The 235,960-nt window shown below is 38.3% G+C and overlaps 1 protein-coding gene, 1 non-coding gene and 1 pseudogene across 3 annotated transcripts; 1 reads left to right on the top strand and 2 right to left on the bottom strand.

Moving 5' to 3' along the window:
- Positions 1 to 36,601: 36,601 nt before the first annotated feature.
- LOC132522520 (U2 spliceosomal RNA) lies at positions 36,602 to 36,794 on the bottom strand. The gene has a single exon (XR_009541261.1). It is a non-coding gene; the product is annotated as a U2 spliceosomal RNA (small nuclear RNA).
- Positions 36,795 to 45,990: 9,196 nt separating this feature from the next.
- On the top strand, positions 45,991 to 235,616 carry BMPR2 (bone morphogenetic protein receptor type 2). 2 transcript variants are annotated; one of them, XM_060152303.1, is made up of 13 exons: positions 45,991 to 46,952; positions 138,036 to 138,206; positions 139,255 to 139,425; positions 196,115 to 196,225; positions 196,989 to 197,080; positions 199,675 to 199,812; positions 200,603 to 200,717; positions 205,788 to 205,948; positions 206,957 to 207,104; positions 211,468 to 211,604; positions 227,654 to 227,826; positions 231,274 to 232,553; positions 233,853 to 235,616. In XM_060152303.1, exons 1-13 carry the CDS (start codon positions 46,877 to 46,879, stop codon positions 234,101 to 234,103), a joined length of 3,024 nt encoding a protein of 1,007 aa, XP_060008286.1. In that variant the 5' UTR covers positions 45,991 to 46,876; the 3' UTR covers positions 234,104 to 235,616. The 2 variants fall into 2 exon arrangements, with proteins under 2 accessions (XP_060008286.1, XP_060008285.1); XM_060152302.1 differs by having other exon boundaries at positions 199,582 to 199,812.
- Positions 163,768 to 191,095, bottom strand: LOC132521911 (dipeptidase 2-like; annotated as a pseudogene).
- Positions 235,617 to 235,960: the final 344 nt, after the last annotated feature.

Raw genomic sequence — 235,960 nt, 5'->3', positions numbered from 1 at the left:
GAAATAATAGTTCTCTGTTTATCTTAGGGCTCTTGGAAACTCAGGTGAGATCATTTATGCAAAAATTCCTTGTAAACTGGACAAATCTAAGGTATTATTACTCAAGATCTGTTCTAGTTAAAAACAGTAAGACTCGAGAATTATGTATGCCAGGGGAGAAGTCAGTGGGAGGGATTGGGGAACCTTGTGTGGCAGCCGCTAGCAAGCCATTTACCATCTATCCCTTTCTGGGCACACGGCTTGACCATATTCCTCAGCTTTGCTTGCAGTTAGATGTGACCATGTAACTGAGTTCTAGCCAATGGAATGGTAGTGATATACACCACTTGGAGGCCTGGTCCATAAAATCCCCCACTGCACTCCTCAGTGCCCCATCACCCTGCTGTTGGCTTGATGCAGACAAACACAGTAACCTTAGAAGCCAGTGTTAAGATAGAAAAGCTACAAGGTAAAAGACACCTGGGGCTCTGAATCACCACCAGTGGCTTGGAGAAGAGCTACCCACTGATCTAGAACTTCCATTTTGGATTTTATAGAGGAAGAAATAAACTTTTGCTACACTTGGGCCATTATATTAGCTTGAACCATATGAAACTGCCAATATTTGACTTTTCTACCTATATAAATGATCATTTCATATGATTCAACCTATTAGATATTCTTGTTTGTTTCAGCAACTAGTGCACCCTTAATAACACCATCTTAGATAAGGTCAGTCTTTTTATTTTAAGTAATTATTATTTTAAAAAATATTTATTTATTTGGCTGCACCAGGTCTTAGTTGCGGCATGCGGGATCTTTGTTGTGGAGTGTGGGATCTTCGTTGCAGCATTCGAACTCTTAGTTGTGGCACGTGGGATCTAGTTCCCTGACCAGGGATCGGACCTGGGCCCTCTGCATTGGGAGCCCGGATTTTTAGCCACTGGACCACCAGAGAATCCTTTAACCTTTTTTAAAAATTGAACTATAGTCAATTACAATGTTGTGTTAGTTTCAGGTGTACAGTAAAGTGATACATTTATATATGTATTCTTTATGTTCTTTTTCAGGTTCTTTTCCTTTTTTTTTTTTTTTTTTTTGCGGTACGCGGGCCTCTCACTGTTGTGGCCTCTCCCGTTGCGGAGCACAGGCTCAGCGGCCATGGCTGACGGCCCCAGCCGCTCCGCGGCATGTGGGATCTTCCCGGAACAGGGTACGAACCTGTGTCCCCTGCATCAGCAGGCGGACTCTCAACCACTGCGCCACCAGGGAAGCCCTCTTTTCCATTTTAAGTTATTACAAGAGACTGAATGTAGTTTCCTGTGCTCTAAAGTTGGTCCTTTTGTTTGAGGGTCTTTTAAAAACCATGTTCTCAGAGGTGGGACGGAAATTGGGATTGTTGAGCCCGTGGATAGTAAACTGCCTGCTTTTGGTTCAGGTTCTGATGTAAAGATATTTGATTTGCTCCACAGAATGCTGGCCCACATAGTTTTAATTCACTGTCAAATCGAAAAAGTTGAATTCATTGCCGAATCAAAAATAACTGATTGTCATGCAGTCAAAATATTTTTTTTCATTTGTTTTTTTACCTTTTAAGAATCAACATAGCAAAGAAAAAACCCTAAAACCAAACTAAACAAGGCCAAAAGAACAGAACCTCTTTAATAGATAAATAATTAAGCTGTTTAGGTCTTAAAAGAGACAGAGAAATTTATAATTATGCAGGGAGGAGTTCTTTCTAAAATACAGGAAATTCAGAAAATGGGAAAAGGTTGATAAAATTGACCACATAAAAACTTGTATGGCAAAAATAGTGTAAAATAGTCAAAATATGACAAGGAAATGGTTTAATATGTAAAGAGGTTAAATTAATAATAAAAAGATAAATACAAATAACAGGTAATCCTAGAAAGAGTATACAAATGATCGATAAACGTAAGAGGAGTTATACCCTATCAAATTACCCTTATATAATAATAATACCCAGTGTTGACCAGATTGTCGGAAAACAGACATACATTATAGGTAAGAGTATAAACTGGTAGAAGCTTTTTGGAGGGCATTTGCTAACATCTATTAAAAGGGCTAATCAAGCAATGATATTGCTAGTTTAATGTACAAATATAGTCATAAACATCACTAAGATGTAGGTACTAGGATATATATTATAGCATTGTTCATATAGTAAAACAAACCAGAAACAACCCCAATAACCTATAAATAAGGGCCAGTAAATAATCATATGTCCAAAAACTGCAACCATTAAAATGCAGAAAAATCTCCCAGGTACCTATTTAGTGGAAAAAGCAAAGTGCAGAACAGTGTGAAACCATTTGTGTAAAATCTTTGAAAGGATATATATGTAACTCTTTTCTTTTTTTCCACTGGACCCATCTACAAGAAAACTATTAACAGTTGCCACCTTTGGAGAGAGCAGTTGGAGATTTGGGGATCAGAGAATAGGGAGACAGATTTTTGCTTTCCATTCCTTTCTGTATCATTTCATTTTATGAAAACCATGTGCTTATGTTATTTTTCACATGTATTATTTTTATTTTTTTAATATAAAATAAACAAAGCCATAGTCCAAAGCTACCACAATGTACGCTATGATACCGGCTATTTGTTTTGTTGTTTATTGGTTTAATTTTTTCCCTGCAGAGGGCAGGAGGGCTATATATTTTCTGTTAGCTTTGTGATCTCACCAGTGTAATCACCAAGGCTTTGCAAATAAAGAACAAAGTGGGGAGTGTAAAGTAGGAATGAACAAATTATTTGAGATTCATCAGTTCTCCACATATTCCCTCCCTTAGTCCCCAGTTACTAGTCTTTATACTTTAGGCTGAGAAATCGCCCTATGGTTTTTAAGGTATTAAGGTCTCATCCCCATTTTATTATTGTTATTTTTTATTTACTTATATTTTGGCCACACTGTGGGGCACGCGAGGGATTGAACCCACACCCCCTGCAATGGAAGCAGAGCCTTCATCACTGGACTGCCAGGGAAGTCCCTCACCCCCATTTTATAGCAGAAGAACTAGAATCACAGAACAGAAGAGTTATGGTCACAGAATTATAACTCCAGCTTCCACCTGTTTAATATAATGGGAGAAACCTAATGTTTATGAAATGCTAGACTGGGGACCTAAGGGTTGTAGTTAAGTGTAAATTAAGGAAGATGATCTGATTTGATCTTAAATGATCTGTAATAATTTGAAAGAAAGCATAAATAGATATTAAGATTTTGTTATTCATTCTTGTTCTAGATGTGCTTTTCTTTCTCATGGTCTTACTTAGAGCTTTCCTCCATCTCTCGTCAATTCTTAGAATTGGGTTTTCGGGCTTCCCTGGTGGGGCAGTGGTTGAGAGTCCACCTGCCGATGCAGGGGACACGGGTTCGTGCCCCGGTCCGGGAAGATCCCACATGCCACGGAGCGGCTGGGCCCGTGAGCCATGGCCGCTGGAACCTGTGCTCCGCAACGGGAGAGGCCACAACAGTGAGAGCCCCGCGTACAGCACAAAAAAAAAAAAAAAAAAAAAAGAATTGGGTTTTCTTTCCTCTTCCCAAATCACAGATGTTTTCCCACCCTGTGAAATGTAGTGACTAGCTGGCCAGAGCTTACCATAATTGTGTTCTTCTGAAGGAAATCCTTTTTTTAACTGCCGGGAATTTCAGGCTCCAAACTGGGAGGTGAAGGGAGCATGCGGGGTCGGGGGTGGGCGGGGGGAGGGGTGGATTTTTGGCATACCGCCAGGTAATTGCCTTCTTTTCCCTTCAGCCATCTGGAGGCGTCTGGCTGGAGGCCAAGGATAAAACCACAGCCTCCCAGGGCTGGAAGGGACAGACTCAGGAATCCTGGGAGGTTGAGACCAGTCATTTCCCTCCCTACAGACAGGACCTCTTTAAACCACAGCCTAGCCTAACTTTAATGCTTTCCAAAAGGAGAAATCATATAAACTCCATTGATCACATATCCCAGTGTTAAAAGCAGTATCATAAAACCTTTTCTTTCATCTAAACCAGAGTTTGGCAAACTTTTTCTGCAAAGGATCAGTAAATATTTTAGGCTTCACAGACCATATGCTCTCTTGCAACCATTTAACTCTGCTCGTATTATGCAAAACCAGCTATAGATAATATCTAAACAAATGAGCTTGGCTGTGTTCTAATAAAACTTTATGGACATTGAAATTTGAATTTCATCTAATTTTACACGGCACATAAAATAATCCGTTTTTTCCCCAGCCATTTAAGACTGGAAAAACCATTCCTAGCTCATGGTCCATTCAAAAACAGGCAGCCGGGTAAAGTTTGTTGACTCCTGACCTAAACCACTGGTTTTCAGACTGCTTTGGCAAGTCCTCTGAGGGGTGAAAAAGCTGTTTGTACTAAGCTGTCCCCACTCAGGCTTCCATTATCCATTCCCCTTTTCTCTGTTTTATATATTGAACTCCCAGGTTCCGTTTTATTTAAAGAAGGTGTTCCATTGCCAAAAGTTTAAAAGTTACTGATCTAACCGGCATCTCCCTTTTGCAACTTAAGCATATTTTCTTTTGCTCTTCCTCAGTGGAGATGAATAGTTGGTTATGTAACTCATTTTAAGGGCCTCTCAAATAATTAACCATTCAATCTTAAATAAGCCTTGTCTTTTCATCTACTTCATAAGTCTGTCATATTTTGCCAATCCTTTATTTTGCATTTTTGATCTTTCTCCCCAAGTTCTCAAAGTCCTACAGAATTCTACAAAGTGAAATAATACTTCACAAGGAAGAGTACCTTGCTGCATATTCCAGCATCTTTTCTCTATTATTCAGGATGGCCAGCAGCACCATGGCCTGAGGGAGAGTCCAAATTGTGCTAGAAGAAAGAAACAAGTGGCAAGGCCAAGGAGACAGTGCTTGGAGTCCAGTCTGAGGACAGAGAGAGTCCCTACATGGGGAAAAAAGAAGTCCTGAAGGTCAGAATCTAGGAAAATCTTGAATGGACAAGAAACAAAGTGGTAAGTAGGTAGGAGAAAGCAATTCAGGATAGGTGCCACGGGGAACAAGGGATGCCTCAAGATCATCTCCTATGCCTCCCTGATACACAAATAATACATGTTCATCATAGCATGTATATACTAAAAAGAATTAAAATCACCCATAATCCTACCACTCAGAAATAATAACTTAAAACTTTGGTGTGTGTCCTTCCAGAATTTTTTCTATGAACATGCATATGTATATATTTTATACATTCAGTACTGCTACTTAGATGTCTCATGGGCAACTCAGATTCACCATGTGCCAAAAAAAATTTCTTCATCTCCTCTAAACCTGCTTTACTCATATCCACTGCCCATTTCAAAACCTAGGAAGGAGTTCCTGACCTTGCATCTCCCTCACCACCATACCATGTCTCACCAACTCTCCTTGTTAGCTTTTCTCTTCCAGAAGTCAGAATAGTCACACTCTGACCCATTCTTCCTAAAACCTACATCTGATTCTTAAGCAAATATAAAACACATTTATTTCAAAGAGAGTTATTTACATTTGAATAACTAAAAACCAGGCTTCCCAGTGTAGATTGGGCAGTGTCACTGCCAGGTAATATTCTGCTACCTGCTGGACATCTGAAAGTTGTCCTTATCAGGGAAACAGATAAAGGCTGGTGCAAAGCCTTTTTCGAACTAAGACCTCAAACAGACAGACGTCCACAATAGAATGAACCAGTCTGGGCTGTTAAAGAGACTCTGGGTGGGGAGTTAGCTGCCCTGGACGTTAAGGCCAGAAATCTGCCAGGTATCCAATTTCCTGTGTCCACTGCTGTGCAAATTCATCACGTGCTGCTCATCTCCTAATTTAACAACCCATATGCAGAGTTACCAGAAACCTTTGGGATTCCAAAAACACTGTCATCCCATATAGCACTCACTTCAATAATACATAGCCCTTGCAAGCCACCAAAATGCCTGAAGATCAGTTACGCATTCATTCAGCAACTATGTACCGAGTACTGTGTTTCAGGCACTGTGTCAGATGCTGAGTACATAGTGAACAGGAAAACTAAAGTCTCTGTTTTCTTGGAGCATAGGCGAGAAAACAGTTGATAAGGGGTAAATTACAACAAGGTGTGAGGAATGATGTGATGGGAAAGTACACGACTCTAAGAAAACACAGAAAAGAGACTTTCCAACTTGGAGGTCAGTGGAAGTCTCCTTGAGGAAGTAACTTTTAAGTTGAGCCCTGAAGAAATAGACCTTAGCCACATGGAAGAGGAGGTAATAGGGGTCTTCCCTGGTGGTCCAGCGGTTAAGACTCCACGCTTCCAATGCAGGGGATGTGGGTTCGATCCCTGGTCAGGGAACTAAGATCCCACATGCCATACGGTGTGGCCAAATAATAATAATAAAGAAGAAAGAGGAGGTAATAGAAGGCGAGCAATCTAGTTGGAGGAAGGATAGCCTGGTGGCAAGGATGTGGAGAAGCTGCCAGAGGAGAAAGAGAGTGAGGTCAGCAGTTGGAAGGGAAAGGGAGGTCCAGGGGAAGGTTTTGTTTTTTTTTTAACTTTTATTTATTTATTTTTTGGATGCATTACGTCTTCGTTGCTGTGCACGGGCTTTCTCTAGTTGCGGCGAGTGGGGGCTACTCTTTGTTGCAGTGCACAGGCTTCTCATTGCGGTGGCTTCTCGTTGCAGAGCACGGGCTCTAGGCGTGCGGGCTTCAGCAGTTGTGGCATGTGGGCTCAGTAGTTGTGGCTCACAGGCTCTAGAGCCGCAGGCTCAGTAATTGTGGCGCACAGGCTTAGTTGCTCCGCGGCATGTGGGATCTTCCCAGACCAGGGATCGAACCCATGTCCCCTGCATTAGCAGGTGGATTCTTAACCACTGCACCACCAGGGAAGTCCCCAGGGAAAGGTTTTTGCTGTTGATATTTTTGAGGTTGTATAAGATGGGATAGAAAACAAATAAGGGTAAAATTAACCAACTGATGAATTTGAGTAAAGGGTATATGGAAAAGTTACCCCCTCCAAAGAAAAGTGATCATGTTAGTCCCCTGGTAGTAACTCTCTGATGGCTTCTGAAGACATGAAAAGGAAAACTCATTAGGACTTACAAAGTCCCTGAGAGGTAGACCCTGCTTATCTCCCTGGCCTTATCTCCTTACATTCTGTTCTTTGATCACAGCCTTCCAGCCACATAGATGGTGAATACTTTAAGCACATTCCTGCTTCAGGGCCCTAGGCTCACAGGCTCTAGAGCCGCAGGCTCAGTAATTGTGGCACACAGGCTTAGTTGCTCCACAGCACGTGGGATCTTCCCAGACCAGGGCTCGAACCCGTGTCCCCTGCATTGGCAGGTGGATTCTTACCACTGTGCCACCAGGGAAGCCCTCAGTTATTTATTTACTCGCCTACGTCTGCCTCCTCCAGTGGACTGTAAATTCCCCAAGAGCAGGATCCATTTCATCTTGTGCATCACCCCATCTCCTGCTCTTAATTCGTATAAGAATTAATGCTCAATAAATAGTTTTTGAATAAATAAATGAACAAACAAGGAAGGAGACTGTGGCCAGAGAGCACATTAATGAAGGAAGTGGAGCCTAATGAAGGAAGTGGAGCCGTAATGACAACAAGGTTTCGGTGTAAAAGTGGGTGTGAGTTCCCGAAGTGCAGTGGAGACAGCTCTTTGAATGATGAATGGAGAGAGTAGATGTCTATGAAGGTAGGAACAATGATGTTGCACAGAAGGAGAAGACAGTTCCTATTGTTTCCCTATTTCCCTCCCTTCCTTGGAAGCTGCAAAAGGAGCTGCCAGGGATTAAAGCATTTGCTTCTACTCACTGTTAAAGCTGCATTTGAATCTTTGCAGCACTCCTAGAATATAGAAGCTGGAACACAGCCTAACATAGTCAAAATCCTGACTTTGATTCATAAACATGTTCAAAAAAAAGAAAGGAAAGAAAAAGAAATTGTAGTTAGGACCTAACCATAGTCAAGAAGTTTCTTTGACTTCCATTGGTTTGGTATTAATGGAAGCCTTTTATCTTCAGGACTTTGTACTTGGGCTGCCAAGCAGAGGAAGGGAAAATGCAGAAAGCTTGGTCTGCATAATCACACCCTCCCCAGATTCGGAGCTCCGCGTGAAGGCTCACCCCCTGGTTCTCAGAGGCCCCAGGCTAGCATGAGAAATCAGCGGGAAAATATTCCTTTAGATGTCAAATCCACAGCTTCTGCCAGAGTACAAGGACAGATGAATAAAGCCTCAGGCAAGGACAGGCAGGCCCTAATGTTGCTTATGTGAACATTCGTAAATGCTTAGCGTGGAGTTGCTAGACCAAATGCTAATATCTTCTGACCTAAAACACAGTTTATAAAATTAAGGGATCCTTTCTAAGGGCACCTCACCCTCACCCTCATGGCCTCTATTTCTTTTTTTCTTTTTTTTTGTGGTACACGGGCCTCTCACTGTTGTGGCCTCTCCCGTTGCAGAGCACAGGCTCCGGACGCGCAGGCCCAGCGGCCATGGCTCACGGGACCAGCCGCTCCGCGGCATGTGGGGTCTTCCCGGACCGGGACACGAATCCGTGTCCCCTGCATCGGCAGGCGGACTCTCAACCACTGCGCCACCAGGGAAGCCCCTCTATTTCTTGATAGGACCACTTTCAAGAGGGAATAATTTATACAAAAGTGTATTTTACAACCTGAGTCTCCCTCCAAAAAAAATTACCTTGTATATAAGCATTTTTAATTTTTATAAAATACTTTTATTTATTTTATTTATTTTTGGCTGCGTTGGGTCTTCATTGCTACGTGCGGGCTTTCTCTAGTTGAAGTGAGTGGGAGCTACTTTTCATTGCAGTGCGCGGACTTCTCATTGCGGTGGCTTCTCGTTGCGGAGCACGGGCTCTAGGCGCGCGGGCTTCAGTAGTTGCAGTGTGCCGGCTCAGTAGTTGTGGCTCACGGGCTCTAGAGCGCGGGCTCAGTAGTTGTGGTGCACAGGCTTAGTTGCTCCGTGGCATGTGGGATCTTCCCAGACCAGGGCTCAAACACGTGTCCCCTGCCTTGGCAGGTGGATTCTTAACCACTGCGCCACCAGGGAAGCCCTGTAAGAATTTTTTAAATAAAAGTTTTAATTTGGGAATCATTTTAGATTTACAGAAAAGTTGCAACAATAATACAGTGCCCATAGACCCCTTATCCAGTTTCTCCTGTTGTTAACATCTTATGTTACTATAGGATGTTTGTCACAACTAAGGAACCAACGTTGGTCCACTACTATTAAGTAAACGCCACACTTTATTTAGATTTCACTGGTTTTTCCCTAATGTCCTTTTTCTATTCCAGATTTCATCCAGGGCACCACACTACATTTAATCATCTTGTCTCTTTAGGCTCCCCTGGGCTGTGACAGTTTCTCAGATATTCCTTGTTTTTTGATGACCTCGACAGTTTTGAGGAGTATATTTTGTAGAATGTCTCTCAAGGTAGGATTTTTTTTTTTTTTAATGACAAATAGATTGGAGTTATGGGTTTTTGAAAAGAACACCTCAGAGTTGAGGTGCCCTTCTTATATCAGGGGTAGATGACATTACATGACATCACTGGTGAAGTTAGCCTTCATCACTAGGTTAAGGCAGAATTTGCCAGGTTTCTCCATTATAAAGATGTTTTGGGGAACTACCCTGAAGGTTCAGTGGTTAAGACTCCACGCTTCCACTGCAGAGGGCGTGCGTTCGATCCCTGGTTAGGGAACTAAGATCCCCCATGCCACGCGGTGCAGCCAAAAAAAAAAACAACAGTTACTTTTTTCTCCCTTTCTGTAATCTATTCTTTGGAAGCAAATCACTAAATCTAGCCTACTCTCATGAAGGTGGAAGCGGAATGGAATGGGGGAGGGGTAGAGATTAAGTTCACCTCCTGGAAGAGGGCCAATCTACATATATTAAATGGAATTCTGTCAGTAAGATTTGTTTCTTCTCCATGTATTTGTTTATTCATTAATTCATTCATATCTGTGTGGACTCATATATGCCAAATTTTACTCTGAGTTATAATCCAACACTATGTTATTAATTTTGTTACTAAAATTGTTCCAGCTTTGCCTATCTGGAGTTCTTTCAGTTGGTCCCTTGTGTCCCTTTGACATGCTCCATTTCTGGGTGTTGCAGAGCTGGTGCTGGCCCACTAGTGAGTGGGGCTAGATCCTGGGTCTCTGGCTGCAGGGCCCTGTGGGTCCTGGAGCTAGTGCTGGTGTACTGGTGTGGGGGGCAGGGTCCTAGGCCATCTGGTAGACAGGGTCGTGCCCCATGGTGGGTGTGGGCCTAGAGGGACTTAAGGCCTACTGGTGGGTGGGGCTGTGTCTCCATCAGACTAGTAGCTTGGTCGAAGGTCCTAGTACAGGTGCAGCAAGGCTGGTGAGCGGGGCCAGGTCTTGGTGCTAATAAGCTAGAGGGAGGAGTCCAAAATGGAACTTGCCATCACCAGCTTCCACGTGGTAGAACGAGCTCCCGGAAATGACTGCCACCAGTGTCATGTCCCCAGGGTGAGCTCCAGTTGCCTCCTGCCTCTCCGAGAGGCTCTCCAAGATCAGCAGGTGGGTCTGATCCAGGCTTCTTTCAAATTACTGCTTCTGCCCTGGGCTCTGGAGCCTGTGAGATTTTGTGAGCTCCCTTTAAGAGTGGAGTCTCCATTTCCCACAGCCCTCTGGCTCTCCCGAAAGTAAGTCTTGCTGGCCTTCAAAGCAAACATTCTGGGGGTTTATCTTCCTGGTGTAGAATCTTAAAAAAAACAGAACAAATGAACAAACATAACAAAACAGAAAGAGTTATAGATACAGAGAACAAACAGGTGGTTGTCAGAGGGGCGAGGTTTGTGGGGAGGAAAGAAATAGGTGAGTGAGGGAGATGAAGAGGTACAAACTTCCAGTTGCAAAATAAATGAGTCACAGGTAAAAATTTACAGTGTAGGGAATATAGTCAATAACTATGTAATATCTTTACAAGGTGACATATCATAACTAAACTGATCATGGTGATCATTTTGAAATGTGCATAAACACCAAATGACTACGTTGTATAACAGGAACTAATATAGTGTTGTAAGTCAATTATACTTCAAAAAGAAAAAACTCATAGAAACAGAGATCAGATTTTTGGTTATCAGAGGTGGGGGAAAGGGGAGGGGGAATTGAATGAAGGCAGTCAAAAGGTACAAACTTCTAGTTATAAATAAGTACTAGGGATGTGATGTACAACATGATAAATATAATTAACACTGCTGTGGGTTATCTATGAAAGAGATGAAGAGATGTCGAGAGTAAATTCTGAGCTCTTGTCACATGAAAAAAATTTTCTCTATTTCTTTAATTTTGTATCTGTATGAGATGATGGGTGTTCACTAAATTTATTCTGATAATTTCATAATGTATGTAAGTCAAATCATTGTGCTGTACACCTTCAACTAATGTAGTGCTGTATCTCAATTTTTTTAAAAAATTTGTTTTTGGCTGCATTGGGTCTTTGTTGCTGTGCACGGGCTTTCTCTAGTTGCAGCGAGCAGGGGCTACTCTTCGTTGCGGTGTGCAGGCTTCTTGTTGTGGTGGCTTCTATTGTTGCTGAGCATGGGCTCTAGGCACGCGGCTTCAGTAGTTGTGGCACGCAGGCTCAGTAGTTGTGGCTTATGGGCTCTAGAGCACAGGCTCAGTAGTTGTAATGCATGGGTTTAGTTGCTCCGTGGCATGTGGGATCTTCCCGGACCAGGGCTTGAACCCGTATCCCCTGTATGTTGATTATATCTCAATAAAACCGGAAGAAAAAATGTATATATTATATATAGTTTAATCATTAATTTGTACCATAGCAACTAAACCAGTTATTTTTGATTTGCAAATTCTAGCTTCTTAGATCTTTACTGAAATCATTCAGCATGAGTTTTAAATTTATTTATGCTGCCTGTTGTATAGCTTGCACTATAAATATCAAAGCGCTTGAAGCAGGACCCCTGCTTATGATATAAAAATGGAGGCAGGAGACATAAATCTAAGGAAATATATAATTAAATGTTACAACAAAACATGATATAGTGGATATATAAATGCTGAAGGAATTCCAAAGAAAGAAAAATAATTTCTGACTTAGCTAATGTTGGTGTCACATGGTTACTTACATGTGGCAGAGGCTTGGTGCTCACCCATAATTGTGTTCTTTTCTTCCTGGCCCACAGCTAGAATCCATTCCGGCTTGCACTACACTTAGGTGTGGCCATGTGACTGTGTTCTGGCCAATGGAACATGAGCAGACATGGCAGAAACCACTTCTGGGTCCATAAAAACCTTCCAAGCACAATCCTCACTCTTTCACCACCCATTCTCCTGCTGAATGGAGACGACTTTAAGGACAAAGAAACAGGTGGAGCCATAAGATGGAAAAAACCCTGTCCAAAATGTGGAAGTGCCAGAGATAACTCTGCTTACCTCCAACAAGATCTGGCTTAAAGCTCAGAAAATGTCTGGTACTTGATCATGTACTTGGTACATGATAAGATGTTGATACTAATCTGAAGAGCAAATAAAGGGTGCTAAGTAATCAAGACTGGTTTAACAATCGTGATTTCAAATCAAAAGAATAACAATAGTATTTTACCTTTACAAGAGTATCTGAGAATGTTCAAAGCATCTGTGCGTCCATTAATTTATTCAAACCTGACTGAGGAAGTGAGGAATAAGGACACTGAGGTTCAGAAAGAGTGTTTCTATCACTAGCTCAAGGACCACTCTCCTAACTGGCAGAGCTGGACTAGACTCCAGGCATCTTTACTAGGGCTAGTGTCTTTTCATTTCACTTCTGGAACAAATCTGATCCTCAGAGCGACAGGATGAGAGACTTTCAAAAGAATCCACAGGAAGGGATATTCCAATAACAGAAAGTTCAAAGCAAAGATTGTGAAAAATTATAGTGTTCTGAAAAACAGAGGCCCAAACCATGTAATGTTGGATGATTGTTTTTGAATTCCCTTGATTCCCCATCAAGTTAGGTCCTGCATAGACATTCAGGTTCACTCTTTGTTTATTACTTGGCTTGAGTCACTAAAGTCAGTTGATCACACAGTTACAGTGTGCAACCCAAACACATGAGGGCTGATTTCTTCCCTCCTCTAATTCGTGATGAAAATTTCTCAAGTGAGTAGGTGTTATTTGCCAAGAGGAAACTTCACTGAAAAATGCTTAACAGGGGCTTCCCTGGTGGCGCAGTGGTTGAGAGTCCGCCTGCCGATGCAGGGGATGCGGGTTCGTGCCCCGGTCCGGGAAGATCCCACATGCCGCGGAGCGGCTGGGCCCGTGAGCCATGGCCGCTGGGCCTGCGCGTCCGGAGCCTGTGCTCCGCAACGGGAGAGGCCACAACAGTGAGGGGCCCGCGTACCGCAAAAAAAAAAAAAAAAAAAAAAAAAAAAAATGCTTAACAGAAGTGATGAGTCCTAGTTTCTTTTTCTCAGGAAACTTTTGAATAAATAAGTAGGGCAATTTAGTTGAGATTTTTAAAAATTACAACTCATGGGGGTTAAACTGTATTATTTGATAAGCTTACTTCCTTTTATAATGGCTTTTCTTATTCAAGAGAGTTCTTTAAGTTAAATCATTTGGAGGTCACTTAGAGTAGTACTTCTCTGAGTAATACCGTTCTACAAAATGTACATGGATGGTGTATTTTCTGAGTCCTTGAAAGAATGAAGAATGTGTGAGAATGCTTTCTGTTGTACAGCATATGAAGAACAACTTAGCTGGATATAGGAGTATGGATCACAATCATTTTCCCTCAGATTTTGTGGGTATTACTTCACTGTATTCTGCTACTTGGTGTTAAAGAGGAGGAACGTGATTATATTTGATTCATTTTCTTTGAGGTACCTTTTTTTAATTAATTAATTTATTTTTGGCTGTGTTGGGTCTTCATTGCTGCACGTGGGCTTTCTCTAGTTGCGGCGAGTGGGGACTACTCTTCATTGTGGTGCGCGGGCTTCTCATTGCAGTGGCTTCTCTTCTTGTGGAGCACGGGTTCTAGGCGTGTGGGCTTCAGTAGTTGTGGCACGGGCTCAATAGTTGTGGCTCACGGGATCTAGAGCACAGGCTCAGTAGTTGTGGTGCATGGGCTTAGTTGCTCCCTGGCATGTAGGATCTTCCTGGACCAGGGCTCAAACCTGTGTCCCCTGCATTGGCAGGCGGATTCTTAACCACTGCGCCACCAGGGAAGTCCCGAGGTAGCTTTTTAAATAAAATATCTCAATATTTGTCAGATTTCTTTTTTTTATTCTTAAATTTAAAAAAAATTCTGATTATGAAAGTGACATTGGAAATTACAGAAAGTTTGGAAAGTACAGAAAATTTAAAGAAGAAAATTAAAAATAGTCAATGAACCTAGTACCTCAAGATAACTATTGTTAATATTTTTGTGTGTGTTCCCTTCTAGTCTTTATTTTTAGTGTATTTTTTTTCTTTTTTGTTTTTTCGGTACGCGGGCCTCTCACTGTTGTGGCCTCTCCCATCGCAGAGCACAGGCTCCAGACGCTCAGGCTCAGCGGCCATGGCTCACGGGCCCAGCCGCTCTGCGGCATATGGGATCTTCCCGGACCGGGGCACGAACCCATGTCCCCAGCATCGGCAGGCGGACTCTCAACCACTGCACCACCAGGGAAGCCCTAATATGGTTCCCGGACTGGGGCACGAACCCGTGTCGCCTGCATTGGCAGGCGGACTCTCAACTACTGCGCCACCAGGGAAGCCCTAATGTGGTTAACTCTTGAACACAGGTTTGAACTGATGGGTCCACTTATATGCAAATTTTTTTCAATAAATACATTGGAAAAATTTTTGGAGATTTGCGACAATTTGAAAAAACACAGAAAAACTGCATACTCCAGAAAAAAATTAGAAAAAGTTAGCTAAGTCATGAATGCATAAAATATATGCAGATACTGGTATATCCTTACATATGCATAAGGTGAGAAATATTTAATATAAAATTAGTAATGTGTTAGCTTTCTTACTGTTTTATAATTTTGCTTTCCAAGAATTTCATTACCATACAGTATGCCTCTCTCTCTCTCTCTCTCTCTTGCTCTCTCCAGTAATTGGAGAACTGTGTATTGGCCTATCATCACAGGTTAAGTGTTTTTTTTAAAAAAGTAATAATGGGGCTTCCCTGGTGGCACAGTGGTTGAGAGTCCGCCTGCTGATGCAGGGGACACGGGTTCGTGCCCCGGTCTGGGAAGATCCCACATGCCGTGGAGCGGCTGAGCCCGTGAGCCATGGCCGCTGAGCCTGCGCGTCCAGAGCCTGTGCTCCGCAACGGGAGAGGCCACAACAGTGAGAGGCCCGCGTACGGCAAAAAAATAAAATAAAAAAGTAATGTTTCCAATACTGTATTATGAATATGACTGTAATACTGTATGCCATAAAAATTTTATAACAACTCATTCATTATTGTATAGGCTGGCCACCATGAAGCAATTGTATTGATTACACTAGGCTACCGTAAAGCAATCATATTGCTACTTCTTCGTTATCGATGTATGAATTGTTATACCTATATATAAATACGAATTTATTTTTCACATTATATTTTCATTTTTGACGCTTAGTGTTAGTAATTTGTATAACATCCACAATGTTTTGTATCATATAAGACAATATTGATGTAGGTACTGACGATTCATCTTATAAATAGACAACATAAATTTACGGTACTGATAAACACAGTACAGCACTGTAAGTGTATTTTCTCTTCCTTCTGATTTTCTTATTTGTTGTTGTTGTCAGCTTTTGTTTTGTTTTTTTAATTTAACTTTTTTTGGCCACACCACACAGCATGTGGGATCTTAGTTGCCCAATCAGGGATGGAACCTGTGCTCCCTGAAGTGGAAGTGCAGAATCCTAACCACTGCACCACCAGGGAAATCCCTAGAGCCTACAGTCTTAATCTTTAATCTATGTTGCCTCAACTGAGTTTTTGTGAAGGTGCAGTTGAAACAACTTTTAACCTCAGTTGAGAAAGTTCCACATCATGTTGCTACATGTAGGCTGACCAAGAAACCAGCTATAATAGTGACCACCACAGTTCGGAGATCATTCTTCTGAACTGTACCATTAATAGAGGGGTAAAAAAATGGCTTCAAGTCTGCTGAGTACATAGAGAAACCAAATGTTGGTGATTATAAAACAGCACCCAACTTTTTGGAAACTCCTCCCATTCATTGGTGAAGTCTGTGTCTTTCTCTCCTTGAAACTGGAGCAATGGATTTAAAGGACAGAACATGAGAATGGAAGGCAATTAACTTTAAGCACTGGATCATTGTACTGCTTGGTTGGTAAGTCTCTGTCTTATTCATTCACTCTCATTACAGCCTTATGCCCAATTCTGTCAAGTTACTGTTAGATCTATTTCTAAATTTGTTTTTTTTTTTTTTTTTTGCGGTACGCAGGCCTCTCACTGCTGTGGCCTCTCCCGTTGCGGAGCACAGGCTCCGGACGCGCAGGCTGAGTGGCCATGGCTCACGGGCCCAGCCGCTCTGCGGCATGTGAGATCTTCCCAGACCGGGGCATGAACCCGTGTCCCCTGCATCGGCAGGCGGACTCTCAACCACTGTGCCACCAGGGAAGCCCTGTTTCTAAAGTTTGGAAATGTTCATTCATGTTGATTTTCTGGCTGGTGAAAAGGTTTTTGACTTGGAAGACAAAGTCCAATGAAAAACTTTTGTTTTGTTTTGTTTTGTTTTGTTTTTGTTTTGTTTTGTTGTTTTGTGACAGTGTCACACAGCTTGTGGGATCCTAGTTCTCCGACCAGGGACTGAACCCAGGCCTTCGGCAGTGAAATCACTGGACCGTCAGGGAATTCCCGATTGACTTCTATTTTTAACTTATTGGTTAGAAAGATACATCACTAATGGTAACTAGGAAGACTTGTACTAATGAAGCCAATAAATATACATAGTAGAGCAGTTTGCAAAGAAAGAAAAATGCTTGCCACAAGAAGGTACTGTCAGCTAACCCCATCAAAGGAGAATCCAAATGTTAATTTTGACTAGGACCCAAAGGTAATACTTATATAACATGTCACATGGTGTTTAACCCAAGTATCCTAAAATGAATGCTACATGCATGATCTGCATTTGAAATTAGATGATATAATAGGGAGTAACTCTCAGAATTAAAATTTTGGCCAGGGCAGTTAAAGTCAAATCAATCATAAATTCATTTTTATATTACATTAAGAACTGTTTTATAAAATAAGATATAGAATTTTCTTATTAACTAAAATGTCTTGCTTTGTGACTTTACCATACTACCAGGCATAAATGAGCAGGAATGAGCAGGGTACTGATAGACATGAATTAAGGTCTCAGTCATTTGGCACATGGACATAAAATGGGAGGAAACTTTTCAAGGTAGCAATAGAAAACCAAGTAGTGCAATATATGATTCATAATCTTGTTTCTGGATATGGACACAGCACTAAGATACATTTATATTTGAATTAATGTTATTCTATAGGTAGTAATCAAATATTATGGTGTTTGGGGTCTCTTATGCCTAATTGGACGGAGAAGGCAAGTATTCAGAGAGCCTGAAAATTCTGTATGTTTTCACAGCCTGTTTCTAGATTGCAAGACTGAAGTCAGTAAAGTGGATTTGAGAGGGATTTGTTGATAATATTGGCATAGCAAAAGTCCTAAAAGAAATCGTGAGTAAATATATTAATAAAATTTGAATGAGAGCAATTCAAGCTGCTTCGTTTATGCAGAAATTGACAAGCTGATTCTAAATTTCATATGGAAATGGAAGGGGCCCAGTAAAACCAAAACAATCCTGAAGAAGAACAAAGTGGTAAGATTCACACTTCTTGATCTCAAAACTTACTACAAAGTGACAGTGAATCAAGACTGTGTGGTACTGACATAAGCAGAAACATTAACATTAATGGAATAAAATTGAGAATTCAGAAATAAACCCATACATGTAGGATCAATTAATTTTTTAAGAATTATTTATTTGGCTGCTCCGCTTGTGGGATCTCAGTTCCCCACCCAGGGATGAACCCACATCCCCTACAGTGGAAGTGAGGAGTCTTTTTTTTTTTTGGAATTTTTCTTGCTTTTATTGGTTTTTTTAAATATCTTTATTGGAGTATAATTGCTTTACAATGTTGTGTTAGTTTCTGTTGTACAACAAAGTGAATCAGCTATATGTAAACGTAGATCCCCATGTCCCCTCCCTCTTGAGCCTGCCTCCCACCCTCCCTATCCCACCCCTTTAGGTGGTCACAGAGCATCGAGCTGATCTCCCTGTGCTATGCGGCTGCTTCCCATGAGCTATCTGTTTTACATTTGGTAGTGTATATATGTCAATGCTACTCTCTCACTTCGTCCCAGCTTCCCCATCCCCCTCTCCGTGTCCTCAAGTCCGTTCTCTACATCTGCGTCTTTATTCCTGCCCTGCCGCTAGGTTCATCAGTACTGTTTTTTTACATTCCATATATGTGCATTAGCATACAGTATTTGCTTTACTCTTTCTGACTTACTTCACTGTGTATGACAGACTCTAGGTCCATCCACCTCATTAAAAATAACTCAACTGGGACTTCCCTGGTGGTGCAGTGGTTAAGAATCCACCTGCCAATGCAAGGGACACAGTTTCAAGCCCTAGTCCGGGAAGATTCCCACATGCCACAGAGCAACTAAGCCTGTGTGCCACAGTTAGTGAGCCTGCACTCTAGAACCCACAAGCCACAACTACTGAGCCTGCATGCCACAGCTACTGAAGCCCACACACCTAGAGCCTGTGCTCCGCAACAAGAGAAGCCATGCAATGAGAAGCCCACACACCACAGCAAAGAGTAGCCCCCCACTCACTGCAAGTGGAGAAAGCCTTGGTGCGGCAGCAAAGACCCAACACAGTCATAAATAAATAAATTTATAAAATAAAAAAGAAAACTTAATTTTGTTCCTTTTTATGGCTGAGTAATATTCCATTGTATATATGTGCCACGTCTTCTTTATCCATTCATCTGTTGATGGACCTTTAAGTTGGGAAGTGAGGAGTCTTAACCACTGGACTGCCAGGGACTTTCTAGGATCAACTAATTTTTTTATAATGATGCCAAAACAGCTCAAAGGGAAAAGAATTGTCTTTTCTGGGGACTTCCCTGGCGGTCCAGTGGTTAAGACTCCGTACTTCCACTGCAGAGGGCATGGGTTCCATCCCCGGTCGGGGAACTGAGATCCTGCATGCTTCGTGGTCAAAAAATTTTAAAAAAGAATCATCTTTTCAACCAGTGGTGCTGGGACCAATGGGTACTCACATGCAAAAGAATGAAGTTGGACCTCTACCTCACACAATACACAAAAATTAACTCAAAACGGGCCAAAGACTTAAAACTAAGAGCTAAAACTGTACAACTCGTAGGAGAAAACATAGGAATAAATATTTATGATCTTGGATGAGATAATAGTTTCATAGATATGACACCAAAAGCACAAGCAAAAAAAAAACATAGATAAATTGGATTTTATCAAAATTCAAAAACATTATACTTCAAACAACACTACCAAGAAAGAGAAAGACAGCCCACATAATGGGAAAAAAATACTTGCAAAATTATGTATCTAATTAGGCTCTGGTATCCAGGATATATAAAGAACGCAATCCAGCAACAACTCCAATTAACAAATGAACAAAGGATCTCACTAGACATTTCTCCAAAGAAACTAAACAAATGAGCACATGAAAGGATACTCAACATTATTATCCTTGCGGAAATGTAAATCATAACCACAATGAGAGACGACTTCACACCTACTAGAATGACTAAAATACAAATAGCAGATAATAACAAGTATTGACGGGAGTTCCCTGGCAGTCCAGTGGTTAGGACTCGGTGCTCTCACTGCTGTGGCCCAGGTTCACTCTCTGGTCGGGGAACTAAGATTCCCCAAGCCGCGCAACCAAAAAAGGAAAAAAAAAAGTATTGACAAGAGTGTAGAGAAATTGGAAACATTACTGGTGGGATCGTTAAATGCTACAGTTGCTTAGGAAGACTGAAAGTTCCTCAAAACGTCAAACATAGAGTTACCAGATAACCCAGCAATTCTACTTCCAGGTATCTACTCAAAATCACTGAAAACAGGTGTTCAAACAAAAAATGTGTACACTAATGTTTGGGGGTTTTTTTGGCTGCTTTGGGTCTTCGTTGCTGCGCATGGGCTTTTTCTAGTTGCAGCGAGCGGGGGCTACTCTTTCTTGCAGTGCGTGGGCTTCTCACTGCGGTGGCTTCTCTTGTTGCGGAGCACGGGCTCTAGGCACGCAGACTTCAGTAGATGTGGCGCGCGGACTCAGTAGTTGTGGCTCTGGGGCTCTAGAGTGCAGGCTCAGTAGTTCTGGCCCATACGGGCTTAGGTGCTCCGTGGCATGTGGGATCTTCCCTGACCAGGGATTGAACCCGTGTCCCCTGCATTGGCAGGCAGATTCTTAACCACTGCACCACCAGGTAAGTCCCTACACTAATGTTTATAGCAGATTTTTGGTTTTAGCCATGGAGCTTATGGGATCTCAGTTCCCTGACCAGAGATCAAACCTGGGCCCTCCTTAGGGGACTTCCCTGTTGATGCAGTGGTTAAGAATCAGCCTGCTAATGCAGGGAACATGGGTTCAAGCCCTGGTTTGGGAAGATCCTACATGCCACGGAACAACTAAGCCTGTGCACCACAACTACTGATCTGGAGTGCTGCAACTACTGAAGCTTGTGTGCCTAGAGCCTGTGCTCTGCAATAAGAGAAGCCACTGCAATAAGCCCAGCGCACCGCAATAGAGTAGCCCCCACTCACTGCAACTAGAGAAAGCCCTCGTAGAGCAACGAAGACCCAATGCAGCCAAAAATAAATAAAAAACCAAAACAAACCTGGGCCCTCCGCAGTGAGAGTGTGGAGTCCTAACCACTGGACTGCCAGGGAATTCTCACAGCATTATTCATAATAGCCAAAAAGTGGAAACAACTCAAATGTTCATCAATTGTATATCTGTAAACAATATTATTCAGCCACGTAAAGGAATTAAAAACAGATACATGCCACAATGTGAATGAAACTTGAAAACGTTATGCTAAGTGAAGTAAGCCAAGCACAGAAGGCCACATATTGTATGATTCCGTTTATTTGAAATGTCCAGAAAAGGGCAAACTATAGAAGCAGAACTAGGTTAGTCATTGTTAGAGAATGGAAGGAGTGGGCAATGGAGAGTGATTGCTAAGGGGTATGGGTTTCTTTTTGCAGTAATGAAATGTTCTAAATTAGATAGTGGGAATGGTTGCACAACTCAGGATTATACTAAAAACCACTGAACTGTGTACTTTAACAGCATGAATTTTATGGTATATGAATTATATCTCAAGCTGTTACAAAAATTGTTTTGAATGAGAAAGGGCTCTCTGAACATGTAATGCAACCCAGAAGCCATAAAAGAAAAGACTAATGTGTGGACTCCGTAAAAATAATAGAACTCCAAAAAAATAAGACAAAACAAACCAAAACAAAAAATGAAATAAAAAAAATAAAGACAATGATTGAGGGCTTCCCTGGTGGCACAGTGGTTAAGAATCCACCTGCCAATGCAGGGGACATGTGTTCAAGCCCTGGTCCGGGAAGATCCCACGTGCCGCAGAGCAACTAAGCCTGTGCGCCACAACTACTGAAGCCTGCATGCCTAGAGGGTGCTCTGCGACAAGAGAAGCCACCGCAATGAGAAGCCCGCGCACCGCAACTAGAGAAAGCCTGCACTCAGCAACAAAGACCAAACACAGCCAAAAATAAATAAAATAAATAAATTAAGAAAAAAATAAAAACAATGAACAACATCAAAAGACAAAAATGACACAAGACAATCTGTGGAAAAGTATTTTCAAAATATATTTAGAAAAAAGCCTAAGATCCCTAATATACAAAGATGTCATAAAATTTCGGGAAAAAACAATTTGGGAAAATGCCAAAGAGCAAGAAGAGGCAATTCTCCAAAGAAGTCATACAGAGGGGTGGGATAGGGAGGATGGGAGGGAGACGCAAGAGGGAGGAGATATGGGGATATATGTATATGTATAGCTGATTCACTTTGTTATAAGCAGAAACTAACACACCATTGTAACGCAATTATACTCCAATAAAGATATTAAATAATAATAATAATAAAATAAAATAAAACCAAAAAAAGAAGAAATCATACAAATGGTTAATAAAGAGGAAGAAATGCCCAACATCATTTAAAGAAATACAAGCTGAAATCAAAACAAAGTATTACTTTTATCTATCCAACAGCCAAAGCTTTAAAAAATTCATAGTGTCCAGTGTTAGTTAGGGAACAGGCATATTTGATAAGAGTGTAAATTAGAAACAAATGTCCTTCAAAAGGTGATTGGATAAATGAGTTACAATCTATTTATAAACGTAAGATTATTCAACCACTGAAAGGACTTTTTTTTTTTAGTATTTATTTATTTGGTTGCACCAGGTCTTACTTGCAGCTCGCCAGCTCCTTAGTTGTGGCTCACCAGCTCCTTAGTTGTGGCATGAGAACTCTTAGTTGTGGCATGCAGGCTCTAGTTCCCTGACCGAGTCCCTGAAAGGAGTTCTACGAAAGAAAGATATTCAAGATAACATAAGAAAGGAGTTCTAAGAAAGAAAGATATTCAAGATAACATAAGCGTGAAAAATAAAAAGCAAGATGGAGGAGGGACTGCGACTAGTTGAGGCAAGACCTAGGCCTGGGCACAATACCTAAGGAGGCACTCACTGTTAGCACAACAGGAGTGCAGGGTTGGTCCCTGAGTCATGCCTCCTTGAATTCTACATTTAAGTCTCTCTCGCTCGCTCTCTCGCTCTCTCTCTCTCTCTCTCTCTCTCTCTCTCTCTCTCTCTCTCGCCTCATTTCAGCCTCAGCCCTGCAGTATAGTACACATAATATAATCCTGTATCGTTAAATAATAATGATATATACATATGTATATGTCTGTGTAAATTGGTACAAGCTTTTCCTAGGATATACATACACACACACACACACACACACACACACGCACACAGTTGACTATCGAACAACTGGGAAGCGGTGGTTAGTGGCGCCAACTCCCTGTGCAGTTGAAAAATCCAAGTACTGTTATCTTGCCTCAAAAACAAAGGAATTGTTAAATGACTCACTCAAGGGCAGGAAGTTGAAACAGTTTGGATAGAATCAGGACTCAAACCCTAGTTGTTTTCATTCCACGTATTGTGATCTCTAATCAAACACAGACTTTTCCCCCACACTTAGTTAATTTAAAGATCTGTAAAACAAAAACACAGGTACCATATTTATTGAAAAAAAAATCCACATGTAAGTGGACTTGTGCAGTTCAAACCCGTGTTGTTCAAGGGTTAACTGTATATGCAATATATACACATATACCCATTAGTTATATAATGTATATTAGTTATTATGTTTGTGGTTTGTGTGTGTGTGTTAGTTAAAGGAAAAAAAAAGGGAGGAATATATACCAAACTACTAGCAGTGGTTTTCTGGGGCATGGGATTATGAGGGATTTTATCAGTCATATACTTCTTTTTTTTATTAATTTATTTATTTTATTGAAGTATAGTTGATTTACAAAGTTGTGTTAATTTCTACTGTACAGCAAAGTGATTCAGTTATACATATATATACATGTTCTTTTTTCATATTCTTTTCCACTGTGGTTTATCACAGGATATTGAATATAATTCCCTGTGCTATACAGTAGGACCTCTTGTTTATCCATTATATATACGTAATAGCTTGCATCTACCAATCCCAAACTCCCAATCCATCCCTCCCCTCCCCTCCCCTAGGCAACCACAAGTTTGTTCTCTCTCTCTCTCCTTTTTTTTCTGGACATGCTGTGTGGCATGCAGGATCTTAGTTCCCAGACCAGGGATCGAACCCGTGTCCCCTGCAATGGAAGCGCAGTGTCTTAACCACTGGACTGCCAGGAAAGTCCCCAGAGGTCTGTTTCTGTGTCTGTCGGTCTGCTTCTTTTTTGTAGATAGGTTCATTTGTGGCATACTTTAGATTCCACATATAAGTGATATCATATGGTATTTGTCTTTCTCTTTCTGACTTACTTCACTTAGTATGATAATCTCTAGGTCCATCCATGTTGCTGCAAATGACATTATTTCATTCTTTTTATGGTTGAGTAGTATTCCATTGTGTATATGTACCACACCTTCTTTATCCATTCATCTGTCGATGGATATGTAGATTGTTTTCATGTCTTGGCTATTGTAAATAGTGCTGCAATGGACATTGGGGTGCATGTATCTTTTCAAATTATAGTTTTCTCTGGATATATGCCCAAGAGTGGGATTGCTGGATCACATGGCAACTCTATTTTTAGTTTTTTGAGGAACCTCCAAACTGTTTTCCATAGTGGCTGCACCAATTTTCATTCCCACCAACCGTGTAGGTGGGTTCCCTTTTCTCCACACCCTCTCCAGCATTTATTGTTTGTAGAGTTTTTAATGATGGCCATTCTGACTAGTATGAGGTGATACCTCATTGTAGTTTTGATTTGCATTTCTCTAATAATTAGTGATGTTGAGCATCTTTTCATGTGCCTGTTGGCCATCTGCATGTCTTCTTTGGAGAAATGTCTGTTTAGTTCTTCTGCCCATTTTTTGATTGGGTTGTTTGTTTTTTAGATATTGAGTTGTATGAGCTATCTGTATTGAATATATTTTGGAAAGTAAGCCCTTGTCTCACTTGCTTAGTCATATGTTTCTGAAATCTGTGTTAGAAAACAACAGTTGCATATTTTTGGTTATAGAAAAGGCAAGAAAGATTTTTAAAAATAATAGTATAACCACACAAAAGAGTTCTATGTGCTATATATGTCTGAATTGTGAATTGAGCATTTTGTGTATCTGTGGTTGATTATCATATAGCTACTATGTGAATAATGAAAAAATGAATGAGTATTATATACCTTTGAGACAGGCATTAAAAAAGTTATATGACAGGGCTTCCCTGGTGTCGCAGTGGTTGAGAGTCCGCCTGCCGATGCAGGGGACACGGGTTCGTGCCCCGGTCCAGGAAGATCCCACATGCCGCAGAGCGGCTAGGCCCGTGAGCCATGGTCGCTGAGCCTGCGCGTCCGGAGTCTGTGCTCCGCAACGGGAGAGGCCACAACAGTGAGAGGCCCGCGTACCAGAGAAAAAAATATATATATATGACAGCATCCCTCTGCTAAACTACATTATTTTTTTTTAATGTATTAATTTATTTATTTATTTTTGGCTGCGTTGGATCTTCATTGCTGCGCGCGGGCTTTCTTTAATTGTGGTGAGTGGGGACTACTCTTTGTTGTGGTGCACGGGCTTCTCATTGTGGTGGCTTCTCTTGTTGCTGAGCATGGGCTCTAGGCGCACAGGCTTCAGTAATTGTGGCTCGTGGGCTCTAGAGTGCAGGCTCAGTAGTTGTGGCACACAGGCTTAGTCACTCCGTGGCATGTGGGATATTCCTGGACCAGGGCTTGAACCTGTGTCCCCTGCATTGGGATTCTTAACCACTGTGCCACCAGGGAAGCCCTAAATTACATTCTTGCCAAGTAGAAATTCAAGTTATACAAGTAAGAGCCAATTTTATCTTCTACATGAATAGTGTCTTCCCATATAGGTCTTACACATCTCTCTTAGATAAAGATCAGATTAGATGTGTTTCATATGGAAATTTCAAAGCAGTTTAAAGACATTAATTAGTTCTCATGACAACTCTGAAGTGGGTGTATTTTATCCTGTCTATTTTCCATATGAGAAGACTGACAGGCTGAATGATTTCCTAGTATTCCATAACTCACTACTTTTAGTGAAAATAAGAATGCCATTACTTCATTGGCCAATTATTTTTTCTTGAAAAGAGACAAAGCAATTTGGGGTGGATCAGGCAAACTAAAATAAATATTTATGCATCATTTTTTAAAAAACACAGGTATTTTTATTATTTTGTACTTTCCTAACAATCTGGAGTGTTGGTGTAGTTTACTCTACACCCCAATGGTTGGTTGGGAAAGTGTTTTCAAAATTAAAATTTCTGTTTTAAGATATATATAGATAGATAGAGGTAAAGCTCTGTCGTAGCTTCATCAGAGATCTGCTTTGGGTATTTTGTCAAGTACAAGAAATGTACTTACAGATGAAGTAATGTAGTTTAGTAACAAGGAGTCCTATTTTTACAGATCCTGGCCTGGCACACTGAAAGGATACAATAAATTCTTAGAAAAGGCAGGGTTAAAATACCCTTTCTTGTGCCACTACTATGCTAACCATTTTATATGCATTATTTCATTTAATCCATAACATGATGAGGTAGTTCCTATCATTGTGCTTCATATTTTACAGATAAAGCGATAGTGAAACTTATTTAACATTGCATAGTCATGTTACGTAAGGTAAGAAGGCAAGGCAGGGTTCTAAAAATCAAGCCAATAATGCCGAATTTGACCTTGCCACTTTCTCCTCCTTGTTTTTTTATCCCTGCCACTTGAATCAGGTGCATGATTTTAATCTGGCATTTTGAACCCTGTTTTTATGAATATATCCATTTAAACTATAATTATAACCAATTTAATTCTTGATCAGATTCCTGTGCAGTAACAGTGAAACTATTTCCAACTTCTTTCTATTCTCATTTTTATTATACCGAAATGATTATGCTCAGGATCAACTTCTTCCATGTATATTTTACAGTGAGATTTGTTTCCATCATCTGGTTTTTATCCTCGTCAAACTCTGTTAATTTTAACTACTTCAATGGTAAACTTTCTTTTGTAGCTATTATTCTATTACTTCCTTGAAATTTTATTTTTCCCTATGACCCAGTCAAAACATTCATTGGGTTAACGTGGTGGGGTCAAAATATCCCATTTGCCCATGTTAGAAGAACTCAATATAGGTCATTTCTTACGCTAGTGGATGATGAGACAAGTAATACCTGCTCTAGCTACCTCTCCGGAGAGAGGCTCAAATGCAGAAATAGATGTGAAAGTGCTTTGTAATCTGTAAAAGTTAAGTAAATGTCACTTTACTAATCATTAAAACAAATCATATAAATCCATCCTCCTGGAACCATTCTAGAAGGCAAGCACCTTCCTCTTCCTGTTGTGATGTTATTTGCAAAAATGATTACAGACTTCATCTGATTCTAAGTATTTCTTAGAGAGCTAGTGACTTCACTCGCTGTTCTCTTGTCATTTGTTTTCCATTCTGACCTCACTAATTTTTTTTCCTCTGGTGCTAGTAGTGAAATCCTCTGTGACATAGGGACCAGCATTGGCACTATAATGGATTCATACTATTGGTTATCAGTTTCATCATCTTGGTTGCTGTAATTGTTGCATGGGATTGAATGAGAGTATTACTGGTTGGCTGTTCTTTGAGAAAACTTAAAACAAATCTCACCAAATAGATAATATCTCATCAGGGGTGCAGGTGCACTGTTATTATAAGAAATTCTCCTCTTATCACAGCTCTGTTTCTTAATATAACATTTACTTATATAAGAGTTTTGAAGGAAGTAGAAAGGCCACTAGTAACTTAAACAAAGCTTACAAATTCTGATGTTTACTCTAAGGACTAAAGTTTACAGGTTAAGGATTTCTCTCCCCTTTGTATATCCAAAAACAGCTTTAAGATTTCAGGTATTGTTTTCAACAAATCAAATTGTTTATAAATATGCTGATAGTATCAGGTAAAGGCCCATGGGGAAGAAGTGATCCAATTTCGTCACCCTGATTTTATCCTGCTCCTAAGGTTTGTATAAAGAATAAGAGATTTTTCCTTTAAGAATCTGCTGCATTTCTCAAGTATCTTTGTGTTATTTAAAAATACCCTGCAAAAGAAATGAAAGTTTGAGGATTAGCAATGTAATTGTTACTGGCAAAATGCCTTTCAGTTCCCTTTTTCTTTTAAACAGCTTTATTGAGATACAATTCACATAGAATACAATCACCCATTTAAAGTGGACAATTCAATAGTTTTTATTGTATTCATAAAGCTGTGCAACCATAAAGCTGTGCAACCGTCACCGCAATCAATTTTAGAACATTTCATCATCCTAAAAAGAAACTCCTTACCCAGTACCAGTCACTCCCCATTTATTCCCAACTCCCCTCTCCTTCTAACCCTGGGCAAGCATTAATCTACTTTCTGTTTCTAGATTTGCCTATTCTGGACATTTCATATAATTGGAATCATATACTTTGTGGTCATTTGTGACTGGCTTCTTCAACATATTGTTGAAGAATGTATCTGTACTTCATTCCTTTTTATAGTTAAATAGCATTCCATTGAATGAATATAACACATGGACATTTGAGTTATTATATTTCTTCTTTATGGTTACTATGAATAGTGCTGCTATGAACATTTGTGTAGACATGTTCTCATTGAGTATATACCTAGGAATGAAATTGCTGTGTTGTATGGTATCTCTGCTTAATTTTTGAAGAATTGTCAAACTGCTTTCCAAAGCAGCTATACCATTTTACATTCCCACCCATAATGTGTCAGGATACCATTTTCTCCACATCCTTGCTAACACTTTTATCTGTCTTTTTAATTTTAGCCACCTTAGTGAGTGTGAAGTGGTGTCTCTGGTGTTGATTTGCATTTCCCTAATGCTAATGATGTTGACATCTTTTCATGGTTTTTTTTTTTTTTTTTTTTTTTTGGCGTGGAATCTTAGTTCCTGGACCAGGGATCAAACCCAGGCCCCCAGCAGTGGGAGTGTGGGGTCCTAACCACTGGACTGCCAGGGAATTCCTGATCTTTTCATGTTTTTAATGGTCATTTGTATATCTTCTTTGGAGAAATGTCTATATAGATCCTTTGCCCATTTTAAAATTGGCTCACTTTTAGTTCAGGAAATTCATTTTATATCTTAAACTAATTTGAAAATTTCTCCTGATGCTTCTCTGCTTCTTAAAATGTATGCTTTATGTTTGTTCATTTATTTATTCAAAATAAGTGTTGCATTTTTGAGGACCTAATAGTGTCAGATTTATGCTAAATCCTGAGGCTACAATCCCATTCCTTAAGGAATTCATAACTCCTGGCTTCCTAAGGAGATAATTTGCAATACAATACTGTAAATGCTATTGTGGACCTCACGGTGGGAAATTAAAATGGCTCTACAGTAAAATCCTTGCAGGGGTGTCGACATGGATGTTTGAAATAATGTTACAAAAAAATATAATGGAGCTAACATTTTTGCTCAAGGTGGAAAAAGTCAAAATATACAAATCATACCTCTCCTGAGTCAATACAGTTACAGAAAACACTGGTCACATCAAGCATGGAAACAGCTGAGTGAGACCCTGGCATAAAGCAGAGTTTTCTGGGCAGAGCACTGGCCTAGCCTCCTGGCCAATAGAATTCATAGAGTCCCTATGGTCGGGGAACTAAGATCCTGCATGCCGCATAGCATGGCCAAAAAAAAGAGAGTCTGGAGAGAGTCTCTGAAGTGATCATTCAGCAATTACAGGTTAATTGCAAATAATAAAGTCATTGATCTCAGAAGCCATCTTGCATCCCAGCCAGACCTGCATGGTGCAAAAACAGAACACATGGAAGAAAATCAGCATTGGACTACACAAGAAGACAAATTCAAACAGAAAACACGACTCAGCCATTTGCAATGAAGGGTTTTTACCGGTTCTATAATGAAGAGGAGATGGAAATAACCATCAGAATCATCTACATATCATTTATGGCTTGTTGCATATAGACATGCTTATGTTGACTGTGTACGGGAGCACTTTTTTTTTTAAATAAATTTATTTATTTTTTTTAATTTATTTTTGGCTGTGTTGGGTCTTTGTTCCTGCGTGTGGGCTTTCTCTAGTTGTGGAGAGCGGAGGCTACTCTTCGCTGCGGTGTGCGGGCTTCTCATCGCGGTGGCTCCCCTTGTTGGGGAGCACGGGCTCTAGGCACTTGGGCTTCAGCAGTTGTGGCATTCGGGCTGCATATTTGTGGCTCGTGGGCTCTAGAGCTCAGCCTCTGTAGTTTTGGCGCTCGGGCTTAGTTGCTCCGTGGCATGTGGGATCTTCCCAGACCAGGGATTGAACCAATGTCCCCTGCTTTGGCAGGCAGATTCCTAACCACTGCACCACCAGGGAAGCCTGGGAGCCCTTTTAAACTATGGATTTTAGCCACGTGTTTAGCTGTTTTGCTGTCTTCATGATGCCTTGTTCTGCAGAAGCATTCCCATTCCACCTAAATATGTAGATCTGGTGGAACCTGCCAGCAACAGTTAAAATTCTAGGTCCCGAATGACTTATTTACACCCTTTCTATTCCACCACGGACTTGAGGAATGACACAATATAATACATGAACGGTATAATACAATAAAATAGAAAAAATAAAAAAAGTCACACCTGTAACAGGTAATAAACCAGAGTACTAAACAGAATGTTAACATATCCAGAAGATTTAAATATATATTAGGACATGGTACCGATGATAAAAGTGTCATCTGTGAAGTAATTTGTTTTTTGATAAAATGCAGAGAGTTTGCTTAACTTTTTTGCATTTCCTTACCTTGAGTATAATTTTTGTTCTGGATACCAAAAGTTACTTGCTTTTTATTTTCTTTGTCCTGAACTACTATTTTGAGATAATATTTATATTTTTCTAATTAAAAAATATAATATATTGTAGGAAGTCAAAAAAGTATAGAAAAGTATAAAGAAGAAAATAAAATTACCCATAGTCCCCTCCCTTCCCAAATCAAAATCAGGAGCAATAAAAATAGAATAGGAATGTTACACTGCTCCAGGGGGTGGACAAAGCTTTTTGGGAACACAGAAGACAAGGCAGGTAATGCTGACCTGGGAGGTAACAATTAGGGCTGGGTTTTGAAAGAGAATAGAAGATTGCCTGGAGAAGGGGCAGCGAACAGCTTTGCAGGTGAAAGAAATAATCTTTAGAAAATTATAGAACTCCCCCGGCCTTTTTAAATTAAAAAAATTTTTTTGTAAGTTATAAAGAAAGTAAAATTTGGGAAAGGGCCTGGATTGTTTAGCAAACTGTAAGAGGTTCTGTGTGTCTAGACTTCTGGACTCTAGGGGATAAAAAAGGGGGATAAAAGTGGAAATATTGTGAGGACCTTTGTTTATAAAGCTACAGAATTGTCCTTAGTTATACTGAGATAAGTGTGGTAATGGACACCCGGAAATGTGATGTTCATCATTAGCCTTTTAACTAGAAAATTGTTACTTAGCTTAATCACCCCATCAGATTTCCCCCTCCTTTCCCATTTTTCTATTACTGAAGCTTTGTGACCAAGAGAAAAAAAAGTCCTTATAGGGAGATGTAGGAAGGCAAGACAATGGCAAATAAGATTTCTTACAGATGTTCTACATAAAAACTTGGCAAACAGAATGCATATGAGTAATCCTTAGCTTTGAAACCATTCTAGTAATAGTTTGTGTTTAGTGAATTTTCCTAAAGGCGTTTATTTTTGGTATATGGGAAGACAATTCTGTAATATTTAGAAGAGAAAAATAATCCCCAAGTCTGGTGGTTCCATTTTTTAATTCTGTGCTTTAAGAAGAATAAACGTATAGAGCCCATTTCTGTATGGTAGCAGATATTCTGAAAAAATTGATTAATTTGAGAACTATACATGGGCAAACAATCACCCCAAGAGCAGAGTTAGCCAGTAGAAGGCAATGATGGTTTTGAAGCAAAAGTATATTAAAGATGCCAGAGATACTGTAAGCCTCATGCTGAGTGAAATGGGGTTGTGCCTTGAGAGCAGCCCATGATCAGCCTGCTTTTAAATTGCTATTTTTATAACTGAAAATTGGATTTCTCTCCATAAAAAAGAGTAGGGAGTCACCTTGCTTTTTGAACATTTTTGAGACCAAATTTAAACAAAGATTTTATCCTAAATTTGTTGTAGGACTTGATTTCCTACTGCAAAGGAGGTTTTAAAAATGGTCTTTTACATATCTGTAACTTATATAATATAGTACCTCAGCTATACATTAATAAAATAATAAACTCCACTGAATTGTACAGTTAAAAAATATAGTCTTTTAGTTGAAGGGAAAAGGAACACATTCAAGTGGAAGAGGTTCAAATTTTAAAGTGTGATTTGTTTTATGTTTGGAAAATAAAAACATCACATTTTAGCTCTAAATATCTAATCAATTTTAACTAGGGAAATTCAAGATTAAGAAAGGAAAAAGTAAGTTTTGATGTAGATATTTTTGTGTTTCAGGGGCATCTAAAAAGGATGAATATGTACTTGTTTGGCACAGGGTGAAGGTCGTGAAGATGAGTATTACAGTAGCTTCAGCTGCTCTTGAAATTATTTGCATAATTTCTGCAAGCAGATAATCCAGTGCAGTTTTTTGGAGGTCATTATGAAAGGCCAGATAAATATTTATCAAAAGCCAGAAAAACTAGAGTGTAAGGCCATAAAACAGTCTTGTTTTCTAACTTCAGTGTATTTCAAAAGCTTATGCAACAGCCTCAGCATCTAAGTGAGAAACTGTTGACATGCTTAGTAACTGGAAAAAGTATAGAAAAAGTATTAAACATTGGAAAATGTGCATTAAGAAATAAATGTTAATTATGATTTTTTTCTAATCCTCAAGATACAAATAAGCCTATTCAGGATCAAATATTTTTGCCTTGTTTTGTGTCCTCAATTGGCTTTTCACTTCAGTTACTATTTATTGAACATTTTCTGGGTACGTAGTGGCATATGATTTAGCCACTACTCTCCAATATTATGTCTTTCTGGGGAAATAAGATTTTCACACATCAAATAATTGTACATGAAATAATTAGAAATATGCTTTTAATGCTTCTTTGACAACATTAACTGTGTTATGCTCATCATACTGAAATAGAGAGCTTTTAAAATTTAGTTGTACTAAAAAAAAAATTAAAAATAAATAAAATAAAATAAAATTTAGTTGTTATAGCATTTGTGTAAAGTTATACACCCAAAAGGGGTTCAACAAATGCTTACTGATAAATTTATTTATTTATTTATTTTGGCCATGCCGTTTGCGGGGTCTTAGTTCCCCGACCAGGGATTGAACCTGTGCCCACTGCAATGGTAGTGCAGAGCCCTAACCATTGGACTGCCAGGGAATTCCCTAGTCATAGTATTTCTGAATAAGTTGTAAGGTATGATTCAGACCTTTCTGGGCATCATGAAGGGCAAATTATATACTCTGATCACATATTAGTATGTAAGTGGGCAAATCTCTTGCTTCTAAATTTTGGCTATGAACAGCAGGAATCACGATTTCTTAAGAAGAAAAATGTGAAAACAATGATTTCTTTTCTGTAAAATCATATAACTCAGGACTCAACATTATACAAATAGGTCTAACTAGTTCATGAAATAATTTTTAAAAAAGAATCACTACATTTTTCACTAATATAAAGTAATTACTGTAGAAAAGCTTTTGCTCAAATATTTCTGTTTTCAGCTTAGGGTAAAAATGTAACCTGTCATGTATAATTTTTTTAATATAGGAAAGTCAGTGATGTAAATAAATAATAAGTTTAAAGTTGAAGGGAAACAGGGATAGATACTCCAAACTTATTTTACAGCTGAGGAATTGAAGCCTAGAGAAGTGAAATGATTTGCTCAAGGTCACAGAATCAATAGAGCTGCTCCTAAAGCTTTGGTTTAATGTTTTTTCCCTACTACATCTAATTGTTTCCTTTAATTACAAATGGGAGAGATTTAGATAGTTTCCTGACGTAAGGAGGTACTCTATGGATGCTGAATTTTGCCATTCTGCTTGGTTAAAAAAAAAAAAAAAAAAGGTACTGCTTGAATTGATCCAGTAACTTGATAACTTGATATGGTTCTTTTTTTTTTTTTTTTTTTTTTTTTTTACGTTACGCGGGCCTCTCGCTGTTGTGTCCTCTCCCGTTGCGGAGCACAGGCCCCGGACGCGCAGGCTCAGCAGCCATGGCTCACGGGCCTAGCCGCTCCGCGGCATGTGGGATCTTCCCGGACCGGGGCACGAACCCGCATCCCCTGCATCGGCAGGCGGACTCTCAACCACTGCGCCACCAGGGAAGCCCTATTATTTTTTTTTAATCTTTGTATTTTTTAATGAGATATCCAGTAGTTTGTTTCACTAATTTTAAAAGATATTAGCTATTCTCCTTCATAATTCTCATTTGTGAATCACAGCCCAGTTTTGTAAAAATGTGCTGACTTAATAATAGTCTTACACTGATGTTACCTCTCATTTGGTTACTTTATCTGTCGAAGGTAACACATGTTATACTAGAATATGCTCAATAACTATTCTGTAATCTCTGTACCTTAATATAAAAGTATATTTTTCACTCAAGATAAGTGTCCAGTGTAGGTTAATGTGGGGTTCCACTCAGTTATCAGGGACCCAAGCTAATGGAGTCTGCACCATCTTGTAGTTGTACTAGCTGGAGTACTTGGCCTTCTTGACTGTTGTGAGAAGGAAATAGCTGGAGTGTAACACCAGCTCTTCTGTGCTTTGGTCGGAAATGACACACATTACTTCTACTACAGCTTCATGAAGGAGCTGGAAAAATTTGGGAGCAGATGATATGTTTATGGAGCACCAGTGTCTCTGCCACTCATGCCAAAGTAGCCACACTTCCTGTAGGACAGCTGCCTGTTGCCCAGACTCTGCATCCTTCTCCCCACAGTTTACCTGAATTCCAGCTACAAGCCTCATCTCACCTTTTCCCGTGATCACAGACGGGAAGAGATTCTGCAATGATAGTTCTGGGGCTTAGGATTTTAAACTTTGGGTTAAAACTCACCCCGGTTTTAAGTTTCTGTCTCTTTCTGAAAGTATAGCAGCCCACCTTGTGCCCTGTTTCATCCCTATTTTATTCCTTGTACCTGAGTTCCTATTTTTTTTTTAAAAGAAGTAATTTTTTTTAATTGAAGTATAGATGATTTACAATGTTGTGTTAGCTTCTGTTGTACAGCAAAGTGATTCAGTTATACATATATATATATTCCTGGGGCTTCCCTGGTGGCGCAGTGGTTGAGAGTCCGCCTGCCAATGCAGGGGATGCGGGTTCGTGCCCCGGTCTGGGAAGATCCCATATGCCGCGGAGCGGCTGGGCCCGTGGGCCATGGCCGCTGAGCCTGCGCGTCCAGAGCCTGTGCTCCGCAACGGGAGAGGCCGCAACGGTGAGAGGCCCGCGTACTGCAAAAAAATTTAAAAAAACCCAAGAAAACACATATATATATATATTCCTTTTCATATTCTTTTTCATTATATGTTATTACAAGATATTGAATATAGTTCCCTGTGCTATACAGTAGTACTTTGTCATTTATTTATTTTATTTTATTATTTATTTATTTATTCATTTATTTTGGCTGTGCCGGGTCTTAGTTGCGGCACATGGGATCTTTAGTTGCAGCATGCATGTGGGGTCTAGTTCCCTGACCAGGGATTGAACCTAGGTCCCCTGCACTGGGAGCGTGGAGTCTTACCCACTGGACCACCAGGGAATTCCCCTGAGTTCCTATTTTAACTGGTAATTTTGAGATTTGGTAACTTTGAGATTGAACTAGTCTAAAGTAGAGTTGAAGTATCTCTGAAAATGTGGCTGGTTTTTAATAATTAGCTACGACAATGAACTATTAGTTCTATTATTAACTTCGGGTTACATAGCCCTTTTGGTATAAAGGATTCTTAACATAAAGGTCTTCTCTCCTGCTGAGCTAGGTAGCCTTCTAAATGAACTCTTGATTCGCTCATTCTAAACCAGTCTCCATCTAGCAGTCTGAATGATTTGTGCAAGATGCATATTTGATCATGCCACTCCTCTGTTTAACACTTCAATGGTTGCCCAGCACTGGTAGGATAAAGACCAAATGCTTAACACAGTCCATCACCTATCTCTTTTGCCAGTGTCCTCTAAGCTTTCAAGAACTGGTCACACAGTTTGTTTAGATCTTCCAAAAAAGCCAGTGTCTTCCCATCTTTGCTCAAATTTTACTTTCTCAATAAATCTTACCCTATCATATTTTATACTATTACCTGATTGACCTCCCTACTCCAAATTCAATCACTCTTAACTTGTCTTCATTTTCTTTTTCCACAGTACTTGGCACCTTCTACATACTAGATACTTTACTTATTTTTCATGTCTTTTATTTACTGCCTGCCTCCCTCTGCTAGAATGAAGTGTCAAGAAGACAGAGATCTTTGTGTTTTATTCACTGATGGGCACATAATAGGTGCTTAATACATATTAGTTGAATGAATGAGTAGATAACACTTTTAGTACAGGTTTGCAAGTAACAGACTTGTAATTCTGACAATCAGGAGTTGATTAATATGGGACTTCCCTGGTGGTCCAGTGGTTAAGACTGTGCTTCCAATGCAGGGGGCGTGGGTTAGATCCCTGGTCCGGGAACAAAGATCCCACATGCCTCGCACTGCAGCCAAAAAAAAAAAAAAAAAAAAAGTTGATTAATAATAAAGTTGAATAAAAGGAGATAACAAGATTAAGGGTACGAGGACTTCCATGGTGGTCCTGTGGTTGGGACTCCTCGCTCCCAAGGCAGGGCACCTGGGGTCCATCCCTGGTCAGGGAACTGGATCCTGCATGCCTGCTGCAACTAAAGATCCCTCATACCGCAACAAAGATCCCACATGCCACCACTAAGACCCAGCTCAGCCAAATAAATAAATAATTTTTTAAAACTACACTTGATCTTAGCCAAAAGGCCGAGAAGCGATAATAATTTTTTAAAACTAAAGAAAAAAAAAACAAGATTAAGGGTATGAACCCTGGACTGAGTTGGGAGATATGAGTCCAGTGTTTGACTCTGCTCCTCTTTTGTATATACATTTGAGTAATTGCTTTTTTGGAAGTGTGTGTGAAAATAAAATAAGGATCATGTATAATACCTTAGCCATAGACATGGCCAACCCAGACAAATTTACGTAGTAATCGTGTCTCTAAGCTTCCTTCCTCTTTCTTTTCAACATCTGGTTTCCTTTTGGACAACTTGCAAACCCAAACGATCAATATCCTCATATTCTTTTTCCTCCGAAAGATGTTTTCTAGATTAACTGTTAGAAGGAAATTATGTTATCAACTAACTCATACCAAAGGTATACATGATTATGAGATTAATATGGGGTAGGTGGAGGTACCTAAAATTTAATAAAGGAAAATGCCTCTATTGAAAAAACAAAAATTTTGGAATTCAGGCACCGTATAGACATCGTTCATAACTGTATTTTTTAATATTTATTTTTATTTATTTATTTGGCTGCACCAGGTCTTAGTTTCTTAGTTTCTGCACATGGGTCTTCATTGCAGAGTGCAGGATCTTCACTGTGGTATGTGGACTCTTAGTTGCAGCATGCATGTGGAATCTAGTTCCCTGACCAGGGATTGAACTTGGGCCCGCTGCATTGGGAGCGTGGAGTCTTAACCACTGGACCACCAGCAAAGTCCCCAAAACAGTTGTTTTAAATATAGCAAACCATTTTTCTGATTTTAAAGGCCTTGGATGTTTATTATTATTTTTTTTTAATATTTATTTTTATTTATTTATTTGGCTGTGCCCGGTCTTAGTTGCAGCACTCGGGATATTTGTTGTGGCATGCATGTGGGATCTAGTTCCCTGACCAGGGATCAAACCTGGGACCCCTGCATTGGGAGCGCAGAGTCTTAACCACTCGACCACAAGGGAAGTCCCTTGCATGTTTATTATTGAAAATATTTAAAAGTATAAAAAAGGAAAAAAATTATTCATACAGAGACAACAATTTTGTTTTGATGTCTATTCTTCAATAGATAGTATGTATATTTTTAATAGCTCTTCTGTGTGTGTGTATTATTTTTTAAATTAATTAAGTTTTGGCTGTGCTGGGTCTTCGTTGCTGCACGCGGGGCTTTCTCTAGTTGCGGGGAACAGGGGCTACTCTTCCTTGCGGTGTGCGGGCTTCTCATTGCGGTGGCTTCTCTTACTGCGGAGCACGGGCTCTAGGGGCGCGGGCTTCAGTAGTTGTGGCACGCAGGCTCAGTAGTGGTGGCTCGCGGGCTTTAGAGCACAGGCTCAGTAGTTGTGGTACATGGGCTTAGTTGCTCTGTGGCATGTGAGATCTTCCCGGACCAGGACTCGAACCCGTGTCCCCTGAATTGACAGGCAGATTCTTAACCACTGCGCCACCAGGGAAGTCCCAATAGTACGTATTTATACAGAGAATCTTATATACATACGGTTGAGATAATATATTATTTACATTTAACATTCTGATTTCCCAATTTAACACTGTATCATGGTCATGTCCTCATGCCATTAATTATTTTTTGTAAGTACCATTTTAATAGCTCTATAGTATTCCATTCTTTTTATGTCATAATTTACCCAACTGTTCCTTTATTGTTGGATATTTGAATTATTTTCAACTTGTTACTACTATAAATAACATGACAGGGAGTTCCCTGGCCGTCCAGTGGTTAGGACTCCGTGCTCTCACTGCTGAGGACCAGTGTTCCATCCCTGGTCAGGGAACTAAAATCCCACAAGCCATGCAGTATAGCCAAAAAAAAAAAAAAAAAAAATGTGATAGATGTCTTTGTCTGCCTTTCTGACTATATCCTTAGGGAAGAGTTCTAGAATTTCATAGCTGTTCTTTTTTTTCCAACGATCTTCTTTTTTCTTTTTGTTTGTTTTTTTCAACAATCTTTATTGAGAACCTATTCTGTGCTAGTTACTGTACTTGTTGCTGGGGATAGAGTGATAAATAAGAGATCATCCCTCTTTTTATGCTGCTTACAATCTAGTAGGGGAGAAAATGAAAGCAAGTAATCAGAACGCAGCCTGACAAGTGCAACATTAGAAGCTTATAAAAGATATAGAGGTAACACAAAGAGGGAATAATTATCTCTGTTTGGGATTTGGGGTCAGGGGAATCCTCTTAGAGGTAGTACTGTCTGACCTGGATGTTGTATGGTGGGCAAAAATTAATAAGACAATCGGGGGGAAAGGGCATTCTTGGCAGATATAAGTTCAAGTGTAAAGGCATAAAGGTGTGTTTGAGGAACTGTAAATTCTTTGGTAGCATAGAGCTCCTGAGAGCAGAGGCTTTGACCGCTTTGCTTAATGTATCCAAAGTAGCACAGTACAGAGCCTGGAGCACAGTAGACAATAAATACTTGCTGAACAAAGGAATGAATGAGAGGAGCTTGGACTTAGTTTTGTACTTCCCATTGGCTGAACCTAACTGGAAGCCAGTAGGCAAGGGAGTCTTGGAAATTTCGTTTGTAGGAGTCAGTCTCTGAACAAAGAAGAGAAGGGAAGGGAGTGGAACTGAGAACTAATAGGCAAATTATCTACACCTTTACTATGGCCTATTAACCTTGTATGATGTGGGGCATGCCTACCTCTCTAACTATGTCTCCTATGCTCCAATAAACAGTCCCCCTTTTCATTCATCAGACATACCAAGATTGTCTTAACTAGTTCAGGGCTTTTGCTTGTTTCCTAAGCCAAAAAGGCTCTTCTACCAGATCTCTGCCTAGCAGAGATCATTCTGATAGAATCCTTTTCATCATTCAAATCCCAGGTCAAGTGATACTTCCTCAAACAAGCCTTCCCTGGTAAGTTCTTTTAAGGTAGAATAGCTCTCCCTCTCATATTGTCTCTCCTTGCTAAAAGGTAATGTGGTAAACGTAATCTAAGGTGACCCCCCAATCATTCACATCCTTGTAAAATCCCTTCCCTTGGAGAATGATGGAAACTATGACTTGCTTCTAATCAAGAGAATAAGGCAAAGGTGATGGGATGCCACCCCCCATGATTATGTTATGTTATATACAACTCAGTCTTAGCCGATTGGAGCAAGAGAGACTCTCCCTGTTGGCTCAAATGAATACGCCACTATGTTGTGAGAACAGTTATGGAGAAGGCCACATGGTGAGAAACTGTAGAGGCCTCTAGGAGCTGAGAGCAACCCTTGGCAGACAGTCAACATCTGAATGAGTCTAAAAGGAGATTCTTCCCCAGAGAAGCCTTTGGATGAGAACACAGCTTGGCTGACACCTTGATTGCAACCTCGAGAGATTCTGAGCAGAGGACCCAGCTAAGTCGTGCCTGGACTCTTGATCCATGGAAACTGTGAGATAACAAATATGTGTGATTTTGAATTGCTAGGTTTGTGTTAACTTTTTAAACAGCAATAGAAAACAAACACAGGTAAGTGCCATGAGAGCATGAGAGGAAGGAACTTGGCTCCCTTGTTCCTTTCTATATCCTTATATCTAGACTAGTGAATGGCACATAGTTCAATAAACAATAAACATTTATTGATTATATAAATGAAAGAATGAAAGGATGGATGGGGGGATGAGTGGATGAACTTCAGCTGGATGCAGGGAGAGGACAGGACTGGATCCTAGAAACATGGCTAGTGGCTATAGGCTAAGGAATACTCCTTTCAAAGGGAGAAGTGAATCCACTGGGCAGGTATTGATGTGGTTCAAGGACTACAGGGAGCCAGGAGATCTGATATCCTGTTTTAAGATTTCTTTTATTATGTGAAACTTATTTTTTAAAGAAATTCTAAGCCTTAGCAAAAATTTTAACCATATTTTAGTGTAGCTTAGAGAATAAAGGAGGGGTCCTGTTGCTACTCTTTGGAGGAAAGCAGAGCTCAGCGTCTTGCATTTGCAAGGAAAAGCTCTTACAAGGTGTCAGTAGAGAAGTCCAGACCAAATCAGGTAAATCTGTGGAAAATGTAAGTCCTCCTCCTCTAGGATTGGGATCTTTCACATGCTTAGGGAAAGGCTGTGTTCTCCTGCTGTGAGTCATTCAGGATGGGAGGTTCAGATGATTCTATTTTGTTCTTAAAGGGAAGGGTTACCCCAGAAGCTAGGCTAACTAAAATTTCAAAAGTTATATAAAAAGAGAAGGAAGGAGATGGGACAAAGATCTAGGTTCCAAAAGCAAAGGTTTTTGTTTGTTTATTTTGTTTTGTTTTAGAAACTTTGCTTATTTCAGAAAGAGAGAGACTTAAGTTTGCTTTTAGGTCCAGAGGATGAGGGGGGTGGTGTCAGTCTCCAATTTAACTTTCCTTATACTTCACATCAGGGTTTTCCCCTCTCCCTACAACTACAACTTAATCTTACAAAAGGAGGTAATGCCATGTCCCATAACTCAGTTAAATCCTAAAGGTTAAATCCTAAAGTTTCTAAGCAGATTTTTTTTTTTTTTTTTTTTGCGGTACGCGGGCCTCTCACTGTTGTGGCCTCTCCCGTTGCAGAGCACAGGCTCCAGACGCGCAGGCTCAGCGGCCATGGCTCACGGGCCCAGCCGCTCCGCGGCATGTGAGATCTTCCCGGACCGGGGCACGAACCTGTGTCCCCTGCATCAGCAGGCGGACTCTCAACCACGGTGCCACCAGAGAAGCCCCTAAGCAGCTTTAAGTTGCCTTCTGTTACTGGACCCTGAAGGGTGTTCCAGTGCTAACTTCTGGGCATCTGTATTGTTTTTATTCTAGAGTTAAGAATTTTTCTTCGACACCACCGCTTTATGATGATAGGCTTTGTTCTTAAATGTATTCATTATCTCTGAGCCCAGGCAACTCCTATTAGTCCTCAGAGGACATAATAGGGTTTCTGACTTGGTCCTTATTCCAATCCTTGTTCTAATAATCTACTGCCAGTTCCCTCCTAAAATCAGGGCCTTACTTTGCTTTTGCAAGTCTTCCACCTCAGAGGAAAGATATAATCCATGAGGAGCCATACCACCTAGTGAAGATCCATCAGTCTTCGAGATGCTCTTGGTCTGTTCACCTGGATTTCTGTGTTGCTCCCCCCATTTCCCAGTTTCTTACACCAAAGTTTTTCTCGTATGTTAGAAAACCCTCCTATACTACTTGTTGGGCTTTTGGTGATTAGAGTACTGGGGATTGACTTTCCTTTGGGCACCATGTAGTTATTAAAGTTGTTCACAAATTTTCATGTCCTCCTACTTCTAGTCACGTGGGATAGAATTACATTTCCCTTTTCTCTTGAGGTCAGGTTTAGCCATGTCACTTCTTTGGCCAATAAAGTGTGGGTGGAAGCATTTTAATGGCTAGAGCAAGACACTGTAGACTAGCAATTAAAATTTATGATCCCTATTGTGGCAATCTTGAAAGCATGTATCTCAGTGAAGCCTCCAACAGTCTGGGGACTTCAGTGACTACAATGAGCAGAGTCCATGTAGTGGATGTTGTACTGAGTTCCAAGATCCACCCTTTAGGACTGAAACACCAAGTCTCCCAACTGCTGGAAATATTGGTGGCTGACAGTTCTCAACTGGGTCCCTTTCTGGAGGGGTTGCTCTTGGCTAAAGAGAGCCCTTTCACCCAAGGAGCACCTCCCTTCCCTGGATGCAGCCCCCGTCCAATGATGGGTTGACGTAAGGGTATAAAGACCTAGCCCCTGACTCAATTTAAGACAATGTTGAATGGCCATCCTAATGCCAGAGCTCCCTGCAGAACTGGCTGAAGCCTCAATTTTGTAACTGTGCTGCAGTTCAACTTCTCCCTCTGCTCAATCTTGTGACCCACAGTCTCCAGAGATTGTTCTTGAGAGCACTACCCCAAAACCTCCTACACGCAAATCTGTTTCAGGGTCTGTTTTCCAGTGAACCCCATTTGTGATGGGCTTCCTAATGACTTGTATCAAACATACAACGTGAGAACTAAACCTTTGTTGCAATAAGCTGCTGAGAAGTTTGTTACAACCCAGTTTATCCTAACTAGTACAGATAACAAACTTGCCTGCCCTGCCAATCCTTTGTTCTCACCAGAGTTTGACTTTTATTGTCTGTCTTGTCTTATTGGACAGATTGATTGCCAAGTTCTAGTTTTTCTCTGATGTTCTTTCTCATAGTGAGTGAACAGCCATGTCCCAGATGAGCTATTACAAGTGTCAACTACAAACTGGCACTTGCCATTGGCACTTGCCATCTACCTCTACAAGGATTAAATCAGGTGCTTCTGCAGCTGCTGATTTTCAACACCCCCTGAAAGGAGTTCAGGGTGGAGAGCAGAAATGAGGTTCTCTGTGCTCTGGGAAAAACTGGCAGAATGGGTCTTCAGATTGTTATTTTCAGGAGACGATTTTATGAGCCCAATTCTTATATCTAGTCATATCTAGAAAAACACTAAAATCCTTCATGGTGACGACTGCTCCTTGTGAATAGCAGAAACCGTCTGTAAAAAAAATATGGGCTTAAAAAAAAAATATGGGCTTGATTACATGTATGCCCCCTTCACCAAAATCACATATATACTGACCTTTCTCCCTGCCTCTTTGGAGCAGTTTCTCAGAGCTATCTGGGATGCTATCTCCCGGGCTGCAGTTCTCATTTTGCCCCAAATAAAACTTAACTGGCAACTCTCACGTTGTGCATTTTTTTAAGTTGACACAAGGAACAACAGAAGAGGGAAGAGGGTTGTATATCTAGTTGTCTACTAATTATTCATACTAAGTTGGTGGCATAATTTTTTTCATATGAATTTCCTAGGACCCTTTCTTCTTTTCTATATAACTTATACATTTATATGTCTAAGGGTACTTCTTAGGAAAATTTTTATGCAAATAAAAAATGAGTAATCGAGTACTTAATCCCAATTTGAGAAAGAAAAACAGTATACTACCAATTAATAAACTTTCTACACCTCTAACATACTTAAATCCTATTGCTCTGAGTGCTAGCTCTTATTTCTTGAAAGTCAAATGGTAAAACAATACCAGTTCCTTATTTTGGGCCTTTTGGGCAAAAAAATTAAATTAAATTAAATTAAAAAATATATATACATATATATAGTAATAAAGCTAGTGAATCAAAGTATATGCTTTTTTTTTTTTTTTCTTTTTAAGGGATTTTACTACAAAGAAAAACTTCTCTCTGCCTGAAGGGTAAACAGTATAAAAATATTTCCACTAAAAAGAGTCTGAGAATTCTGAGCTGGTATTACCACAACCCCTATAAGATATTTAGTATGATAACAGCAACTAGTGTAAGGAATGTGAAGATTTATTTACATCAAGTTCAGATAAAGAGATAAAAGGGGACTTGAATAAGCAAGCAAAGAGTATGACTTCAGGACTGTATATTTGAAGGTATCTTTGAACTGCCCTTAGCCACAATGAAAGACCAGCAAAACCAGTCTTCAGAATAACCCTTCTGCTTAGAAGGAGAAGGGAAGGCTAGACTTCACCTCTAAGATCGCCCTCCCACATAGATTTTCCACCTCGCAGCTAAGAATTAAACCCAGACTTCCGATGATCATGGCGCCAAGCACGTCACCTTCTCCCTCTTCCCCCAGCAAAATCCCACCCAAGTCGACCAGATCCCTCAGGAGTGTGTAAGAGCTTCAGGGCGGGGGTGGGGGAGGTAGGAAGGATTCCCTTCCCCAATCGTGGTTGCTTGGGGTTTTGCAATTCAAAAAAACCCCTACTAAACAGATCCTCTCCAGATTCAAAGGAAGCTTCTGTACCAGCAAGATCTGCTCTTTTCCTCGGATGCGTAGACCCAACCCCACTCTTTACCTTGACGCGGCGACTCCTCACCGCAAATTTCCTTTCAAATGCCCTAAAAAGCCCCTAAGGCCCCCAGCCTTTGTGAATAAAGGCCCACCCTCGAAGTGGAAACAGCGCTGCATAGACAGATATGCACAGACAGCGGGACAGCGAATACAATTGTAAAAGAATGAGTTCTTTCTGGCTTTGCATCCTTTCAAATGTTCAGTACTCCTTTAGCTAAGGAGGGTTACGGTAATGGGTGCTTGAGGGAAGCAGGACACCGATTAGAGCAAAAATATCAATATGGGGGGTGGCCTTTCCAAATTTCGGCTTTTGTTTGAGTCAGTGAGGGTAGCCCAAGGAGGCCAAGGTCTCCGGTTCTGCGAAAGGTGGGTCCTTCCCAATTCTTTGGGCTACGGACAGGCAGGCGCGGGCCCCAAGAAACAAAGGGGGTTGTTCTGTCCTTCGAGGCTTTACTCGAGTCCCAGAGGAGTCAGAGGCTAAATCACCGAGCTCGGAAGAGTTTGCCGAAGGCTGGACAATACATGCGGCCGCCCTCTCTTAAGCACGCAAATCCCAAGCGTGGACGTCTGGTAGGGGTGTGTGTGTGTGTGTGTGTGTGTGTGTGTGTGTGTGTGTGTGTGTGTGTGTGTGTGTGTGTGTGTGTGTGTGTGTGTGTGTGTGTGTGTGTGTGTGTGTGTGTGTGTGTGTGTGTGCGCGCGCGCGCGCGTGTGCGTGTGTGCGTGTGTGTGTGTGTGTGTGCGTGTGTGCGCGTGTGTGTGTGTGTGAAGAAAGGCCAGTGCTGTCCATTGCGGGCTGCCGGCCCCGCCGTGCTCTGCCCTCAGCGGCTGCGCTGGTGCCGCGGAGTCCGCCTCAGTTAGCCCTGGAGTGAGGGGCGGGGCCGGGCGGGGCCGCGAGCGCGCAGGCGCAGTGCGGCTTCGTCGCGCCGCTGCAGCCGCCGCCGCCGCCGCCGCCGCCGCTGCGGCCGACGCCCGCGCTGCACCACGGGCCCGAGACAGACTGGGCCGGGAAGAGCCGGAGACTGAGGAGGAGGCGGAGGCGGCGGCGGAGGCGGGGCGACTCCGGTGACCGGGAGCGCCGCAGACTGGCAGCTGCGGCGACTCCCCCCTTTGTGTCTGGTCTGCCCGGAGCCGCTGGAAGTGCTTCCCGGAGGGGCGCGGGGTGTCTCGCCGCCTTGCTGCCCACCCCCTCCCCAGCCACCTACATCCGCCCTCCCGCCGCCCCCCCACCCTCGGCCCGCGACGCCCGAGCTCCGCCCGGAGCCTAGAGCTGCGGGAAAGCTAGGAGGCGGCGGCGGCGGCGGCGGCGGCGGCGGCGGCGGCGGCGGCGGCGGCGGCGGCTTCCTCGGGAGGGGGGGGTTGTGATTCGCTCAGAGGAGCCATTGACGGGAGAAGACAAGGCTTTCACAGTGGAATTTACCTCAGGCAAGATGGAGCGGCAGCAATAAAAAAGAGAGAGAGGAGCGCACCCGGGAGGGCTAGAAAGGGCAGCCTCCCGGCACCTCCCCTCCGCCCGCTGTCTCGGGGAGCTCGGGGCCCAGCCTGAGGACCCCTCCCCTCCCCCGCTTCCCACAGCCCCTCAGCCCTCCCGCCGGGACCTGCCGGACCCTCGTAGGATTGTTCCGCGAAGGCGTGAAGGCCGTGGGTTTGTCCATGGAGGCCAGCACCTTTTTCGATCCAGTTGAGGAAGAGGATTTGCTTTGCTCGAAATCGGAGTAAGGGAAGCACCGAAGCGAAACTTAAAAGGAATCTTGCCCTGCCGGAGCACAGGCGATGCGCCTCGGGCCGCCGGGCGCCGCCGCCGCCCGCCCGGTTTCGCCTTTCCCGGCAGTCGGGAACTTGTGCTGATCCTCGGCGCCCCTCGAATCCCCGCTCCCTACCCCTCGGCACCCTGGATATGTTTTCTACCAGACCTGGATATTTTTTTGATATCGTGAAACTACGAGGGAAATAACTGCGGGGCTTTCTTCTTGTCTCCCTGCTTCTCCCCACAGACATGCCTTCACTTTGGGGGGCCGAGGCACCCTGTCCTGGGCGAATGAACACCCGCAGCCGCAAGGGAGAGAAATGAAGGAAATTTCGGCAGCGGAATGAAAGCTCTGCAGCTCGGTCCTCTCATCTGCCATTTGTCCTTTCAAACTGCATTGTAATACGGGCCGGATAAGACCGACGAGAAGCGAGGACTAGCCTCCCGGCCGCGTTTCTCCGCCCTCGTTCACTTTCCGTATTTCTTTTCTCTGCTCTCCTGCTTCTTGGCTGGCCCAGGGATGACTTCGTCGCTGCGGCGGCCCCGGCGGGTGCCCTCGCTGCTGTGGACCGTCCTGCTGGTCAGCGCTGCGGCCGGTGAGTAGCCCCGGGTGGCGCGTCCGGGCCACTTCTCCTGTGGTTGGCGGGGGAGGGAGCCTGCAGAGGCCGAGGCCTGCGCTCGCCTGTCGCAACGCGGCCGCTGATCGCCCGGTACCTGCGCGCCTTTCCCAGTCCTTCCAGGGAACTAACCTTTCACGTTGACGTGTAGTTTCGAATCCCCGCACCTCGTATTCCCCACCACTTCATCCCACCCGCGCCGGGGGGGGGGGAAGACACATTGGGTGTGGTATCTTAACATTTTTAGCTGTGAGGTAATGCAAGGATTAAAAATAACATTTTAATCACCAGTGAACACTGTCTATTATGAGATCTTTGGAAACAGACCTGTAGATTTTTTTTCTAATATAAAGAAGCGGATTTGGCTTACAGTAAAAAGAACATCAACTGTAGAACGTATACTTGAACCTTATTTTTAGATGTAGATCACTCTTTGAGAATCCATATTACTTTCATTATTCCAAAATGTTCCCGAATGAATTGAATAAATAAATGTTGAGGAAGGCAGAACTGTGAGATGCTTAGTATGCTGTATAATATTGTTAATTGTTATTATCGTTAGTATTATTTTGTTCGAAAGTATGTTAGTAATAATATTTTCATCTTTTCAATCTGGACAGTCGTATTTTATATGCTTTTGGAATTACTGCTGGGCTTAGAAGTATTTTTGGTAGCTTTTCACTTAGTCATCTGGCATCTATTGACTTTCCTGTCATTGAGACAACTTTGACCTCACATCAGACTTCTAGGAGATTTGAGTCCTGAAATTTCTTTTGACATTTTACTGAAGCTTAAAGGGAAATGGTAGTCATCCTTAGAATATTTTGATTTTAGTTCTCAGACACCTTAGGAAAAACCTCGTTTCATTTGCAGTTGCTTTTCAAGCAGTCTTTTGGTGATTTGCTTTTAGAAATTTTGGGGAGTGAATCATACATATAATTCTTAAATTTCGTTTAGGATGGCCAAATAGATTATACATCGAAAAATGAATAAAGGGCAACATAACACCTTTCCAGTTATTTTTTCTTCATAAGTGTAATACTCACTTTCAGTAAATTTTTCATTGCAATGTTAGACACGGACAGTGTTTATTTCCATTTAAAAAGTCTGCATTGGGAAGATACTGAAACAGTTTTTGAACTTTCTTTTGTGCTTTAGTATTGTTGATTAATGTCTATTATGTTTGTGATAGTTGTGTTAACATAATTTGAACTTCTGAATTGAATGTATTTTGACACTGATATTTTAATATTCTTAATCATCACAATTCATTTTGGGGTAAAAGTGAATGATTTTTCTCTGGAGTTCTTTATATTCTGTTAGCTATCTAAGTTCTTTAGTAGTAAGCCATGTGGTCCCTGTATATGAAGAGAGTAAAAGGCGTTAAGTTCAAGCAGTCATTCTAAGAGGAGAAATCTCAGAATTAGACTTGTTAGTGTTCTTTGTTATTCTTGACCTTTTTAGAACATAGATTCTCATTTATTGTTGACAGGCTTATCATTTTGTGATCAGAACTGATAAAATAAAAGAAAGAACAATTGACTTAAAAATAAACTTGATATCTATTTGGTAAATAAAATATTAGAATAATGGCCCTTAAAAGGGATGGATTAAAGTAATCACTGTTTAAAAGTGATTTTAGCCATCTTTTTCTTTACTGTTACATAGCACCAGATGCCAAAATTTGTGAAATTGGATTTCAGAGCTGTAACAATAATAATAATAGTATTTATTGAGTGCTTACTCTGCGCCAGCAACTGTCCTAATAGCTTTACATGTATTTTCTCATTTGATTCTCATGACAGTTCTTTACTCCAGGTTCAGTTATGCTCCTTTTATAGAGTGAGTGAAGTATAGAGAGTTTAGATAACTCACCACACAGTCAGTAAATTGTGGAGCTAGAATTACAGTCTGTTCCCTTACCTATCACATTAATGATGACAACAACTTCTCACTCTAATTGGGAACATGAGAGAGTTAGTGTCTTCACCAGATTAGCCTTTGAAAAGAAGCAAGGACCCTTGACAGGATCTTGGTACAGCACTGGTCGCGCAAATGTCATGGTTCTAAATGTGTAAGACTTTGCCTAATATTGGAGTGGCTAGAGCAGTTTCATTAAGTGCAAGGTGGCTAGAGAGGGCTTGTGTGAATTTGGATTATATAGATGCAGTGATATAACTAGACATGTGCAAATGGTACAGCTGAACGGGAAAATAATACTGGAAGACTGATATCACATCTCTCTATGGGGTCGTGGATAATCCTCTATATCTTTTGAGTCCCTCTTTCCCACTTACTCTATTTAGTTCTTGGATTCCTTAATTCTAAGAACAGTTAGTATGCAAAAACTAGAATTTATAAAAAATATGTGCTTGTTTGGTTTATAAATGATTTCTTTTTTTTTCTTTTTTTTTTTACGGTCTTGAACAGGGGCATGAAGCTGAACTTGTTCTTTTTTTTTTTTAAAATATTTATTTATTTATTTAGGCTGCGCTGGGTCTTAGTTGCAGCACGTGAGATCTTCATTGTGGCATGCGGGATCTAGTTCCCAGACCAGGCATCGAACCTGGGCCCCTTGCATTGGGAGCAGGGAGTCTTACCCACTGGACCACCAGGGAAGTCCCATGAATTCTTAATTTTAATAAAAGGATACAATATAATGTAATACTTAATTTAAAGGTCAGCTTCTGTTTAAAAAAATTTTTTTTTTGAAAAAAAAAGGTTGCCAAGCTTTTTATTTAGGTTGTAGTGGTTACAGATAACATATCTAATCCTATATCCTGCCCCACCATGTGCTGCCCAATGAGCAGACTTAGCTACTCTTTTCCCTCCAGTCTTAGTTCTTGTGTTCATCCTTCTTGTCCTTCTTGGCATCCTTCTTGGCCTGGGAGGCCAGGGAGCCCATGGTATTTCGAATGGTCTCATTGGGATCCCTACCTGGAAGCTTCTCCAGGACACTGAAGGAATTCAGCGTCCTGCATCATGTCATAAACGTTTTTCTCCTTGGCTGGCTCACATGTGTCCATGGCTCAGTTGTCACCCATGTCAGCTGATTCTACCTAGTCAATGTCAGTTGATTCTTCCTGCATTTGAAATAATTCACTTGACTGGATTTCAGTTTTACATACATCTCTTCAGGAACACACAGATTGTCTACAAAAGCTATCGTGACATGTGGGTTGCTGTAGTGGTGGTATTGGTATTAGTGTGTGTGTGAAATGTGGGGAGAAATGTTTATTCTAGCTTTCCTTCATTAAAGGCCAACTTTCTTTAACAGTGAAGGAGAAGAAGTTGAATATTGGTCTCTGGTGGGTAAATTCTAACTATAAAAGGTACAGAGTGAAGTCAGTATAAATCAGTTAATTTTATAACTGGCCATATCACTTTTTTTTTTAACTGAAGTATAGTTAATTTACAATGTTGTGTTAGTTTTTGTCGTACAGCAAAGTGATTCAGTTATACATATATGCATTCTTTTTCATATTCTTTTCCATTATGGTTTATTACAGAATATTGAATATAGTTCCTGTGCTATACAGTAGGACCTTGTTGTTTATCTATTTTATATATAGTAATTTGTGTCTGCTAATCCCAAACTCCTAATTTATCCCTCCCCCACTGCCTTTCCTCTTTGGTAACCATAAGTTTTCTATGAGTCTGTTTCTGTTTTGTAACAAAGTTCATTTGCATCCTATTTCATATTCCACGTGTAAGTGTTATCATATATTTGTCTTTCTCTTTCTGACTTACTTCAGTTAGTATGATAACCTCTAGATCTATCCAAGTTGCTGCAAGTGGTGTTATTTCATTCTTTTTTTAAAAAATAAATTTATTTATTTATTTTTGGCTGCGTTGGGTCTTTGTTGCTGCGTGTGGGTTTTCTCTCTAGCTGCGGCGAGCTGGGGGGGGGCTACTCTTCGTTGCAGTGTGCAGGCTTCTCATTGCGGTGGCTTCTCTGTTGCGAAGCACAGGCTCTAGATGCATGGGCTTCAGTAGTTGTGGCATGTGGGCTCAGTAGTTGTGGCTCGCAGGTTCTAGAGCACAGGCTCAGTAGTTGTGGTGCACGGGCTTAGTTGCTCCACGGCATGTGGGATCTTCCTGGACCAGGGTTCAAACCCGCGTCCTCTGCATTGGCAGGTGGATCTTAACCACTGCGCCACCAGGGAAGTCCCCTCAAATAAATTCTCTTTAAAGAAATTCTTTGTAAGGAACTGGTAGATGTAAGGTACAAGTTTTCTACTATGGCGTGCCTTTAAGAGTCTGTATGATATGTCAAGTTACATAGCAATAAGATGTTAGGGGAATTATTACCAGAAGAGCTAATGTAAAAGTTTACATACATACCTAGTGTCCCAGTGTCCAACACTGTCCATCAACCTTGCCTTGAGCATATTAAGTAACACTTAAACTTCATTACACATATTATCAAGCTATAATACAAAATTAGTGTAATCATTCTCACCTTAAAAGTGTTGACTGTGAAAAAAAAAAGTGTTGACTGTGGACTTGATGGAAGAATTATGGAACATGATAAAGTATTGTGCCAGAGGTATTGGCCATAATAGTTTTAGATGGAGCTGGATGTTTGGGGGAATAGAAGGATCGTATGCACACATATCTCTTTCTGGCAATTCCTCATCTGTATCTGGAAGGCTAGATGCAGATGGCAATGAGAAATTTCAATTTGTTAACGCCAGAAGGTCTTCTCGTTTATCTTTCAAGACAGTTTTCCCTTTAAAATTTCAGTGTCAAAAATATACTTAATAATATACCTTCATTCTGTCCCAGCAATTTAAGTGCAAAATAGCGTGATTTAGAGCAAAACATGACTGAACAAAGGACATAGTGTGTCATTTGCATATATGTATATATGTGTATGTATCCAATAATCCAAACCCCTAGTTCTTTCATTTAAATGAGGAAATAGTTGACTTTTCCCAACATTATTGATCTTTCTTCAGTCTTTGCCTTTGTAGACAAGAATAGTCTATGAACCAAGCTATATAATTGTAATAGACACTCTAGGCCAACCTTTTAGGGAAAGCTTTGTTTTTGTATTTTTGTTTTTCTTTGAAAAGTAAAGAGAAAATACTGTTAATCCCATAACTCCAACACTGTATTTTATTTTGGTGTATTTACTTCTAACTTTTAAATAAAGTTGTGTATATTTTTGTGTTGGTGTGATTGTATAATTTATTAATTATATTTCAGACTGTTTTTTGGGCCATGCCATGTGGCATGTGGGGTCTTAGTTCCCCAACCAGGGATCGAATCCGTGCCCCCTGCATTGGGAGTATGGAGTCTTAACCATTGGACCACCAGGGAAGTCTCTACATTTCAAACTTTTAAGCATGGAATAATATGTCACAAACAGTAACTGTGTAATATTCCACTGAGTGTATTTGTTAGTATTTACTTGATTCCTGTTAGGAGATGTTTAGCTTGTCTTGGTTTTCTTCTCTTGATAAAGAGTACCATATTGAATATTTTGTGCATATGTCCTTCTTGTGTTTTGGTTTATTTCTGTATTCTCATCTTGATCTATCAGCAGCATGACTCAGTTTGATCATTTTTTTTTCCTCCTTGAAACACTTGCTTCATTTGTGTTCTAAGATACCACACTCTTGGTTTTCCTTCTGCCTCCCTATCTCCTTTGATAGTTCTTCCTTATGTCCCTCACCTCTAAATGGTTTGTTGTCCCAGGACTCAGTCCTTGGTCCTTTTCTCTGTCTACACTTACTCCTTTGGTGATCTCATCCAGTTTCATGGCTTTAAAAATAACATCTAGAGGCTGAAAAGTTTCAAATTTATTTCCATCCTAAACTTCTTTCCTTGAAATAAAGTTGCGTGTAGCCAGCTGAGTGAGTATTCTGCATCTCTACTTAGATGTCTGATAGTCATCTCAAACTTAGCGTATCCAAAACTGAACTCCTGAGCTTCTTCTGTAGGCCTCTTCCTCCTGTAGTCTTACCCAACTCAGCAAATGGCAGTTCTGTCATTCTAGTTGTTGAGGCCCAAAATTGAATATATCCTGTCTCTTCATTTTTTTTTTTACACACTCACATCCAGTCTGATAGAAAAAATTCTTGACTCTACCTTCAAAATATATCTAGTCTGACTACTTACCACCTCCACTGCTACCATGTTAATCTAAAAGCCATCTTCTCTCACTTGTAGCTTTTCAGTAACTTTTGTTTTCTCTAACACTTTTGCTTTATTACATTAACTTTTCAGTATAGTATCCTTAGTCACCCTTCTCAGACTTAAGTCAGATCATCACTTTTTTCCGTTTAAAACTCTCTGATGCCTCTCCATGTCACTCAGAATCACAATCAGAATCTCAGAAACTCACTCAGTCACAAATCATTTAAAATATCCTACACAATCTGGCCCCTACTACTTATGGCTGTATCTGCTGACCTCTGTCTTGTTCAACTTATATTTGCTTTTAACTTTACAAAGAAGTAAAAATTCAGAAAATCAAATATTTTAAAAGAGGTTAGATTTAAGATACTTTATATAATTTGATAGTGGCTACAGTTAGTGAGTAAATCTGTATTGGGGGAGTAAGGGAGGAGACATGAATATTTCTTAAGCCTTTACTATATCCACTTACGTGGATTTACTTATGTAAATCCTTACGTATTTACTGTGTTATCTCATTATCCTCTAAATAGACTGATCACTACTATTATTTTTTCCTTATTTTACAGATGAGTAAATGAAGTCTATTATACCTTCAAAGCAAAGCATTAATGTAATATATATAGTGTTAGCCTGCACGTATAAAATACTTGGAATACTTCAAGCATCTGAAAATCTGGCATTTTAATCATTCAGGAATAATTGCCTAGACTGAACTACTTCTTAGTTATGATTTCTTATTTTGCTATAAATGACAGCAGATTATTTTCAGTTTTGGTTTGGAGTATAGCATTCAAGTGTTGGTGGATAGTAAAAATTTTCATAGAAGATTCAAAGCTTAAGTTTTGGAAAGGAACACCAGTTAGATCAGAAGAGAGATGATGACATACTTAGTGGAGGATAAATTTTGTGTTTCCATCTGTTGTTAGTGATTAGAACCCCTAGGGGCCAGTTTAGTGTGAAGAGTAACTTTTTATATTTAGTTACTACCCAAAGGGCCATATCATGGTGACAAGAAAGGCAAGATTAAGAACAGTCAAATAATGTCAGAAAATGAATTTATTCATGTTACTTATGGAAACAGAGTTTTTTTTGTGGGAGATAACTTTTCTGGGATATTTAATTATTTTTTCCTTTTGCTAAACCAGTGTGTTAGCTTGATGAAATGTTATCAAGAATGTTAAACTAAATTCACTTTAGCCTTTATCACCAACTTTTTCCATTTATCCAGCACTTCTCTAGGAATCATTATTTTGTCCATTTACTTAGGTTTATGAGAATTTGTTTTGTTTTGTTTTGTTTTGCTTTTGCGGTTCACAGGACTCTCACTGCTGTGTGTGGCCTCTCCCGTTGTGGAGCACAGGCTCCAGACCCGCAGGCTCAGCGGCCATGGCTCACGGGCCTAGCCGCTCCGCGGCATGTGGGATCTTCCCGGACTGGGGCACGAACCCATGTCCCCTGCATCGGCAGGCAGACTCTCAACCACTGCGCCACCAGGGAAGCCCGAGAAATTCAGTTTTACTGATTCTTGCTAAGTCCTTTTAAGAGCAAGACAGTACTCTTGGATTTGTACTAAGTCAGATTTGTACACTAAGCGGCTAATAGGCTGCTTCTACTTCTACTTATACTACTAATAAGTAGTATAAGTAGAAGACTCACTATTTAGTCTCATGGTCTCTCCCAACCTCTAGGAAATGTGATCTTTCCAAGTATCTGCAAAAGGAATTTGGGAAACAGCACCAATAGTGACTGTAGGAAGTAGTAAGATAAACTTGTATTGACTTTGCTTTGTATTTTAAGACTTGTTTTTGCTTCTAGACTTTATTTCTTTACAAGAATCTTTGTTTTTTAGAATCCTAAAGTTGTAACACAGAATCATTAAAAAAAATTTTAGGTGATAATGAAGTATAGAAAATAAAAAGACCCATTCCCTCTTTACTTTTTCTATAATCCCATTCCCTAGATGTAACCATTGTTAGTAGTTTGGTGTTTAATCTTTCATACTTTCTTTTTGTATGTACGATAAATAAACATCTGGGTATAACGAGAGTTTGTTTTTGTAGACAAGGTAGAATCATTACGTACTATGTAATACACAGATTTTTGTGATTATTCATGCAGGATAGTTCTGGAAGTAAAATCATTTGTTGAAAGTTTGCACATTTTAAAATTTTGATATGAATTTTCAAATTTCCCCACAAAAGATGGTACTAGTTTTCATTTCCACCAGTAGTATATCAGAATTTCCATTTTCTTATACCTTTTCCAAATATTGTATAATATCAATGTTTTCAATTTTTGCCAAAGCAAAAGCATTGTATTTTGTTTCAGTTTGCAGTGCTTTAATTATTAGTGAAGCCAAGCTTCTTTTTGTATGCTTACTGGCCACTTGCATTTCTCTCAATTACCTGTTCAGGTATCAGATTAATTTTCCTAATGATTTGTTTCTTTTTTTTTTTTTTTTTGCGGTACGCGGGCCTCTCACTGTTGTGGTCTCCCCCGTTGCGGAGCACAGGCTCCGGACGCGCAGGCTCAGCGGCCATGGCTCACGGGCCTAGCCGCTCCGCGGTATGTGGGATCTTCCCGGACCGGGGCACGAACCTGTGTCCCCTGCATCGGCACGCGGACTCTCAACCACTGAACCACCAGGGAAGCCCTGTGATTTGTTTCTTTTTCTTATTGGTTTGAAGGTGATATTAATATAAAAAAATGATTTTATGCAATTAGAATTGTTTATCTTTTCCTTTTTGACGTCTGGGTTTTGTGTTACCTTAGAAAAGCCTTTATTCTGTTCTTACAGTAGATGAGTCTATAGGTTTTTTTTTTAACGTATAGATAATTTAAACCACCTGGAACTATTCTTTGTGTTGTACATATATTAACTCAATAATAATAAGAAGGTAGATTCTCTTATGTATTATCCCCATTTACAGATGAGGAGTTTTAGGCACAGAAAAATTAAGAAACTTGCCCATGGCAACATAGCTAATAAGTGATAGAGGGGGAATATAGACACAGGCAGCTCATGCTCTAAACTGCTGCACTCTACTGCTTCTTATATAGGCAAATTGTCTTTTAATCACTAAATTCCAAGTAGAGAAAGTGTCCTGTTTGGGTAGTGAAAAGCATCATTTAGGGGCAGTTAATTTGGAATATATAAAATGTACTTCTGCTAACTTGTCATAATAGATTTTTTGCTTGTTATGGTAAATAGGTGACTAATATCAATTGCTTAAAATGCCTGAGCATTGGGACCCAGACATTTTAGCTCTCATTTAGAGTCTTACCTATTATTTTAATTTAAAAGTTTCTAAGAACCCTGGTTGTTTGGGTTTCTAACTTATAAAAGTTGAGGGAGCATCAAATAAGTAAATAATATGACTAATATCAATGGCTTAAAATGCCTGAGCATTTATATTCATTTAATGTATTCAGAACAAGTTTGAGTTAGAACCTGTTCTTTTCTTTGCAGCTGGTGTGTGGAAATACATAGCACTAAGTGAAATACTTTTGTCATCCTAGTTTTCCATTCTAGTGGTCATATTTCATAGGAGTAGTACAGATGTAGGAAAGAATAGTGGTAGCAAAAGGTAAAGGGACAGAGTTGGGGGTAGTCTGAGGGAGAAGGGAGAAAAAGTAATTTACTTAATTTCCTCTTTTATTGTCTGTGTTCTCCACCCAAACCGCTGCAGCTTGGTCTGGCCTTATTGCCCTTGCCTTTTATCTCTGTATTGGTGTATGCTAGAAAGCAGCATACTATTCTTTGTGTAAGCTCTTCTAGGTTTGTGAATTCAGACATTTTTAAACAGTAGCTTTGATACTGGAAAGTTTGGGAGCTATTACTTAAAGCAAAGAATTATATGTGAAAAGAAAACTCTGAACAATTAAATGACAATATCAGAAGGAAGTTAATACAGTCAGAAGTACTAAAATTACTGTGGGTTGCATTTATCATCCTGTCACTTAAGTGAACTGAGTCCTGAAATCTTTTCAGCCCATTTTACTTATTTAGGTCACTTATTATAGAATTTGTTGTTTAAAAGATAACATCTAGTTAAGGTGTTTGGAGAGAGATTCCTGTGAGATTCAACTGAGTCACGTCCTCAGTAATTATCTTGAGAATTGTGTTGGAGAAGAAGTGAACTTCTGTAGCTAATGAATATTTCATTATTGTTTAAAAGAACCTGTTGTATAAAAGATTTACCAAAAAAAATGTGACATTAATAAAGTAATACTTGGGACCTCCCTGGTGGTCCAGTGGTTGGGACTCTGTGCTCCCACTGCAGGGGGCGCTGGTTCAAACCCTGTTTGGGGAACTAACATGCCACGAGGCACGGCCAAAAAGGAAAAAAAAAGTAATACTTAGATACAAAGAATTATAGTAGATGCTACTGAGAGTAACAACGTAAAATAGCTATTGTTTAATAACCATATTGTCCCTCTTTATGAGTGCCAATTGTGTGTCAAGTACAATGCAGAGTGTTTTTAACATGTTTTTCTCTATCAAAATAGGTAGATATTTTTCCTACTTTAGGATTAAGGAAGCAGATAAACAGAGATTAAGTGCTTTGTTTGATGGTATATACTCCTAATAATAACTTATTACTTTTTAAAAAATAAATTTATTTATTTATTTATTTATGGCTGTGTTGGGTCTTTGTTGCTGTGTGCGGTCTTTCTCTAGTTGTGGTGAGCGGGGGCTACTCTTCATTGCGGTGCACGAGCTTCTCATTGCGGTGGCTTCTCCCGTTGCAGAGCACGGGCTCTAGGTGCGCAGGCTTCAGTAGTTGTGGCTCGCGGGGTCTAGAGCAAAGTCTCAGTAGTTGCTCCGCGGCATATGGGATCTTCCTGGACCAGAGCCCGAACCCGTGTCCCCTGCATTGGCAGGCGGATTCCCAACTGCTGCGCCACCAGGGAAGCCCACTTATTACTTATTGAGTTATTTACTGAATACCTCTATATGACAGGCATGCTAAGTTTTTAACTTTATTTCACAGAATCCTTATCCTTTATTTCATAGAATCCTTGTATCAGCTTTGCTGAAATAGATATTTTTTTCATAGATAAGGAAACAGTTGCACAGAGGTTAAATATATCACCCAAAGCCTTCCACTTAGAAAATGGCAGAACTGGAATTCAAGCCAAGGTTTTCATGATTTCTGAAAGTCTCTGCTCTTAACCATATTTCCTCTCAAGACTTTTTCATTTTTAAGAGAGAATTGATCACACTGAGCTGCCTTTCAACTTTGAAATTCTGTGGATTGTTCTCCGTAAAATAATAAAATTAGGATAGATTATCTTCACACTAGTTGTGTAATAAAAGGTATTCATTGAATATGAATACGCCAACTGTGTTAGGGTATGGAAGAAGTATGGATCACTGTCCCAGTATTGACAGACTTACCCTATTATAGGAGAAGAGCATAAATACAATGGTGTATGCTCAACTACTGGCTGGGTTAAAAAAATCCATATTTGAAGTAAGGTATACAGAATGCATGTAGGCAGTAACAAGAAGGATAGTAATAATTTGGGCAGTGGATAAGTCATTGTGGCTGGAAAGGCATGGCATAGAGCTCACAGTTCCTTTGTGGTTGGGCTAAGGGAATTCGTCTTATAATGGTGGTACTCTTTAGAAGAGCAGCCAGGTGGCCAAGGCACAGTGACCAAATGTGTGGTAAACATAGGTGTGAGCCAACTGTAAGGAGCAGGGACAGAGGCTGAGAGGCCCAGTCAAGTGGGCTACACTGTACAAAAAAGAGGAGGGGAAGATTCAGCAGCCTGAGTAGTCCTCTCTCATTCCTGTGGCCACTGAATTTTATATTTGGTTGACGGTCATCCTACTGAGCCCATGGTGGTGGGGTGGAGATGAAGGCTGAGGTTATTTGGGGCATATATATTCTGTCTTATTTAAGATTGGCTTAAGTGCTGTACTGAGCTCTGAAGACTTGAGATCTGGCTAATAATGGTTTATAATCCTTTGTGGGGAAAGTGTTGTGAGGGGAGTATAGATGATTAAGGAGGTAGCGATCAAAGTAGCAATCCAGAAGAGAGAGACACATGTAAGAGCTCACTGATACTGTTTAGGGTTGCATTTCCCAGCCACATTACTCATACTACTTTCATTCTTTTAAAAAATTAATTAATTAATTAATTTTTGGCTGTGTTGGGTCTTTGTTGCTGCATGCGGGCTTCCTCTAGTTGCGGCGAGTGGGGGCTACCCTTCATTGTGGTGCGTGGGCTTCTCATTGCAGTGGCTCCTCTTGTTGCGGAGCACAGGCTCTAGGTGTGCGGGCTTCAGTAGTTGCAGCGCACAGGCTTAGTTGCTCCGTGGCATGTGGGATCTTCCCGGGCCAGGGCTCGAACCCATGTCCCCTGCATTGGCAGGCAGATTCTTAACCGCTGTGTCACCAGGGAAGCCCTACTTTCATTCTTGACAGTTGGAGTTTTTGGGGTGTCTAGCTACGTTTGCTTTGTTTGACGACGAAATTTAAATCAGGTAAGAGGAAACATTTAAAATGAAAAGCAAGTAGTAAAAGAAAGCAGAGGCTGTCATAAAGAGATATAGGGGGCTTCCCTGGTGGCACAGTGCTTGAGGGTCCACCTCCCAGTGCAGGGGACACGGGTTTGAGCCCTGGTCTGGGAAGATCCCACATGCCACGGAGTAACTAAACTCGTGTGCCACAATTACTGAGCCTGCGCTCTAGAGCCCACGAGCCAGAACTACTGAAGCCCGTGCGCCTAGAGCCTGTGCTCCGCAACAAGAGAAGCCACCGCAATGAGAAGCCCGCACACTGCAACGAAGAGTAGCCTACGCTCACTGCAACTAGAGAAAGCCCGTGCGCAGCAACTAAGACCCAGTGCAGCCAAAAATAAATAAAATAAATAAATTTATTAAAAAAAAAAGAGATATAGGAAAAGAAGCCCCATTTTAACCCTTAGGTAATGTATTATATGATATATATTCAATGATTCATCAGAGGTATTGTATGCTTGATTTTGTTTTGCTTTTTAATAGATTCAATATATTTCCTTGATAGGAGTGCCTTATAGTTTTCTTGAGCAAGAAAGTTTTATTGATACTTTAAATCTTTAGTATACTAAGGGTGGGAGTGTTAATGAGTAACATGTCCCCTAAAAAATACCATGTTTCACTAAACCTAAGAACATTTGATCTATAATTTTGTTTAAGCAGATTACAGTAGTAAAGAGAAAATGATTCTCTGGTTTTAATGTTTTATGATGACATTTCTAGAGAGAAAAGTATCGATAATTTAAATTCAAAATTCATATTGCATCTTTAGAGATTTTCTTTACATTGTTTTTGGGGAAATGATTCATTCAGCTCTTTTCTAATTACGTGTGAAAAAAACCTGGCTACTAAAATAAAAGGGCTATATGTGAAGCAAATTATATGCTGTAATGCCTCTTATGTTGCCAAGTACACTTAATGAATGAGGCAGGGAGGCCATTTAGCCATCCAGGGAGGCAACCCAGCCTAGTGCTTTTCTATAGGGCAACTGTTAAAATAAGTTTAAAGACATCATAAGTTTAAGGAGAAGGCACGTTTGTAACACTCCTGAAATGAGCCAAGATAAAATATTCACCTGCTGATTTTTGAATATTCTTATGGTTTTCTCATGTCTTCTGGCATTTGAACACTGTTTAGTAGTGTTGAAAGGAGATGTTGAGCAAAATATGCAGGAGACCTTGCATTCTGTAATCTAGCTTATACATGTTGTATTTATGAAGATTAGGTTAGGTTAAGAGAATATAGTATCTTGTAACCATGAACAAGGCATCTGGATTTCTGCCTCTAATGGCACTTACTTGTTGAGAAGACAGATCATAAATAAGAAGTAAATACATAAATGCACAAGATAGAGATTATGATAAATGTCACGGGGTTAAGGTGTTAGAGGGTTAAGGTGGTCAGTGGAGCCTTCCTTACAAGGTGACATCTGAAGAATTAAAATGAGGCAGATTTGTGAATAATTGCAGGAAGAGGAACAGAAAGCACAAAGGCTGGAAGGTGGGAAAGAGCTTGGTATTTTACAGGATCAAAAAGGAGACTGGTGTGGCCTATAGTAACTTAGGGAGAGAGATGCATGACGGGGTTAGATAGGCAAGCAGGAGCCAAATCTTGTGGGGCCTTTTAGGCCATGGTAGAAAGATGAAGAGTTTAAATTTTAGTTTAGGAAAATGGGGAATGCTGTTGAAAGATTTTAAACAGTAAATTCATTATCTAATTTTCATTTTTCAGTGGTGACTTTGGCTTGTATGTGGAGAAGGATTAGAGAGGAGCCAAGGAGAAATAGGAAGCCTGGTTAGGCAGCTGTGGTAGTCAAGATGGACAAGGGAGGTGGCAGGTTGGATTTTTCTCCCTGGTAATGTCAAATAACATTTTGGTATCATTACACACCTCCTTCAGTGATATACTGTTTTTTAAATAGCAAGGACTATTTCTTGGGTTTAGAATGTACAGTTGAATTAGTTTTAAAAATCTGTTTCCTTCAAATGTTTATTTTAGAGATCTGTTACTTAATATTTTCAGTAAGCGCTACAAATATGTATTAGTATTATCTGTATTTTTCATTTATTGGAAAAAAATGTAAACATGGGAAGTATTTTGCCTCAAAATAATTCAAAGAATAGGGCTAGAGTCCATCTCCCTGGACTCCCTTCATGATGCAGAGAATACAGACTATAAGAATAATTCCTGGTCATACGGCCCTTGTAGATCAGGACTTTCCTGTTTGTCCTGTTCTTAAAAAGATTATTGCAATGTTTGAAGACTTGGGTCATATCTCATTTGTATTCTCATTTAAAGTACATGTAATCTTTCTTTTCCCACATAGGCACATATTCAGTATTTCACTTTGAGATTTTTGTTGTTTTTTGTTGATATTCTTCTTTCCCCCCCATTATCACAAGGAAGTGCTTATTCATATATCCCGAATAGTTTTTGGCCAGGGTAACTGTTTTTCATTCTTGGTTACTTTCAAATAATATTAGAGGCTGCTAGTTTTCATACTTGGACTCCAGAATAAAGTTGGCATGACTGCAGTCTCTAATGTCTCATCAGTTTTTTCCTAAACTGACCTTAAATTATGAGCAATAACAGAGTTTGACCAATGATTTTTTTTTTTTGTAGTAGAGTGAAAACTCCATAAGGCAACATAATAATGGGGGGCAGAATTAGGGTAGAATTTAAATGGGGTAAAGATTTTACAGCTAACTGCCAGAAGACCTGATATAACTGGCAGAGTCTATTTTCCTAATCTGATACTTCAGCAGCAGAAGTTTTACAGTTAACTATTTTAATTTGTAGATATTAAAATACAATATCTGGGAAGTATTTCATTGTATATATGTACTATATCTTCTTTATCCATTTATCTGTTGATGGACACTTAGGTTGCTTCTGTGTCTTGGCAGTTGTAAATAATGCTATGATATTGGGGTTCATGTGTCTTTTTGAATTAGTGTTTTTGTTTTTTTCAGATATATACTGAGGAATGGAATTGCTGGATCATGTGACAGTTCTATTTTTAGTGTTTTGAGAAACCTCCATACTGTTTTCCACAGCGGCTGTACCAATTTACATTCCCAACAGCAGTGTACGAGGGTTCCCTTTTCTCCACATCCTCCCTAACATTTGTTGTTTGTGTTCATTCTGACAGGTGTGAGGTGATACCTCATTGTAGTCTTGATTTGCATTTCCCCGATGATTAGCGATTTTGAGCATCTTTTCATGTACCTTTTGGCCATCTCTATTTCCTTCTGGGAAACATGTCTGTTCACATTTTCTTCCCTTTTTCTTTTTCTTTTTTGTCTGTGTTGGGTCTTTGTTGTTGTGTGTGGGCTTTCTCTAGTTGCGGCGAGCGGGGACTACTCTTTGTTGCGGTGCGTGGGCTTTTCATTGTGGTGGCTTCTCTTGTTGTGGAGCACGGGCTCTAGGCATGCGGGCTTCAGTAGTTGTGGCTTGCGGTCTCTAGAGCACAGCTCAATAGTTGTGGCGCACGGGCTTAGTTGCTCCGCGGCATGTGGGATCTTCCTGGGCCAGGGCTCGAACCCGTGTCCCCTGCATTGGCAGGAGGATTCTCAACCACTGCACCACCAGGGAAGCCCTCTGCCCATTTTTTAATGACAGAGGGTCTTTTTTTTTTTTTTTGGTACTGAGTTGTATGAGCTGTTTATATATTTTGGATATTAACCTCATATTGGTCATATTATTTGCAAATATTTTCTCCCATTCAGTAGGTTCTTTTTGTTTTGTCAGTGGTTTCCTTTGCTGTGAAAAAGCTTTTAAGTTTAATTAGGTACGATTTGTTGAATTTTGCTTTTATTTTCTTTGCTTTAGGAGACAGATCTAAAACAGTATTGTTATGATTTACATCAAACAGTGTTTTGCCAATTTTTTTCCTCAGAGTTTTATGGTTTCCTGTCTTACATTTAGGTCTTTAATCCATTTTGAGTTTATTTTTGTAAATGGTGTTAAAGACTGTTCTAATTTCATTCTTTTACATGTAGATGTCCATTTTTCCCAGCACCATTTATTGAAGAGACTGTCTTTTTCCCATTGTGTATATATATATATATATATTTTTTTTAGCGGTATGCGGGCCTCTCACCGTTGTGGCCTCTCCCGTTGTGGAGCACATGCTCCGGACGTGCAGGCTTAGCGGCCATGGCTCACAGGCCCAGCCGCTTCGCGGCATGTGGGATCTTCCCGGACCGGGGCACGAACCTGTGTGCCCTGCATCGGCAGGCGGACTCTCAACCACTGCGCCACCAGGGAAGCCCCCCATTGTATATTTTTACCTCCTTTGTTGTAGATTAATTGGCCATAAGTGCATGGGTTTATTTCTGGGCTCTCTATCCTGTTCCATTGATCTCTGTGTCTGTTTGTGTCAGTATCATACTGTTTTGATTATTGTAGCTTTGTAGTATAGTCTGAAATCAGGGATCATGATTCCCTCAGCTCTGTTCTTCTTTCTCAAGATTGTTTTGGCTTGTCCAGTCTCTATGAACTTTTCTCTTTTGAACCTATTTGTATTACAATAATAGTATTTATGTTAAAGATGGGATTTTTATTTTTTATTTATTTTTTTGGCTGTGTTGTGTCTTTGTTGCTGCATGTGGGCTTTCTCTAGTTGCGTTGAGTGGGGGCTACTCTTCGTTGCAGTGTGCGGGTTTCTCACTGTGGTGGCTTCTCTTGTTGAGGAACACAGGCTCTAGGCACGCAGGCTTCAGTAGTTGTGGCGCGCAGGCTCAGTACTTGTGGCTCGCTGGCTCTAGAGTGCAGGCTCAGTAGTTGTGGTGCACGGGCTTAGCTGCTCTGTGTCATGTGGGATTTTCCCAGACTGGGGATCGAACCCATGTCCCCTGCATTGGCAGGTGGATTCTTAACCACTGCGCCACTGGGGAAGCCCTGGGCAGGCAGATTCTTAACCATTGAGCCACCAGGGAAGTCCTAAAAGATAGGATTTAATTTCAGTTATCTGCAAAAGTATATTCTTATACATAACCTTAATATATAATATTTACAACTAAGATGGGGAAGACAGTTAAAGTGATATAAAGTTAATCTTTATCAGGGTTGATCTTGAATATTTAAAATTTATTTTCACCAGAGTAATATTAGAGGAAATAGCCATCACTTAAAACACTTAAAATTAAAAGAAGATTTTTGATGAGTAGTAGGTGTGTATCATTTAAAATAACACGAACCTATGTATTTTGGAATTTTTTTTTTTTTTTGGCTCCACCATGCGGCATGTGGGATCTTAGTTCCCTGACCAGGGATCGAACCTGCACCCCCTGCTTTGGAAGCACGGAGTCTTAACCACTGGACCACTAGGGAAGTCCTATGTATCTTTGAATTTTAAGTTATTTATTTATTTATTTTTAACATCTTTATTGGGGTATAATTGCTTTACAATGGTATGTTAGTTTCTGCTTTATAACAAGTGAATCAGTTATACATATACATATGTTCCCATATCTCTTCCCTCTTGCGTCTCCCTCCCTCCCACCTTCCCTATCCCACCCCTCCAGGCAGTCATAAAGCACCGAGCTGATCTCCCTGTGCTATGCGGCTGCTTCTCACTAGCTATCTACCTTACGTTTGGTAGTGTATATATGTCCATGCCTCTCTCTCGTTTTGTCACAGCTCACCCTTCCCCCTCCCCATATCCGCAAGTCCGTTCTCTAGTAGGCCTGTGTCTTTATTCCTGTCTTACCCCTAGGTTCTTCATGACATTTTTTTCCCCTTAAATTCCATATATATGTGTTAGCATACGGTATTTGTCTTTCTCTTTCTGACTTACTTCACTCTGTATGACAGACTCTAGGTCTATCCATCTCATTACAAATAGCTCAATTTTGTTTCTTTTATGACTGAGTAATATTCCATTGTATATATGTGCCACATCTTCTTTATCCATTCATCCGATGATGGGCACTTAGGTTGTTTCCATCTCCAGGCTATTGTAAATAGAGCTGCAATGAACATTTTGGTACATGACTCTTTGAATTATGGTTTTCTCAGGGTATATGCCCAGTAGTGGGATTGCTGGGTCATATGGTAGTTCTATTAGTAGTTTTTTAAGGAACTTCCATACTGTTCTCCATCGTGGCTGTACCAGTTCACATTCCCACCAGCAGTGAAGTTATTTTTGTAATAGATGTGGATTTTAAATTCAGTAACCAACTGAATTTGATAAACCATCTTTGCCGGATTAGTGTAAGATGTTTGCAGTATTGTGCCATGCCATCAGTTTTCACTTTCTCCTTTTCTTCTCTAGATTTTTCTACTCGCTTTAATTAAAATTAACCATCCAAAAGGGAAAAAGCTTTTTTCTGCTACATATGTTATAAATTAGAATTAAATATTAGATTCTAGAAAATAACGTATTAGCTATCATTTTTTGAGTACTTAATGTGTGTGAGGCATTGTGCCAATTTTATGTTTTTAAATCTTTTCAACCCCTATGAAGTACAGAGTTTGTTGACCCTGTTTGTTTGTTTATTTATTTATTTATACATACATACATACATACCACAGGCTTAGAAAAGTTAAGTAAATCTCCATGGTAATTTAGCTAGTGGTAGTACTGGGATTTGAATTCAGGTAGTCTGTAATTCCTGAGCTCATCCTGTCATTGACAGCATGTAACTCTTCTTGTTTCTTTGGTTGCTCTTATCAAAGGTCTAAGAATCTTAAGTTGAAGGAACCAGTACTTGGTTCTGATGGCTCAATAGTACTGTCTTATGCTCAAGACCTGGCAATAATAATTTTGCCTTTCTTGCAGGAAAATACCTGTCAAAGAAAGGAAATAAATGAATTGGGTCTGTTTTCTGGAGAATAGCAGGGTCACATACAGATTTTTTTAAAAATGCATTTATAATGCCCAGGATAATTTAAAAATGAAAAGTTGGTATCCAAACTGCCAAGAATTAATAAAGTATATGAAATAACTCAGAGAAACACATCCTTGCTTCTTTGAAAGGAAATGTAACTAATTTTTTTTTTTAATTTATTTTATTTTTGGCTGCATTGGGTCTTCATTGCTGCGGGCGGGCTTTCTCTAGTTGTTGCGGTGTGCGGGCTTCTCACTGTGATGGCTTCTCTTGTTGTGGAGCACAGGCTCTAGGTGTGTGGGCTGCAGTAGTTGTGGCTCGCAGGCTCTAGAGCACAGGCTCAGTAGTTGTGGCACACAGGCTTAGTTGCTCCGTGGCATGTGGGATCTTCCCGGACCAGGGTTCAAACCCTGGTCCGCTGCATTTGCAGGCGGATTCTTAACCACTGTGCCACCAGGGAAGCCTGTAACTAATTTTTTTACTGAAACATTCACTTCATAAATGAGACTCAGGCTTGGATTGTAGTGGTTTTAATTTTTAAAGTTTCTTTTTTGAAAAGGGTGTAAAGATTGTTTCATTTTCAGATATTAAAATTGCCTAAATATGGACTTATAAGAAATACTTCAAGGCGCTTTCTCTAAAGTGACTCTACTTCTGTATGTTTTCAAAATTATATAGTTAAAAATTTAGGGGGCTTCCCTGGTGGCGCAGTGGTTGAGAGTCCGCCTGCTGATGCAGGGGACACGGGTTCATGTCCCGGTCCGGGAAGATCCCACATGCCGCGGAGCAGCTGGGCCCGTGAGCCATGGCCGCTGAGCCTGTGCGTCCGGAGCCTGTGCTCTGCAGCGGGAGAGGCCACAACAGTGAGAGGCCCGTGTACTGCAAAAAAAAAAAAAAAAAAAATTCAGCAATTTAAAAATTACTGAGGATGATTTATGGGATATGCTTAATTTACATATTTTTTTCTCATAGTGTTTTTCTCTCTGTTGGTTGATTGTTCCAGTTCTTTGGTTAAAAAGGAAATAAGTGATTTAGAATGCCTAGGTTTTCCTACAATATCTTTGAAAGTCTATAATGATATTGCTTATCATAGAAAAAATGGAATAGTTGAGTAAAAAACATTTATCCCAGCTTGTAAAATTTTTAGATTTTTCTAGGCCACAGGCCATATTTTTGTTAGTACACAATATTTTAGCTGCTGAATATGTAGTAAGACTCAGATTTGAGGAGTTTATCTTAATTATTGTCTTCTATAATAGCAAAAACTGAAAGTCATTACTAGATTTGATATACTCATTTTTAGGATTAGTTGATATTAAGCATTGATATATTAAGAAACATTGATATTTGAAGGAAAATTACACACACAATGATAATACAAAAGATGTGTTTCGCAGATTTCATGATTTTCTTTGGCATGTCAGATAAATTGGGTATCTAATTTGTTTGCTTCCGCAGTAGTGCATCTGAAACTTAAAAGATATTTTAGTTCAAGTATTATTTTATTTGTTTGATACAAAGTGAGTCTTATGTAAGAGTTAGTTAACTGTTTCAGAGATAATAAATAGAAAGAATGATTTGTTTATTCTCTTTAGTTTTTATGTTAATTTCCTACAAAATTAGTACTATGTCAGATCTTTTTCTTTTTAAAATTATTATTAATTTATTTATTTATGGCTGCATTGGTTCTTCATTGCTGTGCGTGGGCTTTCTCTAGTTGCGGCGAGCGGGGTCTCCTCTTCCCTGCGGTGCGTGGGCTTCTCACTGCAATGGCTTCTCTTGTTGTGGAGCACGGGCTCTAGGCACGCAGGCTCAGTAGTTGTGGCTCACAGGCTCTAGAGCACAGGCTCAGTAGTTGTGGCGCATGGGCTTAGCTGCTCCGCGGCATGTGGGATCTTCCCAGACCAGGGCTCGAACCTGTGTCCCCTGCATTGGCAGGCGGATTCTTAACCAGTGCGCCACCAGGGAAGTCCCTATGTCAGATCTTTAGTAAGCATTAACTTTCTTCTTTTCTTTTGATACTTTCTAAATGAAACAGTAATCTTTCCTGGAGTTAGGCTATTAGCATTACAGTATTTAAAAAGAAAATGTTCAGAAAAAAGTACTTTGAAAAAGAAAAATCTCTTTCTTAGTTTATTTCTGAGAGGTATGGATACCCGAATAGACAGCTTCTACAATTAACATGAGGTATTGTTAGGACAGTTTGATTAGACATAAGCTAATTGGTCTCTGAGATAATTTCTTTTTTTTAAATATTGTTTTGCATATTTAAAAAATATTTATTTATTTGGCTGTGTCGGGTCTTTGTTGCGGCATGTGGGCTTTTCGTTGCGGCACGCGGGCTTCTCTGTAGTTGTGGTGTGCCGGTTTTCTCTTCTGTAGTTGTGGCGCGGGTTCCAGAGCGCGTAGGCTCTGTAGTTTGCACGCGCAGGCTCTCTAGTTGAGGCGCCCGAGGTCAGTAGTTGGGGTGCGCCGGCTTAGTTGCCCCACGACATGTGGGATCTTAGTTCCCCGACCAGGTATCAGACTTGCGTCTCCTGCATTGGAAGATGGATTCTTTATCGCTGGATCACCAGAGAAGTCCCTCTGAGATAATTTCTATCCTTTAGATTTGAAATGGTCTCTTAAAAAAAAAAAAAAAAAGCCACACAAACACACACATTTTATTATTATTATTTTAAACACACATTTTAAAGTCAAAATCAAATTTAAGAGGACCAAAATGAATTGTTTATTTATTTATATTTTTGGCCATGCTGCGCAGCTTGTGGGAATCCCAATTCCCCAATCAGGGATCGAACCCATGTTCCTTTCATTGGCAGGCGGATTCTTAACCACTGCATCACCAGGGAAGCCCACCAATTCTTTTTATTGTGGTAAAATACACATAACATAAAATTTACCATCTTAACCATTTTAAAGTGTACAGTTCAGGTGTATTAAATATATTCAGAATGTTGTGCAGCTATCACCACCATTCATCTCCATAACTCCTTTCATCCAGTAAAACTGAAACCAGTTGTACTCTATGCCCATTAAACAGTAACTCCCCTCTCCCTAGTCTCTGGCAACCACCATTTCACTCTCTCTCTATGATTTTGACTACTCTAAGTCCCGTATACAAGTGGAATCATACAGTATGTGTCTTTTTGTGACTGGTTTATTTCACTTAGCCTAATCTCAAGGATCATCCATGTTGTAGCATATATTAGAATTTTCTTCCTTTTTAAGGTGTTTAGTAATTTTTTTGATACTGAAAGTAATATATAAACCTCAGAATTCTTAGTCTTATTTGCCATCTGCCTTCCACATATTCCAGAAGAGTAGTAGATTATTTGTGTCTTCCTTCAGGGGGGCACAGACGCTCCATTTAGGGACTTGGCCTGATGCCTATTTGGTTCAGTAATTACTAGTGGTGAGATGTTCCCACGGTTTGATAAGTTTGACTTTTTTTTTTTGTGGTACGCGGACCTCTCACTGTTGTGGCCTCTCCCGTTAAGGAGCACAGGCTGCTGCACAGGCTCAGTGGCCATGGCTCACGGGCCCAGCCGCTCCGCGGCATGTGGGATCTTCCCGGAACGGGGCACGAACCCGTGTCCCCTGCATCGGCAGGCGGACTCTCAACCACTGCGCCGTCAGGGAAGCCTGATAAGTTTGACTTTTGACTTGACTTCAAGTTTGAAGACAATATCATACACCATGCTCACTGTATGCTCAGTACCTAGATGAAGAGAGCTGCAGAGTTCAATAGAAGATAGCAGACTCCTTCGAAGTTCTAAACAAAAAGGATTTCAGCTATAATCATTTGCCATATCATTGCTATTTTGAACTGTCTTTTGCAACTTGCTGTTTGTCCAGCTAAACTTCTGTGTTCAGTGAAAGCTATTGCATTTTCAGTTGTCATCAAGCCAGTCATTTTTATTTTGCTCATAGTTCCCAGAATCAGTTAACTACTGCAGTTTGAAGTGTTGCTTGAAAGTATCTATAGGTATCCTGGTCTCGTAATAGTAATACTCTCTGATATGCATTTTTTCTTTACCCTACCGTGCACTGATTCCTTGGATATTCTGCTGACATGAAGCGTTTCCGGACTAATGAGCCTCACTGCACTAGTGGAGGGGACTGCTCTTTTAGGTCTAGCTATTAGTGACGTTGGCAATAACTTTTTTTTTTTTTGCGGTACGCGAGCCTCTCACTGCTGTGGCCTCTCCCGCCGCGGAGCACAGGCTCCGGACGCACAGGCCCAGTGGCCACGGCTCATGGGCCCAGCCGCTCCGCGGCACGCGGGATCCTCCCGGACCGGGGTACGAATCCGCGCCCCCTGCATTGACAGGCGAACTCCCAAGCACTGCGCCACCAGGGAAGCCCAATAACAATTTTTTTAAGCTTTTTATTTTGAAATTATTTAAGACTTATAAAAAGTTGTAGGAATGATACAAAGAATTCCTGTATGTATGGGGAAGAATTCCTAGCTTCCCCAAATGTTAATATTTTACTACATTTGCTTTATTGTTTTCTCTATATGTTCGTATTGTCTTGTTCTGAAACACTTGAGAGTAAATTGTAGACATGATGATCATTTACCCCAAAATATGTCAGTGTATTTCCTAAAAAATGAAGATATTTTCTTGTATAACCACAACACAGTTATCAAAATCCGGAAATTAACATTGGTACAATACCTCTTCCTAATCCAGAGGCCTTAAAATATCATTAATTGTTTTATTAATGTCCATTATTGCCAAAGAGAAAATTTTTCTGGTCCAGGAGACAAATCCAGGATCATGCATTACATTTAGTTGTTTTGTGTATTTTATACTCCTTTAATCTCTGACAGTTCCTCAGTCTTTGTCTTTTATGACCTTGAGATTTTTGAAGAGTACAGGTCAGTTATTTTGTAGAATATCCCTCATTTTGAATTTATCTGGTGTTTTCTTCATGACTAGAGTTGGGTAATCATTTTTTAGCAGAAATGCTACAGAAGTAATTTGGGTTGTGCTATCCTAGCCCATCCTATTGGGGACACATGATGTCAATTTGCCTCATTACTGTTTTTTTTCCTTTTTAAATAAATTTTATTTATTTATTTATTTATTTATGGCTGCATTGGGTCTTAGTTGCTGGGCGCGGGCTTTCTCTAGTTGCAACGAGCGGGGGCTACTCTTTCTTGTGGTGCGTGGGCTTCTCATTGCAGTGGCTTCTTTTGTGGAGCACGGGCGCTAGGCGCACAGCTTAGTTGCTCTGCGGCATGTGGGATCTTCCCAGACCAGAGCTCGAACCCGTGTCCCCTGCATTGTCAGGCGAATTCTTAACCACTTCGCCACCAGGGAAGTCCCTGCCTCATTACTGTTATGTTAAATTTTATCACTTGGTTAAGGTGATATCTGCCAGAGAAAGTTACTATTTTCCCTTTCGTAATCCCCTTCGTAATTAAAAAGCAACTTGTGAAGAGACATTTGAGACTATGTGAATAGCCTTTTTCCTCAACAGACTAGTTTCAGCATTTATTGATGATTCTTGAGAAAGTGATTTTTTTCTAAACCTAGTATTTCTTCTACATTTATTGTCATTCTACCATAAGGAAGAACTTTTCCTTTCTCCTTATTTATTTTATTCGTTTGTTTATGTCAATGTGGACTGGTGGGTTTTCATTTTAGTCAGTGGATTTAGTTATGCATTTCTGGAGTGATGAAGGAGACCTGCTTTTTAGGTTCTTATTAAATGTGTGTGATGTTCTCTTAACTGTGTTAAGCCTCAGTTCCTAAGGTGTTATAATTTAATTCAGTTAAAGATGTGAAAATGCTAGTTGAATGTTAGTTATTATAGGTTTACAATCTCGTATGAAATTTTGAAAATAAAAACTGAGTATCAAAACTTTCGTTAGCTTGCAGCATACTCATTTGGTGGCAAAACAAATTTGACTAGCTATAAAAATATTTACAATTTTATCTAAGTGTAAATTTTCATACTTTTTGCTGAAGAAATACTGATAGATTTAATTGCTGGGAGCTTCCACAGACTCTGCAGGGAATGTTGTGTAAAACATGGCATAGGGCTTCCCTGGTGGTGCAGTGGTTGAGAATCCGCCTGCCAGTGCAGGGGACATGGGTTCGAACCCTGGTCTGGGAAGAGCCCACATTCCGTGGAGCAACTAAGCCTGTGCGCCACAGCTACGCAGCCTGCACTCTAGAGCCTGCGAGTCACAACTACTGAGCCTGCACTCTAGAGCCCGCGAGCCACAACTACTGAAGCCCGCGCACCTAGAGCCCATGCTTAACAAGAAGAGAAGCCACCGCAATGAGAAGCCCGCACACCAAAACAAAGAGTAGCTCGCGCTCGCCGCAACTAGAGAGAGCCCAGGCGCAGCAACGAAGACCCAACGCAGGCAAAATTAAATAAACATATTTATTTAAAAAAACCCCAGGGCTTCCCTGGTGGCGCAGTGGTTGAGAGTCCGCCTGCTGATGCAGGGGACACGGGTTCGTGCCCCAGTCTGGGAAGATCCCACGTGCCGTGGAGCGGCTGGGCCCGTGAGCCATGGCCGTTGGACCTGCGCGTCCAGAGCCTGTGCTCCGCAACGGGAGAGGCTCCAACAGTGAGAGGCCCTCATACCGCAAAAAAAACCCCAACAACCCCCCCCCCAAAAAACATGGCATATGCACATGGTACTTTGTAAAACCTGGAAAAATTCAGAATTTAAAGCACATTTGGCTTTAAATATTTCATACAAAGGCTTGAGGACCTATATATAATACTATAGAGGTTCTATTTATTTGTGAGTATACTTTGAAATTACCAACTAATTTAGTTGGAAAAATGGATGCTGATAGTTACAATAGTGTTTAGTAACCATGACTATCACACAGTTAGAATAGTCCTATCAGCATTTGCATAAAGAGCAAAGAATAAGGAGAAAACCCAGCACTTTCTTTGCTATCAGGTATTTTCTCGAGCTATTTTATATACAGTTAGGGAGATCAGATTCCCTTGTGAGTTTTTTTCATTCTTAACTGCTGAGCTGGCTGCTTTTCCTAAGGTATTCCTAATGTTCTTTCTACTCTCTCCCTACCTAGGCAGGTTGAAACGATACTTCATGCAGCTATAGAATATAGAATATCCTGCCGTTCCTCAACTGCCCAGTGACTTTAGCTAATGTTTAATGTAGTGTTCTATGACTGCAGAATTAGATTCCTATTAAATGATATAAAGACAGATTTTAACTGTTCCTTGACTGAAAAGTGAGTTCTTTTTAGAGTACTAACAGGAAGTGGTCTTACATTTTAGTAGAATATAATAATAATAACATACTTTGCTGTCTTTCCATGGTTTATGAACATAATGGTTATACTGTATGTAACGAGAATTTTAAAGTTTGTTTTTATAACAAACGGTGCTTATGTTCAGGTCTCAAATTAGCTGAATAGTGCATAGTTTTAAAAGTCTTTAGCTTTATCACTAGAAATTCTCTTAATTATTAATTTAGCTACTATTCGTGAAACTTATTTTTGATTAGTTTTTTGTGTTCTATTATTCATGTAAATCAATTCAAACTTTTTAATTTAAATTAATTCGACTTCTATAATCTCTAATTCTAATACTGAATTTTCAACTCTCCTAAATTATGCTTGATTTAGATAAAATAGTTTTAAACTAGTAACTTAAAAAAGTAAAACTAGTTCAAAATAATACATGCCATAACCAAAAAATTGGAAGTTATATGAAAGGGCATACAATGAAATGAACATTTTATAACATTCTTATTATCTAAGCCAGGCAAAGGTTGGTAGCTTTCTTTCAGTTACATGTCACTCAGCCTGTCGAGTATGCAGATGTCTTTTGTTCGCTTGCCACCCACTCGAAGTAGTGAGTGAAGGGGAACCAGTGAAGACTGCCAACAGTACCTCACATCTCATCTCCCCCGTTAGGTAATCATAAAGTTGGATGGCATGTGGTGGCATTCAACTTTATGATTGGAACATGGTTCTAAAAGTGAATTAGAGAGTTTTGTTTTTATCAGTTGTAGATGTTTTTTTTTTACTATAGTGGGTACAAATTTTCCTGGTAGCTGATTCAGTTACAGTGTACTAAGAATTTTGTAGAAGCATTTCAAGGGAAAGTTATTCTGAAATGAGAGTAGATAGAAGTGATTTTGTTTTGTTAATGAATTTTAGAGATATCTTTCAGTAAGACCACTTCCAGTTTTTACTTCAAGTGTTGCATGCCAGCGAAAATGGCTTCATCTTCTATATAGGTTGCTAATCCTTAAAATATATATGTATTTAGTCAGTGTTTTCATTGGTGTAAGTCAATAAGATGATAAATCTTCATTATGTAACATTTTAAGTTGATGAGCAGTATTTTAAGAGTTTTATTTTTAAAGCAAAAAGGTAAGCCAAATGTTAATCTTTAACACATATAGTGGTACAAAAATTTGTTGAAGTGCCAGATTAAGGAATCATGTAGCAGCAACCAGCGAGTCTCAACATATTAATTAACCCAGCTTCTTAACGAATAAATATAATTTAGTTTTTGTTGCTGAATGATTTCAAGAGTACATTTTTCTTTTAGGATTGTTAGTAATTACGATGCAGTAAAATGTTAGAAATTAGAGTGGTTGCTTAAAATGAACATACAGCAGAAAGGATTCAACAGTGCTTTTTTATAAAGAGCTCTGTTGTTAGCACAATTTTGCCTGTGGTTCCTCTCTTTTAGGGCAAGTCTGTAATGCCTAAAAGTTGCCAGGACTTCATTAAGCTAGTGTTGGATTACAGCCAGACATTTAGTTGGTTGAGACCCCAGCCTTCTCTGAGACTCAAGAGGAGCGAGTGGGAAAGGGAATGAGGTGGGAATGGGAGGTAGAAGAGACTTTTACACAGTAATTTATGTATTTATTGTGTCAGATGGGTTTAGCAGACTTTTAGAATTAATTTAAGTCTTTAAAACCTCAAATAAGGACCCCTGGAGAGTCCTTAAGACCCTTTCAGAGGATCTGCAAGGTCAAACATATTTTCTTCGTAATTCTAGGATGTTATTTGCTTTTTTCACTATGTTGATATTTGCACTGATTGTGTAAAAGCAATTCTGGGTAAAAGTGCTGGCTCCTTAGCACAACTCAAGGTGGTGGCACCAAACCGTACTAGTTATCATTGTAATCTTCACTGAGAACTTGCAGTTAAAAAATCCCAAAACAAACAAAAAAACCTACTCAGTTTCACGTAATATCTCTTAGTTGAAGCAATAAAAATTAATTTTATTAAATCTAGTCCTTTGAATAAAGGAATTTTAAATTGTTTTTCTAATTGTCTTTTTAATATTTTGTGTGGCAAAATGGGAAGCACAAGTATTTCTGCTGCTTACCAAAGTGTGATGATATGTACTTGGATCCAGTTCTTCTAGAAGGTAATGAATGCTCTTATCTCACCAGTTAAAGATGATGGGAGTCCTAGAACATTATAAACCCTCAATCCAATGATCTTTCGCTTAGGCCAGTGATTCTTTCCTTTGCATTGAAAGTCATGTATTCCTGTAAGAATCTGATGAAATCTGTGTACTCTGTCTGAACACACCATGACCCACATATATGTACTCACACACTCACAGGGTCACATAAGCACACGCTCACTCAAAGTTGTAAACAATTTAAGAGTTCTTGATTGGTCTCCTGGAGCATATTCATGGATTTCTAGTTAAAACTCTGTTATGGGTTAAATTTTGTCCCACACAAATTTATACGTTGAAGTCTTAACCCCCTTTATCTAAGAATGTGACCTTTTTTGGAAATACGGTTAATGCAGGTGTAATTTGTTAAGATGAGGTCATATTAGGGTAAGGCCAAGCTGTAATCCGATATCACTACTGTCCTTATAAAAAGGGGAAATTTGGACACAGACATGCACATGGGGGAGCACCATGTGAAGATGAAGGTAGAGATCTGTAAGTCAAGGAATACTAAAGATTGCCAGGAAATTACCAGAAGCTAAGAGAGGTGTGGAGCAGATTTTCCCAAATAGTCCTCAGAAGGAACCAACTCTGCTGACATCTTGATTTCAGAATTCTAACTTCCAGAACTGAGAGATAATACATTTCTGTTGTTTAAGCCACCCAGTTTGTGGTACTTTTGTTTCAGTAGCCCTAGCAAATTAATACAGACTTCCTGGCCTGGGTTGTAGTTTCATAGCACCTTTTGAATACTGGCCAGAGTAGTTTCCATAGGGAACCATGCTCTAGCTTTAGGATATCTTATATTGTACTTTATCGATACATTTTCAATATCAGAAAATTTAAAACTTCTTTCTGCTTATGGAAAATTAAAGGTGGAATATAAAATAGTGATTCAGTTTAGTTTAGCAAACTGTTTTCAGTTAATTCACTATGGTGTATTGGGCAGAGAAGGACACTGGAGCCAAAAGGTCTAGATTTGAATTCTTACTATATGAACTTTGTAAGTCATTTAACTTTTCTAGACCTCAATTTTATTCTTTTAAAAAGAGAAGTTGAACTTGAACTTGAGCCCTTTCTAACTCTAAACGATACTGACTCCTATCTGACTTGATGAATTTGGATAGTATTTTTGTTTTTAATAAATTTATTATTATTTTTTTGGCTGCGTTGGGTCTTTGTTGCTGCGCGTAGGCTTTCTCTAGTTGCAGTGAGCGGGGGCTACTCTTCAGTGTGGTGCGTGGGCTTCTCATTGTGGTGGCTTCTTGTTTCAGAGCAAGGGCTCTAGGCGCGTGGGCTTCAGTAGTTGTGGCACATGGGCTCAGTAGTTGTGGCTTGCAGGCTCTAGAGCGCAGGCTCAGTAGTTGTGGTGCACGGGCTTAGCTGCTCTGCAACATGTGGGATCTTCTCGGACAAGGCTTCAACCCATGTCCCCTGCGTTGGCAAGCGGATTCTTAACCACTGCGCCACCAGGGAAGTCCTGGATAGTATTTTAACTTTAAATTGACCTGATGTGTTTTAGTGTTTCTGTTATTGTATAGTTAGGCATATATTTCATAGAGTTGCTTGTAGGAATATATTTTGTAGAACTTGACTTCTGGTTAAAATTTTTACTTTAAATAGTACTAATAGAATAGAAGGAGACTATTATGATTCAAGGGTTGTTACCTGCCCTCCCTCTCTACCTTTTATCATGTCAGACTATATCTATCCATTTAGAGCATTGGTTCCCAGCTTTTTCTTGTTGTACCATAAATTGGACACTACTGAAGTCTTGTGTTCCTGAAGCCTGAAGAGAAAATCAGATAGAGTAGTTAGTACTGTTTAACTGTTCTGTCGTTTCCTCTGCTATCACGTTTTTATTCATTCATTAGAAGTCCAGACATGGAAAGGTTGAGTGTTTGCAGGGTACTACACAATTTGTGGGACCTAGGGCAAAATGAAAATGTGGACCCCTTTGTTCAAAAAGCATGAAAAGATTGTAAAATATATACCTTTTTCTTTTCTTCCATGTCTCACTGACTTACAGGGTTTTAAAATTTGTCATTTAATGTCATTTTAAGTAAATAAGAATTAAAAACTTAAATCATTATCATGTATTTTAGCATTCATTTTTATATTGTGATGCTCATTTAAAATGCAAATATAAGAATATTTAACTGATTTGTGGGATCACTGAAATTAAAGTTATATTTTATAACTTGTACTTGCGTGTGTAGTTTTTATCAGAACAGTAGAAACACTTACAAAACTAACTCAGCTGTTTTTATTTTACTTCTCAATACATGAGTATTCTACCAACATTGTACGTTTGGCTTACTGATGAATAAGGAAGGCCTGAGAGAAAAAAGGAATTATGGCTTGCCCTGTCTTTACCTTTCCTTCTATGTCATCATATGCTGCATAAGTGGTTGCCTAAAACTGGCAAGTAATAGGAGTAAGAAAGGATATGATAGGGTTCCTTGGTTGTTCATGTTTCATAGAACACCATTGCCTTTTGTGTTCTAAGCAAATTGTGGCCTCTTGGAGCTGTGAGCACTCTCTTCTCCAGATTAGAGTTGATATAATATTATTTGTACTCTGTGGCTGCGGAAGAAACTGTTATTTTTCTGAGGATCCTTGCTAGTCCTTTTGCAGATCATCGTCAGAAGGACCCTAGGATGTAACCAATGAGATAAGGAAATTGATATTAACCATTTGCATAGAATTAAATTGTTTAATAGGAATCCAAGAACCACAACAGGAGTCTTACTGTTCTGTTTTCTGGGACATGAGCATAGTTTCATGAATGAGGAATATTTTTAGCAAATTAAAATTGCTCTCTAAGGTACAGTTAATTGCTCTTTAAGGTACATTATGGTTTGACCCTGGTTTTCGGTTTTTTGGGTTTTTTTTAATGATTTTTTTTAAAAATAAATTCATTCATTTATTTATTTTTGGCTGTGTTGGGTCTTCGTTTCTGTGCAAGGGCTTTCTCTAGTTGTGGCAAGCGGGGGCCACTCTTCATCGCGGTGCGCGGGCCTCTCACTGTCACGGCCTCTCTTGCTGCGGAGCACAGGCTCCAGACGCACAGGCTCAGTAGTTGTGGCTCACGGGCCCAGTTGCTCCGTGGGATCTTCCCGGACCAGGGCTCGAACCAGTGTCCGCTGCATTGGCAGGCAGACTCTCAACTGCTGCGCCACCAGGGAAGCCCTGACCCCGGTTTTAAGGGAAACCATACGAAGTTGAGCATTAATGAGTAAATAAATCTCTGAGCCAGAGATTGGGAGACATTTTGGGTCATGGTGTCATATAAGCTTGGAGTTAGGCACATGTTAGAGGTTGTGACTTGGTAATTCAACTGTTTTACTTTATCACCAGTGTACCCTGACTGCTACGCAGGGACAGCAAGAATGTTCTAATAAACTTAAAGCTGTGGTGATGCTGTAACTGATATTAGTAGTGGCTTAGGTCTGGAGTAGTATAGCTGAGCAGTCCTGTTCAGGCATCATTCTCCATGCTTATATTTGTTCTGTCCATCTGTGGCACCTTGTTATTGTAAATATTGGTGTGATCCATCTAGTTCAGGTACTTCTTGATAATACTGTATTCACATTATATTCTGCATAAATATTATACCCGGGAGTTATACCACTAATGGTTTTTTTTTTTGGAGAGTTTGTTTTTGGACATGCTGCACGGCGTGTGGGATCTTACCCGGGCCCCCTGCATTGGGAGCGTGGAGTCTTAACCACTGGACCACCAGGTAAATCCAAGAGTTATACATTATTTTTATAAAATAGATTTAGTTTTTCTCAGTGAATCCTCTGTTTTCTTTACGAAATACCATGTTTAAAAAATCTCTTCAAGGGAGTTCCCTGGTGGCCTACTGGTTAGGATTCAGGCTTTCACTGCCATGCCCCGGGTTCAGTCCCTGGTAAGGGAACTGAGATCTTGCAAGCTGTGCTGTGTGGCCAAAAAAAAAAAAGTGTAACTCTTGACTATAATTTTCTGGAATGATGAGTAAAGTGCTAAAAGATGTAATGGCCAGGTCTTGGTATCCAAAAGTTTGTGTATTGTCTTATATAAAATACTTTCTATAAAGTGTTTTTGTTTTCGTTTTTGTTTTTTTGTGGTATGCGGTCCTCTCACTGTTGTGGCCTCTCCCATTGCGGAGCACAGGTTCTGGACGTGCAGGCTCAGCGGCCATGGCTCACGGGCCCAGCCACTCCGCGGCATGTGGAATCCTCCCAGACTGGGACACAAACCCGTGTCCCCTGCCTCGGCAGGCGGACTCTCAACCACTGTGCCACCAGGGAAGCCCTATAAAGTGTTTTTTAAAAGCTTTGTAAAATTAGGTGGCAAAATAATTCCATATGTTCATTTTCTCATAGAAACCATATATATCTGTGGTTGCTTCTTAGGTCTAAATATCAATATCCACCCATCTGCACTGGTAGGTTAAATTGCTTCTCATAAAAGATTGGTCTTAACAAATTTTTGTTGTTAGCTTTTTTTTTTTTTTAAAGAAGATGTTGGGGGTAGGAGTTTATTAATTTATTTATTTTTGCTGTGTTGCATCTTCGTTTCTGTGCGAGGGCTTTCTCTAGTTGTGGCGAGCAGGGGCTACTCTTCATCACGGTGCGCGGGCCTCTCACTATCGCGGCCTCTCTTGTTGTGGAGCACAGGCTCCAGACACGCAGGCTCAGTAGTTGTGGCGCACGGGCTTAGTCGCTCCGCGACATGTGGGATTCTCCCAGACCAGGGCTCGAACCCGTGTCCCCTGCATTAGCAGGCAGATTCTCAACCACTGTGCCACCAGGGAAGCCTTGTTGTTAACTTTTCATTAGCACTAGATGTTAATTGTACTGGCACAATAGTATATGAAATCTAGGGAAGAAACTAATCTGTGTGAATCATAGGAGAGTTAATGGGTCTTCCCCAGAGCTCTCATTTAGTTAGATAAATGTATGTAAAGCACTTAGCACTGTGCCTGGCACAGAGGATGTGAGCAACAAGTGTTTTTAAAATAAATAAAAATTTAGGTTCTTGTAAGCATTAGTATTAATTATATTAGGAACTCTAATCAGTCTTCTATCTTTGAGATTTGAATGAAACAGGAAATAGGGCGTAGGACCTACAAGGAAACAGGAAGTCTACCCATGTTTTTATTTCACATTCCACTTGAACTATCTTGGAAACACAGGGTAAAGCATCAAACAATGGTTATATATGGGTTTTTGTTTTTTCTTTTTAACTATCTCTTTATCTACTTTGTATTATATTTTTATTTTAGGATACTAGGGATGGAGTGTCCTGTGTCTGGACATGCCTGGAATGTCTTTAATTGATTCATTAATATCAGGAACATTGTGTTTCTTTGTCAAGGAGATAAGTTTTCTTTCATTTCCCATTCATTAGTCAAAGAAACAAAGTATTCTTCTTATATGTTCATTAAAACTGGTATGTGACTCAAAAACCAAATTATTCAGATCAAACAGGATGTGGAAGGAACTCAAAAAGATATGTAAATAATAACCTAATTGTATTATAAATGAGTAATATATAATCACACTGAGGGAGGTGGAGAGGAAAAGAACTAGCCTAAGTTACTTTGAAAAATGATAAAGCTAAAGACAAAAAAAAATGTTATACCCAAATATTATACTCTAGATGTTTTTCTCATAGAGGTATGGATTAGCATTTCTAAATTGCTATTAGCAATTCTACTTTAAATGTATACTTGTATTGAACAAATAAGTAAAAATATTATGGATATTGAGAGTTAGGTTCTTAACTCTCTCCACTGAGAAGACCTAGAAGTTATGACACCACTGTCGCAGTGAAATACACTGCTGTCCAGATCTTGGTTTCTAAATAGCATTCTCCAGTAAAAGGAACCCTGGAGAAAAATGATTGATTCCAGGGCTGGGACAGGGAAATCAAGATGAACTGGAACATTTAATGGTACCAGAAAGTAAGGAAATGCTCAAAAAATGATGAGGGTATGTTGGAAGGATACAGCTAGTTTGAAGGTACTTCCACTGGCCAAACCTGGGACGAAATAAGCAATGATAGTATTGGATCACAATCCCTAGAGTAAAATAAATATCTGTGAGTCTATACTAACATTAACAAAGGGGAAGGGACAGCTCTTTTTTATATTTTATTTTTTTAATTAATGAACTTTATATTTTAGAGAAGTTTTAGTTCACAGCAACATTGAGGGACAGCTCTTTTTTACAGAATTCCAGTTGATAAATGGAGAATGAACGATGGAAATAAAAAAATCATCATTAGGCAGATACTGCATAGGTTCTTGTTTCAGGCAAGAATCAGTCAGTGGATACTAACATTAATGAGTGAAAGCATAGTGAGAAACAGGATGTTTGTATAGTCTCAAAGTATCTTTCCAACAAGATATTTTTTAATTACAAAGGGAACCTTATTTACAGTGGAAGAATCCTGGAGACACCACCTAACCAAGTGACACATTAACATTTCAGGCTTCCTTGATAAGATGCACTGAGGACACAGCATCACCTCTGTGGTATTCTTGCCAGAGAAGCTTAATCTCAATGTAATCATGAGAAAACAACAAACCCAAATTGAGGAACATTCTATAAAATGACTTACCATTTCTTAAAAAAAGTCTCAGGGTTATGATAAACAAAAAACTGAGGAACTATCACATATTAGAGGAGACTAAGGAAACATGACAGTTTGTGGGATTCTGGATAAATCCTGGACCAGAAAAAGAATATTAGTGGGAAAATTGATGAAACCTGAAAAAGGTCAGTAGCTTAGTTAATTGTGTTTTATCAGTGTTAATATCCTGGTTTCCATAATTGTACTGTGGTTGTGTAAGATGGTAATATTAAGGAAAGCTAGGATAAGGTTATATAAAGACTGTACTATTTTTTGCAGATTTTCTGTAAATTTAAAATATTTTCTAACTGTTGAAAAGGTAGGTGTGTGTCTTATAATTCTAAAAATATTTAAGGTGATAAAAGGAGTTCTTGAGGTAATAAAATGATGAAGTCACCAAAACTTGTGACTAAATTTCAGTTAATTCTTTAGGCAGATTCATTCATCCTTGACGATTTTTACTTTAAAATTGTCATGAAGGACTTCCCTGGTGGTCCAGTGGCTAAGACTCTGCACTCCCAATGCAGGGGGCCCGGGTTCAATATCTGGTCAGGGAACTAGATCCCACATGCTGCAACTAAGAGTTCGCATGCTGCAGCTAAAGACCCCACATGCTGCAGCAAAGATCCTGTGTGCCAGAACTAAGACCCGACACAGCCAAATAACTAACTAAGTAAATAAATAGTTTTAAAAAGTCACAAAAGGTGTCCTTTCCTCTGCCTAAGTATTTTGTTCATATAATCATGATCTTAAAAATGTCTGCCTCATAAGAATTAGGAAATAAAATCTTTGAATGTAAAACAAGAAACTCCCTGACCTGAGAAAAGTCTCAGACATAAGAAAACAAAGCTAAATCCAGCGTTAGATTGAGCACTTACACGAGTCAAAAACCAAAACCAAAGCCTCTGTCCAAAATCATTGAGGATGAGGGTATTTTCAAGTTGGAGAGGAGTGGTGCTGTATTTGAGTACAGATCACAAATGGTTGAGAAGAATGTCTGGATGTTTGAGCCCTGTAAGCTAAAGGGATGAGATTACTGAGCGGGCTCTATAGGTATTGGGTTGGCCAAAAAGTTCGTTCGGGTTTTCCGTAACATTGTGCAGAAAAACCCAAATGAACTTTTTGGCTAATCCTATAGAATGACTTTGTGGGGAAAAATTGGGAGTCTAACTTATTGGTGTAGATTGCAAGATGGTTAGACAGTCAGTTTAAGCTGTTAGGAAAGTTTTAAAATAAGAGAAAGAGGAGAGAGCAAGCTAGAGGGAACTTCTGGGGGATGTGTTGATCAAGATAGAAAGGTTCAGCTTAGAGAAGCTGAATATACATTTCTGTATTTTCTGAATATCACAGAGGTTAGTCAAGAAATTTCTAGGGGAATTGTTGGTGTCAGAGTTTTGAAATGGAAGTTTTGACTTTTAAGCTTGAATAGACTCTGTTCTAGTGAATCCTGAAATCCTTTTTCAGCCCTCAAGTTTAATCGGAAAACATAAAAAGAATTAAATCAGTAAATTAGACATAATAAAACTCTACCTGGGTGAACATGTCATACTTTATAGATGGCTTCTGTTGTATCTGTACTTGAAGACGATTATAGGTGTTTTTCTTTTTAAAATTTTATTTATTTATTTTTGGCTGCGTCGGGTCTTCGTGCAAGGGCTTTCTCTACTTGTGGCGAGCGGGGGCTACTCTTCGTTGCGATGTGCAGGCTTCTCATTGTGGTGGCTTCTCTTGTGGAGCACAGGTTCTAGGCATGCAGGCTTCAGCAGTTGTGGCACGTGAGCTCAGTTGTTGTGGCTCGCAAGCTCTAGAGCGCAGGCTCAGTAGTTGTGGCGCACAGGCTTAGTTGTTCCGTGGCATGTGGGATCATCCTGGATCAGGGCTCAAACCCTTGTCCCCTGCATTCACAGGAGGATTCTTAACCACTGTACCACCAAGGAATCCTGATTATAGGTGGTTCTGTGCTACTTCTGATTCATTTTAGGATAGCTAAAATTAAAGCTTTAGAAAAACTTTGTGCTTTGGTATGGTATCTGCACAGCAGGAGAGTAATCTTCTCAATATAAAGTCAGAAAGAAAAAGACAAATACCGTATGCTAACACATATATATGGAATTTAAGAAAAAAGAAATGTCATGAAGAACCTAGGGGTAAGACAGGAATAAAGACACAGACCTACTGGAGAACGGACTTGAGGATATGGGAAGGGGGAAGGGTGAGCTGTGACAGGGCGAGAGAGAGTCATGGACATATACACACTAACAAACATAAGGTAGATAGCTAGTGAGAAGCAGCCGCATGGCACAGGGATATCGGCTTGGTGCTTTGTGACCGCCTGGAGGGGTGGGATAGGGAGGGTGGGAGGGAGGGAGATGCAAGAGGGAAGAGATATGGGAACATATGTATATGTATAACTGATTCACTTTGTTATAAAGCAGAAACTAACACACCATTGTAAAGCAATTATACCCCAATAAAGATGTTAAAAAAAAGATATTAAAAGATGCCTTTTGGTGCTGATTCTCATAAATCTTGGTGTCCCTCCAATATGTTATTGATTTAACAGTTTCTAACACTGTTTGGTGTAAGAATCGTTATAGATATTGAATTCTCAGTTTACTTCATTTTCCATTTTTATCCTTGTTTACATAGGCTTGTTTTCAGTTTGACTTGAAGTCTTAGATTGAGGCTCAGACTGTCACATGTTGCAAACAGAATAATATTGTAGGGAAGAAAAAGTCTTTTCCTCTACCCTTCTGTGTTCTCGACGGGCTCTGTAACAAAAAAACAGATTACAAACAAAAGCATACAAATTTATTTGATATAAGTTTTAAATGATATAGGAACCTTCATAAGGAAATGAAGACCCAAAGAAGCAGATAAGCCTGAACATTTTTATACTAGGTTTGATGAAGAGTGGAAAATTGTGAGAAAATGTGATAGAACAAAAGTATATGAGCTAAAGGTAGTAAACTGGGGGAAACATAGCAAGACCTGTTCCTTTGGATTCCTCTTGGTGTCCCTCTGTCTTTGAAGATAAGGATGCTTTTTTTCTCCAGGTATAGGGATGGCATCTCTCACATAGAGGTTTTATGATCTGCTTCATGGGTGATGGAGGAGGTCAGAAAGTCCTTCCTGCACCTGCTGTGTCTCAGATTCCTTCAGCTTAATATAGTCAATATGCAAAGGTGCTATATTTTAGAATGGGGTTTTTTTTTTGTAATTCTTTCTTTTTTTTAAGAGTGGTGTGTTTTGAACCCCACCAATATTACAAATACTATTTATGGTCAAGAACTTAGAACTCTACTCTTCACATTAGAGTACATGTCCAAAGATAGGTCATTAGAGTATAGCTATTATTCTGTAATTTATGTATTACTAATTTAATGTTATATGTACTGAAATTGTCCTATGTTGGTACCTTTCTGTCTAATATCTTTGGCTTCAGCTTTAAAGAGATGAATTTTGTTGGAGCCTGCCCAGATATACAAGTGATAGTTTTCTGAATATTCTCCATAGTGGGCCAACATATTTTACTTGCTAAAATGTTATTTAAGTGTCTGTGGAAATGAACTACAGCATACTTCAGGCTCACCTATTACTTACTAACCTCATTTTGAAATGGCTAATTTGTAACAGTGCTACTATCCTATTGGCTTTGTGACAGATGGAATGAGTTTTCTGCCCTTTAGCCTGGAAAGTATGTCTTGAGTTTTTACTATTTTATTTGAAGTCATATAAAGAAAATATCCACTACGTCCTGGGGAACTTTGCTAAGATCAAAGATTATCACTTTGAATTTTAGTAGTAGTTTATAGTATTCAAAGTGTTCTCATGTATATTTCCTCATTTGCTAGAGGTAATATCAGTACTTTTTCTATGGTGGGAATAGTAGTCCAATCTGTCATCACTTATTAAGGTATGTTTTGTCATAATTTTAAGATATAACTTATATTTGGCATCAATAATTCTCAATAAAAAATACAGGCAAGAAGTGTTAGTTTTGTAAATTTTATAATCAGGAGATAATAAATCTTGTAGGAAAACTAGAGTTTATATAATCACTAACCACACTATTTAAAAATAATTTTTTTTCCTCAAACTTATTTTTCTATGTTTATACCTGTGCTGGGTCCAGTGTCTTCAGTAATTACTATTTCATTGGTGGTTCTAAGATTATGTAATTGAAGCAGGAAGAGGAAAACTATTTTTTTTTCCAGTTTCATTTTATTATTTTTATTTTAAATTATTTATTTATTTTTGGCTGCATTGGGTCTTTGTTGCTGTGTGTGGGCTTTCTCTAGTTGCTGTGAGCAGGGGCTACTCTTCGTTGCATGGGCTTCTCATTGCAGTGGCTTCTCTTGTTGCGGAATATGGGCTCTAGGCACGCGGGCTTTAGTAATTGTGGCTCGTGGGCTCAGTAGTTGTGGCACGTAGGCTGTAGAGTGCAGGCTCAGTAGTTGTGGCACATGGGCGTGGTTGCTCTGTGGCATGTGGGATCTTCCCAGACCAAGGCTTGAACCCATGTCCCCTGCATTGGCAGGTGGGTTCTTAACCACTGGGCCACCACAGAAGCTGGGAAAACTATTTTTTACATGTGTATTGTATACCATTTGCCTACATTTGTAAGTATACATACAGTTGATCCTCATTATTTGTAGATGCTTTATTTGCAAATTCACCTACTCACTAAAATTTGTAACCCCAAAATCAATACTTGTGGCACTTTTGTGATCACTTGTGGACATATGCAGAGCTGTGAAAAATTTGAGTCATCTGATATGAATGTTCCCAGTGAGGTCAAACAACGCAGTGCACTGCCTTCCTGTTTCAGTTCTTATACTATAAACAAGTGTCCTTTCCATGGTCTATTTAGTGCCGCATTTTCTCTTTTTTTTTTTTTTTTGCGGTACGCGGGCCTCTCACTGTTGTGGCCTCACCCATTGCAGAGCACAGGTTCTGGACACGCAGGCTCAGCGGCCATGGCTCACGGGCCCAGCCGCTCTGCAGCATGTGGGATCTTCCCGGACCAGGGCACGAACCCGTGTTCCCTGCATCAGCAGGCGAACTCCCAACCACTGTGCCACCAGAGAAACCCACATTTTTTATGCTTTTCTTGGTGATTTCACTGCTTAAAATAGCCCACAAATGTAGAACTGAGGTGTTGACTTGACTGGTGTTCCTGAATACAAGAAGGCTTTTGTGGAGAAAATACTTATATTAGATAAGCTTCATTCAGGCATCAGTTGTAGTGCTGTTGGCCATGAGTTCAGTGTTAACGTATCAACAATATATATTAAATTAGGTTTCTTTAAGCAGAGACACACACATAAAACAATGTTATATATTGTTTGGTTGATGAAAATGTTGTGACCAGAGGCTGTAGGAATCTAACCCTGTACTTCTCCTAGATGTTCATTATTTGTTAATTCAGTGTTTGCAGCAACTTTATAGAACATACAAGAATCAGCTGTGTGTGTATGTATGTATGTAAATATGTATATGATACCTATCTATGTTCCGTATTATATATTAAACATATTATTAATGATACTACATATATTGTATATTATTAATTATGTATGTGTTATATATATCCCATTCTCATCTAATCCTACAAAAGCATCCATACTCTTATGAATGACGAAAATAAGGTAGACACAATTAATATAGTAGCCAAAATTCATGGTCAGGCTCCAAAGTCTATTCTTTTTAGATTACACTATCTGCTTTGCCTAAGAAATATCATATAAAACATGTAAGTATATCTTGGCATTCAGTTAGATTGCAGGAATAGTAAGTTTTCCCCTCATATCCATCTTTCTATTTGAAAATTCAATTGCCTTGATTTTAGGGTAAAATTCGGCATCATGTACTTTTTTGCTTTAAAAATTTAAATACCTTTTTCTTCAGTGACTGGTTTATTTAAAATGACATGTGCTAAGTAGGATAACTTTTTCTAGGTAGTTTTTATTGATTTTTTTTTTGTTTTATGTTTAAAGTACAGCCGTGACTGGGAAATGTGAAACTGCAGAGTTTCAGTTTCCATAAGTAAGGTCTCATATGTTTAGTATATCTAATGTCTCCAGAAGAAGACAGTATCTTGTTGATTCTTAAGATTTTCACTACTATTTGTCTTCCAAAAAGCACAGTGAGAAATTAGAAAAAAAATTTACTATATAAATAAAAGAAGGGAATGATGCACACTTCCTCCAAAAGGAATCAGAAGATTTCTATTAACAGTGCTTACTTATCCCTTCCGTTTTTCTCCTAGAGGTAGAATTGGTTAATTAATTGCCTACTGCTGCTTATTGCTTACCATAAACAGAGGAATTAGAATGTATGTAACAAAAAATAAAAATAAGACACTAAGAAAAAATAAAAGACTAACCCTTGACAATAATTGAAAGGTCTAACATCCATTTAAAATACACATATCCAGGGCTTCCCTGGTGTCGTGGTGGTTGAGAGTCCTCCTGCCGATGCAGGGGACACGGGTTTGTGACCCGGCCCGGGAAGATCCCACATGCTGCGGAGCGTCTGGGCCCGTGAGCCATGGCCGCTGAGCCTGCGCGTCCGGAGCCTATGCTCCACAACGGGAGAAGCCACAACAGTGAGAGGCCCGCGTACCGCAAAGAAAAAAAAAAAAAATAAAGTACACATATCCAAAGAAATATTGAGCAATTGCAAAATTAAGCTTACAGGGTTTGTTTTTACTAAATAGTATAGCACAATTAATGAAATTAATTTATACACAGAAACTTAGTGAATTTTATTGATTAGGCTTACATATCCAGGCTCCTTTCAAATACTGCTTCCAATTAAGTCTTCTGGGTTTAAGTTGGAGGATGGGGCCTGCTGGCATTACTGAATATGCATTTGTAACCCTACATCCTGCCTGGAATATGAAAACATTTGTAGAAGGGTGAAGAGTTTTAAAGGCAATGTTTAGCAATTGTCTTTTTGTATGTGAGATGCAGTTTAGAACAAAAAAAATATTACCAAGTTTCATTTAAAAAAAAAAAAAAGAAAGAAAGAAAAGCTGTGTTTTTCGTTTAAAACCAGGCAGTGATATATTTGCAGGTGTAGTTACCTATCACTGAAGGATTTTTCTCCCAGAATCTTAAGTCTGTATAATTATTACTCTTAGCGCTTTCGATCGTATTTGGTAGTAAAGCTATCCCCTTTAAACAAGTTTTTAAATGTTTTTAATACTGAGAGTTGCTTAGAGGAGGGGAATTTTAGAAATTTAGAGGCAAGGAGGTGAGTAGTACTAGAGTTCAGCCACAGATAAGAAACTTCCCCTTTTTGCCACTCTCCCCAAGAAAAAAGACGATTCCACTAAGATTCATAGATGTTGGGAAAGCAGCAATGGGAGAAACTGTTGATTTTTTGCATGTGGAGTGGGATGAGGAAGGGAACTCAAGAATTGAAAAGTGAGTGTACAGTAAATAACATGTACTGTCATTTTAAAGTTCATTAAATGTTTCTTTTAAGCTCACTTAAAAAAGCAGAAAATGCTTTCAAAGAAACTTGTGAATGACAGCTGCTTTTTATCTTATCCTGTAGCTAATTTAAAGTATCCTATACAGAGTTCTTCAAGTTGCCATTTCTAGTATCTGATCATCAATGAAATTTATATATTGTTATAAAGTAATAAATATAAGGAGCTAGATATTAGCAGGAAAGTAGCAACAAAGATATGAAGACCAGATGACGACTCAAGGACTGTTAGTGAAAATGTATCTAACTTCATGGTTTGACACGTGACTTCTATTCCAATAACAGCATTGACAGGTATAATATTAAATAAGCTCAAAAACAATTTTAACATCTCCTTGGAGTAGAAGAGCAAAGTCTTGTGCCTAGCCAAGTTCTGGGACTGGAAGTTGGCAATGATGAGTACGAACTAGGTTCCTATAGGGTCCAAAAGTGACCATGTGACAAGATCAGAACCAGGCTTCCTGCCTTGAACCCAGGTGTTCTTTCTCCTTGAAATGAGGCCAAAAATCCCCCCAAAAAACAACAACAACAGCTTCTTCCTTCTTGGTGGTAAAAAAATTAAAAAATTAAAAATTTGTTCATTAACTATGGACCTAATGAGTATGAGAATGAAGACGCTTACCCTTATGACCAGAACTTAGCCAAGGTCCCTCCGATCTGTGATGGCATCTGCAGCATCCCCAGTATCTTTGCAGGGTTGGAGTTTCAAGATGATATTATAGGAACCAAGTTTTGGACTACAAGCAGGAGAGATATCCGGGCAAAATACCTGAAAGTATCCTGGGGAGGAAATGGTGAGTGGGAGTTGGGAGAGAGAGAGAGACAGAGAACAAACAAAAAGTCTGAGACTGCAAACTCAAGTTTCAAAACATATGCAGAAAAATACTGAGGAAGGTCATTAGAAATGATCCAAAGGTGACACTTAATATGTGGGAAAAAAATCTATATGTGAAAAACTTGAAGAAAATATATATCTTTTTGACCTTGGTCTAGAAAAGGATTTCTTTAAAAAGGTACAAAAAACAAGTAATAAAAGGAGATTAATAAATGTAATTACATTAAATTAAAAAATTCTGTACAACAGGAGATATCACAAAGTGAAAAAAGTAGCTCCAGGTTGAGAAAGATATTTGTAACATATGTAATCAAATAAGGATTATTATCTTAAATAGGAAAAACACCTTAAACAAACAATTCAAAGGGAAAATGAGAAAGGATTTGAATTCACAGAATAGGGAACCTGGATGGTTAATAAGCTTCTGAAAAGATGCATGATTAATCAAGGAAATGCCAGAAAGAAGATAAAAAAAATTCTGGAGAGCCTGACATTAGCAATTCAGTGCTGTGGTTGGAAGTAATATATCACTTAGGCCCTGAGTTAGGACATGGAGCAAGACCAAGAAATGAACCTTTGTTGTTTAAGGCAACAGAGATTTTGGGATTATTACTGCACATAATCTAGTTTATTTTGACTGATAAAAGAGGAAGTAAATGGCTTCAGGACTAAGATAAAGGGGAGACTTTTAAGTATATGTCCTGGTATACCTTTAAATTACTATGTGCAGGTATTATATTAAAAAGTAAAATTACTTTGGTTACCACATAGAGACCAGATTATGAGAGGATGTGGAGGAACCAGTAAGGAGGCTATCAAAGTTGGTTAGGCAAGAGATGATGACAGTCAAAACTAGAATGGTGCATTGGATACAGATTAATACAGATAGAAGGAGTCTAGAGATATTTTGAGGTAAAGTTCATTGCACTTTGTGATTAATTGGATGTTATATATTTCTGCAGTGGAAATTTTTATAGTGAGGATTAATACATTTGTGGGTCTAAAATAAAGTGATTAAATAAAAAATAAAGAAGTAGGCCTTTAACAAGGTTTCATTATCAAAATAAAGTTATGTTGACTGAAATAAAAACACACAACATGAGAGCTGAGAGTTTCAGTTTTATTTGGGGACTTACTGAGGGCTATAGCCTGGAAGACGGCCTCTCAGATAGCTCTGAGGGACTGTTCCAAAGAGGAAGGGGGGAGGTCAGCATATATGTGATTTTGGAGAAAAGGATACATGCAGTCAGGCATACATCTTGGTAGAAGGTTGCTACTAGTCACGAGGAACACATATCTCAGTTAATGATTTTAGTGCTTTTCTAAGTATGGGAAGATGCAACAACTGGGTTCATAAAATTTTCTCCTGAAAATAATCTGGAGGCCTGTTCTGCTAGTTTTCCCAGAGCACAGAGTGCCTCATTCCTGATCTCCTTCATAGCTCCTTTTAGGGTGTGTTCACTGAAGGTCAGTGACTGCAGTGGCTAGTGACTTAATTCCTGTAGAACCAGACGACAAGTGACATTCTTTAGTTGGCAGTTGTTATGTAAAAAAGAAGTAGGCCTATAAAAAGATTTCATTATCTTCTGAGCCTTAAGACTTTTTCATTTCTATATTATCATTTCTCTGAGGTAGTTTGATTTCTTCACTAACAGCCACCCACCTCCCTCCCTCTCCCTCTCTCTCCCCTTTCTCTTTCTTGCATACACTCACTCTCTGTAGTTCACAGTTCATCAGAACTTAACGATTTATAGTTCCTGTTTCTTTGGTTCTGTTCATATTGTTCTTTTATTTATTTATTTATGGTTGTGTTGGGTCTTCGTTGCTGTGCGTGGGCTTTTCTCTAGTTGTGGTGAGTGGGGGCTACTCTTCGTTGCAGTGCACGGGCTTCTCATTATGGTGGCTTCTCTTGTTGCAGAGCATGGGCTCTAGGCACACGGGCTCAGTAGTTGTGGCACGCAGGCTCAGTAGTTGCGGCTCATGGGCTCTAGAGTGCAGACTCAGTAGTTGTGGCTCACGGACGGTCTTAGTTGCTCTGTGGTATGTGGGATCTTCCCGGACCAGGGTTTGAACCTGTGTCTCCTGCATTGGCATGCAGATTCTTAACTACTGTGCCACCAGGGAAACCCCTCATATTGTTCTTGAATGCCATTGTACCTCTTGATATCTTACTTGACTTTTTTTGGGTCCATCAGGAATCCTTCATCTTTCCTCATGCCTCTAGCTAGAAGTTTTCACATGTGCCCATAGCTTTCTGTTTACTTCTGTCACAACATTTTTCCTTCCAAAACTGTTCTTCCTTTATTTCCTGGCTAAGTTATTGACACCACTATTTACCCTATTGCCTAGGCCACAAATACAGGTTTTATCTTTGGTTCTTGATTATTCTCTCAATTTCCACGCCTATTTCCACCAGAGCATCCTACTAGACACCAAAGTAATCCTGTCATTTCTAAGGAAATTAACTAAAATCATCTAGAAATGGCTATAGCATATACAGCATACAGAAATTATTTTCTTACCTCTTAATATAACCCTTGAGGGATTTTTTCTTATTTCCATTATACAGGTGAGAGAACTAGGTTCAAAGAGGCTAGGATTAAATGTTAACATTTTTATGTGATTTCAAGGCCTATGCTAGGTTTGTTTGGTCCTATAAGTATTTCTATAATCCATTCTCTTTATTTCTCTCAGTTCCTGCCTTTATCATGTTTCTCTCTGGATTATTGCAATAGCTTTTTTTTAATATTCTTTTCCATTATGGTTTATTATAGGATATTGAATATATGCAATAGCTTTCTAACTGGTACAATGCCTCTCTGCTCTCCCTCCCCCAATCTCTTTTTCATACTCTGCCAGAGTGCTTCTTTAAAATACAAATCTGTTCATTTTATTCCCCTGCTTAAAATTCTTCAGTTGTTCCCTGTGGCCTACAGAATGAAGTTCAAACTCCTTATCATGGCACATCCATCATCTGGTTCCTGCTTACATTTTCAGCATCATTTCCTACTACTCTCCCTTCCCCAGTCTGCATTCCAGCAACACTGAACTGTTTATGGTTACTGGAACTTAACATGTTCTCTTCAAGATTTTGCTTTTGGAATTTTCCCCTTGCATGGAATTTCCTTCTTTCCTGGTCTGCCTTGTGAATCCTTACTTTTCTATCACAGTTCAGTTCAAGCTATAGTTCTGTGATGTGGACATTTAAAAATATTCCTTGACTTTCCCCAGAGGGATGAGGCAGTGTTTGGATTGTCTGCATCCTCTTTTTTTGCTTCCAGTAGAGCATTTTACCTCATCGTACTCTGCTTCTCTCACCTATTAGACAGTGGCATCCTTGAGGATAGAATTGTTTTCTTGAATTTGAGATTATCTTTTTAACTCTAGTCCCTAGTATATATGAGTCTGGCACAGTAGATATTTGTATTAATCTGCTTGGGCTGCCATAACAAAATACCGTAGACTGGGTGGCTTAAACAACAGAAATTTATTTCCTTGCAGTTATGGAGGATATAAGTCCAAGAGAGTGTGCTGGCATGGCTGGATTCTGGTGAGGGCTCTCTCTCTGACTTACAGACAGCCACCTTCTTGCTCTGTGCCCCCATGGCCTTTCCTTGTATGTGTATGTTGGGGGAGAGAGAGAAATCTCTTTTTCTTCCTCTTCTTATAGGCCACCAAGGCTATTGGATTAGGACCCCACACTTATGACCTGATTTAACATTTTTTTTTTGTGGCTGTGTTGGGTCTTTGTTGCTGTGTGGGCTTTCTCTAGTTGTGGCAAGCGGGAGCTATTCTCCGTTGCGGTGCGCGGGCTTCTCATTGTGATAGCTTCTCTTGTTGAGGAGCACGGGCTCTAGGCACACGGGCTTCAGTAACTGTGGCACGTGGGCTCAGTAGCTGTGGCTTATGGGCTTAGTTGCTCCTCGGCATGTGGGATCTTCCTGGACCAGGGCTTGAACCTGTGTCCCCTGCATTGGCAGGTGGATTCTTAACCACGGCGCCACCAGGGAAGCCCGACCTCATTTAACATTAATTACCGCCTAAAAGCCCTATCTCCAAATATAGTCACATTGGGGGTTACACTGATTTTGGAGGATACAATGAATTTTGTGGGGGATACACTTAAGTCTATAGCAGGATTCAGTATTTGTTGAAAGAATTATTTTTATTTTATGATTCACTGTTCACATGATTGTCTTTGCTATTAGATTATACATTTCTTGAGACTTGGGGTGGTTTCCTATTTTTTGTATTTCTTGGACTGTGAATATATGGATTTTCAAGAGTTGTTGAATGAACTAATTTAATTGCATTATAGAATGAGATTGATGTGTTATTTAAGTCAGATAGATGCCTAAGTAGGGCTTCTGAACTACTAATTTTGACTTTCTTCTAGATCTCTTATTCTTTGTCATCATATTTCAAGGCAACCATTGTTACTAGTTTCAGAAGTATTTATATATAAGTATTATATATTTATCACTGCAGGGTTTTTGTCATTAGAGATAATAAATTATATGAAATAACGAGTATGATGTAATAAATCTAGTAGATTTATTACTGCTCATGCAGTCAGAAAATTCCTTTAGGATTTGTTTTCATTTTATAGTTTAAAATACTCTTTGTTAATTATCAGATCACGAAGGTTCCCCATATTCATGTGTAAGTAGAAAGTAGAAAAGTGATATCTAATATCAGATAATGAATTATATCTTACCAGTTATTTGAGGTTATTCAATATCATGATGTTTCATTCCATTAGCACAGTGGTACTAAACCAGAGGTGATTTTGCATCTGGGATATTTGGCAATGTCTGGAGACATTTTGGGTTGTAAAAACTAGGGAATGCTACTAGCATTTACTAGATAGAAGCCAGGGATGCTGCCAAACAGTCTAAAGTGTAAAGGACATCCCACATAACAAAGAATCATCTGGCCCAAAATGCTAGTAGTTCTGAAATTTAAAAACCCTGTATTAGCATAAAACATAATGAATTGAGTATAAGCCATGGCCTCTCGTTCTTTCTATAATTATAGTCTATGTTGTCTCTTCATTTCATGATTTTATAATTTTAAATCTAAAGCGATCCTAGATTAGGTGTTATCTGATCTGCAGCAGATGTGTACATCTGTCCTATTTCTCAGATTCTGATCTTAAAGTCATTTTATCATATGGTGTTGACATTTGTTTTTGAAAGTTTTCACCTTAATTAAAAACGTACCAAAGGCAGCAGAAGATACGTGTTTCTTAAACTAAAATGATAAAGTGATTCTTAACTGTTCAGTACTTTGCTGCTTTTGAGTTTGATCTGACCCTACTTCATAACCCACTGAGGCTAAAATTATATAACCATCTGCCAGCTGGTAAAATAGTAGCAGTCTAGGATGTTCAAGAGTGGTGGTTTGCCTTATTGGAGGCAGGTAAGGCCTACATCTAAATTTTATCTTCATGGGACCTCCAAGGTATTTAGGGCTATTAATAATGTAATTTTTCTCTGGAATTTGGCAGTTAGATGGTGAAGGTGATTCCTGGTGGATGTGAAGTTATGAGAAGTAGGTAATGTGAACCGATGTAATAACTGGTGTCCTTTTAAGAAGAGGTGAAGGCAGAGGCACTCGGAGGAATGCAGTGTGATGATGGAGACAGTGATTAGAGTAATGCCATCTAAAAGCCAAGGAACACCCAAAGATTGCTGGTTAGAAGTTATAAGAGCCAAGGCAGGCTCCTCCCATACAGGTTTCAGAAGGAGCACAGTCCTGCTGACTTCTAGCCTCCAGAACTGTGAGACAATAAATATTTGTTGTTTTATGTCACTCAGTTTGTAGTACTTTGTTACACTAGCCCTAGAAAACTAATAGAGTATCCACATTATTATCTTTAATGATGTTGAAGAAATTCAGTAGGATTGAAGGTAACTCTGAATTATTCAAAAATTTAGTCTTTTAAATAGAGTTGCCTGAAGGTCTTGCTGAAATACAGTAGTGTCTCTTGGCTGTCCTGAATTCCCAACAAGGGAGAATCCGGTCTCTTCATAACTGTGGCATCATAAGTCACAAATTGACAAATTGCCTGTCAGCTGATATATCAAGTAGTGGTTTGGATCATAAACAATATTTTCATATTTAGATTAACTTTCTGTAGCCTGAATTGATGCTGTTTTCTTTGTTTCATAGTGAATTTTGTTGGTATTATATGCGCTACCTAATAATTGGGGAAGTTGCAGTGGTTTTAACTGGATTAAAGCCCTAGTTCTTTTCCTTGAAGAAATGATGTAGTTGCTGGACAGTAGACAGCTCTGCTAGATGATCAAGAGATATTCAGGTTTCTTTGTTTATAGTGACTGCCATCCCTCCAGATTTTCTCCTTTAAGATGAAAGCTATGGGCATTTCCCATTAAAAACATGGGAAATTCTTTCACCTCTACAAAATTCCCAAGCCTTTAGATTTAGGACCCCTGGAACAGAGGTTGAGACTAAAGCTCAGTTCATAAGAGGCAGTGTCTAATTATAGTGGCTGTGGTAGAGCAGAGGATGGTAAGCAACTCCTGAAGGGAAGAACAGAGATGCTCTTTGTGATAACATTCTCCTGATTGGGACCATGGCTTAGGTCATAAGGTTTTCTATTCTAGGGCCCGGGCCTACCTTAAATTAATGTCTTGACATTTTCAGTTGTTGATGTTTAATTAATATATATATTTTTTCCTGTTAGAACTGCATATTGAATTTTTAACAAAGGCTGAAATTTGTTATTTTCTGAGGAGGAGTAGCATGTTACTAGAGATAACATGTTACGAATAGAGAGAAAAAAATATAACTTAAGGGAAATTATTTACAAGTGAACTTATGTTTCCCAAATTGATAACTGGTTTCATTTTTCTCAGGAACATTTGTAAATGTGGTTACAGAGAGTTTATAACTATGATCATATACAGCAGATACATACAAATTAATTGAAAGAAGTATCAATTCTAGGAAAAATCCATTCATCTATCCTCTATGAATGGGCATATGTGTCATTATTGTATGTGTATAGGGAATGGAAGATCACTCACCACACCCTCACCTGCCCTACCAAGTTCTTTAATTTAAAAATGAGCATAGGGATGGAAGTCAACTTTAATTTGATAAAAAATAACAGCCACCTGGCAAAAGAGGATAAGTGCAAAATCAGTTGCACTTAACTCAGCCAGTGGGTTGGTAGCAATAAGAATCCATGTTTTATTAACATGTTTTCATTCAAAAGGATATAGTTTATTCTGAGCTGTACCTCTATTGTGGTTTGGAGAGTTTTGTCTTCTGAGCTTTTGAGTTGATCTGTGGGCTGTGACTAGCATTAAAAGATATTAATATATTGCCCATAGTAAGAAAAGTATTGTTTCATGAATTTTTTGTTTAACTTATATGTGTATGTATGTGTGTACTAGGTCATATGACTCAAAAAAAAACATTGCTTACACTTTTGTAAATTAACTATAAAATGGCACATCATTTTTAATAGTGTTAATAAATTGGCCATTTTCATGAAAACTTTATCTTGATATAGAAATTTCATTTGGTTCTTGGCTTTGTAATTTGCAACAGTGCATGGCCTATCTTTTGAATTAGCAAACTCTGAAAACATGCAAGTAGATCATCTATCAGAGATCTTACATATAGGATGAAATTCTGCCTTTTTATGGAAAATTTGACTTCTTTGATTCTTTCCAAGTAATGTTTTGTGATTCTAACTTATTTATGGTCCTACTCCTAGAAAATGATATATTCTTTTTGTGCAGTTTTTCCAGTTGTACTGAAAATAACCTCAGCCCAAATTGGTTTTGCCAAATTTGGCAGTTTTGCAAGAAACATGACTACACAGTTCTTTACTAAGTCTTTGCAAAATATTTTGTCGTGCTGTAGGAATTGTGCTTTACTCAGCTTGCTTTTTCTTATTTTCATGCCTTCCCATATTACCCAAATGGAAAATTATTCTTTTTAGTAAATTAACATCTCTCTGGGGGCTTCCCTCAAAATACTTAAATTTACCTCTCTCAGGAATTTCAACTGATTGTTTATATCTTTGCTTCTTCTGTTTTCAGTTGTTACAAATAAATTTTCACTTGTTGTATAATGTTTTACAGATGTGGTTTTTATTCACATGTAATATTTTCTATAACAGCTTTATGATAAGTAATTTACATATCTATAATTCACTCATTTAAAGGACAAAATTCAGTGATTTTTAGCATATTCACAGTTGTTCAACTGTCATCTTAATCAATTTTAGAGCATTTTTACCACCCCCCCCCCAAAAAAAAAGTCCTGTACCCGTTAACAGTAATTCTTCATTCACTCCTTCCCCCAGCCCTTGGCAACCTCTTATCTATTTTCTGTCTCTTAAGAATTTGCCTATTCTGGACATTTCATATAAATGGTATGATAAAATACGTGACCTTTTCTGTCTGGTTTCTTTCAGTTAGCATTCTGTTTGCAAGGTACATCCATGTTTTAGCATGTATTAGTAATTCATTTGTTTTTGTTGCCTAACATTCTATTATGGATATACCATATTTTGTTTATCCATTTATCAATTGACACTTAGGGTGTTTACATTTTTTGACTATTGTGAATAATGTGGTTATGAATATTTTTGTACAAGTCTGTGTGAACATGTTTTTATATCTTTTGGGTATATGGTTAGGAGTGGAATTGCTGGGTCATATTGGTTGAGTTGTAAGCATTTCTTTTATGTTCTGGATACCAGACTTTTATGAAATACATAATTTGCAATTTTTTTTCTCATTCTGTAATTGTTTTTCCACTTTCTGCATGATGTACTTTGAAGCATTAAAGGTTTAAATTTTGATGTTCAAATTACCTGTTTTTCCTTTTGCTAGTGTGCTTTTTTGGTGTCATAGCTAAGAAACTATTGCTTAATCCAAGGTCACAAAGAAATATGCTTATGTTTTCTTCCGAGAGTTTTATAGTTTCAGCTTTTACATTTGGAGTCTGTGGTTTGAGTTAATTTTTGTATATGGTGTGTGGGGGGATCCCACTTCATTGTTTTGAATGTAGATATGCAGTTGTGCATGGACATACGGTTCATTGTTGGAAAAGCTAACTTTACCCCCACTGAGTTGTCTTGGCACCCCTGTTAAAAATCAATTGACAATACACGTAAGGATTTATTTCTGAACTCTCAATTCTATTTCCTCGATATATATGTCTCTCTTTATGCCAGTAACACACTGTCTTGATTAATGTCACTTTGGTAGTGAGTTTTGAAACCAGGAAATGTGAGTCCTCCAACTTTGCTCTTTTTCAAGATTGTTTTTGCTATTCTGAGTCCTTTGCATTTCCGTATGAATTTTAGAAGCAGCTTGTCAATTCTGCAGAAAGGAAACTGTTATTTGATAGGGATTACATTGAATATGTAGATCAATTTGGGGAGTATTGACATTTTAACAGTATTAAGCCTTACAGTCCATGCGTGGGATATCAGTGACTTTCGATGACTTTTTGTAATAGTTTTCAGTGTACAGATCATGTATTCTTTTGTTAAATTTATTCTTAATATTTTAATTGACTTTGATGCTATCATAAATGGAATCATATTCTTAATTTCACTTTTGGATTGTTCACTGCTAGTATATAGAAATACAATTGCTTTTTGTATATTGGTCTTGTGTTCTGCAACCTTGCGGCACTTATTTATTAGTTCTTATAGTATTTTGTGATCACTTAGGATTTTCCATATATATGACTGTGGCATCTGCAAATAGAGATAGCTTTACTTTTTCCTTTCTAATCTGAATGCCTTTTATTATTTTTTTATTTGTCTTTTTTGCCTAGAATCTCCCGTACAGTGTTGAAGTTGGGGAGCCAACTTCTTTGTCTTATTCCTGATCTTAGAGGAAAACTTAATTTTCAGTTTTTCACCATGAAGTATGACATTAGCTGTGGGTTTTTCATAGATGCCCTTTATCAGGTTAAGAAAGTTCCCCTCTATTTCTGGTTTGTTGAGTGTTTTAATCATGAAAGGGTGTCGTATATTTCTTAGGATGCTAAATAAGCATTGGGTAATATTTATATCTTTTTCCACATGATAAAATAATCATAATACTAGTCTTTCAAAACTTTTCTCTCTTCATTTTTTCTGTTTTGTGTTGAAGGGAAAGCAGAGATGACAGCAGGAGAGTTATTTACAATAAGTATCTTTTTGAATTTAAAAACGCTATTTGATGATTATAGAATAGTCATTAATTTAGTTCATTTAAAAATTACAAAATACATTGAAAGTAGGATAATGGAAATGTTTTCTTGAGGAAGTCAAATAATTTATCTGGGTTAACTTCTCATAAATAAAGGGAATTACCCTAAGTGAACCTTAACATTATTATCCTCTTCAAATTTCAATGATTCTGGGACTTCCTTGGTGGCTCAGTGGTTAAGAATCCACCTGCCAATTCAGGGGACACGGGTTCGAGCCCTGGTCCGGGAAGATCCCACATGCTGTGGAGCAGCTAAGCACATGTGCCACAACTACAGAGCCTGCGCCCTAAAGCCCGTGAGCCACAACTACTTAGCCTGCATGCCTAAAGCCCGTGCTCCGCAACAAGAGAAGCCACTGCAGTGAGAAGCCCGTGCACCACAACAAAGAGTAGCCCCCGCTCGCCGCAACTAGAGAAAGCCTGCGCTGGGCAACGAAGACCCAGTGCAGCCATAAATAAATAAAAAATTTTTAAAAATTCAACGATTCATGGTTTTACAGCTCAAATGTATTATAGGTTCCCTTCAACCTGAAACCCTGTACCTGTTAGCAGTTAAATCTCTTTTTACCTTCTACACACACCTCCCTATCCCAGCTGTAGGCAAACTACCAATTTATTTTCTGTGTCTGTCTTCACCTGTTCTGGACATTTTATATAAATGGAACTATATAATTTGTGTTTTTTTGTGGCTGACCTCATGGTTCATTCATTTTATAGCATGTATCAATACTTCTTTCTTCCCTTCCTTTCCCTTTCTTTCTTCCTTTTCTTTCTCCCTCCCTCCTTCCTTTCCCCTCCTTCCTTCCTTTCCTTTTTATTGTGGCAAAAATCATAACATAAAAGTCACCCTCACACCAGTTTTGCAAGTGTGCAACCAAATGCACATTGTTTTGCAACAGGTCTCCAGAACCGCTCTATCCTGCATAACTGAAACTCTAAACCCACAGTACACCTCCCCTTCTCTCCTCCTAACCCCTGACAACCACTATTCTACTTTCCATTTCTGTGAGTTTGACTGCTTTAGATAACTCATTTGAGTGTAATTATACATTTGTCTTTTTGTGTCTGCTCTATTCCTCTTAGCATAATGTCCTCAAGGCTCATCCATGTGATAGTATATGACAGTATTTCCTTCTTTTTTTTAAGGATGAATAATATTCCATTGTATGTATATACCACATTTTCTTTATCCATTCATCTATCAATTAACATTTAGGTTGCTTCTACCTCTTGACAATTATGAATTAGGCTGTTATGAACATGCGTGGTATAGGCTGAATTGTCCATCTCCCCCCTCCCCCCATTCATATGTTGAAGCCCTAACTCCCAGTATGACTGTATTTGGAGATAGGGCTGGTGAGGAGGTGATAAAAGTTAGGTCCTAATCTTTTTTTTTTTTTTTTTTTTTTTTTTTGGCGGTACGCGGCCTCTCACTGTTGTGGCCTCTCCCGTTGCGGAGCACAGGCTCCGGACGCGCAGGCTCAGCGGCCATGGCTCACAGGCCTAGCTGCTCTGCGGCATGTGGGATCTTCCCGGACCGGGGCACGAACCTGTGTCCCCTGCATTGGCAGGCGGAGTCTCAACCACTGCGCCACCAGGGAAGCCCAGGTCCTAATCTTATAGTCCAACAGGGTGGTGCCCTTATATGAAGAGGAGGAGACACCAGAGCTTGCCCTCCCTATCGCTGCCCCCGCCCCCACTCCTCCTCCTTCTTATACCCACCCCACTCTCTCTGCCATGTGCAGACATAGTACTGAGAAGATTGCTGTCTCAAGCCAGGAAGAGACACTTCACTAGAGAACCAAATCACCTGGCACTTTCAGCTTGTACTTCCAGCCTTCAAAACTATGAGAAAGAGGTTTCTGTTGTTTAAGCTACCCAGTCTGTAATATTTTGTTACTGCAGCTGTAGCTGATTAATATAATTGGTGTGCAGATATCTCTGAGATTCTGTTTTCAATTCTTTTGGATATATATCCAGATGTGGGGTTGGTGGATCATATGTGGTAGTTCTATTTTTAATTTGTTGAGGAATCTCCATACTGTTTTCCATAGTGGCTGCACCATTTTACATTACCATTAACCGTACCCAAGAGTTCCAATTTCTCCAAATACTTGGTAACACTTGTTATTTTCTTTGCTTTTAAAAAATATTTATTTATTTGGCTGTGCTGGGTCCTAGCTACGGCATGCGGGACCTTCATTGCCGGTGTGGGATCTTCGTTGCGGCATGTGGGACATTTGGTTGCAGCACTTGGGACCTTTAGTTGTGGCATGCAAACTCTTAGTTGAGGCCTGTGGGATCTAGTTCCCTGACCAGGGGTGGAACCTGGGCCCCCTGCATTGGGAGTGCAGAGTCTTAGCCTCTGGACCACCGGGGAAATACCAACACTTATTATTTTCTTTCTTTTTTCTTAAGTGGGCATTCTAATGGGTATGAGGTGATATCTTGTTGGTTTAATTTGCATTTCTCTGATGATTAGTGATGTTGAGCATCTTTTAAAGTTCTTCTTAGCCATTTATATATCTTCTTTGGAGAAATTTCTATTCAGATTTTTCCCATTTTTAAATTGGGTTATTTGATTTGTTGTTATTGAGTTGTTGGAGTTCTTCACATATTCTGGATAATAATCCCTTATCAGATATATGATTTGCAAATATTTTCTCCCATTCCATAGGTTGCCTTTTCACTCTTCATGGTTTCCTTTACTGGGCAGAAGTTTTAAAGTTTGACAGAATCCCATTTGTCTATATTTGCTTTTGTTGCCTATTCTTTTTGTGTCATATCCGTAAAATCACTGACAAATTAAATGTCATGGAGTTTTTCCTCCTATGTTTTCTTCTAGGACTTGGATAGTTTCAGGTTTTAGGATTAGGTCTTTAATCCATTTTGAGTTACTTTTTGTACGTGATGTAAGATAAGGAAGGGTCCAACTTCTTTCTTTTGCATTTGGCAATTCAGTTTTCCCAGCACCATTTGTTAAAGAGGCTGTTCTTCTCCCCTTTGTGTAGTCTTGGAAGGGTTTATTTCTGGGTGCCGTCTTCTGTACTATTGGTCTATATGTCTGTCTTTATGCCGGTATCCTACTGTTTTGATTACTGTAGCTTTGTAGTTTTTTGTAATCAGGAGGCATTAGGCTTCCAAGCGTTGTTTTTCTTTCTCAGGATTGTTTTGGGTATTCAGGATACTTTGAGATTGCATATGATTGCTTCATTTTTTAAAAAGTATCCAAAACTCCATTGTATGACTATATCACATTTTATTTATCCATTCATCAATTGATAAAGATATGGGTTGTTTCCAAGTTTTCTTCCTATGGCTAATGCTGCTATGAATATTTGTGTACAAGTTTTTTTTTTTTTTGCGGTACACGGGCCTCTCACTGTTGTGGCCTCTCCTGCTGCGGAGCACAGGCTCCGGACGTGCAGGACCAGCGGCCATGGCTCACGGGCCCAGCTGCTCCGCGGCATGTGGGATCCTCTCAGACCGGGGCACGAACCCGCGTCCCCAGCATCGGCAGGCGGACTCCCAACCACTGCGCCACCAGGGAAGCCCTGTGTACAAGTTTTTATGTGGATATATGTTTTCTTTTTAAAAATATCTTTTGAAAATTAATTTATGTTTTTTTTGGGGGGGCTGTGTTGGGTCTTCGTTGCTGCGCACAGCCTTTCTCTAGTTGAGGTGAGCGGGGGCTACTCTGCATTGCGGTGTGCGGGCTTCTCACTGCACTGGCTTCTCTTGTTGCAGAGCACGGGCTCTAGGCGCACGGACTTCAGTAATTGTGGCATGCGGGCTCAGTAATTGTGGCTCGCAGGCTCAGTAGTTGTGGCACACGAGCTTAGTTGCTCCGCAGCATGTGCGATCTTCTTGGACCAGGGCTCGAACCTGTGTCCCCTGCATTGGCAGGTGGATTCTTAACCGCTGTGCCACCAGGGAAGCCCCTGGATATATATTTTCAGTTCTCTTGGGTACATATCTAGGAGAGTAATTCCTTGGTCATACGGCAACTCTATGATTAACCTTTTGAGGCTCTGCCAGATTGTTTCTCAAAGCAGCTGCAGCATTTTATAGTCCCATCAGCAATATATGAGGGTTCCAATTTATATGCATCCTTGCCAACACTTCTTATTGTTTGTTGTTTTCATTATAGCCATCCTAGTGGATGCTATTGTAATTCCCTGAATGTGTCACATAAAAAGATTTTTTAAGATTGGTGCAAGAAAGAATATGCCTTTGTGTTTACTTGTATTTCCAAATAGGGGATAATTCTATTATTGATTTATCTCTGCCCACTCTCTCAGAAGATATATTGCATTGTAATATCCTTAGAGCAGGGCTTTTCTGCCTTGGCACTATTGACATCTTGTGCTGGATGATTTCTTTTGCGTGGGGAAGTACATGTGCATTGTAAAATTTTTAGCAGGACCCCTGTCCTCTACTGCAGATGTCAGTGGCACCATCACCTGCAGTTGTGACAACTAAAATTGCCTCCCAACATTGCCAAAAGTCCCCTGGGGAGTAAAATTGCCCTTGATTGAGAACTGTACTGCCTTAAAAAAGAAATAAAATATTCTTCTTTGTTCATATCCTTTGTCAATCTAGATTTTGCTGTTTTTGTCATTCAGAATATTTAACTTTGCTCAGCAAAATTTTAATCTTTCAAATAAGAAAAATGGATTATTGCCTAAAATCTTGCTAATTAATTCTCAGGGGAGTTTTTCCTCAGTGAATTTGAATTTGAAGGATAGGGATAAAGTGTCGTCTTTTTTTTTTCTTAGAAAGTTTATTTATTTATTTATTTGCAGTATGTGGGCCTCTCACTGTTGTGGTCTCTTCCGTTGCGGAGCACAGGCTCTGGACACGCAGGCTCAGTGGCCATGGCTCACGGGCCCAGCCGCTCCGCGGCATGTGGGATCTTCCCGGACCGGGGCATGAACCTGTGTCCCCTGCATCGGCAGGTGGATTGCCAACCAGTGCGTCACCAGGGAAGCCCGGAAAGTTTATTTGTGAAATAAAGATTTTAGGCACATAGGCTTGTGAAGAAATTTTTAGAATTATATAACCCTAGATGTTGACTTAGATGGGACCTTAAGAAAGGCTTAATTTAACATATTTTTTGATTTTTAGAATGCAGCCTAGAGAAATTATGTAATTTGTTTCAAGTAACATTGTAACCTGACTGGTGACAGAAATAAGATAGAAAGACCTGCGATGTTGCTTTGGGGTTAGAGGGTGAAAGTTTGCCTGTTTGTGTTTTTTTTGTTTTTTATTGGTGAAGATAAATGTATTTAATATATGGGGTTGGAAGGATTAGTTTGCCTTTGGGTAAAAGTTAATTCATAGTCTTACTTCATATCATACGTACAAATAAATGACAGATGGATTTAGTGATAAACAGTACAAAAATAATTTTGTAAGAAAAGTGAGGCAATGAGAAAATAGAATAAAATAGAAGTCAACATTTTAGGGCAGTAGAAACACTCTATATGATACTATAATGATGGATTCATGTCATTATGCATCTGTCCAAACTCATAGAATATATAGCACCAAGAGTGAACCTTAAGGTAACGGGTGATTATGATGTGTCATTGTAGGTTCATCAGTTGTAACAAATGCACCAGTCTGCTTGAGGATGTTGATAATGGGGGGGCTATGCATGTGTGGGGGCAGAGGACATATGGGAAATCTCTATACCTTCCTCTCACATTTGCTGTCAACCTCTAAAGCTGCCCTAAAAATAAAGTCTTTAAAAGAAAAAAAAAAACGAACTTAAGCAAATTAAAAAAAAAAGAAGTTGAACACTTATCTCTGGAAGGAAAAGGCTTTTTCTGTATTTAGTTGATGGAAAATTAAAGTGAAAAGAAAATCTTGATAGATTGACAATGTAAAAGTTGTGCCTCTTTGCCTTTTTTTTTTTTTTTTTTGCGGTATGCGGGGCTCTCACTGCTGTGGCCTCTCCCGCTGCGGAGCACAGGCTCCGAATGTGCAGGCCCAGCAGCCATGGCTCAGGGGCCCAGCCGCTCCGCGGCATGTGGGATCCTCCCAGACCGGGGCACGAACCCGCGTCCCCTGCATCGGCAGGCGGACTCTCAACCACCGTGCCACGAGGGAAGCCCTCTTTGCCTTTTTAAAAAAATATTTATTTATTTGTTTGTTTAGTTATTTATTTAGTTAGTTGTACCGGGTCTTAGTTGCAGCAGGTGGGCTCGTTAGTTGTGGCATGCATGTGGGATCTAGTTCCCTGATCAGAGATCGAACCCGTGCCCCCTGCATTGGGAGCACAGAGTCTTGTCCACTGCGCCACCAGGGAAGTCCCTCTCTTTGCCTTTTTGACAAAATAAAACTTCTGTGTTCCATTGTATCATTAGGAAAACCTGTTCTTTTGGTTCCCAGTTCAGTGCTTTCTTCATAACACCATGTTTTATAGAACTAATAAACTCTCTCTGCCCTATTTAGTTTGTTCTATTCTTTCTGGAATAGATCATATTATGAAAAATATATTGAATATATTTCATATTTATTAAATATATATGAACGAAGAGCTGGTTACAGTAAAAGCTTAGGGCTTGCTTTTAAGAATTTATATCCTTAGATACCTGGGAGCATGGATATACGTATACTTACATATCCATGTGGCTATTGTAGATATACTTATTATAATGACATTTGACCCCAGTAGCATGTATATTTTACTTAAGACTTTGGAGATGTTTTTAGTGGGGTTTGTTTTGGCAAGTAGTGGATAATAAGTTATGTCTGAGTTGTCAGTTTGTGTGTGTGTGTGTGTGTAGTATTGTTGAAGTTTAATTTACATAAAATAAAATTCCCTCTTTTAAGTACCCAGCTTGATAAGTTTTGGAAAGTGAATATGGTTGTGTGACCATCACCACAATCAGTAACATGTCAACATCCTCAAAATTTTCCCTCTTAACTGTTTACCATTGCTTCCTGCTCTCAGCTCTTGCTACAGGTTACTGTTGATGTGTTTTCTGTCTCTTTGATTTTATCTTTAGTATTTAATATATGTGAAATGAATTTATTAATTAGTGTACTAAATTAATGTAGAATTAACTGTTCATTTAGAAGTATGTCTTACGCTTTTTCATCTTTAAAAATGAATGACTTTAATAGTGATTAGACATTTTTATATTTGTAGTATTTCATATATATGTTTTTTATATTTACTGATGTTGTTACATGTGTATGTAGTTCATTCCTTTTTATTGTTGAGTAGTATTCTTTAAGCTGTTGTGAATAATGCTGATATGAATGAACATCTTGAATACTGGTACGTTTTCTTTTCATGGAGTACCTAGGAGGGAAATTGCTGTGTAGCACTGTAAACTGCTCAACTTTTCCAAAGTGGCTGTACTGTTTTGCATTTCACCAGTAATGTATTAGAGTTCCACTTGCTCTGCATTCTTTCCTGTGTTGTTTTTTTGTGTGTTTATGTTTATATATGTCATGATTTTGAAGACCTTGGTTTGTTCATATGTGAAACTCTTTTGCGTAGAAATGGTTTTATGGAGGTTGCCAGTGTTTTGTGTGTGTGTGTGTGTGTGTGTGTGTGTGTGTTTTAAAGAGCAGTAGAAATTTGATCAATATAACTTTGGAACAAACAGTTCTCTTTTATTTACCCATATTTACCCCTATAATTAACTCTCCATTTAGAAGTATATCTTAGGCTTTTTAATTTTTAAAAACCAAAAATAAATAACGTTTTTAGTGAATTAGACATTTTTAAAAGAGTAGTAGATAAGTGACATCCTTGGTGCATTCCATCACCATATACTTTAAGGTACTATCTCTGTTTTTTTTTTTTCCTTTAATTTATTTTTTGACTGCATTGGGTCCTCTTTGCTGCGCGAGGTCTTTCTCTACTTGTGGCGAGTGGGACTACTCTTCATTGCGGTGTGTGGGCTTCTCATTGCAGTGGCTTCTCTTGTTGCGGAGCACAGTTTCTAGGTGCGCGGGCTTCAGCAGTTATGGCATGTGGGCTCAGTAGTTGTGGCTCGAGGGCTCTAAAGTGCAGGCTCAGTAGTTGTGGCGCACAGGCTTAATTGCTCCATGGCATGTGGGATCTTCCCTGACCAGGGATGGAAACCATGTCCCCTGTGTTGGCAGGCAGATTCGTAACCACTGAGCCACCAGGGAAGCCCCTCTCTGTCCTTTTTTTATAGGTATTCTTTAAAATATACAAACATAATTTTTATAAAGAATTTTAAATTTGAAAATTAATATACTGGTGAGAAAATTCATAATTAAATATGCACAATAATTTTTACATTAAAATTTTTTTTAAACTTTTACATTTGTTTCTATTTTAGCTAATTGATAGTCTCCCTATAAACCGTAATAATGGGCCTTTTAGGTCTTCAGTTTTGATATCCTGTTAGTTTAATGTAATAAAGAGTATGTTACCAATACTAAGTCATAATCCCACCATATTTTGGAATATATCCTTCCAGAAGTTTTTTACATACATGCACACGTACACATGCACGCACGCACACACACACACACACAAACAGAGTCTCTCTCTCTTCCTCTCACACACACACACACAAATTTACAAAAATGGAATTATGTTTACTGTTTTTTTGTTTTTTTTGTTTTTTTTTGCGGTACGCGGGCCTCTCACTGTTGTGGCCTCTCCCGTTGCGGAGCACAGGCTCTGGAAGCGCAGGCTCAGCGGCCATGGTTCAGGGGCCCAGCTGCTCCGCGGCATGTGGGATCTTCCCGGGCCGGGGCACGAACCCGTGTCCCCTGCATCGCAAGACGGACTCTCAACCACTGCGCCACCAGGGAAGCCCGCTGTTTTTTTTTAAAGGACACAGTTTATTGGTAAAATCATAATCCTTGTTTATTTATTTATTTATTTATTTATTTATTTATTTATTTATTTATTTATTTTTTGTGGTACGCGGGCCTCTCACTGTTGTGGCCTCTCCCATTGCGGAGCACAGGCTCCGGACGCGCAGGCTCGGCGGCCATGGCTCACGGGCCCAGCTGCTCTGCGGCATGTGGGATCCTCCCGGACCGGGGCACGAACCCGTGTCCCCTGCATCGGCAGGCGGACTCTCAACCACTGCGCCACCAGGGAAGCTCCCTCGTTTATTTATTTTGAATTTTTATTTTATTTTTTATAGTCACCATGTTTAATATGGTCTTTTCCATTAAAAAATATATTATCATCCCTCACCACGTAAGCAGATGAAGTCTAAACGATTTTTTATGGCTGCGTAGTATTTTATCATTTATTTATTTATTTTTAAATTTATTTTGTTATTTTTGTATATACTCTGATTTTGATAACCTAAATGTTTATCAGTAGAGAACTGATTGTTTCCAATTTTTACTATTATAAACAATGCTCCAGGAAGTTCACTTATACGTATTTACATATTGGTTCTTTATTTCCTTAGCATAAAAATTGAAAGGGATTTTGGGGGCTTAAGAGCATCCACATTAAAAATATTTATGTAAAACATCAAGCTGCTCTTGTGGAAAGCTGTGGCAAAGTATGTAGTTGAAGAATATTTTTAGGATACTCTAAAATTTACTCTTAAAAGAGTAGCTACTGAGAATGACCACTATATGCACCATAGGAGGAAAAACTGAGTGATTCAAAGCCATCCTATAAAATTCTTATATATTTATTTGTTTTGCAGTTTTATGACTTTTATATTTCCATCAGTAGAATATACACACCTTGAGGGTAAAGTCACTGTCTATTCCTTTTGTAGTATACTGTATCTTATTCCTACCATATCTCCAGTGCCTGGCATATAACAGGTGGTTAATAAGTATTTGACTGACTCTTTAATGACTGATTGCTAGTCAGTCAGTGGTTTACTGTTGCTGTGAATTCGGGGAGAACAATGTATCTCACTGCTGTTTGGGAGAACTTGGACTACCTGAGACATTTTGTTCAGCCCACAGTTGTTGTTGTTGAGTATGTGTGTATTTGTATGTGGTGGTTTTTGGGTTTTTTTTTCTTCCCCTCAGTCAATTGGACACCCTTTGTGGATGGAGAAACTTTACTTGGGTGTTTTTTTTTTTCCTTTGGCCACCACCACTGCTACAACATTGAAACATTAATAAATGATGCTAATTAAAGTGGTGATAATTGCAATAATGATAAAGCTATTATTTCTTGCATGTTTTTTGATTGGCAGAGAGAGAGAGAGAGAGAGAGAGAGAGAGAGAGAGAATCTGAGATATTCTATGATTTACCTTTAAAGTTATATAATAGTTCACCTCAGCCATGTTTAAGCAAGACACTATTTGAGCTAGTGACCTGGCAACCCAGGCCTAAGTCCAGTCGGACAGCTGGTCGACCTGGCAACACGGTGTCCAAGACCCTGGTCTGTTCAGACAGCTGGTCAGCCTTGCAACCCAGTGCTCAAAGTGTTTGTGTGTATTTTAATCAGCCTTTGGTTGTCATTCTCCTTTGGCATTTATGCAGAAAAGGAGTTAACAAAACAATGTTGCTATCCTTAGAAAAATCTGCTTATAAGATTGGCCTTTGGCTGGCATCTGAGAAAAATTGGATTCTGGGAGTGTTCCCACGATTTCATAACTGATAAGAGTGGTTTACTATGCTTAAACTATACAAACAATTTGGTTTATGTCGACCACCTCCTTTTCTTCTAGGAGTCTGGAATTTTTGTGTGTGCTAGAAAGAGGCTGCCTACGTGACCCCAACAAAACCTTTGGATACTGAATCTCTAACAAGCTTCCTTGGTTAGGCATTTCACACGTGTTCTCACAATTCAGTGCTGGAGGAATTAAGAGCATCCTCTGACATGGGGAGAAAACCCTTGGAAGCTTGTACCTGGTTTCCTCTGGACATCACCTCATATCGCTTTTCCCTTTGCTGATTTTGGTTCTGTACTATTTTGCTGTAGTAAATTATAGCCATGAGTACGATGATGTGCTGGCTCCTGTGAGTCCTAGGGTATTTACAGGGACTCCCAACATAGCATCAAATTCAGGAACATCCTAAAGAGGCACTTTATGAAGACTGTAATCTTCTTCCCACTTTGCTCTCTCTTTGACATATGGGAATGCTCCCCAGAATGACAGTTTAATCTGTTGTAATCTGGATAAAGAAATGTATAAATTAAGAGATAATTATTTAATTTTTGAAAGAATTGGAAAAATAAACTTTCTTACTTGATTTTTTATAATTGAATTTAGAAATCTGAGTTTACACCAAATTTTTTAGGGACATTTCTGTTAGGTTAAGACATTCTCTCTTTGTAGCGATACTCTGAAATCCCAGTTATGTTTGTCCCGAGAAATTTGTGTTCTAAGAACAGGATACTGTTGTTGCAGTTATTCAGTTATTTGCCCCATTACTGCAAGGTTCCTGTGTTGTTTATTTTAGATAGTTCATTTTGACACTTAGATAAACAGAAGCCAAACACACAAGCATACCCAGAACTAGTCCCTGAACTTTGTTCCAGGGTAAAGATAAGGCGTTTAGACTTTTCCAGTACAGATAAATATATTACAGCTACTGAAAAATGGATGTTATGTGACTCTTGGATTGTTTAGATATAGGCAGTGAAGGTCTTAAAAAAATTCTTGCCAACAAAACTAAGGGCAAATTTATATTCATTCATAGAACCAGCTTTTAAGAGCTTCTGTGGTGCAAGCTTTTTTTTTTTTTTTTTTTTTTTTTTTTGTGGTACGCGGGCCTCTCACTGTTGTGGCCTCTTCCATAGCGGCGCACAGGCTCCGGACGCGCAGGCTCAGCGGCCATGGCTCACGGGCCCAGCCGCTCCGCGGCATGTGGGATCCTCCCGGACCGGGGCACGAACCCGTGTCCCCTGCATCGGCAGGCAGACTCTCAACCACTGCGCCACCAGGGAAGCTCGGTGCAAGCTTTTTTGTAGGGTCATATTTCTTCAGAGCCAAACCCTGGGATCCACATGTTCCACTGGCGTTCTAGATGCAGCTGGACATCTTTCACCTCCACGGTGCTGGACTTGCGATGCCGAGATTAGGCATAAGATCCTGTGACTCAGGAAATCATTTGTATATACCATTTCACAACATGCATAAAAAATTGTTCTGAACTATGTTGTCCTGTTCCTGCTCAGTTTTATACTATGTACCTGTCTTTTTGAAAATGGACCTAGTTGAGGTATAAACTGTATGTGTTTAAACTGTATAATTTGATGAATTTTTATAATTGTATATACTTATGAAAGCCCTCCACCACAATCAGCAGCACACAGAACATTTTCATCTCCCAGGGATTCCTTGTTCTCTTTTGTAGTCTTTTTTTTTTCTTCTGCCCCTAGCACCAGGCAACCACTAATCTACTTTAGATTTCTTTTATTTTCTAGGATTTCATATAACTGGAATCATACGTTATGTTCTCATGTGTAGTGTCTATCACTCAACACAAGATATTGAGATTTATCCACATTATTGCATGTGTCAGTAGCTTATTCCTTTTACTGCTCATTAATATTTATGTGGACATACTACATTTTGTTGACCCATCCACCAATTTATGGACACTTGGATAGTTTCCATTTGGGGGCTATTATAAATAAAGCTGTTATTATACTTGCTTTTGCATGGACATAGGGTTTCATTTTGCTGGTGTGCCCTACTTTTATTCAGTTTTTAAAAATTTGTTGTAGTAATACTTCTTGTCCTTGGCAAAAAATAGGGGAAGGAAACACATTAATCATTCACATATTCAATAAACATATATATCGAATGCGCGATATAATGCCATGTGCTGAAGACACAGTGGTGAACAAGAACTCAGCCCCTGCTCTTATTTAGAGCTTCTAATTTGATGAGTAAGTCGGGTACATACAAGTAATAGGAAGTTGTGGAGATTGTGTAAAGTATAGCATGCTGTGGAGCATATGATAGGAGTTCCCTGCCTTACCAGTCTGGGGTGAATAGGGAGAGATTCTTTGAAGAAGAAATGTTAAGATGAATAGAGGTTGAGTAAATGCGGTATTCTGTCTAGGTAAAGGGAATAGAATGCATGAATATTCTAAGGTGAGAAGGAGAATGGTACTCTATGGTTGCTGTCTGGATGAAGCTGGAAAGATTTGCAATTAGTAGATCATACGGGTCCTTATACATCATCTTAAGGATTTTGGAAATGAAAATCAAACAAGGAAGTGATAAGGTCAAATTCTGTATATCAGCTCAGTATATACTATGGTCAAGTTTTTTGAGTTAAGTACTTTATGATCTCCTTATTTCCAGAAATTCTGCCTGCCATCTTTCATTCTGTTGATACCTTTTTTCTTATTTATTATTATTTTTTAAATTACTTTTTAAAAAAATTTATTTATTTTTGGCTGCAGTGGGTCTTCGTTGCTGCGCACAGGCTTTCTCTAGTTGCGGTCAGCGGGGGCTACTCTGTTGCGGTGCGCAGGCTTCTTATTGCAGTGGCTTCTCTTGTTGTGGAGCACGGGCTCTAGGTGCACGGGCTTCAGTAGTTGCAGCATGCAGGCTCATTAGTTGTGGCTCCCAGGCTCTAGAGCGCAGGCTCAGTAGTTGTGGCACACAGGCTTAGTTGCTCCAGCACATGTGGGATCTTCCTGGACCAGGGCTCAAACCCGTGTCCCCTGCATTGGCAGGCTGATTTTTAACCACTGCACCACCAGGGAAGCCCTGTTGATTACTTTTTTTTTTTTTTTTTTTTTGCGGTACATGGGCCTCTCACTGTTGTGGCCTCTCCCATTGTGGAGCACAGGCTCCGGACGTGCAGGCTCAGCGACCGTGGCTCATGGACCTAGCCGCTCTGCGGCATGTGGGATCTTCCCGGACCGGGGCACAAACCCGTGTCCCCTGCATCAGCAGGTGGACTCTCAACCACTGGGCCCCCAGGGAAGCCCCCTTGTTGATTACTTTTAACCATAAGTTTTAGTAAGGAATACTGTTAATCAAATGTTTTGGTAAGGAATGCTATTAGGAAGTTGTGCAGAATATTGGAGTAAGATTGAGACGACTACTCATTTAATTTTCTTATTTATTTCTGATTAAGTAGAATTTATCAAGAGATGACTGGAATACTAATGTTGAAAACTTTCATATATATATATAAGAAAAGTTTATTTGCAGGAAAACAGTTTGGCAAGAGTCCTGATATATAATGCTTGGCGACAGTCTGATGACCTTTTGTAACCTAGTACCTTGTTAAGATACTGAACACTCTTTTATAGTACTTGCTCTGAGGCTAGGAAGAGGAAGTCTTATTTTGGAGGAGCAGGGTTGTCATAACAGTTTACAGTTGTGCTTTAAAGAATAAAAGCAAAAAGTGAGCATAATCTCAAACTAGTTTTGTTTATATCTAGTGCCTGGTATATTTATATAAACTACTAGAGCTGCACTATCTAATTATGTCACTATCCACATAGTTAGCTTTATTAGTCAACTCGAACTGCCATATAAAATACCATAGATTGAGTGACTTAAATCAAAAGAATTTATTTCTCAGAATTCTGGAGGCTAGGAAGTCCAAATTCAAGGTGCTGTTTGGTTTGCACACAGCCACCTTCCTCACATGGCAGGGGTGAGTGGCAGAGAGAGGAAGTAGGCTGTCTGGTTTCTCTTCTTAATAAAGGCACTAATCCCACCATGACGGTCCCTCCCTCATGACCTCAACCAAACCTAGTTACTTCTCAAAGGCCCCCTCTCTAAATACAACTACTTTGGAGGTTAGGGCTTTAACATATGAATTTTGAGGGGACACAATTCAGTCCATAGCAGTGGCTATTTAAATTTACGTTTAATTAAAGTTAAAACAAAATAAAAATCAGTTCATTTTTTGGTCACATTAGCCATATTTCAGGTGCTTAATAGTGGCTACTGTATTGGACAGTATAGATTATAGAATATTTCCATCATTGTGGAAAATTATATTGGATAGTACAGATACAGGCAGCATTTGGAAGCCTTTCAATAGCCTATGTATCATATAAACGAGGTTAGTCCTATTTTGAGTAAGAGGCAAGGCTGTGATTACTTCCAATTTGGTTTGCTTTCTTCAATAAATATCCATTATAATGAACCGTTTTAAAAAGTAGAGAGTTTTGTTTGGAAGCAATGGTTAGTTTCATTTTAAAGTTGATTTTTTTAAGCTGCTATTTGCTATATTATTATCATGGTGTGTTATTTTGTATAATTTTTACTTTAAAGTAGTATTGCTAATTACTTGTTTCAGATCTCATCAGAAAGGTCATTTCTATATGTATAATACTTTTCAAAGCCCTTTCATATATCTCTGCAAACCATGGTGAACCTCAGTTTGGAGATTGCATGAACTATACAATATACATAGTTTCACATGTGGGTATCTCTTAAAAGGCTCAGAGTAGTGTAAATGCTCCTTTCTAATAACAATAAATATATAAATTGACCTATATTCTTCTGTCCCTCCCTCACTTCCTTCCTTTTTTTAAAGTGTCAAATATCAATTTTAATTTTTAGAGGGAGAATATACCTTTCCAGTACACCGTACTGTGTGTCTGTACTGTAGTGTCTGCCAAATTGCTCCTATTATCAAAACAGATTTATCATCTGTCTATCTATCTATGGGCACTAGTATTATTAGCATCTGATCCAAAATAATGAATGAGATTAAGCTTCATGTTGTGAGATTCTGAGCTAGAATAATAGCCTTAATACGTTTGGGTTTTGTATATCATGATGGGCACATCCTGTTTCAGTTATTTATTGCTTCAGATGATGGTTTTTTTTTTCATTGCTTCATCCCCAGTATCTGACACAATTTTTGTTCACAAAGAAGGTGCTCTATAATTATTTGTTGAACAAACTTTCAGACCATGACAATTGTCTTATAAATACTTTAAAATCTCATATGACATCTAGCCTACTGTGTATTAATACATATTGCCTCCAAATCAGTACTTGTTTATTAATGTGTATTCCCTATATGTACTATACTGAGACATGCACTTCAATATATATCATAAGTGGAGATCTGACTTTATAGTAACAGATAATATGTGAAAATTTTTAACCATTTCTTATGTAAAACCATCAACATAATAAAATTTTATAATAAAGTCCCTCTTAATAGAACTTAATCTTAGCTCTATTATAGTGAATTTCTATTAGTATAACTCATTTACATGCCTATGAGATAACTGTTTCTCATGACAATCATGTTTTTGGTGATTTCTTCAGCAATGTATATCTTTTTTTTTTAACAGCAATGTATATCTTTAATAATTGTTTTAGAAGACAAGAAAATAATACAAATAAAAAGATACATCATTTTATTTTTAGCAAGCTTTGGTTTTATATATTTTTTAAGTTTAGGTAAGCCATTCAGGTATTTGGAAGCATATGCTCATTCTTCTTTGTCAAAGTTTCTTTTTTTATCTTTTTCTTTCTAGTGTCAAACAATAAAATGGGAACATTTCTACTCCAAGGACAAAACATAGGTTACAAAATTTCACTTTTTTAAAGTAAATAATTGGACACCTTCTACTTAAATGGTATGATAACACATGGCCAATTCTGTGTAATGATACTTTCTGCTGAAAGCGTTAATTTGCCACATCTATAAAATTGATTTTTAAAAAAATCTGAATGCTTAATACTCTTGTTTTCTGTCTTTGTTAATACCCTTTGTTAGAATTTGGCCTCTGCTCTGTTCTTTCAAACTCTTCTTTTTATTCTTTCTGTATCTCTGAGTTTAACAGATATTCAAAGTAGATGCCAACCAAATGGTAAAGATTTCTTTCATGTCACATTTTCCTTCATTTTATTTTTAAAAGTTGCCTTCCTTTTGATTTGAGATGTGAATTTTTTACATTCTTTAAACTAATTTTCTTATTTATTTTGTTCTCCAGTATATATCTACCTGTATGTAAGCTATTATAACTATAATTTTCATGTCTGTCAAATCTCCTCAGGGTATAAATTGGTTATCAGTAGGTTCAAAAACGCTATTGTGGAGTTAATTTGAAAAAAACTGTTCTTTATATTGGTGTACAATTTCTAGAGTTTTACATTTATAGACCTAGCTTGCATGCTGTATCGTAAAGATAGAAAAAGTGTAGGCTGTTCTCAAAATGTTGGACTGAGAAAGTAAGATGTCCTGCTGCCAAATATACTGTTGTTTTCATGTCTCTGCTAGAATTCTTTTTTTCTTTAAGCCTTCCCCTTTAAGCGAACTCTTTTCCTTTGCTTTCCTAAAGGTCTGGTTTTTTTGATACTTGTTTATGAAACTTTTGTTGGCTACCACCTGGCTACTCACTTCAGAATCCTCATACTCCTTCTTTTACCCACTTTTAGTTATTTGGTAAACATGATTTATCAGTAGAGCTCTACTCAGTTTTGTTGAATAAAATGAAAAAAACTCGTACTATGAAAAATAGAAGATTATTTAGAATTCTTAGAGGTTGATTCTACTTCTGAAAATTAGATGGAATTAAAACCCCCAAATGTTTAAATTGTTTGGCATTTGGCATTAGAGTAACTGTTATTAAGAAAAAGGAAATCATAAGAATATTTGAAAGTAGGGAGGAAGAACATCCTTGTACTTATATTTTAAGGGATGTAACTGAAAATTCAGTAAATTTTGATGAATCTCAAAAGCATAATGTTTTAAATTAAAAAAAGCAAGTTTCATGATCCTAGGCACTACCTTTTATGCAAATTTATAAACACCCTCAAAGATTGCCAAACATTGTGGATCCGTTGTGGATCCATATATTCATATATATGTAGTAAAAATATAAAAAGATACATTTAAGGGTTAAACACAAATTTCATGAATGTTGTTACTCCTCAGGAACTAGGATCAGGGAAGAGTCAAATAAGTTTCCAAGAGTAGATATATCATTTAAAATAGATCAAAGCTAATATGGGAAAGTATTAACATTTGTTAAATCTGGATGGTGAGTACTATGGTTTATGTTATACTTTTCTGTGATTTGAAATTTTTATAATAAAACAATTTAATAGGAAAAATTAAATCAGTATTAAAGGAAGTAAAGAATAGATGTGGTACCACAAAACTGAGTAAGAGGCCTGGAAGGATACCATGAGAAGCTCTCATAGAAGCAGAGCAAAAGATGGAAATGCTGAAATAGAATGTACTGATTTTGGACACCATGGATTCATAATATAGCTGTCATTTTCAAAACAAGGAAAAGAAATTAAAACAATTATCAAAACATAATTAGTATTATTTTTCTGACCTGAAAAAAGACAATTTTTTTTTTTTTTTTGTGGTACGCAGGCCTCTCACTGTTGTGGCCTCTCCCGTTGCGGAGCACAGGCTCCGGAAGTGCAGGCTCAGCGGCCATGGCTCACGGGCCCAGCTGCTTCGCGGCATGTGGGATTTTCCCGGACCGGGGCACGAAACCGTGTCCCCTGCATCGGCAGGCGAACCCCCAACCACTGCGCCACCAGAGAAGCCCCAAAAAGACAATTTTTTATATTGAAAGGCTTATCTGAGTATCAATAAATGTATAATTAAAAAGAGAACAATACTTTGAATTAAAAAGAAAGAAGAAGCATTTATAATTAGTCCACCAACTTCCTAGTGTGGTGAAAAGGAACTAAAATCAAGCTTCACCTCTGAAAATCTAATGTTCACTATGAGCTGTGTTACAGTTTTGACATAAAAATGATGATTCCAGGATTCAGGGGAAGCAAGAAAATATGAGAGTTTTAAATCAGAAGCAACCATTCATTTGACTGAGAATAAGAATTGACTGCAGTTGACTACTTAATGGTAAAGAAAAGAAGAAGTCAGATTCCTTTTACATACTCTCTGTTATTTGGCAAACATATTCACATAATTTGGATTAATTATGTGTATTATATTTTCTTATCTTCCTAAATGTGAGGAATCATACCATAAATTTCCTTTGAACCTCCCTATTATGACGGTGGGGTTGCATTTTGGAAGGGATGACTTTTTTACCTGTGGAGCTGCTTTGCATATTGCAGAATATTTAGTACCTCTGGCCACTGGCATTAAAGCCAGTGAAAACCCCTCAGCCATTTTGACACCCGAAACAAAACAAACAAAAAAATACCTCTTTCACACGTCTCCAAGTCACTACCCTCCCACCACAGGCCATCCTGCCCAATTTAGGAACTGCTGTTCATGTATTGATTTGTACTCGGAGTGTTAACCAACACCTACCAATCAAAATGCATTTAGTGGCTATCTAAATCTTTTAAAAAATGTAGCTATTACAGTAATTCTATCTTTTACCCAATTTTTCATCATGCCTCTCCATTCCCCCGTCCCATACTTTTTAAAAATTAATTAATTAATTAATATTTATTTATTTGGCTGCGTTGGGTCTTCGTTGCTGCACGCAGACTTACTCTAGTTTTGGTGAGCGGGGGCTACTCTTCGTTGCGGTGCGCGGGCTTCTCATTGCGGTGGCTTCTCTTGTTGCTGCGCACAGGCTCTAGGCACGCAAGCTTCAGTAGTTGCAGCATGCGGGCTCAGTAGTTGCGTCACACAGGCTCTAGAGCGCAGGTTCAGTAGTTGTGGCGCACTGGCTTAGTTGCTCCACAGCATGTGGGATCTTCCCAGACCAGGGAAGAGACTTTCTTATTTTATTTATTTTTAACATCTTTATTGGAGTATAATTGCTTGACCATTTTCTGCTTTATAAAAAAGTGAATCAGTTATACATATACATATGTTCCCCTATCTCTTCCCTCTTGCATCTCCCTCCCTCCCATCCTCCCTATCCCACCCCTCTAGGTGGTCACAAAGCACCGAGCTGATCTCCCTGTGCTATGAGGCTGCTTCTCACTAGCTATCTATTTTATGTTTGGTAGTGTATATATGTCCATGCCACTCTCTCACTTTGTCACAGCTTACCCTTCCCCTCCCCATATCCTCAAGTCCATTCTCTAGTAGGTCTGTGTCTTTATTCCCATCTTAACCCCTAGGTTCTTCATGACCTTTTTATTTTTTTTTCCTTTTCTTAGATTCCATATATATGTGTTAGCATGCGGTATTTGTTTTTCTCTTTCTGACTTACTTCACTCTGTATGACAGACTCTAGGTCCATCCACCTCACTACAAATAACTCAATTTCGTTTCTTTTTATGGCTGAGTAATATTCCATTGTATATATGTGCCACATCTTCCTTATCCATTTATCTGCTGAAGAACACTTAGGTTGCTTCCATGTCCTGGCTTATTGTAAATAGAGCTGCAATAAACATATTGGTACATGACTCTTTTTGAATTATGGTTTGCTCAGGGTATATGCCCAGTAGTGGAATTGCTGGGTGGTATGGTAGTTATATTTGTAGTTTTTTAAGGAACCTCCATACTGTTCTCCATAGTGGCCACATCAATTTACATTCACACCAACAGTGCAAGAGGGTTCCCTTTTCTCCACACCCTCTCCAGCATTTATTGTTTCTAGATTTTTTGATGATGGCCATTCTGACTGGTGTGAAATGATATCTCATTGTAGTTTTGATTTGCATTTCTCTAATGATTAATGATGTTGAGCATTCTTTCATGTGTTTGTTGGCAGTCTGTATATTTTCTTTGGAGAAGTGTCTATTTAGATCTTCTGCCCATTTTTGGATTGGGTTGTTTGTTTTTCTGTTATTGAGCTTCATGAGCTGCTTGTAAATTTTGGAGATTAATCCTTTGTCAGTTGCTTCATTTGCAAATATTTTTTCCCATTCTAAGGGTTGTCTTTTGGTCTTGTTTATGGTTTCCTTTGTTGTGCAAAAGCTTTGAAGTTTCATTAGGTCCCATTTGTTTATTTTTGATTTTATTTCCACTTCTCTAGGAGGTGGGTCAAAAAGGATCTTGCTGTGATTTATGTCATAGAGTGTTCTGCCTATGTTTTCCTCTAAGAGTTTGATAGTTTCTGGGCTTACATTTAGGTCTTTAATCCAGTTTGGGCTTATTTTTGTGTATGGTGTTACGGAGTGATCTAATCTCATACTTTAACATGTACCTGTCCAGTTTTCCCAGCACCACTTATTGAAGAGGCTATCTTTTCTCCACTGTATATTCTTGCCTCCTTTATCAAAGATAAGGTGACCATATGTGCATGGGTTTATCTCTGGGCTTTCTATCCTGTTCCATTGATCTATCTTTCTGTTTTTGTGCCAGTACCATACTGTCTTGTCCTCCAGCTCCATTTTTCTTTCTCAAGATTGCTTTGGTTATTCGGGGTCTTTTGTGTTTCCATACAAATTGTGAAATTTTTTGTTCTAGTTCTGTGAAAAATGCCAGTGGTAGTTTGATAGGGATTGCATTGAATCTGTAGATTGCTTTGGGTAGTAGTCATTTTCACAATGTTGTTTCTTCCAATCCAAGAACATGGTATATCTCTCCATCTATTTGTATCATCTTTAATTTCTTTCATCAGTGTCTTATAATTTTCTGCATGCAGGTCTTTTGTCTCCTTAGGTAGGTTTATTCCTAGATATTGTATTCTTTTTGTTGCAGTGGTAAATAGGAGTGTTTTCTTGTTTTCACTTTCAGATTTTTCATCATTAGTATGTAGGAATGCCAGAGATTTCTGTGCATTAATTTTGCATCCTGCTACTTTACCAAATTCATTGATTAGCTCTAGTAGTTTTCTGGTAGCATCTTTAGGATTCTCTATGTATAGTATCATGTCATCTGCAAACAGTGACAGCTTTACTTCTTCTTTTCCAATTTGGATTCCTTTTATTTCCTTTTCTTCTCTGATTACTGTGGCTAAAACTTCCAAAACTATGTTGAATAAGAGTGGTGTGAGTGGGCAACCTTGTCTTCTTCCTGATCTTAGTGGGAATGTTTTCAGTTTTTCACCATTGAGGACGATGTTGGCTGTGGGTTTGTCATACATGGCCTTAATTATGTTGAGGAAAGTTCCCTGTATGCCTACTTTCTGCAGGGTTTTTATTATAAATGGGTGTTGAATTTTGTCGAAAGCTTTCTCTGCATCTATTGAGATGATCATATGGTTTTTCTCCTTCAGTTTGTTAATATGGTGTATCACGTTGATTGATTTGCATATATTGAAGAATCCTTGCATTCCTGGAATAAACCCCACTTGATCATGGTGTATGATCCTTTTAGTGTGCTGTTGGATTCTGTTTGCTAGTATTTTGTTGAGGATTTTTGCATCTATGTTTACCAGTCGTATTGGCCTGTAGTTTTCTTTCTTTGTAACATCTTTGTCTGGTTTTGGTATCAGGGTGATGGTGGCTTCATCGAATGAGTTTGGGAGTGTCCTCCCTCTGCTATATTTTGGAAGAGGTTGAGAAGGATAGGTGTTAGCTCTTCTCTAAATGTTTGATAGAATTCGTCTGTGAAGCCATCTGGTCCTGGGCTTTTGTTTGTTGGAAGATTTTTAATGACAGTTTCAATTTCAGTGCTTGTGATTGGTCTGTTCATATTTTTTTTCCTCCTGGTTCAGCTCGGCACATTGTGCGTTTCTAAGAATTTGTCCATTTCTTCCAGGTTGTCCATTTTATTGGCATATAGTTGCTTGTAGTAATCTCTCATGATTCTTTGTATTTCTGCAGTGTCAGTTGTTACTTCTCCTTTTTCATTTCTAATTCTATCGATTTGAGTCTTTTCCCTTTTTTTCTTTATGAGTCTGGCTTATGGTTTATCAATTTTATTTGTCTTCTCAAAGAACCAGCTTTTAGTTTTATTGATCTTTGCTGTTGACTTAATGGATATTTATAGGACATTCCATCCAAAAACAACAGAATACACATTTTTCTCAAGTGCTTATGGAACATTCTCCAGGATAGATCATATCTTGGGTTACAAATGAAGCCTTGGTAAAATTGAAATCGTATCAAGTATCTTTTCCAGCCACAACGCTATGAGACTAGATATCAAGTACAGGAAAAGATCTGTAAAAAATACAAACACATGGAGGCTAAACAGTACACTACTTAATAACGAAGTGATCACTGAAGAAATCAAAGAGGAAATCAAAAAATACCTAGAAACAAATGACAATGGAGACACGACGACCCAAAAGCTGTGGGATGCAGCAAAAGCAGTTCTAAGAGGGAAGTTTATAGCAATACAGTCTTACCTTAAGAAAAGGAAACGTCTCAAATAAACAACCTAATCTTGCACCTAAAGCAATTAGAGAAGGAAGAACAAAAAAAACCCCAAGTTAGCAGAAGGAAAGAAATCATAAAGATCAGATCAGGAATAAATGAAAAAGAAATGAGACTAGTTTTTAGATTGCTTTCAGGTTTGCAGCAAAATTGCCTGGTAAGTATAGAGTTCCCATATACCCACCTACTCAGACTCCTCCACTGTCAAAATCAAGATGAAGAAGTTCCCCTGTATTTTTATTATGAATGGGTGTTGATTTTTTTTTAAAATTTATTTATTTTTGGCTGTGTTGGGTCTTCATTGCTGTGCACAGGCTTCGTTGTTGTGGTGCACAGGTTTAGTTGCTCTGCGGCATGTGGGATCTTCCCGGACCAGGGCTTGAACTCGTGTCCCCTGAATTAGTAGGTGGATCCTTAACCACTGTGCCACCAGGGAAGCCCCTGGGTGTTGATTTTGTTGAACACTTTTCCTTCATCTGTTGATATGGTCATGTGAGTTTTCTTCTTTCGTCTGTTGATGTGATAGAGTATACCAGTCAGTTTTTGAATTTTAAACCAGCCTTGCATACCTGGGATATATCCCCCCAATAAAAATATTTTCCCCAGATGTTCAACTATAGATAGGCCTTGTGATTTTTTAGTCTTAGCCATTCTATGTTCAAAACTCTGTCAAGGTGTTCTTTTTTTTTTTTTTTTTTTTTTTTTTTTGCGGTACGCGGGCCTCTCACTGCTGTGGCCTCTCCCGTTGAGGAGCACAGGCTCCGGACACGCAGGTTCAGCGGCCATGGCTCACGGGCCCATTCGCTCCGCGGCATGTGGGATCCTCCCAGACCAGGGCACGAACCTGTGTCCCCTGCATTGGCAGGCGGACCCTCAACCACTGTGCCACGAGGGAAGCCCAAGGTATTCTATTTTTATGCATTGTTGTAGCTTACCACAGTTTCTTCATTTATAAAATGAAGAGATTGAACTATTAACAGTGAAGTTCTTCTTAGTGCTCTAGTTCTGTGAATCATGTCTAGAGTGTTTAAGCTGTCATTGCCCAAAAGCCCAGCATTTAAAATTAAAAACTAAATTTTGTTGTGAAATATTTCAAACACACTAACACTCAGAGACAAATACCAAAGACCAAGATTTAATAAGTGTTACATTTTGTCATTATTCCACTATATTTGTTTTAAAAATGTATGTGTGCATGGATCAGATTACTTGAAACTCCACTCTCTAATTTCATTCCCTTTCCAACTTTCCAAAACTAATGCTTTCCTGGGTTGCAATGAATCCATGTACCTATAGTTTTTATACGTAATGTATGCATCCATAAACAACCTAGAGTATTACCTTCGGTTATTTAACGTTATATACAGGCGAACTTTGGAGACATTGTGAGTTTGGTTCTAGACCACCACAATAAAGCAAATACCACCAAAAAAGTGACTTATGTGAATTTTTTGGTTTCCCAGTGCATATAAAAGTTATGTCTAAAAAAACAATGTACATACCTTAATTTAAAAATACCTTATTGCTCAAAATGGTACCCATCATCTGAGCTTCTAGCGAGTCAGTCTTTTTGCTGTTGTAGGGTCTTTCCTCCCTGTGGTGACTGCTGACTGATCAGGGTAGTGATTACTGAAGTAGGTGGCTGGGGTAATTTTTAAAGAAAGACAGTAATGGGGATTTCCCTGGTGGCTCAGTGGTTAAGAATTCGCCTGCCAATGCAGGGGACAGGGTTTCGAGCCCTGGTCCGGGAAGATCCCACATGTCACGGAACAACTAAGCCCACGCACCACAACTACTGAGCCTATGCTCCAGAGCCTGCGAGCCACAACTACTGAAGCCCACGCGCCTAGAGCTCGTGCTCCGCAACAAGAGAAGCCACCACAACGAGAAGCCTGCGCACCATAATGAAGAATAGGCCCTGCTCGCCGCAACTAGAGAAAGCCCGCGCGCAGCAAAAAAGGCCTGCCAGTGCAGCCAAAAATAAATTAAAAAAGAAAAAAACGCAGTAATGAAGTTTGCTGCATCAAGTGACTCTTCCTTTCATAAACAACTTCCCAGGTGCATGTTGTGCTCGTTGTTTTTTTGTTGTTTTTTTTTGCGGTACGTGGGCCTCTCACTGCGGCGGCTTCTCCTGCCGCGGAGCAGAGGCTCCGGACGCTTAGGCCCAGCGGCCATGCCTCACGGACCCAGCCGCTCCGCGGCACGCGGGATCCTCCCAGACCGGGGTACGAACCCGCGTCCCCTGCATCGGCAGGCGGACCCTCAACCACTGCGCCACCAGGGAAGCGTTTTACCCACAATAGAACTTCTTTCAAAAGTGGAGCCAATCCCTTGAAACCCTGCTGCTGGTTTATCCACTAAGTTTATGTAATATTCTGAACCCTTTTTTCCAAACTCCTGTTAATGTTGACATTTTGACCTCTTTCCATGAATCACAAATGTTCTTAATGGCATCCAGAATGGTTTCCAGAAGGTTTTCAACTGACTTTGCCCATATCCATTAGAGGAATCACTGTCTATGCCAGCTATAGCATTACAAACTGTATTTCTTAAATAAGACTTGAAAGTCGAAATGACGCTTTGATCTTTGGGCTGCAGAATGGCAGGCATGAAAACAGCATTAATCTTTTTGTACATCCCCATAAGAGCACTTGGGTGACCAGGTGCACTGTCATTGAATAGTAATATTTTGAAAGGAATCTTTTTTCTGAGCAGTAGGTCCAAACAGTGGGCTTAAGATATTCAGTAAGCCATGCTGTAAACAGATGTACTGTCATTCAGGCTTTGTTGTTCCATTTATAGAGCACAGGCAGAGTAGATTTGGCATAATTCTTAAGAGCCCCAGGATTTTTGGAATGGTAAGTGAGCATCAGCCGCAAGTTCAAGTCACCAGCTGCATTAGCCCCTAACAAGAGAGTCAGCCTGTCCTTCGAAGCTCTGAAGCCAGGCATTGACTTCTCTCTAGCCCTGAAAGTTCTAGATGGCATCTTCCTTCAACACAAGGCTGTTTCTTCTACACTGAAACTATCTGTTATTTAGTGTAGTCACCTTCGTCATTTATCTTAGCTAGATCTCCTGGATAACTTGCTGCAGCTCCTACATCAGTACTTGTGGCTTCACTTTGCACTTCTGTGTTATGACAATGGTTTCTTTCCTTAAATCTCAGTGAACCAACTTCTGCTCACTTCAGACTCTTCTTCTGCAGGTTCCTCACCTCTCTTGGCCTTCATAGAATTGAAAAGAGTTTGGGTTTAATTTACCTTTCTTTTTGTAGTTTCCTAAGGTGGTGATGTCCCTTTTTAAAATTCAAATACATATAGAAGGAATTGATATACTAATCTACTAATACATATTCAAAAATTATCTCTACCAAATTATTTTTAAGGTTAGTTTTAAATTTACACAAGTGAAATTTTCTCTTTTTGGTATACAGTTCTTTGAGTTTTGAGAAATACATAGTCATGTAACTGCCATCCCAATTAAGATACAGAACATTTCTACCCCTCAGAAATTCTCTTTTGGTACCACTTTATAATCAACTACTCCATCCTACCACACCCCCCGCCCCCACCCCCGCTGCCCCAAATCAGGTCTCTGGCAACCAGTGATCTATTCTCCATTCCTGTAGTTTTACCTTTTAGAATGTCATGTAATGAATCATATAGTATATAGCTTTTTGAGTCTGGGTTCTTTCATTTGGCATAATATATTTGAAATTCATTCATGTTTCTTATGTCAATAGTCCTTTTCTTTTAAAAAAATTTATTTATTTATGGCTGCATTAGGTCTTCGTTGCTACACGTGGGTTTTCTCTTGGTGTGTCAAGCGGGGGCTACTCTTTGTTGCAGTGTGCAGGCTTCTCTTGTTGTGGAGCACTGGCTCTAGGCATGCGGGCTTCAGTAGTTGCAGCACATGGGCTCAGTTGTTGTGGCTCACGGGCTCTAGAGCACAGGCTCAGTGGTTGTGGCGCACAGGCTTAGTTGCTCCGCGGCATGTGGGATCTTCTCAGACCAGGGCTCGAACCCGTGTCCCCTGCATTGGCAGCACATTCTTACCCACTGTGCAGCCAGGGAAGTCCAGTCCATTCCTTTTTATTGCTGAGTAATACGTGTTTATCCATTGTTCAGTTGAGGGACATTTGGGTTATAAACAGTTTTGTGCGACTGTAAATAAAGCCACTATAAGCATATAGTGACTGTAAGGTTTTTTTGTGAACATAAATTTTCATTACATTTAGGTCAATACCCGTAAGTATTAGGGAATGGGATTACTAAGTTAAATGGTGTGTATATATTTAACTTATAAGAGACTACCAAACTATTTCTCACAGTAGTTGTACCAGTTTGCATTTTCATCAGCAGTTATATTCCCCTGTGTCAGCATCCTGATCAGTACTTGATGTTGTCAAGAATTTTTTGTTTTGTTTTTAAATTGTAATCATTCTAATAGGTGTGTAGTAATATCTCATTGTAGTTAAAAATTTTTTTCATTCATTTCATTTTTTAAAAAATATTGAATTATAATTGACATACAATATAATATTAGTTTCAGGTGTACAACATAGTGATTCAAGTATTTTTATACATTGTAAAATGATCACCATGATAAATCTAGTTACCATCTGTCACCATACAAAGTTATTACAATATTATTAGGTATAATCCCTATACTGTATGTTACAGCTCCATGACTTATTTATTTTAAAACTGGAAGTTTGCACCTCTTAATCTCCTTTACCTATTTTTCCCATCCCCTCACCCTCCTTCTTTCTGGAAACCACCAGTTTGTTCTCTTTATCCATGAGTCCGTTTCTGCTTTGTTCTGTTTGTTCATCTCTTTTGCTTTTTAGATTCCACATGTGAAAAGTGGAGTCACATGGTATTTGTCTTTCTCTGTCTGACTTACTCCACTTAGTGTGATACCCTCTAAATCCATGCATGTTATAGCAAATGGCAAAATTTCATTCTTTTTTATGTCTGAGTAATATTCCATTGTGTGTGTGTGCGTGTGTGTGTGTGTACATACACACACACACACCACATCTTATTTATCCGTTCATCTAGTGATGGGTACTTAGATTGCTTCCATATATTAGCTATTGTAAATAATGCCACAATGAACATAAAGGTACATATATCTTTTCAAATTAGTGTTTTCATTTTCTTCAGGTAAATAGAAATGGAAATGGAATTGCTGGGTTGTATGGTAGTTCTGTTTTTAATTTTGAGAAACCTCCATACTGTTTTCTGTAATGGCTGCACGAATTTACATTCCCACCATCAGTATACAAGGGTTCCCTCCCTTTTCTCCACATCTTCACCAACACTTGTTATTTGTTGCTTTTTTGAGGATAGCCATTCTGACAGGTATGAGGTGGTATCTCATTGTGGTTTTGATTTGCATTTTTCTGATGATTACTGATGTTGAGCATCTTTTCATGTGCCTGTTTGCCATCTGTATGTCTTTGAAAAAATATCTATTCAGGTCTAATGCCCATTTTTTATTTGGGTTGTTTGGGTTTATTTTTTGATATTGAGTTGTATGAGTTCATTATATATTTTGAACATCAACTCGTTATAGGGATTGCAAATATCTTGTCCCGTTAAGTAGGTTGACTTTTTATTTTGTTGATGGTTTCCTTCACTATGCAAAAACTTTTTAGTTTGATATCACCTCATTTGATCATTTCTGCTTTTGTTTCCCTTGCCTGCGGAGACATAGCCAAAAAATATTGTTAAGATTGATGTCAAAGAGGTTACTACCTACGATTTCTTCTGGAAGTTTTATAGTTTTAGTCTTATATTTAAATCTATAATCCATTTTGAGTTTATTTTTGTATATGATGTAAGAAAGTGGTCCCAGTTTCATTCTTTTGCATCTAATTGTCCAGTTTTCCCAGCACCATTTATTGAAGTGACTCTTTTCATCCATTGAATATTCTTGCCTCCTATGTTGTAGATTAATTGATCATATAAGCGTAGGTTTATTTCTGGGCTCACAGAATATTCTGTTCCATTGATCAGTGTGTCTGTTTTTGTGCCAGTATCATACTGTTTAGATTATTATAGCTTTGTAGTATCGTGTGAAATCAGGGCATGTGTCACCTCCAGCTTTGTTCTTTCTCAAGATTGCTTTGGCTATTGGGGCATTTTGTGTTTTTATAGAGATTTTAGAATTATTTGTTCTAGTTCTGTGAAAAATGCCATTGGTGTTTTGATAGGAATTGCATTGAATCTGTAGGTTGCTTGGTAGTACGGTCATTTTGATAATATTAATTCTTCTAATCCATGAGCACTGATAAATGGATATTTTTCCATTTATTTGCATCATCTTCAATTTCTTTCTTCAGTGTCCTACAGTTTTCTGAGTACAAGTCTTTCACTTCCTTGGTTAAATTTATTCCTAGGTATTTTATTCTTTTTGATGCAATTGTAAATGGGATTGTTTTCTTCATTTTTCTTTTTGATTGTTTGTTCTCAGTGTATAAAAGTGCTGCAGATGTCTACATATTAATTTCATATTCTGCAACTTTACTGAATTCATTTATTATAATAGTTTTTCTTGGAGGGCGTAGAATCTTTAGGGATTTCTATATATAATATGTCATCCTCAAATAGTGACAATTTTACTTCTTTCTTTACATTTTTGATACCTTCTATTTCATTTTCTTTGATACTGCACAGTGGTTGTCTGGGATGTTTGCATTGGAGAGAGAGGTACTGCACTTGTCCCTATATCCCTTCCTTCCTTCCTCCCTCCCTCCCTCCCTCCCTCTTTGAGACTGGGACAGCACAAGCTTTATTCAGTGGCCAAAGAATGGAGAAGCAGGAACGTAGTTCACAAATCACCTTCTCCTTATATTTCTTTCCAGCTACCTGTGAATATATAATCATTACAAAATTAAAAAAAAATGTAAAAATAATTCAAGTACAAAAACCTTTTATTTTTGAAATATGTAATACGTGAATATATTTTCATGAAAATTCAAATAGTATGAAAGTATTTGGTAAAAAAGGGAAAAGGGCAAATAGTTAATACTTTTAGTATAGCCATTTTTTCCTTTCTTTCCTCCCCCATAAAAACAAATAGATAGTATTTTTCAGTGTATGCATAATGATGCTGATTTATGTCTGTAATGACAGTTAACTGATGCAGACATGATAAAACTATGCCATACCTTTATACCCTACATTCTTGATAGTGTTATATTGCAGAGTCGGAAATGTAAGACAGCTCAGTATTCCAGACATGCCACATATGTTCCTGGGAATTAAATGCTGCACATGATTAGCAAATGCTGATCCAGAAAGCATATGTAAACAGAAAATGATTAGTTTATTCTCAGTAACTTGGAGATATGTATGTGTGTGTGTGTGTGTGTGTGTGTGTGTGTATATATATATATATATGAAAATAATATAATATTGCATGTATACGGATACTATTTTCACAGCTTCGTGTATAGTAGAGTGGTCAAAGGACTAGATGATTATTGCCTAGATTTTATAACCTTTGAATGGGAATATGATATTGAGTACAATATATGTAGATATGAAAGCTGTCTGCCTGTAACACTGTTGGGTATTCGTGGTATACAAAATGAGTTATATACACCTAGTTTTCCTCTAGGAACAAGTGAAGTCAGCCTCCTACTTGGTGCCGGAGATATGCATGTAAACAGATAAAATATAACGCCATGCAATGCTAAAACAGAGTTAAGAGATTTGAGAGTGTAGAACATATCATTTAACTGCAGAGTAAACTGAAGAGCACGAAAAATGGCATTCTAGATACTGGGTACATTATGTATAAAGGTCAGGAAAGATCTTGGCATATTAGTGTGGTGGAAACTGAGGAATGGAGGAGTGGGATGAATGGCAAGAGGTAACTTGAGTCCTGGGGCTGACTTACCCATTAGGTACAGGGCCCACAGTATTTCTGGAGGTCCAAGAAAATGTTTTAATTTGTTTTAAAAGCAGAAGGAAAAAAGGAACTTTTCATGTTGAAGAAAATGTTCTAATACCTAGGGTTAACATATTGTTTTTATCCCAATGCAATAGTAAAGTATAATTTTTTAAAAAAATAAATTTATTTATTTATTTTATTTTTGGCCATGTTGGGTCTTTGTTGCTGCACCTGGGCTTTCTCTGGTTGTGGTGAGTGGGGGCTACTCTTTGTTGCAGTGCATGGACTTCTCACTGCAGTGGCTTCTCTTGTTATGGAGCACGGGCTCTAGGCGCACGGGCTTATGTAGTTGTGGCACGCAGGCTCTAGAGCGCAGGCTCAGTAGTTGTGGAACATGGGCTGAGTTGCTCCATGGCATGTGGGATCTTCCCGGACCAGGGCTCGAACCCATGTCCCCTGCATTGGTAGGTGGATTCTTAACCACTGCGCCACCAGGGAATTCCAAAGTATAATTTTTAATATTTTTTATTGGAGGAAAGGGCCCATGAAATCAAAAGTTCCTAGGGCCCACCAAAGTGATCATGGTTCTTTTGGGTCGGCTTATGAAGGACATTAAATGCCAACTGAAGAGCTTGAATTTAATTCTAGGAACTTCAGGGAGCTAACAGATTTTAAGCATGATCAACTCTTTTATGAAGGTACCTCTGTCAGCAGTTTGGATGAGACTATTTGCAGTTTAATGTAGTTATGTTAATTAAAATTGCTTTAGTGCTTATTACAACCAAATATCACCTGTTTAAAAAGAGGAGAGAGAGGACACACAGCAGAAGCAAGGAGAACTACAATCCTGCAGCCAGTGGAACAAAAACCACATTCACAGAAAGATAGACAAGATGAAAAGGCAGAGGGCTATGTACCACATGAAGGAACAAGATAAAACCCCAGAAAAACAACTAAATGAAGTGGAGATAGGCAACCTTCCAGAAAAAGAATTCAGAATAATGATAGTGAAGATGATCCAGGACCTCAGAAAAACAATGGAGGCAAAGATCGAGAAGATGCAAGAGATGTTTAACAAACACCTAGAAGAATTAAGAACAAACAGAGTTGAACAACACAATAACTGAAATGAAAACTACACTAGAAAGAATCAATAGCAGAATAATGGAGGCAGAAGAACGAATAAGTGACCTGGAAGACAGAATGGTGGAATTTATTGCTGCAGAAAAGGATAAAGAAAAAAGAATGAAAAGAAAGGAAGACAGCCTAAGAGACCTCTGGGACAACATTAACCGCAACAACATTCACATCATAGGGGCCCCAGAAGGAGAAGAGAGAGAGAAAGGACCCAAGAAAATATTTGAAGAGATTATAGTCAAAAACTTCCCTAACATGGGAGAGGAAATAGCCACCCAAGTCCAGGAAGCACAGCAAGTCCCATACAGGATAAACCCAAGGAGAAACATGCCAAGACACATAGTAATCAAATTGGTAAAAATTAAAGGCAAAGAAAAATTATTGAAAGCAGCAAGGGGAAAATGACAAATAACATACAAGGCAACTCCCATAAGGTTAGCAGCTGATTTCTCAGCAGAAACTCTACAGGCCAGAAGGGAGTGGCATGATATGCTTACAGTGTTGAAAGGGAAGAACCTACAACCAAGATTACACGGCAAGGATCTCATTCAGATTTGATGGAGAAATCAAAAGCTTTACAGACAAGCAAAAGCTAAGAGAATTCAACACCACCAAAGCAGCTCTACAACAAATGCTAAAGGAACTTCTCTAAGTGGGAAACACAAGAGAAGAAAAGGACCTACATAAACAAACGCAAAACAATTAAGAAAATGGTCATAGGAATGTACCTATGGATAATTGCCTTAAACGTGAATGGATTAAATGCTCCAACCAAAAGACACAGGGTTGCTGAATGGATACAAAAACAAGACCCATATATATGCTGTCTCCAAGAGACCCACCTCAGACCTAGGGACATATTCAGACTGAAAGTGAGGGGATGAAAAAAGATATTCCGTGCAAATGGAAATCAAAAGAAAGCTGGAGTAGCAATACTCATATCAGATAAAATAGACTTTAAAGTAAAGAATGTTACAAGAGACAAGGAAGGACACTACATAATAATTAAGGGATTAATCCAAGAAGAAGATATAACGATTATAAATGTATATGCACCCAGCATAGGAGCACCTCAATACATAAGGCAAATGCTAACAGCTATAAAGGAGGAAATCGACAGTAACACAATAATAGTGGGGGACTTTAACACCTCACTTACACCAATGGACAGATCATCTAAAATGAAAATAAATAAGGAAACAGAAGCTTTAAATAACACGAGACCAGATCGATTTAATTGATAATTATAGGACATTCCATCCAAAAACAGCAGATTACACTTTCTTCTCAAGTGCACACAGAACGTTCTCCAGGATAGATCACATCTTGGGTCACAAATCAAGCCTCAGTAAATTTAAGAAAACTGAAATCATATGAAGCATCTTTTCTGACCACAACGCTATGAGATCAAAACTGAATTACAGGGAAAAAAACATAAAAAACACAAACACATGGAGGCTAAACAATATGATACTAAATAACCAGGAGATCACTGAAGAAATCACAGAGGAAATCAAAAAATACCTAGAGACAAATGACAATGAAAACACGACCATCCAAAACCTATGGGATGCAGCAAAAGCAGTTCTAAGAGGGAAGTTTATAGCTATACAAGCCTACCTCAAGAAATAAGAAAAATCTCAAATAAACAATCTAACCTTACACCTGAAGGAACTAGAGAAAGAAGAACAAATAAAACCCAAAGTTAGCAGAAGGAAAGAAATCATAAAGAACAGAGCAGAAATAAATGAAATAGAAACAAAGAAAACAGTAGCAAAGATCAATAAAACTAAAAGCTGGTTCTTTGAGAAGAAAAACAAAATTTGTATATAATTAGCCAGACTCATCAAGAAAAAGAGGGAGAGGACTCAAATCAATAAAATTAGAAATGAAAAAGGAGAAGTTACAACAGACACCGCAAAAATACAAAGCATCCTAAGAGACTACTACAAACAACTCTATGCCAATAAAATGGAAACCTGGAAGAATTGGACAAATTCTTAGAAAGGTATAACCTTCCAAGACTGAACCTGGAAGAAATAGAAAATATGAACAGACCAATCACAATCACTGAAATTGAAACTGTCATTAAAAATCTTCCAACAAACAAAGGTCCAGGACCAGATGGCTTCACAGGTGAATTCTATCAAACATTTAGAGAAGAGCTAACACCTGTGGTTCTCAAACTCTTCCAAAAAATTGCAGAGGAAAGAACACTCCCAAACTCATTCTATGAGGCCACCATCACCCTGATACCAAAACCAGACAAAGCTACTACAAAAAAAGAAAATTACAAACCAATATCACTGATGATATAGATGCAAAAGTCCTCAACAAAATACTAGCAAACAAAATCCAACAGCACATTAAAAGTATCATACACCATGATCAAGTGGGGTTTATTCCAGAAATGCAAGGATGCTTCAGTGTACCCAAATCAATCAATGTGACACACCATATTAACAAATAGAAGGAGAAAAACCATATGATCATCTCAACAGATGCAGAGAAAGCTTTCAACAAAATTCAACACCCATTTATGATAAAACCTCTCCAGAAAGTGGGCATAGAGTGAACCTACCTCAACATAATAAAGGCCATATAGGACAAACCCACAGCAAACATCATACTCAATGGTGAAAAACTGAAAGCATTTCCTCTAAGATCAGGAACAAGACAAGAATGTACACTCTCACTGCTATTATTCAACACAGTTTTGGAAATCCTAGCCACGGCAATCAGAGAAGAAAAAGAAATAAAAGGAATCCAAATTGGAAATGAAGAATTAAAACTCACTGTTTGCAGATGACATGATACTATACATAGAGAATCCTAAAGATGCCACCAGAAAACTACTAGAGCTAATCAATGAATTTGATAAAGTTGCAGGATACAAAATTAATGCACAGAAATCTCTTGCATTCCTATACACTAACGATGAAATATCTGAAAGAGAAATTAAGGCAGCACTCCCATTTACCATTGTAACAAAAGAATAAAATACCTAGAAATAAACCTACCTAAGGAGACAAAAGACCTATATGCAGAAAACTATAAGACACTGATGAAAGAAATTAAAGATGATATCAACAGATGGAGGGATATACCATGTTCTTGGATTGGAAGAATCAATATTGTGCAAATGACTACTACCCAAAGCAATCTACAGATTCAGTGCAATCCCCATCAAATTACCAGTGGCATTTTTTACAGAACTAGAACAAAAAATCTTAAAATTTGTATGGAGACACAAAAGACCCTGAATAGCCAAAGCCGTCTTGAGGGAAAAAAATGCAGCTGGAGGAATCAGACTCACTGACTTCAGACTATACTACAAAGCTACAGTAATCAAGACAATACAGTACTGGCACAAAAACAGAAACAGAGATGAGTGGAACAAGGTACAAAGCCCAGAGTAATCAAGACAATACGGTACTGGCACAAAAACAGAAACAGAGATCAGTGGTCAAGGTACAAGGTACTATAAGATGCTTGACGGGTAGAACTCTATATTATCTGTTTGTGAATCCCCTATTTATTTAGCTCAATACTTTGAAGGTGCTTTCTGTTGTAATAAATATGGCAGGTCTGTGTTTCTAAATAGACTTGGGCACGCAGTTGTTGGTGCTTTCATTTCTTCTCCAGGGTTTTGTCCTTAGTTTTGTAGTTTCAGAAACATTATTTTAATAAATCATTTCCAGTGCTAAGGTGCTAATGAATTAAGCCATACTAAATAAGATACACAGCAAAATCAAGAAATAAATCAGAAGCCCATGAGGAATATAGTGGCAAAGTGTGTTAGATTGTTATTCTGGCAAGTCAAACACAGTAGGAAAGTCTGCTTTAAGAAACCAAAGATCAGCTGTTGCTTTTGATAACCATTTACTTCTTTGGTATTCTCAGCAGTGTTGGTAAATGTTTGTTAGCTGATAAATTATGTGGCAAATGTTCTACTGAGATTAGTTAAATCAGATTATGTACATGGAGAAAGACTGACTGGCATTGAAAATACATTGGGTTGACCTTCGGTATGAGGGATTGTTGAGCATTTCTTCTATTATATTGATATTTTTAATGATGGAAAATCATTTTCTTTTTGAGCACTAATAGCCTTAATTTTTAAAAACAGGTTTATTAAGGTATAATTTACATAGCATGAAATTCACGCATTTTTAGTGAACAATTATTTTTTTGTACATTTACAAAGCTGTGCAAACATTGCCACAATCTAATTTTGGAACATTTCTATCACCCCAGATAGAAACCATGTACTATCCACTTGTAGTCTCTCCTCATCCTTAGTTTAACATGCCTAATGTTATGTTTAACATTTTACAACTGAGTATAAAATATGGTAGAAGTGAGTACTGTAGAATTTCCAAAAATTATTCAGCCCTCTAGGTTTGTTAATTTGTTTTGAATTTTTAATAATTTAGAGCATGGATATTTTTGTGATGATATTTCATTATTCAGATACCAATATTATTTAATAGGAGAAAGAGTGGTGAGAATAATTTATGTAAGAGGGTATTCCTTTTGGGAAATGAGTTTTTAAGTTTGCTTCTTGTTTGGAAGTTACAAATTAATTAATGAAAAGAAAGAAGTTATTGAATAAATACAAAATTGCACATTTATTCAAGCCTTGTTAGGGATTTAGTAGGGAAATTTACAGTGCCTTTCAAAAAGGCTCTAAGATTTTATATAATAATGTTTTGCAAAGATTATCATAAAGTGAATTTGTCTTTTTTTCCTTTATTTTAGCTTCTCAGAATCAAGAACGTCTTTGTGCATTTAAAGATCCATATCAACAAGACCTTGGGATAGGTGAGAGTCGAATCTCTCATGAAAACGGAACAATATTATGTTCAAAAGGTAGCACCTGCTACGGCCTTTGGGAGAAATCAAAAGGGGACATAAATCTGGTAAAACAAGGCAAGTAATACTTTTTTTACCTGAAATATCTCTTTCATACAATTGAAGTTTATCTAAGAAGGGCATGGAAGTAGATTGTAAAACCCTCTGCAGGAGAACAGTAAGTTTAAAAGTGTGTATTCATGTCTGTATTCACACACAAGCTCCACATTTGCAAAGGGTAATTGTTTTTAGCTTATTTTAATAATATCTTATTACAATTTTAATAATATAATGCCATTTTATGAAGTTTAGAAAATAAAGAAAACTATAAGAGAAACAAATGTCTACAATTCCATACTTTAAAAAGTTTTTTTTAAAAACTATATTGGTTTATTCCCTTCAGGCGTGTTTTCTTTGTACTTCTATGTTTATATGTGTGTGTACTATTTTTTTTCAAAATTATGGTAATACTATATAAATAATTTCATATGCAGTTTTTCCCATTTAAATTATATCATGAATATTTTCCTATGTCTTTAAATATACTTTGAAAACACTTTCAAAATCTATACAATTTTTCATTGTATACATGTATCTCAGTTTACTTACACATTACTCTGCTGTTGGACATTATATTGTTTTCTGGTTTTCATTGTAATACCTAATGCTTCAGTGAACATCTTTGAACATAATTCTTTGATTGTATCTCATAATTTTCCTGGAATAGACTTCTGGAAGTAAAATTTTTAGATTATAAAACATGAAAAGGCTCTTCATAAAAATTGCCATGTGACTTTCTAGAAATGTTATATACATTTACATTCCCTCCAGCACTGTGTGTTACTAAATCCTTGTTATTGTTATATATAATTATTTTAAAACCCAGAAGAATTCAATAGATATAGACAAAAATGTAATCTTATTGATGTTTTAATAATAATTCTTAGATTAACTGTGAAGTGAAACATTTTATTAGTGGCTTTTTCCTTCTATGAAATGCTTGTTTATACTTTGCCATTATCTGTTATTAAAAAAATGTGGTTTCCTATTGGTTTGCAAGAGTTATAACTTATTTACATTATGACATATATAAACCTAACTTGTTTACATTAACATCAATTTGTAGGATGTTGGTCTCACATTGGAGATCCCCAGGAGTGTCACTACGAAGAATGTGTAGTAACTACCACTCCACCCTCAATTCAGAATGGAACATACCGTTTCTGCTGTTGTAGCACAGACTTGTGTAATGTCAACTTTACTGAGAATTTTCCACTTCCAGACACAACACCACTCAGTAAGTAGTTAAAGTAACGTACGTTTCCTTGTAATTCCTTTCTCCAAAGATTTTCAGAATTTAAAAATATATGAAAATATTCAGGTTGGGCCAGAGTGAGAGGGAGAGTTCCAGCATCATGAGACTACATCTAGCTAACACCTAAAATCGAGAAGAGATACACCAGGATTTCCAAGGTATTGGTATATTATCAAATAAGTTTGAATCAAAATATAGTACTTTCCAACTCACATGAAGAGGAGTTTGGTAATATTAAGAACACAACATATGTCCTTACTCTTTCACCCAGCACTCCCATTTGTAGGAGTTTATCTTTGAAGACATACCTCCGAAAGTATGAAAATACATATGCATAAAGTTACCTATTGTAGTATTGTCTGTAACTGTATAGTATTGGAAACTACCTAAATGCCTAAGAATAGGAGATTGATTCAAATCCACTATGGTACACACATGTGTAATGGAGTACCAAATATACAGCTATAAGAAAAAAATGGGTAAGATCTCTGTGAACTGATATGGAGTGATTTCTAGAGGTAACATTAGGTGAATAAAAAGCTTATATAGTATGCTGTCTTTTGTGTAAAATAGAAAGCTTATCTTTACAAAAAGAAGCAAAGAAAGGATAAACCAGAAAATAATGAAGTTGGTTACTTACAAGGGTTGGAGGGAATGGAACAGAAAGGATACAAGAAGGAGGAAAAGTCCTCTGAATATAGTTTTATGCATGTAGTTTTGACTTTTGGAATTATGTTACTAATCTGTGTGTGCAAAAAGTATAATTAAATCATTAAGGACGGGAAGGGGGCAAAATCCCAAACTAGTTGTATTTTACATAAACATCATAATCACACTTAAGGGAAAAAGAAAGAACTAATCTAAGCATTTTACAAAAACAGTATTTGACTGTATATACTCTTTTAGGCAATATATAAGAGATTGGGGGGAGAATTGCAAACAAATAACTGAACTCTTTTTAGAAGGTTTGATTTTTAGTAGTGTGTACAAAGCAATTCTGAAACAATTGTAGATATATTTGTATTATAGGATTAAGAAAATGAGTATTAGTGTTGATATTCTTGGGAACCAGTGTTCTCACTGAAGGAATAAGGAAACAGTTATAGATGGGGGAAGAAAAGAGAATCCTATGTGAATAGATTGTAGTTCAAGGTATTATTATGGACTTATGACTTAAAAAATATCCATATGTATGTGTTACATGCATGTATATGCAGCCATGTATATATGTATTTGTATGAGTATGTATTTATATGTGTGTGTGTATACATACATGCCTACATATATTTCTTACCTCTGTTGAAAAAAATAAGAAGCAAAAGCACCCCTATAGCTATGAGTGTACATAATGCCCAGGTTTAGTTTCTACTACGACTCCACAGTCAGTGGAACTTGGGGTCCTTGGAAAAATGACTTATTCTAGAACTGGAGCAGGATAGGTGCAAGATAAACGTGCAACATCTTATAACACTAGAAGATAAGGAAAGAAGTACCCCCCAAAAGGATGGAGACTTGTCACAGTAGCCAGTTTGAAGGAACCTCCCACGAGCTACATTTAAGATCATTTTAGTGATCTTAAGATCATTTAAGATCATTTAGTAATAAGTTATAAATCATTGGAGGGAAAATGAATTGAGTCTATGCTGATAGCAGAGAAGGGAGAAGAGAGGGCACTTGTGTATAGTAGAATGCCAAGTGCCAAGTTGTAACTGTAGGTGTTGGAAAATTATTATGCAGCCATCATGGCAAGGATTGGATCAGGCAAGAATCATCCTAAGATCCTAAATCTAGGGGGCAGGTTCAATAAGGACTGAGGATATTTGCATTCTTTTAGAGTTTGTCCAACATATTGCGAGGGAAAAATTAGTAATTATAAAGTGAGGAAATCAGACAATAGCTTAACCAGGTAATATCATTAATGAAGGGCAGATGGACGTCCGTGATACTCTGAGGACACAGTGTAACTAATTTAGTACTGTATTTCAATCAAGAATGAATCTAATCACAAAGGAACATCAGGCAAATCATAAATTAAGAATGTTCTGTTACAAAAAGGGAGTTTGTTTTCCTCAAAAATGTCAATATCATATAAGAAAAAGAGACTGAGAAAGATTCTATATTAAAGGAGGCTAAGAAAGTTGACAACTAAGCGATACCTAACTCTCCTATACTGGATGTGCAAAATGTGATAAAGGATGTTGTTAATCCAATTGACAAAATAGATAATTAAAGATTTTTTTCAATGTTAAATTTACTGAAGCTGATAAGAATAGTGTGGTTATATAAGAGAATATCCATATTCTTAGGAAATACTGAGAAGTGTTTAGAAGTAAAGGGCCATGATGCGTGTATCTAACCTTCCTTGAATGATGAAGCAAATGGGGTATAATGGTAAGAAAAGTGAATTTGGATAAAGGCATATGGGTATTCTTTGTACTATTGTTATTCTTGCAACTGTTATAATTATTTCCAAATAAAAAGTTTTAATTTTTTTAAATAATTTTTAAAAATTGAAATGTAGCACTTTTCAAGAATTCTTTTCTCTGTCAAGAAATTTTATCAGCCCATACTCTAAGATCTTCAGTTTTGGATTATTTCCTTTGATTATTTATCTATTTATTTATTTATTTTATTTTTTAAAGTGTTTTTAAAATTTATTATTTTATTTTATTTTAATTAATTTATTTGCCTGTATCAGGTCTTAGTTGTGGCCCACGGAATCTTTGTTGCAGCATGTGGGATCTTTCGCTGTGGCGTGCAGGCTTCTCTAGTTGCAGCACGTGGGCTTCTCTCTAGTTGTGGCGCATAGGCTCCAGAGTATGCGGGCGCAGTAGTTGGGGTGTGCGGGCTTAGTTGTCCTGCGGCATGTGGGATCATAGTTCCCCAACCAGAGATGGAACCCACGTCCCCTACATTGGAAGGTGGATTCTTAACCACTGGACCACCAGGGAGGTCCCTATTTCCTTTGATTTATTGATGAAACACTAAACTGAAAGCAATAAGGAGTTTTTTCATGTAGTTTCTATCTACTCAAGGCAATTAGCTTTTATTGTGAAATTATACTGAATTGGCTATATTTATTTTCCACAAAAAAACAAACAAAGCAAGGTCTCTAATTTTCACATCTAGCTAGATGAAAGAAAAGTGAATTTGTCCATAAATTCACCTCAAAGATCTTTACAACTACATTTCAGATTGTTACCTAGAACTTGGTCTACTGTAATCTCTTGAATCAAAAGCAGGGAATGATTGCCACTATAAATCAGTAATGTTATCCTGATAAAAAGGGAAAGTGTTTTAAGTGTTCTAATTTGAGAGTGTTAACCCAATTAATGTATTTTGTTCTTCAAACAAAACAATCAAGTAAATTCATTGTTAGTAAACAAAGTGAATATTTACTTTTATATTAATTTCAAGAAAACTAGTGCTTCCCTGGTGGCGCAGTGGTAGAGAGTCCTACTGCCGATGCAGGGGACACGGGTTCGTGCCCCGGTCCGGGAAGATCCCACATGCCGCGGAGCGGCTGGGCCCGTGAGCCACGGCTGCTGAGCCTGCGTGTCCGGAGCCTGTGCTCCACAACGGGAGAGGCCACAGCAGTGAGAGGCCCGCGTACCAAAAAAAAAAAAGAAAGAAAGAAAAATAACCACTACTATATAGAATGTCAGACATTTAGTCTGTAAATGCTTAGGTGCTTGACCAAAATAAAAATAGTTTTAAGTGTTGAAGTTTAAAGGAATTAATTAAAATATAAAATTAAGAAGCAGAACTTTTTGTTCCTTGACGTATATTGAATATTACATCAGTAGAAAGTTTGGTGGTAGTGATTTTTTTTCTGTAATTTTTCATTATAAAAATGCCATTTATTGACTATTTAACATAGACATTGGCCAAATAAAGACATGTATTTTAAAATTACTAGAAATATGGTGCAAACTCATCAAGGGTAGAGAAGGAGGGATAGTTCAGGGTGGCTCTTTATGGGAGGTTGCCTATTATTATTATACTTTTGTATTGTTTGAATCTTTAACATAAGAATATATTTGTATATTACTTATTTAAGGAAGTATTAAAGGAATACATGCCTGTTTATTCAGAAAAATAGAAAAATGAGATAAATGGAGAGGAGAATAATAATCTTTAAAAATCCCTACACCCATATACAACCATTGTTAATATTTTGAATATTTCTTTCTAGTCTTTTCTCTTTAATTTTTGTATAGTTGTATTAGTGATATAAATTTTAGATCCTGCTTTTTAAACATAATATAATATTTTCCAGGTATTACATGTTTCATAATCATCAGTTTTAATGGTTGTATAATATTTTACCAACTAGATATTTTTCTTATCCATTCCTCTGGTTTTGGACATTTAGGCTGTTTCTAGTTTTTTGCTACAATGCACATGTTTGTATATATACCATTATATTAAATTATAATTCCCAGAATTGTAATTCCTGTATCCACTAGTAACAGTATTAAAGTTCCTCATACATTGTCAAATTGCTTTTCCAATGGTTGAAACAGTTCACATTCCCATCAGTGATATACTAAAGTGCATATCTCATCATATGTTAATGAGCACTAGTATTAAAATAAAACTTTGCTGAGGTCATTTTGAAAATGGATTTACATTGTTTTTACTAATGAGGTTCACTTGTTTTTTGATTTTTGAATATTTTTATATTCATTGTCCATTTTTAATATTATTTCTCAATAATGAAGCTGACTAGTTTTGAGAAAAATGATTGTTAAAAATCTTTGAACCTTGGCTCTTCCTAAGGAAATACCCTTAATATCTTTCAATAAAAGTTCAGTGCTCATTTTATAGTGTGTAAATTAGACCTTAATAAAGGTATTAAAATGCTTATTACTCATTCTTCTGAGAACAGTGTTCACAGAAACAGTATCTCCATCCCTCACATGATGTTTTCGTGATGGCATTAAAGCCTTCTATTTGCATAGTATTTTATACTTTCGAAGTGCTCTCACATCTATAAACTCCTTAAAGATGTCTCCTTAATGTGTAGGTAGTTCAGTCAAAAATAAACCCTGTATTTTAATGAGTAACCATGCTACTCAGGAGGAGTGGATTGAAGTGGTAGTCTTTCTCTAGCAGATTTGACTTATAGCTTATCTTCCTTTAACTTTTTGCCTATTGTATTGGTACACAATAAAAGTCAATGTTAATATTTTGGGCCCCCAACCAAAAAAATTCTTTTCAACTTTTGAAATTATTTCAAACTTATAAAAACTGCCATGTACCCTTACTCAGATTCACTAATTGTCAACATTTTGCTGTATTTGCCTTATCATTCTCCCTCTCTCTATATATGTAGATCACTATTTTTTTTAACCTTTTGCAAATAAGTTGCAGGCATCATACCTAAATTTTTATGTATTTTGCAGTTGTCGCTCTGTCTCTTCTAGATTCTAAAGTCTTTGGTGATAGGGACTTTGTTTTAATGCCCCTTTGTCTCCACAGTGACTGGTGCAGTATCAGGTACATAGTGGGAGTACAGTAAATGTTTGTTGAATGAATAATTTAATAAACGAATATGTGCTAATGTGTAAATTTTGAAATATTGTTAAATCCTTGGAAGGAATAGGATTTACCTTTTTTTAATCTGGCAAAAAAATGAATTTAATGGATTCACTAACTAATGGACAGGTGTTTATTTTTAAAATTTATTTTTAAATGTATTTATTTATGGCTGCATTAGGTCTTTGTTGCTGCGCGCGGGCCTTCTTTCTCTAGCTGCAGTGAGCAGGGGCTGCTCTTCGTTACAGTGAGTGGGCTTCTCATTGCAGTGGCTTCTCTTGTTGCCGGAGCATGGGCTCTAGGTGCATGCGGGCTTCAGTCATTGTGGCATGTGGGCTCAGTTGTTGTGGCTCGCGGGCTCTAGAGCGCAGGCTTAGTAGTTGTGGCACATGGGCTTAGTTGCTCTGCGGCATGTGGGATCTTTCTGGACCAGGACTCGAACCCATGTCCCCTGCATTGGCAGGCAGATTCTTAACCACTGCGCCACCAGGGAAGTCCCTGGACTGGTGTTTATTGAAAGCTGGTTGCTACTTTCAGTTAAAAGGACAAATGTAGTGAAATAGTTAAGTGGGATAGCAAACGCAGACAAAACAAATTAACTCTCCTGTTTGAGATTCACCATGGTATAAGTACAGAAAAGCCACGATCATTCCCCTCTCCTTTCCCTTTCCAAAAAGTGAAACATCAGCCTTTAATTTTTAAGGTAATAGAAGAATATAAAAAACTTTTCCTAAGATTCTGTTATACGATCTCATTTTAAGAGATTACTCTCAAAGTACAATTGTAGTGTATTTTAATACTGGGAAAGAAAACAATGCACAAGTATCAATAGATTATGGCTGTTTAAAAGACCACATGGTGAGGTTAAGCTCCAGGGAACAACAGAGGGTACTTAATGTTCTCTGAATCCTACTCATTTCTTTCTAGATTGTTTTCAACTGAACAGTTTGCTTCTTGACATCAAACCATTCGTTGCTGTTACTGTAATTATATCTTTCTCATCAAGTATGCTTCTGTACAACATCCACAACCACATTTACTTGCCTTCTTACTTGCTATCCCTTGTACATTGAGTAGGGTTAGATCCAGCAGCAGTAAAGGAATGTACGGATGATTGAGAATAACAAGGTGTAGCTCTCTTTCAAAAGAAGCTTGGTTTTTTCCCCCAATCTTCGTTGAAGCTCAAGACAATGAGGTACTGAGTGATAGAAGCTAAAGCATATGATAGTAGTGGATCTTTAAGAATAATGTGGGGGGAGTTGTTAGGGGAAAAGGTGATGGACTAACCACAGGACCATAAGCAACTATCTGTAATTCTGCCGAGCCACAGAGTGTCACATTATAATAATTCAAGGATTACTTTGATAGTTATAGGATTGGAGGAAGGTATTCTACTTACCTGTAGTTCTTAAATTTGTTTTAATTACAGATTTTGTGTAGTCTTATAAAACTGCCCTACATAGTTTTTTAGAGGCAACAAGATAGGGCACAAATAAATGAAACCTCTGCAACCTGTTCACTCAGGTGAATCTGGGTAACATACATATGGGAGTTTTTATAAGTTTGAAATAATCTCAAATTTAAAAGTTAAAAAATTTTTTGTTGGGGGCCCAAAATATTAACATAAGGCATTTATTGTCTACCAGTATAATTATAGGCAAAAAGTTAAAGGAAGATAAGCTATAATTCAAGTGTGACTGGTTCCTGAAAATTGTAGCAGAATGGGAAGTCCACTGATGCTTTTATTGAGACATAAGTGAAATGTCTGCTTTAAAATAATTAAACACCAGCAGTTAATTATTAATGTTGGAAAAAGTTATGTGAACATTGTTATGTGCCATAAAAATTAGGTTCTATTTGGACTGTAGATCACCAATGATTTCTGGCTAGTTAGGACACTAACTCTCTGTTCTCAAAACCTTTTTCCTCCAGTCATAGCATCTGAAGTATAGTTTACATGTTGTGTTTCTCCATTAAGAAGAATTATTACCATTAAAAAAGAAAGAAAAAGAAAGGAAAAAGAGGTTCTGATATTTAGAAATGTGTGTCAATTATTTTGCTGTAATCCCTGATCTGAGGTTGTTGGCAACAGAGGCTTATAGCATGTGTTCAAACAGAAACACATTGTGAGATAATTCTCCAAAACAAAACTGGCTAGTGGTGAGGAGATTTATGGATTAATAACTCATATTCTAGGTCTTTGTACTACAATCATTACTTTTTCAAAGATTTTTCTGTTCTACTAGTGAGTCTGTTTCAGTTGTTTATCTCTTTTTAAGGGGATAGGTACCATATTTGACTGTTTGAACTTTAAAAATGAGAAAATATGAGAACCTTAATAAATACTAGCCAGTAGTTCTGTACCTGTTTAGTACTTAATTATACGTAGACCTGGCTCTAGACACAGTTATGGAATTAAGGAAGATTAGATACTTTTCTTCCCTTGAGATCTTATTTTCTGAGGCCCTTTCCTTTCTGTTAGGAAACCCTCCCTCTGTTGTGCTCAGTATGATATGTTAACATTTTTAGGCACTTTCCTTCCATCCCCCTTCAGCATATGCTGTTCTTAATCTTGTTTTCCTCTGGCCTTAAGACATTAGTGTTAGATATTTATTTAATGAGTGTTGCTTCTTAAAATACTTGGCAGTAAACTTAAGATTCTTAGAGAATGTTTTTCCAGATGGGATAAATCTTGTAGAGAAATTTCAATTCACTTTATCAGGATTATAGAGTTGTTAGAGCAGTCTCTTTTCAGTAAACATATAAAGGGCATTCAGGCATTTAGTATATAGAGAAATTGAAACTAGCTAAATAACATTTTTGAGTACTCACTAAGGCCTCTATACGCACTAAACCTTTACATTTAACCCTTACAGAAACATATGAAATGGTTACTGTTATATTCTTATTTTCCATGGAGAACACTGAGACACAGATATGCAGTGTACCAGGTCACACAACCAATGAATGGTAGAGCCAAAGTTCAAACCTAGGTGTTTTGGCTCCAGAGTATGTGTTATCAAACATTACTTTCTATTAGTTTTAACCGTTACTCTATATATTCAATTGTCATTAACCATTACTCTACACTCAAACAGGGGACCTGTTAATATTTGTTTGTTCATTCATTTGGGAGAGAGATTGAAAAGATTTTTTTGAAAATGTTTATCACATTTCCTAAAATTCAAGGACCACTTCTATTTTTCTTCATATAACCTCATTTAAAAAAAACACAACTTATATGTATTTTAAAGGGAAATTTCCCATCACTATTATAAATGGAAAGCCAGTATTGTAAGTAGAAGGTAACTTTAAAAATTATTTATTTAATTGTAAATAAGGTGAAAGTAAAATCATATTATTAATTAGCTAGATATTGTTGCTTATCAAATTGTCTGAAACTTGAAGCTTGCTTTCTCTGTGTTAAAAGAGGAGACTAGCAAATGTTTGTTAGGAAATAGAATTACATTGTCACCAAGTTGAGATTTTCTTCTTTAGTAATTAGACAAAAGAAAGAAAACTAACTTTCAGTAATAACATGTCAATGTACTCCTAAAACCAGAAGTCTGACACTTAAGGAAAGTGAACTATATTATTCTGAGTCTCTTCCAACCATGAGAGACTTTGTGGCACTTAATCTGTTTAAAAAGAAAGCCATTCTTGGGACTTCCCTGGGGGGTCCAGTGGTTAAGAATCCACCTTCCAATGCAGGGCATGCGGTTTGATCCCTGGTCAGGGAACTAAGATCCCATGTGCTGCAGGGCAACTAAGCCTTCGCTCTCTGGAGCCTGTGCACCACAACTAGAGAGAAGCCCGCACACCGCAATTAGAGAAGCCCGCGCACCGCAACGAAGAGCCCGTGCACTGCAAGGAAAGATCCCACATGCCTCAATGAAGATCCCACATGCCACAACTAAGACTCAACGCAGCCAAATAATAAAAAAATTAAATTAAAAAAATAAAAGCCATTCTTTAAATAAGTGAATTTATACCTACAGTATATTCTTTTACTTTCTTATACCCTTAATTCATCCTTAATGTGCTTGTAAATTCCAAGAGTTTGAAAGAAGTATATAATTATTGCAAGGTTCACAGTTATTTTAGAAAATTTTCTTGATAAGACTTCTGGAATTGGTATAATTAACCTCCCTAACTATAAACAAGATAATCAAGTTGGTAGAAAAGCCAGCAAAAATTTGTCATTTAAAAAAAATTAAATAAACCTAACTCATTTAGTGGGAAGTTCTTAGATGAAAGTCAGTATAAAAATGTAGAATCCTTTTCTTTTCTTTTATGTACATTATTCATTAAGTTGATGGTTGGATCGAGTTGATGAGAAATAAAGATCAAACTGCATCTAAAGCTAGGTATAAGAAATTCTAATTTATGCTGTGCTGTTAAGATTAGAAATTCTAATTTCAGAGTCTGGCAGCAAATGTCTTTATCTCACACTAAGCTAGAAAAGAAAGCCTACATTCAGAGAAGCTGACATTGGCATAGGGCCACAGGTAGGTTTTTAGCTATTGTGAATTTATACTAATTTTTTTCAGTTTTTACTGCTTCTGTGACAGCATTAAAGTGATTGAGTAGACAGAAAATGGGAAATAAGAATGTTTTAAAAGTCTTTGCTTAATACTTCATGAAGCATTTAAGCAAGAAGCAAAACAAAATATGTCATTCCTTTTTATACTTATTAAAAATATTAGTGGAGAAAGAGTGGCACAAGAGAAATAGAGGAGTGTATCCTTTAGAAAATATTAATTCTTTAATGTGGTAGTAATAAGATTCTATTTACACATGTTATGTGTTGTTGGTCAGACAGTTTTCATTCTGAAGTTTTGTTAGCTCTGTCCTATTGAAAGTCTATCCCATTCCATACCTACCTACTTTGCTCCTATTCTTAAAAAAAAAAATCACTCTTCCTTTTGGTGTTTTTAAACTTTATATTACTTGATTGTCTTGAAGAACAAAGCAAAACCTGTTGGCTAATCTGGCTTTACTGATAAACTCAGTGGAAGTTTTGGGTCTGTAAAATCCAAGTCCCAAGTGTATATGGTAGAATTGACTGGCATTTAAAAATAAATGTCTCCTGAGATACAAATGTGTATATTGATCAAGAAATAATTTCCATGTCTTTATTTCAGTATATATAATTTTTCTTGTCTTTTATGATTTCCGGTTCCATTTGTGTTCCTCTCTGTCTGTCTGCCTGCCTTAACTGTGCTTCATTTCCATGTAGTATCTCTCTGATTACTGAGAATTTTCTGCATCTTTTCATATGGAAAAACTGGTTATTCTTAAATCCATAAATATTTAGTGGTTTCAGATGCCAACATATCATAAGAAGTAAAGTCATAGATACATGAAAACACTTCAAATACATTCAAAACCAAGATGAAACTGTTACTAACCAGGGTTCTTGGACTCCTTAATCAATAGAAATTGATAAGAGACCAGGCAAGAAATTCAGGCAAGGCTTTGTTGGGACTCCTGCTGCAGCAGAAGGGAGTGAAAACAAGTAACAGATTCCCTTGCCTGCTCCCTGGGGTTGGGGGTGGTGAGAGCTGGTCCCTTATATGGGGTAGGGTAGGGGCCGGTCCTGGCTTTGAGCCAGAGGGGTGACTTGGGTGGCTTACCCACCCCCTTGGTGGAGCTATGTGCAGGGGGCATGTGTAGTACCCTGCTTTCCCTCCTGACTCCTCGAGAAGTGGCAGTTGGGTTTTTGTCTTTTTGTGTCTTGTTCATAATTTGCCCCAACTGTGAATGCACGCAGTTATTTTTAGTCCCTTATCATTTCTTTGTATTTTGTTGCTCCAGGTCCAGGTGCAAGCATTGCAGTAAAAGGTCCCAGGTCCCAGGTTCTAGCCTGTCTCAAAACTAGCTGTGGTTTGAATAGCAGCTGTCTTTAAAATAATATGTTGGTTTTTTAAATTGAGGTGTAATTGACGTATGAATATATTTAGTTTCAGATGTTCAACATAATCTGTATAATAATCTCCTCATACTCTGTATCTATAACCTAAGTTTTTTTTTTAATATTCCACATGAAAGTATTTGTATAAATATTCCACATATGGTATTTGTCTTTCTCTGTCTGATTTATTTTACTTAGCACAGTTCCTTCAGGGTTCATCCATGTTGTTGCAAATAGAAAGATTTCCTTCCTTTTATGGCTGAATGATATTCCATTGTGTGAATGCATGTGTATATGTATATATATGTACTTATATACATATACCATATTTTCTTTATCCATTCATTTATCAATAGACACTTAGGTTGTTTCCATATCATGGCTATTATAAATAATGCTGCAGTTAACACGGGGTGAATATACCTTTTTGAGTTGGTGTTTTCATTTTCTTCAGATAAGTACCCAGAAGTGGAATTGTTGTATCATATGTTAGTTCTATTTTAATTTTTTGAGGAAACTCCATACTGTTTTCCGCAGTGGCTGCACCAATTTTCATTCCCACAAACAGTGCGCAAGGGGTTTCTTTTCTCCACACTTCACCAGCACTTGTTATTTCTTGTCTTTTTGATAAATAATGTTTAATAGTAGGTGAACAGACACATCGTTGGCTGGGAATGCACTGATGGCTTCAAAACACTGTTTTAAGTACTTCTCAAAGTGTCTCTTTAAAAAAGTACATTTTATTCTAGCCAAATATGAAGTTAGCCTAATCATCTGCTAAAAAAATAAAAAGGATCATCTGAGGGAAGGAAAATACTAGATTTCCAAAATAATCACTTGATTCTTTGGGTGGTTGTATAGCATAATGATGAAGAGCATTGGCTCTCAATCTCAGTGCCTGGGTTAAACCTTGCTGTTTTACTTGCTAAACATAACCTTGAGCAGGTTACTTAGCCTCTCTATGTATCAGTTACCTCATATGCAAAATAATAGTATCTAATTTATATGGTTGTTGTATAGATTAAACAAGACAATGCATGTAAAGTGCCTAGCATGTAGTAAGCATTCAATAAATAATGGCTATGATTAGGAGGGAACTGTCTAAGCCACCTATTACAAACATCCTCCCTTATTTAATTCTTTTTTTTTTTTTTTACTATGAAGGCTACTTTTCTGCTAGTTTTACTTTATTATATGAGGCCTATATTCTGTGATCTCTTTTAAAATTAATTTTTATTGGTGTATAGTTGGTTTTCTGTGATCTTTTTTTATTTGCAGGAAAGATTGTTACTGGGTTTCTCATTAAATGTATTCAGGTTCCTATGTCCTTCTAGGTGAGAAATAGAAGATAGTATTTCCTGCATCTTTCATCCCCCCACAACAAAAACTATAAGAAGTTATTCCTGTGCGAGTTTGGGATTAGCAGAGGCAAACTGTCATATACAGGATGGATAAACAACAGGGTCCTACTATATAGCATAGGGAACTATATTCAGTATTCTGTGACAAATCATATTGGAAAAGAATATGAAAAATAATATATATATATAACTGAGTCACTTTACTGTACAGAAGACATTAACACAACATTGTAAATCAACTATACTTCAATAAAATTTAAAAAATTATTTTTGAAAAAATGGATATTCTGCTTAATTTTTCCCAAGTGTAAACTTCTCAAGGTTTTGAAAAATGAATAAAACACAGTTGATCTTCAGGATTCCATATTTGTGACTCCTTACTTGCTAAAATGTATTTTTAACCCCAGAATCAATACTCACAGTGCTTTCTCAGTCATTCACAGACATGAGCAGAATAATAAAAAATTTGAGTCATCTAATGTGCGTGTTAGCAGCTAAGGTCAATCAAGGCAATGCGCTGCCTTCTTCCTTGAGCTCTCATACTGTAAACAGGTGTCCTCTTCGTAGTCTATTTTGTGCCATGCGTTTTGCATTTTTGTTGGTGATTTTTTTGGTTTAAAATGACCCTCAGTTGTAGTGCTGAAGTGCTGTTTAGTGTTCCTAAGTGCAAGAAGTCTTGATGTGCCTTACAGAGAAAATACATGTGTTAGGTAAACTTCTTTCAGGCATGTTATAGTTCTGTTGGTCATGAGTTCAATTCTAATGACACAATAATATACAGTATATTAAATGACTTTTTTCTTTTTTAAAATTAATTTTTATTTGAGTATATTTTACAGTGTTGCATTAAAGTTTCTGCTGTACAGCAAAGCGAATCAGCTATGCATATACATATATCCCCTCTTTTTTGTATTTCCTTCCCATTTATTTAGGTCACCACAGACCATTGAGTAGAGTTCCCTGTGCTATACAGTAAATGACTTTGAACAGAAACACATACAAAAGAAGGTTATATATTGGTGGATTGACAAAAATGTTTTGACTAGAGGCTCACCTGACCCTGTATTTCCCATAGGAACAATGATTCAGTATTTGCTAATAAAGTGTTTGCAATAATTTTATAGAACATGACTACCACAGTTAACGAGAATCAAATGTACAGATGCTCCTCAACTTACGATGGGGTTACAGCCTGATAAATCCATCGTAATATTGTAAGCAGAAAATTCATTTAATACTCCCAATCTAACAAACATCATAACTTAGCCTAATCTACTTACACATTCTCAAAACACTTAGCCTATAGTTGGGCAGAATCATCTAACACAAAGCCTACTTTATAATAAAATGTTGACTAGCTCAGATAATCTGTCTAATACTGAAAGTTAAACACAACTGGTGTGGGTACAGAATGGTTATAAGTGTATTGGTTGTTTACTCTCGTTTTCTTGTGGCTTACTGGGAGCTGGGGCTCACTGCTGCTGCCCAGCATCACAAGAGAGTATGGTACCTCATGGCTAGCCCAGGAAAAGCTCAAAACTCAAAATTTGAAATACGGTTTCTACAGAACACATATCATTTTCATACTATCATAAATTTTAAAAATCCTAAATCAAATCATCATAAAGCAGGGGCCATCTGTATATATACTGTGGTAGGCAACCTCTGACATGGCTCTCAGTGATCCCTGTCTCCTGGTATTCTCACCTCTGGGTAATCCTGGCTCTCTGAATGTGGGTGGGACCTGGTGACTTGATTCTAACAAATAGAATATGGCAAAAGTGATAGGATATGACTTTTGTAGTTAGGTTTTGCAAAGACTGTGACTTCTGTCTTGCTGGTATACTCTCTCTGGCTCTTCTTCTGTGCCAGTTCTGATGAAGAGGGCTGCCTGGCAAAGAACTGAGGTTAGCCTCCTGCCAACAGCCAGCAAGGAACTGCCAACAGCCCATAAGGAACTGAATCCTACCAACAACCACTTAGTAAGTTCAGAAGCAGTTACTTCACCACTTAAACCTTGAGATAACTATGGCAGTGCCCTAAACCTTAATTGCAGCCTTGTGAAAGGTCCTGAAGCAGAGCACTCAGTTAAGCAGTACCTGGATTCTGACAAACAGAAAATGAAAAAATAAAGGTGTATTGTTTTAAGTCATTAAATTTTAGGGTAATTTGTTATGCAACAATAAGTAATCAATGTGTGTATAGTTAAATCCATATAGTTACATATTAAGACCTCTAAACACAATAGTTGAGATGGAGCAGGCAATAAAAAGCTGTGCTGTGTTTTGACTTTTGGTGGCTTTTATTCTTTCTACCCAATGTTCAATTATTATTTTCAGTTCTAATTTTTTGATAATAGTGACCATGATTCCTTCTTTTTTATTCCTTTTTCATATGAAGATTGCTTTATATAGAGGAAAAAGTTTGAGTATTACAATTAATATCCTATATTTCTGTGTAGATTCAGTAATTATTAACATATTCAAAATTTGCTTTCTTGCCCACCTCCTTTCTTTATAGATGGATGGACAGATAGATACCTGTTTTCTTATTGTTGCTGTTGTTGAACTATTTGAAAGTAAGCTACAAATATCACATACATCTCTTAGAAATACAAGACATCATTCTCAAATCCAAGAAAATTAACAATAAATTCCATAATATCATGCAGTATCTTAGTCCAACCACAGACTTCCCCATAATGACTTTTATAACTTTTTCTCAAAACAGAATCCAGTTAAGGTTGATGATACATTGCATTTGATTGTTTTGTCTCTTTAGTTTCTGTTAATCTAATACAGTCTTCCCCTACCCCTATAGTTTTACTATACATGAAATAGACTTCTAGAGAGTTTAGGCTAGTTGTCCCTACATTCTGGGTTTGTTAAATTGTTATTGTATTTTTAATCCCTTGAAATTTCTAAATTGGAAGTTAAGTCTAGAAGGTTGATTTCATTGGAGTTAAACATTTTGGCAAGAATACTTCATGGGTGATATTGTATACTTCTTATTGTATCATATCAAGCACAGTATCATTTAAAATGATGACTCTCCATTGGAAACATACATTTTTTCCTTTGCAGTTAGTAAGTAATCTGCAGGTAGTTACTGTGGCACCGTGCAAACAATTTTGTTATTCAACAACCTTTTCACTTCATGCATTGGTAATCCTTTCCCAAACTTGTTATTATTTTAGGGTTATAAAATGGTGATTTTCTTATTATATTATTTATTCTATTAATAATAGCTGGCATTCTTGTGTTAAAAAAAGAAAAAAGAAGAAATGAACAAAAAGTTCGTTTTTGTTTTTGAGTATTACTATGAAGTTGTGGGGTTTTTTTTTAATGCTAAAATAACCATGAATTTGGCTAGAAGAGTGCTTTTAAGCTGGTTCTCTGTCCTTTTTAAAAAAGTAACACCTTTATTGAGATACAGTTAACATCATAATATTCACCCCCTTTTTTTTTTTTTTTTTTTTGGCGGTACGCGGGCCTCTCACTGTTGTGGCTTCTCCCGTTGTGGAGCACAGGCTCCGGATGCGCAGGCTCAGCGGCCATGGCTCTCGGGCCGAGCCGCTCTGCGGCATGTGGGATCTTCCCGGACCAGGGCACGAACCTGTGTCCCCTGCATCGGCAGGCGGACTCTCAACCACTGCTGCCAGGGAAGCCCCACATTCATCCATTTAATGTATATATTTAATGTGTAAAAGTTGGTGTTTTTTAGTATATTCACAGTACTGTACAACCATCACCACTAATTGCAGATCATTTTCATTACCTCAACATAGAAACCCTAAACCCATTAGTAGTCACTCTCCATTACCCCTCTCCCTCCAGGTCTTGGCAACCCTAATCTACTTACTGTCTCAGTGGATTTGCCTATTTTGGACATTTCATATAAATGGAATCATAGAATATGTGGTCTTTTGTGTCTGACTTTTTTCACTTAGGATAATATTTTAAAGATTCATCCATGTTGTAGCATGTATCAGTAATTCATTCCTTTTTAGCAATAAATAACATAGTTGGTCCCCCATTCCATGGATATGGAGGGCCAACTGTACTCTGCCATTTTTATAATTGTCTTAAGCATCTGTGGACTTGGTTATCCATGGGGTTCCTGGAACCGATTCCCCTCAGATACCGAGGGACGACTATATTCCACTGTATGAATATATCGCATTTTGTTTATTCATTCATCAGTTGATGGACAGTTGGGTTGTTTCCAGTGTTGGCTATCAGTAATACTGCTATGAACATTAATGTACAAGTTTTTTTGTGGACGTATGTTTTCAGTTCTGTGTATACCTAAGAGTGGAATTATTGGGTTTTATCGGTAAATCTATATACTTAACTTTTGATGAACTGCCAAACTGTTCTCCAAAGTGGATGAACCATTTTACATCACCAACAACAATGCTGTCCATGTCTACAGAAAAAGGCAACAGGGATTTTGATAGGTACTGTATTGAATCTGTAGGTAAATTTGAGGAATATTACCATCTTAATAATATTAAGTTCTTTAACCCATAAGCATGAGATGTCTTTCCGTTCATGTAGGACTTTTTTGTTTTGGCCACACCACGTGGCTTGCAGGATCTCAGTTCCCCGACCAGGGATTGAACCCAGGCCATGGCAGTGAAAGCACTGAATCCTAACCACTAGACCACAAGGGAACTCCTCCCATTTAGGACTTCTTTAATTTCTTTCAACGATGTTTTGTAGTTTTAGTGTACAAGTCTTAACACTTCCTTTTGCTAAATTTGTTCCTAATTATTTTTGTCTTTACTGTAGCTTATTGTCTTTAACCAAGATAGCTACACATTGAGTATATACCATTTATAAGAAATACATTTTTAAAAATTTAGTTTTGGTAAAATACATATAACAGAATTTGCCATCTTAACTGTTTATAAGTGTACAGTTCAGTAGTGTTAAATGTTGGTGGAAGGAGAAAATCGGAGGCTTTGGTGTTAATAGATGAATGTAGGAAGTGGGGGCAAAAGGGGGAGGAGAGAACTATTTTCTAGATATTCTTGTTAGCTTTACAGTTCTACTCCCAATTCATTTCCCTATCCTCAAGTCTACTATGGCATTTATTAAAGTAGCAGGGAGATGTAGCCACCCTAGTATGTCTGTCATTGGACCATTTTTTGGCTGTCGATTTCACTTTCCCTTTATTCCCGCAATCATTTACTAAGTACTATAATGTCTTAAGTACTTTTTTAAAACTAAAAATTTTTTTTCATAGTCTTGCCAGTTACTTTGATTACCTTTCAATCCTAGGATACATCCACAAGACCTCAGCCTATTCCATTACATATCCCTATATTTTCTACTCATTTCCTCTGCATTTCCAAGATGTTCAGTAATTTGTTAAATTAATTAAAGATTAATTGATAGAATGACTGACATAGCTTCGTGAAAATGGCTTACCCAACAAGATCTATTGGTTTAATGTTATGAGAAAGCAATGTTTGAAGGGTTATGTATTAAGAAGAGAAACTCCTATTGACTTCAATTCTGTTTTAAAATGAAAAAAAGAAATGGCATTCTTTTTTTTCTTTTAATTGAACTAGAGTTGATTTACAATTCTGTGTTAGTTTCAGGTGTATAGCAAAGTTATTCAATTATATATTTATATTCGGTCATATTTATATACTCTATCAGATTCTTTTCCATTATAGGTTATTACAAGATATTGAATATAGTTCCCTGTGCCGTACAGTAAATCCTTGTTGTTTATCTGTTTTATATATAGCAGTGTGTATCTGTTAATCACATACTCCTAATTTATTACCCCCCTTTCCCTTTGGTAACCATAAATTTGTTTTCTACGTCTGAGTCTGTTTGTTTTGTAAATAAGTTCATTTGTATTATTTTTTAGATTCCACATATAAGTGATATAATATTTGTCTTTGTGACTTAGTTCACTTAGTATGATCATCGCTAGCTCCTTCCATGTTGCTGCAAATGGCATTCTTTTTTTTTTTTTTTTAGAAATGGCATTCTTTAATTTCAGTTTCTATTAATATTGGCACAGATATTAAAAGCCTGATGTTTAATTCAGGCTTTCTATTTTAGAATTTATGGAGTATGTTTTTCTGCCTTTGTTTTTTTGTTATTGTTTTTTGGGTTTTTGTTGTTGTTGCCATGAAATAGAATTTTCCCTACTCATTTTTATATGCGATTTTATTTTTATATTTTATAAATTTTTTTATTTTACTTTTGGCTGCGTTGGGTCTTCATTGCTGTGCATGGGCTTTCTCTAGTGGCGGCAAGCGGGGGCTACTCTTCGTTGCGATACACGGGCTTCTCATTGCAGCGGCTTCTCTTGTTGCGGAGCACGGGCTCTAGTTGCATGGGCTTCCGTAGTTGTGGCCCGCGAGCTCAGTAGTTGTGACTCGCAGGCTCTAGAGCACAGGCTCAGTAGTTGTGGCGCACGGGCTTATTTGCTCCATGGCATGTGGGATCTTCCCGGACCAGGGCTCGAACCCATGTCCCCTGCATTGGCAGGCAGATTCTTAACTACTGTGCCACCAGGGAAGTCCCTTATATGCGATTTTAAAAGAGGTTTTTACAGAATTCTTTTCCCAATAGAAATTTATGCTTATATTTAAAACAGTAGTTTACAATTATTTCACTACAGAGACTGCTTTTTTTCTACCTGTCCTGAGTCTCTCCGTGCCATTTTGGGGATGATTTTGTCTACCACAGTGTATTTTATTTAGTAAAAGATCACTTCTTTTCCCTTTAAAAAATTCAGTCAGACACATCTCAGTGCCAAGCCACCTAGCAAGTCAACATGGTATTTCTAGTTGCCAAAGCTGCTGACCAGAGGTCGGTGTTTTGAAGTGAAGGAAAAGGTTATTTCCTTTATCAAAGACTAAAAATACACTGAAATAAGTGCTAATAGTATCTGTAAATCATTTTATAAATACTGGAAATTGTTACTGAGTTCTGGTCTTTATGTGTATGTATATATCCTTGATATCTTAAAAATAAAAAGTTATTTTTGAAAAAGGTGAGAACCATTCTTAGAGTTTTTTTAATTGTGGTAAAATACGCATAACATAAAATTTACCATCTTAACCATTTTTAAGTGTACAGTTCAGTAGTGTTAAGTACATTCACATTGTTATGCAACAAGTCTCTAGTCTCCAGTCTCATCTTGCAAATCTGAAGCTCACAAAAGTTAAATATAATGTTCATCTTTGGGGAGTATTACATTTCTTACCCCACAATACAACCAAAGCGCTTTGTTTTAAATAAACAAATATCATTTATTTTTCCAATGTTAAAAGTTCATTCTGTAGTTAGTAGCGGGGTTATAGGCATTTCTTATATAGACTTTTTTGTTTGGACGTTAATATGTCTATAATTGTGAGAAAAACATGGGTAAAACTAGAAAAAATTTTTATTCTAAACTATTCCTAAATGTCTGATTTTTAGATAACTTGAAAGTTGTATATATTTGCACACATCTCTGTAAGATGTTACGTGAGCAGTAGGAGGTATACTCATTTATTTGTTAGCTATTGCCAATAATACTCATCAGTAAGCCACCTCTAAGTTCAGTGGCTTTAACAACAACCATTTATTCTCATAATCAGTGGTCTTGCAGATCTGCTGGAGTTTTCCTGATACAGGCTGGACTGAGCTCCAGGCTGCAGGGTCATTTCAGGTCTTCTCTGGGGCTCAGGATAAAGGGGCAGCATTCTACTCAGAATAGTTCTTCTCATAGTGGATTAGTTGATCACAGAGAGTTCGAACAAAACCACCCAAGCATATGTTAGATCTCTGTTAGTTTTATATTTGCCAACTTCCTGTTGGCTGAGTAAGTCACATGGCTAAATTTATTGGCAAGGGGTGGGGAGCTACAGTCCATCTACCTCCATAGGAGGCCATAGCAAGAATGTGGATCTATTTCTGTTACAGAAAAGTGAGAATTTTAGGAAGTAAACAGAATTGATTTCTAAACTTAAAAGGCAGATTTCTTTTAGCACCTATATATTTAGTACCAACTCTTTTCTGTATGTTATAAATTCCTCACTCCTTTTAAAATAAAATTTGTTGTATATAAGATTGGACATCTAAAATGTACACACAAATGGTATAAATCAAAATTATTTTTACTCTGCTAGCTTTTAATACAGATGTTTTAGTTAGGTAATTTTCTCCGTTCTTTTAAATAGCCTGTCAGTTACTGTAAAGATCAATACTTTTTCTTTTTTATTAGGTTGGTATTTTTTTATATGGTAGATATTAATCCAGCTATATCAATAATCACTTTAAACATCGATGTCTTATTTTTTATTTTTATTTTATTTATTTATTTATTTATTTATTTATTTATTTTTGTGGTATGCGGGTCTCTCACTGCCGCGGCCTCCCCCGTTGCAGAGCACAGGCTCTGGATGTGCAGGCTCAGCGACCATGGGTCACGGGCCCAGCCCCTCCGCGGCATGTGGGATCCTCCCAGACCGGGGTACGAACCCGTGTCCCCTGCATCGGCAGGCGGACTCTCAGCCACTGCGCCACCAGGGAAGCCCTTAATTTTTAATTTTTAAAATAAATTTACTTATTTATTTTTGACTGCGTTGGGTCTTCATTGCTGCGCGTGGGCTTTCTCTAGTTGCGGCAAGTGGGGGCCACTCTTCGTTATGGTGTGTGGGCTTCTCATTGCAGTGGCTTCTCATTGCAGAACACAGGCTCTAGACGTGCGGGCTTCAGTAGTTGTGGCACACAGGCTCAGTAGTTGTGGCTTGTGGGCTCTAGAGTGCAGGTTCAGTAGTTGTGGTACATGGGCTTAGTTGCTCTGCGGCATGTGGGATCTTTCCAGACCAGAGCTTGAACCTGTGTCCCTTGCATTGGCAGGCAGATTCTTAACGACTGTGCCACCAGGGAAGTCCAGTTGGTATTTTTAGTTGATGATTTTTGAAGTGTTGGATCCATCAAATCATTGGAGCTACTGAACAATCACTCAATTAGAAAGATTAATGTGTTTTGTTTTGCAATTTGATGTAATACTATGCTATTTTTTAAAAACATAAATTGCTTTTATCTCATAGATCATATGATAACTATTTGTTTGTTTGTTTGTTTTTGTTTGAAAACCAAGATGGAGTTGTACTAAAACTAACTTCTTACACTGCCTAGCATTTCATTAGTGCTTCTAAGCAGGACATGTAGGTGCCTCTAAGACAAGTTTGTAGACAAAAATATGTACAAGGAGGGGCTTCCCTGGTGCCGCAGTGGTTGAGAGTCCGCCTGCCGATGCAGGGGACGTGGGTTCGTGCCCCGGTCCAGGAAGATCCCACATGCCGTGGAGCGGCTGGGCCCGTGAGCCATGGCCACTGAGCCTGCGTGTCCAGAGCCTGTGCGCCGCAACGGGAGAGGCCACAACAGTGAGAGGCCCGCGTACTGCAAAAAAAAAAAAAAAAAAAAAAATGTACAAGGAGAAAGAAAGGAACATAAAAGAGAAGGAAAGGTAAAAAGAAGAATTGGAAAAAAGAAGAGGTGAGGAGGTGAGAAAGAGAAGTGTCTGTGTTGGAGAATGATTCAGTAGCAGCAACAGTTATTCTAAACTCCCCTTGGCTTCATCAATGCCCTAGATATTGTGTCACTTTACCACCGTTCTCTCACTGTCTGAGGAGTGGGGTTTGTAGGAACTGAGGAAATATTTATGAACAGTTTTGAGTGAGAATAATCAATGATGGATGATCTGATGATCTTTTCATGGAAGACCCGATGTGCATGTTTGAAGGTCTGTTTTAAAGAATTGTCAAGGCAATTGGCAAACTGTGTGGAAGGAGTGGGATCTGTGGAGCTCAGCAGCGGCAAGGTACAAAACAAAGAACCGCTTTGCACAAAGCCAGAAGGGATACACTGAAAGAATGATCAGAAAAGAATAATACATAGGAAATGTTTGTGCTCGTGTGCAAGGAAACTTTGTGGGGTATCTGTGGCTGCCAAAGTGACATCTGGCAGGATTAACTGGATCACCAGACCCAACAATGAGGACTGGGAAGGCAGCAATAACTGTGAGACCTGGGCCCATGTGGGGGCAAGATTTTGAGAATGAGCACTTAGGTGACAAAATGGGATTCCCATGAACCGCAGCTCTGGTTAGTTTCTGGTCTGGAGCCAGATCCTCTCTCTGATGCAGACGTGGGAGGACGGAGCGGCAAGAGCCGCCCAGCTGCTCATCTGGGAACTCATCCTCCAAGGGACTTTGTCCCTCGTTCTCCTCCCGTACCTGGAGGCGGCAGTCAGCGGGCAGCAGCTCTCACAGCACCCCTGCGTACACCTGCTCAGACCACCTGCTCAGAGCTACTTTTCTGCCCAGCCCAGCATACCTGTTCCACCTGTCTGAAGACCCGCCGCACGTTTCCTCAAAGCACACCCCAGAGCTCTTCCTCACTCCAGCCACGCCCCAGCAACTCCTCTGTCAGTACCAGGTGTATGGACACGTCCTCCAGCCCCTGTAGGAACCTGTGTGGCCACCAGCCAGCCAGCTATTGGGCCTCAGACCTGTTCCCTGGTCCTGAGTCAGAACCAAAGCCCTATGTATCCAGCGTCCACTGAACCGCAGCCCTGGTCAGATATGGAAAATGGAGATTTGGAGAGAGTGAATGATTCACTCCTGCTCTTCATCCTTCAGAGGAAGTCCCCAAAAGTGCCCCGACTATTCATCAAAAGTCATTGAATTCTATTGTTAAGATCTATGCCTTTCACTGAACGCAATTTTTGCCTGCATTTATAAAGAGAAGAAAAGCTTTTTAAGAACTGGGTTGACCCCCCTGCATGCACAGACCCAACTGCAGGCAGAGAAGATGGTCAACCCAGCGCAGACCTTGCTAAGAGTCTGCTCAGAGGCCCTGGGTCTGCTGGCACTGGATGGGCGCAGATGCTGGGCAGATGAGCTCTGTGTGGTGTTTTAGACAAATATGATGACCTAGAGTAGGGCCAAACAGACAGGAGACCCCAGGAAGCAGACCCTGGGAGAGGGGAGATACCATTTGGGCCAGCACACCTGAGGCTATGGTCAAGGCCATGAGGACCACAGTGTGGTGGGCACGGTGGCTCTGAAAGCCCCACTGCTGCCTAGCCAGCCCGAGACAAGCCACGGGGAAGCACCCACGGGCCAGCCCCATCATAATCTCTGCCAATCCCGATGAACTTGCATCCAATGACTGCCCTGATGTGGTCGAAGTGATCTGAAGGATGGAAAGTCAGCAGCGTGGGGCTTCCAGGGTAGGGGTGGGGGTGATGACTGGCCTCTGTTGATTCCCCTTTTTGCAACCTGTAGGCCAAACAGGCCAGTTCCTTCATGGCCTGGCACCGAGAGTACCAACTAGAGAGCCCTGAGGTTGATCTGAAGTGATCCCAGCTGGCTCTAGACTGGACTTCAGATTTGGAGTGGACCCCAGAGCACCCCGTTTGGGTCATTTCCCACCCAAGATTCACCCTGCCTCCCAGTCTCCTTGAGAACCTGTGGGGGCTCCTTTCACCGGGTGTGGAGGATGAGAGAGGAACAAGAGTACAACTGATGAAGACCCCAGAGACCTAAGGAGCTGTCCATTCCCTTGGCCAGAGGGATGGACCGGTGGACAGTCAGCTTGGCCCCCAGCACAGCCACCTGCCTGTTCACTCTCTTGGCCCCTGTGAGGAAGGTGTTCAGCCCTGGCTTTGAGGTCAGAGTCGTCTCCTCTCTGGGTTTGTGTGGAGGAGCCGCAGCCCTGATCTGGGTGGTGTCTTGGCCCTGGGTTTCCAGGTTTGGAGGAGTATCTTACCACCTAGACCCCCACCTAGGGCTCAAGAGTTCAGGGGCTGTGGACTGTGGGTTTTGGAGGCAGAAGATATTTAACCTGGGGTTTGAGGAAATTGAGGGAGAAGAGGCTCAGGTTCAAGGGTTCCTGGTTTTAACCTTTTGCTTTAGGTATGAGGGCCAGGGCAGTCTCTCACCAGAAGCTGCAGGATATCATCAGGAACATTTCGAGTGTTCTTGCACACCCCCCGGGCAGCTGAGTGGGAGAAGATGGCAGGTGCCTGTGACACTTCTAGGGCTCGCCGTGCCACAGCATCCGAGACATGGGACAAGTCCACCATCATGCCCAGGCAGTTCATTTCTGCCACCACCTTCTGCAGGGACAGGATGGGGAGAGGGCATCAGGGCTCCATTTATCTTGTGTGCATTTATCTGTAGGGAACAGGCGGGGCTGTACATTTATGTGGGGCAGGGTATGGAACCTGGGTGCTTACCTCGCCAAAGCCGGTCAGCCGACTGACATTGCTTTAGAATGGGTGGATACCCTTTGCTGAGCTCTGTGCCCTGCAGGATAGCCAGGAGGCAGTCTGACTGGTGGCCATGGCTTGGCTACAAGAGCCTAGAAAGAGGTTCTGTCGAACCGTCTACACCTGCAACTCCCCGGTGCAAGAGGAGGGACCCAAACTGGGCTGTGCCTGGCAGTAGAAGGGCCCTTCTGGGGATTCAGTCTTGTTCTGCAAACCTCCATTCCCCTCCCCACCCCAGGTTCAGGGTCGGATCACAGGGGTAAACTTGCTTTGGGCCCCAGCGTGATCTTGGGCAGATCCCTGCCTCACTGGGTCCTTACCATCTGCACTGTGCTAACCAGGGCGTGTTGCAGGTGTGGGTGAGTGTCACGTAGCGCACACCCAGCGCATAGAAGGTATGCAAGATGGAGAGGCTACTCTCCAGTGAGTGGCCGCCCTCCACACCAGTGAGGCTAGCCAACTTCCGGGTATTGTTGAGAGCTGGGGGCAGGTAGGTCAGATGATCATTTTCAGAGGCAGGGGTAGCTTACTGAAGTCCCTAACACCTACCAAAAAAAAAAAAAAAAGAATTGTCAAGTACGATAAGGTAGGTGCTTTGAGGGTAGGGGATGAGGAAATAGTCTGAGAACTATGGAATAGGTAAGTTAAGGATTTCAATGGTTTATTAAGGATGGTTTTCTGAATGGTGCTAATTATATAAAGCCCTGTCCAGTAAGACATGTTTTCCTCTATCCTATCTCTTAATCTCCAAGCTTTTTTTTCTGCTCTGTTCTTCCCTAGTGTATCTTTTATTAATTCTGGCCTTTGTGGTTGCTACTACTGCCTCTGCTGCCAAAACATTAGAAACGGTGAGAGAATATGCAGCCCTTTCATTTGTCTGCTTTGTTTAATATTTTTCTCTTGCCAACAAAATTGGATACTTTAAAAGTACTAGGGCTTCCCTGGTGGCGCAGTGGTTGAGTCCACCTGCCAATGCAGGGGACATGGGTTCGAGCCCTGGCCCAGGAGGATCCCACATGCTGCGGAGCAACTAAGCCCGTGCACCACAACTACTGAGCCTGCGCTCTAGAGCCCGCGAGCCACAACTACTGAACCCACGTGCCACAACTACTGAAGCCCACGTGCCTAGAGCCTGTGCTCTGCAACAAGAGAAGCCACCACAATGAGAAGCCTGCACACCTCAACAAAGAGTAGCCCCTGCTCGTTGCAACTAGAGAAAGCCTGCGCGCAGCAACGAAGACCCAACGCAGCCAAAAATAAGTAAATGAAATAAATAAATAAATGAAATTCCAAAAAACAGCCCAGCTCTTTAAAAAAAAAGTACTAAATAAAACTGGAAGACTAAATGTATATAGATGTGAAATGTTTCTTTTCTTTGTTTTTCTTCTTTGTTTTTTTGGCTGCATCGGATCTTCATTGCGGTGCATGGGCTCTGTAGTTGTGGCATGTGGGCTCCAGAGAGTGTGTGTGCTCAGTAGTTGTGGCACGCAGCCTTAGTTTTCCCTCAGCATGTGAGATCTTAGTTCCCCAACAAGGGGTCGAACCCAGCCACCCTGCATTGGGAGGCAGATTCTTAACCGCTGGACCACCAGGGAAGTCCCAGGATGTGTAATGTTTCTATGATGCTTAATAGGGATTACCTACAGTGGTCTTTTAATTATTATTATAATAAGTTCCACACTCATTACAAAGAAAAATAACTTGTTATATAGAACAGCAGCCCTGAATGAATTTTATCTGCTCATAATGGCACGGTTAAATCTTGAAAACATTATTGAATAACAGATCCAAGGCACAAAAATTCTATTTATATAAAATTCAGAAATGGGCAAAACCAATCAGGTAGAGAATGTAATACTATTAAGAAAAACAAGGAAATGATTACCACAAAAGTTAGGATACTGTCTTTTTTTGATGAAAAGAAAGGCGGTTATTACCCAGAAGGAGCAGGTAGGGGTTTGGGGAACCTAGATGTTCTGTTTCTTGGCCTAGGTGGTAGCTACATGAGTGTTTACTTCATAATAATTTACGGAACACTGCATTTGTATTATAAACACTTTTGTGTATTGGGTTATGTTTTGTAATAAAAAGTGGTTTAAAATAAGACAATTATGGGAAAAACTAGAAAACAGGCAAACAAATTTAATAGAAAAAAGATAATTTTTCTCTACCTGTTTATCTTGCTTTCCTTATTCGAGTGGGCACAAGTTACTATCATAATGAAGAGAACATCAGAGGGGGCGGGATTTATCCGTACAATGCAATTTATATTTTGCTGTCTAGTCGGCAAAGACTGGAAGATGTAACTTCCACTTTTATAGTTAAATTATTTCACGGTCATTTTCTGAGGGGTCTTTAGTATGAATTCTGGATTTAGAAGTATCATTTATATACCAGTTAGAAGAATTGACTAAGTATATTTTAGTCAATCTGACTCTTTTGTATGATTCTGTATTGTGAGAGTTTTAATTTGTTTTGTTTTACGTAATGAATATTGCAGTGATTAGATTTCTGTTTTCCTAATGTTAACTTAGGCTCAAATTGACTTTTCTTAGTTAGGTTATTGTTGATTTGTAAGGAGTATGAAATAATTATTTTCAAAAGCTGTTGCATGCAGTAACAACACTTTTGTTTTATCATATCTATATATAAAGGTAAAAAATAAAATCTCAGCAAAATAGCGACAATTAAGGCCTGGTAGAATTATACCAAAAATATTTTGAGAACATATCTAATGATGTTTTCTTTATACTTTTATGTTATTTTTTAAAGGTAGCATAGTCTGCAGATTAATCTTTATCTTGTATTTTCTTCTATTTACTAAAAATTCTTAACCTATTTACTTACATTCTATTTTTAAGCTTATTTAATGACTTTATTCCAGTGAAATATAACTATTTTTAATTCATTCTTTGATAAGAGAAACAAAATGCTGAACTTCAGTCTTCTTAATCACAAAGCAGCTGTTTTAAAGACATTAAAATTTTAAATACATAGAAGTTAAGATTGATAGGCACTGATTATCTTTCCTGTGTTTTCTTCTCAAACTTATTTTGGGGAAGGGGGTTTAACGCAGTTTGTTTCTCTTTCTCTCTTTCTTTCCCTTTAGTTTTCTGCTATTCCTTTTATAATTCAGTCATAAAAGGGCTGGACTCAGCAGAATATGAAATATTTTTGTTTATTGTTGTTATTTGTTGTGTTTGTTTCTTACAGGCTAGGTCTGTTTACAGTGATTAACAAGGAAAGTTAAATTTAAAATAGTCTTAAATGTTCAGTATTAAATACCATCTTGGAGGAAAAAAAACAAACTGCCTCCTACTGCCTCCTCTCAATTTGTTTTTGGGACATTAAACATAAACATTAATCTGATTATGATTACTGTATAGTTACCATTCCAAACATAATAATTAAAATAAGTCAACATTGTTTACTCTTTGTAAAAATATTTGTTCAAAACACTATGCTGCATAATATATCATCATTACTGAAATCGTATTTAACAATCTGAATTATTTTGCTATGGAATTCATTTAACTCCGACTACATTAATTGTTTGATTTAAGTGTTTTTCTCTGCTTTTATGAAAAGCAAACTCTTAAAAAAATTTTTTTTAACTTAATCCCTAATTTGCCTTTTCACACAGAGTTTTAAAAGATTAAGGAGCCAATATAACCAGTGTGTGTTATGTTTAAGATTTCCTTTGTTGTTTGCAGCACATGCAACAATGTTGTTCTTTCTCTGACACAGACCGAGACAAAGGCCGAGTGTAGCAAGGAAGCAGACAGCTCGCCTCCAGTAGTGGCCCCTGCCTGGCTCCAGGATTTGTAAACAGAAACATCCCAGGCTCCAATGAGGCAGACAGCGCTTCCCTGTCAGTTCTGCATTCAGGAAGTGCTTGCTTGTACAAGCCCAGACATTGCACATAGGCATACATAGCAGTGTTTACATTTGGCTGAGTATTTAACTAAGAAACCTGATAGGGAGGAAGAGGAGGGTTTATTAGAACTAGCAGAATACAACAGTTTCAGGGATAGCCTATATATATAGCATATATGTTTTTTAAAAAAAGATACAAAAAGCAAAAGTTTGGAGTTTTTTGGTTAAAGGCCTCTTTTATTGCACACATATGTGAATATACATACTGAAATATTTTTCTTGGCAGTTTTTCAGAGATTTCATATTTTTAGACCATGTGACATATACTGAAAACTTTTTCACTTAAAATATTTAACCATTAGCATGATTTTTAATGATTAAAAATATTTTAACACTTTTTTTCTTCCCTGTTATATGAATTAATAATTTCTATTTCAGATTTTGGGTTAATGTATACTTTTATGTAAACTTTATGTTGAATTTTCTTTTGTGAATTTGAGAATAAAAGCAAAGAGAATGCTGAGCCTTCAGGAAACACTAGAAGAGTTCAATAGAATTTTGGAATTAGAAGGACTTTAGAAGTTACCTAGTATAACCACTTTTTTTCTAATAGTTTAATTTTAATAGCAAACATACAGGAACAGCACAGCAGACAGACAACATTAAAAACATGTTACTGTATGTGTGACAACTCGGAAAAGTATAGTGAATGGGTGGAATCTACTGTATAATAAAAATGTTACAAACACCATTTAGTTGCTGTCAGTAAGAAATTTACTTGTTTTTGAAAAAGTCCAAATGCTGGCATTGTTCAGAAACATTTAACAGGTTTATTTATAGTTGTTATGAAGTTGAACTGCTGAAACTTGTTCACTGAAACACTTAGACTTGCATTTATACTTTCTGTGTCCTTGTTTATATTAAAAATTGACATACAAATGAAAATAGAAAAATTGCCAATACCTAATTTCTGTCCCCTATTTTTCCACTCCAAATCATACCTTTTGACCCCGTGGTGGGTTGGGGGGAGGAGGTCTAACATTCAGAACTATTAACAGGAAGGAAAGAAAAAAATTATTTTTTGAGAATGAAATGTTTCCTGTCATACTGGATTCTTAAGTACATTCTCCACACATGTAGCATGCTAGTTGACTGTCTCTTGGCATAACAGTTACACATTTGGCATGGATAGCACACAGGTTGCTGTCTTCAATAAAGGCCAACCAGGACTCCCCTGGTGGCACAGTGGTTAATAACCCACCAGTCATTACAGGGGACGCGGGTTCGATCCCGGGTCTGGGAAGAACCCATATGCCGTGGAGCAGCTAAGCCCGTGTGCCACAACTACTGAGCCTGCGCTCTAGAGCCCACGAGCCACAACCACTGAAGCCCGTGTGCCTAGAGTCCGTGCTCTGCAACAAGAGAAGCCACTGCAATGAGAAGCCTGTGCACCACAATGAAGAGAAGCCCCCGCTCGCCGCAACTAGAGAAAGCCCGTGTGCAGAAACGAAGACGGAACTCAGACAAAAATAAATAAACAAAAAATTAAAATTAAAAGAAAAAGGCCAGCCAGACAGGATTCATTCCCCTCCTGCACTATGGAAGTGCAGATTTGTTTTGACTTCCTGAGCAATTTCTCACACCAAATACTGACAGGGAAGTTTGGGAATTAGAATTTTAGTCAACTCGTAATAACGTCTAATTTTATGGACTGCTGCAGTACCAGCTCTGTAATGATGAAGTGTCTTCACTATGAGCAGCTGAGATAGATGCTACAAAATTTTCCTATTAAAATTTTTCTATTTTTATAGAAGTCCCTTAGTCTTCTTTTAAAAGTTTGTTTTCTTAAAATTTACATTGATTTATAACAAGTTAGGCTGTCTGTTTTTAAAACCCAAACTAGATTATAAAAACGTTAAGGCAGCGGGCTTCCCTGGTGGCACAGTGGTTGAGAGTTCGCCTGCCGATGCAGGGGACATGGGTTCGTGCCCTGGACCGGGAGGATCCCACATGCCGCGGAGCGGCTGGGCCCGTGAGCCATGGCCGCTGAGCCTGCGCGTCCGGAGCCTGTGCTCTGCAACGGGAGAGGCCACAGCAGTGAGAGGCCCGCGTACTGCAAAAAAAAAAAAAAAACGTTAAGGCAAGCACATTGAAAACATAAAGAAGAGATTGCAAAGGATGAGATGGAAAGATTGGAAATCAGTTGCAATAATGTAGAAAAACTCAATGGTCTGAGAAACCTTAATAGCCCCGGAGAATATCACCATAGGCTAATTGATATCCAAAATTATGACCCCAGTCATGTAGATATTTGCTCCAGTATATTTAGGTTAAGAAGGCAGAAAAAATACACATTGTACTTTAAACAGCATTTTATATAAAATGCTTTAAGTTAAAAAAGTATTTAATTGTGATACTCATTAGCTTTTATCCAGCATCTTTTGCTCTTCTTTACTATCATTTCTCAGTTGCAGTAATAGGCAAGGGAAATAGCCCCTTTTTTGCAATAGGTGGTAATAAGGAGCTTAGTTTTGAATATGTTGTTTAGATATCTCTAAAATATTCAATTAGGAATATAAAGTATATTTAAGAAACTATAGGTACATAAATGTTTTTGCAATGATATTTATTTTAAATACCTTTGTTGGACTATAATTGCTTTACAATGGTGTGTTAGTTTCTGCTGTATAACAAAGTGAATCAGCTATACATATACATACATCCCCATATCTCCTCCCTCTTGTGTCTCCCTCCCACCCTCCCTATCCCACCCCTCTAGGTGTACACAAAGCACCAAGCTGATCTCCCTGTGCTATGCAGCTGCTTCCCACTATCTATCTATTTTACATTTGGTAGTGTGTATATGTCCATGCCATTCTCTCACTTTGTCCCAGCTTACCCTTCCCCCTCCCCGTGTCCTCAAGTCCATTCTCTATGTCTACGTCTTTATTCCTGTCCTGCCCCTAGGTTCTTCAGAACCTTTTTTTTTCTTTTTCACATTCCATATATGTGTGTTAGCATACGGTATTGGTTTTTCTCTTTCTGACTTACTTCACTCGGTATGACAGACTCTAGGTCCATCCACCTCACTACAAATAACTGAATTTCGTTTCTTTTTATGGCTGAGTAATATTCCATTGTATATATGTGCCACATTTCTTTATCCATTCATCTGTCGATGGACACTTAGGTTGCCTCCATGTCCTGGCTATTGTAAATAGAGCTGCAGTGAACATATTGGTACATGACTCTTTTTGAATTCTGGTTTTCTCAGAGTATATGCCCAGTAGTGGAATTGCTGGGTCGTATGATAGTCATATTTTTAGTTTCTTGAGGAACCTCCATATTGTTCTCACCAACAGTGCAAGAGGGTTCCCTTTTCTTCACACCCTCTCCAACAGTTATTGTTTGTAGATTTTATGATGTTGGCCATTATGACCAGTGTGAGGTGCTACCTTGTTGTAGTTTTGATTTGCATTTCTCTAATGATTACTGATATTGAGCATCCTTTCATATGTTTCTTGGCAGTCTGTATGTCTTCTTTGGAGAAATGTCTGTTTAGGTCTTCTGCCCATTTTTGGATTGGGTTGCTTGTTTTTCTGATATTGAGCTGCATGAGCTGCTTGTATATTTTGCAGATTAATCCTTTGTTAGTTGCTCCATTTGCAAATATTTTCTCCCCTTCTGAGGGTTGTCTTTTTTTTTTTTGCGGTATACGGGCCTCTCACTGTTGTGGCCTCTCCCGTTACGGAGCACAGGCTCCAGATGCGCAGGCTCAGTGGCCATGGCTCACGGGCCCAGCCGCTCTGCGGCATGTAGGATCTTCCCGGACCGGGGCACGAACCCATGTCCCCTGCATATCGGCAGGTGGACTCTCAACCACTGCGCCATCAGGGAAGCCCCTGAGGGTTATCTTTTCGTCTTGGTTTTATGTTTCCCTTTGCTGTGCAAAAGCTTTTAAGTTTCATTAGGTCCCATTTGTTTATTTTTGTTTTTATTTCCATTTCTCTAGGAGGTGGGTCAAAAAGGATCTTGCTGTGATTTATGTCATGGAGTGTTCTGCCTATGTTTTCCTCTAAGAGTTTTATAGTATCTCCCCTTACATTTAGGTCCTTAATCCATTTTGAGTTTATTTTTGTGTATGGTGTTAGGGATTGTTCTAATTTCATTCTTATACATGTAGCTGTCCAGTTTTCCCAGCACCACTTATTGAAGAGGCTGTCTTTTCTCCATTGTGTATTCTTGCCTGCTTATCAAACATAAGGTGACCATATGTGCATGGGTTTATCTCTGAGCTTTCTGTCCTGTTCCATTGATCTATATTTCTGTTTTTGTGCCAGTACCATGTTGTCTTTATTACTGTAGCTTTGTAATATAGTCTGAAGTCAGGAAGCCTGATTCCTTCAGCTCCATTTTTCTTTCTCAAGGTTGCTTTGGCTATTCACGGTCTTTTGTGCTTCCATACAAATTGTGAAATTTTTTGTTCTAGTTCTGTGAAAAATGCCAGTGGTAGTTTGATAGGGATTGCACTGAATTTGTAGATTGCTTTGGGTAGTATAGTCATTTTCACAATGTTGATTCTTCCAATCCAAGAACATGGTATATTTCTCCATCTGTTTGTATCATCTTTAAATTTCTCTCCTCAGTGTCTTATAGTTGTCTGCATACAGGTCTTTTGTCCCCTTAGGTTGGTTTATTCCTAGGTGTTTTTTTGTTGTTATTGCAGTGGTATATGGGAGTGTTTCCTTAATTTGTCTTTCAGATTTTTCAGCATTAGTGTATAGGAATGCAAGAGATTTCTTTGCATTAATTTTGTATCCTGCTACTCTATCAAATTCAGTGATTAGCTCTAGTAGTTTTCTGGTAGCATCTTTAGGATTCTCTATGTATAGTATCATGTCATCTGCAAACAGTGACAGTTTTACTTTTTCTTCTCTGTTTTGGATTCCTTTTATTTCTTTTTCCTCTCTGATTGCTGTGGCTGAAACTTCCAAAACTTTGTTGAATAATAGTAGTGAGAGTGGACAACCTTGTCTTGTTCCTGATCTTAGAGAAAATGGTCTCAGTTTTTCGCCATTGAGAGCGATATTGGCTGTGGGTTTGTCATATATGCCCTTTATTATGTTGAGGTAAGTTCCCCCTATGCCTACTTTCTGGAGGGTTTTTATCAAAAATGGGTGTTGAATTTTGTTGAAAGCTTTTTCTGCATCTATTGAAATGATCATATGGTTTTTCTCCTTCAATTTGTTAATATGGTTTATCACATTGATTGATTTGTGTGTCTTGAAGAATCCTTGCATTACTTGGATAAACCCAACTTTATCATGGGGTATGATCCTTTTAGTGTGCTTTTGGATTCTACTTGCTAGTATTTTGTTGAGGATTTTTGCATCTATGTTCATCAGTGATATTGGCCTGTAGTTTTCTTTTTTTGTGACATTTTTGTCTGGTTTTGGTGTCAGCATGATGGTGTACTCATAGAATGAGTTGGGGAGTATTCCTCCCTCTGCTATATTTTGGAAGAGTTTGAGAAGGATAGGTGTTAGCTCTTCTCTAAATGTTTGATAGAATTCGCCTATGAAGCTATCTGGTCCTGGGCTTTTGTTTGTTGTAAGATTTTTAATCACAGTTTCAATTTCAGTGCTTGTGCTTGGTCTGCTTATATTTTCTATTTCTTCCTGGTTCACTCTCAGAAGGTTGTGCTTTTCTAAGGATTTGTCCATTTCTTCCAGGTTGTCCATTTTATTGGCATATAGTTGTTTGTAGTAATCTCTCATGATCCTTTGTATTTCTGCAGTGTCAGTTGTTACTTCTCCTAGAATTTCTAATTCTATTGATTTGAGTCTTTTCTTTTTTTTCTTGATGAGTCTGGCTAATGGTTTATCAGTTTTGTTTATCTTCTCAAAGATCCAGCTTTTAGTTTTATTGATTTTTGCTGTCATTTCCTTCATTTATTTTTCGTTTATTTCTGATCTGGTCTTTATGATTTCTTTCCTTCTGCTTCCTTTGGGGGATTTTTTGTTCTTCTTTCTCTAATTGCTATAGGTGTGATGTTAGGTTCTTTATTTGAGATATTTCTTGTTTTTTGAGGTAGTGTTGTATTACTATAAACTTCCCTCTTAGAACTGCTTTTGCTGCATCCCATAGGTTTTGGGTCATCGTGTTTCATTGTCATTTGTTTCTAGATATTTTTTGATTTCCTCTTTGATTTCTTCAGTGATCTCTTGGTTATTGAGTAGTGTATTGTTTAGCCTCCATGTGTTGTAGTTTTTACAGATATTTTCCCGTAATTGATATCTAGTAATAGCGTTGTGGTCGGAAAAGATACTTGATACGATCTCAATTTTCTTAAATTTGCCAAGGCTTAATTTGTGACCCAAGATATGATCGATCCTGGAGAATGTTTCATGAGCACTTCAGAAGAAAGTGTAATCTGCTGTTCTTGTATGGAATGTCCTATAAAAATCAATTAAGTCCATGTTGTTCAATGCATCATTTACAGCTTCTGTTTCCTTATTTATTTTCCTTTTGGATGATCTGTCCATTGGTAAAAGTGAGGTGTTAAAGTCCCCTACTATGATTGTCAATTTCTCTTTTTATAGCTGTTAGCATTCACGTTATGTATTGAGCTGCTCCTGTGTTGGGTGCATAAATATTTTCAATTGTTATATCTTCTTCCTGGATTGATCCCTTGATCATTATGTAGTGTCCTTCTTTGTCTCTTGCAGTAGTCTTTATTTAACGTCTGTTTGTTTGATATGAGAATTGCTACTCCAGCTTTATTTTGATTTCCATTTGCATGGAATAACTTTTTCCATCCCCTCACTTTCAGTCTGTGTGTGTCCGTAGGTCTGAAGTTGGTCTCTTGTAGACAGCATATATATGGGTCTTGTTTTTGTGTCCATTCAGCCAGTCTGTGTCTTTTGTTTGGAGCATTTAATCCATTTATATTTAAGACAGTTATCGATATGTATGTTCCTATTACCATTTTCTTACTTGTTTTGGGTTTGTTACTGTAGGTCTTTTCCTTCTCCTGTGTTTTCTGCCTAGAAAAGTTCCTTTAGCATTTGTTGTAGAGCTGGATTGGTGGTGCTGAATTCTGTTAGGTTTTGCTTGTCTGTAAAGGTTTTAATTTCTCTGTCAAATTGGAATGAGATCCATCCTGGTGTAGTAATCTTGGTTTTATGTTTTTCCCTTTCATCACTTTAAATATGTCCTGCCACTCCCTTTTGGCTTGCAGAGTTTCTGCTGAAACATCAGCTGTTAACCTTATGGGGATTCCCTTCTATGTTGTTTGTTGTTTTTCCCTTGCTGCTTTTGATATTTTTTCCTTGTATTTAATTTTTGACAGTTTGATTAATATGTGTCTTGGCTTGTTTCTCCTTAGGTTTATCCTACCTGGGACTTTGTGCTTCCTGTACTTGACTATTTCTTTATACATATTAGGGAAGTTTTCAACTGTAATCTCGTCAAATATTTTCTCTCTCCGTTTCTTTTCCTCTTCTTCTTCTGGGACCCCTATAATTTGAATGTTGGTGTGTTTAATGTCCCAGAAGTCTCTGAGATTGTACTCAATTCTTTTCATTCTTTTTTCTTTATTCTGCTCTGCGGTAGTTATTTCCACTATTCTATCTTCCAGGTCACTTATCCGTTCTTCTGCCTCAGTTATTCTGCTATTGATTCCTTCTAGAGAATTTTTAATTTCATTTATTGTGTTGTTCATCATTGTTTGTTTGCTCTTTAGTCTTCTGTGTCCTTGTTAAACATTTCTTGTATTTTGTCCATTTTAGTTCCAAGATTTTGGATCATCTTTACTATCATTACTCTGAATTCTCTTTCAGGTAGACTGCCTATTTCCTCTTCATTTGTTTGGTCTGGTGGGTTTTTACCTTCCTCCTTCATCTGCTGTGTATTTCTCTGTTTTCTCATTTTGCTTAAGTTACTGTGTTTCAGGTCTCCATTTCGCAGGCTGCACGTTCGTAGTTCCTGTTGCTTTTGGTGTCTGCTTCCAGTGGGTAAGGTTGTTTCAGTGGGTTGTGTATGCTTCCTGGTGGAGAGGACTGGTGCCTGTGTTTTGGTGGATCAGGCTGGATCTTGTCTTTCTTGTGGGCAGGACCTCGTCCGTTGGTGTGTTTTGGGGTGTCTGTGGACTTATTATGATTTTAGGCAGCCTCTCTGCTAATGGTGGGGTTTCTGTTCCTGTCTTGTTAGTTGTTTGGCATAGGGTGTCCAGCACTGTAGCTTGCTGGTCATTGAGTGGAGCTGGGTTTTAGTGTTGAGATGGAGATCTCTGGAAGAGGTTTTGCCATTTGATATAATGTGGGCCCGGGAGGTCTCTGGTGGACCAACGTCCTGAACTTGGCTCACCCACCTCAGAGGCTCAGGCCTGACACCCGGATAGAGCACCAAGACCCTGTCAGCCACACAGCTCAGAAGAAAAGGCAGAAAAAGGAGGAAGGAAAGAAAGAAAAATAAATAAATAAAATAAAGTTGTTTAAATAGAAAACAATTGTTAAGAATAAAAAATGTGGGCTTCCCTGGTGGCGCAGTGGTTGAGAGTCTGCCTGCCGATGCAGGGGACACAGGTTCGTGCCCCGGTCTGGGAAGAGCCCACATGCCACAGAGCGGCTGCTGGGCCCGTGAGCCATGGCCGCTGAGCCTGTGCTTCCGGAGCCTGTGCTCTGCAACGGGAGAGGCCACAACAGTGAGAGGCCCATGTACCGCAAAAAAAAAAAAAGAATGAAAAACTTAAAAAGTATTAAGGGCTTCCCTGGTCGCACAGTGGTTGAGGGTTCCACCTGCTGATGCAGGGGACACGGGTTCGTACCCCTGTCTGGGAAGATCCCACATGCCACAGAGCGGCTGGGCCTGTGAGCCATGGCCGCTGAGCCAGCACGTCCGGACCCTCTACTCTGCAGCGGGAGGGACCACAACAGTGAGAGGCCCGTGTACTGAAAAGAAAAAAAAAAAAGTAATAAAAAAAATGAGAAAGAAAGAAGGGAGCAACCAAACCAAAAACTAAATCCACCAATGATAACAAGTGCTAAAAACTATACTAAAAAAAAAAAGGACAGTCAGAACCCTAGGAGAAATGGCAAAAGCAAAGCTATACAGGCAAAATCACACAAAGCAGCATACACTTACACACTCACAAAATGAGAAAAAGGAAAATAATATATACAACTATAATTTAAAACAAAAGGAAGAGAGAAACCAAATCAATAAACAAATCTACCAATGATAATAATCTCTGAACACTAAACTAAGTTAAACGTAAAACCAGAAACAAATTAGATGCAGAAAGCAAACCCCAAGTCTACAGTTGCTCCCAAAGTCCACCCCCTCAATTTTGGGATGATTCATTGTCTATTCAGGTATTCCGAAGATGCATTCTACATCAAGTTGATTGTTGAGATTTAATCCACTGCTCCTGAGGCTCTGGGAGAGATTTTCCTTTCTTTTCCTTGTTCACACAGCTCCTGGGTTTCAGCTTTGGGTTTGGCCTCGCCTCTGCGTGTAGGTTGCCTGTGGGCATCTCTTCTTCACTCAGACAAGACAGGCTTAAAGTAGCAGCTGATTAGGGGGCTCTGGCTCACTCAGGTCCGGGGTGGGGAGGGAGGGAGGGGTACGGAATGTGGGGCGAGCCTGCGGCGGCAGAGACCAACATGACATTGCAACAGCCTGAGGCGCGCCATGTGTTCTCCCAGGGGAGTTGTCCCTGGATCACGGCACTCTGGCAGTGGTTGGCTGCACAGACTCCCGGGAGGGGAGGTATGGATAGTGACCTGTGGTTGCATACAGGCTTCTTGGTGGCTGCAGTAGCAGCCTTAGCGTTTCATGCCCGTCTCTCGGGTCCGTGCTGATAGCTGTGCCTCATGCCCATCTCTGGAGTTCGTTTAGGCAGTGCTCTGAATCCCCTCTCCTCGCGCACCCGGAAACAATGGTCTCTTGCCTCTTAGGCAGTTCCAGTTTTTCCCGGACTCCCTCCCGGCTAGCTGTGCCGCACTAGCCCCCTTCAAGCAGTGTTCACGCGGCCAACCCCAGTCCTCTCCCTGGGATCTGACCTCCGAAGCCCAAGCCTCAGCTCCCAGCTCCCATCCGCCCCGGCAGGTGATTGGCAGCGATTCTCTGTGCGGAAATCTCCCCGCTTTGCCCTCTGCACCCCTGTCTTTGGGCGCTCCTCTGTGGTCCTGAAGCTTCTCACCACCAACCCCCACACAGCCCCTGGCTCAACCAGTGAAGGAGCTTCCTAGTGTGTGGAAACCTTTCCTCCTTCACACCTCCCTCCCGAGGTGGAGGTCCTCTCCCTATTCTTTTGTGTCTGTTTTTCGTTTTTTCTTTTGCCCTACCCAGGTACGTGGGGAGTTTCTTGCCTCTCAGGAAGTCTGAGATCTTCTGCCAGCATTTAGTAGGTGTTCTGTAGTTGTTGTTCCACATGTAGATATAGTTTTGATGTATTTGTTGGGAGGAAGGTGATCTCCACGTCTTACTCCTCTGCCATCTTGAAGGCCCCCCCCACATTAGTTGATTGATGCAGTTATTCCACATATTCCAGAAACCAGCTGCTGTATTTCCTAATCAAGGAGATTTTCCTGGCACATACACATGATTATTCCTACACAGCTAAATAGTTGCGACAGGTCAAGGGCAGAGACCTCTTTCCTTATGTTACATCTTAAAGATTATTCAAAGCTTGTAAGTTCTAGCTCCTCAACATACGTTTAGAGAATCCAAATTTGACCCTGCCTGGCACGAGTTTCCTATTTAAGAATGTCTTCATTTAGGCCAAATATGAAATGTAGTACCTCATATTACTATCCTTATAGTTTTTCTCATGGTATTTCTATATCTGGCATGCACAGAAGATATCAGTTGCCCTTTCTTACAGGTAAAACCAGCACTTATGTTCTTTTGAAGCATGTTTAAATTACACCCCCTACAACTTCTGTCAATGGCTCAACTACCTTTTTTTTGTTTGTTTTTTTTTTAATTTATTTTTGGTTGTGTTGGGTCTTCATTGCTGCCTGCAGGCTTTCTCTAGTTGCGGGGAGCAGGGACTACTCTTCATTGCGGTACGTGGGCTTCTCATTGCAGTGGCTTCTCTTGTTGCAGAGCACAGTCTCTAGGTGCGCGGGCTTCAGGAGTTGCGGCATGTAGGCTCAGTAGTTTTGGCCTATGGGCTGTAGAGCGTAGGCTCAGTAGTGTGGCACACGGGCTTAGTTGCTCCACGGCATGTGGGATCCTCCCAGTCCAGGGCTCGAACTTGTGTCCCCTGCATGGCAGGCAGATACTTAACTAGTGCGCTGCCAGGAAGCCCATCAACTACCATTTTTAAGACTGGGTATAGCTCTTCTCATCTTCTCAGCTATTTCAGGTTTTCTTTTGGTAGTAAAAGAACATATAATGACTACAAAATCTGTTGAATTCCACTGCAGAATAAGATGGCTTTTTATTTAGCTTGTTGGTTCCTCTGTTTTTATCAGTGCCATCCATAAAGCATTTGATTCCATTATTTATTATAAAGATACTGCCATGTTTATTAATTTTGCTAAATAAAATGTGGATCTTTTGCAGAAGAAAACCTACCTGATTGTATGTTTTTGATGCTAGCTATTGCTTTGTAATCTGGAAATGTCATTTACTTATAGATAATGCTGCACAGGGTGCTGTTTGAACAGACATACAGTTGTGAGGAACATTCTTTGATTTACAACTGCATTTATTCCTTATCGAATCTGTTTTTTGAAGTATTCTTGGCTTCATAATGAATGCCAAGCTTCTCCTCGTGAACATCATCCCAGAACTTTTGGTTTCATATCAGGCTGATCTGTCTGCCTCAATGATTCTTCAACAGCTCACAGTTACGCAGAACAGTTTAACTGTACTTAAGAACATCTTTTAAATGGTTTTGTTCCCCTCCCTTTATTCTATAGTTCATTGTAAAGACATCCTTTGACTATCCTATGTTGATGATTCTTCTAAGATGTAGATAGCCCCGTGTATTTGATTTATTATGTGCCTATTTTATTAATCTTATCTTTTAATATTTGGGAATAAGGAGAGCAGAGGATAATAGCTGTTTTTGGTTTTTTTTTTGTAAACCTACTGGCCATTTCATATAAAGTAGGATTTAACGGTGACAGTGTGAAATTGGTAAGATGCCTGTGGTATGTTTATATTTTGTAGACAAAGGAAAATAAGTTGAAAACTATCATTTTATTATATAGTTTGGCACTATACAATCGTGGCAGTTAATAATGGTGGTTAATAGTAGGGGTTAAGGAGAATTTTTGTTTGTGCAGTAAATCTTAAGTATCAGATACTAGCATTTCTAAACTCAGACATTCAGAGAAACTGGGATACCAAAAGTCAGATGTTAGAGGATAATTCCTTATGATAGTAAAGCAGGAACATTTTGTACACAGCCAATAAAGAGGGAAGCTCATACATGAAAACTGGTACTACATTGTGAACTCCTAGAGAACAAGCAGTGAGTTCTTTTAAAATGATGGTTGTTGGGTTTTCTGCTGCTTAAAATAGAAAATAATCCATATTTATTGTAGAATATTTAGAAAATACATATATAAAAATTGCTCAAAATCTTTGCTAACATTTCAGTGCATTTCCTTCTAGGCTTTTTTTCTGGGCTTAAGTATTTTATAGTAGAACATATGATATAAAATATATACAGTTCAACATAAAGCATCATCAAACCCAAATCCAGAAAAACATCCCAGATGACCCCTGTGTTTTGTCTGTTCCTAATCACAACTCATTTTTCCCCCTTTTCAGGATAGCTGTTATTATGACTCTTATGATAATCATTTCCTTGATTTCCATAATTTTTTCTGTAATCTTTCTTTAGTTTGTCTATCTTTTGATATATGCCCAAGAGTTTAATATAGTTAAATTTTTCCAGTTCTTAAACTTTATATTAATTAACTCAGAGCCTTTTCTTTTGTGTCTTGCTTCCTTCACCCAACAAGATGTTTTCAGATTTGTTTGTCTTACTGACAAAGCTGTAATTCTTCTGGCATATTTGTTTGTTTGTTTTTAATATAATGAATGCAAGTCATTTCCACACTGCTGCATAGTATTCCATTGTATAGATATACAACAATTACTTGTCCATTCTCTTGATGATAGACATTTGGGTTGTTTCTAATTTTTGTATATTGAGAATAATTCAACTGTGAACATTCATGAATGTATGTCCTGGTACACATGTGCATGTGTTTCTCCAAAGTCTATACCTAAGAGTAGAATTGCTTAATCATAGGAGATAGAGCTAAACTGTTGCCAAAGAAGTTGTACCAGAGGGCAGACAGCAAAAGCAAGAAGAACTACAATCCTGCACCCTGTGGGGGGAAAAAAAAATTCACAGAAAGATAGACAAGATGAAAAGGCAGAGGGCTATGTGCCAGATGAAGGAACAAGATAAAACCCCAGAAAAACAACTAAATGAAGTGGAGATAGGCAACCTTCCAGAAAAAGAATTCAGAATAATGACAGTGAAGATGATCCAGGACCTCGGAAAAAGAATGGAGGCAAAGAACGAAAAGATGCAAGAAATGTATAAAAAACACCTAGACGAATTAAAGAACAAACAAACAGAGATGAACAATACAATAACTGAAATGAAAACTACACTAGAAGGAATCAACAGCAGAAAAACTGAGGCAGAAGAACGGATAAGGGACCTGGTAGACAGAATGGTGGAATTCACTGCTGTGGAACAGAATGAAGAAAAAACAATGAAAAGAAATGAAGACAGCCTAAGAAACCTCTGGGACAACATTAAACACACGAACATTTGCATTATAGGGGTGCCAGAAGGAGAAAAGAGAGAGAAAGGACCAGAGAAAATATCTGAAGAGATTATAGTCAAAAACTTCCCTAACATGGGAAAGGAAATAACCACCCAAGTCCAGGAAGTGCACAGAGTCCCATACAGGATAAACCCAAGGAGAAACACGCCAAGAAACATAGTAATCAAATTGGCAAAAATTAAAGACAAAGAAAAATCATTGAAAACAGAAAGGGAAAAAGGACAAATAACATACAGGGGAACTCCCATAAGGTTAACAGCTGATTTCTCAGCAGAAACTCTACAAGCCAGAAGGGAGTGGCATGATATTCTTAAAGTGCTGAAAGGGAAGACCCTACAACCAAGATTACTCTACGCGGCAAGGATCTCATTCAGATTCGATGGAGAAATCAAAAGCATTACAGACAAGCAGAAGCTAAGAGAATTCAGCACCACCAAACCAGCTCTACAACAAATGCTAAAGGAATTTCTCTAAGTGGGAAACACAAGAGAAGAAAAGGACCTGCAAAGACAAACCCAAAACAATCAAGAAAATGGTCATAGGAGCATACATATCGATAATTACCTTAAACGTGAATGCATTAAATGCTCCATCCAAAAGACACAGCCTTGCTGAATGGATACAAAAACAAGACCCATCTATATATGCTGTCTCCAGGAGACCAACTTCAGACCTAGGGACGCATTCAGACTGAAAGTGAGGGGATCAAAAAAGATACTCCATGCAAATGGAAATCAAAAGAAAGCTGGAGTAGCAATACTCATATCAGATAAAATAGACGTTAAAGAACGTTACAAGAGACAAGGAAGGACACTATATAATGATCACGGGATCAATCCAAGAAGAAGATATAAAAATTATAAATATATATGCACCCAACATAGAGCACCTCAATACATAAGGGAACTGCTAACAGCTATAAAAGAGGAAAACGACAGTAACACAATAATAGTGGAGGACTTGAACACCTCACTTACACCAATGGACAGATCATCCAAAATGAAAATAAGTAAGGGAACAGAAGCTTTAAATGACACAATATACCAGATAGATTTATTGATGTTTATAGGACATCCATCCAAAAACAGCAGATTACACTTTTTTCTCAAGTGCGCTTGGAACATTCTCCAGGATAGATCACATCTTGGGTCACAAATCAAGCCTCAGTAAATTTAAGAAAATTGAAATGATATCAAGCATCTTCTGATCATAACGCTATGAGGTTAGAAATGAATTACAGGGGAAAAAACATAAAAAACACTAACACACGGAGGCTAAACAATACGTTACTAAATAACCACGAGATCACTGAAGAAATCAAAGAGGAAATCCAACAATACCTGGAGAGAAATGACAATGAAAACATGACGATCCAAAACCTATGGGATGCAGCAAAAGCACTTCTAAGAGGGAAGTTTATAGCTATACAAGCCTACCTCAAGAAACAAGAAAAATCTCAAATAAACAATGTAACCTTACACCTAAAGGAACTAGAGAAAGAAGAACAAACAAAACCCAAAGTTAGCAGAAGGAAAGAAATCATAAAGATCAGAGCAGAAATAAATGAAATAGAAATAAAGAAAACAACAGGAAAGATCAATAAAACTAAAAGCTGGTTCTTTGAGAAGATAAACAAAATTGATAAGTCATTAGCCAGACTCCTCAAGAAAAAGAGGGAGAGGACGCAAATCAATAAAATTAGAAATGAAAACAGAGAAGTTACAACAGATACCGCAGAAATACAAAGCATCCCAAGAGACTCCTACAAGGAACTCTATGCCAATAAAATGGACAACCTGGAAGAATTGGACAAATTCTTAGAAAGGTATAACCTTCCAAGACTGAACCTGGAAGAAATAGAAAATATGAACAGACCAATCACAAGCACTGAAATTGAAACTGTCATTAAAAATCTTCCAAAAACAAAAGTCCAGGACCAGATGGCTTCACAGGTGAATTCTATCAAACATTTAGAGAAGAACTAACACCCATCCTTCTCAAACTCTTTCAAAAAATTACAAGGAAGGAACACTCCCATCTCATTCTATGAGGCCACCATCACCCCGATACCAAAACCAGACAAAGATACTACAGAAAAAGAAAATTACACACCAGTATCATTGATTAATATAAATGCAGAAATCCTCAACAAAATACTAGCAAACAGAATCCAACAGTACATTAAAAGGATCATGCACCATGATCAAGTGGGATTTATCCAAGGGATACAAGGATTCTTCAATATATGCAAGTCAGTCAATGTGATACACCATATTAACAAATTGAAGAATAAAAAGCATATGATCATCTCAATAGATGCAGAAAAAGCTTTTGACAAAATTCAACACCCATTTATGATAAAAACTCTCCAGAAAGTGGGCATAGAGGGAACCTACCTCAACATAATAAAGGCCATCTACGACAAACCCACAGCAAACATCATTCTCAATGGTGAAAAACTGAAAGCATTTCCTCTAAGATCAGGAAGAAGACAAGGATGTGCGCTGTCACCACTGTTATTCAACACAGTTTTGGAAGTCCTAGCCATGGCAATCAGAGAAGAAAAAGAAATAGAAGGAATCCAAATTGGAAAAGAAGAAGTAAAACTGTCACTGTTTGCAGATGACATGGTACTATACATAGAGAATCCTAAGAATGCCACCAGAGAACTACTAGAGCTAATCAATGAATTTGGTAACGTTCCAGGATACAAAATTAATGCACAGAAATCTCTTGCATTCCTATCCGCTAATGATGAAAAATGGGAAAGAGAAATTAAGGAAATACTCCCATTTCAATTTTAACAAAAAGAATAAAATACCTAGGACTAAACTTACCTAGAGAGACAAAAGACCTGTATGCAGAAAAATACAAGACACTGATGAAAGAAATTAAAGATGATACCAATAGATGGAGAGATATACCATGTTCTTGGACTGGAAGAATCAATATTATGCAAATGACTATACTACCTAAAGCAATGTACAGATGCAATGTACTCCCTATCAAATTACCAATGGCATTTTTTACGGAACTAGAACAAAAAAATCTTAAAATTTGTATGGATACACAAAAGACCCCGAATAGCCAAAGGAGTCTTGAGGGAAAAAAACAGAGCTGGAGGAATCAGGCTCCCTGACTTCAGACTATAGTAGAAAGCTACAGTAATCAAGACAATATGGTACTGGCACAAAAACAGAAACATAGACCATGGAACAAGATAGAAAGCCCAGAGAAAAACCCATGCACCTATGGTCAACTAATCTATGACAAAGGAGGTAAGGATATACAATGGAGAAAAGACAGTCTCTTCAATAAGTGGTGGTGGGTAAACTGGACAGCTACTTGTAAAAAGAATGAAATTAGAACACTCCCTAACACCATACACAAAAATAAACTCAAAACGGATTCAAGATCTAAATGTAAGACTGGACACTATAAAACTCTTAGAGGAAAACATAGGAAGAACACTCTTTGACATAAATCACAGCAAGATCTTTTTTGATCCACCTCCTAGAGTAATGGAAATAAAAACAAAAATAAACAAATGGGACCTAATGAAACTTAAAAGCTTTTTCACAGCAAAGGAAACCATAACCAAAACCAAAAGGCAACCCTCAGAAGGGGAGAAAATATTTGCAAACAAATCAGCGGACAAAGGATTAATCTCCAAAATATATAAATAGCTCATGCATCTCAATATTCAAAAAACCAACAACCAAATCCAAAAATGGGCAAAAGACCTAAATAGACATATCTCCAAAGAATACATACAGATGGCCAAGAAGCACATGAAAAGCTGCTCAACATCGCTAATTATTAGAGAAATGCAAATGGAAACTACGAGGTATCACCTCACACTGGTTAGAATGGGCATCATGAGAAAATCTACAAACAACAAATATCGGAGAGGGTGTGGAGAAAAGGGAACCCTCTTGCACTGTTGGTGGGATTGTAAACTGATACAGCCACTATGGAGAACAGTATGGAGGTTCCTTTAAAAATTAAAAATAGAATTACCATATGATCCAGCAATCCCACTACTGGGTATATACCCACAGAAAACCATAATTCAAAGAGACACATGCACCCCAATGTTCATTGCAGCACTATTTACAATAGCCAGGTCATGGAAGCAACCTAAATGCCCATCGACAGGTGAATGGGTAAAGAAGATGTGGTACATATATAAAATGGAATATTACTCAGCCATAAAAATGAACTAAATTGAGTCATTTGTTGAGACGTGGCTGGATCTAGAGACTGTCACACAGAGTTAAGGAAGTCGGAAAGAGAAAAACAAATATCGTATATTAACACATGTAAGTGGAACCTAGAAAAATGGTACAGATGAATCGGTTTGCAGGGCAGAAACTGAGACACAGATGTAGAGAACAAAAGTATGGACACCAAGGGGGGAAAACCGTGGTGGGGTGGGGATGGTCGTGTGCTGAATTGGGTGAATGGGATTGACATGTATACACTGATGTGTATAAAATTGATGACTAATAAGAACCTGCTGTATAAAAAAATAAATAAAATTCAGAAATTAAAAAAGCTGTACCTATTTGCACTACAAGCAAGAAGCATATGAAAGTTCTCATTGTAGCACTTTTGCTCATAATAATTGTTCATGGAGTTTTAAAAAAGGGACGAAAATATGACATCAGTAATTAATCATGGAGAGTGTAATAACTGTTACCATATTCTAAGGTCTTTCTACTGCCTGGAAAACTAGTTGGCATGGTCCAATAGTCTAAAATAAAATAGTAGATATAAACACAAATGTGTCACTAAGTATCTTAAATGTAAATAGATTAAATATTCCAGTTAAGAGACAAAGATTGTTTGGATTGAGTTAAAAACACTCTAGCATCCATATGCAAAAGAATGAAGTTGACCCCCTACTTCACACCATATACAAAAATTAACTCAAAATGGTTCAACAACCTCAATATAAAAGCTAAAACCATAGAACTTTTAGAGGAAAATATAGGAGTACATCTTCATGACCTAGGCTTTAGCAGTGAATTCTTACATATGACACCAAACCATAGGCAACAAAGGAAAAAGTAGATAAATTAGACTTCATCAAAATTTAAAATTTTTGTACTTCAGTGGACATATTAAGAAGGGGAAAAGATAACCTATCTACTGCAACATGGAGGAACCTTGAAAACATTATGCTAAGTGAAATAAGCCAGACAGAAAACAGCAAATATTGTATGATTCCATTTACATGAAATATCAATCGTAGGCATATTCATAGAGAAAGAAAGTAGACTGGAGTTTACCAGATTGTTGGAGAAGGGGAGAATAAGGAGTTAATGGTTACAGAGTTTATCTTCGGGGTGATAAAGTTGCTTTTTTGTTTTTTGTTTAAATTGAAGTATAGTTGATTTACAGTGTTTTAGGTGTATAGCAAAATATATATGTATGTATGTGTGTGTGTGTGTGTGTGTGTGTATATTGTTTTTCAGATTCTTTTTCATTATAGGTCATTACAAGATATGGAATATAGTTACAGTGTCCTGTGCTATACAGTAGGTCCTTGTTGTTTATTTTTTTATGGTAGTTTGTACCTGTTAATCCCAAATTCCTAATTTATTTCTCCTGCTCCTCCTTTCCTCTTTGGTAACCGTAAGTTTGTTTTCTATGTTTGTGAGTCAGTTTCTCTTCGGTAAATAAGTTCATTTGTACCAATTTTTTCTTTAGATTCCACATATAAGTGATATATTTGTCTTTGTCTGTCTGACTTACTTTATTTAGTATGATAATCTCTAGGTCCATCCGTGTTTCTTCAAATGACATTATTTCATTCTTTTTTTTTTATGGCTGAGTAATATCATATTTTATCTATATATCTATATCTGTATACCACATCTGCCTTATCCATTCATCTGTCACTGGGCATTTAGGTTTCTTCCATGTCTTGTTGTTTTAACATAGTGCTGCTATGAATATAGGGGAGCATGTATCTTTTCAAATTAGAGTTTTTGTTTTTTCCGTATATATGGCCTGGAATGGAATTGCTGGATCATATGATAACTATATTTTGAAGTTTTTAAGGAATCTTCGTACTGTTTTCATAATGGCTGTACCAGTTTACTTTCCTACCAACAGTGTATGAGGGTTCCCTTTTCAAGATGATAGTGAATAGCACTCTTTTAAGAAATGCTATGTTACTTTCTCAATGATGATTTAATGGCACATAGGAGAGAAATGTATGTTGAATCATTATGTTTTACACCTGAAAATAATATTGTTGTACATCAGTTATATCTAGATTTTTTTAAAAAGAGATGTATGAAAAAACAGAACATAGATGTCCAATTCAAAAAATAAAAATCTAGGTGACAAGTCATAGCTTGAGTTATGCTTTAAGCAGTGTAATTTTTATCTCATTTTTTCCTCTGAAATAAAAAAAAATGTAAGTACCATATAGTTGGCATTTGTAATGTTTTCAAGACATTACTTTATTAATTCATATGTGTTTGAATTACATAAGGAAATAAATATCCATTTAAATAATTAGCCTTTCTAATTTGGAAATAGCAAACCTTTGTTTCACACTAGATTTGTGAATTTGTATTAATGCAGTTAAAGAACAACTTCATTCTATGAAAAATAAATTTTGTCTGTCACATTTGATACTGAAAATCAGCCTCTGTACACCAGCCCCAGTTTGAATTTCAGAGAAAGAGTTTGGATGAAGTAGAAAAGAATAGCTTTATTGCTTTGCCAGGCAAAGGGGGCCAGAGCAGGCTAATGCCCTCAAAACTGTGTCCCAGGGACTTCCCTAGTGGCACAGTGGTTAAGAATCTGCCTGCCAATGCAGGGGACAAGGGTTCAAACCCTGGTCCGGTAAGATCCCACATGCCATGGAGCAACTAAGCCCGTGCGCCACAACTACTGAGCCTGCGCTCTAGAGCCCACACGCCACAACAACTGAGCCTGCGTGCTGCAGCTACTAAAGCCCGGGTGCCTGGATCCTGTGCTCTGCAACAAGAGAAGCCACCACAGCAAGAAGCCTGCACACCACAACGAAGAGTAGCCCCTGCTCGCCGCAACTAGAGAAAAGCCCGCACACAGCAACGAAGACCCAAAGCACCCATAAATAAATAAATAAATACATACATACAGACATACAGACATACATACATACAGTAAACTATTAAAAAAAAAACCAAAAACTGTGTCTCAGTGTGGGGGGGGGGGCGGTTTGTGAGGAGTCTTATACTCAAGGGGAGGGGTTGCTTATAAGGATCTGGGTGCCTGCAGGACCTGCATTCCTTCAGTCTAGAGATCATCTGGTGTCAGGTGGTCTCATGATAGGATTCTGTGGTTCTCGAGATTATCGAACTGTGACCTCTCTGGAATGAAGAATGCTTCATCAAGCAGTTAACATCTTCCATTTGGTGGGGGTTTTCGTACTTCAGAGGAGCTCAAAAATACTGATAATGTATATCCTTTGAGGAGGAACCAGTACCCTGCTCCAAAGCTGCACTGTTGTTTTTGTACTACTCCTCCCTGTCTCTGCATCCCCTCCCTTCCTCGATTAGGAACTGTTTGAACCTGCCCTTTGGAACTCAGGGAAGGTCATGGAGGCTGAATGAAGTTTATTTCCTACAAACAAGAAACGAGGGACACAGAAAGGGTTTTGTGCCCAGGAGTCCCACAGGGCCTGGTTGGTTTCACATGGGTGCTAAAATTGGGGCAGATATTTTATTTTAATGTTAACTAGATGAATTGGATTTAATTTTGTATGCCCTTTTTTTTTCCTTCAATAATAAATTCTAGTGATTTCCTAAGTTTTTACCTTAGGAAACTAGAAAAAGAGGAGCAAATTAAATCCAAAATAAGCAGAAAGAAAGAAGGAGTAAAAGTTAGATCAGAGATCAGTTGAATTGAAAACAGGAAGTTAATAGAGAAAAGGCAACAAAACCAAAAGCTGGTTCTTTAAAAAGATCAATAAAATTGATACACCTCTAGCCAGGCTTCCAAGAACAAAATGAAAAAAGAAATAAATTTCTAATAATCATAAATGAAAGAAATGTCATGACTACAGATCCCATGGATAGTAAAGGAATATTATGAACAACTCTATGTTAACAGATTTGATAACTTAGATGTATTGGACCAATTCCTTGATAGACACAATCTACCAAAACTCACACAGGGAGAAATATATAATCTGAACAGGTGTTTATCTATTAAAGAAATTGAATCAATAATTAATACTTTCTAATACCAAAAGCATCAAGCTGAGATGGTTTTATTGTTGAATTTTAGAGAACATTTAAAGAAGAAAGGATACAAGTTCTCTATAATTTCTTCCAGAAAATAGGAGCTTAGAGAACACTTCCTATTTCATTCTGTGAGGCCAGCATTACCGTGATACCTTGACAGTGAAAAGACAATCCACACTAAGATAAAATATTTGCAAAACACATATCTGATAGAGGATTTGTATCTGAAATATGCAAAGAACTGTTAAAACCTAACAATAAGAAAACAAACAGCCCAATTAAAAAGTAGAGAGAAGATCTAAATGGACAGCTCACCATAGAAGATAGATGGCAAATAAGCATATGCTCAACATCCTATGTCATGAGGGAATTGCAAGTCAAGACAACAATGAGATACCAGTTTGAAAAAATCTATTAGAATGGCTAAAATCCAAAACACTGACTACACCTAATGCTGACAAGGATGTAAAACAACAGGAACTATTCATTGCTAGTAGGAATGCAAAAGAGGACAGCCACTTTGAAGAGAGTTTGACAGTTTTTTTACAAAGCTAAACAAAGGCTTACCATACCATGTAACAGTCATGCTACTGAATATCCAGGTGAGCTGAAAGCTTCTGTCCACACAGAAACCTGTACATAAATGTTTATAGCAACTTTATTCAAAGCTGTCAAAAACCAGAAGGATCCAAGATGTCTTTCAATAGGTGAATGGATAAACTGGGGTACCATGGAATATTATTCACTGTTAAAAATAAACTGTGTAGCCACAAAAAGACATGGAGGAATCTTGTATGCATATTGCTAAGTGAAAGAAGCCAGTCTGAAAAGGCTACATACTGTATTCCAACTATATGACATTATGGAAAAGGTAAAAATCAATGAGTGCCAGAGTGGGAGTTGGAGTGAAATATGAGTAGGTGGAGCACAGGGAACTTTTAGGATAGCAAAGCTATTCTGTATGATACTGTCATGATGGATACATGACATTATGTATCTGTTAAAACCTGTAGAACTATACAACACAAATCTTGAAACTTAATGAAACTATGGCCTTTAATAATAATGTATCAATATTGGTTCATAATTTGTAATAAATGTTTCCATACTGTCTTCGTCTGCTCCAGCAGCTGTAGGGGAGAAAAAATCATTTTCCCTCCACCCTTCTAGGTTCTTGGCTGAGACCAAGACAGAATGACAGGAGAAAAACAAACATGTATATACCTCCTACATACATGGGAGATACCCAGGAGAAAAATGAGTGACTCTCCAAAATTGCCCAAGCTATCATCTTTTATATGCCATCCCCAGCTAAAGAGCAAAGAAGATTGGGGTAGAGGTGAGATGGAGACCACTTATGGGAATTTACGAGGCAAAGCAAAATAAACAAGGGTATAGTTGTTATGCAGATTTAAGTATAAGCTTTCTATAGTAAGTTTTATTCTTCCTCTTCCTGGTACAGAGAGAGAGAGATACCTTTACAAATGGATATTTCCCTTAGAAATGTAAATATCCCTTATAAAAGGATAACTTCTATTAGGTTTTCAGAGCTTCTCCAGTGTCTGCTGTTTCTTAAAAATAACCAGCTCAAGAAAATCCTTATGCCAAAGGGGCATATTTTGGGGTGCCATATTCTGTTCCCCTTCCCAGCCATAATAAAATAACATAACAAGTGGCTTGAACAACACAAATTTATTTTCTTACCGTCCTGAAGGCTAGAAGTTGGAGGTTAGGGTTCCAGCGTGATTGGGTTCTACTGAGGACTCTTCTGGGATTGCAGATGGCCTCCTTCTCACTGGTTCTTCACAGGGCAGAGAAAGAGAAAGCAAACACTCTCTTGTTTCTTCTTATAAGCACACTAATCCCACCCACTGTGAGCCCATTCTCATGGCCTCATCTAAACCTGTCTTCAAAAGAACCCATGTCCAAAAGTCATCACATTGGTAGTTAATGCTTCATCATATGACTTTTAAGGGAACACAGTTAAGTGCATAGCATACACTAATGGAAGCTATTAATAAGAGAAATCGTGTGTTGGGGGGTGGTATATGAGAAGTGTCAGAACTTTCTGCATAGTTTTTCTGTAAACCTAAACATCTCTAAATAATAAAGTCTATTAAAAATAATAACAAGGCTAAAGATTATGAATTTCAATTTCAGAGAGATTTAAAAATAGATGACATTTCCTTTGATATTCACTGCCCAATAGAATGCTAAATATGACAAGAACAAGCCATGTCAAGTCAGCATTCACCATGTTCCACCTTTTGGTCTTTCTTTTCCTTTTTCTGCCTTCCTTGAAACTCTCTACCTTACTTTAAATGTCACTATTTTCCACCATATCCTTGTTTCTTGTTTGGTCCTCCACTTTTCACCTCCTACCTTTTCTCTCTCTTTGACTTCAGTGGACCATAAAAATAAAATGTGAGCTTCCATAATAATGAATCTGTAATCTGATTGTCTTATACTATAGTTTAAAGCTTCAGTTACCTTAAAAAAATACAAAGTATCTGAAAGTCAGTAATGATCTGACAGTCAATAAAGGGAAGATCAATAAGCACATAAAATAATTTGTGTATATCTTATTGTAAAAAATCTATAGATTATTATTTAGTTTGTGTGTGCCTGTATCTGTTTTTTGTGTGTTCAAAATAGTATTTCTTTTGGGTTGGGCATATTCTAAAGTCAGGTTTTTTTTAAAGGTAAAATTCATATAACGTAGAAATAACCATGTTAAAGAGTGCCATTTAGTGTATTTACAGTGTTGTGCAACCTCTATCTAGTTCCAAAACATTTTCATCAATCCAAAACGGAATTCTGTACCTGATGAGTCACTGCAGATTTCCCCCTCACCTGAGTCACTGGAAACTACTAATCTGCTTTCTGTTTCTGTGGATTTGTCTATTCTGGGTATTTCATTTAAATGGAATCTTAGGGCTTCCCTGGTGGCGCAGTGGTTGAGAGTCCGCCTGCCGATGCAGGGGATACGGGTTCGTGCCCCGGTCCGGGAAGATCCCACATACCGCGGAGCAGCTGGACCCGTGAGCCATGGCCGCTGAGCCTGCGCGTCCGGAGCCTGTGCTCCGCAACGGGAGAGGCCACAACAGTGAGAGGCCCGTGTACCGCAAAATAAATAAATAATAAATAAATGGAATCATAGAATATGTGACCTTTTGTATGTATCCATTATATGGATAGACCACATTTTGTTTATTCAATCATTAGTTTATGAACATTTGTGTTGTTTCTACTTTTGGCTATTGTGATTAGTGATGCCATGAACATTTCTGTAGAAGTTTTTGAACAGTTAATTTTTTTTTTTTTTTTGCGGTACGCGGGCCTCTCACTGTTGTGGCCTCTCCCGCTGCGGAGCACAGGCTCCGGACGCGCAGGCCGAGCGGCCACGGCTCACGGACCCAGCCGCTCCGCGGCACGTGGGATCCCCCCGGACCGGGGCACGAACCCGTGTCCCCTGAATCGGCAGACAGACTCTCAACCACTGCGCCACCAGGGAAGCCCTGAACAGTTAATTTTAATTCTTTTTGGTATATGACTAGGAGTCGGATTGCTGGATTTTATGGTAATGCTAGGTTTAACTTTTTGAGGGACTTCCAAAATATTTTCTACTGTAGCTGCACCATTTACATTCCAACAATAATGTACAAGAGTTCTAATTTCTCTCCCCATTCTTGCCAACACTTTTGTCTTTTTTTAAATTATAGCCATCCTAGTGTATGTATGAAGTGATGTCTCACGGTAAAATGAGGTTTCCTCCTATAACTTACTCTATATGTTAAATTTATGTGCAATTATTAATATGTTAGTCTATTAAAATACAATAAATGTCCTGCAGATTAAGAGAGTACTATAGTGCTTCAACAGATCCTTCTATAGAAATATTGTTTTGACATTTTAATATTTAATTGTGTTTAATTTGAGACAGATACATTCATTTAGAACAGGAATGCCCATCAGAGGAACTCTTTGCCATGCTGGCTTTTGAGTTTGCCATAGAGCCTTCTAGTTTGATAGAATACATAATGTCCAAAGTGAAAAAGATTTAAAACACAATACGCTTGATTTTGACAGAGTGCAAAGAATGATTAAATAAAGATATTAGCAGTCGTTAAGCCGAGTATCTGGTCATTATTATCAAATACTGCGTGAATACCTCCAGTTAAATGAATATGAACAGCTATCTCATAAGATAATTCATTCCTTTCTTTTTCTTTTTTAATTTTATTTTTGGCTGCGTTGGGTCTTCGTTGCTGCGCAGGCTTTCTTTGGTTGCGGATATGGGGGCTACTCTTTGTTTTGGTCCGCGGGCTTCTCGTGACAGTGGTTTCTGTTTGTTGTGGAGCACGGGCTGTAGGCGTGCCAGCTTCAGTAGTTGTGGTACGCGGGCTCAGTAGTTGTGGCTTGCGGGCTGTATAGCGCAGGCTCAGTAGTTGTGGCGCACGGGCTTAGTTGCTCCGTGGCATGTGGGATCTTCCTGGACCAGGGTTCGAACCTGTGTCCCCTGCATTGGCAGATGGATTCTTAACCACTGCGCCACCAGGGAAGTCCCATTCATTCCATTTTAGACAGCTCTGTTTATAAACTTAAGTTCTTCTGTATGCTAGGTTAATAACTGCTGTCCTTGAACAGATACTAATTGGATCTTGTTATTCTCTCTAGCTACAGGTCCATTTTTTCACATGAAGACAGCTACCATATCCCCTCAAGTTTTCTCCTTTTCTATATCTGACACTTCTAATTCTTTCTACCCATCACATTTCAGAGTTCTTATACCTTCACTGTTCTACTTGCTCTCTTCTGGATGTGCTCTAGTTTGTAGTCATCCATTCTAAAGGGTATTTCTCTAGATATTATCTGATCCAAAGAATGGAACTAACACATAAGATGGTTTGCATGCTCATGATAGGCCTGTGATTTAGATATGTGTGTTCCCTTTCTGCAAGTGAATAAGCTTAGGCGCAGACAGGTAAAGATATATTCCCAAGGTCATAGAATATGTGGAAGAAGTCCAGTTCAGGTTTAACTGTCTGCAAAGCTATACTCTTTTCCTTAATAATCATAATACCAATATTGATAAACATAATAACATTTATTGCACAGGTAGAATATACTCAACATTGTACTAAGTACTTAGACTCCCACTTAAGCCTCACAGAAGACTTGTGAGGTAGAGATTACTATTTTTACAAATGAGAGAATTGAAGATCAGAAAATTCTAATAATTTTCTAAAGGCCACTGAGAGACTAGTGTAGTCAAGATTGAAAACCAAATGTGATTCCAAAGATTGTTCTTTTAAATATTATACTGTTCTGTCTATGCTGTTCCATGATATAGTTGATATTTCAGTAATTAAGAGCACAACTACCAGGTGTTTCAGTGTTCTAGGTCTATATAAAATAATACATATGATTAAAAATATACAATTTACAGTTATTACAAATTTATTATTAATTTTTCTTTCATTTCATTTGATGCAAAAACACTGCTGATTTGACTATATATTGATATAGCCTTTCTGTCAGGTCAGTATTTAGCAAAATACCAAAAAGAAAGGGTGACTATATTTAAAACTTTGTTTTCTTTTAGGTCCACCTCACTCATTTAACCGAGATGAGACAATAATCATTGCTTTGGCATCAGTCTCTGTATTAGCTGTTTTGATAGTTGCCTTATGCTTTGGATACAGGATGCTGACAGGTAAAAATATAATTTTTTGTTTTGTTATTTATTAAACATGTCATTTAATCAGAACTGATTTTATTTTATAAAAATTCATCATGGTAAAAAACATCTCTGTGCTGTGGTAACCCCAGAGTCATCCTTCTCTCTTAAACTTTTTGTCCTAGTTTTTATGAAAGGTTTCAAACATATACAAAATACCTATTACCCAGCTTCAATGAGTATCACATCTGTATATCATCTATAGCCCCACTCACCACATGCTTCCATTCCACTGGATTATTTTGAAATAAATTGAAGGTATAACTTATCTGTAAATATTTTAGTATTATCTCTGAAATATAAAGACTTAAAATATATATAACCACAATACCATTTTTATATCTAAAAATAACTAATTCCTAAATATCATCAACTGTCTAGTTGGTTCTCATAAACTTTAGATTTGACAAGCTTTTTAGGAAATCAGCACCCATTCATTCATTCAAATAACTTTAATAAAACCTTCTTTAATGTTTCTGCATATTTCTTAGGGTTTTATACTGGGTGTGTTACTAGAACAATCTCCCAGAATTCAGCTTTTGTGTTATTCATTTTTCATCTTCATTTATGGATGATTCCTAGTTTAGTAAATAGTTTTATTCCCATTGACGTTAGGCATAAGTCTTGCTGTCTGTCCTTCTGTAGGTCTTTTTTTAACTGTCATATATTAAAAAGTGTAATAAAGATTTTCTTTTTAAGAGAACCACACATTAGCAGGTTCTTTTTCCTATTCCTCTAGGAGACCGTAAACAAGGTCTTCACAGTATGAACATGATGGAGGCAGCAGCATCAGAGCCCTCTCTTGACCTAGATAATCTGAAACTGTTGGAGGTAAGATTGCTTTCAGATTACGGACTGTTTTTTCTGCTCTCATAGTATATCTGAGACGGGGCTTCCCTGGTGGCGCAGTGGTTGAGAGTCCGCCTGCTGTTGCAGGGGACACGGGCTCGTGCCCCAGTCCGGGAAGATCCCACATGCCGCGGAGCGGCTGGGCCCGTGAGCCATGGCCGCTGAGCCTGCGCATCCAGAGCCTGTGCTCCACAACGGGAGAGGCCACAACAGTGAGAGGCCCGCATACTGCAAAAAAAATTAAAAATAAAAAATAATAGTATATCTGAGACAGTGATTTCATTAACTCATTCATTTATTCAACAAGCATTATCAATTTTGTGCCAAGGCCTATTCTAGGCACTGAGAATGTTGGTGAACAATACAGATACATGAGGCTTATATTCTAGTGAGAGAGAGGCTACAAGAGGTTAAATAAATGAAAGTACAGTTGACCCTTGAACAACATGGTTTTGAACCGAATGGGTCCACTCATACACAGATTTTTTTCAATAGTAGATACTATAGTACTACACCATCCACAGTTGGTTGAATCTATGGATGTAGAACCATGGACACAGAGGAACCATGTATATATGAAGGGTCAACTATAAGCTATATGTGGATTTTGGACTATGTGGAGGGGTTGGTGTCCCTAACCCTCACATTGTTCAGAGGTCAACTGTATATTTCAAGTAGTAGTAAGTGCTATGGAGAAAAAAAAAGCAAATGAGATAAGGAAGTTATGGAAAAGGAATTATTAAAGAAAATATATTTAGAAAGGAGATGATCATTGAATACAGACTTGAACAAGAGTATGGGAATAAAGACATCAGATTCTGAGAAAAATGTGCTAGACAAGCAATTCACAGTAGATGATGAATAAATATTCCTTGTCTGTGTATATATTGTATATTGTATAGGTATATATGAATATTATGTTTTGTATAGAATTAAATTTTCATTTGGTAATATCTCAGAACCTGTGTTAAAAGTCTTACCATGATGAATGTTTTTATGATCTTTATTAGGATAAATTAACTAAACCAGAGACTGCTAAATAATAGATCTGATAGATTTGGTTATATAAAACATTTTAAGAACCTTCCATTTGGGAGAAAAATATAATAAAAGTTAAAAGCAAAATTTGAAAAAGGTATTTCAACACATAAACAATTGATAAAGAGATGGTAGAAATCAACATTAAATAAACAGTCCATCAAAAATAGACAAAAGAGATGAATTATCAATTCACAGGAGAAGTAAGTATGCCTAGTAAATGTATAATAAGATGTCCAATTTACTAAACTGGAAAAAATACTAATTAAAACCATTAGGATTTTATCCTGGACTGAGTAAAAGAAACACTCCCAAACATTGCTGATTTAACTTTATATTGATACAGCCTTTCTAAAGGGTAGTCTGTTTGTTAAAATTTAAATTAGAAATAGTGAATGAAATATAACAAATATCCTTAAATGGTAAATCCCTAACCTTTTTTTCAGTAAAAAGTCAGAGAAATCCCAGAAGCCAAAAATGAAGAGAACAGTTGCATCTTGCTGGGGGGTTTTTGAGTTATTTTTTATTGTACTGTATTGTACTAGATATTGTGAATGTCATATTGTGGAGACCCTGTATTCTGTTAGGTTCTTCTAAAGTGTGTTCATTTCGTTGTTTATTTTAGTAGGTGATTAACTTGGTTGGATATATTGCAAACTCATCTCCTGAGCTGAAGTTTAGTTACTTTTTATCTTTAGCTGGAGTCTGTCCCATGCATTAATTGGGTTTCCAACTCTCTGACTCTCCTTTTTGGGATTCTCCCTTAATTTTCCATGCTGTGGTTGCCCCAAATTCTGTCCCCTGCTTCCTGAGGCCAGAAAGATTTTCTATCACAGTTTCTGCTCCACTATGCAGTGCAGATTTCAGCCTGCTCACAGGCTTAAAGCTATAAAAATAAGTAGCTCACCCTATGCCATTCCTTTCTTCCAAGTGTTGACTCCCCTCAGAACCTATCTACTTTTGTTCATTCTCCAGCATTTTTAGATTTCTTTTTAAAAATATTGTTCAGGGGCTTCCCTGGTGGCGCAGTGGTTGAGAGTCCGCCTGCCGATGCAGGGGACACGGGATCGTGCCCGGGTCTGGGAATATCCCACATGCCACGGAGCGGCTGGGCCCGTGAGCCATGGCCGCTGAGCCTGCGCGTCCGGAGCCTGTGCTCCGCAACGGGAGCGGCCACAGCAGTGAGAGGCCCGCGTACCGCAAAAAAAAAAAAAAAAAAATATTGTTCAGAGTTTATAGTTGTCATCTGAGGGAGGGCTGGGTCTGGTAGGAGTTTCTGAGCCATATAAGATGACAAATTTATTATTTTCTTGACAATGGAGTTACTCAAACTAAGCAATAGAGATCTGGTTGCATACATATGGATTTATACTTTATTATTTAGTAAATTTGATTGTTAAGTTATGATGAAATAATATCTTGCTTTCTTCAAAACAAATTTACAGCTGATTGGCCGGGGTCGATATGGAGCCGTATATAAAGGTTCCTTAGATGAACGTCCAGTTGCTGTAAAAGTGTTTTCCTTTGCAAACCGTCAGAATTTTATCAATGAGAAGAACATTTACAGAGTGCCTTTGATGGAACATGACAACATTGCTCGCTTTATAGTTGGAGATGAGAGAGTCACTGCAGATGGACGCATGGAGTATTTGCTTGTGATGGAGTATTATCCCAATGTAAGTTCTTCATAAAAAATATACTGACATTTATGTCAGTCAGATTTGTAGGAGGACCCCTGTTATGTAGAGTGTTGCTGGTTTGCAAACTGGTTATTAATGGTCTACAATGACATAACAATTTTACTCCAGAATGTGAATGAAACTGTTTAGTCCCTACGCACTTACATCACACTGTCTCTGTCTCTGTCTGTCTCTCTCTCTCTCAGCAAGACTTTCTTGATGAAGGAAGCAGTGAAAGAGTTGAAAATACTTTTTTTCTGCCTTAAGTTGATAAATAAAAGATGCATTTGGGGCTTCCCTGATGGCGCAGTGGTTGAGAGTCCGCCTGCTGATGCAGGGGACATGGGTTCGTGCCCCGGTCCGGGAAGATCCCACATGCCGCGGAGCAGCTGGGCCCATAAGCCATGGCAGCTGGGCCCATAAGCCATGGCCGCTGAGCCTGTGCGTCCGGAGCCTGTGCTCTGCAATGGGAGAGGCCACAACAGTGAGAGGCCCACGTACCACAAAAAAAAAAAAAAAAAGCATTTAAAATGAAATAACCATTCATAATGTTTAATATTTGAGAAATAAACATTGATAATGTCTAAATTCTCTTTTCCATCCTCTCCTCCTCTCTCTACCTATAGAAATGTCTTTTCTTACTTCGAGATTCTGAAGTGTTATAATTCATTAGCTCTCCTTTGAATCCTAACATGCAAATCCTTTTTACAGCTGCTAACTTAACCTCCTCATGTTCAAGTAAAGTAATTCTACTTTTTTCCCCTTTTTACTTTTTCCCTCCATACAGGGATCTCTATGCAAGTATTTAAGTCTCCATACAAGTGACTGGGTAAGCTCTTGCCGTCTGGCTCATTCTGTGACTAGAGGACTGGCTTATCTTCATACAGAATTACCACGAGGAGGTAAGACAATGAATAGAAGATGCATCACAACCATGTGGGGCCAGAATTCACAAAGGGAAATTTTATTCATATCTTTAAAGTAAAAGTATATTTTATATTATAGCAGATGTATTATGAGCCAGCTGTTTACAAGATCTAATGTGAGGAAATATATTTGAAATTTAACAAGAAGAATAAGAAAAAGAATTTCAATTCTCTAGAGGGGTCATGGATTCCATTGCGATTTTGATTAAAGCTCTGAACACTCCCCCTGTAAGGATAGACGTATAGGCATACTTTAAAAAGTACTGTTTTGATTGTAGGGGTTCTCAGATCCTTTGAAGTTCATCTATGGACCTAGGTTAAGAACCTCTTAGCTAGACGGTGTTGTGTTTTCCTTGTATTTATTTTGCTTATTTAAATGAACTACAAATGCGTTATCACTTCTTTACACATGAATTCCATAGGTTGGTTGGTCTTTAGTGTAAAACCCAAATGTATCTTTTGATAAATCAGTGCTTCTCTTAGCTAGAATTAGGCTTGTTCACATTTATCAGGGAGAAAAAAGTAACAGGTTTCAATGAAGATGACATTTTTTTTTCTTTCTCATGTAAGAATCTGAAGAGAGACAGTCTAAAGTTTTTTGGCAGCACCGTAATATTATCAGGGCCCCAGGCTCCTGTATTTCTTCTCCATTAGTCTTTATATGTGGCTTGTTTTCAAGGTCACCTCATTGTCCATCATGCTATATGCTAATCAGCAGAGAAAAGGAAAGTAGAAGGGATTGCCTCCTTTTGCCTCGAGAAGTCCCACTCTTGTGCTTATGTTTTGTTTCCCAGAACTTAGTCCATGCTTTCCTACCACACTTAGCTGCAAGGGATGCTTTTGAATATAGCTTGTTTTTGTTTTTGTTTAGCTGGGTGCATTGCTGCCTCAAATAACACTCGGTTCTGTTCCTAAATAGGAAGAGGAGAACTCATGGTGAGGAGTAAGGCTTCACCAGTGTGTCAGTACCGTGTGGTTATGTTCCTTGCCATAACTACAGTTTATATTCAGCCTTTATGTACATTTTTGCTAGTTTTTCAAAGCATCTTTTTAATATATTTGCTTCTTCACTTTGTTTCAATATACATCTCACATCACAGGCACCTCTAAATTAGCTTTGCTGTGAAAATCCGTCTTTGCATTTTCATTCTTTACAGCAATTTTCTTGTCATGCATTGTTTTTTCAGTTTCTCTGACTGCTATAATGAAGAGAATATTTAATGTAACAATTTCTTAGATCTTTGTTCCATTGTATGATAGCATGGATCATCTTTTCTATCTGCTGCTTCATATATAAATAATTTCTCCTGAATAATTTATCAGTTCATTTATCTTGACATCTTGCTTTTCCTGAATACAGAATTGACCAATGTTATTGCCTGTGTCACCAACTTGATGCACTTACTTTAGTGCTTTAGCTCATTAACCATTTGTACTGTGTTTCCTTATTCTTAAATATCATAACTCCTTTAAAGAGCTGACTTAGCACAGAACTTAAAATACCATCCTAATCCCCATTTTCAAGGCTTGCATGATTCAATAAGGTTTCTAGTCAAACATTGGCTGAAAAGAGTGATTGCCATCAAATATGAGTTTTATTTAAACACAGATTTTATTCTAAAACATTACCTAATATTATCACTAAATAGTTACCATTTTAAAAAATGTGTATCTATTTGTGAAAAAACATAAGTATAATAGCTATTTGAATTTTTGGTTTTACCTAATTATTTAAAAAATATTCCATACCTCACAGCAGTCAGAATGGCCCTCATCAAAAAGTCTGCAAGTAATAAATGCTGGAGAGGGTGTGAAGAAAAAGGAACCCTCCTACACTGCTGGTAGGAATGTAAATTGGTATAGCCAGTATGGAGAACAGTATGTAGGTTCCTTAAAAGACTAAAAATAGAGGTACCATATGATCCAACAATCTCACTCCTGGGCACATACCCGGAGAAAATATAATTTGAAAAGATACATGCACCCCAATGTTCATTGCAGCACTATTTACAATAGCCAAGCAACATATGTCCATTGACAGATCAATGGATAAAGATGTGATATATATATATAAAGGGAATATTACTCAACCATAATATAATGCCATTTACAGCAACATGGATGGAGTTAGAGATTATCATACTAAGTGAAGTAAGCCAGAGAAAGACAAATATCATATATCACTTATATATAGAATTTGCAAAAAAAAAAAAGATACAAATGAACTTATTTACAAAACAGAAATAGACCCACAGACATAGAAAACAAACATATAGTTACCAAAGGGGAAGGGGGAGAGGGATAAATCTGGAGGATGGAATTAACATATACACACTACTATATGTAAAATAGATAACCAACAAGGATGTACTGTATAGCACAGGGAGCTGTACTCAATATTTCATAATAACCTATAAGGGAAAATTATCTGAAAAAGAATGTGTGTGTGTGTGTGTGTGTGTGTGTGTGTGTGTGTGTGTGTATGCATGTATATGTATAACTAAATCACTGCTGTACACGTGAAACTAACATGACATTGTAAATGACTATATTTCAATAATAAATAAATATTCCAACTATACTGTACTATTTCAAAACATTTAAAGTGACATTTCACTTTTTTTCAGAGAACTTTATTCTTCCCGGTATCTTCAGATATAACTTTGCTATTTGGCATACAATTTTGTAGTAAGGAATAATACTATTATTATTTATTCAGCTATTTTTTGCTTCAGGAGAAGTAGTAGTTGAACCTGTTTATTTGTAATTGGTTCTCCCTATGAATTTTTTTCCTAATGGTAATGTCAGTGTAACATTATCATGGAAAAAAGTCTAGCAAAGAAGGAACATATATAGATCACTTAAATCTATAACCAGAAAATTACTATTAACTAGTTTATGTACATCTTTCCAGATCCTTTGCTCTGTGTGTGTGTGTGTGTTTATGTTTATGTAAATATCCACAGAGAGACTATTTTGTGTTCAGGTTTTATTTTTTAACATAATTAAAATAATATTGTGTCCCACTTTGCTTTAAGAAATTTGCCAAGTGTGCTACTGCCCAGGGCAAAACCATTACATGCTCGGCTCCCCCTTTCTACAAACCACAGTCCCTTCCCCAATAAAAAAAGGTTAAAATGAATATTGAGGGGAACTTTAAGGGGAAAAGAAGTCTCAAAAAGGTGGTCTATAGTTCCACCCTCAGCATTGGTCATGAATCCTCTCTTGTTTCTTCCTTTTTCTTTTTTTCTTTTTCCTTATTTGCTCCCTCACTTCCTTCCTCCTTTGCTTCCTCCCTCTCCTCTTTTCTTTTCATTGCTTTTGTTTCCTTTTTTAATAGTAGCAGAAAGTATTACCTTGTTTTCCCCTCTGGCTGGCTGACTGACTGACTCATTGCACATTCACATTATTAACCTGGTTTCCCTTATGTGTGAGATATTTTAGTTTAAGTATTGCTTTGCTGTTAGTGTACAAACATTTTCCAGTGTCTCTATAAATTTTATTATATAAATATCAGCTCGAGATTATACCACATATACTTATGTTGTGGTTTTATCCAGAGTAAGAAATGTAGCTCTGTTAGGGGTTGAATGAGCCATGTTAGTACATACTTTGGAAGGCTGGACTGGGAAGAGGAGCAAATGAGAAAGAAGTCAATTTTTAGAATAAGAAACCTGGTAACTGCTATTTTTCTTCTAGTTGTGCTATTGCCTCCCCCCACCCCCTTCCCCCAATATCAAAGGAATCATTATCTTCTGTCTTTAGTTTCATTTTTGGTGAAATTGAAGTCTAATACATGTTAATGAGAGTAATAAATGTAAATACTGAGTCTTTTTGTGCCTAAATATAACACTGGTTGACTTTGTTCTGATTGCTGTATTTCTTTCTATACCTGAGGAGTTATTTTAAATTTTGGGAATGGTACTTTAGAATTTTTTTCTTTTCAAGAGCTATGGTTTTATTTCAATATAAGATTTGTATAAGGTTTTCTTTTTTAAAAATTTTATTGGAGTATAGTTGATTTACAATGTTGTGTTAACTTTTCCTGTACAACAAAGTGACTCAGCTATACATATATATATTCTTTTTCATATTCTTTTCCATTATGGTTTATCACAGATATTGAATATAGTTCCTTGTGCTGTACAGTAGGACTGTGTTGTTTTTCCATCCTATATATAATAGTTTACATCTGCTAATCCCAAACTCTCAATCTGTTCCTCCCCCTCCCCCCCTTCCCCCAAGGTTTTCTTATAAAGAGGAAAATAATTATGATTTTACTTAGGGGCTTAGGTTGGATATATTCTTTCACTCAGCAAGCATTTACTATGTGCCATGCCTTTTGAATTCAGGCAAAACATGTTCTCTCTCTGCCTACATGGAATATATAGTCTTCTGATTAACAAGTAATAGAATGAGTATAATAGTGTTTTGTTTCTTTGTAAAATCAGAAAACAGCTACCAGTCCATTGCAAAACTGTTTCTAGTTTAATTTGAAGAACTGTGGTGGGCTTAGATACATGGCTAAGCCTCAGGACAAAACTGGAATTTTCTGTCATAGGTTTGATTTGTTAATCTGTAAGATAATACTATAAAATACACATACCAATTTTGGAGCCATGTCAGTTTTTCAGTGATAATTGTTTTAGATCAGTTGACTTTTTATCGTTTTTTATGCAAGATATTCCTTTCTCTTTTGCCTCCTTTTGCTACTCTAGAAATGAAAAGGAAAGAAAAAGGTACATGTTAAAATTAGAAGCAACAGCTTCTTGGCTATTAATTGCAGCTGAATGTTTATGCAGCTGAATGTTCAGAGCTTAATTACTCATAGTTCCAACAGGAGTTATCTTGTGAAATATATCGAAAATGGTGGGGATTGTGAGTTGAAATTTTGATTTCTTATGTCCTTTTTTGCTATTGGAAAATTAATGGGCAGAAAAATAACACTATCTTCTATATTTATATAGCCCCTATTACCTTCATGCTCATTTCATGTCCAGTAGTGCTATTTAAGCATTAATAAATGTTTGAAAATTATTCAAACAGATCACTATAAACCTGCAATTTCCCATCGAGATTTAAATAGCAGAAATGTTCTGGTGAAAAATGATGGAACCTGTGTTATTAGTGACTTTGGGTTGTCCATGAAGCTGACTGGAAATAGACTGGTGCGCCCAGGGGAGGAAGATAATGCAGCCATAAGTGAGGTGAGTGTATACAAAAGGTATCACACTGACATATTTTCAAAACATAATAAATTGCATTTAAAAATCCACTAACTACTCAGGACAGTTATCCTTATCCAAGTGTAGCATATTAGGAATTACAAAATTAAGATATACAGAAGACATTGCATGAAGTTCATCAATTCATTGTGGAAATCACTGCCATTCCAACTCATTTTTGTCAATATTAGTAGGAATGCTATTGAATAGGATGAATATATCACAGTTTAATTATTTAAAAAGGTTATTTTTTTTTGAAAGAAAAAATTGCTAAGTTGAATTTTATTAAAATTAAAAACTTCTGCTCTGCGAAAGACAGTGTTAAGAGAATGAAAAAAACAAGCCATAGACTGGGAGAAAATATTTGAAAAACACATATCTGACAAAGGACTTGTATCCAGAATATGAAAGATCTCTTAAAACTCAACAGTAAAGAAGACAAACAAGCCAATTAAAAAATAGAAGATCTGAACAGACACCTTACTGGAGAAGATATACAGATGGCAAATAAGCATATAAAAGTTACTCAACATCATTCCTCATTAGAGAACTGCAAATCCAAACAAGATTCCATTACATTCAAATGGTTAAAAAAAAACAAAACAATAATATCAAATGCTGGTGAAGATGTGGAGCAACAGCAACTCATTCATTGTTGGTGGGAATGCAAAAGGGTATAGCCACTTTGGAAGACATAGTCTTCCAGCAATTTACCCAGTTGAGCTGACAACTTATAGTCACACAGAAACCTGTACGTAAACGTTTTAGCAGCTTTATCCATAATAGCCAAAAACTGAGAGCAACCAAGATGTCCTAAAATGGGTATTTTATTTATTAAAAATTTGGTATAGAAAGGCTCAGTGACATGCTTAGGTTCAAATAACATTGACATATTATTGACCTGAAATTTATGTATTACTTCTGGTCTAATGTATGCCCTTCAGAATATGCTACATTCTTTTTCTGAAATACATCACTCTAATTTATCAGGTTGGCACAATCAGATATATGGCACCAGAAGTTCTAGAAGGAGCCGTGAACCTGAGGGACTGTGAATCAGCTTTGAAACAAGTAGATATGTATGCACTTGGACTAATTTATTGGGAGATATTTATGAGATGTACAGACCTCTTCCCAGGTAAGAGAAATGCTGTCAAAAATTGGTGTATGTTTTGAAGTGAAGCAGTTATATTTTTTTCTACCTATATTAAATAAGTCAACTTTGATGTGTTTGTACTTTCATTTAAACCTTTAGCTCATTGCCATCTAGTGTTCAGAAACATTACTAGCAGAAGGATGTGAATCAGGGAAAACTTTTTAGAAAGGACTCCAGGTTTGCATCTGAGTATAATTTAATTAATTGCTCATAATAGCTTATCTGTGTTCAGGTTGGTTTCTCATTACTTTAGCAGTCATTGTTTTCCTTACACAACCTCTGAGCATTTGAGAATCTGCACTTAACAATGTTTCCTGAATTGACCCAGTAAGGAATTAGAAGTAATGAATTATCCATTGGAACACTTTTTTCTTCCTGTCTTTTTTTCATTCTCCTTTTCTTTCTTTTCGTTTTTTTTTTCTTTTTTTTTTTTTTTTTGCAGTACATGGGCCTCTCACTGTTGTGGCCTCTCCCGTTGTGGAGCGCAGGCTCAGCGGCCATGGCTCACAGGCCCAGCCGCTCCGTGGCACGTGGGATCTTCCCAGACAGGGGTACAAACCCCTGTCCCCTGCATCCGCAGGCGGACTCTCAACCACTGCGCCACCAGGGAAGCCCCTCCTTTTCTTCCTTTTTAAAAAATTTCTCCCTTGTCATCATGCCTTCCTGCCTACCTTCCTTCCTTTCATGCAAGAACACTCATTTAATGTGAATGCTTATTTGAGGCTTACTTGAAATAGCCAAATAATTGTATATTTTTTCTCTTTTGTTAAGATTACATCACTGTCATTGTGATATAAAAATTTAAAGTAATTACCAATATGGGCACTGCAAAATCATTTGACATAAATGGTCTTTATCTTATAGGAATAACCACATTAAAAGCATAAGAAAAGGATATAAAGTCAGTTAAACCAGCATTGGACAAATTTATGAAATGGAACTATTTAATAAAAACAGATTAGTAGTGGGGTTGAATTTTTTTGCTTTAAAAACAGTAAGCATTTAAAAATAGTTTAATTTTAAAATATAATGAATTAAATTAATAATTATTTAGATTACCTACACATCAATTAGTTATTACTTAGAAGTATATTTTCCAGTTAATTGGAAGTACGGAGTACTCAAAGTGTTTTTCTGGAAATAGCAGTGATTGCAGTAGTATCACATATTATTGGAACCATGGAACTTTTAATTTCTATTATTGGAACTTTGGCCACATTTTTAAAAAATCCTAATCCAGAATTTCTGGGTTTTCGAAGCATGTCTGACTAAAATGATTTTTGTATCAGCTTTAGTTAGTACGTTGCTATCAGCAACATTTTTTGAACAGTTACTGATTCAAAGAATATCTGTTGCTTTTGGACTGATAAATAATAAAATGCAATATCAGATGTTTGAAAAATAAGACAATTAAATCTTGTTTGAAGAATATTATTATAATAGAAATATAGGATGAATTGAAATAGTACTAGAAAGAATTTAAAAAGGAAAAAGAAATTGGGGGTTACTTTTAAATGTATACAGAATTTCAGTTTAGGAAGATGGAAAAAGTTCTGGAGATGGATGCACAACATTGTGAATGCACCTAGTGCCACAGAACTGTACACTCAGAAATGGTTAAAATGGTAAATTTTATGTTATGTACATTTAACCAAAATTTAAAATAAAAATAAAGGAAAAAGAAGAGAGTTGCAATAAGATACCCTGTAATCTTCGGTATGGAAATGGGGAGGAAGAGGCATATGTGAGAGAAAATGTAGAAAAGGAAGCTGTGGTTCTGGTTAGCCATTGGAAGACAGTCTAGGGAGTTGAGAAATACTGAGAGGTCTGAGAAATAGGGTGGCAGCCAGGAGCTTAGGAAAGAGTACTGGTTTACATTGGAAAGATGAGTTAATTGTGGGGACTTTTGGTTGGGGTATTGATAGACAACTAAAAAAAATTTAATTGAAGAGCTTAAAAGAATGAAGAGTTTAAGATTAAAATGATATTTGGGAATTAGCTACATAGAGATGGTAATTGAGAATTTATAAGTGGATGCAGTCCCCTAAAAGAATAAATGAAGAGAGAGAAACATTGGTGAGTAAATACTGAATATTAGGTGACCTCCCCCTCTCCCATCATAGGAAAACAAATGGACATAGAAGACAAATGGACAGAAAAATAGTGAGGAAACTGAGAAATCTTACTATCTTGGGAGTCAGTGTTAGAAAGTATTAAGAACCAATATTAGTAGAAACATGGAATTGAAAGGTCAAAAGGAAGTGGAACTGAGGAATGATCTTGGAATTTGAATAGGAGGAGGTCATTGGTATTCTTAGAGGAGTTTCTGTGGAATAGGGAAGACAGAAATATTACAGGGTGTAGGAGGAAAAGAGTGCTAAAAAAGCACAGGCAGAGGATACAGGGTACTTCTAAAATTTTTAACAGTGAAATGGGGTGTAAGATGAAAAAAAGTTTTCCACAAACATAAGAATAAGCCTAAAGAATAGCATATATTAGTGGAAAAATTCTTATAAAATATTTTTTAAACTTCTATGATAGAACTCCAAATGCAAGACATGCTTTTATTATTATTACATTTTATTGAATGGAAGCAGTTTGTTATAAAGGCTGCCTCTCTCTGTAAAATATTAACAATATAAATGAATTAGGATCTATATTACAAAGGAAGAGCAGGAAAAAAGGAAGAAAAACAGAAGGCAAGAGAAAGAAAAAGGAGGAAGAGAACAAGCATAATTTAAGAAGGGGATTAAAATGTTCCTAACTGCTTAGAGACATAATTAACAAGAAACAGATGAGAACCATGAAGATTTAGTAGAAATTTATAATTCTTATTGTCATTCCATTTCCAAAACAAGATTGTGCATCAGTTTTATTTAGCAAGTTTTCTAACTATAATTTACACCCGATTAAAACAGATAAGTAAAATTGTATTAAATATTTATTTATTCTATTGAAGAGCATTTGAGGAAAAAATAACACTTGGAAGGTGTGTATGTGTGTTGTGTATATGTCTCAGAAAGACAAAAGAGATATATTAGTAAGTATCTTACAGTTCACAGATGGTATGGGTTGAGGGTTTATCATATGAGATTTCATGAAAGAAAGTGATACACTAACTGGCAGGATGAAATACTTTAGTTTTGTCTTTCAAGTTCAGTGTTGATAGTTATTGATCAGAAATAAGTATCTGCTTAAATCTTTGTAGAATATGTGAAAATACCATTTGTATTTATAGATAGTTCAATATTCCAAAAACTTTGGGCTATGCTACATAAATTATAGAATTACTCTTTGTAAATCTTTTTTAATATTGGTGGAGGGCAAGTGTATAGATTTTTTTAAAAATATTCAAATTGAAGCATAAAACTTCAATTACATGCTTTGTAATGTACTTTCTATCTGGGTCGTTACAAATTTTGTATTGTCTCCACGTGAGTGAGATAAGGAAGGCAGACATTTCCATTTTGCTGACAGGAAAACTGAAACACAGAATAGATAAACGGCTTTTCCTAGGTAGAGATGAAGCCAAGATTAGAACCTAAATGGCTTACCTCCTTCCTGGTATTCTTTCTTCTAATTTATCTTGTCATTTTAATGGTATTGGGGGAGGGACAAGGAGACAGGAAGAGTCTATTTCTCTTGTGTTCTTTGCCAAGATTTTGACTAAATGATTGGTTTTCTAAATGTTGGTCCCAGAGGTCTTCTTTGTGGCTCAATATGTTAATTAAGTTTAATTTGACAACATTTTGTAAAAATCATGTCTTTTATCACAAGCTGCTGATTGTGCATATTGGTGATGAATAGGGTTATTAAACAGTGGTAGAATAGTTAATGATATTTTAAAATCCTTGATCTAGGTACTACTTATTAAGGGGAAAAATCAGTTTATTGACTTTTTGTCAAATGGTCATTATCATAAAAATTTTTTTGACATATGAAAAATCTGGCTAGACTATAATAGAGTCAATGATGTAATGAGACATGACTGTACCACCCACTCATTTATATTTAGTTCTGCAGACATGTTTGTTGTACTAGATCTTGGACTTTCTCCTCATATTCACCACCCTCAATCCCAGTATGGGATAAGAATTAAGTTTTAAGTGTTAAACCTCATGTATATAATAATGTCTACCCCCACCCCCAAATTCACTAATACTAGAAACCATTTAAAAATAGCTGCCCATTATTGTAACTACCATCTAATTTATAACAAACATTTAATTTATCAAACAAAGACTATTCTAAATAGAGCTTTTACTAATAGTGCATAAAACCCACAACAGGGTCTCTTTATAATTATAAATTTTACTCTTATCTTTTTTTAAAAAAAAATACACAGGTGAATCTGTACCAGAATACCAGATGGCTTTTCAGACAGAGGTTGGAAACCATCCCACTTTTGAAGATATGCAGGTTCTGGTGTCTAGGGAAAAACAGAGACCCAAGTTCCCAGAAGCTTGGAAAGAAAATAGCCTGGTAAGGAAAAACTAAATTATTGAAAAAGAGGACTTATGATGAAGATGTTCAAATGTTGCTTGAAGAAAAAATAGATTGCTAATAATGGTAATGGTTTTTAGAGTTGTCTACTGCCAGAAATACAACTTACTTGATTTGTATGCTATTATATATTTTCAAAGAGGCACTAACTGTTGTGTCTGAAGTTTGCTACATTGGGTAACAGCTAGAATAATTAACATGATAATATTTTAAATATTATTGAAATTCCATTCCATTTATCCTCTTGAGAGTGGTACCAAAAATGTTAATTAGTGCAGACTTACATATTCAAGGACTAATAGAAATTTAAACTGCACCAAAAAGAAAGCAAGGTACCACATATAAATTCTGCTTATTAAAAATGCAGTTCACAACGCTGAAATATTTTCAGAGGCTCCTGCCATTTCAGTAAATTGTTGCTACAACACTAAAAACATCTTACAGACATTTGCATACAAGACATACATCCACACACTCTCACACTTTCTCATTTTTTTTAACATGAGTAGGATCATCCACTATCATTTCTGAAGCTTATTTTTTCACTTAGTTTTTCATGCCAGTACATATATAGATGTATCGCTTTCTGTCCATTTGATCAGCATTCCATTATATGTCATAATTATTGAATTGCCCTCTTATTAATGACAGTACCCTGTATTTCTTATTTTAAACAACTATTTTTTTAATTTAATTTTATTTATTTTTGTATACAACAGGTTCTTATTAGTTATCCATTTTATACATATTAGTGTATACATGTCAATCCCAATCTCCCAATTCATCACACCACCCCACTACCACCACCACCACCACTTTCCCCCCTTGATGTCCATACGTTTGTTCTCTACATCCGTCACTCAATTTCTGCCCTGCAAACCGGTTCATCCGTACCATTTTTCTAGTTTCCATATACATGCGTTAATATATGATATTTGTTTTTCTCTTTCTGACTTACTTCACTCTGTATGACAGTGTCTAGATCTATCCATGTCTCTACAAATGACCCAGTTGCGTTCCTATTTATGGCTAAGTAATATTTCATTGTATATATGTACCACATCTTCTTTATCCATTCGTCTGTCAATGGGCATTTAGGTTGCTTCCACGACCTGGCTATTGTAAATAGTGCAGCAATAAACATTGGGGTGCATGCGTCTTTTTTAATTATGGTTTTCTCTAGGTATATGCCCAGTAGTGGGATTGCTGGGTCATATGGTAATTCTATTTTTAGTTTTTTAAGGAACCTCCATACTGTTCTCCATATTGGCTGTTATCAATTTACATTCCCACCAACAGTGCAAGAGGGTTCCCTTTTCTCCACACCCTCTCCAACATTTGTTTGTAGATTTTCTGATGATGCCCATTCTAACTGGTATGAGGTGATACATCACTGTAGTTTTGATTTGCACTTCTCTAATAATTAGTGATGTTTAGCAGCTTTTCATGTGCTTCTTGGCCATCTGTATGTCTTCTTTGGAGAAATGTCTATATAGGTCTTCTGCCCATTTTTGGATTGGGTTGTTTGTTGTTTTAATATTGAGCTGCATGAGCTGTTTATATATTTGGGAGATTAATCCTTTGTCTGTTGATTCGTTTGCAAATATTTTCTCCCATTCTAAGGGTTGCCTTTTTGTCTTGTTTATGGTTTCCCTGGCTGTGCAAAAGCTTTTAAGTTTCATCAGGTCCCATTTGTTTAGTTTTGTTTTTATTTCCATTATTCTAGGAGGTGGATCAAAAAAGATCTTCCTTTGATTTATGTCAAAGAGTGTTCTTCCTATGTTTTCCTCTAAGAGTTTTATAGTGTCCAGTCTTACTTTTAGGTCTCTAATCCATTTTGAGGTTTTTTTTGTGTATGGTGTTAGGGAGTGTTCTAATTTCATTCTTTTACACGTGGCTGTCCAGTTTTTCCAGCACCACTTAATGAAGAAACTGTCCTTTCTCCATTGTATGTCCTTGCCTCCTTTGTCATAGATTAATTGACCATAGGTGCGTGGGTTTATCTCTGGGCTTTCTATCCTGTTTCATCGCTCTATATTTCTGTTTTTCTGCCAGTACCATATTGTCTTGATTACTGTAGCTTTGTAGTATATTCTGAAGTTAGGGAGTCTAATTCCTCCAGCTCCATTTTTTTCTCCTCAAGACTGTTTTGGCTGTTTGGGGTCTTTTGTGTCTCCATACAAATTTTAAGATTTTTTGTTCTAGTTCTGTTAAAAATGCCATTGGTAATTTGATGGCTATTTCATTGAATCTGTAGATTGCTTTGGGTAGTATAGTCATTTTCACAATAGAGATTCTTCCAATCCAAGAGGATGGTATATCTCGCCATTTGTTGGTATCATCTTTAATTTCTTTCAACAGTGTCTTTTTTTTTTTTTTTTTTTTTTTTTTGCTGTACGTGGGCCTCTCACTGTTGTGGCCTCTCCTGTTGTGGAGCACAGGCTCCGGACTCGCAGCCTCAGCGGCCATGGCTCATGGGCCCAGCCGCTCCGCGGCATGTGGGATCATCCCAGACCAGGGCACGAACCCGTGTCCCCTGCATCGGCAGGCAGACTCTCAACCAGTGCGCCACCAGGGAAGCCCTCAACAATGTCTTATAGTTTTCTGCATACAGGTCTTTTGTCTCCCTGGGTAGGTTTATTCCTAGGTATTTTATTCTTTTTGTTGCAGTGGTAAATGGGAGTGTTTCCTTAATTTCTCTTTCACATTTTTCATCATTAGTGTATAAGAATGCAAGAGATTTCTGTTCATTAATTTTGTATCCTACAACTTTACCAAATTCATTGATTAGCTCTAGTAGTTTTCTGGTGGCATCTTTAGGATTCTCTATGTACAGTATCATGTCATCTGCAAACAGTGACAGTTTTACTTCTTCTTTTCCAATTTGTTTTCCTTTCATTTCTTTTTCTTCTCTGATTCCCGTGGCTAGGACTTCCATAACTATGTTGAATAATAGTGGTGAGAGGGGACATCCTTGTCTTCTTCCTGATGTTAGAGGAAATACTTTCAGTTTTTCACCATTGAGAATGATGTTTGCTGTGGGTTTGTCATATATGGCTTTTATTATGTTGAGGTAGGTTCCCTCTATGCCCACTTTCTGGAGAGTTTTTATCATAAATGATGTTGAATTTTGTCAAAAGATTTTTCTGCATCTATTGAGATGATTATACGGTTTTTATTCTTCAATTTGTTAATATGGTGTATCACATTGACTGATGTATCAATTTGTTAATATGGTGTATCACAATGTATCACATTGACTGATTTGCATATATTGAACAATCCTCGCATCCCTGGGATAAATCCCACTTGATCATGGTGTATGATCCTTTTAATGTGGTGTTGGATTCTGTTTGCTAGTATTTTGTTGAGGATTTTTGCATTTATATTCATCAGTGATATTGCTCTATAATTTTCTTTTTTGTAGTATTTTGTCTGGTTTTGGTATCAGGGTGATGGTGGCCTCATAGATTGAGTTTGGGAGTGTTCCTTCCTGTGCAGTTTTTTGGAAGAGTTTATGAAGGATGGGTGTTAGCTCTTCTCTAAATGTTTGATAGAATTCACCTGTGAAGCCATCTTGTCCTGGGCTTTTGTTTGTTGGAAGATTTTAAATCACAGTTTCAATTTCATTACTTGTGATTGGTCTGTTTATATTTTCTATTTCTTCCTCATTCAGTGTTGGAAGGTTATACCTTTCTAAGGATTTGTCCATTTCTTCCAGGTTGTCCATTTTATTGGCATAGAGTTGCTTATAGTAGTCTCCTCGGATGCTTTGTATTTCTGCGGTGTCTGTTGTAACTTCTCCTTTTTCATTTCTAGTTTTAAGTCCTCTCCCTCTTTTTCTTGATGAGTCTGGCTAATGGTTTATCAATTTTGTTTATCTTCTCAAAGAACTAGCCTTTAGTTTTATTGATCTTTGCTATTGTTTTCTTTGTTTCTATTTCATTTATTTCTGCTCAGATCGTTATGATTTCTTTCCTTCTGCTAACTTTGGGTTTTGTTTGTTCTTTCTCTAGTTCCTTTAGATGTAAGGTTAGATTGTTTATTTGAGATTTTTCTTGTTTCTTGAGGTAGGCTTGTATAGCTATAAACTTCCCTCTTAGAACTGCTTTCGCTGCATCCCATAGGTTTTGGATCATCATGTTTTCATTGTCATTTGTCTCCAGGTATTTGTTAATTCCTCTTTGATTTCTTTAGTGATCTCGTGGTTATTTAGTATCATATTGTTTAGCCTCCATGTGTTTGTGTTTTTACGTTTTTTTTCTGTTGAATTCATTTCTAATCTCATAGCATTATGGTCAGAAAAGATGCTTGATGTGATTTCAATTTTCTTAAACTTACTGAGGCTTGATTTGTGACCCAAGATGTGATCTATCCTGGAGAATGTTCCATGCGCACTTGAGAAGACAGTGTAATCTACTGTTTTTGGATGGAATGTCCTATAATTATCAATTAAATCGACCTGGTCTATTGTGTCATTTAAAGCTTCTGTTCCCTTATTTATTTTCATTTTGGATGATCTGTCCATTGGTATAAGTGAGGTATTAAAGTCCCCCACTATTATTGTGTTACCGTCGATTTCCTCTTTTATAGCTGTTGACACTTGCCTTATGTGTTAAGGTGCTCATATGTTGGGTGCATATATATTTATATTTGTTATATCTTCTTCCTGGATTGATCCCTTGATCATTATGTAGTGTCTTTCCTTGTCTCTTGTAACATTCTTTATTCTAAAGTCTATTTTATCTGATATTAGTATTGCTATTCCAGCTTTCTTTTGATTTCCATTTGCATGGATTATCTTTTTTGATCCCGTCACTTTCAGTCTGAATGTGTCCCTAAGTGTGAAGTGGGTCTCTTGTAGACAGCATATATATGGGTCTTGTCTTTGTATCCATTCAGCAAGCCTGTGTCTTTTGGTTGGAGCATTTAATCCATTCACGTTTAAGGTAATTATCGATATGTATGTTCCTATTACCATTTTCTTAATTGTTTTGGGTTTGTTTTTGGAGGTCCTTTTCTTCTCTTGTGCGTCCCACTTAGAGAAGATCTTTTAGCATTTGTTCTGGAGCTGGTTTGGTGGTGCTGCTTTCTCTTAGCTTTTGCTTGTGTGTAAAGCTTTTGATTTCTCCATCGTATCTGAATGAGATCCTTGCCGGGTAGAGTAATCTTGGTTGTAGGGTCTTCCCTTTCATCACTTTAAGTATATCATGCCACTCCCTTCTGGCTTGTAGAGTTTCTGCTGAGAAATTAGCTGTTAACCTTATGGGAGCTCCCTTGTATATTATTTGTCATTTTTCCCTTGCTGCTTTCAATAATTTTTCTTTGTATTTAATTTTTGCCAATTTTATTACTATGTGTCTCAGCATGTTTTTCCTTGGGTTTATCCTGTATGGGACTCTCCTGGACTTGGGTGGCTATTTCCTTTCCCATGTTGGGGAAGTTTTCAACTCTAATCTCTTCAGATACTCTCTCGGGTGCTTTCTCTCTCTCTTCTCCTTCTGGGACCCATATAATGCGAATGTTGGTGCATTTAATGTTGTCCCAGAGGTCTCTTAGGCTGTCTTCATTTCTTTTCATTCTTTTTCTTTATTCTGTTCCGCAGCAGTTTATTCCACCATCTGTCTTTCAGGTCACTTATCCGTTCTTCTGCCTCAGTTATTCTGCTCTTGATTCCTTCTAGTGTATTTTTCATTTTAGTTATTGTATTGTTCATCTCTGTTTGTTTGTTCTTTAATTTTTCTATGGCTTTATTAAACCTTTCTTGCATCTTCTCTGTTTTTGCCTCCATTGTTTTTCCGAGGTCCTGGATCAACTTTACTATCATTATTCTGAATTCTTTTTCTGGAACGTTGCCTATCTGCACTTCATTTAGGTTTTTTTCTGGGGTTTTATGTTGTTCCTTCATCTGGTACATAGCCCTCTGCCTTTTCATCTTGTCTGTCTTTCTGTGAATGTGGTTTTTGTTCCACAGGCTGCAGGATTGTAGTTCTTCTGGCTTGTGCTGTCTGCCCTCTGGTGGATGAGGCTACTTAAGAGGCTTATGCAAGTTTCCTGATGGGAGGGACTGGTGGTGGGTAGAGATGGCTGTTGCTCTGGTGGGCAGAGCTCAGTATAACTTTAATCTGCTTGACTGCTGATGGGTGGGGCTGGGTTCCCTCTCTGTTGGTTGTTTGGCCTGAGGCAACCCAACACTGGAGCCTACCCGGGCTCTTTGGTGGGGCTAATGGCGGACTCTGGGAGGGCTTACACCAAGCAGTACTTCACACAACTTCTGCTGCCAGTTTCCTTGTTGCACAGTGAACCACAGCCACCCCCCACCTCTGCAGGAGACCCTCCAACACTAGCAGGTAGGTGTGGTTCAGTCTCCCCTGGGGTCACTGCTCCTTCCCCTGAGTCCCGATGCGCACACTACTTTGTGTGTGCCTTCCAAGAGTGGAGTCTCTGTTTCCCGCAGTTCTGTCGAAGTCCTGCAAATCAAATCCCTGTAGCCTTCAAAGTCTGATTCTCTAGGAATTCCTCCTTCTGTTGCCGGAACCCCAGGTTGGAAAGCCTGACAGGGGGCTCAGGACTTTCACTCCAGTGGGTGGACTTCTGTGGTATAAGTGTTCTCCCGTCTGTGAGTCAGCCACCCATCAGCTATGGGATTTGATTTTACTGTGATTGCACCCCTCATACTGTCTCATTGTGGCTTCTCCTTTGTCTTTGGCTGTGGGGTATCTTTTGTGGTGAGTTCCAGTGTCTTCCTGTCAATGATTGTCCAGCAGCTAGTTGTGATTCTGGTGTTCTCGCAAGAGGGAGTGAGAGCACGTCCTTCTACTCCACCATCTTGGTTCCAATCTCTACAAGTAATTTCTTGATTATAGTTAAAGAACAAAAATGAGAAAGTTTTCATTAAGCAATATACATCATTTTACTACATATTTTCACATTTTAATTGTAGGTTGTCTTGATAGGATTAGTATATTTTCATTCTGGATCCAGGGGTCGTGGCATGTTGGACAAAAGCTAGAGAGATTTTATATGTTTCCAGGTAGATTTAGATTGAGTATTTTTTCCATTGGTCATCTTTGTTAGTAGATTACCTACAAGGTAGGCTTCTGCTTCAAATGAGATTGAAATCTTCAGGTATGAGACAGTTGAAGACCTATTCCCAAGCTCATATGCTCAAGATTGCCACCAATCTGTAGTCCCTGCTGTGGGAACTGGGACAGATTTTTAAGAGGTCCCTGACGTTAGGTGAGAGGCTGAATCCTTTATCAGGATTCATTAGATGTGCCAGCCTCATAGTACAGTACACTTCAAAGAAAAGTCTCATTGTGAAATTTTATCTAGTAAAATACAACTTCATCTGCCTTAAATTGTTTTATTTCATCAGTGAAATTGGACTCCTTTTTCTGAAGTATCTCTTAGCAATCCTACCGTTGCGGGATATGCATATTTTTCTGAAAACTTTTTACTTTCAATTTAGATGAGGTTGCTGAGTAAGAAATAAGTAGTATTTGGTTCACTTCCAATTAATCCATTTAAAATCTAATGTGCTACAGTCAATAGAACTGTTGCTTCTATGCAATGAGAATCCAGTACTAGAGTTAGATAGCAAATACATAGTTTTATAAAATGAGAAATATACCCCCCCTTTTTTTTTTTTTTTTTTTTTCGGTACACGGGCCTCTCACTGTTGTGGCCTCTCCCGTTGCGGAGCACAGGCTCCGGTCGTGCAGGCTCAGCGGCCTTGGCTCACGGGCCTAGCCACTGTGCGGTATGTGGGATCTTCACAGGCCGGGGCACAAACCTGTGTCCCCTGCATCAGCAGGCAGACTCTCAACCACTGCGCCACCAGGGAAGCCCTGTAGTTACTTAAAAAAAATTTTTTTTTATTAATTGATTTGTTTTATTTATTTATTTATTTATGGGTGCTTTGGGTCTTCGTTGCTGTGTGCGGGCTTTTCTCTAGTTGCGGCGAGCAGGGGCTACTCTTCGTTGTGGTGTGCAGGCTTCTTGCTGTGGTGGCTTCTCTTGTTGCAGAGCACAGGATCCAGGCACCCGGGCTTCAGTAGCTGCAGCACGCAGGCTCAGTTGTTGTGGCTTGTGGGCTCTAGAGCGCAGGCTCAGTAGTTGTGGTGCCTGGACTTCGTTGCTCCATGGCATGTGGGATCTTCCCTGACCAGGGATTGAGCCCGTGTCCCCTCCATTGGCAGGTGGATTCTTAACCACTGTGCCACCAGGGAAGTCCCCTATATAGTTACTTTACCAGTGTTCTTTAGTTCTTTATATGGCTTCAAGTTATTGTCTAGTGTCCTTTCACTTGAGCCTGAATGACTCCCTTTAGCATTTCTTTCTTTCTTTTTTTAAAAATTTATTTATTTTTGGCTGCATTGTGTGTTCATTGCTGTGTGCAGGCTTTCTCTAGTTTCAGCGAGCAGGGGCTACTCTTCCTTGCACAGGCTTCTCATCACAGTGGCTTCTCTTGTTGCGGAGCACAGGCTGTAGGTGAGTTGGCTTCAGTAGTTGTAGCATGCAGGCTCAGTAGTTGTGGCACTCGGGCTTAGTTGCTACATGGCATGTGGGATCTTCCCAGACCAGGGCTCAAACCCTTGTCCCCTGCATTGGCAGGCGGATTCTAATTTCTCTTTCACTATTGAAGGATAGTTTTCCCTGATATAGAATTCTTGGGAATTCTACAGAAAACACTTGTTTTCTTTCAGCACTTTAAACAATGTCATACCATTGCCTTCTGACTTCCATGGTTTCTAACGAGAGATTAACTGTTGCCTTTTTTGAGGATCCCTTATACATTTCAAGTTGCTTCTCTTGCTGCTTCATGAGTCTCTCTTTATCTTTGGCTTTTTATAATTTGATTATAATGTGTCTCAGTATGGAACTCCGCTTTGAGTTCCTTGAGTTTCTTGGATGTGTAGACTCATTTCTTTTATTAAATTTGGGAAGTTATTGACGATTATTTCTTCAAATATTCTTTCTCCAATTTCTCTTCTTCTGGGGCTCTCATAATGTGTATTTTGGTGCGATTAACTGTGCCTCACAAGTTTTATAGGCTGTGTTCATTTTCTTCATTCTTTTTCTGTTTCTGCTTCTCAGATTGCATAATTTTTGTATCCTATCTTGAAGTTTAGTAATTCTTTTTTCTCTCTGCTCAGATCTGCTGTAAACCACTCTGGTGAATTTTTCATTTCCGTTTTTGTACTTTTGAGCTCACAAGTGTCTTTTTAATTCCTTTTTATAATTTCTATCTCTTTATTGCTCTTCTCCATTTGTTGAGACATTGTTTTCCTGGTTTCCTATAATTCTTTGTCCACGGTTTCCTTAGTTCTTTCAGCATATTTAAAGTCTTTGCTAGTAACTCCAATGTCTGTATTTCCTGAGGACAGTTTCTGTTCATTTCTTCTGTTCTGTGAATGGGGCATACTTTCTTGTTTCTTCCCATGCTTTGTAATTTTTTGTTTAAAATTGTATGTTTTGGATATCATTATGGTCAAAAAGGAAACAAAAGAAAAATATTCTCCAAGTCTTTGGAGATTAACTCTGTGTTAGGGCCCTCTGTTAACACTTATCCAGGCCTTTTACAATTCTGCCTTAGCCTTCACTTCCTGCTAGTGCTGAGCCTAAATACTTCCTACTGGCTGAGCCAGCCAGTTATGAAACCTTATAGTCTTCTCTGAGCATGCATCCTGCCCTGGACCTGTGTGTGGTTTTCTAGATTCCCCAGTATATTTGGAAGCTTTTCAATGCCCTTATTCCCCAAAGTTTCTCCACCCAGCTTTTACTCCCTGACTTTCAGCATTTTTGTTGTGTGCCTCAACTATTATATTTTGCCCCAGGCTATAGTACTTGTTCATTTGGCTTTCAGTGTTTTCAGGGAATGTTCTCCACTTAGTCATAGCTACTTCCCTGTCCTGAGAGAATTCTGAGTTAGGCAGAACAAAGATAGACCTCTTGAATCAGTCCTTCAGGGAACTCAGAGACATGTCAAAACAGCATAATTCCTTTGAAACAAGATCACTCTTCTCCCTCTGGGACCAGGTACCCACCTTGGGAACATGCACAGCCGTGTTCATATCTGCCAGCACTCCAGGGCAGGGGAGAGTTCTCCTCACCACAGAGTTCTCCTATCGTTTCAGTGGCCTTCCTTTTTCCAGTTATATTTTTAGTTGGTTGCTGTAATATTTGACTAACTTCCAGAGTTTCAGTAAAGTTGAGTTTGATAATATTTGCCAAGTTATTGGTGCTTCTTGGGAGGAAAGCCCCCCAAAGTTCCTTCGTCTGCCATTTTGACTGAGGTCCTCATAGAATGAACTAGGTAATATCCTCCCCTATTTGATTTTCTGGAAGACTTGTGTAGACTTGGCATTAATTTTTTCTTACATGTTTAGTAGAATTCATTCAGAAAGCCATCCAGGCCTGGTGTTTCTTGGTGGGAAAGTTTTAAAATACAAATTTACCTTCCTTAATAGATATAGGAAATATTCAGGTAATCTATCCCTTCTTGAGTGAGCTTTGGCAGTCTTATTTTTTCTTCTTTTAATTTTTTATTGGAGTATAGTTGATGGCAGTTTGTGTCTTGGAAGGAATTTCTCTGTTTCATCTAAATTTCATCTAAATTGTCAAGTCTGTTCTCAGTATTTGTTTGAAGACCTAACTTCCCATTGGTGACTTAATACTGTTTATTTCATTAGTCTTCTCTCAATGACTTTTCCCCTTATTCTGGCATATTCAATATTGCTTTACTCTATTTCTGGAAGTTTTATCCAACCAAATTATTGTTTTTTAGACCCTCAAAGTCCTCCTTATAGTCACCCTCTTTGAATTCTCAGTTATTTTTCTAATTTTTCCTTTTCCCAATTTCTTATTAGTAACTTCTAAGTCTTTACTTGTGTTAATGACTTACCAACTATGATTTTAACGTTGTTTGGAACTTGTAATAGATTTTCTTCAAAAAAATCAACTTGCAAATTTTGTAGCCGAACCCATTTATCCACTGGGAACTTTCCTGTACCAGCATAGGTTAGAGTCAGTCAGCGTAGGATAATGTATAAATTGTGGAGCTATGCTGCCTGGCCTTTGATCTTAACTTTGCCATGTGTCCTAATTTCTCCTCTGGGCCTCTTTTCTTGCACCTGAAAAATGGAGGTGATAATAGTATTTACTTCATATAAAAATTATATAAGTTAAAACAATCTAGTACAAAGTTAGAACTCATCAATTATTTACTACTGTTATTTATCAACAATGACTCTGTGTTAAAAATGGAAACTTCTGGGCTTCCTGGTGGCGCAGTGGTTGAGAGTCCACCTGCTGATGCAGGGGACACGGGTTCGTGCCCTGGTCTGCAAGGATCCCACATGCCGCGGAGCGGCTGGGCCCGTGAGCCACGGCCACTGAGCCTGTGTGTCCGGAGCCTGTGCTCCGCAACAGGAGAGGCCACAACAGTGAGAGGCCCGCGTACCGCAAAAAAAAAAAAAAAAAAAAAAAAAAAAGGAAACTTCTTAGAGGTAGGGAGCAGTGCTTCTGTTTACCTGATCTTATTCATCATCCAACACAATGCCTTGATGACTGTCCTTTTTTGGTCTCATTTTTTTAAAAAAAATTTTATCAAATTATTTCCCAACTGTATAATGAAAAATAACAAATTTTATCCATCTTCAATGTCTCTGTTTCCTCAAGGTATAGAAAACTCAGTGTATAATTTCTGACTACTTGGATATCGGTGTTTCTGAGCTTTTCTGGGCCAGCAAGCAGTTGGTGAATGGGGCTCTGTGAAATAGATAGTGCTTTATTTTTGAAAAGGAAAGGGTCACTTTTAGTTTTGTATGTAAAGGTGTCCAGATCTTTGCTTTAGAAAGATTTCATTGTGTATGTTTCAGTGTTGCACTTTATGTTTAGTAATTAAGAACATGGATGAAGCTATAAATTTGTATGTGGGGGTATGTGGTGTATATGTGCTTGAAAAAAAACAAGAGTTTCTCTGGAAGAATACTCAAGAAATGGGTGATATTTGTTGCCTGTAAAGAGGGAAAATGTGTGGTTGGTGGATAGGGATGGGAGGGAGATTGTATTCCCTTTTTGACCTTTTGAATTTAGTGACATATTATCAATACATACATTACCCATTTAAAAAAAGTCATTTAGGGGCTTCCCTGGTGGCGCAGTGGTTGAGAGTCTGCCTTCCGATGCAGGGGACACGGGTTCGTGCCCCGGCCTGGGAAGATCCCACATGCCGCGGAGTGGCTAGGCCCGTGAGCCATGACCACTGGGCCTGCACATCCGGAGCCTGTGCTCCGCAACAGGAGAGGCCACAACAGTGAGAGGCCCACGTAGGGACTTCCCTTGTGGCCCAGCAGTTAAGACTCCACGCTCCCAGTGCAGGGGGCCCAGGTTCAATCCCTGGTCAGGAAACTAGATCCCACATGCTGCAACTAAGAGCCCACATGCCAGAACTAAAGATGCCTCATGCCACAACTGAAAAAGATCCCACATGCTGCAACTAAAGATCCCGCATGCCACAACGAAGATCCCGAACGAGGCAACAAAGATGCCATCCCGTGTGCTGCAACTAAGACCAGCCACGGTCAAATAAATAAATATATATTTTTTAAAAAGTTACTTTTAGCAATACAAAAAATATGCAGTGAAAACTCTTACACTCACCTCAGACATCCAAAAACCCCTCCGGAGAAGCAACCACTGTTAAATTCCTTCTGTAGACTTCCAGAAATGTCTGTTTATTACAAGACTATATGTTTTTATATCCTTTTCTAACATACTAATGGGAATTACTATACCCACTTAACCTATTTTCCTTAGCAATTGGGAACATATACATCTTCCTAATTCTTTTAATGCTGCATAGTATCCATTATACCATAAATTTTTAGCAGATTGCTGTTAGAGGGCATGTAGGTAGTTTCCAGCTTTTGCAGTTATAAATGACAACTGCAGTGAACATCTTATACATGGATTTTTCTGCAAATGTAAAAGTGTAGTTGAGGAATAAATTCCTGGAAGTAGTATTGCTGGATCAAAGGATAAATACATTTGAAGTTTGTTATTGCCAGATTACCCTCCAAACTGATGGCACTCCCAATAATAATATATATTGGGAGCCTGTTTTCCCATCACTAACACTTTGTGTTACAAAATTTTATTTATCGTTGTTAATGTGGTAGGTAAAAATGGATCTTGTTTTGATTTGTAACTAGTAAATAGTAGAGCCACAATTTGAAGCCAGCATCTTAATTGAGCTGGTACTGATACTACAAAGCTGGAACTAATATTCTTAACCACTACATTGTATGTACTACCTCAACGTGGTGAATAATTGAGCATGTTGAGCATTTTAGTATATATATATATATATATATATATATATATATATATATTTTTTTTTTTTTGAGGTACGTGGGCCTCTCACTGTTGTGGCCTCTCCTGTTGCGGAGCACAGGCTCCGGACACGCAGGCTCAGCGGCCATGGCTCACGGGCCCAGCCGCTCCGCGACCTGTGGGATCTTCCCAGACCGGGGCGCGAACCCGTGTCCCCTGCATCGGCAGGCAGACTCTCAACCACTGTGCCACCAGGGAAGCCCTAGCATATATATTTTTTAAATTAATTAATTAATTTTATTTTTGACCATGTTGGGTCTTCGCTGCTGCACGCGGGCCCCCTTTAGTTGCGGCGAGCGGGGGCCACTCTTCGTTGCGGTGTGCGGGCCCCCCACTGCGGCGGCCTCTCCCGCCGTAGAGCACGGGCTCCAGGTACGAGGGCTTCAGGAGTTGTGGCTCCCGGGCTCCAGAGTGCAGGCCCAGTAGCTGTGGCGCACGGGCCCAGCTGCTCCGCGGCACGCAGGATCCTCTCGGACCAGGGCTCGAACCTGCGTCCCCTGCATTGGCAGGTGGACTCCCAACCACTGCACCACCAGGGAAGCCCTAGCATATTTTTAAGGTATTTGCACTTATTGTTTATGTGCACTTTGTCTATATTCCTATTATGGATTTACTATCATTTTTTTAAGTGTCTTCTTACTGGCAAGCATCGTAGAAATAATTGATTCAGCCAGGAAACATCAAAAGATGATAAAACTAGTGGGTGGAAAGTTTAATGCAGGGCAGGATATTTACAGGGCTTTGAGTACTTCCCCCCCAAACGGTGATTGATTATTAAAGGGAAAATGGAACTTTACAGTGAAGAAACCTGGCAGACACCAACTCAGTCATGTGATCAAGCTTAACTTCTCTAGTAATGGGACAAATCAAAAATGTGTACCACGTGATAGGATTCAATGAGAAGAACACAGCATCTCTTCTGTGATTTTCTGCCAAAGATGCAAACTTTGATCATGAGGAAACATCAGATAAGTTGAGGAACATTTTAAAAAGTAACTGGCCTATAATCTTCAAAAATGCCAAGATCATGAAGGACAAGAAAAGTAAGTTTGAAATTATTTCAAAATAAAAAGAAAAATTCCTCTTTTCATAACTTGGGACCAGTTCGTTTTTTCAAACCAATATTAAAATCCACTAAGGTAAATGTATAACTAGTTTTTAGAGGTATATTTGTCACAAAAAGTTAGTTATAATTGATTCTTGAGTTTCTTTTATTATCTTCAAATCCAAGTCCATTTTAAATCCATTATATACAGTCTTTCCTCATTATTCATGAATTTCATATTTGGAATTCAACTACTTGCTAAAGTGTATTTGTAGTCCTGAAATCAACACTCAGAACACTGTCCCAGTCATTTGTAGATATGTGTAGAGCAGTGAAAAACTTGAGTTCAGATGTAATGTTCCCAGCTGAAGGTCTAACAAGGCCTTTTTGCTTCATCTCTTGTACTGTAAACATGTGTCCTTTTTGCTATGTATTTAGTGCCTTATTTTTCACATTTTTGTGCATTTTGTTGGTGATTTCACAGTTTAAAATGGCCCTTAAGTGTAATGCTGAACTACTGTCTAGTGTTCCTATGCACAAGAAGGCTGTGATATTCCTTATGAAGAAGGAAAAACATGTGGTAGATGAGCTTCATTAGGGCATGAGGTATAGTGCTGTTGACCATGAGTGCGATGTTAATAAAGTGATAATATATATTTTAAAAGGTATCTTTAAGTACATAAAATCTGTTTTTTTTGGCTGCATCGGGTCTTAGTTGCAGTATACGGGGTCTTAGTTGTGGTGTGCAGGCTTCTCTCTAGTTGTGGCGTGTGGGTTTTTTCTCTCTAGTTGTGCCACACAGGCTCCACGCCACGTGGGTTCTGTAGTTTGTGGCACTTGGGCTTTCTCATTGAGGGGTGCGAGCTCAGTAGCTGTGGCAGGTGGGCTTAGTTGCCCCGCGCCATATGGGATCTTAGTTCCCTGACCAGGGATCGAACCCGAGTGCCCTGCATTGGAAGGTGGATTCTTTACCACTGGAGCACCAGGGAAGTCCCTAAAATCTGTTTTTTAAAAGGGAGTTTATACCAACTTTCCCCAAATGGGACACTATTGTTCATTGCTTATATATATGAATGCTACAGAATGGGACTGCTTTTGATACTACTAATGAAACTAGTTTTTAAATACAAAGAAAATGCCAGGCCTTTAATATTTACGGTTTGAATGAAGCACTCTTACTAGGAGAAAAGGAGAAAAAGTTCACCTAGAGATTGAAGACAGACTAGTGCCAAAATTTCATAAAACTCAGAACTCATTTTTGAAGTGGAATTAGTGGCTATCGATTGAAATAACAGTGCTGTGGATCAACAATGACATAAATGTGTGGCCTTGAAGAAACATGTAACTTACTACAACTGCTTACTATTGTGGATAATTCTTCAATGAATCCAGTTAAAGTTTGCTTACATACTTGCTCCTCACCTTTTGAGAAATATGCCCCTTTACAAATCTCTGAAGTCTAAGATATTTTATTATAGTTATATAAAATATTGGTTAAATAAAACTGATTTCTTTCACTTCATGTCACTAAAAATCTCAGTATTTTTTGATAAGGTACACTGTTTGACCACGTACTTTATTACAGGCAGTGAGGTCACTCAAGGAGACAATCGAAGACTGTTGGGACCAGGATGCAGAGGCTCGGCTTACCGCACAGTGTGCTGAGGAGAGGATGGCTGAACTTATGATGATATGGGAAAGAAACAAATCTGTGAGCCCAACAGTCAATCCAATGTCTACTGCTATGCAGAATGAGCGGTAAGACCCTGAAGGTTTGGAATCCCTCTGTCAGTATTTAAAACTGATACCAAACAGAGAACAGGAAATAAATACTATTAAACCAGACTAAAAGTGCAGTGATTAACTTGTACAATCTAATGTCATAATTTTTCTTTCAGTATTCCTGTTCTTTTACTGAAGTTTTTGTTTGGTATAAGTGCAAGGTGAAATCTGTGTTTTTGTATATCTGACGATATAGTAAAAGATCAGTCTTTCTCTGTTAATGCTGCAAGTTCCCTACAGTAATGAAGGAAAAACATTTTCATAGTTCCAAAAGTTTATAAGCACTTCTACATACTATACTGTCTTGATTATACTTTGTTGGTATTATTTCTCTTTCCCCTGCATTTTGTTTGTTTGTTTGTTTACCTCTATGAATTTGCCTATGTATCTAACCACTGCTTCACTGGAAACTAAAGTTTCCAGCCTTCCTATCCAATGTTCTTTCTTTATAGAATGCTACTACATTTACAAGAAAGCAATTTGTAAGGTCTTTTCATCCCATTATGAGCATTATTTCATGAGATATTTCTTAGAACTATTAGAACTATGATTTTTGGTTCTAAATAAAAGGGCTTAAAAAATTCCTAAAACTTGGAACTTTCAGACTGTGTAATCTGTGTTTCTTTGTTACACGTTTAGGGGATAAAGTCTTCCCCAAAATTTGTCATTTTATCTAAAATGTTATGTTAAAAGTTTTCAGAAGGGCATCCAGGAAAGAGTAACCAGAGAAAATTGAGATAAAAACAACTCAATTCTTGAATCATTTTCTTTGCTATTTTCTGTTGTTCTAATTTCTGAGAACGGTTTGTGTTATGAACTATAGGCCCAAAATTGGGTTTACACTACTTACATTTAGACTGAATTACCTTCAGCATATAAACCTTTATTCCCATTATATCAGGAAGTCAAGGAAGGTAGAGACTAGCAATTCTAAATATAAATTTCCTCATTTTACACACACCTGAAGATAGTCTTACTCTTCCATCTCCCTTTATCTCTGTATTTTCTACGTGCTTTAGTATGCTATTTGCATCTCTCTTAAGAGTCAGCTAGTTTTACTTTAAGTGTTTTTTAACTTTTCTTGACTGGTAAGAAGAAACTTTGATGCTCCTCCTTTCTTTGGCCATTTTTGCCTCCTATGTTATTCAGCTCTACCCTTTACATGCTTCTTTTCATGTCTTCTAAATAGTTTCCTCCAAATCATGGTTCATCCCACACTCATTCCACTCTAGGTTTCATTGTATTGAATCTTACCCTACATCCCTCCATAACTTCCTTGTCTTGTGCAGTACAAAAGCTTTTTTCTTCCTCCCCTTCCTGTCATTCCCCTCATAATAACTTCATCAGTCTTTCTTCATAGCACTTCTCCTTTAGTTGCTGCTTTTCTGCTCTAACACTTGTATCTATTAATGTTCCCAATGTTTATACTTGATTGTTTTAGTTAAAACTCTCCCTCACTTTTATTTTATTTTATTTCATTTCATTTCGTTTCATTTCATTTTTCCTTCCAGTTTTATTGAGGTATAATTGATATATAGCACCATATAAGTTTAACATAAATAGCATAATGATTTGACTCACATACATCATTAAATGATTATCACAATAAATTTAGTGAATATTCATCATCTCATATAAATACAAAATTAAGGAAATAGGGAAAAAAACAATTTTTTCCCTTTGTGATGAGATCTCTTCGGATTTACTCTCTTAACAACTTTCATACATAACATACAGCAGTGCTAATTATATTTATCATGTACATTACATCCCTAGTACTTACTTATCTTATAACTGGAAGTTTGGACCTTTTGACTGCCTTCATCCAGTTCCGCCTACCCCCACCCTTTGCCTCTAGTAGCCACAAGTCTGATCTCTTTTTCTATGAGTTTGTTTTTGAAATATAATCAACCTACAACACTATGTTAGTTCCTGTTACACAACATAGTGATTTGGTATTTCTGTATATTTCAAAATGATCACCAAGATATGTCCAGTTACAGTATATCACCATACAAAGTTATTACATAGTTATTTACTATATTCCCCCACAGTGTGCATTTCATACCCATGACTCATTTATAATGCAACTAGAATTTTATACCTCTTCATCTCCCTCACCTATTTCTTTCCTCCCTCCAACCCCCTCTTCTCTGGCAACTACCTGTTTCTTCTCTGTATCGGTACCTCTGTTTCTGTTTAGTTTTGTTTGTTCATTTGTTTTGTTTTTTAGATTCAGTGTAAAAGTGAAATCATATAGTATATCTGTTCACCTATCAATAGGCACTTGGGTTGCTTCCATATCTTGGCCTGGCTTTTATTTTTAAAACATAAATATATTATAGTATGATGCTCAAGAACCATCACTCCCAAGGTGTGATAGTGACAGTGAAAAACCCTTGGTAACTGGAGAGCAGTTCTGAATCTTTGATTATTTATTTATTTATTTATTTATATTTGGGTCTTCGTTGCTGCGTGCTGGCTTTCTCTAGTTGCGGCCAGCAGGGGCTACTCTTTGTGGTACGTGGGCTTCTCATTGCAGTGGCTTCTCTTGTTGCGGAGCATGGGCTCTAGGTGCGCAGGCTTCAGTCGTTGTGGCATACGGGCTCAGTTGTGGCTCGTGGGCTCTAGAACGCAGGCTCAGTAGTTGCAACGCGCGGGCTTAGTTGCTCCACGGCATGTGGGATCTTCCTGGACCAGGGCTCAAACCCGTGTCCCCTGCATTGGCAGGCAGATTCTTAACCACTGCGCCACCAGGGAAGTCCTGAATCTTTGATTTTTTTTTTTTTTTTTTTTAATTTGAGTGTCACATTCTGTCTTGTACTCTAGGCTCTAAGGCCCATATCTAAGACCTTCATTGATATGGCTCAGTCTACCTAGGAAGATATGTTTCTTTGCTAGACTATGCCATTTAATGGAACACTTTGGAATAACCTAAAAGCTTGTGTTCTTTTTACTATTTGGAACTTATTTGGTAATATATTTGTTGAGTAGCCACTGTGTATCTAGAATGGTGGAAATGCAAAAGACACATGCCTTGGTTCCTCCTCTCACAGAACTTCATGTCTTGTGCAAATATACAATTTATAAAGATATATTTGCTGATATTACAAAACTATAGGGGAGATCTTTAAAAATAATAACTCTTATAAACCAAAATAATGAACATCTATAAAAATCATATCTAGGTTGACATAGGTTTTTTGGTAGGGTTAAGTAGTATAAAACTAGCCTTTAGCAAGTTATTAGTTGATACTTGATTAATATTTGATTATAATTTTTTTTCTTAAATAATCTCTAGAATACTGTGGGTTAGAAATAAAATAAAAAGCAGTTCATACTTTAAAATCAGAGGTGTTAAACTTGGAGAGTCAGTTTGTCATAAATGTATTCTCAACATGGCACTTTTTTTCTTTCTTTAAGCAACCTGTCACACAATAGGCGTGTGCCAAAGATTGGCCCTTATCCAGATTATTCTTCTTCCTCATACATTGAAGACTCTATCCATCACACTGACAGCATTGTGAAGAATATTTCCTCTGAGCATTCGATGTCCAGCACTCCTTTGACTATAGGGGAAAAGAACCGAAACTCGATTAACTATGAACGGCAGCAAGCACAAGCTCGAATCCCCAGCCCTGAAACAAGCGTCACCAGCCTGTCTACCAACACTACAACCACAAACACCACTGGCCTCACTCCAAGCACCGGCATGACCACTATATCTGAGATGCCATACCCAGATGAAACAAATCTGCATGCTACAAATGTTTCACAGACAATCGGGCCAACCCCTGTCTGCTTACAACTGACAGAAGAAGACTTGGAGACCAACAAGCTGGACCCAAAAGAAGTTGATAAAAACCTCAAGGAAAGTTCTGATGAGAATCTCATGGAGCATTCTCTTAAACAGTTCAGTGCGCCAGACCCCCTGAGCAGTACCAGTTCTAGCTTGCTTTACCCCCTCATAAAGCTTGCGGTGGAAGTGACTGGGCAGCAGGACTTCACACAGGCTGCAAATGGCCAAGCATGTTTAATTCCTGATGTCCCACCTGCTCAGATCTATCCTCTCCCCAAGCAACAGAACCTTCCTAAGAGACCTACTAGTTTGCCTTTAAACACCAAAAATTCAACAAAGGAGCCCCGGCTGAAATTTGGCAGCAAGCACAAATCAAACTTGAAACAAGTAGAAACTGGAGTTGCCAAGATGAATACAATCAATGCTGCAGAACCTCATGTGGTGACAGTCACCATGAATGGTGTGGCAGGTAGAAACCACAACGTTAACTCCCATGCTGCCACTACCCAGTATGCCAATGGGGTAGTACCATCTGGCCAGACAGCCAACACAGTGGCACATAGAGCCCAAGAAATGCTGCAGAATCAGTTCATTGGTGAGGACACCCGGCTGAATATTAATTCCAGTCCTGATGAGCATGAACCTTTACTGAGACGAGAGCAACAGGCTGGCCACGATGAAGGTGTTCTGGATCGTCTTGTGGACAGGAGGGAACGGCCACTGGAAGGCGGCCGAACTAATTCCAATAACAACAACAGCAATCCATGTTCAGAGCAAGATGTTCTTACACAGGGTGTTCCAAGCACAATAGCAGACCCTGGACCATCAAAGCCTAGAAGAGCACAGAGGCCTAATTCTCTGGATCTTTCAGCCACAAATGTCCTTGATGACAGCAGTTTGCAGTGTAAGTGGAGGGATTGTATAATCTCTCCTTGTCTTTTGGGACCATTTAAGTAACTACTTAGATAGAAACAGATTGTGTTTCAACAGCAGTATTTACTTTTCCGCATTTGATTGGACTTCAAAAGTAATTAGACTATTGTAAAGAAAAAAGTAATTTTTTGTTGATAATTAAAAAGTCAGTGTCACAATAATCAGAATAATTACCAATTTAGTATGTGCCTTATGTAGCTGCTGGTTTATAATGCAACTCACATACTTTCTGTGAATAGTTGAGATAAAGTATTCACCAGTTTAAAAGATCCAAGTAAAATGATACCAGTATAACTTTTGAAACAGTTTGTTGAGCATATTATACCTATTATATACACATTTAGATTTTATCTGACTAATCTTAATAAATCTTAAAAGTCCAGAGAAAATTCAGAAAAGTCACTATAAAGAAACTATAAAATTGTTCTTGGTTTTTAATGTCAGTTTTTTCAGGAGTTGTGTGTTGAGTCTCCCACATGCCTGTAGCATTGTACTATGGGACCTCTAGCAACTTAAACAAATAACTTGATACTTGGTTTATGGTCCTAGAGGGACTGTAACACAAGACAGGAGAGCTCACCAAAATCTTTAACAGTCATCATTGTACAAAATGATTTCTCTTTTAGACCGATAGCACTTATAAAAAAAAAAACAACTAAGTCATGTTTTATGGTTGTTGTCAAGGACTAAGAAATGGGCTAAAGGGATTCAGCTGTCCAAAATCAGTAGAATCTAGCCCCTTGCTTGAGTGGCTTGTATTATAAAAAAGTTGACATACCTTATGGCAAGGTTCCATATCAGTAAAATGTCTTGTCAGGTTTGAGATGGGAAATTACTAGAAAATTTGTACTGTAGTGTTTATGTCACTCTTCTGAAAAGTATTATATTCCAGGTGCCTACTTTGATCATGAAGTAGAATGATTAAATGCATTTTGCCAAGTTAGGCTTGCTACCAATAACCAAAGGATTTGAGAATACAATTGAGAACTTGGAATTTTCTCCTGTTTTTGCTTTTTGTGGTTTTTCTATATTTTCTTCCTTGCCCTGTGGAATTCAACCAGTTATAAAAACGTTGGGCTTACAGAGTATCAAAAATAAGTTGGTTAAGGTTTGCCTAGAAAAATATTGTTTAGCATCATAAATTTCAAGAAATGTCCATTAGCTCCTCCTGTAGACATTAGTTTGATCTCTTTTCCAGTTACAACCCTAACTTATTACTTTTTAATAGTTTCTTTATATATAGTTCATTTTTCTGCACTTTTATTTTCAGTAGGTGAGTCAACACAAGATGGCAAATCAGGATCTGGTGAAAAAATCAAGAAACGTGTGAAAACTCCCTATTCTCTTAAACGGTGGCGCCCATCCACCTGGGTCATCTCCACTGAACCACTGGACTGTGAGGTCAACAACAATGGCAAAGACAGGGCAGTTCATTCCAAATCCAGCACCGCTGTTTACCTTGCAGAAGGAGGCACTGCCACAACCATGGTGTCAAAAGATATAGGAATGAACTGTCTGTGAAATGTTTCCAAGCCTATGGAGTGAAATTATTTTTTGCATCATTTAAACATGCAGAAGACATTTTAAAAAAAACTGCTTTATTCTCCTGTCAGTACCCCCTCCCACCCCTGCAACAAGGACTTGCTTTAAATAGATTTCAGCTATGCAGAAAAATTTAGCTTATGCTTCCATATTTTTTAATTTTGTTTTTTTTAAGTTTTGCACTTTTGTTTAGTCTCGCTAAAGTTATATTTGTCTGTTATGACCACAGAATTATATGTGTGTGTATCAAAAGTGGTCTCAAAATATTTTTTTAAGAAAAAAAAGCAAAAACAATGTATTGCTGATAATCAGTTTGGACCAGTTTCTAAAGGTCATTAAATCAGAAACAAATTAATACAGGTTTGACTGCAGTGGTGTCTAGTATCCGTGTTTTATTTCTGGGCACAAGCTAGTTTATATGTTGATATGTTCCTGAACACATTATCTGTTGGACTTTCTTTTCTCTTGTGTTTTGTTTGAATGTGCAATAGTCTATAGGCCACAAGTAGCTTTCTCATAAGTTCTCTTCCTAACAGAATATGCATTCTTCCAAGATATGAACATTTTCCTCCCCCATCCTCCATACTTTCAGCAGGTCAGTTCTTTGACAGTGAATTTTTGCACAAGAGAAAGCAGCTACCTGATTTCTTGCTTTCTCTCTCCTTATGGAGAATGCAAAAACATTGTCTCAAAGGGCTCTAAAGAAGGAACTACCAAAACCTAATTTGAAATGCCATTTCTTTTATCCTTCCAAATCCTAAACATTTCCTTCCAGGCATTTTAATAAACATATTTGGTTCTGGTTTTGGAAGTTCGTAAGAGCGTAGAACAATGAGCAAGTCAAATATTAGCTGTTTTCCATTTTATTTTATTTTTTATATGTATGTTCATGTTCCATATTCATTTAAGTAGCACATTTTTATCAGAAAACTTATAGAGCTATACCTATATGGAATTTTTAAGTAGATAGATGGTTAACACAATATAGTATTATAGCCTTCATTCTCTGAATAGGCCATGTTTGACTCAAATAAAATTACATCCTGTTTAAAATAACTTCAAAAGTAATTCATAGTTTTGAACCTGTAGTATCTTTTTTTTTTCTTTTCCCAAGCAAAGCCTGGTAACTTTATCTGAAAATGATTCCTCTTCCCATGACCTAAAACACTGTGTGGAAAAATCATTCAACTGGCATGCCAAATCCCTGTGGAAGGAAGGATTGCTGCCAAACCTATCATTTTTGAGCAGCCTGAGACTTAACCTCTCTCTTTTCAAAACTGTTTCTTCACTAATCCTATTTTCATAATTTTTCCATTTGCCAGTTTTTCATATCATCTTTGATATGTGAGCATTTATTATTTACATTATATTAGAATGTACCTTTTAGTGATAACATTATGTATATTCAAATCATGTTGTTTTTTTAAAGCTTCCTTTGCTTCTTTCATTACTGATAATCATCTCTAAAACAATCTCTGCATGTTTTTTTAAATAAAGCACTTTATGTCAAATAAGGGACTTTTTTTATGAGCACAAATCGTTTTCTATCAATTTGCAAACAGTGAAGATCTCACTTTTTTTTCCCCCAGATTCTCAAGTACTTAATAGACATTAATTAAGTTCTAAGATTTCTCTGGGAGATAAAAAAGCTGAGAGGAAAACACAAATCCCAAATTCCTGATTGAGGTTTTTATCTCTTGAACAAAATTTTCTCACTCATATTCCTCTATCCACATCATTTAGCTAAAGACAGCCTAAATTTCCCAATTTGCTATCCAAAATATTTATGACTTGTGCATATAAGCCTTCTTTTGTTTGCCATCTACTGTGATCTTA

The sequence above is a fragment of the Lagenorhynchus albirostris genome, chromosome 6, assembly GCF_949774975.1.
Source record: "Lagenorhynchus albirostris chromosome 6, mLagAlb1.1, whole genome shotgun sequence".
NCBI lineage: Eukaryota > Metazoa > Chordata > Mammalia > Artiodactyla > Delphinidae > Lagenorhynchus > Lagenorhynchus albirostris.
The sequence above is the reverse complement of the archived record's forward strand: the minus strand, read 5'-3'. Positions and strand labels throughout refer to the sequence as shown.

Coding starts and splice junctions, on each gene's coding strand:
- BMPR2 (XM_060152302.1), top strand. CDS start 46,877: ATGACTTCGTCGCTGCGGCGGCCCCGGCGGGTGCCCTCGCTGCTGTGG. Junction 200,718..205,787: donor TACAGAATTACCACGAGGAG/GTAAGACAATGA, acceptor TTATTCAAACAG/ATCACTATAAACCTGCAATT. Junction 227,827..231,273: donor ACTGCTATGCAGAATGAGCG/GTAAGACCCTGA, acceptor TCTTTCTTTAAG/CAACCTGTCACACAATAGGC.